The sequence below is a fragment of the Chiloscyllium plagiosum genome, unplaced genomic scaffold (assembly GCF_037043375.1).
Source record: "Chiloscyllium plagiosum isolate Xiang-an unplaced genomic scaffold, Cpla_swu_hap1 HiC_scaffold_16, whole genome shotgun sequence".
NCBI classification, from domain to species: domain Eukaryota; kingdom Metazoa; phylum Chordata; class Chondrichthyes; order Orectolobiformes; family Hemiscylliidae; genus Chiloscyllium; species Chiloscyllium plagiosum.
In genome coordinates this window covers 8,460,945-8,749,302 of record NW_028270154.1, presented here as the reverse complement: position 1 = coordinate 8,749,302, position 288,358 = coordinate 8,460,945, and the positions used below count along the sequence as shown (strand labels likewise).

Here is a 288,358-nt window from a genome sequence, read left to right as displayed (position 1 = left end):
GAATGGCGGTGGCTATGAACCGGACATCTACAGCTGCCCTGCTTACTATATCCTGCAGCAGCGTCCTGCCCAGGCCCCTGCCACCCAGCACGTCCCTGACCCTGGTCACCCTCACTGCCATGGCCCTCCCTTTCTGACAGCCACTCGAACCCGCGAGTATAGAGGTGTGGATTCCCGAGCAATGGATTCCTGACGACAGCCGCTACTCCTGCTGGAGGGTAGGCGTGGTGTGATTCGACCATGTTCCAGACAGTGATCAGGTCCTGGTAAAAGACAGGCAGCGTCCTGAGGGCGACCTCCAAACCATCACGGTCGACGAACAGGAGCTGTGTGTCGTAGTTGAGGTTATGCACATTGCAGAAAAAATCCATCGCCAGGACACACCACCTAGGAGGAGGCTCAGCGTAAAAGTATTGCTGCAAGGTCCGAAGGCGGAACGTCGCGACCTGGGTGCTAACGCGCACCAGCGACTGACCGCCCTCCTCAGTAGGGAGACTCAGAACCGGTGCAGCGACCCAGTGCATCTTTTTTGTCCCAGAAGAAGTGAACCAATGTTCTCTGGATGTCAGCGACAAAACCAGGAGGTGGGACCAAAGGGACCAACTGGTAACACAGCATGGGACACTCTTGTTTATTTTTTTTTTAAAGCCAGTCTCAGAGTGACAGACACTCGCCTGTTTATATCTGTCAGTCAGAACTCCCTGTTTGTACCAGGTTAACAACCCCAATCAGGGAATTCATACTCATGGAGTCCACCTAGCTGACCTTGTTACAATCACTACATTCCTCCCTGACTCTGAGGACATCTGCCATTTCTTGTTCTTGTAGCTCCTCCTGGAGTGGTTCAGCACCAGGAAAGGTTCATCTGACTCTGCCTTGGATACAGTTGGTGTGTAACACACAGTAACGCGCCTCTTGTGCTGAGAGCATCTCAAAGACATTCATTCTCCTCTTCAGCCAGGAAAGGTATTGAGATGGTGACATCCACTGTGTCCATCGCAGATTCTGAGGTATCTTCAATGCTTGATGGAGAGGGAGAACCCATAGGTTTTGGATCGTCAGAAAGTCAGTCAAGGAACAGGGCATGTTTTGCTGCCACAATGTTTGCAAGTTTGGTCTTTCATATGGTCCACGTACTTGTTTAGGACTCTCAAATTTACCCATGTTTATACATCACTGGACCTGACCTCGCATTGACCATGCCTCTTACATCCTGGGCCATTCCCATGGTTCCTACACCAAACATCCTCCCATGAAGTGAACCGTCCCTCTCTCTCTCTCTCTCTCTGTCTCTTAGCAGAGTCTTGTGTCCAGCATTCCTGATGCTGTTTCACTCTTCTGCCCAAGTCTGGGAAAATCAGATTTAACCTGGCATGCAGTCTTCATCCCATCAATAATTCTGTTGGAACGATCCCTGTGGTTGCATGAGGGGTGTCCTGTAATCAAATAGATACTGGGACAAAAAGTGTGGCACTGAGAAAGCACAGCTGGTCAGGCAACATCTGAGGAGCAGAAGAGTTGACGTTTCGAGCATAAGCTCTTTATCAGGAATATGGGGGGGTTTGGGGGGAGGGGATGCAAGGTGGCTGCGAGATAAGCGGGAAGGGGTGGGGAAAGAGGGAAGGTAGTTAGGAATGTGACACGTTGATGAAGGTGGGGGGTGATGGTGATAGGTCAGAGCGGAGGGTGGAGTGGATAGGTGGGCAGGAAGATGGACTGGTAGGGCAGTTCAAGAGGGCAGTGCCTAGTTGGAGGGTTGGATCTGGGATAAAGTGATAGGGAAGAATGAGGACACTAGTGAAATGATATGAATTCCATGTGTTTGGAGGGTCCCAAGGCAGAACATGAGGCATTCTTCCTCCAAGTGTCGGGTGGTTAGGGTTTGGCGGTGGAGGAGGCCCAAGACTTGCATGTCCTTGGCAGAGTGGGAGAGGGAGTTGAAGTGGTCAGCCACAGGATGATGGGATTGTTTAATGCATGTGTCCTGGAGGTGTTCTCTGAGATGTCCTGCAAGATCGTGTCCTGTCTCCCCAACATAGAGAGACCACATCAAGAGCAACGTTTCAGAAAACATCTCTGGGATAGTGGATTGGTTAGCTAATATGTTGTCCCTTTACTCCATGAACTCTTAGCTTGTATAGCAATTGTTCATTTGACACTTCATCAAATACCTTTTGGAAATCAAAGTACATCACATTCACAGGTCTCCTTCAGCCACCTTCCTTATTAGTTCCTTAAAAAACCCCAATAAATTAGTTGAACATGATTTCTCTTTCAAGAAACCGTACTGACTCTATCTGATCAGATTATGATTTTCTTGTTATAACCTCCTTTCTCATAGATTTTATTAATTTCCTGATGAGAGATGTTTGGCTAATTGGACTAAAATTTCCTGCTCTCTCTCTCTCCATATTCTTTTTAACGATGTTTAACATTGACTATTTTCCAAACTGCTGCGACCTTTCCAGAATCTAAGGAATTTTGGAGGATCACAACCAATACCTCTGCTATTTCTGCAACTAATTCTTTTAAGAAGTATGTCATTTGGTCCTTTGCCCTTTTCAGCTTTTAGATTTAATAGTTTTCTCAGCTCCTTTTCCCTTGTGGTCATAATTGTTTAACTGGGGCGGAGAGTGGCTGATTTGAAATTGTCAAGAGTGTGGCACTGGAAAAGCACAGCAGGTCAGGCAGCATCCGAGGAGCAGGAAAATTGTCGTTTCAGCCCTTCATCTCACCTCCATCCAAGGCCGCAAAGGAGCCTTCCACTTCCATCGAAGTTTCACCTGCACTTCCACACGTCATTTACTGTATCCATTGCTCCCAATGCGGTCTCCTCTACATTGGGGAGTCAGGATGCCTACTCGCAGAGTGCATCAGAGAACATCTCCGGGACACCCGCACCAACCAACCCTCCCACTCTGCTGAGGACATGCAGGTCTTGGGCTTCCTCCATCGCCACTCTCTTACTACCCGACGCCTGGATGAAGAACACCTCATCTTCCACCTCGGGACCCTCCCCCTACCTTAGCCCAGTTCCAACCTTCCAGCTTAGCACCACCCTCATGACCTGTCCCAAATGTCAATCTTCCTTCCCACCTATCCGCTCCACCCTTCCTCTGACCTATCACCTTTACCCCCACCTCCAGCTACTTATTGCACTCTCAGCTACCTTTGCCCCAGCTCCAGTCCCCCTCCCATTTATCTCACCACCTCTGAGGCTCCCAGCCTCAGTCCTGATGAAGGGCTTTTGCCTAAAACATCAATTTTCCTGCTCCTTGGATGCTGTCCGACCTGCTGTGCTTTTCCAGAACCACACTCTCGACTCTAATCTCCAGCATCCGCAGTCCTCACTTTTGCCTGATTTGAAGTTGTGCATGGAGGCTGCGGGCTGGGGAAAGAGCAGCTTCGTTGGGTCTTCTGCCACCAGGAAATATAAAAAGCTGGGCTAAAATCTAAGTGAATATATGAAGTAATAAAACTTTTAGAAAGATTTTTTAAAAAAGATTTTCATTTTTATATATATATAACAATTGTATCTATAATAAGGAAACTCGGGTTGCTTTCTTTGGAGGGGAAGAGGCTGAGGGGAGACTTCACAGAAGTCTATAAAATTATGAGATGCATAGATAAGGTTGATGGTCAGAATCTTTTTCCCAGTGTTGCAATGTCTAATACTCGGGCACATGCATTTCAGGTGAGAGGTAAAAAGTTCGAAGTAGATGTGAGGGGCATATTTTTTACACAGTGAGTGGTTGAAGTCTGGAACGCACTGTCAGGGATGATAGTGGAAGCAGATACTGTAGGGGCATTTCAGGGACATTTAGATAAATACATGAATATGCAAGGATGAATGGATATGGACCAATGGCAGGCAGAAGGGATTAGTTTAATTTGGCATCATGTTTGGCACAACATCGTGGGCCAGAGCGTCCATTTGTATGCTGTACTGTTCTGTGTTCCATGTAAACTTTACCAATTGTATGCTGGATGTTACTATGCCATTTTATTGTTGTTTTGCTGTGTCAGTATAATTTTCAAAATTTTTATCATATCATTTCATGGCCATTGTTGGTTAGACCAACATGTGTTGCTTATCCCTAATTGCCCTGGAAAAGTTGGTGGTGATCCAAACTGGGCTCACATTGGAAAGTTCTTTGTGAAGCAATGTTCTGGCCATATGTTTCACTTTAGGGCATTCAGTCCATAGAGCATCGAAGGAGATGCTCATGGAGCATTAAGGGAGCACGGCAAAGCATTGAGGGAGTCAGCAGAGCAACAATAAGTAAAGTGTCTTTAAGGTGGAATGATAGGAAGCATCTAAATTTTGTACGTGTGTGATTTCCAATTTCTTTGGAAATTGGTTCTGTGGCCAAAAACGGGACTCCTGGATGGCATGTTGCCTCCCAGGTGCGCAGGTCAGGGATGTCACCGATCGGCTGCAGAACATTCTAAAAGAGGAAGGTGCACAGTCTTGGTGCATATGGGCACCAATGATATAAGTAGAAAACGAGATGAGGTCCTGAAAGAAGTGTTCAGGGAGCTAGGAGAGAAGTTAAAGAGGAGGACCTCAAAGGTAGAGATCTTGGGATTACTACTAGTGCCACATGCTAGCCAGCATAGAAATGAAAAAATAGGCAGAATGAACACGTGGCTTGAGAGATGGTGTAGGAGGGAGGGGTTCAGATTTGTTGGACATTGGGACTGGATCTGGGGAAGGTGGGACTATTACAAAATGGATGGTCTACATCTGAACCAGACTGGTACCAATGTCCTTGGGGGTGTTTTTGCTACTGCTGTTGAGGAGTTTTTAAACTAATGTGACAGGGGACTGGGAGCCAGAAGAGAAAACAAGTAGGCAGCGAGGTGGAGACTGCAGACTGTAGGAATTATGAAGATCACATTAATAAAGGGAAGAGTAGGCAGAGAGCAGATGAGCACAAAAAAACTGGTGGCCTGAAATGCATCTACTTTAATGCAAGGAATATAGTGTGTAAGACAGGTGAACTTCGGGCTTGGATTGGTGCCTGGGAGTATGACGTTATTGAAATCACAGAGACTTGGTTGAAGGAAAGGCATGACAATTGGCAACTAAATATTCCAGGATACAGATGCTTCAGACAGGACAGGGAGGGAAATAAAAGGGTGGATGGAGTTGCATTGCTGGTCAGGGACGATATCACGGCTGTGCTAAAAGAGCACACTATGGAGGTCTTGGGTAGTGAGGCATTATGGGTGGAGCTGAGAAATAAGAAGGGTGCAGTTACATTGTTGGGGCTGTATTACAGGCCTCCCAACAGTGAGGGAGAGGTAGAAGAACAAATAGGTAAACAGATTATGGCAATATGTAGAGGCAATAGGGTACCGGTGATGTGAGATTTTAATTTTCCCAACATTGACTGGGATACACTTAGCGTAAGAGGTCTGGATGGGGTAGAATTTGTAAGAAGCATCCAGAGAGTTTTCGAGAGCAGTATGTAAATAGTCCGATGAGGGAAGGAGCCATATTGGATCTGGTACTGGGGAACGAACCAGGACAGGTGGTAGAAGTCTCACAAACTTGATTGAGTTTTTTGAAGAAGTAACAAAGAGGATTGATGAGGGCAGAGCAGTAGATGTGATCTATATGGACTTCAGCAAGGCGTTCGACAAGGTTCCCCATGGGAGACTGATTAGCAAGGTTAGGTCTCATGGAATACAGGGAGAACTAACCATTTGGATACAGAACTGGCTCAAAGGTAGAAACAGAGGGTGGTGGTGGAGGGTTGTTTTTCAGATTGAAGGCCTGTGACCAGTGGAGTGCCACAAGGATTGGTGCTGGGCCCTCTACCTTTTGTCATTTACATAAATGGTTTGGAGATGTAGGGGATAGCGAAGAGGGTTACCTCAGATTACAACAGGATCTGGACCAGATGGGGCAATGGGCTGAGAAGTGGCAGATGGAGTTTAATTCAGATAAATGCGAGGTGCTGCATCTTGGGAAAGCAAATCTTAGCAGGACTTATACACTTAATGGTAAGGTCCTAGAGAGTGTTGCTGAGCAAAGAGAACTTGGAGTGCAGGTTCATAGCTCCTTGAAAGTGGAGTCTCAGGTAGGTAGGATAGTGAAGAAGGCATTTGGTATGCTTTTCTTTATTAGTCAAAGTACTGAGTACAGGAGGTGGGACGTCATGTTGCAGCTGTACAGGACATTGGTTAGGCCACTGTTGGAATATTGCGTGCAATTCTGGTATCCTTCCTATCGGAAAGATGTTGGGAAATTTGAAAGGGTTCAGAAAAGATTTACAAGGATATTGTCAGGGTTGGAGGATTTGAGATGCATGGAGAGGCTGAACAGGCTGTGGCTGTTTTCCCTGGAGCGTCGGAGGCTGAGGGAGACCTTATAGAGGTTTACAATACCATGAGAGGCATGGATAGGATAAATACACAAAGTCTTTTCCCTGGGGTCAGGGAGTCCAGAACTAGAGGGCGTAGGTTTAGGGTGAGAGGGGAAGGATATAAAAGAACCTAAGGGACAACTTTTTCACTCAGAGGGTGGTACGTGTATGCAATGAGCTGCCAGAGGATGTGGTGGAGGCTGGTACAATTGCAACATTTAAGAGGCATTTGGATGGGTATATGAATAGGAAGTGTTTGGACAGATATGGGCTGGGTGCTGGCAGGTGGGACTAGATTGAGTTGGAATATCTGGTCGGCATGGACGGGTTGGATCGAAAGGTCTGTTTCCATGCTGTACATCTCTATGACTCTATGACTCTAAGTTGCGGTGGGGGATTTCTTTGGGAACAGTGACCACAATTCTGTAAATTTTAGAATACTCGTTGATAAAGAAGAGAGTGGTCCTAAGGGAAGAGTAGAAAATGTGTTGCTGGAAAAGCGCAGCAGGTCAGGCAGAATCCAGGGAATCCTTTGGGGCCTTGGGAAACTTCCATATCCGCCACAGATTCACCTGCACCTCCACACACATCATCTATTGCATCCTCTGCACCCGATGTGGCCTCCTCTATATTGGGGAGACAGGCCGGCTACTTCCGGAGCGTTTCAGAGAACACCTCTGGGACACCCGGACCAACCAACCCAACCACCCTGTGGCTCAACACTTCAACTCCCCCTCCCACTCCACCAAGGATATGCAGGTCTTTGGACTCCTCCATCGCCAGACCACAACAACACGACGGTTGGAGGAAGAGCGCCTCATCTTCCACCTGGGAACCCTCCAACCACAAGGGATGAACTCGGATTTCACCAGTTTCCTCATTTCCCCTCCCCCCACCTTGTCTCAGTCAAATCCATCGAATTCAGCACCGCCTTCCTAACCTGCAATCTTCTTCCTGACCTCTCCGCCCCCACCCCAGTCTGACCTATCACCCTCACCTTGACCTCTTTCCACCTATCACATTTCCGACGCTCCTCCCCCAGGTCCCTCCTCCCTACCTTTTATCTTAGCCTGCTGGACAAACTTTCCTCATTCCTGAAGAAGGGCTTATGCCTGAAATGTCGATTCTTCTGTTCCCTGGATGCTGCCTGACCTGCTGCGCTTTTCCAGCAACACATTTTCAGCTCTGATCTCCAGCATCTGCAGACCTCACTTTCTTCCCTAAGGGAAGAGTACTAAACTGGGCCAAGGACAATTATATCAAAATTAGGCAGGAGCTCGGAAATGTTGATTGGACACAGCTATTTGAAGGGAAGTCCAAATTTGAGATGTGGGAGGCTTTCAAACATAGGTTAAAGATAGAGCAGGATATGCATGTCCCATTGAAGGCAAAGGATAGGAAGGGCAAGAATCGTGAACCGTGGATGACAGGAGAAATTTTATGACTTGCCAAGAGGAAAAGGGAAGCATATATAAGGTCTCGGCAGCTAAGAACAGAACAGGCCCTAGAGGAATATCGGGAGAGTAGGACAAATCTTAAACGAGGAATCAAGCGGGCTAAAAGGGGTCATGAAATAGCTTTAGTGAGCACAATTAAGGAGAATCCCAAAGCATTTTATTCTTATATAAGAAGCAAGAGGGTAACTAGAGAAAGGATTGGTCCACTCAAGGATAACAAAGGAAGGCTGTGTGCCGAACCTGAGTGAATGGATGAGATTCTGAATAATTACTTTGCATCAGTGTTCACTGAGGAGAAGAACATGATGAATATTGAGATTAGAGATAGACGTTTGATTAGTCTGGATCACGTTGACATAAATAGGGTAAATGTGTTGGGTAGGCTAGAGGTTATTAACGTGGACAAATGCCCAGGACCGGATGGGATATATCCCAGGTTGCTGAGGGAGGTGAGGAAGGAAATATCTGGGCCCCTGACAGATATCTTTGTGGCATCCTTAAGTACAAGTGAGGTGCCGGAGGACTGGAAGGTTGCTCATGTTGTCCCCCTGTACAAGAAGGGAAGTAGGGATATTCTGGGGAACTACAGACCAGTGAGTCTGACGTCAGTGGTGGCAAAGTTGCTGGAGAAGGTATTTAGGGATAGGATCTATTTATATTTAGAAAAGAATGGGCTTATCAGTGATAGGCAACATGGTTTTGTGTGGGAGAAATTGTGCCTTACTGACTTAATAGAGTTCTTGGAGGAAGTGACAAAGTTGATAGATGAAGGAAGGGCTGTTGATGTCATATACATGGACTTTAGTAAGGCATTTGATAAGGTTCCCCGTGGTAGACTAATGGAGAAAGTGAAGTCACATGGTGTGCAGGGTGTTCTAGCTCGGTGGATTAAGAACTGGTTGAGCAACAGGAGACAGAGAGTAGTAGTTGAAGGGAGTTTCTCAAAATGAAGAAAGGTGACCAGTGGTGTGCCACAGGGGTCAGTGTTGGAGCCACTGTTGTTTGTAATATACATAAATGATCTGGAAGAGGGCACTGTTGGTATGATCAGCAAGTTTGCAGATGACAAGAAGACTGGTGGAGTAGCAGAAAGCATAACGGACTGTCAGAGAATACAGGAGGATATAGATAGACTGGAGAGTTCGGTGGAAAAATGGCAGATGGTTTTCAATCCAGACAAATGTGAGGTGATGCACTTAGGCAAGACTAATTCTTGAACGAATTATACAATGAACAGAAGAGCTTTGGAAAAATTGATGGGCAGAGAGATCTGGGAGCGCAGGTCCATTGTATCCTGACGTTTGCTGCACAGGTGGATAGAGTGGTCAAGAAGGCGTATAGTATGCTTGCCTTCATGGATGGAGTTTTGAGTATAAGAGCTGGCAAGTCATGTTAAAATTGTACAAGACATTGGTTTGGCCACATTTAGAATACTATTTATAGTTCTGGTCACCACATTACCAAAAGGATATGGATGCTTTGGAGAGGGTGCAGAGAAGGTTTACGAGGATATTGCCTGGTATGGAAGGTGCTAGCTATGAAGAGAGGTTGAGTAGGTTAGGTTTATTTTCATTAGAAAAAGGGAGATTGAGGGGGGACCTGATTGAGGTTTACAAATTCATGAAGGGTATAGACAGGGTGGATAGAGACAAGCTTTTTCCAAGGGTGAAGGATTCAATAACAAGAGGTCATACTTTCAAGGTGAGAGGTGGAAAGTTTAAGGGGGATACATGCGGTAAGTACTTCACACAGAGGGTGGTGGATGTTTGGAACGCATTGCAAGCAGAGGTGGTAGAAGCAGGCACGGTAGAATCATTTAAGATGCGTCTGGATAAATGCATGAGTAGGTGCGGAGCAGAGGGTTACAGACGCTTAGGAATTGACCGACAGGTTTAGATAGTACATCTCAGACTAAGCCCCTCTCTCTGCAACTGAATCCTCAGTTTCCTGAGCCACAGGCCACAGTCAGAAAAGATTGGGACAATACGGGCGGCACGGTGGCACAGTGGTTATTAGCACTGCTGCCTCACAGCGCCAGAGACCCGGGTTCAATTCCTGCCTCAGGTGACTGACTGTGTGGAGTTTGCACATTCTCCCAGTGTCTGCGTGGGTTTCCTCCGGGTGCTCCGGTTTCCTCCCACAGTCCAAAAGATGTGCGGGTCAGGTGAATTGGCCATGCTAAATTGCCCATAGTGTTAGGTTAAAGGAGTAAATGTAGGGGTATGGGTGGGTTGCGCTTCGGCGGGTCGATGTGGACTTGTTGGGCCGAAGGGCCTGTTTCCACACTGTAAGTAATCTAATCTAATTTGGATTGGTTCAGGCTTGGAGGGCCGAAGGGCCTGTTCCTGGGCTGTAAATTTTCTTTGTTCTTTGTCCTTTGAATTCTGTCTTGAAGCATAGCATCTTTGTTGCCTTAACCTTAAAATGTACAAATGTAGTAATTATTAGTTATTGCACAACCTTTATGACTATATAACTGCTGTAAAATCCTTTTGGGAGTACAATGCCAAGTTGTTTAATGCTATCATCTGCATAAAACCTAATTGTTTTATTGAGTTGATGATCATGAATTTCTCCAACACCTTCCCCCACACACCCCCACTCTCTACTCCCAAGTCTCACACCCTGATATCAGTTATCAGGTTTTTTTAACTTTTAAATTGTAAGTGGGTGGGCTCTGACCAGTTATGAAATTACCCTGAGAAATGAACCAGTGAACAGTTGTCACCTATTTGGTTGACTCAAAATGGGCATGGTGTATGTACATATTCCCTCTGTCTGCAAATAAGTTAGCTCTATTATCAAACATTATTTCCAGTACACACAAATGTACCACAACCATAAATCTGACTGACAATCCTAAATTAGTTGTTAACATTATTCTTCATACACTCAAGGAGAGAGTTGTAGTTAACTGTTTGTCATCATTAAATGGTGGGTTTGCAACAGCAATGCTTCTATCAATCAGAGTCCACTTGCAAACCAATCAGCACTCTCCCCGCACAGTAGAAATTTTGGTTTTCCCTTTAATTGGTATTCTTGCCAATTGTCCTGATGAATGCAAGGTGATCAATTTCGACAATTTTTTTTTAGCCACACGTAAGTTCTATATTAACAACATGAAATCATGTAAAGATTTAAATAAAGAAAAAATGAAATTGAAGTGTTAAGAGAAACTGAAAGAAAAAGTAAAGACAATAATTTATTTTGACTCTACTCCTATAATGGGTAAGTTTTCAGTTCCAGAAAGGTTGTTTCACAATAAATTGTGTTTACCACACTGTTAAAAAAATCACCTACACTGCAGACCATAATCTATAACTATTTCTAACATGTTTAGTAGGTACATAGTTGGTAATCAGAGCAAATTCATGACCCTCAAATATTTTAATTCTGAATATCTTGATGAAAGGGTGCACAATGGCTCAGCGGTTAGCAGTGCTGCTGCACAGCGCTAGGGACTCAGAGTTTGTTCCCAACCTTGAGTGGCTGTCTGTGTGGAGTTTGCACATTCTCCCTGTGTCTGTGTGGGTTTCCTCTGGGTGCTCCAGCTTCCTGCCACAGTCCAAAGATGTGCAGATCAGGTGGATTGGCCATGGTGAAATGCCCCACAGTGTCCAGGGATGTGCAGGATAGATGGATTAGCCATGGGAAATGTGGGGTTACATGGCAAGCCATGGATGTGAGGAGGGGTCGATCTGGGTCGGATGCTTTTGGCAGAGTCAGTGGATACTTGATTGCCCAAATGGACTCTTTCTACACTGTAAGATTCTAATTATCTGTTTAGTGAAGTTCTTGGGAGAGTGGGTAAGTTGGGTGGCAATTTTCTTGAATCCATGGTTAGCTGCCCATTTACAGACACCAGATGATGCACTCCACTTACTCTATAACAATAATGATGCTGTTAGTTGCACTATTATGTCTAATGCAAAATTCAGTCCAATAGTTTATACTTCTGTAGTAGCCACCAACAGTACATAATTGAATGAGTATATGTAGTATATATAAATAATTTACTTCAGGATTACATTTTGGAAACATCAATTGCAAATAATTCTGCAATTTAGTTCCAACATCAAAAAATAGATATAGGATCATCATGTTCTGAAAATAGATACAAGAGATGGAGGCAACGACATAGGTAGGAAGAGGGGTGGGGAGGTCATTCAAGAGCTCAAGGAGTTAGGCTGGAAGCTAAAAGCTAGGACAGACAGAGTCGTCATCTCTGGGTTGTTGCCGGTGCCACGTGACAGTGAGGCAAAGAATAGGGAGAGAGTGCAGTTGAACACGTGGCTGCAAGGCTGGTGTAGGAGGGAGGGCTTCAGATATTTGGACAATTGGACTGCATTCTGGGGAAGGTGGGACCTGTACAAACAAGACGGGTTGCACCTGAACCAGAAGGGCACCAATATCCTGGGGGGTAGGTTTGCTAGCACTCTTCGGGGGGGTTTAAACTAATTTGGCAGGGGGATGGGATCCGGACTTGTAGTCCAGCAAGTAGGTTAGCTGTTTTTCAGGATGCCCAAGACTGTAGGGAGGCTGTGGAGAAGGTAGCACTGACAGGGACTACTTGCGGACACAGAGACGGGCTCAAGTGCGTATACTTCAATGCAAGGAGTATCAGAAATAAGGTGGGTGAACTTAAGGCGTGGATCGGTACCTGGGACTACGATGTTGTGGCCATCACGGAAACGTGGATAGATGTGGGACAGGAATGGCTGTTGGAGGTTCCTGGTTACAGGTGTTTCAGTAAGATTAGGGAGGGTGGGAAAAAAGGAGGGGGGGTGGCATTGCTAATTAGAAATGGTATAACGGCTGCAGAAAGGAAGTTTGAGGGGGATCTGCCTCTGGAGGTAGTATGGGCTGATGTCAGAAATAGGAAAGGTGCAGTCACCTTGTTGGGTGTTTACTATAGGCCCCCCAATAGCAGCAGAGATGTGGAGAAACAGATTGGGAAACAGATTTTGGAAAGGTGCAGAAGCCACAGGGTCGTAGTCATGGGCGACTTCAACTTCCCAAATATTGATTGGAAGCTCTTTAGATCAAGTAGATTGGATGGGGCGGTGTTTGTGCAGTGTGTCCAGGAAGCTTTTCTAACGCAGTATGTAGATTGTCCAACCAGAGGGGAGGCCATATTGGATTTGGTACTCGGTAATGAACCGGGACAAGTGGTGGACTTGTTAGTGGGTGAACATTTTGGTGATGGTGACCACAATTCTGTGACTTTCACCTTGGTTATGGAGAGAGATAGGTGCGCACAACAAGGTAGATTTTATAATTGGGGGAAGGGAAATTACGATGCTGTAAGGCAGGATTTGAGGAGCATACGTTGGGAGCTTAGGCTGTCAGGGAAGGATATGGTGGAAATGTGGAACTTTTTCAAAGAGCAGATACGACGTGTCCATGATATGTATGTACCTATCAGGCAGGAAAGAAATGGTCGTGTGAGGGAGCCTTGGTTGACGAGAGAGGTTGAATGTCTGGTAAAGAGGAAGAAGGAGGCTTACATAAGGTTGAGGAAACAGGATTCAGACAGAGCAGTGGAGGGATACAGGATAGCCAGAAGGGACCTGAAGAAAGGGATTAGGAGAGCTAAGAGAGGGCATGAAAAATCGTTGGCGGATAGGATCAAGGATAACCCCAAGGCATTTTATGCGTATGTGAGAAACCTGAGAATGACGAGAACGAGGGTAGGTCCGATCAAGGACAGTAGTGGGAGACTGTGTATTGAGTCGGAAGAGATAGGAGAGGTCTTGAACAAGTACTTCTCTTCAGTATTTATGAACGAGAGGGACCGTATTGTAGAAGAGGAGAGTGTGAAATGGACTGGCAAGCTAGAAGAGATACCTGTTAGGAAGGAAGATGTGTTGGACATTTTGAACAACTTGAGGATAGACAAGTCCCCCGGGCCTGACGGGATATATCCTAGGATTATGTGGGAAGCAAGAGAGGAAATTGCAGTACCGTTGGCAATGATCTTCTCGTCTTCACTGGCAACGGGGGTGGTACCAGGGGACTGGAGAGTAGCGAATGTTGTGCCCCTGTTCAAAAAAGGGAATAGGGATAACCCCGGGAATTACAGGCCTGTTAGTCTTACTTCTGTGGTAGGCAAAGTAATGGAAAGGGTACTGAGGGATAGGATTTATGAGTATCTGGAAAGACACTGCTTGATTAGGGACAGCCAGCACGGATTTGTGAAGGGTAGGTCTTGCCTTACAAGTCTTATTGAATTCTTCGAGGAGGTGACCAAGCATGTGGATGAGGGAAGAGCAGTGGATGTAGTGTACATGGATTTTAGTAAGGCATTTGATAAGGTTCCCCATGGTAGGCTTATGCGGAAAGTCAGGAGGCATGGGATAGAGGGAAATTTGGCCAATTGGATAGAAAACTGGCTAACCGGTCGAAGGCAGAGAGTGGTGGTAGATGGTAAATATTCAGCCTGGAGCCCAGTTACAAGTGGAGTTCCGCAGGGATCAGTTCTGGGTCCTCTGCTGTTTGTAATTTTTATTAATGACTTAGATGAGGGAGTCGAAGGGTGGGTCAGTAAATTTGCAGATGATACGAAGATAGGTGGAGTTGTGGACAGTGAGGAGGGCTGTTGTCGGCTGCAGAGGGACTTAGATATGATGCAGAGCTGGGCTGAGGAGTGGCAGATGGAGTTCAACCCTGCCAAGTGTGAGGTTGTCCATTTTGGAAGAACAAATAAGAATGCGGAATACAGGGTTAATGGTAGGGTTCTTAGTCAGGTGGAGGAACAGAGGGATCTTGGGGTCTATGTACATAGATCTTTGAAGGTTGCCACTCAGGTGGATAGAGTTTGTAAGAAGGCCTATGGAGTATTATCGTTCATTAGCAGAGGGATTGAATTCAAGAGTCGTGAAGTGATGTTGCAGCTGTACAGGACTTTGGTTAGGCCACAGTTGGAGTACTGTGTGCAGTTCTGGTCGCCTCACTTTAGGAAAGATGTGGAAGCTTTGGAGAGGGTGCAGAGAAGATTTACCAGGATGTTGCCTGGAATGGAGAGGAAGTCGTACGAGGATAGGTTGAGAGTGCTAGGCCTTTTCTCGTTGGAACGGCGAAGGATGAGGGGTGACTTGATAGAGGTTTATAAGATGATCAGAGGAATAGATAGAGTAGACAGTCAGAAACTTTTTCCCCGGGTACAACAGAGTGTTACAAGGGGACATAAATTTAAGGTGAAGGGTGGAAGGTATAGGGGAGATGTCAGGGGTGGGTTCTTTACCCAGAGAGTGGTGGGGGCATGGAATGCGCTGCCCGTGGGTGTGGTAGAGTCGGAATCATTGGCGACCTTTAAGCGGCATTTGGATAGGTACATGGATGGGTACTTAATCTAGGTTAGAAGTTCGGCACAACATCGTGGGCCGAAGGGCCTGTTCTGTGCTGTATTGTTCTATGTAACTCAGCCCACTGTTTCCATACTGAGTCTTTGAAAGAACAGCCCATTTGTTGAGACTTCCCTGATAATCCTGTAAAAATTTGACTGTTTATCCAAACCTTTTTGGGGTGCTTTTGTTGTAACCTCTGTCACCACTCCATTAGGTATTGATCTGGATCACATGAATTCACTGCATTCAAGCGAAAAGTTCCCTCATGTTGCCTTTGTTGGGATGGAATGACCAAACAAATTGCTCAGCACCCAAGAGCTTCCTTCCTGCATTGAAAGAGTTGATTGAAATTACACTGTTGGGAAGAAATCTCAGGGATTCCGAGGCTTCTTCAATGAACAAAGGAAAAGTATGTATTTTTACACACTTATTTTCATCCCACCTTTTACATTTACAGACCAATCAGTTTATTAATTAATTACAGATATAACCAATCAAATAAATCATGGGACCATATAATCGATGATAAGTAGCTCTGGGGACATGTTCAAAAATTCTTGTGATCTCATCGTTACTAGACACCCCTATCTTTATACTTGGGTTTCTGACAATGTGTTCATTCAACCTACATTCTAATGTCTGAGGGTTTTGGCGTCTCTAATTCAGTTCTCCCTGCAATGACATGGGGACTTCACTTTTCCGCAAGGGAATTCTACAGCCTTCTGGACTCAATATTGAGTTCAACAATTTTTGGGCTTGAGCTCTCCCATGTCCTTACCTCAATCCCACACACCAGGCCTTGTTATCACATGGTCTGCTATTACACACAAACAGTTGTTAACCACTAACAGTCCCCACGAACAGCCATTCACCCTCCTAGCCTGATTGTTGTTCACTCATTTGTCTAACTATTCTTCTCTCTCTTTGAGTTCTATATCCACCTATTGTTTACTCCTTACCCCCTCCTCTCACCCTTTCATCTGCATAAAGACCAACATTTTCCTAGCTGCCATCAGTTTTGAGGAAGGGTCACTGAACCGGAAGCATTAATTCTGATTTCTCTCCACTGATGCTGCCAGACCTGCTGAGCTTTTCCAGCGATATCTGTTTGTGTTTCTTATTTCCAGTATCTGCAGCTCTTTTGGTTTTTATGTGGCTGTTTATCACTGTTTGAAACTAGGTTCTTCACAAATTTTTTCACAACATCTGTCTCGTGCTTTCAGTTTTTTTTTGTACATATGTGTGGGGTATGGTAGCAGCAAGCACAGTGGCTCAGTAGTTAGCACTGCTGCCTCACCGAACCAGAAATGTGGGTTCAATTCCAGCCTCGGGTGACTGTCTGCGTGGAGTTTGCATGTTCACCCTATATTTGTGCAGGTTTCCTCCCACCGTCCAAAGATGTGCAGGTTAGGTGGATTGGCCATGCTAAATTGCCCATAGTGTGTAGGCTGAATGGATTGGCTATGGGAAATGCAGGGATAGGGGGTGGGTTTGGATGGAGTGCTCTTCAGAGGGTTGGTGTGTACTTGATGCGCTGAATCACCTGATTTCATGAAAATCTATCGCTACTTTGGAATCTATATCTACGATTATTTGAAGATTCTAAAATCTACTTTTATTATAGATTGACTAATTTAAGATTCACTACTTAAATATAGAACTCTTACGTGAAATGTTCATATCTTCAAGTAACAGCTACCGTGTGTCCTTGATAATTATTTACCTGTCAGGCAGGGAGGAAGTGGTCGAGCGAGGGAACCATGGTTTATCAAAGAAGTTGAATCTCTTGTCAATAGGAAGAAGAAGGCTTATGTTAGGATGAGATGTGAATGCTCAGTTAGGGCGCTTGAGTTAACCAAGTTAACCAGGAAAGATCTAAAGAGAGGGCTAAGAAGACCCAGGAGGGAACATGAGAAGTTGTTGGCAGATAGGATCAAGGAAAACCCGAAAATTTTCTATAGGTACATCAGGAATAAAAGAATGACTGCAGTAAGATTAGGACCAATCAAGGACAGTAGTGGGAAGTTGTGCGTGGAGTCCGAGAAGATAGGAGAAGCGCCAAATGAGTATTTTTCATCAGTATTCACATTGGAAAAAGACAATGTTGTCAAGAATACTGAGATACTGGCTACCAGACTAGACAGGATTGAGGTTCACAAGAAGGAGATTAAGCAATTCTAGAAAGTGTGAAAATAGATAAATCCCTTGGGCCGAATAGGATTATCCTAGGGTTCTCCGGGAAGCCAGGGAGGAAATTGCAGAGCCTTTAGCTTTGATCTTTATGTCAGGAATAGTGCCAGAAGACTGGAGGATAGTTGTCCCCTTAGTCAAGAAGTGGGGGAGAGACAACCCTGGTAATTATAGACCAGTGAGCCTTACTTCGGTTGTGGGCAAAGTGTTGGAAAAAGTTAAAAGAGATGGGATTTATGATCATCTCAACAGGAATAAGTTGATTAAGGATAGTCAATATGGTTTTGTGAAGGGTAGATCGTGCCTCACAAACTTTCTTGAGTTCTTTGAGAAGGTGACCAAACAGGTGGATGAGGGTAAAGCGGTTGATGTGGTGTATATGGATTTCAGTAACGTGTTTGATAAGGTTCCCCAAGGTAAGCTGTCACACAAAATATGGAGGCATGGGACTGAGGGTGATTTAGGATCAGAAATTGGCTAGCTGAAAGAAGACAGAGGGTGATGGTAGATGGAAAATATTCACCCTGTTGCTATCGGTGCACCGAAGGATCTGTTTTGGAAATACTGCTGTTTGTCATTTTTATAAATGACCAGGATGAGGACATAGAAGGATGGCTTAGTAAATGCATGGATGACACTAAGGTTGGTGGAATTGTGAATAGTGCAAAAAGGATGTTGCAGTTTACAGAGGGACATAGATAAGCTGTAGAGCTGGGCTGAGAGGTGGCAAATGGAGTTTAATGCGGAAAAAGTGTGAGGTGATTCACTTTGGAAGGAGCAACAGGAATGAAGAGTACTGGGCAAATGATAAGATTCTTGGTAGTGGAGATAAGCAGAAAGATCCCGGTGTCCATGTACATAGATCCCTGAAAGTTGCCACTCAGTTTGATAGGGTTATCAGGAAGGCAAATGATGTGTTAGCTTTTATTGGTAGAGGGATCTAGTTTCGGAGCCATGAGGTCATGCTTCAGCTGTACAAAACTCTGGTGCAGCCGCGGTTGGTGTATTGCATACATTCTGGTCACTGCATTATAGGAAGGATGTGGAAGCATTGAAAAGGGCTCAGAGGAGATTAACTAGGATGTTGCCTTGTTTGGAGGTAAGGTCTGATGAGGAAAGGCTGAGGGACTTGAGGCTGTTTTCATTAGAGAGAAGAAGGTTGAGAGATGATTGAACTGAGACCTATTAGATAATCAGAGGTTTAGATAGGGTGGACAGTGAGAGCCCTTTTCCTCAGATGGCGATGGCTAGCATGAGGGGTCATAGCTTTAAATTGAGAGGTGATTGATATAGGACAAATGTCAGAGATAGTTTCTTTACTCAGAGAGTAGTAGGGATGTGGAACACCCTGCCTGCAACAGTAGTAGACACACCAAGCTTAGGGGCTTTTAAATGGTCATTGGATAAGCAGGTGGATGAAAATAGAATACTGTAGGTTCGATGAGCTTCAGATTGGTTTCACAGGTCGGCACAACATCGACAGCCGAAGGACCTGTACTGTGCTGTAATGTTTTATGTTCTATCTGTGCCTCCTACATAAACAACTGCATCTACATGTTAAACATATCTTGGGCCTACAGACCTACCACTGTTCTAACTTATGCAGACTATATGAGGCAAACATTTTTCCCAAGCTCTCTAACTACCGCCAATCATGTTCTGCTGGTTTTAGCCACGGGCAGTCATTAGCCATTTTGTGCTGCTCAGTCATAGGCAGTCCTAACAATTTTACTCATGCCCTTAAATCTGTAGGAGCAAATGACTGCAGCTGCTGGAATCTGTACTGAAAACAGATGAAAACTGAAAACTCTGATGAAGAGTCATCTACCTCAAAATATTAACTTGCTTTCTCCCCTTACATCTGTACCTTCTTACAACTGATCACTGCTCACTGTCACTCTGCACAGATTCTTTCTATTTAATCAGAAGCATCCATGATTTGGAACACCTCCATCAACTCCCCTCCAACCAACCACTATTATAAGAACAACTCCAATTTCTCCAGCCCCTCCACTCAACAGAAGTTTATTGTCCTATGAGCATTCTTGTGAATGTCATCTCTACCCTCAAAAAGATCTGAACATCCTTCCTTAGACATATGGCCTAGAAATGAACACAGTACTGAAGGTGATGCCAAAGCAGTGATTTATAAAAGGTTTAATCCCTTGTTTAATTTTATTCTATAACTTTAATAAAAAGCAATTGATGGTAAGCAGCAGGTGTGACATAGATTTAGTGTATACTTTTTTTTACTTATCGAGATTGAGCGTGAAATCAGGAGAGACTACTGGGAAACAAAATCTCTTTTCATTATTGTCATGACTGTAAGGATGCTGCAATAAAAAGAACTTGGACAACCTGAACGTATTTCTCAACCAGCATGAGTCGACAACTCAAAACACGATGACATGATTGGAGATTGGCATTGAGCCACACTGGGGTAAAATAATTCTCTACTCGCTTTGTGCAATGACATGGTAAATGAATTCATGAACTACTCTGCTTGGTATCTCCTGTGAGATCATAAATGTGTTCCTTTTAAATGTGTTTTCCAGAAACACCCAACAGAGGAAGCCTTCATGGATGCATCTCTGATGTTGCTGCATGCAGTGATGACACAGGATCTGAAGAAAAATAAAGTTGCATTTATATGTTTTATGCCATTGCTGGACAGAATAGAGGGCTCATTAATTTGCATCTAATTCATTACATATACATTGAGCTTGGTGCCAAGCACTCACAGTACTTCTATTAACACAACAAATGTTTTTTGAAGTCCAAAAGAAATGGAGTTCTGACGGTAAGATTACAGATGTGATATGAACGGCTCCCTGTGAAATATTACACCTAAGCTAACATTTGTAAAGCTTCAGTGAATGGTTTAATAGAGTGGGCTTCAAGCTCTGTCTAATATTATTTATATTATAATATTCAGTGGTCAATGTTCTGGGTTTTTTTAAGTAATGAGATATAAAGTCAATTTAAGTTATTTTACAAGGAAAGCAAACTGGAAAGTCCAAGGAACTTTTTTTTTCAATTTATTCCTGGAAGGTAGACGTTGTCGATATTTTACTGTCCACCCCTAGTTACCCAGGACTGAGTGGTTTAGTTAATTCAGTGTGTGTCCACAGTGGAATTCGAGTCACTTAGAGATTGATGTCATAAGACATTGTTACTTTTCTTAAAAGGTACCTTGATGATGCAGTTGGATTTTAACTAACAATCCAACAACATCATGGTCAGTATTAATTATGCTGTTTTTAAACAAAAGACTTATAAATTTCACTTTCTTTCATAAACTGGAATTTGAGCTAGCAATCTGGTTCAATAATATTCTCTATCATACCGCTCTGCTCAAACACTCTGTGCTGGGACAATCCCCTGGGAGGATATCACGGTAAACGTTGATTCTGCCTGGAGTAATTTGAGGTAGAGGATAGGTAAAACCATCCGTAGATTTGGTGTTCACTGCTGAGCTGGTACTGAGCGAGCTTTGCCAGTTGTTCACAATGGTTAGCAACCGTTTGGAAAATCTGTTGCTTGTTCCCAAGGGAACGATGACCATAAACTACCCCGTGAAACTGTAAACACCAGCCATTGTTCGAACAGATGCCGGACGCTCATCTGATGAGCGCTTCAGTCTCGCTCATTGACAAACGAAGAAACCATCATACCGAGGTCGGGTGGCTGAGATAACTGACAGAAGAATTAATTGATTGCAAAAGGCACGGCCAACAAAGTTCTCTGTAAACGATTGAACTCCACTGGCTTCACGATTGTAAAACGAATAAATAAATTCACAATCTTACCCGAAATAGATTGTCCTTTTCCTCAAAAGCTCAACAAAACTCACTCAGATGTGGTTGAAATCGCTTGTTTTTCCCAAGCCTATATTCTCCTGAATGTGAAAAATAATTGATCAAACGCGAAGTTTGGGCAAGTTTGAACTAACAATAAGAATAGCACAGACCAGAAAGAATTGCGGTGCACTTCAAACACATTCTGGATTTCAGGTCACGCGAGTATTTTTTTTAGAAAACAGTCCAGTGAAAAGCAATATGCTCAGGTGTATGAATCTTGTTAAAAAAACACAGAAAAAAAAGAAAACATCCAGACAAGGACTTGAAAGCCAGACGCCGTTATCATCAGAACTGGCATTCGACTAAATCGAACTGTAACGTAAATAAATACTCATGGGTGTCACTGATGTAACCTAGGAAACGTGACAACCAATTCTCGCAAAGTAAGTTCCCCCAAACAGCCTTGTGGTAAACTGAGAAGATTTGTTTTCTTCCCTGATACATTTGGCTCGGCAGTGAAGAGGGATTTGTAAGGTGCCAACTTCAACAACAGCCGCTTGACTGCAACCCTGTTGAAGATTTAATCGTCGACAAGGGGAAACAAATAAGGATTACATAATCATCTCTCGCCTTTCGTTCGAAAACGAAAACACTCTACATTATTCTGTCGCCTCGTTTGTAAAACTGTAAGTATATCAGCCACAGAACTTTGCTGCTAATGTATCCCGATGTCAGCCATTGGACTTGGGAAACTTGGGTCACTCAGTGCCGCATTGTTTACCTGATAACGGACTGAACGAGGACACTTCCCCTCAGATTTATTTTCTTATTTGAGGAGTTTGGTGTGCTCCAACTGGCTGCAACGTTGTCTAGGTTACAACAATGATTACTTGTAAAATGTCCTTCATTGGCTATCCAGCAATGCAAAAATATTCTGAAGTCAGGAAGTCGTAACATAAATGCAGAAGTCCCAGGTTAGTTGCCTAAACTACCCAATGTCCATTTCTAAAGCATTGTTTTTCCTGTTTAAAATTATTGTCTGTATATTTATCATAAGCTAGAAGTACAGTCAACAATAACAACGTGCATCTTTATAGCAATAAAACACCTCACAGTCCATCACAGTGGCTTTGTGAAATACCACTGTTGTGATGGAGTGTGGGATATTTTGTTACAATGTTGTTGACTCATTACTTCCTTCTGAAATGGCCTAGGAAGCCACTCGTTGAATCAGTCTACGAACAAAAGAATGAAACCACACAGGGCCCCCCACATTAACTCAGGCACTGGAAACAATAATGGCAAACACTGTTCTTTCAACCTTGTAAAGTCCTCCTTCCAAACATCTGGCGACTTGTGCCTTAATTGGGAGAGTTGTCCCATAGACTAATCAAGCAAAAGCCTGACACAGTCAGACTTGCAGAATCATAACTTACATACAATGTCCCAGACAACAAATTCACTATTCCTGGTTCTACTGGTAGGACACAGCCACCAAATGTAGTAGCACAGTGGCATACAGTCAGGAAGGAATTTACCTGGGAGTCCTCAACACTGACTGCATATCCTGTGAGTTTTCATGGCAGCAAGCCAAACATGAACAAAGAAATCCTGCTGATTACAATCTTCTGTCCTCCACCTCCATTTGATTAATCGTTATTCCTCCATGTTGCACCGACTTGAAGGAAGCACTGGGAGTGGCAAGGGAACAAAATGTACACTGGGTGGGTGATTTCAAAGTCCATCATGAAAAGTAGCTCAGTAGCATCACTACTGACTGAGCTAGCCAAGTCTGAATGCTCGACTGCAGCAGGTGGTGAGGGAGACAACAGGATGGAAACCTTTATTTGACCTCTTCCTCACCAAACTACCTGTTGCAAATATGTCCATCCACAGCTGTATTGGGATGAGTAACTACTGCACAGTGATTACAGTAGTCTGCCCCCAGTACCCGCAGGGGATACTTTCCTAAATTTACCACGGAAGCCCAAAACTGCGCATAGGAGTGAACCCATTCATTTAAATGGGAAATTTACCTTCCCGTCAGCCCCAGTCCCTGGTTCCAGAAGGTTCCCTATAATATGTTCCAGCTGCAGTAATACGCGGGTTACTGAAACCGCAGAAAACGATTCTGTGGATACGCGGGTCACCCTGTATAGTGACAGTCCCACTTTCATATTGATGATACCAAGCACAATGCTATGTGGCATTACTTCTCTGCTGAATAGGATAGAATTAACACAGATCTGACAACTCCAGCCTGGGCATCTATGCAACATTATGGACCATCAGCAGCAGCAGAACTGCATTTACCCACGATCTGTAAGCTCATGGTTTGGCTTACCCTCCACCATCTGGTCATCAAATTTAGTTCAATGAAGAGTGCAGGAGGGCATGCCAGGAGGATCAACATGCATAGTTAAATATGCAATGTCGGCCTAGTGAAGCTATGATGCAAGGCTACTTGTATGCAGTAGGCAGGACGCGGAGATTCCACAATCAATGGACAATTAAACCACTAAGAGGGGATAAAGGCTCCACCAATATCCTCATCCCCAACAATGAAATACCCAGCACTTGAGTGCAAAAGAAATGGCTAAAATATTTGCATCCATGTTCAGCCATAAGTGCAAACTGGATGGTCCATTATCGCCTCCTCCTGAGGTCCCCAGCATCAAAGGTGTCAGTTTTTAACCTATTTGATTTGTTCCATATGAGGAGCAACTGAAAACATTAGTTACTGTGTAGGCTCTGCACCATGATAAATAGCAATATTCCTGAATACTTTTTTTCCAGAACATAGCTGTGTCCTTAGCTAAGGTTTTCTAGTATGATTAGAACATTAGCACCGACCAAGCAATATGAAAAATTGGTCAACTATATCCAGTACACAAAGTACAGAATAAATCAACAGTGACCAATTATGAGTATACATTCAGTCATCAGTGACGGAGGGGCCATCGACAGTGCAATCACGCAACACATGCAAAAGTAATACCTTGTGCACTATACTCAGTCTGGTTTCTGCTCTGATCACTCAACTGCTGGACTCATTACAATCTTGGAGGAGAAAGTGAAGGCTGCAGATGCTGGAGATCAGAGCTGAAAATGTGTTGCTGGAAAAGCGCAGCAGGTCAGGCAGCATCCAAGGAACAGGAGAATTGAAGTTTCAGGCATAAGCCCTTCTTCAGGAATTCCTGAAGAAGAGCTTATGCCCGAAACGTCGATTCTCCTGTTCCTTGGATGCTGCCTGACCTGCTGCGCTTTTCCAGCAACACATTTTCAGCTCATTACAATCTTGGTATAAATATGGCCAAAATGGATGAACACGAGAGATGAGATGACTGCCCTTGACATTCAAGTAGTATTTAACTGTGTAAAACTGGAATCAGTAGGATTCAGAGGGAAAACTTTCCACTGATTGGTCATATGGAACACAAAGGCAGGCAGTTGTGCTTGTTGGAGATCAATCATTTAGACCCAAGTACATCACCACAAGATTTAATCACAGTCGTGCTCTAGGCCCAACTATCTTGAGTTGCTTCATCAATGATCTTATATCTAACGTTATGTCGGAAGTGTGGATGTATGCTGATGATTGCACGATGTTCAGCATCATTTCTTACTTCTCAGTTATAGAAGCCATTCATGTGAATATGCATCAAGACCTGAAAGACACTGAGGCTTGGATTGAAAAGTGGTATGTAATATACATGCTCATCTTCAACAACAGAGTATCTAACCACCATCTCATGATATTCAATTACACTACCATTGCTTGCTCCTCCACTATTAATAACCATTGGTTTGTCATTGACCTGATAGAATCATAGAGTCAGAGTTATACAGCACAGAATCCATTTGGTTTAGATATCGTAAACTGATCCAGAGCCATTTCCCAGCATTTGATCTATATCCCTTTAAACCCTTCCTAGTCACATACCAATTCAGGTGCCTTTTCAATGTTGTAATTGTACCAGCCTCCACCACCTCCACTGACAGCTCGTTTCATACAGACACCAGCCTCTGAGTGAAGAAGTTGCCCCTGGGTTCCCTTATAAATCTTTTCCCTCTCAACTTAAACCTGTGCCCTGGGAAAAACGACTTTGGCTATTAACCCTATCCATGTCTCTCATGATTTTATAAACCTCTATAAGGTCATCCCTCAGCCTCCGACGCTCCAAGGAAAACAACCCCAGCCTATGTAGCCTCTGAACACAAACCCTTTGATCCTGACGACATCCTTGTAAATATTTTCTGAATACTTGCAAGTTTAACAACAGCTTTCCTAATGCAGTATTCTAAAATTGGCCTCTCCAATGTCCTGTACAGCACAACATGACATCCCAATTCCAATACTCATTGCACTATTAAACTGGACCAGCCATATTGTGGTTACAAGAGCAAGTCAAAGGTTAGGAATTCTGAGGGAGTAACTCACACCTGTCTCCTCAATGCCTGTAAACCATCTAGAAGGAAAAAGTAAGGAGTGTGATGGAATAGTGTCTGCTTGCCTGGAGGTTGACTGCAGCTCCAGCAACACAGAAGAATCTCAGCATCACCTAGAATAAATTAACATGCTTATTTGGCACTTCATCCATGACTTCAACATTGACTCCCTTCACCACCAATATACATTTGCAACATTGTTTTACCATCTGAAAGATGTATTGCGGGAACTTACCAAAGATCCTTTTACAGCACTTTCCAAACCTGCGACCCTTGTATCTAAAAGAATAAGGGCAGTGGCTGATGGGAACACCACCACCTGCAAGTTTCTGTTCTTAGTTACATACCATCCTGACTTGAAAATATATTACCATTCCTTCGCTGACTCAGGTTTAAAATCTGAGAACTCTCTCCTTAACAGACCATTGTAATGAATGCAGTAGTTCAAGTGGTCTAGGCAGTAATATCCACATGCCATGTACAAATAAATAAATTTGATTATGGGTACAGAATCTAAAGCTAGTCTCAGTGACTATGCAACAACACTACCATCAAATTTAATTGAAATCCCATTGTTTCAGGAAAGGAAATTTACTCTCCTTACCTATTCTGGCTATGTGTGACTACATATCTGCAATCTTATTTATTCTGAAATAAGCTCATCTGCAGCACAGTTCAAGGGCAATTAGGGGTGGGATACAAATGGTTTCCTTGCCTTTGATGCTTAAATCCTATGAATGTTCTTTTTTTTTATGTTTTCTTTCATCCTCTGTACCCTATCTCTGCTACTTTAAGGTGGTGGTGGAGTGATGGTTATGTCACTCAACTTACAACCCAGAGCCCAGGATATAAGTTTGAATCCGAATATGGCAGATGGAGCAACTGAAATTCAATAAAATCTGAAATTAAATGCTAATCTAATGGTGACTGCATAAGTATTATTGTAAAAACTCAGCTTGTTCACTGACATCCTTACCTGGTTTGGCCTACACATGAATTCAAACCCCCAGATTTTCAACTGCCCTCAAAAATAGCCCTAGAGAATCAACCTGTTCAAAGGAAGTCAGGGATGGGTAATCAATGCTGGCCTGACCAGAAATTCTAACATCCCATTCAAATATTAAAAAAACTTATTGCAACAATTTACACTTCCTTTGAATCTAAATGTTGTATATTTCAGTATTTTCATAGCATCCTTTTCTTTTTCTTTTCTTTTTACAATTTAATCACTCCTCTCCTCTACATTATCATAAATCTTTCTTCTCCATTTTTATCTTTCAGACCAAAAGACCATAAGAATTAGGAACAGGAGTAATCTGTTCAGCCTCTCAAATCTGCTCCAGCATTCAATAGGATCGTGGCTGATCTGACATTCCTCATGTCCACTTTCCTGCCCTTTCTCCATAACCTTTAATTCCCATACTGATCAAGAATCTATCTACATCAGTGCTAAATATACACTAGGACCCTGCCCATAGTGCTCTGTGACAAAGTTTTCCAAAGACTCACAACCCCCTAAGAGAAGAAATTCATCCTCTTCTCCAACTTTGTGTCTGATTAAAAAGCTGTTCACCTCCATCATCAGAGGTTGTTCTCCTTAGTAAGGAGCAATTTTAATGAAAGCCTCATAATGGTGTTGAAAATTGTGAGGTGTCTAGACATGCAGACACCGATTGAAGGTAAATGACAAAAGATCTAACAGCGACTTGAAGAAGAACTTTTTTTTTATTCAGTGATTGATTAGGATCTGGAATACGCAGAGAGTGTCATGCAGGCAATTTCAAATGTGATTTTCTGAAGAGGGTTTGATGAACATCTGAAACAAATAAATCTGAAGTCCAATGGGGTAAAAACAGTGATTTAGAAGTAGAGACATAGCTTGTACAAAGAGTTGATGAAGATCCAATAAGTTGAGTAGCTTACTTCTATACTATCTGTGAAATTCAGTACCCCAGAGTGTGATAAATGTCAGGATACTGAATAGGTTTAAGGAGGAGATAGACAGACTTTTAATCAGTAACAGTTTGAAGCATTGTGGGGAGTAAGTGGAGTTGAGGCTGAGATGAGATCAGCCACGATTGCATTGAACGATGGAGCAGGCTCGAGATTCTGAATTGCCTAATTCTGCTCTTAGTTCTTCTGTTCTGTGACCATTTTAGAATTTTCAGATGCTATCTTTCATTTCTGGTTAAATGTCATTTACATAAAATATTAATTTTGTTTCTCTTTCAGCATGTAGAATCAAATAGTGCAGAAATAGGTCCTACAGCCCACCATGTCTTTGCCAACCAGTAAACAGCAAACAAAGCTAATCTCATTTACCAGCATTTGGTCCATAGCTTTCCATGCCTCAGCATTTTAAGTACTCATCCAGATGCTTCTTAAATATTTTAAGAGTACTATACCTCCGCCACCATGTCAGGCAGCACACTTTCAGTGAATTTGTTTTCTCAGATCTTCTCTAAACTACATGCTCCTCACCTTAAACTTATGCCCTCCATCTTAGACATGATTGCCATAGGGAAGTGATTCTCCTGATCCACTCTTATCTGTTCCTGTCATAATTTTGCATATTTCAAATGGATCACCATCAGCCTCCTCTGCTCCAAGGAAAACAAACCCAGCTCATCCAGTGCCTCCTCATTACTGAGACTTTACATCCCAGGCAACATCCTGGTGAATATCCTCTGTATCCTCTCCAGTTCTAGAACTCTTCCTATAATTTGGTGACCAGTTAACTGGTGGCCTTTTAGACCAAGATGCCTTTGTTCCTCAGTACTGTACTCCTTTGGCACCTTCCACTTATTGTGCAAATCTCTCCCTAATGAGACCTCACAAACTGTATCACCTCACATTAATTGGGATTAAATTCCAACTGCTATTGCTCTGCCCAATTTACCAACTGATCAATATCAGACTGTAAGCCTGAGGTCATCCTTCTCACTGTCAACATCATCAACTTCTGTGTCACCTGCAAGTTTACTAATTTAACATTGTGCATCCAAGTCATTAATGTACACAATAAACAGCTGGGTCCGAACACTGATCCCCGTGTACAACACTGGTTCCAGGATTTCAATTGCAAAAACAACCCTCACGATCACCCTTTGTCTATCTGTTAGCCAATTTCAGATTTAGTTTATCAACTTGCCTTGGATCCCATGTGTTCTTACCTTTCCGATCACCTTTCCATGCAGGACTTTATTGAACGCCATGTAGACCACATCAATTACACTAGCCTCATTAATATATTTGGTTACCTTTTAAAAAAAAAACTCAATTAAATTAGTCAGACAGGATATCTTTCTAACAAATCTGTGCTGACTATCCCTGATTAATCCTTGCCTCTCTGTGTTGATTAATCCAGTCCCTCATAATTTTTTCCAATAATTTCCCTACCACTGATATCAGACAAACTGATCTGTAATTACCTGGCCTATTCCTGTGGTCCTTTTTGAAATAAGGAATCACATTAACTATCCTTTAATCATCTGCCACTTCATCTGAGGCCAGCAAAGTATTAGCTAAATCTGCCAGGGACCTAACAATCTCCTCCCTTGCCTTGCATAGCAGCCTGGGATATATCTCATCAGTTCCTATGAGTTTGTGCACCTTTATGCTCACAAAAACATCTAATACCTCCACCTTATTAATCTTAACATGTTTAGGAAATTTACCATCCCAACTCAGTGGCTAGCACTGCTGCCTCGCAGCACCAAGGTCCCAGGTCCGATTCCAGCCTCAGGTGACTGTCTGTATGGAGTTTGCACATTCTCCCCGTGTCTGTGTGGGTTTCCTACCACAGTCCAAAGATGTGTAGTTCAGGTGAATTGGCCATGCTAAATTGCCCATAGTGTTAGGTGCATCAGTCAGAGGGAAATGGATCTGGGTGGGTTACTCTTCAGAGGGTCGGTGTGGACTGGTTAGGCCAAAGGGCCTGTTTCCACACTGTAGGGAATCTAATCTAATGTCTTTCTCCCCTGTGAATTGAGATGAGGAGCATTCATTTAAAACCTCACTCATATCCTCTAGCTCTACACAGAGGTTGCCCTTTGGTCTTGAAAAGATCCCACTCTTTCTCTGGTAACCCTCTTACACTTAAAATATTTATGAAATATGCCTTGGGGTTTTCCTTGCTCCTAAGGGGTGGCACAGTGGCTCAGTGGTTAGCACTGCTACCTTATAGCACCAAGGACCCAGGTTCAATTCCAGCCTTGGGCAACTGTCTGTGTTGTATTTGCACATTCTTCTTTGGGTGCTCTGGCTTCCTCCCACAGTCTAAAGATGTGCAGGTTTGGTGAACTATCCAAGCTAAATTGCCCATAGGTTAGGAAAAGGTCTGAGTGGGATACTCTTTGGAGAGTTAGTATGGACTTGTAGGGCTAAATGGCCTGTATCCATACTGTAGGGATTCTATGATGATTCTATCTCCCAAAGATATTTCATGGCCCCTTTTTGCCCTCCTAGTTTCTTTCGTCATAACCCCTTACACTCTCTATACTTTTGAAAGGCCTCCCCTGTTTTAATGTGCTGTACCTGACGTGTGCTTCTTTCTTTTTCTTTATCAAGTTCTCAATATCCCTTGACATCCAGAGTTCCCTGGACTTGCTGCCCTTGCCCTTCACTCTTCGAGGAACACCCTAACCCTGAATTCTCACTCTACTGTCTTTAAAAGATTTCCACTTTTCAAATGTAGACTTACCTGGAAGTAACTGCTCCGAGTCTATGTTTATCAGGTTTTATCTAATGATATTGAAATTGGCCCACCTCCAATTTAGATACTTAACTTATACACTATCCTCTCCCATTTCCATAATGATTTTGAACCTTACAGTTATAATCACTATCCCCAAATGCTTGCCACTGAGACTTCAACCACTTGCTCAGTTTCATCCCCTCAGATTAGGTCTAGTGCCATCCCATCTCTAGTAGGATTTCCACATATTGGTATGAAAAACAATCCTGAATGAACTTTCAAAATTCCATTCTGTCCAATCCTTTCACTCTAAGGTGATCTCAGTTAATGTTATCTCTTACAACTATAAACTGTTTCTCTCTCACCTTTCTGTAAGTTGCCTACATATCTGCTCCTCTGTTTCCCTCTGACTGTTGGGAGGCCTGTAGTATAATCCCAGTAAGATAATCACCGTTTTTAAAATTTTTAAGTTCTATCCAAATGGCCTCATTCTCGAATGTGCTCCCTCATTACTGCAGTGATTGATTCTCTTATTAATAATGCAATGACCCCACCTCTCTTCCTGCCTCACCCTCCTGAATGTGCCTGAAACTTCTATACCCTGAATATTGAGCTGTCAGTCCTGTCCTTCCTTGAACCATGTCTCAGTGATTGCTACAATATCATATTCCCATGTACTGAGTTCATCCGCCTTATCAGTCAAGCTCTTTGCATTAAAATAGAAACAATTTAGCTTTCTAGATCTCCCATATGCCTTCTCCTGCCCATGTCCTTTCTGCATACTGAGCTGTCACAACAATCTTTCGATATCTAATTAGACCTTGCCCACATTTTTGTTTATTTTTGACTGGCTCAGTGTTTCAGTAGTTTCAGCTTTTATTTCAAATTTCCAGCATCCAACGTATTTTGCTTCGTTGTTTGTATGTAGCTCCTTAACTACTCAGGAGCTCCCAAAGTTCTGCACATCCAATAGATTACTTTCAGAATGTAGTCCTTCTTAAAGAGGCAAACTTCATTTCCCCTGCAAATGAAGAGGAGGCTCGATAATAAAGTTTCTTCATATTGATTGAGGGATAGAAACCGTGGTGTATTTTTTCATTGTATCCTTGCCTCTGATTGCATTTTCAAACTTCATTTCAGTATTTCTAAGCTGACTCTCTAGTGCAGTAAAGTCATGCCTCAGTGCATGCCTCCGTAACCAACTCATCCCACACGGACTCCGAACCACCTTTAAACCAGCAGACCCGAACAGGACAAACAGTACAGACTACAGATTCAAAAACACCAGCAACAGTTCTCCTTCAAGATCCTCCACTCCACGCTTGCAGCAATGCGCCTGCACCTAACCTCTCTACAGTCAGCCCTGCCTCAGCTGAGGGCCACACTCTCTCAGAATTGCAAAGGACCGACTCTGTACTGCATCCTCAGGAGAATTCATACTCTCAACAAACAGTATTTCAACTCCATCTCAAACATCAAAAACTATAAGTACAACAAACTTTTATCCACCCACCTCCATAGCCAACGCTCCTCAAACATTCCAGAAGATTCTCCTGGCCTCGGAAACGCCATTAGCCATGTGGCTGATGCAGCTACCACCCCCACGCTGATTGATGATGTCACTTCTGCCCCCATCATAGCCACTCCCACAGCCACTTCCAGCCCTCACATCATCGCTGATGCCACATGCTCAGTGACTTCCGCCACCCCTACTGCTGTGTCTGCCACCACTTCCGCCCCCACCAGCACCACTCACCTGCATTCTGCTGACACACCTCCCACAGACCCCACTGTCACTATCCCCACCCCGCAGAGTCCCGAGAGGAACACTACCCCTGCTCATGACTCCACCCCCATTCCCCCACCATCACACCCACTCCAAGTACTGGCTCTGACCCCACTACCAGCTCCACACCCGCACCAGATCCCAGCCCACAGCCCTGCCGAGTTTTCACCATCCCTCCAGACCTCCCCCTCACTGATGTTAGCGCGGATGAAATGATATCAGTCTGAGCCCAGAGTGCGGTTCAACAATCGGTAACGTTTATTGCTACAGTAACGCCGACGGAGACCAACCAAGGTCCGAATCTCGGCTGCTCTGCTGTTCCCGCGCGCAGCTTCATATTATATACTTTTAGTTGTCAGGATGTGTGGGATTTGAGGATGAATGGGATGATAGTTCCCCATCATCACTGGAGTAGGTGCGAATAGGCTGTTTCCTGCTGTCCCAGGAGAGTTGCAGGGCACGCACAATAGGGTGCTAATTGGTTTATGTAAAACGGGTCCGGGTCTTATCTGCTTGTCTCTCTCTGTGAGGGCAGGGGCTAGCACCCCCCTTTGTTCCCTTGGGGTGTTGGTGTGTATTGGTCTGTCGGTTCCTGTCTGGTGGATGCCTGTCCTTTGTGTCAGGATGGCTCCGTATTGATGGGTATGGGTGTGTTTCAGTCAGTCTCTTGATGTGATTAGGAGATGGGTTTCCATATTTAATTAATTCCGGAATTTTGGTCCATGAGTCATGGGTAATGTTGGTCTAGTGTGGATTCTATCTGTCCTCTGTCTCCTATCTCCCAGTCACGTGGGTGTACCGGCAGCTGCTGAGTTTTTGTGGGTTCAAAGCTGCGACTGCTGTTTAAAACACAAAAATGAATTCTTATCGTTTCCTGATGTAGGCATAGTCCCGTGGCAAATGCGGGGCGGCTCTGATGCCCGCTTGCAGCCCCCCCCCCCTTTCGGCAAGGGGTTGGACACGTCCACACCCCCGATGCCGATATTTTAAAAGTCGGTTCCTCGCCCGGTACATTCCGCCGGCCGTCATGCTGCAGTCATGGGGCCTTTGGATAGTCCCGGGAAAAGGTCACATTAACTCGAGCCCTGTGAGCTCACGGTGCCTGATCGCCCGCCAGGGAGTCGATGGTGTGGAGCATGGTCTTCCTGGCTTTCGTTTCTTGTGCTGGCGGCATGAATGACACGCCAGCAGGAGCCAGGCCAGAGCCAGCAGTAACTGTATGCCTACAATGGTGTGCGAGATAATTCGGATCCAGGGATGGATGTTCACGTTCAGGCCCCAATCCCACACCCTCTGTGCCCACCCCTGGGACTGTAGAGCTGTGTCTGTGTCCTCCTCTAGGTCCTTTACATGCGACTGCAACTGGTGATACAATTTCACTGAGTGTCCTACCCGGGTCCTAAGCTCCCGTAAGACCTCAGCCAAATGTGGGATGGGGGCTTGTTCAGGCTCCTGATATTCCCTGAGGGTGTACCTGAATTTATCAGTAGTTTGTATGGACTCGGGGTTCCGTCGTCGGACCTCTGAGATGTGAGCTTGCCCAACCGTGACTGGGCGCCTGGGGGCGAAGCAGAACTCATGCTGGGGAATCGCGAGAGTTATACCAAGATGAGGTTTCAAGAGTGGAGACACAATATCGTCCCCCGCCCCACCACCCCCCCCCCCCCCCACCATACCCCGCCCTAGTGAAGTGGGGGCCCGTGGGTTCAATTTCAAGGGTGCAGCCCTGTGTCCGGTTGAACCCACAGTCCTCTGTTTCACTCCTTCGTAAGGGGTGAGGGCAGATGGTAATTGCCCCCGTTGCTTGCAGCCTGTAAGCGGCACCCTGCTCGCAGCGCCGTTTCGAGATATGGCTGTGTAGTGAGCTAATTGATATTTGAGTGAAGCGTTTTCCCGTATGACTCCGATGTTCTCAATGTGAAACAGGGGAAATGGCCCCGACTCTGGGGTGACCACGGGGATCAGGAGGACAATCCCAACTCCTGTCGCCTCACTGACCTCACAGTCGGGAACCACTGGGTATACTCTGGTCATACCCTTCAGAGTCCAGTTGTCGAGCGGCCCGGAGCGCCCCGCGAGTGAGGCCAGTTTCGCACTGTCGATCCAGTCGGGCACCTCCCCCCTTTGGACCTGGTCAAGATTATGCCGGATCTGGGCTACCATCCACAGGCCATACGCATGGCCCGGTTTATAAGGCGGTTAATGGTGTGGGCGTGTGTCTCCAGGACTGCAATGCCGTCGAGCTGGGTGTATGCTCCCTCTTCCCCCAGGTATGCCTGGTCTGCCTGATTTGTGAGAGACCTCTGTAGCAGGACCCTCATTACCCCTTTTAGTTGCTCGACCTTTTCGTTAAGGCCCTGGATGTCTAGGGAGTTTACTACGGATGTTCCCGTGTTGAGTCCTGTGAGAGCATCGTTGACTATGTCCCGTCTGTGTCGTTATGTGTGCGTGTTATGTATGTCATTTCGGTAGTGGGTTGCCCCCATGCCGTCTATGGCCCTCTCTATAATCTCTTTCCCCATCATGGCATATAGGTTGCGTACCTGTGCTGTGCAATAGTCAGGTACCCGGATGCCCAATATATTGACCAGCACAGGCACGACCTCATGTCGGACGTTGCCATAAAGGGCCTCTCCCTCATCCCACAATACCAGTCCCCCCGCGGGCCCCGGTCCCAGAGAGGAGCATGGCAATATCTCGGGAGTCGTGGTCGGGGGCGGTGTGGTCGGGGCGGGTGGAAAGCACAAATACAAAGAGACTACCGCGGCATCAGTAGGCTCGTAATATCCGCAAACAGACAAATCCCGTACAGTAAAGGCATCAAAGGCCGGGGCAGAGGAGAGGTCCTCCGGCATGGCACACATTGTCCTGAACATGCAACCGCCCAAGTCCATCGCCTCAGCACGCCGGAGGCAGGTCGGCCGCGGGTCGCTCTCCGACGTGCAGAATAAACAGAGTGTCTGTACGCCAGGGAGAACTTCCAGCCAGGCGTTGTAGAACGCGTCGATCACATCAGGCATGTCCCTTGCAGGAATACAGATGGCGTCGGTCGCGTTGAAGGCAACACCGTGGCTGTAGAAGTTGTCATATATTTCGGGGAAGGAAGGCACTAGTCGTAGGGCGAAGAGGTGAGCAGGGAGGAGAGCGGTGCAACGGTGAAGCATGATCTGTGGGAAGAGAGGGAGAGAGGCACCCTTACCAAGGGTGTAGGGTTAGTGTGTGTAGGAGCAGGTCTCCCTGGAACCGGTCCACCCGTTGCATTGTAAGGAGAAAGAGGGGCGGTTAGAGTCAAGTCAAGGGGGGGGGGGGGTGCGGGGGTGGTCTGTCCGGTCGGGGTTAAGGGTAGGGCTTAAGCTGGGACCAGTGTTTCCACCTGCCCTTTCCCTTCATGTCGACACAGGCGCACGTGTCGCTGGTGAGGATGATTTTGTGCGGTCCCAGCCACCGGGGGGCGAAGTCAGGCCGGTCGGGGGTGGTCCTGACCAGGACTTTGTCCCCAACGCCGGGAAGGGGTTGGGCGGGCAGATGCGGCTGCAGTTTTGCCTGGTCCCTAATGTCCTGCTGGTCGCACGCAGTTTGTCTAAGGGCCCGCAGCTGCATGTCCAGCTGCCTGATATAGCACGTCACCCTGTCCCTCAGGGGGGCCATGTCTTCCCCCCCCGACCATGGCGTTCTCTGGTAGTCGCATGGCCCTCCCCGTCATGAGCTCGAAGGGAGTGAGGCCAGTGGAGCGGCCTGGGGTGGCCCTTAAGCGCATCAGTATGCAGGGCAGAACGTCCACCCAGCCCTGCCCTGTTTCGGCGATCGCCTGTGCGATCGCACCTTTGAGGGTCCGGTTCATGCACTCGACCATCCCGGAGCTCTGGGGATGGAACGGGATGTGGAAGCGCTGTCTGTTGCCTAGGAGGCGGCAGGCCAGTTTCATTGCGCGTCCGGTGAAGTGCGTGCCCTGGTCTGAGTCTAAACATTTTGAATTGACCTGCAGGGTCCAAGGCTTTTTACAAAGTGAAAGGTTAGGGTTTCTTCTACTCTTTGTGTGAAGAAATGCTTCCTGACATTATCCTTTTGCTGTCTGGCTTTAATTTTACACAGTCTTGCTCTTGATTCTCCTGCCAGAGGAAATCGTTTCTCTCTGTCTGCCCTTTCAACTCTTTTAGTTATCTTAAACAATCCAATTAAATCATCACCTTCATTGTATGGAGTATTTGGGTCTAATCAATGTGGAATTCATGCTCAAATTCTAATTGTTCTGTCATATTTTTGCTAATAGTCTTCCTTTCCAGCAGCTTCCTGGACATTATCTCCCCAGCTCAAGTTAAGCAAATCTTGCAGCCTCATTTTAAATCCTTAAAAGTTTGGCCTTTCCAATTTGAGCATGAGGTTCCATCTGCATTCCCGCAAGGTAAACATAGAAATTTTTTCTTGTTAACTTTGCTATTTGGCTTCCTCTTCGATTCTGGCAGATTAATTTGTGAACTTCTGGGATGTCTTCTTGTATCCAGCCAAATAGAAATGTTCATTAGCTAACCTTTAGTTTCCAACTATTGGACTCATGTAACTAATTTAAAGCAAAAAAAAATTATAGTCTGGCATTCTCAATACCTGAGACTTGGAGACTAACAGTCTATTCACTTTTAACACAATCTACCATTGTCTACAAGTGTGAATATCTTCCCACGAAAACAACTAAGGGACACCTTTAATCTTAACAATCCAGTTTGCTGTCGGTGAAATTCAAATCTGCCTCTATGTTACCCTAATTTACTGACAGCCCCAAAATGTAACCATCTTGTAAAAATAATTGTTTGGTAGTACTGAACTTAAAACATGTCTAAAAAGAGACATGAGGTTGAAGCTTTTTGGCTTGCACTCATCAGGATTGAAATGAAGCATAGCCTTAATAAGTTTCTTATTCTTGTCGGCTATAAAACGGGTAAGGGAACCCTCTGGCCCCCAATCTAGGTCTTTGGCCGCGCTCCCACCCATGGTAGGGGCGCAGCGGGTGTAACTTAACAGAAGCTACTTTAAAGTAAAGCTAGCAGGCGTGCTAAGGGATGTTGCTGGCACTGGCTTATTAATCTCCCAGTCGGGGAGCCCACTCCCTGTAAGTTGAACCCTAGCCCCGCGGGTCAACCTGGGCAGGGGGGGGGGGGATAGTTACAGACGGGGCGCGTGTCGATTCCCGAGCGCGCAACCCCGGGTTTCCGTGAGTTTCTCTCTCACCGCCTGACGTTCAGCGGCCGTGTGTACCCCACAAACACTGGGCGTGAACCAGGGGCCCGAGTGCAAGTGGTGGGTGGGGGGGGGGGGGCGTGAAGTCAGACCTAACCGCGCCTGATCCTACAGAGGCCAATACCTCGGGACCGCAAGGTCAATGGGCAGAGCGTATACCCGCCGGTTGGCCCAAAGGCCCCGTGTCTCGGGCTGGTTTGGAGGACTTCCCTTCTTGTAGCGCGCGTAGACCTCCCAGCCTCTACCGCGTAGGCAAGGAAGGCGCTAAAACCGGGCTCAATGTACAATGGGGTCCCCTAACTCCCACTGCTGGGGTCAACCAGGAAGGCTTGTTTGGTCGGTTTTTAAACAGGGGGGTCAATCTGTCAGGGTCTCGTACCTAAAGTCGTCAGTCCAAGGATAGTCCGTCAGTCACAGTAGCACATTGACAATAAACGACAATAATAATAATCATGCACACTTTTACTAGTGTTCCGCGACCCCAATCGCCCACCTGCGAAGGATCACTCACACACACACTTTTAAAGAGTACTCTACCGTTACACGACTGCCGGACTCACTCTGTTCACAGGTTCAGATAACGGCCGGCAGTGAAGTCCCTTGCGGGGCACTGGGAGACTTTTAAGCGAGAAGTAAAAGAGTAAAGATACTCACGCAGTGCCGTCGCAGGGATCCAGCAGCCGTCGTTAACAAGGACGAAGCCCCCAATTGTTAGCGCGGATGAAATGATATCAGTCCGAGCCCAGAGTGCGGTTCAACAATCGGTAACGTTTATTGCTACAGTAACGCCGGCGGAGACCAACCAAGGTCTGAATCTCGGCTGCTCTGCTGTTCCAGCATGCAGCTTCATATTATATACTTTTAGTTGTCAGGATGTGTGGGATTTGAGGATGAATGAGATGATAGCTCCCCATCATCACTGGAGTAGGTGCGAATAGGCTGTTTCCTGCCGTCCCAGGAGAGTTGCAGGGCACGCACAATAGGGTGCTAATTGGTTTATGTAAAACGGGTCCGGGTATTATCTGCTTGTCTCTCTCTGTGAGGGCAGGGGCTAGCACCCCGCTTTGTTCTCTTGGGGTGTTGGTGTGTATTGGTTTGTCGGTTCCTGTCTGGTGGATGCCTGTCCTTTGTGTCAGGATGGCTCCGTATCGATGGGTATGGGTGTGTTTCAGTCAGTCTCTTGATGTGATTAGGAGATGGGTTTCCATATTTAATTAATTCTGGAGTTTTGGTCCATGAGTCATGGGTAATGTTGGTCTAGTGTGGATTCTATCTGTCCTCTGTCTCCTATCTCCCAGTCATGTGGGCGGACCGGCAGCTGCTGAGTTTTTGTGGGTTTAAAGCTGCGACTGCTGTTTAAAATACAAAAATGAATTCTTATCGTTTCCTGATGTAGGCATAGTCCCGTGGCAAATGCGGAGCGGCTCTGATGCCCACTTGCACTGAGGACGAACGATCAGTCCTCAGCAAAAGACTCACCTTCATCCCCCTCCGTCCACGCATCAATGAATTTAATACACGCCGTGACGTCGAACAATTCTTCCATTGCCTCCACCTCTGAGCTTACTTTCACGATCAGGACTCCCGCCCACCTTCCGAGGACCCCTTCGCCCACCTCCAATGCACTGCATCCACCTGAACACCCCGCGCTGGCCCATTACCTGCCCTCGATCTTTTCATTTCCAACTGCCACCGGGACATTAACCGCCTCAACCTGCCTACCCTCCTCCCCCACTCTAACCTCTCACCCTCACAACGCGCAGCCCTCCAATCCCTCTGCTCCAATCCCAACCTCACCATTAAGCCAGCGGATAAAGGGGGCTCAGTGATAGTCTGGCGCACTGACCTCTAGACCGCTGAAGCCAAACGCCAACTCGAGGACACCTCTTCCGACTGCCCCTTCGACCATGACCCCACCCCCCATCACCAAACCATCATCTCCCAGACCATACAGAACCTCATCGCCTCAGGAGATCTCCCACCCACAGCTTCCAACCTCATAGTCCGGGAACCCCGCACTGCCCGGTTCTACCTCCTTCCCAAGATCCACAAGCCTGACCACCCTGGCCGACCCATTGTCTCAGCATGCTCCTGCCCTACTGAACTCATCGCTACCTACCTCGTCACTGTCCTATCCCCCCTAGTCCAGAAACTCCCCACATACGTTCGAGACACCACCCATGCCCTCCACCTCCTCCAAGACTTCCATTTCCCCGGACCCCAATGCCTCATCTTCACCATGGATATCCAATCCCTCTACACCTCCATCCGCCATGACCAGGGCCTCCAAGCCCTCCGTTTTTTCCTCTCCCGACGTCCCCAACAGTACCCTTCCACCGACACTCTCATTCGTTTGGCCGAACTGGTCCTCACCCTTAACAATTTCTCCTTTGAATCCTCCCACTTCCTCCAGACCAAAGGGGTAGCCATGGGCACATGTCTAGGCCCCAGCTATGTCTGTCTCTTTGTTGGCTACGTAGAACAGTTGATCTTCCGTAATTACGCCGGCACCACTCCGCACCTCTTCCTCCGTTACATTAATGACTGCATTGATGCCACCTCGTGCTCCCGCGAGGAGGTTGAGCAATTCATCAACTTCACCAACACATTCCACCCTGACCTTAAATTTACCTGGACCATCTCTGACACCTCCCTCCCCTTCCTGGACCTCTCCATCTCCATTAGTGACGACCGACTTGACACTGACATTTTTTACAAACCCACCGACTCCCACAGCTACCTGGATTACACCTCTTCCCACATTATCTCTTGCAAAAATGCCATCCCGTATTCCCAATTCCTTCGCCTCTGCCGTATCTGCTCCCAGGAGGACCAGTTCCACCATAGAACACACCAGATGGCCTCCTTCTTTAGAGACCGCAATTTCCCTTCCCACGTGGTTAAAGATGCCCTCCAATGCATCTAGTCGACATCCCACACCTCCGCCCTCAGACCCCACCCCTCCAACCGTAACAAGGACAGAACGCCCCGGCTACTCACCTTCCACCCTACAAACTTTCGCATAAACCAAATCATCCGCCGACATTTCCGCCACCTCCAAAAAGACCCCACCACCAGGAATATATTTCCCTCCCCACCCCTTTCCGCTTTCTGCAAAGACCGTTCCCTCCGTGACTACCTGGTCAGGTCCACACCCCCTACGACCCACCCTCCCATCTTGGCACTTTCCCCTGCCACCGCAGGAACTGTAAAACCTGTGCCCACACCTCCTCCCTCACCTCTATCCAAGGCCCTAAAGGAGCCTTCCACATCCATCAAAGTTTTACCTGCACATCCACTAATATCATTTATTGTATCCATTGCTCACGATGCGGTCTCCTCTACACTGGGGAGACTGGGCGCCTCCTAGCAGAGCGCTTTAGGGAACATCTCCGAGACACCCGCACCAATCAACCACACCGCCCCGTGGCCCAACATTTCAACTCCCCCTCCCACTCTGCCGAGGACATGGAGGTCCTGGGCCTCCTTCACCGCCGCTCCCTCACCACCAGACACCTGGAGGAAGAACGCCTCATCTTCCGCCTCAGAACACTTTAACCCCAGGGCATCAATGTGGACTTCAACAGCTTCCTCATTTCCCCTTCCCCCATCTCATCCTAGTTTCAAACTTCCAGCTCAGCACTGTCCCCATGACTTGTCCGGACTTGTCAAACCTGCCTAGCTCCTTTTCCACCTATCCACTCCACCCTCTCCTCCCTGACCTATCACCTTCATCTCCTCCCCCACTCACCCATTGTACTCTATGCTACTCTGTCCCCACTCCCACCCTCCCCTAGCTTATCTCTCCACACTTCAGGCTCACTGCCTTTATTCCTGATGAAGGGCTTTTGCCCGAAACGCGATTTCGCTGCTCATTGGATGCTGCTTGAACTGCTGTCCTCTTCCAGCACCACTAATCCAGAATCTGGTTTCCAGCATCTGCAGTTATTGTTTTTACCCAGTAAAGTCATGGTGTCATTCCAATGAGTGTTAACATGAGGCCTTATCCGAGGCTTTTCCAAAGTGGGTGTGCAAGATTACATGATCTCATTTCAAAACATTTGGGGACTGTTCCTATTTTCCAAGGGAACATTTATTCTTCAATTTATGGCATAAAAACAGATTATTTGACTGTGGTTACATTGCTGCTGAGTTTGTTTTGGACATTAATATCTGGAAGACAGCCCAGTATGTGGAATTTACTTAAAATAAACAAGCTGGTATATTTCCTACAGTGACAACAGTGACTTTACTTCAAAAGTTATTTAATTGGTTGAAAAGTACTTTGTGATGCCCTTAGGTTCTTAAAAGGGAACAAATGGAAGTTCTTCACTTGAAGATTGCCATGCAATTTTCTAGACAGAAAGTGAGAACCTGCAGATGTCGGAGAGTCAGAGTCGAAAACTGTGGTGCTAGAAAAGCATAGCAGGTCAGGAAGCATCTGAGGAGAAGGAGAGTTGACACTTCTGGCATAAACCCTTCATCAGGACCATGTGTTGGTTGTGTAAGCAGGTGTGAGGAAGGAGACATGGCTGTCGTAATGGATTTGCTTCAGGATGAGCTCAGGGCAGAGGACATGATCGGTGGGGAGGGGGGTGGGGGTGCAGTGTGAGAGAGACTGACAGATTCTTATGGGGAGAGGAGGAGAACTTCCTCAAGGTCGGCATCCTTGGAAGAAGCTTTGCAGTAAAGTTTACAGCAACTGACAGAAAGTGAGGACTGCAGATGCTGGAGATCAGAGTCGAAAAGTGTGGTGCTGGAAAAGCACAGGAGATCAGGCAGCATCTCAGGAGTAGCAGAGTCGATGTTTCAGGAACATTTCAGGACACATTCCTGATGAAGGGCTCATGCCCAAATAGTTGACTCTCCTACTCCTCAGATGCTGCCTGACCTGCTGTGCTTTTCCAGTGCCATGCAATTTTCTGGGTCCACTTGGTAAAGGGTCTCAACCAAAAAACATGTGACTTAACATCACTCTGCCAGGCAATGTGTTGGAAGGGGTGTCACCTAAGACAGCACACACAGCAGTCGAGTCATTAAGCAAAGTCTTTATTCTACAAGTTACCTCCACCATTTATATGACAGTTTAGTATGCTTGTCTTCGTTGCTAATACCATTGAATATAGGAGTTGGGTCATCATGTTGCAGTTGTACAGGACATTGGCGAGGTCACTTTTGGAGTATTGTGTACAGTTCTGGGCACCCTGGTTTGAGGATAATATTATTGAATTGGTGAGGGTGCAGAAAGGAATTACCAAGATGTTGCCTTGACTGGAAGGTTTAATTTATAAAGAGAGGCTGGATAGGCTGGGACTTTTTCCACTGGAGCATAGGACAGTTGAGGGGTGACTTCATAGAGGTTTATAAAATCATGATGGGCATAGATAAAGTGAACAACAAAAGTTATTTTCCCTTGGGTAGGGGAAATCACAACTAGAGGGCATATTTTTAAAGTGAGAAGAAAGATGTAAAAAGGACCACACGGGCACAATTTTCACACAGAGCGTGGTTCCTTTGTGGAATGAATTGCCAGAGTAAGTGGTAGATGTGAGTACAATGACAACATTAAAAGACTTTTGGATAAGGTTCCCCATGGGAGACTGATTAGCAAGGTTAGATCTCATGGAATACAGGGAGAACTAGCCATTTGGATACAGAACTGGCTCAAAGGTAGAAGACAGAGGGTAGCGGTGGAGGGTTGTTATTCAGATTGGAGGCCTGTGACCAGTGGAGTGCCACAAGGATCGGTGCTGGGCCCTCTACTTTTTGTCATTTATATAAATGATTTAGATTAGATTAGATTACTTACAGTGTGGAAACAGGCCCTTCGGCCCAACCAGTCCACACCGACCCGCCGAAGTGTAACCCACCCAGACCCATTCTCCTACATTTACCCCTTCACCTAACACTACGGGCAATTTAGCATGGCCAATCCACCTAACCTGCACATTTTTGGATTGTGGGAGGAAACCGGAGCACCCGGAGGAAACCCACGCAGACACGGAGAGAATGTGCAAACTCCACACAGAGAGTCGCCTGAGGCGGGAATTGAACCCGGGTCTCTGGCGCTGTGAAGCAGCAGTGCTAACCACTGTGCTACCGTGCCGCCCACTTAGATGTGAGCATAAGAGATACAGTTAGTAAGTTTGCAGATGACACCAAAATTGGAGGTGTGGTGGACAGCGAAGAAGGTTACCTCAGATTACAACAGGATCTGGACCAGATGGGCCAATGGGCTGAGAAGTGGCAGATGGAGTTTAATTCAGATAAATGCGAGGTGCTGCATCTTGGGAAAGCAAATTTTAGCAGGACTTTTACACTTAATGGTAATGTCCTAGGGAATGTTGCTGAACAAAGAGACCTTGGAGTGCAGGTTCATAGCTCCTTGAAAGTGGAGTCACAGGTAGATAGGATAGTGAAGAAGGCGTTTGGTTAGCTTTCCTTTATTGGTCAAAGTATTGAGTACAGGAGGTGGGAGGTCATGTTGCGGCTGTACAGGACATTGGTTAGGCCACTGTTGGAATGTTGCGTTCAATTCTGGTCTCCTTCCAATCGGAAAGATGTTGTGAAACTTGAAAGGGTTCAGAAAAGATGTACAAGGATATTGCCAGGGTTGGAGGATCTGAGTTACAGGGAGAGGCTGAACAGGCTGGGGCTGTTTTCCCTGGAGCGTCGGAGGCTGAGGGGTGACCTTATAGAGGTTTACAAAATTATGAGGTGCATGGGTAGGATAAATAGACAAAGTCTTTTCCCTGGGGTGGGGGAGTCCAGGACTAGAGGGCATAGGTTTAGGGTGAGAGGGGAAAGATATAAAAGAGACCTCAGTGGCAACTTTTTCACGCAGAGGGTGGTACATGCATGAAATGAGCTGCCAGAAGATGTGGTGAAGGCTGGTACAATTGCAACATTTAAGAGGCATTTGGATGGGTATATGAATAGGAAGGGTTTGGAAGGATATGCTGGCAGGTGGGACTAGATTGGGTTGGGATATCTAGTCAGCATGGACGAGTTGGACCGAAGGGTCTGTTTCCATGCTGTACATCTCTATGACTCTAAGTACATGAATAAGGAAGGTTTAGACTGATATGTGCCAAACACAGGCAAATTGGATTAGTTAAACTGGGAAATCTGGGCGGCATGGATGTGTTGGACCCTAGTGTCTGCTTGACTGTATGACATAGCCAAAACTAGAGATGTTTGCCAATGAACTCAAGGAGATTTCTAAGATACGTGAAAGAAACTTAATTTTTTCCAAACAAAAATAGAAATTGTCGGAAAAGCTCAGCAGGTCTGGCAGCATCTGTGGAGAGAAACCAGCGTTAACGTTTCGGGTCGAGTGACCGAGGAAGGAATAATTGCTTTTCCAGCAATTTGTGTTTTTGTTTCCGATTGGGTAAACTTTGCCAAGACTACAAGGTTTTGCAATTTTTAACTTTGTCCACCCCAGTCTAACACCGGCAACTCCACATCTTGTTTTCCAAGATTGGCGGAGAATGAGTCCCTCGCCTCCACTCCGGCTCTTACAGTCTCCTTCAGAAAAATCTTTCGCTTTCAAAATTACTGATTGTCTGCCTAAGAATATCCCCAGGTGGTGAAGGGCACTGTACTAACTACACTGAACCTCAACCTGAGCCACAAATCTTCTCAAAACTCGCTAATGCAACTCTTCCTCTTTTTAATCCTCGTTGCTTTTCACCTCACATTATTATATTCTCATCTCACAGCTCTGAGGTATTGGCAGTGTAAATACAGGCTATTGTAGTCATCACAGGGTTAATCGAGCCCTGCCGGAGTCCTCCAATGAGCTGGTGAAGTGGAGCCGGAGACGGTTACATCAAACTGCACTGCCGCCTTCCCACTGGAGCAGTGAGAATTCTGAACCAGTTCAGGGCTGGGAGTGGGTGCAGCGCCGGCTACGGGCAGACCGGGTGCAAGGGCAGCCGGAGGCGCTATGGGAACGCTGCTCGGTGTCCGCGGGCTTTCGCTCTGGAGCCTCAATGTGCGTCTTTACGCATCTCGCCTGTTCACTCTCCACTGAAACAATGCCCGCTTCTGTCTTCCCTTGCGCCTCCTCATGCTGAAGCTACGGAGAATTTGGGAAAGCTGGGATCCGACCGAGGCACGACGCTGGAGATGGCAAGTCCCTGGTTAAAATGGCAAGTGATTACCTGCATGATATCGAGCTGCGTTTGGGATCGGGTGGTCGGGCAGATTCGGTACTCGATTCCCGAAGAATTGAAGCACGGGGCGTTCGTTGGGAATATCGCCGACGATTTGGGATTGAATGTGAGGGAACTGTCGGCTCGCAGGTTTCGCATCGTCCCTGGTGCCAACACGCAGTTCCTGGAGGTGAACCTGGAGAACGGGGTCCTCTTTGTCAATGAGAAGATGGACAGGGAGCAGCTGTGTGAGCTGAGCCCGAGCTGCTTCCTGCATTTGGAGATTGTGATTGAAAGCCCACTGGAGCTGTACCGGGTGGAAGTGGAGATCCTGGATGTGAATGACAACTCTCCCGGGTTCCCGTGGAGGGAGTTCCGTTTGGAAATCGCCGAGTCGGTGGCTCTCGGGGCGCGTTTCCCGCTGGAGAGCGCGCACGATCCCGATGTGGGCACCAATTCCCTCCAAACTTACCGGCTCAGTCCTAACCCGTACTTCAGCCTGGAGGTGCAGACCCGCAGCGAGCGCAGCAAATTCCCGGTGCTGGTACTGGACATGCCTCTGGACCGGGAGAGCCAAGGGCTCCACCAGTTGGTTCTGACTGCCCTGGACGGTGGATTCCCGGAGAGATCCGGTACCGCTCTGCTCACCGTGGTGGTCCTTGACGTTAATGACAACGCTCCGGTCTTTGACCAGGCTGTGTACACGGTCTGCCTGGTGGAGAACGCTCCGAGAAACACTTTGGTGATTAAACTTAACGCCACCGATTTGGACCAAGGCTCGAATGGAGAGGTGACTTACTCCTTCAGTCACCATGCGCCAGCGAGATTGCGCCAATTATTTCGGGTAGAGCCTCGAACGGGCGAGATTCGGGTCCAGGGGGTGGTGGATTATGAAGAGGCGAGTGTTTACGAGATTTACATCCAGGCTAAGGATAACGGTCCCCACACGGCGGCTGTCCATTGCACGGTGGTGGTGGAGGTTATTGATGTCAATGATAATGCCCCCGAGGTCACCCTCACCTCTGTCTCTAGCCCGGTCCGGGAGGACGCTTTACCGGGGACCGTCATCGCCCTGATCAGTGTCAGCGACCGGGATTCCGGAGCTAACGGGAAAACCAACTGCCGCATCCCGGCTCATGTCCCTTTCAAACTCCAATCCTCTTTCAAGAACTATTACACCCTGGTCACCAGCGAGAGGCTGGACCGCGAGAGCGTGCTGGAGTATAACGTGAGTTTAACAGTCACCGACTCCGGCTCGCCTCCACTTTCCACCGTTAAAACCATCCCGGTGAAGGTTTCCGATGTGAACGACAACGCGCCCCGCTTTGCCCACCCATCCTACACCGTTTACCTGATGGAGAATAACGCGCCGGGCGCCTCTATCTGCTCGGTGTCCGCCCTGGACCCAGACCTGGAGCAGAACGCCTATGTGTCCTACTGCATCTTGAACAGCAAGATCAGGGGCACCCCGATCTCCACGTACGTCTCCATCAACCTGAACACGGGTAACCTGTACGCGCTGCGCTCCTTCGACTATGAGCAGCTGAAGAAGTTCCAGGTGTGGGTTCAGGCTTGGGACGCCGGTTTCCCGTCCCTTCACAACAACGTGACGGTGAACGTGATCATCCTGGACCAGAACGACAACGCGCCGGCCATCGTCTCCCCGCTGCCGCTGAACGGCTCGGCCGAGAGGGTGCCCCGTTCCGCCGACCCCGGTTACCCGGTGGCCAAGGTGACGGCAGTGGACGCGGATTCGGGCCAGAACTCGCGACTCTCTTACCAGCTGTACCGAGCCACCGAGCCCGGGCTGTTCAGCATCGGCCCGTTCACCGGGGAGATCCGCACCAGCCGCCGGTTTGAAGAGCACGACTCCCGGCAGCAGAGGCTGGTGGTCCATGTTATAGACCACGGGAAACCCCCGCTGTCCAGCTCGGTCACCATTAACGTCTTCATCGTCGACAGTCTCCCTGAGGATATCTCAGACTTGAGCGAGGGACCACAGGGCATCGAGTACTTCTCGGAGTTCAACCTTTATCTGATCGTCTCCCTGGGCTCCATCTCCTTCGTCTTCCTGGTGGCTATTATCGCCTTGATCTCTATTAAGTGTCACCGAGGGAGCAGACACGGGACGCTGGGCAGGCGCTGCTCGCTGAGCGCCAGTTGTTGTTGTTGTTGCTGTCTGCGGAGGAAACCCTCTCGGGCCGTCCTCAATAACTCTCACACCAACTTCCAGCTGCCTCCCAGTGTCAAAGGGCCGCCCAGCTGTATGGAGGTCGGCGGCAGCGGCTCCCTCTCCCAGACCTATTGCTACAAGGTGTGCTTGAGCCCCGAATCGGCTAAGACCGACTTAATGTTCCTCAAACCGTACAGTTCACCCACTCCCGCGGCGGGCGCTAACTCGAAGCTTGCTAACCCCTACGTGAGTGCGTGGAGGAGGCAAATCTCAGGTGGGACAAACGGGATAACGAATGGCTCCAGCGAGGTGAGTGCCGAGCAGCCGCTGAGTTGGAGAAATTCGTCCGTTGGGCACGATTAAACTCTCAGCTGCCTATTTCAACAATGGAATAGTTCACAGCGGATAGCGCAGTTATTAAATAACAGGTTCTTATATTTTTTAGGGAGAGAATGGTTGTGGGTTTTGTTTGTGCATTTATCCAGCGACTGGGAGTTAGCACAGACACCAATTTAGTGGCACGAACGAAATGGGGAGTCATTGCATTGTGCGATTATTAAACCGCTGTGAACGGGTTACTGTCACAATTGGAATGATCCATAACCTGTGATTATTCTTTTTCACAGGGTTCAGGTCTCCATGGTGCATTGCTCATTCCTTGAACGGCATTGCATGAAGAGATCCCTCCTTACGAAATTTATCCCAGTAGTATAGTGCAGGATGTAGCCCTGACAAACTTTAAAAAAAGTTAATTCAAAGTACTCGAACCTCTGACGGCTTGCTGAAAGATATTTCCACCACGAATTAAAGCTACGTCTAGCTTACCTACAGTAAATCAGAGTGACAGGGACACTGGGTCTAAGAAGCCCAGAGCAAATCTGATAAACAGTATTTAATTAACTGCATCAAAGGGAACAGTCTTGTGCAGAAACCCTTTGAACTGCTTTGATAACTTGCAGCAAAATAATGTTTTAAGCAGATTGATAAAACAGCTTCTGCAATAAAATGATCAGAATTGCTTAAGATCAGCTTGATAAATGCAAACTATTTTAATCACTGGCGTTCAGATAACACCATTACAGCCCTTGAGGTGGCGCGAAGTTAGATTCATCTTGACTGTTTGTAGGCTCGCGGTTGTAATTTCAGTCCCAGATATTTAAGATCTCGCTCCCCCATCCCCTGCCCATCCGCCAGCCTGCTTTGAGGAGATCTGTCAATCCCAGCATGCCATGGCAGGTAATCGGATTTCAGGCTTCATTAGGAACATCATTTTGTTGCAATACCGGGTGTGAGCTTCGAAAAATAATCGAGCTCCCTCAAACGTGATAACATGTTTTGGTATTAGAGAGGGTTAAGGTATAGAAGAGGAAAATGCGGTTTTTCTTAACAAGTTGCCCAAAGCTAAGGCATAAATCATCCATATGTAGTAACTTTAGAGAAAGGGCATTTCTGCCAGAGATGCACATGGACTGGTAAAAGGGTAAGTCGAAGCAATATGACCGTGCCTTTGATTCATGTCAGACACTGTTTCCTCACTCTCTCAGTACGCCAGCGGCGGTGTGTAAATCAAAAACTGCCCTTTTCGACGTAGAAGCCTTTCTTCTATTGATTAAAGTACTCTGCCCTTCAACTATCCTCGTTATTAAAAGTCTGAAACAGCTTCGTTTTCCCTTCTGTTAAATCAAGCATGTCAGGTTTTTTTCCCCAGCACTTAATTGGAACTGAACTTTTTTTAAAGGAAAGTAGTTAATTCTCAGATTGTTGACATTTTCCAAAGGGCTGAAATTGCTCAACACCTTATAATAACAACTTGCTCCGTCGATACAATGCACGGAGCCGGACTTTAGTTGCACTCAAAAGCAATTGCAAGACGGTTATCTGCAAACACAGGAGGTTGAAATCGAGCTTTGTGGATGATAATAGCACAACATTTGAAATATAATGCCCGGCTCCCAGGGTCTGGCGGAAAATTTTCCATCATGTATCTCTCTTCTTTTTACACGCGTTACTTTCACCTAACTTCACTTCAACAAAAATCAGCATTTCAATTAACTTCATTATGAGCACACCTGCAGCTGGGAGCCTTGTCTTGTACCACGCGATTCTTTGTAGCCCATTGCTCTGTGGGAAGGAGCTACACTGCAGAGGCATTGGAACCAGAGCCAAGTAGCATAGTAATTTTGGAACCTGTGATGCACAGCATAAGGCAATACTCTATTGCAATTGCACAGTGCTCTGTTAACGATTTTTTTTCATTATAAAGTACAATCCCACCGTGCCAAAAGCAGTTCAATTGCCTTTTTATGCTGTGCAGTTTTATTGCATTTTCAGGTTTCGGAAATGGAGTTTCTAGGGCCAGTGATCACAGTTCTTGTGGGTTATAGCGGTGTGGTTAATAATGTTATATTTGATATTTATACATTATTCAAGGATGGCTCTCTATACATTTCTGTTGTGTGGCTATAGATTAATAACTGAAGCAGAGTGCTGCAGACAATGCCTACCATTTTGACTCTAGGTCAAACGAGCAGCAGTGTTGGGAGCTGGTTGGTAAGTACAGAACAGTTTTGATTGTCAGGTATATGAGTTTAACTTGGTGGGGGTGGAGAACATTCTAGCTTTTAGTAATTTTTATATTGATTTACACGTTTTTCTGTTATAATTACTTTGGCTGTTATGCACAGTGTTTGTAAACTCTTTCACAGTCAATATAGTGTAAAGCATACCATACAACAAAACTTGGTCAAACTCACAGGTGCAAGCATAGAAAAGGCAGAAGATCAATCCTATTTAATAATTCAGTGAAGGGGTGACAGCAAGAACTAGGCTAGGTATGCATTTGGCGAAAATGACTTGTCAAGTGAAATTCAATGCAGCTTGTTAAAGGTTAGAAAATAAAATCATACATTGCCCTTAATCAGGGAAGTGCTAAACCAACCAGGAAGAAAGTCTTCATGCATTGCAGTTAACTCAACAATTTAGCTTGTCCGTATGTTTGTAGTCAATAAAACCATCACAATTCTGGGGATCGCAGTCAGTTTGTTCACAGGAATACATGCAAGGCATTAAAACTGGAAAACAGAGTAATGGAGGGAAAAACAGCTGATCTCTAATGTCTGAGGACTGACAATAAATAATGACTAGCTAGAAAACATTAAGCTTTTCAATATATCAGGCGATGTCTGAAAATGATAACACAGTATTGCATAAAGATACCTCGTGTATGAGGCACAGAACGAGGCTTTTTAACCAAGTGGTCGAGGCTGCAATCGATAATCCCCTCAAGATTCCTTCCGTCTTTCTACATTGAACACTAGCAGACATCCTTTGAATAGAGGACATCCAATATGGGCAATTTTGATGTTCATCTAATCTGTTCCTGGCTCTTCTCATTATAACTTCCAGTTTTGAGATTAATGACACACATGTGGCAATCTGTTATCTATCAAAAGCATTGCACATGAAAACTCTTAACTACCTAATCAAAAGATTAGGTGTTTTTTTAATGGGATGTGGACGTCATTGGTAAGGCAAGTCATTGTTGTCCATTCTTAATTGCTTTTGGCTAGAATGGCTTGCTCAGCCATTTTGGAGGGACAATTAAGAGTTAATCACATTACTGTGTGTCTGGAGTCACACGTAGGACAACCCAAGTAAGGCAGATTTCCTTCCGTAATAAAGAATAGTTAAGTCAATGAGATTTGTAACACCAAGTTTTAAACAACAGGAAACAATATTTTCCGGTCAGCATGACTGAGATTGTATTCCATTCCCGATTTATTAGTTGAACTTAAATTCTACCAGTTGCCATGGTGTAATTTGAGCCTGGATCTTTGAATTACAAAAACTCAAAGCAAAAGCCAAGATGAGTTTTATAAAATGCAGGGGTGAGATTGAAAAAGGAAGTTGGAAACCACAGAGAGCACATTAAAAGATAAGTAAAATCAAGGATAATAAATCCATAAAGAATAAATGCGCAACTAAATAAAGTTTAGAACTGATTCAAGATCAAAATGTTCTGTGCAATAATTGAACAGTGGGCATTGTCCTAATATTACCCATTATGCCACTGTCACCCCATTGTGTGCTGTTCCAGTTGACATATACAAGACTGTAATAGAGATTGTGGTGAAAGAGGCTTTGGAAAAAAAAGTGTCTTTATTTTTTACTCACAGAGGAGTCATATATAAGGTCATTGCAACTCACTGATAGAGCAGAGGATGCCATGTTACACATGAAATAGCATGCCAGAACATGCTTTCAACCAAAGTGTATGCATTTGGAAGGGCTTTAGATTGGGTGGGAGGTTGTATAGCGGAATGTGAGAAAGATTGCTGTAAGCTTTAATACATTATGAAGATCTAGTAGTCTTGTAAAGAAGTGCAATAGAGTTGGCAAATATGAAGACAATGTAAGAATACCAAACTGTTCCATAGATGGCTGTGGTGCTCTGACCACATTACATTCAATTTTAAGCAACTGCTGCTCTATCAAATTATTCAACCCTACATTCTTTTAATGTTTAATGTACACATTAATGCTACAAGATGACAAATGTTTTAAGTTTTAGTTTTCACAGTGAAACTATGAAAGAGTTCCAAATAAAGACCTTACAACATAGTATGGTAATATAATGTATGTTGATTTATGCACACACATGATTGTATGCAGGACACTCGCCACATTTATGTCACCAACTGTGTTTATGAAACTTCCAACTCCTCAACATTAGTCTCTGATTCTTAACAAGTATTAGACTGACAGAATAGATGCCTAAAAACACATTACTAACAACATTTGAGGAGGCAGCTAATCTCAGGAGCCAATATTGAGTGTAGGAGGCTAGAGTTTTGCCCCAAAGCTGATATTACCAGCTCCTTATCTTGTTAAGTCATTACCTACACTCAGAAAGTTATTTACACAGCATAGAATTAGACACAGCATATTGCTTCAGCTTGAAGGGATTTCATACAGACCTTCCTTCATTTTTTTTTAAAAACACAGAACCATAGAAGGTTTACAATATAAAAAGACAGAATCAGCCCTTCATGTTTGTATCAGTGGAAAAGAATGAACAGTCTAAATGAAACTGCAGTTTCTGTCCAAAGCCCTGTATATTAACAGACTTCAAATGCAAATTCAAGCACTTTAATATAGAATGAGTATTTCTATCCCTATCACTTTTCAATGAGTGAGTTCCAGATCCCACCACCCTCTGGGTGAAATAAATCTTGCTTCTCAATTTCACTTTAATCTTTTTGCTTTAAATGTATGCTGGTTATTGACCTCTCTGCTAATGGAAGTAGTTCCTTCTTATCTACTCCCTGTGCTGTTCATAATTATAGAACATCTCAATTAAACTTCTCTTCCATCTCTTCTGCTCGAAAGATAAGGGCACCAGCCTATCAAATCTTTGATTATGGATGAAATATTCCATTTATTGCAAGATTGTCATAATTTGCACTGTAATCCATCAAATATGATCATATCTGTAAGGTGGTGACCAGAACGACATGTTCTGACTGTGGTCTAACTAGTGTTTTAAAATTAGAGATTTAGAGACATACTGCATGAAACAGATCCTTTGGTTGAACTGAATCTGACCTCCCAAACATCCCAATCTGACTTAATCCCATTTGCCAGTATTTGGCCCATAAATCTCTATAAACACTTCAGAGACATATACCCATCCATATGGTTCTTAAATGTTGCAATTTTACCTCCCTCAACCACTTTATGTGGCAGCTCATTCGAGACACATACCGCCCTCTGCATGAAAAAGCTACCCTTCAGGTTCTTTTCAAATCTTTCCTCTCTTATCTTAAAACTTACATAGTCTAGTTTTGGACTCCACCACCCTAGGAAAAAGACCTTGGCTATTCATCCCATCTATGCCCCTCATGATATATAAACCTCTATAAGGTCACCCATCAGTTTCTGATACTCCAGGGAAAAAGCCCCAGCCTCTCTCATAGCTCAAAACCCCCACTCCCAGCAACATACTTGTAAATCTTTTCTGCATCCTCTCAAGTTTAACAATATCCTTCCTGTAGAAGGACAACCAGAATTGTATGCAGTATTCGAAACGTGGCGTCACCAATGTCCTGTCCCAATCCATATACTCAATGTTATGACCAATGAAGGCAAGCGTGCCATTTGCTTTCTTCACCATCCTGTCTACCTGTGACTTCAACTTTAAGGAACTATGCATCTGGGTCTCTTTGATTGGCAACACTCCCCAGGGCCCTACCATTTACTGCATAAGTCCTGCCCTAGTTTGCCTTACTAAGATGGAACACTTCAGATTTATCTAAATTACACTCCATCCACCAATCTTTGGGCCCATTAGTCCACCTGATCTAGGTCCTGTTGTACTCTGAGATAATCTTGTTCATTGTCCACGATATAAACTATTTTGGTTTAATCTGTGACCTTACTAATCATACCTCCATATTCATATCCAAATCATTTATATAAATGATGAAAGCAGTGGACTCAGCACTGATTCTTGTGGCACATGGTTACAGGCCTCCATTCTGAAAAACATCCCTCCATCACTACCCTTTGTCTCCTACCTTCAAGCAAATTGGCTAGCTCCCAGTGGATCCCATGCGATCAAACCTTATTAACCAGTCCATGATAGGGAACCTTGTCAAAAGCTGCACTGAAATCCATATAGACAACGTCTACCATTCTGCCTTCATCAATCTTATTTGTCACCTCTTCAAAGAGCTCAATCTCGTTAGTGAGACCTAATTTTCCACAAACAAAGCCATGCTGACTACCCCAAATCAGTCCTTGACTTTCCAAATGCATGTAAATCCTATCCCTCAGAAACCCTTCAAACAACTTACCCATTGCTGATATAAAGCGAACCGGTCTGTTGCCGACCTTTTCCACACAGCCTCTCTTAAATAATGGCACCATAATAGCCAACCTTCAGTTTTCCAGCACCTCACCTTTGGCTGTTGATAATACAAATATCCCTGCAAGGGTCCCAGCAATCTCTTCCCTAGCTGCTCTCAAAGTTCTGGGAAAATCCTGATCAGGTCCTGAGGATTTATCTAACTTATGCAATTAAGACTCCAGGCCCTCCCCTTCTGTAACGTGGACACTTTTCAAGACATATCTATTTATTTCCACAAGTTCTTTAGCTTCCATCTCCTTCTCTATAGTGAACCATTTCATTTAGTATTTTGTTTACTATCTCACCCATTTCTTGTGGTTCCACACACAGATGATCTTGTTGATCTTTAAGGGCCCTATTCTCTCCCTTGTTACTCTTTTGCCATTAATGTATTTATAGAAGCTGCTTGGATTCTCTTTAACCCCATTTGCCAAAGCTATCTCATGTTCCCTTTTTGCCTTATTTATTTGCCTCTTAACTATACTCCTACTGCTCCGATGCTTTTCTAGGGATTTACTTGATCCTTGGTATATATATCTTGTAACTGCTTCCATTTTCTTGAACAGACCCTCAGTTTCACCAGTCATCTCAGCATTCCCTTCAACTACCAGCCTTTCCCTTACACTAACAGGAACATACTGTCTCTGAACTCTTGTTATCTCATTCTTACAGGCCTCCCACTTCCTATCCACCCCTATACATGTGAATATCCTTCCTCAAACAACGTTTGAAAGTTCCCGTTTAATACAATTAAACCTGGTCTTACTCCAATCTAGAACAGTAACTTTTTGATTAGTCTATCCTTTTCCATAACTATTTTCAAACTGACAGAATTATGATCGCTTGCGCCAGAGTTCTCTGCACTGACACCTCAGTTACTTGCCCTGCCTTATTTCCCAAAAGATGGCCAAGTATTACTCCTTCTATGGTAAGTACATCCACATATTGAATCAGAAAGTTTTCTTGTACATACTTAACAAATTCCTCCCCATCCAAGGCTAGTTAAGAAATTATGGCAGTCCCAGTCTATGGTTGGAAAGTTAAAATCTTCGACCATTACAACCCTATTTTTTTTGCAGATGTCTGAGACCTCCTTACACATTTGCTTCTCACTTTTGCTCACTGGGGAGCCTATAATGCAATCCCAACAAGGTGATCACTCCTTTCTTATTTTTAAGTTCCACCTATATAACCTTGCTGGATGATCTCCCAGAAATATCCTCTGGTCCCTCTGTTCTTGTCATATTCTTTGTGTATGAGCATTTATTGTGTGTTCATTGTTTGTCATTTCTCCAATCCAATTTCTCATTGAATTCCATTTGTTACTTTACCGCTCACTTGATCAAACCATTCACACCTTTTTGCAGTCTAAAATTTGCTTCCTCACGGTCAATCATGCACTTGCAAACTTCTTAATCATGCACCTTACAAAGTATAAAACATTGACCTAGTACCTGAGTCCTGGAGAATGCTACTTGCCTCTTGCTCTTGGATTCCATTGGCTTTACATTGCCTGATGTGTCTATCATTTGGTACTTGTCATGAGCTTTACGAAAATCCATGTAGATTGTATCTATAACAAATTATGATCATTAACTGTCTTGTTTTTCTAAGGAAATCAAATTATTCAGAGAGTCATAGAGTCCTACAGCACAGAGACAGGCCCTTTGGCACAAAATGGCTCATGCCAACCAAAATATTCACCCATGCTAACCCCATTTCCCTGCACTTGGCCCATATCCTTCTCAACCTTTCCTTTCCATGTTTTTGTCCAAATGCCTTTTCAATATTGTTAATGTACCCACCTCAACCACTTCTGCTGGCATTTCATTCCATATGTGTACCACCCTCTGTGTCAAATAAATGCCCCTCAGGTTCCCTTTTATTCTTTCTCCTCTCACCTTAAACTGATGCCCTCTAGTCCTTGAGTCCCCAACCCTGGGAAAAAGACTGAGTGTATTTACTCTATCCATCCCTCTCATGATCTTATACACTTCTATACGGAAGTCTCTTATGCCTAAAGAAAAAAACATCCTCTCCCTATAACTCAGACCATTGAGTCCTGGCAACATTTCTGTAAATTTAATCTGCACTCTTTCCAGTTTAATAACATCCTATAGCAAGGTGACCAAAACTGAATACAATACTCAGAGTGCATCCTCACCTATGTCCTATGTAACTACAACATGACTTTCCAACTTCTATTCTCAATGTCCTGACTGAAGAAGGCCAGCCAAGACCTTCCTTTAAAAAGAATTTGTGCTGTTGAATAATCCATTCCTTTTTCACTAATAACTTAAATTGTCCTTTTTGAACTTCTTTCCATATCTTACCACAACCATGGTTAAGCTAAGTGGCCATGTAATTACAGTAATTTTTGTAAGATTGGTATAACATTAGCTATCTTTCTGTCATTCTGGACCATGCCTCTGGAGGGAGAGGGTTTAAGAAGGATAGGCAGTCTTTACCATTTCATCTCTTACTTCTCTCATCACCTTGAGTATAATATCTTCTGGGTCTGATGATATAGTCATTTTTGAAAAGGCTAAGCTGATTTATATTGTTCCTCTCTCATATTGTTTATCCGATCCAATATTCCACATTATTTCTACAATGTCTACATTGTCCTGACCTTTTGTGGAGACGGAGGCAAAATATTCAGAAAGAACAATGTCCATTCATTCCTTCCATGCTCATAGACCCTTTTTGGTTGTAAATCAGCTCTATGTTTTGTTTAGTTGTGCAATTACTCTTCGTGAATTTATAAAACATCCATGAAATATCCTTGATATTACTTATCAAGTTTGTTTGATCTACATTTTTGCTTTCCTAATTTCCTTTTTTAATTTCAGCCCTGCATTTTTGAAACTCCTCTAGGCTTTCTGCAGTATTGGAAATGTGTTGCTGGAAAAGTATTGCAGTATTGGGCTTTTGGTATCTGATAGAAACTTCCTTTTTGTGGCTAATCCTTTTTATGCCTTATCCTACTCTTTATGCTGTTTGACATCTGGAGTCATGTTGATTAGTGAATCCCACCTTTTGGTTATCATGAATACATTAGCTCTGAACCATACCTTTCTCCTCTATCAATATCTCTAATACTGATTTACCTTCATGTTGCTGTTTACTATCTAATTTTGCCAAATCACATGTAACTCAATACCTTTGCTCATTGCACAATTTCAACTGGACATTGGTTTTATCTTTGTTCTTGTATATATATATATATATATATACACTATATTTAACTGAATGGTGATCCTTATCGTTAAAGTATTGTTCCACCATACCTCTTCTGCCTGTCCAATTTTACCTTCAGTTTCAAAATTCCCCTTCCCTTGTTGAATTTTCTGTGTATTGCCAAAAAAGGAAGTTTGCCTGAATGGATTTTATGAATCAACACTCTTTATACCTTTTGAATTGATTTTATCCCAATTAATATTGGGAAATTTGAAATTTACTGTTAATATTTCACTACTGTTACTCCACTTCTCAGCACTTTGTCAACTGATTTGTCATTCTGCTCCCCTTTCACTGTTTGGAAATCTATAGTATATTCCCAGCAGTGTGATTACCCATTTGGTCATTCCTCAATTCAGCCCAAATGGCTCTTTCCAACAAATCAGTGATCCTTACTGATGTCATGCTTCTTTAACCTTTATTGTAATCTACCTTTCCTTTTTGTTTCCCTATTATGTTTCCTTTGAAAACCTTGTAACCAAGAATGATGAGCTCCGCTTCTTTAAGTAATAGCTATGCTATCATACTTCCAAATGCTTTTGCCTTCAGCTTATTTTCTTGATTCTGTAGACTCATGCGTTGAAATATGTACCACCAATCACTGAAGAATTCTTCTGTTGTATATTTTGTAGCCTATACTTTGTCTTCCCTCCATATATGTTTACAATGGTTTTCTTTTAGGTTTTTGCAGGTATCTCAGAGAAAAGTGAACAGTCAGTGGCACATTGAACATTTAATAGATTATTTCCAACAGCAGAATCACATGTAAAGGTGCTCGTTGAGCACAATTGGCCAATATTAAATAAGCTAAACTGCATTTACAGTCACACTGAAAGCCAGTTTCAGATCACAACTTGGGCTCACAGTGTGATGCATCTCTGTATGCTGGAATGTTAATGCATATGTTAATGCATATGTTAATGCATGGGACCCAGTTTTACTTAGGCAAAAGGAATTTGCACATACATCATACCTTTTTCATAAAAATAAGGGTAATGGAGGATTTCAGTATGTGGTACATTCCCATGGCAACATGCTGAGCAATCAGAATTTACCTGCTTATTCTGAGAATGAAGGTTTACAGCTAACTCCATGCCAGTGATGGCCCAACAGTTAGTACCCTCTCATAGTCGTGGGGGATTCTATTGTAAGGGGAGTAGATAGGCGGTTCTGTGGCCAAAAACGAGACTCCCGGATGACATGTTGCCTCCCAGCTGCTCGGGCCAGAGATGTCACCGATCGGCTGCAGACTATTCTGAAACGGGAGGGTGAGCAGCCAGTTCCCGTGGTGCACATTGGCACTAATGATATAAGTGAAAAATGAGATGAGGTCCTGAAACAGAATGCAACAGCTTGGAGAGAAGTTAAAGAGGAGAACCTCAAAGGTGGTGATCTTGGGATTGCTACCAGTGCCACATGCTAGCCAGGGTAGAAATGAAAGGATAGGCAGGATGAATACGTAGCTTGAGGGATGGTGTAGGAGGGAGAGGTTCAGATTTGTGGGACATTGGTTCCGGTTACAGGGAAAGTGGGACTGTTACAAATTGGATGATCTACACCTGAACCAGACTGGAACTAATGCCCTTGCGGGAGTATTTGCTACTGTTGTTGGGGAGGTTTTAAACTAATGTGGCAGGGGACTGGAACCAGAAAGAAGACTACTAGACAGTGAGGTGGAAACTGTAAGGATCACAAAGTTAACATTACCAAGGGGAAGAGTAGGCAGAGAGCAGATGAACGCAAAAGAACTGGTGGCCTAAAGTGCATATACTTTAATGCAAGGACTATAGTGGGTAAGGCAGGTGAACTTAGGACTTGGATTGATACCAAGGAGTATGACGTTATTGCTGTCACAGAAAAGGAAGAGCATGATTGGCAACTAAATGTTCCAGGATATAGATGCTTCAGACAGGACAGGGAGGGAAGTGAAAGGGGGTGGGGGAGGAGTTGCATTGCTGGTCAGGGCTGATATCACAGCTAAAGGAGGACACTATGGAGGGCTTGAGCAGTGAGGCATTATAGGTTGAGCTGAGAAATAAGAAGAGTGCAGTTACATTGGTGGGGCTGTATTACAGGTCTCCAACAGTGAGCGTGAAGTAGAAGAACAAATAGGTAAACATATTGTATAAAGATGTGGAGGCAACAGGGTGGTGGTGATGGGAGATTTAAATTTTCCAAATTTGACTGGGATACACTTAGTGTCAGAGTTCTGGATGGCGCAAAATTTGTAAGGAACGTTCAGGGAAGTTTTCAAGAGCAGTATGTCAATGGTCGGACAAGGGAAGGGGCCATATTGGACCTGGTGTTGGGGAATGAGCTAGGCCAGGTGGTAGAAATTGCAGTGGGGGATTTCTTTGAGAACAGTGACCACAATTCCTTAAGTTTTAGAATACTCGTAGACAAAGTTGAGAGTGGTTCTAAGAGACGAGTACTAAACTGGGCCAAGGCCAATTATATCAAAATTGGGCAGGAGCTGGGAAATGTGGATTGAACACACTATTTGAAAGAAAGTCCACATTTGATATGTGGGAGGCTTTCAAAGATAGATTGAAGATAGTGCAGGATAGGCATGTCGCTTTGAAAACAAGGGATAGGAAAGACAAGATTAGTGAACCATGGATGACAGAAGAAATCATGTGACTAGCCAAGCGGGAAAGGGAAGCATACATAAGGTCCAGGCTGCTAAGAACAGAATGGGCCTTGGAGGTATATCGGGAGAATAGGACCAGTCTTAAATGAGGAATCAAACGGGCTAAAAGGGGTCATGAAATAACTTTGGTGAGCAGAATTAGGGAGAATCCCAAGGCCTTTTATTCTTATATAAGAAGCAAGAGGGTAACCAGAGAAAGGGTTGGTCCACTAAAGGATAAGGAAGGAAGGTTGTGTGTTGAACTTGAGAAAATGGGTGAGATTTACAATGATTACTTTGCATCAATGTTCACTGAGGAATGGGAGGTGATGAATGCTGAGATTAGAGATAGAAGTTTGTTTACTCAGGATCATGTTGACATAAGGATGGAAGGTGTGTTGGGTAGGCTAAGGGATATTATGGTGGACAAATCCCCAGGACCAGATGGGATCGATCTCAGTTTGGAGAGGGAGGCAGGAGAGGAAATAGTTGGGGCCCTGACAGATATCTTTGTAGCATCCTTAAACACAGGTGAGGTGCGGGAAGATTGGAGGGTTGGTCATGTTGTCCCCCTGTACAAGAAGGGTAGTAGGGATATTCCAGGTATCTGCAGACCAGTGAGTCTGACGTCAGTGATGGGAAAGTTGCTGGAGAAAGTACTGAGGGATGAAATCTATTTATATTTGGAAAATAATGGGCTAATCAGTGATAGGCAACATGGTTTTGTGCAGGGGAGAGTGTGCCTTACCAACCTAATAGAGTTCTATGAGGAAGTGACCAAGTTGATAGAAGGAAGGGCTGTAGATGTCATATACATGGACTTTAGTCAGGCGTTTGATAATGTTCCCCATGGTAAACTAATAGAGAAAGTGAAGTCACATGGTGTGCAGGGTGTTCTCGCTAGGTGGATAAATAACTGGTTGAGCAACAGGAGATAGAGAATAGTCGTTGAAGGGAGTTTCTCGAAATGGAGAAAGGTGACTAGTGGTGTTCCACAGGGATCAGTCCCTGTTGTTTGCAATATACATAAATGATCTGGAAGAGGGCATTGTTGGTCTGATCAGTAAGTTTGCAGATGACATGAAGATTGGTGGAGTAGCAGAAAGCATAAGGGACTGTCAAAGAATACAGGAGAATATAGATAGACTGGAGATTTGGGCGGAGAAATGGCAGATAGAGTTCAATCCAGACAAATGTGAGGTGATGCATTTTGGGAAGTCTAATTCTATACTGTAAATGGAAAAACCTTGGGAAAAGTTGATGGGCAGAGAGATCTGGGAGTTCATTGTACCTGAAGGTAGCTGCACAGATAGATAGAGTGGTCAAGAAGCCATATTGGTATGCTTGCCTTCATCGGACGGAGTATTGAGTATTAGAGCTGGCAGGTCATGTTAAAATTTCACAAGAACTTGGTTCAGCCACATTTAAAATACTGCACACAGTTCTGGTCGCGACATTACCAAAAGGATGTGGATGCTTTGGTGAGGGTGCAGAGAAGGTTTATGAGGATGTTGTCTGGTGTGGAACGCGCTAGCTATGAAGAGAGGTTGAGTAGGTTAGGATTGTTTTCAATAGAAAAAAGAGCTTGAGGAGCAACCTGATTGAGGTCTACAAAATCATGAAGGGTATAGACAGGGTGGATAGAGATAAGCTTTTTCCCAGGATGAGGGATTCAATAAGGAGAGGTCACGAGTTCAAGATGAGAGGTGAAAAGTTTAAGGGAAATATGCGCGGCAAGAGGGTGGTACATGCCTGGAATGCATTGCCAGCAGAGGTAGTAGAGGCAAACGTGGTAGATTCATTTAAGGCGCATCTGGACAGATGCATGAGTAGGTGGGGAGCAGAGGGATACAGATGTTTAGGAATCGGGCAATAGGTTTAGACAGTGGATTTGGATCAGCTCAGGCTTGGAGGACCAAAGGACCTTTTCCTGGCCATAAATTTTCTTTATTATTTGTTCTTTGTTCTAATGCTATATGCATCCATTTCCCTTTCTTCAAGTCTGTTCTTTGTTATATTGTCTTGATGGGTGTGAGACAAAAAGCTTTGATTTCTCGAACAAAATCAGACGTTGCTGGAAAAAACTCAGCTGGTCTGGCAGCATCTGTGGAGAGAAAGCAGAGTTAACATTTCGGGTTCAGTGACGCTTCTTCAGAACCGATTGTAGCTGGGAAAATGTTGGTATATCTGCTGAAGGAGGGGTAGAGAGGGGGAGGGAGTGAAAGATAGATGGATATGGAGCCCAGAGAGAGAGCAAAAAGGAATAGGTAATGGTCATCCTGACAGAATGAATATCTTCTAATGGGGACCATTAATGGCTGACAATGGGTTGTTTGTGGTGGCAGACCGTGTGATGATAAGGCCTAGTGTCTGCGGGTTGGGGTAAGGACATGGGAGAAGGTGCTCAGGCCCTAAAATTATTGAGTCCAGAAGGTTGGAGAGTTTCCAAGTTGAAAATGAATGGCTGTTTTTCCAGCTTGTGCTGAGCTTCATTGGAGCACTGCAGCAATCCTGAGCCAGAGATGTTGGCCAGGGAACACAGTGGTGTGTTGAAATGGCAAGCATCCAGAAGCTTGGGGCCATTTATGTGGACAAAGTATAGGTGTTCTGCAAAGCAGTTACCTCGTCTGTAATTCATCTCCCCAGCGTAGAGGTGATCACATCTGTACATGAACCCCTTAGGATCTCGATCTGTGGATTCTAGAATACTAACCTTACTAGAATACTCACATTACTTTGCCACTATCTTCAAAATGCTAAGTGATTGCTTGGCAGCTACACCATTGCTGGATTAAGCATTAAATAGTTTATCATATGTCAATGTTATTGTTATAGTAAGCCCAGTTGGTTCCTTCATGTAAGCCATAGCTGATATCTTCAAGTATGAGGAAAACTTACAGGAGTGCTTCCAGGAAGCAGTAGTAGGAGCCACTGAAAATTAGGAGCCAGCCATCATACTTACTGTTTCCACTGAGGCATCGCTAAGGTGTAATTTAGTAGGTGTCTATTATGCATTAGCACTAACATTAGGAATTAGAGTTGTGGAGAAGAACACAACGTCAACAACAGGTAACACAGGTAAGATAACAAACTAGTTTCATTTTCTGAAAGTTGTCAACAGAATGTTATTGATTGTGCAACATAAGATACCAACAATGTTGCAAAAATTAGATTTAAATGGCAGGTAAACTTAAATTGCAATGTATGGCGTTTGCCATTGGAACCATTCAGACCCTGAGGAGAATGTCTGTTGGATGAATATCTGGTGCACTGGATTTCTGTAGAACCATTATTTGGTGAATATTACCTTGCTTTTGCTGTAATTGAAATCTCATTGTCCTTGTAATAGCGAGGTGTTTACTTATAATAAAACTATGTAACAGGCAATGAAGGTTTTGGAAATCATAACTGGTAGTCCTAATTTGAGAAGTAACAAATTAGTTTCCTAATGCCAGTTGCATGTCTTACAATGATCTTGGTAACTGAATAGGCTTAATTTTTTCCACGTTGTTCTTTGAATCATAGCATGATGCAGCACAGAAGAAGGTCATTTAATTCTTTGTAGTTGCACTCGCACAATCCAACTAATTCCACTGTGTAGCTTGTCCCCACAGAGCCGTAAGTGTTTTTTTTAATTTTGAATCTTCACTTAGTTTCATTTGAAATTTATTTTGAATCACCTTTTCAGGCAGCACATTCTGGAATACAAGGAGCTCATTATGTAAACAAAAATATTTTAAAATTGTACCACTCTTTATCGTGATTCACTGAATTAACTTACTGGCCAGTTTGAAAAGATGAAATCTCGTGTTCGAGGTGTCAACTTTTCTTCACCTTAGCTATCAATCATATTTTAACACATTATTTGCATGTCTGAGACAACATGTTTTTAGATCAAGAGTTTTCGGAGTCTTAAGTAAATAATGAGGACTGACATTTTGGTACAGTACTGAAGAAATGCTGCTCCTGTACCATCTTTTGGATGAAATCTTAAACTAACCGTCCATCTACCCAGGCTGATGTAAAAGATTCCAAAGCATCAAATAATTTGCACTTCTTTTTGGAGTCCAATATTGCTGTACTTATTGCAGGTACAGAAGGTAATAAAGAGGGCAAATGGAAGTTTAGCATTTAATGCTAAAGGAATGGAGTCAAAAAGTAGCCAGTGTAGTAATTATTCAAAGCATTAGTGAGATGCCATCTGGAGCCACCTTACTTGAACTGCATTGGATGAAGTTCAGAAAAGATTCAGTAGGTTGATTCCAGAGATGAAATTGAATTGAATTAGCTTTATTGTCACATGTACTCAAATGAGTACAGTGAAATGTTTACAGTTGTTGCGTTACAGCACCATCTTAGGAACAAAGGTATCTAGGTACAGATACTTAAGATTAAATTCTTATTGTTTTATGATCAATTACCATGCAATAGAACTTGAAGCTCTCAACCACTTCCAACTCAGCACCGTTGACACAAACAGGGGCATGTCCTCAACTCTGCTTCCTGAAGTCGATGATCGGCTCCTTTGTTTAGCTGACATTGAGAGAGAGATTGTTGCTTTTACACCATGCCATGAAGCTCTCTATATCTTTCCTGTACTCTGTCTCATCATTATTTAAGATTCTTTATTTGAGCAAATTTGTAAATGGAGTTAGAGCTCAATTTCGCCACACAGTTGTGAATATGTAAGGAGTTTAATAAAGGGCTGAGAATGCAGCCTGGTGGGGCACTGATGTTGAGGATTATTGTGGAGGAGGTGTTGTCGTCTATTCTTATTGATTGCGGTCTGCTGATCAGGAGGTCGAGGATCCAGTTGCAGAGTGGGAAGCAGAGTCCTAGGTCTTGGAGTTTGGAGATGAGTTTGACTGGAATTATGGTGTCGAAGGTGGAGTTAGAAAGTCAGTAAATACAAGTCCGATGTAGATGTCCTTGTTATCCTGATGTTCCAGGGATAAGTGTAGGGTCAGGGAGATGGTGTCTGCTGTGGAGCTATTGTGACGGCAGGTGAATTGTAGCAGATCAAGGCAGACTGGGAGGCTTAAGTTGATATATGCCATTATCAACCTCTCAAAGCACTTCACAATGATGGATGTCAAAGCCACCAAGCGGTAGTCATTAAGGCATGTTGCCTGTCTTTTCTTTGGCTCTGGGGCAGTAGTGGTCTTCTTGAAGCAGGTTGGAGCCTCACATCGGAGTAAGGAGACATTAAGATGTCAGCGAATACTCCTACCTGCTGATTTGAGCAGGACCTGAGTGCACGGGCTAGTTGCTTTCCATGGGTTTACTCTCAAGAAGCTAAGAGACAAAGGGTGGTGGTGAAGCATTGCTTTTCAGACTGGAGGCCTGTGACCAGCGATGTGTTGCAGACTCAGTGCTGGGTCCACTGCTTTTTGTCATTTATATAAATGATTTTGATGTGAATATAGGAGGTATGTTTATTAAATTTGGAGATGACTCCAAAATTGGTGATGTAGTGGACCGCGAAGAATGTTACCTTAAAGTACAACGGCCAATGTGTGGCAGTCGGAGTTTAATCTAGATAAGTGTGAGGTGCTGCATTTCGGAAAGGCAAATCAGAGCAGGACTTATACACTTAATGGTAGGGTCCGGGAAATGTTGCCAAACAAAGAGACCTTGGGGCGTGGATTCATAATTCCTTGCAAGTGGAGTTGCAAGTAGACACAGTAATGAAGAAGGTATTTGGTATGTTTGCCTTTATTGGTCAGTGCATTGAGTATAGGCATTGGGAAGTCACTTGCGGCTGTATAGGATATTGGTTAGGCCACATTTGGAATACTGTGTGCAAGAGATGTTAAACTTGAAAGGGTTCAGAGAAGATTTGCAAGGATGTTGCCAAGTTTGGAGGGTTTGAGCTACAGAGAGGCTGAATAGGCTGGGGCCATTTTCCCTGGATCGTCGGAGGCTTAAAGGGTGCCCTTATAGAGGTTTATAAAATCATGAGGGGTATGGATAGGATGACTAGTCAATGTCTTTTCCCCAGGGTGGGGGAATCCAAAACTAGAGCACATAGATTTAATTGAGAAGGGTAAGATTTAAAATAGACCTAAAGAGCAACTTTTTCCACACAAGGTGTATGGAATGAACTGCAAGAGGAAGTGATGGAGGCTGATACAATTACACCTAGAATGCATCTGGATGAATAGGAAGTGTTTAGAGGAATGTGGGCCAAATGCAGGCAAATAGGACTAGATTAATTTTGAATATCTGGTTGCATGGATGATTTGGACCGAAAACTCTGTTTCCCAGATGCATATATCTATGTCTCTATGAGAGAATGAGCAGCTTAGGCCTTTCTTGCTAGAGTTTGGAATTGAGGTGTATAAGATACAAAATGTAATTGTCAAAGCAGATATAGAGCAGATGCTTCCTCTGTGGGGCAATCTAGAATGATAGCTCATAGTTTGAGACTAAGGGGTGGCAGATTTAAAACAATGTTAGGACTTCTCTCAAAGGGCCAGGAAGCTGTGGAATTCACTGCCCTAGAGTGCAGTCGATGTCAGGACACTGAATAAATTGAAGGAGGAGACAGATTTTCAATGAGTAAATTGTCAAATTCTGAATGAATGCCATTTACAAATTTGCAGATGACAAATTTGGTAAGATGGATATAAATAATGATGAGTCAGAATACAGAAAGGAGATAGAGGGTTTGGTGATGTGGTACAATGAAAACAATCTCTCTTTTGTTGGAAAAACTAAACAGCTGATCATTGACTTCAGAATGAAAGGAGGAAAACATGTCTGCAAATCTGCATTAATAAAGTGGAAGTTGAGATGATGGAGATCATCAAGTCCCTCAGAGTGACGATAACTGATGACCTATCCTGAACTTTCCATGTAGATGCAGTGGTTAAGAAGGCAAAATAACGTATTTTCTTCCTCAGGCGGCTCAGGAAATTAGCATGTCTGTAATGACCCTCACCAACTTCTACAGCTGTACCATAGAAAGCATTCTTTTCAGGTGCATTATGGCCTGGTACATCTGCTCTGCTCAGGACCGTAAGAAACTACAGAAGGTTGTGTGCACAGCTCAGGCCATCATGGAAGCCAACCTTCCTCTTTGGACTCCATGTATACCTCTCATTGCTGCAGAGAGGCTGCCAACATCATCAAATGCCCATCCCAACCCGGTAATGCTCTCCTACGATCTCTTCCATCAGGCAGAAGATACAGAATCTTGAACACGTGCACCAGCAAGTTCAAGAACAGCTTCTTCCCTGCTGTTATTAGATTGATAAATGGACTCTAACTTCAAGTAATGCTGACTATGTTAATATCGATCTTGCCTAGCACATGTCCAGTGCGTTGTAACCTGTATGCTTTACTCTGTCCAAGCCTTTTTTTTCTCACTATGATCTGTATATCTTGCTTCGTATGATCTGCCTGTATTGCTCACAAGCAAAGCTTTTCATTGTACTTAGGTACACATTACAATAAATTAAATCAGTCAATCAATCAATCACTAAAGAGTAATGGGGAGTGTGCAGAAAAATGGAGGTAAGGTTGAGATGAGATTAACCACGATCTTATTAAATGGTGGAGCAGGCTGTGGGGTTGAGTTGCTGCCTTCTGCTCCTAATTGTTATGTTCTTATTATCTTGGTTTTCACTTTTCCTACATTGCAACAGTTATTGTACTTCAAAAGGTACTTAATTGGCTGTAACACTCTTTGGAAGGTATTACAGTCAGAAAAGAAGTTGCATAAGTGAAAGTAGTTACTTCTTCCTTCATATTCATCCCAGATTGTCTTAAAATAGAAAAAAAAATGATTGCTGACTGGCAAGCAGGTGTGTACTTCTATGATCTGAATGTTTGAACTCACTGAACAGACCAACATTGGCAGTCAAAATGTTTTCTGGTCTTGAAGACCTTAGGATATGCTCAGAGGTCTACAGAGTTATTTTGGTGCTGTTAAAGACCTCTTGAGTTTGAGAATCCAGCAACACATTGAAATTGGGCAGCTCTATCATGCTATTGTTGTCTGTCTTTCTGTGTGACACCAGCAATTATTTTGTGGCTATTGGGTATTTGCGAGCATACTCACTGGATAATATACCACATTCCTCTGAAGGCATGAAACAACAGCTTTCCTCTTCTGGAAGACAAAAATTTATAATTTATTGCTGGCTTGCCAGTGTTGCATGTTTTTGGCTGGACCCACAAAGGGATTAAATGGCTGGCTTTCATTCCAATAGTATACACTGACCATATAGGCTTCTCTACCTTCAAAATTAGATATTCATCAAGATTATAACAAATATGAGGCATCTGGACTCAATTTAATGCTTATAGTATAATCCTGTATTTGTATCTGAGTTGTTACCATGTATTAACATCTATGGATCATAATTGCTGTTTAAAATTGTAACCTGTAACACAATGGTGACCAATAGACATTAGAGTAACAAAAGGAATATTTTGTCCCATGTAAAGAAAATAAAATCAACTGTGTTCACAGAGTGTCTTAACTCTCCCGGGTGCTTCACAGTGGCATTGTTAAACAAAACAAGGCACCAAGATGACACAGAACTTGATCAAGGAAATAGGTTTTAAGGAGTGTATTAAAGGAGGAAAGAAATGCAATGAGAGGGAGGTGTTTAGATCGAGCTTTTGGCCAAGCAGCTGGATGTATGGTCTCTATTGTAAGAGTAATTGTCATTGGGCTGCTTGGAATAGAATTAGAGGAGTTCAGATATTACCAAGGGTTATGGAAATTAAGCAAATAGGGAGGAATCAGGCCTTGGAAAGAATTGATATTGGTGCAAATTTTCAAGATTGTACATTGATTAACTGGGAGGCAATGTAGGCCAGCAAATGGTGCAAGTTAGAACACAAGGTTTGCTTGACTTAGAGCATAGTAGATGGCACACCGGTGAAGAAAATATTTGAATCATCAAAACTGGAGTAAACAAAGGCTTGGATGAGGGTTCAATGAGGTTTCAATTCCAGATGAGCTGAAGTCGGTGATGCTGTTCATCTTAGGCTCAAATATACCATTCTTTTATCAAACAGTTTGGTTCATTCTCAGATATTTTCTTCGGAGGGTGATTAGAGTCAGTAATCAAGTTGTTGGGTTTGGAGCAAAGACAAGTTAATAATATCTAATACATTTCCAGAAGAAAAGTTTCATTCTCAATTGAAAGTTTAGGATAGAATCTTTGTCATGTGATTCATGTGAAATTGTAAATTCTTTGTGTGTGTTGCTTGGTGTATGCAATTTTACCATTTATTGGGAATTCAGTCGGAATAATCAAATTGTTTTAAATTTGAAATGACTGTTGCCAAACCGTTTTGTCACTGTATATTGATATATGTGCAGTAAAATGAGATAAGGTACATTTCATGTGCCAGGAACCAATCTACACAATTGCCCCTTTTCTGGTCCCATTGTAGCAAGCATGATGCCAGTCCAGAATGTGTGGCTTAGAAACAGCACACACAAACTGATTTCCAGCAGAATGCGTGGCTTATACAGTGCACAGCTAGCTTGGACACGTTGAATTTTGTGAAAAAAGACATGAAGCCAATGCTTTTAGCTTTGTACTCATCAGGATACACCAGAGAACCAATGTTAGAAAGGAAATAGAACCAATACAGTTAGAAGGTCGTGCACATTTGTTGGATTACAGTTGCCTTGGAGATGCAGTAGGAACTGTTAACTGTCAACTTTAATGAACTGATTAAATTCAAACCAAGCAAGTTGACTCTCGGTCCGATTATTGCTTTGGGGATGCAGCAGAGATTGGCTGTCAACATAGTGCTTTCCTCATTGGAAAAGGGGCAACATGTGAATACATTCCTTCTGCAACAATGAACAGGGCCCTGTGTGTAAATTACTGCAGCTTCTAGCAAACATGAATGAATCACCGTGCAAGTCCAACTGATAATTGTACATTGGTTTCCATTGTAATTCTTAGTGCAGTCAGGATTATTTAGTTAATATCTTCCATTAACAGAACTGCATGGGAGGCAGGACATGGTATTCTGAGGTTTGCAAGCATGAGCCAATTGAGCATGATTGACATGCTGCCAGTGGTGGAGAGTTAAAAGACGATCCATCAGTTGTTGGGATGTGCAGTTTTCGTAGCTGGCATCACACTGACAGAGAAATCACAACTACCATACCCAAGTATGGTAGACAGAACACATTTTAACTTGACAGCAACATTCTGTAAGTGGAAAATACCACTTTTATACTTTTTGCCAAGCAGCAGTGTGAGATGGCTAGATTCATCTTTGTTCAAATTTTTAAGAAAGCTCCCCCTTTCAGGGTAATCTGAAGTAGACTAGACACATTTCAGGGCTCAAAGGGTGGCCTTTGGCTCTTCCATGAGTTTATGTGATATATGGTGAGTGATTATTTGATCAGGGTAGATGTTATAGAACAGGATAATTTTAATGTGCCCATTCTTGGCATCAAACTTACACCATTAGGAGATGTTTATCTCCCGATTCACGAGATTGCTGATAAGGCTGATCCTGTAGCATGTAGAACTGTAGGATTACCAACATGGATATTGATCAATGAATGTAGGCTTGCAGTAGATAGTAATATAAACAAAGTGGCAAATTTGTCAACCAACACTTTGAGGAAACGATAGATTTGACTGCTCTATTTTAAGGGGGAACTTTAGTGCAATAGAGTCTCTTAACATATGTATACTATTACTTAAATGATGCAGCGGGTGCAACCCTAACCAAAATGGCCATCTACCGTTTGGAAGTATGCAAAGAGCAGGACGTTAGTATCCATTTGATCGAAGATATGCCTTGCAGGAAAATTCATAAAGGTGACAGGCTGTCATTCATAACTGCAGGACCCACAGTTACACTTGACTGTCTAGCCACACTTGAGGGCAAACTGCAGAGATGTTTGTTGAAATTGCTTTGGGGTGGTGACCTATCAGGTGGTGAGTTTTGTGTGCATGACTTATTGCGACCATGCATATATAGGCAGTCCAACCAATTTATGATTGGTTCTGCACATTATGAATTGGTCTAGTGGTTCAGTGAGTTTTTACAAACATGTGTGCCCAAAATGGTAGTGTATTCATGGGATCCCCTCTGGCCCAGATCTTGGTAACAGTTTTGTCAGTTTTCATGAGAAGTATGTGTTCAATGGAATGATCATTAATCTCCTACCTCTTGCTTTCTTTTGATACATTGATGTATTGGGCTTTATCTCAAATTTACAGTTGCACCTGACAATTTCCTCACATCCCTTAGGGACATAGGAGCAGGAGTAGACCTTTTGGCACCTCTGGTCTGCTGAGCGATTCTAGATACTGGCGACAATTGCCCATCTACCAAAATGCATTTTCCTGTACTTTGTTCACATCACTTGATATAGAAATCTATCAATCTCTGCCTTGAACATTCTCAATGACTGAACATTCACAGCTGTCTAGGATTCCAAGCTTCACCATCCTCTGAGTCAAGAATTTCCTCCTCATCTCAGTCCAAAGTGATTTGCTGCCTATTCTGAAATTGTGTTCCCTGGTTCTAGACTACTCCATCCATCCCTTTAAGAAATTTGTATGTTTCCATGATATCTCATCCAATTCTTCAAAACTGTAGAGAATACAGACCTAATCTCCTGGAACCCGCCACATTGGATAATCACACAATCCCACAAATTAGTGTAGTGAACCTCCATTGCACGCACCTCCATTGCACGTGTCATGACCAATGACACTCCCCGTGTCATGACCAATCATGCTCATGACACTCCCCGTACGCTCTTACACATAAAAGCTGGATGTCTTTGCTCCTGTACTCAAATCCTCTTGTGCTCAACACAAATAGCCTTATTTACTCTGTTCATAAAATCCTCAAAACACTCCAATGTGTTGTGAAACATGATTTCCCTTTCATAAATCCATGTTGACAGTGTCCAATCAGATCATTAGTTTCTAAACATCCAGATATCAGAGCCTTTAGATTCTACTATTTTCCCTGTGATTGATCAGGCTAACAGATCTGCAGTTCCACACTTTCTCTTTCAACCCTTTCTCCAATAGTACAATTATATTTACAACTTTGCAATCTGCAAGCATTATTCCAGAATCAGTAGAATTAATTTTGAAGGATGCCATCATCAATGCATTATTATCACTGTAGTCAACTCTTTCAACATGATAGGATGTAGATCACGAGGTTCCATAAATATGGAAAAAAAATCCATTTCTCTGATACTATTCATTTACTCACTTCTTTCAGATCCTTATTCTCACTTGTCCCTTAGGTCTCTTTTTTTTCTGGGAAATTTCTTTGATTTTCTTCAATAAAGCCAGACACAAAGTTAAGTAATTATTTAGCTTATTTGACATTTCCCCATTTCCCATTATGAATTCTCTTCTCTGGTCCTGCATTTTCTTTGCAATTTCTTTGCTCCTTCTATATCAACAGATGCTTCTTCAGTCTGTTTTTATTTTCCTTTCTAGTTTACGTTCATTTCTACTCTTGCTTTATCAGGTTTCTTGCTTCTCCTTTGCAGATTTCTAAAATGCTTACTAATCCTCAGGTTTACTTTTTTTTGGAAACTTTGTAAGTCACCACGTTTGATCTAATAAAAATGTTAACTTCCTTTGTTAGTCATGGTTGAATCACTTTTCAAGTTTTATTGTTCCTTAAGGAATATATTGCTGTTGCAAATCATGTATTAATTTTTAAAATACTGGCTATTGCCTGTCGACCATCATGCTTTTTAATGTTGTTAAGGACTAAGCCAAACCACTTAAAACATTCTTAATCAGGCAGCCCAGACCATAACCTTACAACTTGTTTCGGTAAATGTACAGTGCAAATTACCCACAGTAAGTTAGCTAGGTTAACTACCAGGTTTTAAAACAGACAAAATTTTATTCACAAAATTACACAATGAAACACAAAGAACAGAATAAAGAACCCCTACAGAACCCATTCTATCCAAACTAGACTTAATTATGCTGTTCTGAATACACACAACAGTCCCAATAAGCAACCCTCTTTAAAACACAATAAAACAGTGGGACAGATGTTTACAGGTTGAAGTTAGTAGGTCAGAAAGAGAGAGAGAGTTTCCACTCAGCTCACTGTTGAACTCCTAATTAGTTCTGGACTGAAGTGCCCAGCTAGAGAGCTGATCGCTCCCCTTCCATTACACAGGTCACTTCTAAAACATGACCATTTTGGCCTGAAGTCTCTTCTGCTTACATATAAACAAAAAGGCCTCTCAATATCCTTTAATCTCTATACAAAACCAGTCTAATTGGCACTAAGAGTGGTTTATTACTCCTCTGAAAGAAACCAAGGACACAGTATCCTTGAAAAAAGGAACAGCTTTTAGAAAAAAGGGATCAGCTTTGTGACACCTCCCTCCCTTAAAAAACATCAATACCAAAAGATGGCTTCAGTTTTAAAACCCTTTAAATAAGCTGGTTAGTAGTCTAAAACACACATATACACAATACTAACTATTTACATACAAACATGCATGACTACATGCAAATTCAGGCCATGGCACACCTGTCGAACGCCTCCGTATCTCATTCGAGTCTCAATAACCTATCGGCAATCACGTTTTCATGACCTGCCACAGGCACAATTGTCAAATTGAATGGCTGCAAAAACAAGCTCCATCTAAACAGTCTGGCATTTTTATCCTTAAATCTTTCCACAAATGTCAATGGGTTATGATCAGTATATACAATTGTCTCAGATGCTTTGTTGGTAATATAAACACTGAAATGTTGTAATGACAACACCAAGCTTAGTCTCTTTCTCCACCATTGAATATTTCTGTTGACCAATGTTCAACTTCCTGGAAAAATATGTGATGGCGATTTCTATTCCCTCGTCATCTTCCTGCAGGAGCACCACACTGACACCCACATCACTGGCGTCGATAGACACCTTGAAAGGCTTTGTGTAATCCAGGGTGGCTAATACTGGGGCAGTGGTTAACACAGTTCTTAGGCTGTCAAATGCCTTTTGACAGTCCGCTGTCCACTGAAACTTCTTGCTCTTTTTTAACAATGCGGTGAGTGGAGCAGCCACACTGCTAAAGTTCGGCACAAACTTTCGGTAAAATCCACTCAATCCCAGGAATCACAGTGTTGCTTTTATCGGTGTGGGAAACTCCCCAATTACTTCTGTTTTCGCATCCCGCAGGGCCATTTGTCCATGTTCCATAACATGGCCCAGCAAGGTGACTTGGGCTTTTGCGAATTCACTTTTAGCTAGGTCTACTGCCAAGACCACCTTCTGAAGTCGATCAAGCAAGTCCAATAAATGCTGTAAATGTTCCTTCCACGAGTGACTAAAAGTCACAAGGTCATCAATAGGCACCACACAGTTGGGTAACCTGGCAACGACCTTATTAGTCAGTCTCTGAAATGTGGCTGGAGCATTTTTCATACAAAATGGCATGACTTTGAACTGATATAATCCATTTGGCGTTACGAAAGCCGAAATTGCCTCTGCTCTCTCTGACAGAGGTACTTGCCAGTAGCCTCTGTGCAAGTCCAACTTAGAAATGTAAGTTGTTTGTCCTACTTTTTTGTCAGTCCTCCAACTGTGGAATTGGATATGCATCAGTCTTTGTAACGGCATTGACTTTGCGATAGTCCACACATAACTGTTGGGTACCATCTAGCTTTGGCACCATGACTATGGGTGAGCTCTAGTAACTGTAACTCACTTCGATTATGCCATCTTGGAGCATGCGCTCAATCTCCTGAACCTGTGCCAACTTTAGAGGGTTATGCCAATAAGGATGTTGCATAATCGGAACAGCATCTCCTACCTCTATATCATGCTCAATTAGGTTGGTACTTCCCACTTTGTTTCCGCGTATTTCCCCATGTGATAGTAATGAGTTTTTCAGGTCATTTTGATTTTCTTGTGGAAGGTAACTCAATAATCTATCCCAATTTTGATAACTTCCTCACTGTCCAATTTGATTTGAGGGATGTCCAATTCAGAATCCTCTGAACTTGGTTCTTCCTTCCGTGCTGTAATCATTAACACCTTCTCCTTTTGCTTTCCTTCCCTATCAACACCTTCCCTTTTGATCATATTCACATGACACATTCTGTGAGATTTCTTCATTTCTGGAGTCCTTATCAAGTGATTCACCTCACTCAACTTCCTCTTGCTTTTAAATGCTCGCCTGTTACTGGAACTAACACCAATACCTTATTCCTAATTGCAAAATTGCAAATTTGTAATTTCTTATCCACTTCATTATATGCTGTGATACTTTTAAATGCTGTCTAGCCAACTCTCAAGCTCTATTTAGTCATTCTCTAAAATTTGACACATAGTCCAAATGGGTGGTCTCTGAATTCTGACTTATTAATTTCTCTCTAATCAATTTTAATGGCAGTCTTACTGCATGTCCAAAAATTAATTCAAATGGACTGAATTTGGCCGATTCATTTGGTGCATCTATGATCACAAAAAGCACAAACGGAACTCCCTTATCCTAATCATCTGGATAATCCTGACCATAAGCCCTCAACATGGTCTTTAGTATGTGATGCCGTCTTTCTAGCGCTTCCTGCGATTCGGGGATGAAACACAGTAGATTTGAATTGCTTTATTCCCAAGTTATCCATAACCTCCTTCAATAGTTTGGATGTGAAGTTTGATCCTTGATCAGACTGGTAGTTCGTATCCAGTAAAAAATGTAAGTAATTCTTCTACAACCCTTTTAACTGTGATGTTGCATAATGGGATTGCCTCTGAAAATCTAATTGATGCATCCATTATTTTGTTAATAAATAGTTATTCCCACTTTTTGTTTGAGGCAGGGGACCTATACAATCAATCAAGACTCTTGTGAAAGGTTCCTCAAATGCTGAAATAAGTATTAAACAATTTGCTGAATCACTGCCCATTTCTCATCCACTTGAATGTGTGACATTCTCCATTTCCTCATTAAGACATCATTTGTTAAGTAATGCATTCAGGGATGCATTCACTCTACTTTCTGTCAATGCCTTCTGATGCCTTCTGATGCAACTGTTTTAAATTCTCATCTTTTCTGGCAATAGTCCCTCAAGAGTACATATCTTTCACCCTTCAGCATCACAGACTGAGAGGATCCTGTGTCCCTTAATATTGTAACCTCCTTACCCATTACTCCTGGCCTTAGTGAATAAACTTTACACTTGCATATATATGTTTTAAGCAAATCTGGCACTTTCTCCTTAACCAACCTCTGATCATCTTGTACACTTTGAGGCAGTTGTCTAACTTCCTTTGTGCTTTTTGTTACTAGTCCAACAAAACTCCCAGGCTTGTCCAGTTTTCCTACATCTGGCTTTCTCCCAGCCCACCAACACTGTGATTTCATGTGGCCCACGTTATTACAATGAAAACATCGGAGCTTTTTAACTTCTTTGTCCCCCTCAATGGTTTCTTTTTTAACCTGTGATAAGTTATCCTTATGATCTTCATGGAGATCTACCTTTCCCTTTCCACATGAGGATTTCACTTTGCCCCAATTTCTATCCCTCATGGACTGAAATTGATTCTGGAAGCCAACCCATGTTTTATGGACCAGCTCATAATCATCAACCATTTCAACCTTGACAACCTGCTAATCTTGACAATTTAACTCTCTGCTCTTCCACATGAGTTTGTACTACTTCCTCACTAAGGTTACCTTCAGCCTTTATCTTCAGCCTTTATCTTCAGCCTTTTAAGCTGACTTTCCTTTTTATGTGTTAGTTTCTGAAGTTCAAAAGCTGTCTCTTTTTCTGTCTGTTCTGCTGCTTTCTCTTTTTCCCTCTCTTCTGCTTTTAATCGTAACTCAGACTGTTTCATTTCAGCTGCCCTTTCTTTATCTCCCACCTCTAACTCAAGCTGCTTCATTTGCAATTGAATTCTTGTCATCTCTATAGATTCTGATGGTGTTTCCAGCAAGTTTAAATGCTAAGCTACTGCTGTAAGTATCTCTCCTCACAGAAGCAGGCAGTTCCAATTCCAGCTTGTCTGCTAATTCCTGTAGCTTGGTGTTATTTACCTTTTGCAAAACTTCTGAAGTCACCACATTCACTTCCAGAAAACCTTGGGCAAATGAAAGAGCCATGACTATCCCGAGCTTTGCCTACACAGCCAAACCAACACCTGAATTAAAGACACTAGCACCGACCACTCGCTGTTTAAAATCCCACAAAGAGCCCCCAATCTGTTATGGACTAGGCCAGACCACTCAAAACGTTCTTAAGCAGCCAGCCTAGACCATAACCTTGCAATTTGTTTCAGTAAGTATACAGTGAAAATTTTCTAGAGTAAGTTCGCGAGGTTGACTACCAGATTTTAAAACAAACAAAACTTTATTCACAAAATTACACAATGAAACACAAAGAACAGAATAAAGAATCCCAACAGAACTCAGTCTATCCAAACTACTTAATTATGCTGTTCTCAATATATACAACAGTCCTAATAAGCAAACCCCCTTAAAACACAGTCAAAAAAGTAGAACAGATGTTTACAGGTTGAAGTTAGAAGGGCAGAAAGAGAGAGTTTCCACACAACTCACTGTTGAACTCCTAATTAGTTCTGGACTGAAGAGCCCAGCTAGAGAGCTGACCACTCCCCTTTCATTACACAGGTCACTTCTAAAATATGACCATTTTGGCCTGAAGTCTCATCTGTTTACATATAAACAAAAGGCCTCTCAATCACTGTACCAAACTAGTCTAATCAGAACTGGGAGATATTTACGATCCCTCTGAAAGAAACCAAGGACACAGTATCCTTGAGAAAAGATCAGCTTTTAAGAAAAAGGATTGTCTTTGTGACAATATATTGTCCCAATCTACCTTTGTGTGATAGGACATACCAAGGGATGGTGATAGTGCTACCTGAGACATGGTTGTAATGTAAGATTCAATGTGTGTCTATGTCATGCTGATGATTAAGTACTGTGCGACTTGCATTGCTGATAATGTGATTGCTGTACTACAACATCATGTCTCAGGATATGGTCAATTACAGAAAGTCTTTAGTACTAAAGCCTGACACTTGACAGGGTGTATTTAGTACATTCAGTTCTTTTGATTGATATTCATTTATGAGTTGTGAGTAGTTTTGGAAATAGTTATTGCCATCCCTAATTGCCTGTGAAAAAGTGGTGGTGAGTCAACTTCTTGAACCATTGTAATCCATGTGGTGCAGGTAAATCCACAATGCTAGTAAGAATGGATTTTCAGGTTTTGTTCCAGTGCCAGTGAAGGAACAACAACATAGCTCCAAGTCAGCACAGTGTATGGCTGGAGAAGGTACAGGTGGAGATGTGTACGACTCTTGTTCTCACATCTGATTGTGGTTGTAGGTTTTGAAGTTGCTGTTGACAGATGTTTGCTAAGTTGCCACAGTGCATCCTGTAGATGGTACACATTGCTGCCATTGTGTACTAGTGGCAGATGGGCTTGCAATCAGTTTTTGCTTGCACTGAACAGTGTTGAGCTTCTTGATTATTGTGTGAACTGCACTAATCCAACAAGTATTCCATCATTCCTTGTCCCTTGTAGATGGTGGATAGCATTGGCAAATCAGGAGGTGAGATACTCATCACAGAATTCTTACTCTCTAACCTAGCTCTTTCAGCCAGACTATTTATTTGATATAGTTCTGTTTAATGGTAACACTCCAGAATGTTGATGCTGGATGATTTAATGATGGTAATGCCATGAAGGAGAGATGGTTAGATTCCATCTATTTGAGGTAGTTGGTTCCCTGTTCTTGTGTGGCATCAATGTTACTTTTCACTTCTTAGCATAAGGTTCACTATTTTTCAGGTCTCACTACATGCTATGTATGGACTGCTTTAGCATCTGGGGAGTGCTGAATGTGTATTTGTGAGAATTGCCACTTCTGACTTTATGACAGATTGAGTTTCTTGCTATCATGTGGAGTGAATCAAATTAGCTGAAAATTGGCTTCTGTGTTGGTGGGTATCTCAGGAGGTGTTTGAAATAGATTGCCCATTCAGCACTTATGGCTGAAGATGACTGAAAATGCCTCAAGACTTGAATCTTGAAAGCAGGTGCCAGACCCTGCCATCTTTGAGGATGGAGATCATCATGTGGTCTTTCCATCCTGTCATTGATTAATTGGCCTCAGCAATTTATTTCTCGATGTGGCAGAATTGCAGAGCTTTGATCAAAGCAGCTGGATGCTTAGTTCTGTCTGTAAAATGCTGTTTCTGTTTTTTTCTGCATCACAGCAGTGCCAACAGTTCCATTGACTATGAAGCTGTTTGGGATAACCTGCATTCATGAAAAGTCTTATGAAGTGCAAATGTTTCTATTTACATCTTTCTCTTTCAGTCACATTTCTTAAAAATTTTTAGCTCTTTCAGTTAAATTGTTATGTACATTATTTTTTGCTGTCAAAATAACACTGTTTAGTTCAGTTGAAAGAAGAAAAAAATTTAAAATTTTCAAATGCAACTTCCACATATGGTCTAAAATGGTAGTTAGTCAGCATTGTACAGGATGTGTAACAAATGTACAATAGACATTTCACTCTATCAGGATATTTTATATGTACATTGCTTTACCATGCCTATACAGTAGTTCCAGTTATGCCACAATTACTGATTTATTGCAAAAACAAGACTGAAACACTTGCAAACACTTAACGGCCAGATGTCCTAAGTGGATTATTACCTCCTTGTGAGGACTCCAGGATAGATAGATAGGACTCATAGATGCCGGTCTTCAGCCAATTCCATGCATTCTACGTTAAATCAAGAAACAAAAAGGGTACTCTAAGTGCAAAGGCTATGTGCCCTAAATACATTCTGGCAAGTACAGAACACTTATTCTCCAGAAATACCTATGCCCCTTCACAAATTGTTCCAGCCCAGTTGTAATGCTAGCACATGATCGACAAGGTGAAAGTTTGCTCAGGTATATCCTGTCCAAAAAACAGGACAAATCCAACCCAGCCAATTATTGCCTCATCAGTCTACTCTCGATCATCAGTAAAGTGATGGAACCTGCTCAGCAAAAACATATTATTGTTGCTCAGTTTGGATTCTGCCAGGGCCACTCAGTTCCTGATCTCATCACTATCTTGTTCCAAACATGGACATGAGATGAAGTGAGAGTGACCGGCCTTAACATCAAGACTGCATTTGACTGAGTGTGGCATGAAGGAACTCAAGCAAAACTGGAGTCAATGAGAAACAAGGGACAAATTCCTGCAGGTTGGAGTCATACCTGGCACATGGGAAGATGGTTGTGGTTGTTAGAGATCTCTCATCTCAGCTTCAGGACATGTCTGCAGGAATTCCTCAGGGTTGTGTCCTAGGCCCAACCATCTACTATTGCTTCATCAATGACCTCTCCATCTTAAGGACCAAAGTGGGGATGTTTGCCATTGATTTCACGATGATCATCATTATCTGTGATTCCTCAGATACTGAAGCAGTCTGGGTTGAAAATGCAACAAGGTATGGACAATGTCTTGGGCTGATAAGTAGCAAGTGATATTCATGCCAAACAAATACCAAGCAATGGCCATCTCCAATACGATACAATATGGCTGCCCACCCCTTAACATTCAGTGGTGTTACCATCACTTAATCCCCCACTATCAACATACTTGGGGTTATCATTGACCAGAAACTGATATGTACTCACCAAATAAAGAAGGTGGCTGCAAGAGCCAGTCAGAGGCTAGTAATATTCTAGCAAGTAATTCATGTCCTCAGTCCCAAAGCCTGTCCACCACATGCAAGGCAGAAGTCAAGACTGTGATGGAATATTCCCCACTAGCTTGGATGCATGCAGCTTCAACAACACTCATGAAGGTTGAAACCATTCTGGCCAAGGCAAAGACTTGATTGATACCATATCCAAATATCCACTCCTGCCACCACTGATCATTAGTGGCAACAATATGTATCATTTATTGAACTATGTCAGAAATTTGACAAAGATCTTTAGACAGTAGCTTCCAAATCCTTGACCACTTCCATCTAAAAGGACAACGACAGAATATACATCTGCAAGTTCCCCCTCCAAGCCCTTACCTATCTTGACATGAAAACATATCATTGCTCCTTCATTACTGCTGGGTCAAAATCCTGCAATTCCCTCCCTAACATCATTGTCGATCAGCCTAGAGCAAATGGACTATACCCCACCAGAAACTGAACTGGCCCAGTTTACTGTGGCTATAAAGGAAGAAAAGAGATGGGAATTCTTCAATGAACAACTCACCTCCTGATTTCTTAAAGCCTAACCACAAGGCACAAATAAAGTGTGCGATGGAATTTTTAACTTGCCTGGATGAATGGACGTCCAACAACATTCAAGAACCTCAACACCATGTAGCGAAAACAGCCTGCTTGGTTGGCACTTCCTTCATCACCTTTAACATTTTGCCCTTCCCCAACACTGATGCATTGTGCCAGTACTATCTAAAAGATGCACTGCAACAAAAAAACAAGGCACCTAAGACTGTAATTTCCTGTGGCCTCAACCACCCAGATGAACAAGGCCAGCAGATGCATGGGAACACCACTGCCTGAAAGCTACAGACCCTCCTGACTTGGAACTACATTGCTGTTGCTTCAGAGTTGTGGGAACAAAACCCTGGAACTCATCCAACAGCACTGTGTGTGCGTCATGAACTGCAGCAGTTCACCACTACCTTCTCAAGTTGGAGGTAGTGAGGACTACAGATGCTGCAGATGTCCAGTGCTGATGAAGGGTCCTGCCTGAATCATTGACTGTCCTGCTCCTCTGATGCTGTTTGACCTGCTGTGCTTTTTGCAGCTCCACATTTTATCGACACTACCTTTTCAAGGGAAATCATAGTTGGGCAAAAATGTTGGCCCATGCAAGTGACACCGTCTTGAGTTTATAGAAAAAGAAATGAGCTTGTTGTTGGGTATTACAGGCCAGCACAGACAATTGACAGGCTGAGAGGAGGACAGGGAAATCGAGCAGGCTGAGAAAATAGTTGATTGTTAGACCCATTTTTAAGGACTCAATGCAGTAAAATTTTCACATCATGAATTAGGCATACGAAAACCCAAGCCCCAGGATTATGCAGTAGCTTCAGTCATTAGCACATTGTGTTGCAGTTCTATAAATCCCACTCAGATGCAATAGCTTGTCTGAACTTCAACACTGCTGTTATACATGAAGTACTATTCATCAGAATCTTGGATAAGCTTGCAAATGACAGGTTTAGTATTTGAATCATTTTGCTCAGCGTAAGGCATTTGTCTAAACAATTATTTCAAAATCAACTCAATTTCAGCATTTCTTCACATTTTCATGCAGCGATCCATCACATTTCCAATGTAGATGACTCTGGGACAGTTTTACTGGCATAAAACAAATTTTATCCTACATTTTAGCTGATAATAACTTTATTTGTTCCTTTCAGAGGAATTATGCGCTTTCTGTTTCAGCATGTTTTCACATCGAGTGCTGGTGTATTTTCCATGGCAGGTTTATCTCATTAAAATTAAGTCTTGAAACCATATTCTCTGTCCTTATTTCACAGATAAATCTTTCAAGAAGAAAGGGTTTTGGCAATTTTACAGCCCCCTCAGTGAAGCTCTTCATTGTGGTTTATTGGTACCCCTGGCTCCCTCAGACATTATACTTTCATCAGAGAATATTGCAGATATAAAAAATGTTGTCCTTGGTAAAAAGAATTGGCTGTGGTTTTAATGTTATTCTATCTCAGATCGACTACCTTAAGATCTTATCTCCAACTAACATAGATAAATTAGGAAATTGCGACTCAGACATTTGCAAGACCTTGTTTATTGCAATGAATCTTGAATTTTGAAGTGAGGGTTATTACGTTGCTGCACCTTTGGAGGATGTTATTATGTATTAAGAAAGAATTAAAGGTTTGGCAGTTCTGTTTCAATCAACTCTAATACTTTTCTGTGCTTATATTATTAAACTAGGTTCAGAAATGCTATTTGGAAATGTCAGTAATATTGAAGTGGACTTGAGACTCCTTTTGTTCCAAGTGTACAATGGATGTCTTACCCCAAGACGAAGAAGCGAGTTAGCTGGAGAAAGTTATTTTGTAACAATTTCTTTTAATTGTATCTAACAGCACTGATGAGATCCCTTTGGCTTTGAGGATCATGTTTCTTTTTCAAGACATTAATCCTGGAAGAACTTGTCAATCTATCCCAGCACCAAAGGCCAGTTTATTTCTGGAGGAACCTATCAGATTGGCAGCATCTGTGGAGAGAAGGCAGAGTTAATATTTCGAGTTAAAATGTTGATCCTGCTTTCTTTCCACAGATGCTGCCAGAGCTGATGAGTTTCTCCTGCAATTTCTGTCTCTGTTTTAGCATTTGCAGTTCTTTATTTTGTACTATGCCAGTTTATTTCTTTCCAATTAGAAGAAAAAATTGATGAAAATGGTTTCACAATTTCATGTGAGATTTAATTTAAAGCATTTTATCCGCCTTATATTCTGAAATAAGATGAATGAAAGTAATCAGGATTAAAACAAATTCTAAAAGTGTTTTTATGTTTTACCTGTCCAGGTAACTTTTCCTGGATCAGAGAGGTTGAATATATATTTGAGGTCAGAAAGAAACTAGTGTATCATTGGGAAATTTGAGCTATAGGGAGAGGCTGAATAGGCTGAGGCTGTTTTCCCTGGAGCGTCGGAAGCTGAGGTGTGACTTTGTACACATATATGAAATCAAGAGAGGCACGGATAGGGTAAATAGGCAAGGTCTTTTCCCTAGGGTGGAGGAAGCCAGAAGTAGAGGCATGGGGTTAGTGTGAGAGGGGAAAGATTTAGTAGGGTCCTAAGGGGCAACATTTTTACGCGAAGAATGATGCTTGTATGAAACAAGCTACCAGAGGAAGTGGTGAAAGCTAGTACAGTTGCAACATTTAAAAGGCATTTGGATGGGTATATAAATAGGAAGGGTTTAGAGGGATATAGGGCAAGTGCTGGCAAATGGGACTAGATTAATTTAGGATACATGGTCGGCATGGATGAGTCGGACTGAAAGGACTGTTTCCGTGCTGTACATCTCAATGACTCTATGACTCTAAATTGGAGTGTTATATCACTCCGAACAACAATTGAAATAATCTTCAAAATATGAATCTCCAAAAATAATGAACTTCCATACGAGCTAATACGAAAATGCATTCAGATTGAATAGGCAGGCTGTATCTGGGGCCCATGACCGAGATGACCTGAAAACTTTAAGGATTTCATTCACATGTCAATCAATCACAACCTCAGGTGAAATTGGCTGTGATATTGTTCACTTTAGTCTTGAGACTGCTTTTATTTTTGAGTGAATGAAGAAATTGTGGCCTTCATAAGATTTCTAAATGTTTTCTCTGTAGTCAAGAATCCAGTTCTTTTATTCCAATGGTAACTATAAGGCTTTTTGTAATGGTGAGAAACAGTGATGGCTGCCTTCAACTTAGGGAAATATCGTAAAATGCTTCACAGGAATGTTATCAAACAAAACATAACACTGAAACAGGTAAGGAAAAATATGGGCAGGTGACCAAAGACATGGTGAAAGGAGTAATTATTTTGTATCATCTTAAAGGAAGAAGGAGAGGATTAGAGGTTTAGACAGTAATTTTCAAGCTTACGATGTAGCAATTGGAATGAGATAGATCTTACTGACTCTGAGATCCTTGGTTGGGGTTGTTAATCTAAGCCATAAACAGGGGATATGGAGTCTCCTCACTTTCAGGGACTGACTCTGAGCTGGCTGGCCATAGCCAATGTACCGTGCATGTGGAAATAAAGGGTGATTTGGTGATGGGATACTGGCCAATGTGCACTTATTTCAAGGGCCTTGGAAGCTGAAGGCATTGTCACGAATGGTGGTCTAATTTAAATTGAGGAAACTCAAGCAATGAGAACTGAAGGAACATAGGGTGGCATGGTGGCTCAGTGGTTAGCACCAAGGACCTGGGTTCAATTCCACCCTTAGGCAACGGTCTGTGTGGAGTTTGCACATTCTCCTTATTTCTGTGTTGATTTCCTCTGGCTGCTCTGGTTTCCTCCCATAGTCCAAACATGCGGATTAGGTAAATTAACCATCGGAAAAATAGGGTTACAGGGATAGGGATGGGCTTGGTGGGGTGCTCTTTGGAGGATGGGTGTGGACTCAATAGGCTGAATGGCCGGCTTCCACATTAAGGTTTCTACAGATATCTCAGAGGACTGTAGGGCTTGAGGAAGTTACAGAAATAGGGAGGGACCAGGCCAGGGAACAAAATGAAGACAAGGATGTGAAGTTTGTAATTAAGCTGTTGTTTAATGGCCAATGTAAAAGATGCATAGAGTGATTAGTGAATGGGACTGGGTGTAAGTTAGAACAGAGATAAAGTTTTAGATGTGTTTAAGTTAATATAGCTTAGAACACAGGAGTGCATTGGAATAATCGAGCCTAGAGATAACAAAGGTATGGAAATTAATTTCAGCTCCAGTTGGAGGTTGCAGGTAGGAATTTGGAGATTGAGCCATGAACATATGGAATAGGCAGGGCAAGCTTAACATTCTTTATAGTCTACTCTTGTTTCTGTTTCTTAGGTTTACATAAGATAGTGGCAGATTGGCTGTGTTACAGAGGTGGAAATGGGTTGTGTTAATGAGAGGAGAATGTGAGGACTGCAGATGCTGGAGAGCCGAAAAGTGTGGCACTGGAAAAGCACAGCAGGTTAGGCAGCATCTGAGGACCAGGATAGTCGATGTTTCAGGCGTAAGCCCTTCATCAGGAATGCATGGTGAAGGGTTTATGCCTGAAGCGTTGACTCTCCTGCTCCTCAGTTGCTGCCTGACCTGCTGTGCTTTTCCAGGGCCACTCTGTATTAATTATAGCACAGACATTGAATTGGAAGCTGACCTTGGCTTCAATCATGACCCCAAAATTGTGCCTTGGACAGTAGCCAAAGAGAAGAGTGGAAGCGGTGGCGAGAGAATGGATGTGCCTGAAGAAAATGGTTTTGAAAATAATCTGAAGTCATCCCATCTAGCCACGAGTGATCTAACTTAATGGCAGAATCAGGCCAGTGACTAGAGTCATAGCGTCATAGAGATGTACAGCATGGAAACAGACCCTTCGGTCCAAACCGCCCATTCCGACCAGATATCCCAACCCAATCTAGTCTCACCTGCCAGCACCCGGCCCATATCCCTCCAAACCGTTCCTATTCAAATGCCTCTTAAATGTTGCAATTGTACCAGCCTCCACCACTTTCTCTGGCAGCTCATTCCATACACGTACCACCCTTCGCATGAAAACGTTGCCCCTTAGATCTCTTTTATATTTTCCCCCTCTCACCCTAAACCTATGCCCTCTAGTTCTGGACTCTCCGACCCCAGGGAAAAGACTTTGCCTATTTACCCTATCCATGCCCCTCATAATTTTGTAAACCTCTATAAGGTCACCCTTCAGCCTCCGACGCTCCAGGGAAAACAGCCCCAGCCTGTTCAGCCTCTCCCTATAGCTCAAATCCTCCAACCCTGGCAATATCCTTGTAAGTCTTTTCTGAACCCTTTCAAGTTTCACAACATCTTTCCGATAAAAAGGAAATCAGAATTGCACACAATATTCCAACAGTGGCCTTATCAATGTCCTGTACAGCTGCAACATGACCTCCCAACTCTTGTACTCAATACTCTGACCAATAAAGGACAACATACCAAACGCCTTCTTCACTATCCTATCTACCTGCGACTCCACTTTCAAGAAGCCCATAAACCTGCACTCCAAGGTCTCTTTGTTCAGCAACACTCCCTAGGATCTTACCATTAAGTGTATAAGTCCTGCTAAAATTTGTTTTCCCAAAATGCAGCACCTCGCATTTATCTGAATTAAACTACATCTGCCACTTCTCAGCCCATTGGCCCATCTGGTCAAGATCCTGTTGTAATCTGAGGTAACCCTCTTCGCTGTCAATTACACCTCCAATTTTGGTGTCATCTGCAAACTTACTAACTGTACCTCCTACATTTGCATCCGAATCATTTATGTAAATGACAAAAAGGAGAGGACCCAGCACCGATCCTTGTGGCACTCCACTGGTCACAGGCCTCCAATCTGAAAAACAACCCTCCACCACCACCTTCTGTCTTCTACCTTTGAGCCAGTTCTGTATCCAAATGGCTAGTTCTCCCTGTATTCCGTGAGATCTAACCTTGCCAATCAGCCTCCCATGGGGAACCTTGTTGAACGCCTTACTGAAGTCCATATAGATCACATCTACTGCTCTGCCCTCAACAATCCTCTTTGTTACTTCTTCAAAAAACTCTATCCAGTTTGTGAGACATGATTTCCCACGCACTAAGCCGTGTTGACTATCCCTAAGCAGTCCTTGCCTTTCCAAATACATGTACATCCTGTCCCTCAGGATTCCCTTCAACAACTTGCCCACCACCGAGGTCAGGCTCACCGGTCTATACTTCCCTGGCTTGTCCTTACCACCCTTCTTAAACAGTGGCACCACATTTGCCAACCTCCAGTCTTCCGGCACCTCATCTCCTGCTTCCTTTATACCCTTCTAAGGATTCACTCAATCTATCCTGTCTATACCTTACTTATGCTTCCTTCTGTTTCTTAACCAAACCCTCAATTTCTTTAGTCATCCAGCATTCCCTATACCTAGTTTAAACATATTGACTCTCTATTTACCTGATGCTCCAGTCAAGGTCCTGGTCATTTCCAGTGATGAAACTGGTCTAGAATATTATGCTAAGTGGGCCAACAATTCTCAACTCAACAGATTCTTGAATGTTCCCATGCTTCCCATTGCAATCTCTTATTGTCCGAGCTAATGATATTATTTGACAAGTTAGATTCCAGAGTGCAATATGGCTTGATGGATCATAAGTTTTGGTTTTGAAATTGGGCTCCCACCATGTCAATCTCTGACCATTTTTGCAAACAGCTGCCAACATATTTTAACAAAAGAAATCACCAGTTATTACACACAAAAAATCTATGTAAGAATAATTTGAAATGATCTTATTACAAACATCAGAAATACATATTTAACCCTTTTACCCTGAACAACAACCTTACAGACACCGTAAGGTTCTTACTGTTCAGTTGGCATGACTGTACTTGGTAAGTTTAGTCACATTTCTGCATTCACTCAATGCTCTCCTCATTAGCTAATGTCTCTTTGTGAGAAATCTTAAACAAACTGCCAACATAGCTCAGTTACTCCTTAATATGGACTCCTCAAATCCATGCATTCAATAACCTTGGAGGATGACTTCCCCTCTAAACTTAAAAACATTTGGTTTCTACACCTATAATCTCACTATCCTTTTTAACCACTTCTTCTGCCGTGACAATTTTGGAGATTGCTACATTGCACATGTGAAGTAATAAACCTTTTTTCATTCAACGATCTGCTTCTACCTGAGAGAAACCGACTCACTCACTGACGTGCCAAATGGTTTTGTTTTTCTTCTGTCTGTCTCTACCTACCTGTATCATAAGTCAACTTGTTGTTAGGTAGAAGCCAACTTTTTCTGTCTTCTCCCATCCAAATGACAACATTGTTAACCTCAAAGTTTTTTTTAATTACATAATTTTTTTAATGCATGTAAACAACATTCCAAGCAACCTGCTGCTACTCATAGAACTAAAAAAAAAGTAAAACTAAGCCTACTCTTCTTAATAAGCACAAAGCATCGAGATATTAATCAAACGCAAACCTATCCATTGTCCTATCCACTTTAAAAACCATGTTTTCAAATAATACCAATATATCAAATGCCTTCATCATACTTCCTTGCAAAAAAAAGGAAAGGTATTTTTAAGCGATATTTTCATTTTTCTACTATGATTTCCTTTTATTACCAAGCCATTTTTTTTATTAATACAAGTTTTCGTTTTGACAGTAACAATATTCACATTAAATAAACAAGGATTTTTCATAAGTATTAGAAAGTCAAATAATTATGATTTGTGTAAGTCTCTGCTGAGTAGACAGACATATAGATTTTACAATTTTGTAAGGCAAATAAAAATCACAAACTTTCTTTTTCCACCGTTGAATATTTCTTCTGAAATGCAACACTACAATAATGACACATTACTGGTGTTAATAACCAGTTTGAATGCCTTGGCATAATTTGGTACTGCTAAAACTCGTGCAGTACTCAGTTTAGCTTTGAAGATATTACAGACACACTGGTATTTTTTTGGCCATTCAAATTTCTTGCCTTTCTTTCACAAACCTTTATATGGAGTTGCTGGTATTGGACTGGAGTAGACAAAGTCAGACGTCACACGACACCAGGTTATAGTCCAACAGATTTATTTGCAATCACAAGCTTTCAGAGCACTGCTCCTTCGTCAGGTGAACCATCACAGAAGGTGAACTCCAACTACTGGCATGCAGTTTAATAGTATCATTGCTATCATGAACTTGATCTCCTTTGCATTGAGTTTGGAAAGATGTTGTTTAATGGGTAATGCATGCACTACATTATAGGCAAAATGTTTTTGAAACACTCCATATTATCCAATCTAATTACTGCAGTATTAACTTTTGAGGTTTTGACTTCTGATTCATTCTCAAATTATTCTGATATTTTTATTGCACTTGCTATTTCTTGCACTAGCCTAACTGCACTTATCACTTGATTATCTTCCCTATCAGAGTATCAATGAGACCTGCTAATCTTTGTCCCCCCACCTGGAGTAATACTACATAATTCACATCACCAAGTTTCTTTATGATTAGATAAGGTCCAGAGAACCCTAACCCCTATAGTTCCTTGGAGATAAGTAACAGTATTAACACGTTGGTTCCAGGACATTGTTTTTTGAGCACTTTTCAAATGCTTTTTGGCAAACTCACATCCATTGGTTAAGTTTTCTCAGAAATTTGACACATGGTTTGGATATGTAGTTCTGAGCTTTCCTCTGTAATTTTCTCCATAATTAACTTCAGGGGTCCTCTCACCTCATATCCAAATATTAACTCAAAAGGGCTAAATCATGTGGTCTCATTGGCGATATTCCTAATGACAGACTGTAACAAGGAATTTCATTTATCCCAGTCACTCAGATAATCTATAAAGTTTGATGCCACTTGTGCAATGTTTCTTATGACTGTGGATGATAAGCCAGATATATACAATGTTTTATTCTGAAACTGTTTGTTGTTTCTTTGAAAACTTGGCACATAAATATCTGAACATTGAAAAGTTGGATCTGATTGTATTTCTTTGGCTAATCTATATCTTGGAAAAACAAATGATCTTTTGCGCTTCCGATTTTGCAGTAATGTTTCTCAACCATACTGCGTCAGGAAATCTTGTCAAAGCATCCATTGTCAAAACAACGCTGCTGAAAAGATACTGATTCTCAGTCATGGTTTTGGAGAGGTGGAGAGGGGGTTCTTAGACAATTTATTAAGATCCTGCTAAATGGTTCTTTGATAGATATATTTAAAACTAAAGGTGCATGTTTAACTTTTGATCAGAGTTCCCAACCATGCCCAGTAAAGTTTACCCATTTATTTACGTAATCCTAGCCAATAAACATATTTTAGTATTTTAGATGGTGAAATTCTCAAACCTAAGTGATCTGCTTTTAAAATTTACTGAACCTCTCTCAGATTTTGTGACAATATTCAGTTGGATCTAGCACTTGATGAGCTAATGCTCATTCTTCACCAGCTCGCATTAATAGTGGCTTCTTTTACTCATTAAAACTTTGCCTTTTAAACAAACACAGAGGGATTTGTTCTGATTCAATTTCTGACTAATCTGTTTGATGTGCTTATCATCATTGGTCAGTTAGGATATGTGGTTGGACAACTGGTTTGCAATTGAAAATGATGTGGGTTCAATTCCTGCCAGTTATATGTATACCTCTCTCTAAAGAGCAAGCAACCTATGGTGACCTTCTTAAATCAAGATCCATATATTCCATTCAGAATTAGGTAGATGATTTAAAATGTTAGTCTCATTATTTTGACTTTATCGTTTTTCCCTAGCTTTTCAAAAAATAGTGTAACTGAATATCCATATTGTCTTGCTTTTGCATAGATTCTTCATGTTCATGACTAATTCTGAGAGCCTGAGATATAGTCACAACAATCGTCAGTGAACATCTAGGTTTTTCCTGATATGGTGTCCAAGTTACTTTTACTTTTCCAGGTTCCAACACCCTTGGTGAGGGCAATATCTTTGACCTGTCAAAAATCATTCCCCAAGATAAAATCAGTTCCCTTCATCAGGATTTATTGCACTACTCCAATTACTTGTTCACTTAGTAAGTCACTCTTTAATCCAACTCTGTATAATGAGATGGATTTGTTACTTCCATACAGATTTCAATACAGATTTTGTTTCTTAATTATGTCCTCTTGAAAGCAAATTGAATGATCCGCCAACATCAGTGGAATATGTGTTTTGGTGTCTCTCAATAGCTTCATTGGTTTACTTTCTTGATTAGAAGAATAAAATGATACCCTTTGAAATAAAAAAATTAAAACATCTATTCTGAGCTGTCTCCCCGTTTCTGATAGATTCTGAGGGAACATATTCCACTGTTACCATTGCTACTGTTTTAATGTGCATTTCCTTTCCTGATAGACTCTTTGTGTTCCAACTTCTACAATATGAACCTCATTTGACATCCAGCAATTAAATTTGGTATGTACAGTCTTATTACAATGGATTCATGTCATTTTCATAGTATCAAGCATAGAATCTCTACAGTGCAGATGGCCATTTAGCCCATTGAATTAGCACCGATCCTCCAAATAGCACCCCACCACTCTATCCCCATAACCCCATATTTATCGTGGCTGAGCCACCTAGCCTGCACAAATCTAAATATTATGGAGCAATTTAGCAAGGCCAAGCCACCTTAATTTTTTTTAATTAGATTAGATTCCCTACAGTGTGGAAACAGGCCCTTTGGCCCAACAAGTCCACACTGACCCTCCGACCCACCCAGATCCATTCCCCTACATCTAACACTATGGGCAATTTAGCATGGCCAATTCACCTAACCTGCTTATCTTTGGATTGTGGGAGAAAATTGAAGCACTTGATTATTTTGTATGTTATTTAAACCCTTTTCCACTCATAGATTTTCTATTCTTCCAATTTCTTTGTTGATTCACATATGATCATTTCCCCATATAGAGCTATTAACCATAACTGTCACTTCTCACAATTTTGAAGCATGCCATTCATCTAATGAAGCTTTCAGGGCTACTAAAACTATTTTGGAACTTTCCCATAATTATGCCTTCCTTCATGTTATGAAAAATTTGTTTAACTTTGTTGATTGAAACCGCTGATGCTATTACATTTTCTTATCTCTTGCAATTCCACAAATATCTGATCAGGTTTCTTTCCTGAAGGTTAATTGATAACCTTCAGAAACAAACTTATAAGCGTTGAGCATTGGTCTCTTAATTGCTTTGTCGTCTTCTGATTTTTCTTCTGACAAGTTGGTAGGCACACACATATCGCAAGGCACTCTGTAAAATTAAGTTCCAAGTATTTCCTTGTCACTTGAACTTCACAGTCATCTCTTTAAAGAGTGTAAAAATCTTTGAATTCTGTTCTCTAAACTTACATGAAAAACTCAGGTTTTTAGTTGAAATAAATCCCTTATTGAATTGGCATCATCATCGTAGCTACTACAATTTCTTTCTTTTCTCCAAGTTTTTCTCAGGCCAAGTCATGTTTTCTGATTTCCCTCTCTCATCAGAGGTTAAGCTTTATTTAATTTCTCTGTCTTTTTCTTTCTCCAGTGTTGCCAATTCAAGCTTTCCTCTTTTCATCTCTTTTTCTTTTTATTCTCTACTTTTTTCATTTCTCTTTTTCTTTAAAAGCAATTTTGTTTTATTCTAACCGAAGCATCACTTAATCTAGCATTAATACATACATTTCAGCTTTTTCCCCTTTCAAATATGAATGCTCAGTAATCACTTTAAGCATTTCATCATTCAGAGACTGTGCTTTTATTTCTACATGCAATTTAACTGCAAAGTCTCTCAATTTTTCCTCACTGAAAGATTTCAAATAATCCATTATTCCATTTTTTATCCTCAGAAAAGTCTTGGCAAGCATGAAAGTCACTTTGAAAGCCCAAGCCATGTTATATCCATTACAATTCTGAAATAGTCTTATGACAAATATAAGAAAAAAAAAATCAACTCTTTTACCATGAATAATAACCGTATCGATGCTTAACGAAGGGTCAATTTGGTTTCACTTTACAGTTCTTTGCACAGCTAGCATGGATGTACTTGGTTTCTTTTTGGCACACTTCTGCAGTTGCTCAATGTTCTTTTTTTAATATCATTTCATTATATCCTTAAATAACCTGCTAATTTAATTTTGCAATTTTGCAGTGCAATTTAGCAGTCTCCAAAACAGGGCAGATGAAAATAAGTCCTGAGAGGCTTAGAAGAGAAAAACTCTAGAAATAGAAGGCAGAGAGGATGACATCCTACAAGGTTGTTCAATGCATGAGTTTTTGGAACACGTGCTAAGAGCATTACCATGTAAAACATTAGAAATAAGAACAGCAGTTGGTCATTCAGCTCTTTCGCCTCCAAAGTCATCTGGATATGGAATTTAAAAAATCATTCAGAATCCCTTGAGTGAGTAAATTTATTAACTCAATCCTAATAATTGATCCTTGATTCTGAGTCAGCAGACCATTCTTTAGACAGTGATGTCGGTTTTTTTGCTTTACTGCTTGCCCATATACCTTGCAATATATGTGAAGCTACCCAAAACAGAAACCCAAGTTTTATTACTCCATCAGTTTCTGTGAAGGATGATCCATACTGTCTATGTTACTTCAGGATAGCAAACCTAAAAGTTAAACTCATAGTCTCAGATGATCTTTGATGAAAACAAACATGAGAAACATTCAGCTAGTCTTGCAATATATGTGTAGAGAAAGAGAGAGAGAGTGGGACAGAGGACAGAGTTAAATGTCTGAATTTAATGGATGAATGACAGCAGGTCCACCTGCTGGAAATCTCGTGGCAACTCTACTGCAGCTATTTCTCTGAGCTTCATCAGGATGAAATCCCAATCAGGTACTCACTTGTCTTACATCGGAGTAAGACAAGGGCCTCCAAGAGCTGCTGGCCTGTTCATTTCTAATAATGGTAATGCAAATGATGTCGACTGTTGAGTGCAGTGTTTGTTGCCCACAGGAGAATTGAATCAAATTTACTCACTGGAGTTAGGCAGGCCTCATTGAGGTGGGAGAATCAATATGGAGGGCAGTGGGTGGAGGTACGGTGCTCAATTGGGACAGTATCACCTACCTCAGTCCCCACTTCCACAGCACCCTGCCGTAGCAGATGAGGCTAAATTAGCTTTTCTCTTTTTTTTCAGTGTTACCCTTCATTTTAATGTGGTTGGTTACTATCTTATATCCGCAACTTGTCCAGACAGATCTTTTATTTCTTCACTTCTTCCATTGCCATCTCTTTCCGTTTGCATTGTGAAATGTTTTGCCATTTGATCTGTCCTGCCTTTCTCCCAATTTTCCTTTTGTTCTTTTATTCACCCCTCATATCATTTGTTTAATTCCATTTCAAACTTTTCTTAGATCTGATGAAAGGTCATAGACCAAATATGGTAACTTATTTTCTCTCTCTCTGTGCATGCTGACAGACTTACTGTGTGTTTCTAGCTTTTACTTCAGATTTCCACCATTACCAATCTTTTGCTTCTGCAGTATCTTTGATTAGGCCTCATTTTTATTTGAACATTAGTTGCAGAAAAGTGGAATCAACAGAGGCATAGCTGCAATGAGGACTCAAATGTTTCTTAAATCAGCACCAGCATTATCTGAAACAGTTAACACTTATGAAAAACTGTACTTAGCTAACCTCAGCAAATCATGTGTTCCATGGCTAAATCTATGTTCACAAGCAAATACCTGCTTCAGGCAGATTGAGAACTCTGCATTTGCATCTCTGCAGCCAAGTAGCAGAAAATTTGGGCAATGATGATGTTACATTCCAGGAGCCACAGGCTGAAGCTGGTATTTTTCAACTAGGGGATGCATGCTTGGAATGTGGAACTCTGTAAATAAATGTTTATAAATGTGCGTAAAGAATATGTCAATTTCTATTCTTTAGCATTTTCCTCTCTGTAATGGAAGTGCAGAGCTTGGAAACTAAAATATTATAAAATAGAAAATTAAAATCATTGCAGAAAATAGAGGAAAAGAAACTTAATGGTCGATGTATGTTTGCCCTTCAATATTAATGAAGTTTGCAACATTTGATCAGTGGAAGAATGGATATGCTGACAAAGATTATACTCCCACAAAAGAGGGGAGAATGTCAGGGCTTAACATTATTGTCTTCTGTGAGAAATAGGATCAGATGTAATGCATTTTGAGAGATGGATACCTGTCCATTGAATATTGGTGAAGGTTGGTCATTAGAGACTTTGGGTTAAATCTATAAGAAATGTGATCTGCTAAAAACACTGAGATATAGTCAAACTTTTTGATGACGTTTGAAAGGACCAAGGATCATTCACTGGGTTTTTAATCGATTTTAACTGATTGCATAACATACTGGCAATTTTTAGTTTAGGGAACCCCAGATCAGTAATAGGATTTAAATTAAAACAAAAAACTGTGATGCTTGAGATAGGAAACACAAGCTGAAATTGCTAGCAAAACTCAAAAGGTTTGGCAGCACTTTGTGAGAAGAAAGCAAAGTTAACAAATTGGCTTCTTTCCAGTTCTAATATTTCACTGGACTTGAAATGTTACATCTGCTTTATTCCAATAGGATTGAATTTGTTGGGTTGTGATAAACTTTCTCAGATAACAAATCATTGGCTTTACCTGATGTTTGATTCTCAGAGAAGGACACTACATTGTATTCAATATCTGTAACCTTAAAAAATATCGTAGAAGAACATTCATTTCTTCTAGCTTTCATGGGAAAAAAACCATTTCACAATGACACAAAGCATAAAGTGCCTAATGATTTCCTGATGAACCACCTGATGTAGGAGTGGCGCTCCGAAAGCTAGTGCTTCCAATTAAACCTGTTGGACTATAACCTGCTGTTGTGTGATTTTTAACTTTGCAGACCCCAGTCCAACACCGGCATCTCCAAATAATGATTTCCAGATTTAGAAATGGTCATGATCAGGTCTTGGGCAACAGTACAATGGAAGAGTGAGGACAAATCCACTTTTACAAAATTGGTTTATTGTGGCAGAGAGCAAAGTTTGAACATCAATAATAGAGAAATAAATCCCAGGAATGCCCAATGTACAGCTAATGGATAATGAAAGTATTACCATTGTGTTATTACCAAGTGCCATTGTGAACTAACCAGAGAAGAGTTGTAGGGTCTTTGAAATGACACACATTTCAGTAAGAACTGAGAAGATGGTAAAAGAGGGGGAGGTGTGGCATTGTTCATCAGGGACAATATTACAGTTGTAGAAAGGATGTTTGGGGACTCATTAACTGAGGTAGTATGGGCTGAGGTTAGAAATAGGAAAGGAGAAGTCACCAAGCTGGGAGTTTTATATAGGCCTCCGAATAGTCCCAGAGATGTAGAGGAAAGGATAGCAAAGATGATTCTCGATAGAAGTGAGAGAGGCAGGGTAATTGTCATGGGGGACTTCAACTATCCAAATATTGACTGGGATCATTACAGTACGAGTACTATAGATGGGTCAGTTTTTGTCCAGTGTGTGCAGGAGGGCTTCCTGACACAGTATGTAGACAGGTCTACAAGGGGCGAAGCCACTTTAGATTTAGTACTGGGTAACGAGCCTCGCCAGGTGTTAGATTTGGAAGTAAGTGAGCACTTTGGAGACAGCGATCACAATTCTGTCAGGTTTACTTTAATAATGGAAAGGGATAGGTGTACTCCACCGAGCAAGAGTTACAGCTGGGGGAAGGGAAATTACGATGCAATTAGGAAAGATTTAGGTAGCGTAGAATGGGGAAGAAACTGCAGGGGATGAGCACATTAAAAATGTGGAGCTTATTCAAGGAAAAGCTCCTTTATGTCCTAGATAAGTATGTACCTGACAGGCAGGGAGGAAGATATAGAACGTGTGAGCCGTGGTCTCCTAAGGAAGTGGAATCCCTGGTCAAGAAGAAGAAGAAGGCTTATGTTAGGACAAAATGTGAAAACTCAGGGTGCTTGAGGGTTACAAGGAGGTCAGGAAAGACCTAAAAAGAGAGCTCAGAAGAGCCAGGAGGGGACATGAGAAGTTGTTGGTGGATAGGATCAGGGTTAACCCTAAGGCTTTCCATAGGTATGTCAGACATAAAAGAATGATGAGAGTTAAATTAGGGCCAATCAAGGATAATGGTGGGAAGTTGTGTGTGGAGTCAGAGGAGATAGGGGAAGCACTAAATAAATATTTTTCAATAGTATTCACTATAGAAAATGAAAATGTTGGCGAGGAAGATACAGAGATACTTGCATCTAGACCAGAAGAGATAGAGGTTCACAAGGACCAGGTATTAGAAATACTGCAGAGTGTGAAAATAGACAAGTCCCCTGGGCCAGATGGGATCTATCTTAGGATCCTCTGGGAAGCAAGGGAAGAGATTGCCGAGCCTTTGGCATTGATCTTCAAATCATCATTGTCTACAGGAATAGTGCCTGAGGACTGGAGGATAGCAAATGTGGATCACTTGTTCAAAAAGGGTAGTAGAGACAACCCTGGTAATTACAGACCAGTGAGTCTCACTTCAGTTGTTGGTAAAGTGTTGGAAAAGGTTATAAGAGATATATTTATAACCATCTAGAAAAGAATAATCTGATCAGGGACAGTCAGCACAGTTTTGTGAAGGGTAGGTCATGCCTAACGAATCTTATTGAGTTTTTTGACAAAGTGACCAAACAGGTAGATGAGAGTAAACCGGTTGATGTGGTGTATATGGATTTCAGCAAGGCGTTTGTTAAGGTTCCCCACAATAGGCTATTATACAAAATGCGGAGGAATGGGATTGTGGGAGACATAGCAGTTTGGTTCAGTAATTGGCTTGAAAGAAAACAGAGGGTTGTAGTTGATGGAACATGTTCATCTTGGTGTCCAGTTACTAGCGGTGTACCGCAAGGGTCGGTGTTGGGTCCACTGCTGTTCGGCATTTTTATAAATGACCTGGATGAGGGCTTAGAAGGGTGGGTTAGTAAATGTGCGGATGACACTAAGGTCGGTGGAGTTGTGAATAGTGACGAAGGATGTAGTAGGTTGCAGAGAGACATAGATAGGATGCAGAGCTGGGCTGAGACGTGGCAATGGAGTTTAAAGTGGACAAGTGTGAGGTGATACATTTTGGCCGAAGTAATCGGAATGCAAAGTACTGGGCTAATGGTAGGACTCTTGGGAGTGCAGATGAGCAGAGAGATCTCAGTGTCCATGTACACAGATCCCTGAAAGTTGCCAGATTGACAGGGTTGTTAAGAAGGCATACAATTTTTTGGCCTTTATTAATAGAGGGATTGAGTTCCGGAACCAGGAGGTTATGCTGCAGCTGTACAAAGCTCTGGTACGACCACACTTGGAGTATTGTGTACAGTTCTGGTTACCGCATTATAAGAAGGATGTGGAAGCATTGGAAAGGGTGCAGAGGAGATTTACTAGGATGTTGCCTGGTATGGAAGGAATATCTTACGAGGAAAGGCTGAGGGCCTTGAGGCTGTTCTCGTTAGAGAGAAGAAGGTTGAGAGGTGACTTAATAGAGACATACAAGACAATCAGAGGGTTAGATAGGGTGGACAGAGAGAGCCTTTTTCCAAGTATGGGGATGGCAATAACGAGGGGACACAACTTTAAAGTGAGGGGAGATAGGTATAAGACAGATGTCAGAGGTAGTTTCTTTACTCAGAGAGTAGTAAGGGTATGGAATGCATTGCCTGCATCGGTAGTAGATTCGCCAAGTTTAAGTGCATTTAAGTCGTCACTGGACAGGCAAATGGACGTACATGGAATAGTGTAGGTAGGTTGGGCTTCAGATTAGTATGACAGGGCGGCGCAACATCCGGGTGTACTGTGCTGTAATGTTATATGTTCTATGAAGGAAAGGATGAAAATACTAATGAATCTCAAGAAATAATTCTGGCCTAAAGGTGTTGTAGTCCTGTGATGAATGAGTTAATCACAGACATGTTTAATAATGCAATGCTAGACAGCACTTGCACTTTGACATTATATGTCACAAATTAGTTATCATATCATCTTGATTTACTAAGTACTGAGGCCCAATGATAGGTTAAGGAATATAAAAGTACTATTTGCTTTAGGTTTGGTGACAACTTATTGAAGGCATCAAAGAGAGTGGTAATCCCATGTGAAATAAATCATTTTGCAAGTACTGATGAAATGTATTATGAGATAATTATGCTGTTCAGTAAATTACACTGATGAGCCAATTATTTTCAAAAGTCAGTTCATCCAAATAGGATATTGTTATGTCCCCTTAGCAAAATCTGATGTTTTCTATTGGTGTAAGACAAATATTAATGGAATTACAGCAAAACTAAAGCAAACCATATTACGTAGACAATTTTCTGGTCCTGCCTGTCAAAGGTTTGAAATTTGCTAAAAGTAAAGGTGTTGCTATTGCCAAAGAATATACACAACTAATGGAAGATATAAGTGAAAAGTATAAAGTCCATAAATATTTCAGTGGACAGTACTATCAAGTGAAGCAATAAAACACTTAGGATTCAGCCCTCACAGTTAATCAGAATTGATTACAAAATTTCAGCTATTAGATGCAAACAGTACATCTCATATTCCAAAGGTCCATGTGATTATAAGGTGATTTTTGAGGCATGGAGTGCTGTAGATGAAGAGCTGGAAAGTGAAAATGTGGGTGATCGTGACATACATGGTAGAACACAGATGTCCTGTACGGCTGCAGCATGACCTCCCAACTTCTACCCCCCATGCACTGACCAATAAAGACTAGCATACCAAATGCCTTCTTTATCATTCTGGTGCAGCACATATCTGTACTTATGGAACAGTTTGCTCACAATATCAAGGAACATAAATTCTCAGGAATTGGAGTGCCGTTCATAACCATGGTGACAATAATGGATGATGTGTAGGTGCTGGTGTTGGACTGGGGTGGGCAAGGTCAAAAGTCACACAGGTCCAACAGGTTTATTTGAAATTACTAGCTTTTTAAGTGCCGTTCCTTCATCAAGTGAAGTGAAGATAGTATCCAGGCACAGACTTTATAATCAGAGAGATCAAAAGATCAGACGAGTGGCCCGAGTGGAGTGTCGACAGGCTGAATAATAAGTCTCTGCAGGTGAGCAAGAGTGTCAAACAGTGTGAGTAAAATGAAGGGATGACCAATAATCCAATTAATCCAAAGAGAAAATAAGCAAAACATTAAAATAAGGTGGTACTGGAGACAAACCAAATGACTGGAATAACATGCTAGGTATAAGAGTTACATGCTTAAGGTCTAACCACAGTAACAAGTAATCCAAAACTCTACAATCTAATTAAGATAAAGACATCATAACAAATTATCAAGGTATTTGTGTTAAAACCGGAAAAGTAAGGAAGATTTTACAGAATAGCATGGTGGGGTCATATATAACATGACATAAACCCAAGATCACAGTTGAGGCCATCTTCTTTGGTACAGAATTTTGCTGTCAGTTTCTGCTTGGTGAATCTGCATTGTTGTGTATCTTGAAGGCTGTCTTGAAGGGGTCTTACTGCAAGATAGGAGCCTGACACCGTCTGACACTTTTGATTACCTCCAGAGACCTATTATTCAGCCTGTTGAAATTGCACTCATACTATTTGCATGATCTTTTGATCTCTCTGATTATAAAGCCTATGCCTGGATGATCTCTTCACTTTCTGGATTAGTGGTGCTGGAAGAGCACAGCTGTTCAGGCAGCATCCGAGCACAGGCAAAATCCAAGGACAGGCAACATCGACATTTCGGGCAAAAGCCCTTCATCAGGAATAAAGGCAGAGAGCCTGAAGCGTGGAGAGATAAGCTAGAGTAGGGTGGGGGTGAGGAGAGAGTAGCATAGAGTACAATAGGTCAGTGGGGGAGGAGATGAAGGTCAGGGAGGAGAGGGTGGAGTGGATAGGTGGAAAAGGAGCTAGGCAGGTCGGACAAGTCCGGACAAGTCAAGGAGACAATGTTGAGCTGGAGGTTAGAAACTCGGATGAGGTGGGGGAAGGGGAAATGAGGAAGCTGTTGAAGTCCATATTGATGCCCTGGGGTTGAAGTGTTCCGAGGCGAAAGATGAGGTGTTCTTCTTCCATGCGTCTGGTGGTGAGGGAGCGGCGGTGGAGGAGGCCCAGCACCTTCATATCCTCGGCAGAGTGGGAGGGGGAGTTGAAATGTTGGGCCACGGGGCGGTTTGGTTGATTGGTGCGGGTGTCTCAGAGATGTTCCCTGAAGCGCTCTGCTAGGAGGGGCCCAGTCTCCCCGATGTAGAGGAGACCGCATCGGGAGCAACGGATACAATAAATGATATTAGTGGATGTGCAGGTAAAATTTTGATGGATGTGGAAGGCTCCTTTAGGGCCTTGGAGGGAGGTGAGGGAGGAGGTGTGGGCACAGGTTTTACAGTTCCTGCGGTGGCAGGGGAAAGTGCCAGGATGGGAGGGTGGGTCGTAGGGGGGCGTGGACCTGACCAGGTAGTCACGGAGGGAGCGGTCTTTGCGGAAGGTGGAGAGGGGTGGGGAGGGAAATATTTCCCTGGTAGTGGGGTCTGTTTGGAGGTGGCGGAAATGTTGGCGGATGATTCTAACCTCCAGCTCAGCTTCCTCATTTCCCCTTCCCCCACCTCATTCTAGTTTCTAACCTCCAGCTCAACTTTGTCTCCTTGACTTGTCCGGACTTGTCCGACCTGCCTAGCTCCTTTTCCACCTATCCACTCCACCCTCTCCTCCCTGACCTATCACCTTCATCTCCTCCCCCACTGACCTATTGTACTCTATGCTACTCTCTCCCCACCCCCACCCTACTCTAGCTTATCTCTCCACGCTTCAGGCTCTCTGCCTTTATTCCTGATGAAGGGCTTTTGCCCGAAACGTCGTGTTGCCTGTCCTCGGATTTTAATCAACGAGGTAAAAACAATGACTGCAGATGCTGGAAACCAGATTCTGGATCAGTGGTGCTGGAAGAGCACAGCAATTCAGGCAGCATCCGAGGACAGGTCTGTCCTCGGATGCTGCCTGAACTGCTGTGCTCTTCCAGCACCACTAATCCAGAATCTGGTTTCCAGCATCTGCAGTCATTGTTTTTACCCCGTTTTTGCTCTCTTCACTTTACCTGATGAAGGGACAGCAAAAGTCCCTTCAAAAACTTGTGCTTTCGAATAAACATGTTGGACTAAAACGTGGTTTTGTGTGACTTTTGACAAGAATGGAGGAAAAGGCTATCCACTTTGATTGGGTCATGGCAGGAAAGCCTGTCACTGAGCATAATGAGGTGTGGAAGTAAAGAAGAGTGGATAAAGTACCGGTTATGTGCTCTGTTTCCTAGTCTGTGAGTGAGCTACTGCAAAGTGTTTTTTTTGAGCCCAAGGAGAGGCTGGCAATCATGAGGAGGCTTTAGGGGTTGGGTGAAGGTGTAGCTGCTTGATTATATTGTTCTTCTCCAGTCGGTTCAGCAGTGAGAGACGAGCAGGATGACTAAACTGTAAATTTCAGGGGATGAAACACTGTCTAATTGTTCCTGTGCCAGCTACATCAGCACAGTTACCTTTGCGCTCAAACAGATGGTACAGTCTGATGACCACTGCTTAGATACACAAAAAGCAACGGAGGCAGAGATAACTGGAACCACTTTTCCTCAGAAGAGTGAAGAGAGCTCAAGGATGGTCAGCTTCATGCAGGTAATAAGGGTGTCACCAACAAACAGATCGCTTAACAGCAGAAAACATGTGAAAATGTGTTGGACTCAGTGAGATCACTTGATAGACATTGTTTAAAATGGACCTAGATTAGATTACGTACAGTGTGGAAACAGGTCTTTCCACCCAGCAAGTCCACACCGACCCGCCAAAGTGTGGGTTGGCTTGGACGAGTTGGACGGAAGTGTCTATTTCTGTGCTGTACATCTCTAAGACTCTGTGACTCTAAATCATTGGATGTATACAATCTGTTTAGAATCAACTGCGGTTCTAGCATATGGCAAAGTTCTGCCATGAATGTCTGGATTGGAATTTGCCACCTTGATGAAACTTGTTCTTGAGTGCTGCACTCTTTGAATTTTATTCCACCATAAAACTGCCATCTTGCCCTTTCATGACATCCTCGTCCATGTCCAATGACATTGTCAATCTGCAAGAGCCCTGGACACTTTATAATCTGTCCATGTAGATCTATCTCTTTTGTTGCAACAGTTTTCTCATCACTGGAGAAGTCAAAATCTGAAAGCATTGACCTGCTATCCAAATAAAGCCTCCTCTGTGAGGAACCCATCTAGAAAATTGTTTTGCTTTGGTGACTCCTGTGCACTTGAGCCACACCCTTCCACTAGCAGGATTTCATTTTTGCCCCAGTCACTACTGAATCTCCAACCTTGTCATGCAACACTGGTGTCGTATGTGGAACATCAACCACCTATTCCCAGGGTTATCACAAAAGTCAAATATATTACCAAAGTACACACATTTCCCCAATAAACCTGTCATTTTTGACTTAATGTAAAGAAAGCATGGATCAAATTTCCGTATCTTACCAAGGAAATAGATTCTAGCTACATGTAAACAACTCTGAAAGACATTTAGTCCTGTAAGTTAAAATTCTAACCGTCTTACAAAATTCTGCTTTCTCACACGTGCAGCCAGACAGACTAAAAACATTGATGTTATCGGTGGAGAGAAAATCAGGAAGAGCAATTTGATGGCCCTGTCCACAGGGTTTAGGGAGATGATTATTTCTGCTTGCTAGGACTTGATAGACTTCAATTTCTCCTCCACGTACTTTCACATATTTGCTGTAGGTTTGTCATAACTTACAGCAACTCGTGAAGGAAAGTAAAACTGGTTTTCTTAAGGTTTTAGATATTTTTTAATGCAGACAGAAAGACACCACATGTCTTTCCAGAATCTGGAAGGTTTCTGGCAGTTTTGTTTACACCCAGAGTCTGTTCAGTTGTTTGAGGACCAGTTTCATTGTTTTTGACAGGAAGATGGACTTTGTCATCATTTGGTCTCCAATTCCAGATTAATCAGCTACTTATTGCCAGATAAATCTCATTGTGTACTCACCCCAGTGCCAGTCCATCTGCAGTAACCTTCCCCCACGCTTGAACAAACAGCAGTGTAAATAATGCTTACAATAAATGTTGGTAGTTTGTTTTTAAAAAGTGCAACAATCCCTTCTACAGACCTTGGATATTAAAAAGAACCCTTTTCTCAATTCAGACCACAGTCAAAAATAAAATAAAACAAGTAAATAAGAAACAGAAGGGTCTTTCCAGTCTTAATAGTGTCTCTTCTTCATTAGAGCTGAAAATGTGTTGCTGGAAAAGTGCAGCAGGTCAGGCTGACTGACCTGCTGCGCTTTTCCAGCAACACATTTTCAGCTCTGATCTCCAGCATCTGCAGTCCTCACTTTCTGCTCTCTTCTTCATTACACAGCCTGCACACAGTTTCATGATATGGCTGTCAGTTGCCTCCACAATTCAACAACCACTCAGCTTGTACCTCGTTTGAGTGGCTTGGAGCCTCTGTGCATCTACTATTCATGAAGTCAGATAAAGATAGGAAAATAAGTGATTAAAAAAAGGTAGCTGATCATATTCCCAGAGGACCATAGGGCTGTTCTCTTACTCAAGAGAGATGACTGGTGGTGGGGAACTGGCTGTTTCACAACTTCAGTCAGAAAATATGTCTGCCACTGATCATTCACAATCAGTTGTGAAATTGATTAATCGGGAGCAGACCAGCCATGTGACGTTATCATTCATTCGGTACCAAGCCTTAGTTTTCACCACAACCAGATAGTTAAGGTCTGCCCAGTAAATTACAATAACTTTAAATTAACAATCCTACCTAGACGGTGTCACTCCCTTCTGTTTAATAATGCTAACTCATCACAGAATGATGATGTTTTGTACAAAGAGAAGACAGCAATTGAAGAGTTTGATGGCTAATTGAACTGATTGGGTACTTAGATTAGGCTGGCAAGTTTTGAAATGCTGGAGTTAAGTACTGTTAGAGAATGCCGTTATAGAATGTTCTTAAAAATAATTAAGAACAAGTGAATGTTAAATTAATCAAACCTGCAGAAATGTAATAAATAAAATAAACAAGTGATTTTTAGGAATGTTTCATTTTATACAACTTATGGGGATTTTTGATTTAATATGTTTTGAAAAGTTGGTTCTATGTACACATTCTAATTTTTCTTTCAACGAAGAGAAGCCAAACTGTTAATTTACTATATTTATTTTTAATTATATGTAAATTGAAAATAGCTTTTTTGGATTAAGGATGTGCTAGATACCATTATATAAATACTTGTAAAAGTGTGTAAAGATTCTCTCCAGTTCTAACCACCACAAGTTAGCTTTCTGAAGCATATTTTGTGAAACAATATAATATGATCTTTATTAGACCACCAACACTTTGACTGCTTTTTAAGCAATTGGTTTTCCACATCATTTTAAAAGAAGTTGTTCTTGGGTTGTAATAATCACTAGCAGGTTTTGGATTAGTGGTGCTGGAAGAGCGCAGCAGTTCAGGCAGCATCCAAAGAGCAGCAAAATTGACATTTCGGGCAAAAGCCCTTTGTTGGCCATCCTTAAATGTCCTTGAGAAGGCAGTGGTAAGCTGTTTTTCTGAGCCGCAGCAGTCAAAATAATGTTGATATATCCACATTGCTGTTAGGAAGCGAGATCCAGCATTCTGATTTGGTGGTACTGAAAGGATTACAATATCATTCTAAATAAGGATAGTGTGCGGCTTTGAAGGAACTTGCAGGTTGTGGTATTCCTGTAAATCTGCTGAGCTTGTGCTGTGTGCCAGGATGGAATGTGCAGTCGTGCAGAGGAATGTAGGAAAGTATGTTCTGAAAAAGACAAAGTTTCAAATGGGTAAAGACAGTTTCAGAGAGTGGGCAAAAATCTGACAGATGGAGTTTGAAGTGGGATAATGTGAAACTGATCTCCTTGGCAGGAAGAATGAAAAAAACAAAGTATTATGTAAATGGAGAATTACTATCGAAGCATTGAGGTGTCCTGATGGATGAGTCACAACAGATTGTTATGTAGATACAGTGCATAATCAAAGAGGCTAATGGGATGCTATCCTTTATTATGAAGGGAATTGAACAGAAAAGTATCAATGTTATATTTCAGGTATACAGGGCATTGATGAGATCACATCTCAAATACTGAGTTCAGTTTTGGTTTTCTAAGCTACATATTTTTATCTAAATATATTGGAGGTTGTTTAGAAGAGGTTTGTTAGATTAACACCTGGAGTGAGTGGGTCGTCTTATGAGCATGTGTTGGACAGGTTGGGTTTATTTCCACTGATGGCTAGAAGAGTGAGTGGTGAGTTGAATAAAGTATATATGATCCCAGATGGTATTGCCAAGGTGGACATGGAAAGGATGTTTTCTCTTTTCTGAGGAAGGGTCACTCAACTCGAAATAGACAATAGACAATAGGTGCAGGAGTAGGCCATTCAGCCCTTCGAGCCTGCACTGCCATTCAATATAATCATGGCTGATCATTCCTAATCAGTATCCTGTTCCTGCCTTATCTCCATAACCCTTGATTCCATTGTCTTTGAGAGCTCTATCCAACTCTTTCTTAAATGAATCCAGAGAGTGGGCCTCCACTGCACTCTGGGGTAGAGCATTCCACACAGCCACCACTCTCTGGGTGAAGAAGTTTCTCCTGAGCTCTGTCCTAAATGGTCTACCCCGTATTTTTAAGCTGTGTCCTCTGGTTCGGCACTCACCCATCAGTGGAAATATGTTTCCTACTGCCTGAGTGTCCAATCCTTTCATAATCTTATACGTCTCAATCAGATCCCCTCTCAATCTTCGAAACTCAAGGGTATACAAGCCCAGTCGTTTCAGTCTTTCAGTGTAAGGTAATCCTGCCATTCCAGGAATTGACCTCAATAGCCAGAACCTACGCTGCACTCCCTCAATAGCCAGAATGTCTTTTCTCAAATTTGGAGACCAGAACTGCACACAGTACTCCAGGTGTGGTCTCACCAGGGCCCTGTACAGCTGCAGAAGCACCTCTTTGCTTCTATACTCAATTCCTCTTGTTATGAAGGCCAGCATGCTATTAGCCTTCTTCACTACCTGCTGTACCTGCATGCTTGCCTTCATTGACTGGTGTACAAGAACACCCAGATCTCTCTGTACTGCCCCTTTACATAAATTGATTCCATGGAGGTAGTAGTCTGCCTTCCTGTTCTTGCTACCAAAGTGGATAACCATACATTTATCCACATTAAACTGCATCTGCCATGCATCTGCCCACTCACCTAACTTGTCCAGGTCACCCTGTAATCTCCTAACATCCTCATCACATTTCACCCTGCCACCCAGCTTTGTATCATCAGCAAATTTGCTAATGTTATTGCTGATACCATCTTCTATATCATTAACATATATTGTAAAAAGCTGCGGTCCCAGCACGGATCCCTGCGGTACCGTACTGGTCACTGCCTGCCATTCCGAAATGGAGCCGTTTATCACTACCCTTTGTTTCCTATTAGCCAACCAATTTTCAATCCAATCTAGTACTTTGCCCCCAATAACATGCACCTTAATTTTACTCACTAACCTCCTGTGTGGGACTTTATCAAAAGCTTTCTGAAAGTCCAGGTACACTGCATCTACTGGATTTCCCTCGTCCAACTTCATAGTTACATCCTCAAAAAATTCAAGATTAGTCAAGCATGATTTCCCCTTCATAAATCCATGCTGACTCTGTCCTATCCTGTTACTACTATCCAGATGTGCAGTAATTTCATCCTTTATAATAGACTCCAGCATCGCTGAGGTCAGACTAACTGGTCTATAATTTCCTGCTTTCTCTCGCCCACCTTTCTTAAAAAGTGGTATAACATTAGCCACCCTCCAATCCTCAGGAACTGACCCCGAATCTATTGAACTCTGGAAAATAATCACCAATGCATCCACGATTTCCCGAGCCACCTCCTTCAGTACCCTGGGATGCAGACCATCAGGCCCCGGAGACTTATCAACCTTCAGACCTAACAGTCTCTCCAACACCAAATCCTGGCAAATATAAATTCCCTTAAGTTCAAGTCCTTCAGCCACTGTTACCCCAGGGAGATTGCTTGTGTCTTTCCCAGTGAACACAGATCTGAAGTACCCATTTAATTCCTCTGCCATTTCTTTGTTCCTAGTAATATATTCCCCTGTTTCTGTCTTCAAGGGCCCAATTTTTGTCCTAACCATTTTTTTGCCTTGCACATACCTAAAAAAGCTTTTACTATCCTCCTTAATATTCTTGGCCAGTTTACCTTCGTACCTCATTTTTCCTCTGCGTATTTCCTTCTTAGTAATCCTCTGTTGCTCTTTAAAAGCTTCCCAGTCCTCAGTTTTCCCACTTATCTTAGCTATGTTATACTTTTTGTCTTTTAACTTTATATGTTTCTTTACTTCCCTCGTCAGCCACGGCCACCCATGCCTCCTCCTGGGATCTTTCTTTCTTTTAGGAATGAACTGATCCTGCAACTTCTGCATTATACACAGAAATATCCGCCATTGTTTCTCCACGGTCATCCCTGCTAAGGTATTGCACCATTGAACTTTGGCCAGCTCCTCCCTCGTAGCTCCATAGTTCCCTTTATTCAACAGAAGTACTGTCACTTCCAACTATACCCTCTCCCTCTCAAATTGCAGATTGTTAATGTTAATGCTAATTTCTTTCCACAGATGCTGCCAGACCTACTTAGCTTTTTCAGCAATTTCTACTTTTGTTTCCTCCTTTGGGCCAGTCCAGAAAGAGTAGATTGAAAACTGTTTTTAAAAAAAAGAGGTCAGTATGGAGATGAGGGAAGTTTATGTCTCCCAATGTGTTAATGAGTTTTAAACTCTCTTGCTCAGATGGGGATGGATGTGGGTATCATTGAATAATTTTAAAGCAGAGGTTGGAAGATTCTTGTTTGGCAGCAGAATTAAAGGTTATTAGAAGTATATGAGAATGTGGAATTTGAAACAAGCAAAGATCAGCATGTTTTATTGAATGGTGAAGAGGACTTGAGGGACCAATGGTTTACCTGTTCTGTTGTTCTGTATGTTGTTGTGGTTATATGGTAGTGAAGGAAGTGAATGCTTGATATGTTGGAAAGGGACTGCTTTGCCCCGTGGAGTCAATACTTTGTTGGAGTTGCAATCATGGACCACATGTAGATTATGAAGCCACAATCCTTGGCGTGTTATAGCTGGTAGGAAGGCTTTGAGATGTTAAACAATAAGTTAGTTGTTGCAGAATTCCTAACCTTAGGCCTGCTCTTGTTGCTACAGTATTTATATCCAGATAAGTTTCTGGTCACTGACAATCCCCAGGATGTTCGTGGTGGGGGATTCAATTATTGTAGTACAATTCAGTATCAAGGGGGAAGCGATCAAATTCTCTCTCGTTGGCGATATTCATTGCCTGGTGCTTGTATTTTGTGATTGATTCTTGCCAATTATCTTCCAAGCCTGAATGTCATCTGTGTCTTGCTATATGTGGTCTTTGATAATTGCTATGTCTGAGGAATTATTTATGCTATTGAACACTGTGTAATCATTGCAAACATCTCAATTTCTGATCTAATGAGGGATACATAGACATGACTGAAGCAGCTTAACATAGTTGGTCTTCGAACACCAACCCTGCAACAATGTTTTGGTTGTTAAAATAATTCATGTTCAAAGACCTGAACCATCATCCTTTCTGATAAATATGACTCAAACCAGTAGAGAGGGTTTTACCTGATTGTTATTGCCATCGATTTTCAAGAGTTTCTTGATGCCACATCTGATCAAATTCTGTCTTAACATCAAGCTCAATCACTCTACTATGATGAAAAGTGCCTTTTTCTGTGTGCCTGAATTGGTTTAGTGATTAACCTGTAAGTATTTCAGTAGCCGTGGGGATTTCTTTTAAAAGAAAGTGTGAGACAAAGACTTCCTGGAGAGTAATGGATTTTTGTTAACACTCTGAGAATTTTACAAGTAAACAAGATAAATGTGCATAAGGTTCCAGTCTGGAAGGTCAAGGATTGATTTTATTTTTCTTTTGATTGAGAGAAATAGCTTGGAAAAAGAAAGTTTGACTTCTTGTTTCAGCTTAGGCAGTTCCGCAGGATTCGTAGCTGAAGATGGATTTGAAAAGCATTTGTTCCTGTGGAAGGGCGAAGGTAGTTTATAGAATTGTTTAACAAAAGTAAGTTATTGCAGATGCTGGAAATCTGAATCAAAAAGAGAACATTCTGGAGAAATTCAGCAGGTGTGGGCAGAGAAGCAGAGTTAATGTTTTGATTTGATATGACTCTTCAGATCCATCCTTTTAAGTCGCTGGGTTTCAAAATAGTTCTTTCTCATTCCAGTCCACAGTTTTAAAAAGCACAAAAAGACACTATCTCTACATCTACCCCTGGATGTGCAGGCTAGATCACTGAACATATTGTTATGAAGTTGAAGGCATGTTCTACCTTTAGGAAAGAATGAATACTGTTTTGCATTGATAGCATCTGTCATATGACTAGTGAACAGTCTTAGAGTGTACTGGAAAGTTGAAAATATGTAACATTTGTCTATGAAATGGATACCTGAGTTGGTTGCTGTTTTGACAACAATTTGAATTTAACCAATCAGTTTACATCATACCTCAGGATACTAAAACCTGAATCGACTTTGAATTTATTGTTTTGCCAACATTGAACCAATGAGCCGATCCAATTTTGGGGGTACAAAAAAAGGCAGGTAGTTTGAAGTCAGACAGAGTAACAGCCATTGAGAGAGAGCGAGAGTGAGCGAGAGAACGAGAGACCCCCAAAAGATTGAAACACTCTCTATCAAAGGTACCTTATCATACCAAGCATCTTCATAGTAAAAGGGAAGAGGATGACCTAGGGAGATCTTCAGCTGGAAGAAGACAGACACCGGAGACAACAGCCACTGTATATTTTTGAAATTAAGTTGATGTAATTTTAATAAGCATTTTATTGGAAGTGTATTGCTATAAAGTTGGAGGCAGGTAATAAGGAATTAAGAGAAAGGGGGGACTTAGAGTTATGAATAGGTGTTAAGTGTTCATTTTAGAATTAAAAAATAAATTGATATTATTTTCTTTAAATAGTGGAATTTGGGAGTTCTCTGTCGCTCATATTTTAACAGATTACGAGATGAGGTGAGCTTTTCTGAATGTTTGGTTTAATTAACAGAAGGGTTCACTGCCGTGTCGTAACAATATTAAAAAAGAGGTTAGATAGATTTTTCAAAAAAATCCAGGAGTCGGGGTTTATGAAGAACTGGCACAAAAGAGTAATTGATGCCTATGGCAGGGAAGGCTTAAGGGGCTGAGTGCTCCTACTCTGACATTTTTATGTCCTGATGGCTTTGAAAATGTCAGGAGCAACATAGCTCTAGCAGAACCAATTGAGCAGTTGTGAATATGTAATTGCTCATCTAGTGCCACTTGATAGCATTGCGAATTACACCTTCCATCTCTTGCTGAAGATTAGGAGTAGACTGATGGGGTAGTAATTGGCCATCTTGTAATTGTGTTACATCTTGTAGATAGGACATACCTGGGCAAGTTTCCAATTTGCTGGGTAGCTGCCAATGTTGAAGCTGTACTGGAACAGCTTGAATAAGAGTGCGGCTATTTTTCAGTACAACAGCCAAGATATTTCAGCTATGGCTTTTGATTTAGACTTTAGGTGTTATTATCATGTGTACTCAAGTACAGAAGTATAGGGGTACAGTGAAAAGTGTATAATGGCACCATTTTAGGTACCATGGTACTGAGGCACAAAAAAAACTTAGGTACAAAGTAATAAGAGAAACAAGCATTAAAAGGTTAAGCATTACTACATAGAATAGAAGAAAAATAAAGAAATAAGGCAATAGTTAATATCGAAGTAATTCCTACTTTAAACTAGGAGAATAAAGGAATAAGTTAAACGTTCACCTGTACTTGATGAGTCCTCTGCCTCTTGCTCGCCGGGAGACCTCAGCTTTCTATTCTTGACGTTGTCGCAGTTACCATCGCTGCTGCTAGAACTGCCACCTCTCCAATCTCCCCTGGTATGTTGGGAACATGCCTGGGTAGAATCCACTCACATGCTGAGCTGAGATGCCACCATGAGCTGCTGAGAGACTGGCTGACACACCCACTGAGAGACCAGGCTGAGAGCCGCTGAGACACCAGGCCAAGACCCGCTATGGGGGAGGTGAGCACCAAGAAGGGGAAACTACCAAAAAGGGGGAGAAAAGAGAATAAATGGAAAAAAAAGTGAAGGAAAAAGGAAATAAACAGAAGGAGTGGAGGAGCTCCAACTGGAGCGTTCTACTCCACCACCATCTGCTGTAACTAGTTTGTTCAGCTGTTTATGATATTGTGTAAAATGCATTGAATTGGCACATGACTGCTGAGGATCTCAGGATGAGGTTGAGATGGGTTATCCACTTGGCACTTTTGACTGAAAATGGCTGCAAATACTTCATTGAATTGAATTAGCTTTAGTGCCACAATGAGTACAGTGAAATGGTTATAAGTCGGCACTCACAGCGCCATCTTAGGTATAATGGTACCTAGGTACAATCCTTAGTTACAGAGTGGAGAAACGAAGAAAGAAAAGTTACATTACAGCGATACACAATCTAACCATAGGACAGAAAAACAAGAAGCTATGTTAAAAGACAAATCACAGCATCTCTCCAAAGGCTGTCTGCAGCAGCATGGTGGAGGGGGCCTCAACATGGTCTGACTGCTGGCTGTTACAACACTCCACACTGTGCCACCCCTCCCCTGTGTCTCCACTCTGGCTCACTGGTCACAGGCATCCCTGCTTTCATTTCAGTTTCTGGTATCCAAGAGCTGCTTCTGGAAAGCTGTCCAGTGTGCCTCACTGAATCAGAGTTATGCTTCTGGTTTGATAAAATGTTTAGAGTGAAGGACCTACCAGGCCATGAGATTGCAGATTATGATTGAATGTATTTCTGCATGCTGATGAACTGCAGCACCACACAGATATCCAATTTTGAGTTTCTAATTCTGCTCTGAATTTATCCCATTCAGCATAGTGGTAAATGGTGCACAATACAATGGAGGCAACCCTCAGTGTGGAGGCAGGGAGATTGATATAGATGAACTTTCATGGGTTCTCTCACTACCTGCTGCAGGTTCAATTTGGCAGATGTACCCTTTTGGACTGAGCCATCCTGGTCAATAGTGGTGCTACTGACGCACTCTTGACAATGAATGTTAAAGTGCCTCTTTCAGAATATTTCTGTATCTTTTCAACCTCAGTATTTTTTCTAATGGTATTCACCATGGAGCTTAATTGATACATCAGATTATCGAGAGTTGTCAGCAGTAAGATTCTCTCCCTGTATTTGACCTGATGCGATGATACCTCATAGAGCCCTGAGTCAAGATTGAGGATTTCCAGCACCATTCGCTCTTCATTGTATACCAATGTCTCACCACTTCTGGTGGGTCTATCATGTCAGTGACCAGTGATTTTCTGCAGGGATTGGTTCTGGGACCTCTGCTCTTTGTGATTTTTATAAATATCTTGGATGAGGAAATGGAAGGGTGGGCTAGTAAATTTGCTAATGACACAAAGATTGCTAGAGATGTGGATAGTGTGGAGGGCTGTTGTAGGTTGCAACAGGACATTGACAGGGTCCAGGTCTGGGCTGATAAGTGGCAGATAGAGTTCAACCTGGAAAATGTGAAGTGATTCACTTTGAAAGGTCAAATTTGAATGCAAAATTCAGGGTTAAAGGCAGGATTCTTGGCAGTGTGGAGAAACAGAGGGATCTTAGGATCCATGTCCATGGATCCCTCAAAGCCACCACCCAAGTTGATGGTGTGTTGGCTTTCATTAACTGGGGGGATTAAGTTTAAGATCTGCGAGGTTATGCTGCAGCTCTATAGAACCCTGGTTAGACCACACTTGGAATATTATGTTCAGTTCTGGTCATCTCGTTGTAGGAAAGATGTGGAAGCTTTAGAGATGGTGCAGAGGAGATTTACTAGGATGCTGACTGAACTGGAGGGCATGTTTTGTGAAGAAAGTCTAAGGGAGCTCGGGCTTTTCTCATTGGAGCGAAGAAGGATGAGAGGTGACTCGATAGAGGTCTACAAGATGTTGAGAGGCATAGGTAGAGTGGATAGCCAGAGACATTTTTCCATGGCAAAAATGTCTATCACAAGGGGGCATAATTTTAAAGTAATTGGAGGAAGATTTAGGGGAGGTGTCAAAGGTAGGTTCTTTACACAGCGAGTGGAAAGCACGGCCGCAGTGGTAGTAGAGTCAGATACACGAGAGACATCTAAGTGACTCTTGGATAGGCACATGGAAAATCTTACAATGAATGGAGGGTAGGTTAGTCTGATCTTAGAGTGGATAAAAGGTCAGAGCAACATTGAGGGCCGAAGGGCTTGTACCATGTTGTACTGTTCTACGTTCTATGTTCTATATCCAACAATGGTAATGGAGGAGTATATGACCTTGTTATGATATATAATGTGTGTGGCTACATCTGGCATAACTAGTCCCTTGGGCAGTTCTCACAATCTTGGCTCAAGTTACAAAGTGTCCATGAGGAGAACTTTGTCACATTGATGATAGGCAGGGTTTGCCTATGTTGTTTCTGCTTCCTTTAGTGACATTAAACAATCCTTCCATTAATTGTCGGTTATTTGGCTTTTCTGTAGTGGTTCAATACAACTGAGTGCCTTGCTAGGACATTTCATTGGACAGATTAGAATAAATTACATACATTTGATCTGTGGAGTATGCGTAAAAATGTGTTGCTGGAAAAGTGCAGCAGGTCAGGCAGCATCAAAGAAACAGGAGAATCGACATTTCGGGCATCTTCCTGAAGAAGGGCTTATGCCCGAAACATCAATTCTCCTGTTCCTTTGTTGCTGCCTGACCTGCTGCACTTTTCCAGCACACATTTTTAAGCTCTGATCTCCATCATCTGCAGTCCTCACTTTCTCCCTGTGGAATATGCCTGACTGCCAAAGGCTCAGTGCAATCACAAGCATTAAAGATAATAATGGGCAGCCTGCTCAGCATTAGTTAATCTGAGCAGGGAGGATTTTGATGATATTTTTGCAGTTGGAACATTTTTGTGACAATTTTTGTAGCTGTTGTTTACTGTGAATGTTCACTGTAGATATATGTCAATCCCAGCCAGTACATAAATAAAGTTGCCATTGTTTGTGAATGTTGATGAGCTATTTGACTATGAAGTTAATGACAGTGGTGCCTGAGGCTGCTGTATATATCAAAATATCTTGTTATGAGAACTCTACACACAAATACTTTCCATTAGAAGTCACTCAGCATTGATAAAAACAGGAATATTTTGTGGTGCTCCAGCCCATGAGAGCTGAAGTCAGTTGTAGTCCCTCGATACTCATTGGCTGATTCAATCATAACTTTCAAAAGGAAATTGGATAAACATTGATAAAGGAAAGAGTAAAGGAAAAGAGCAAGGAAGTGGTCTAATGGAGAGCTTGTTCAAGGAAGTGCTGCAGGCTATGTGGCCTCTTTCTCTGCTATATGATTTAATAGCTTGTGCCATTACAGTAGCTGTGCTACTGACAGACATCCTACAAAAAAAGAGCAAACATAATACAGAGTGAAAAGTTCCAAACTGGCTCTCAAATGTATGTCTACAATGGACAAATAGAGACAGTCTCTACTGACCTCTATGCTAATGGGTTAACTTTTGTGGAAAGTTTAAGACCCAAATCGGCAGCTTATTCTGTTAAGAGTTTAGTACTTCAGCTATACCAGGGAAAATTAACCCGCATTACCAATAAAAAGTGGTGGAGGGTTGTTTTTCAGATTGGAGGCCTGTGACCAGTGGAGTGCCACAAGGATCATTGCTGGGTCCACTGCTTTTCGTCATTTATATAAATGATTTGGATGTGAGCCTAAGAGGTATAGTTAGTAAGTTTGCAGATGACACCAAAATTGGAGGTGTAATGGACAACGAAGAAGGCTACCTCAGATTGTAGATGGGCCAATGGGCTGAGAAGTGACAAATGGAGTTTAATTTATATAAATGCGAGGTGCTACATTCTGGGAAAGCAAATCTTAGTAGGACTTATACACTTAATGGTAAGGTCCTAGGGAGTGTGGCTGAACAAAGAGACCTTGAAGTGCAGGTTCATAGCTCCTTGAAAGTGGAGTCACAAGTAGATAGGATAGTGAAGACGGAGTTTGGTATGCTTTCCTTTTTTGGTCAGAGTAGTGAGTACAGGAATTGAGAGATCATGTTGCGGCTGTACAGGACATTGGTTAGGCCACTTTTGGAATATTGCATGCAATTCTGGTCTCCTTCCTATCGGAAGGATGTTGCAAAACTAGGAAGGGTTCAGAAAAGATTTACAAGAATGTTACCAGGGTTGGAGGATTTGAGCTATAGTGAGAGGTTGATTAGGCTGGGGCTGTTTTCCCTGGAGCGTTGGAGGCTGACGGGCATGGATAGGGTAAATAGACAAGGTCTCCCTGGGGTGGGTGAGTCCAGAACTGAGGGCATAGGTTTAGAGTGAGAGGGGAAAGATAATAAAGAGACTTAAGGGGCAGCGTTTTCACGCAGAGGGTGGTGTGTGTCTGGAAATGGCTGCCAGAGGAAGAGGTGGAGGCTAGTACAATTGCAACATTTAAAAGGCATCTGGATGGGTGTATGAATAGGAAGGGTTTGGAGGGATATGGGCCGGGTGCGGGCAGGTGGGATTAGAATGGGTTGGGATATGTGGTGGACATGGACAAGTTGGACTGAAGAGTCTGTTTCCATGCTATACATCTCTATCTCTGTATGACTCTATCTTGCCGAATATCAGTTTGTGGAGTAATGGGATCTGTACCACTGGATCAGTCTTCATCGGAACCATACTGAGGTCAGTATTCTTGTTAGCTGCAAAGCTAAGGAAGTAGAATGGACTTTAAACTAGAAAATGGGGGCAAGCAATCAAATTTGGAAAGATGTAGTAAATCAAGGCAAGAGACAAGGCAAACAAGAAAATTATTAATCCAGGATATGATGAATAGATTATGTTAGGAAGGGATAGATGTAGCAAATTAAGAATAAATCAGCAGATTAGGCTGGAGGCTATAAAATAATAAAAAGAGAAATTAAAAAAGAGATGAACTAAAAGTACAATTTGAAATAAATAACTATGAGTTGGTAGCCATTGCAATGACATGGCTGCAGGATGACATAGATTGGTACCAGAATCTTTATAAATACATTTAAGAAGGACTGGAGACAAAGAAAAAACTGAAGTGATCACTCTATTATGGAATTAGCACAATAGAGAAGGATGACAGAGCTATAGAGCTAGACATATAAAAATAGTAAAATATTTAAAGATGAAACTATGGTAAGCGCTGGTCCTGTAGATAAAGAGTCTGGTGAATCGATAATGGAAAATAAGGAGATAGCAGATAAATTGGAAAGGTATTTTGCATCAGTCTTCACTGTAGAAAATAAAAGTAATATCACAGAAACAGTTATAAATCGAAATTAAGGGAGTGAAAAATTTGGGAAAATTACAAACATCTGAGAAGAGTCATTCAGTGAATTGTAGGAGTTGAGGGTTGACAAGCGTTTGGTTCCTGATTGTTTTCTGTGTTGTTTTAAAAGAAAAGGAAGTGAGATAGTTGGTGCATTGGTTCTAATTTTCCAAAACTTCCTAGATTTGGACAAAATCCCGATAGAATGGAAAATATCAAAAATAACTCTTTTTTTCAAAATGGGTGATAGACAGAAGGCAGGAAACTGCAGGACTGTAAACATCTGCCATTGGATATTGGCATAAGCTCCTTTTAAAGAAGCTACAGCAGGACCCTTACTGAGCAGAGTCAATGTGGCTTTATGAAAGGGAAATAATGTTTTACCAATCTATTGGAGTTCTTAGAGGAACTAAAGTGTACCAGATAAAGAAAAACTTGTGGATGCACTATACTTTGATTTATAGAAGTCGTGTTATAAAGTGTCACATCAAAGCTTATTGCAGATAGCTGAAGTTTGTGGAGTATACAAAAGTAAATTGGCATGAATAGATTTGCTGGCTGATAGGAAGCAGAGAGTAGGCGTAGATGAGTCTTTTTCTGTTTGGCAAGATGCAATGATTGATGTGTCACAGGGATCAGAGCTGGGACTCAATTGTTTCCAAGTTATTTAATTGAGTTGGATGAAGGGACTGCAGATTTGCCAAACATGCTGATGACACAAGATAGTTAGAAAAATAAGTTGTGAAGAGGATAACAGCAGAAAGACAAAGAATGAAGCATATTATCTAGATGATGAGAAATTGCAGACCTCTGTGCTCCAGAGAGATCTGGATGTCCAGGTGTGTATTTTACAAAAAAGCTAGTATGCAGGTACAGCAAATAATTAAGAAAACTAATGAATTTTATCATGTATTATAAGGAGATTGGAATAAAAACGTAAGGGAGGTTATACTTCAGTTTTATAGGGTGACCATTTCTCAAGTACTATGTATATTATTGTCCACCTTACATATGGAAGGATGTAAATGCATTGAAAGCAGTCAAGAGAAGGTTTATCAAATTAATCCTGGGATGAATGGATTGTTTATAAGGAAAGGCTGAGCAATTGTGGCTGGAATATGCTGGAGATTTGAAGAACAAGTGGTGACTTGAAAGAAGCATAAGATCATAAGGGGTCTTGTTTGGGTGGGTGTGGAGAGTATGTGTTCTCTTATAGGAGAATCTAGAACTAGGCATTGGAGTTTAAAAATGAGTCACCATTTAAAGCATAAATGACACGAAGTATTTGGCACCTGTTCTGAAAAGTTATGTAAGCAGAGACTTTTAAATACTTCTAAGGCAGAGGTGGATGATTCTTGCTAAGCAATTAGGTTAAAAGTTATCAGGATTGGGTAGGAATGTCAGATCAGTCATGATCTAATCTAGTGAGAGAACAGATTAAAGAGGACGATTGGCCTACTCCTGCCCTATGTTTGTATAAATGCAATTTGGCATTAATTGTGATTAGAATGTAGGATAATTCTTTCCTTTATATTAGTAATTTCTAAGTCTGAACTGAACTCTTTTTCACAAATTCATGTGAATTTGTGAAAATTCACAAATGTTCACATTTCATGTTCATGTAATTATTTCCACTCCCACTGCAGCATCCATTCTCTTAAAGTCTAGATTCAGGAAGCTTTGAACCAGTAATTGACACCATCAGCAGGATCTTTCTGGAGTCCCAGTATTCCTGTTATTGGAGGTTTCTGTTTCAGACAGACAACAATTTTGAGTTTCTTTAAAGCCCGGTAAAATCTCCCTTGGAATTTTCACTGTTGTAAAATTTCTCATCGCTTTCATGATTTTCTTTAGTATAATTTTAATTTGCAGTTTTTGACACTTTTATTTATGAGAATTGGATCACATTTATTTGTAGTAAACTAATACTTTGCTCTCTTAATGCATTGGTAATTTATTTGCAAAATGCTGTCCTCTCTTTTTCTCTAGATTACCTGTTTTGAATTCTTTCTTGTTTCATCATGTGCTTTTTCTTCATGCAGTGCCTGAAGCATTTACTGATTGCTTCTGTTTTATTTGTTATATTCATATTTTATTACTGTGGACATTGATCTGATAGCTTCAATGTGGTCCCTAATTAATATGTTGTTCAAATCTCATTACTGTTGGTTGCTATGGAACAGAAGTTGTTTCCTATTTTATCCTCTCCAATTTGATTGATGTTCATTAAAATGCCATGTTGTTAGTTCCTTCGGGTAATTCATGAAAGGAAGATCTGAATTCCGAAATTTCATTCTCTATCTTCTTGTTCAGGCTGATTGACCAAATGGCTCCGTTTGGGGTCAAACCAGCACATGGACTCACAATAAACTGCTAATCTGTGCTTCCGTGAACACTTCGTCCATTTCCAATGATGCCACAGTACAGTGTATCCCAAAGCAACGTAGACTAGTTCTATTAAAGTATTCCCTCATTTGCATTTATCATTCCCCAAATAAACTGTAAGTGTGAAACTATTCTGCACCTTCCAATTCCACATGACAAATTGTTTTTTTTCTCTCTTCTCTGGGATTCTCTGTGGTACCTAGCCAAAGTTGAATTAACAAGAAACAGTTGAGGAATAAATGTTTATAATCATGGCTCCTATTGTCATGTCTAATCTGGTTCTGAACAAGTTTTAAGTAACCCAGCAACATGGAATTATGCAGCAATTACAGCACAGAATCAGCTCGTTTGGCTACAATGCTATTGTTTATGCTCCAGTCGAGATTCTAGCATCTTAATTCACCTCATACGATCTCACACTGGCTGAGATCTCCTGGTCATGGCATTGCCACAGTGGTCACTACTAAATATGATTAAAAGTATGGCCTTACCATTTATTCTTCATCCAGCTGGACCCTGCCTTCCTGGAATGAAGAGAGAGGCATGTTAAAGTTGTCGAATGAGGGAAGAAGTGGTGAGACATTGCACCTTTCTGATGCCACTAACTCATCCTTTGGTCCTAATGCTTGAAGTATTATGGCTTTTTAAAAAAATATATCAGCTTTAATTATTTCTAATGGTTGTGCTTATGAGTGTGTGTTTTTTTGTGACCTGCCAGCTCATTACAATATGGAATTGCTTCTTATGAAGAAGGCTACTGCCACCATTCTCTGTAGGTGTAGGAAACCATAGGGCCTGCTCCATCTATTGTCGTGGAGAAGCACCAAAGTTGTCTTTGCCTTTTGTAATTAACACAATATAGTTTATTAAATGTTAGTAGCAAGTTCCAGGTTACATTGATATGACAGACATTGTTCCAGAGACTATTAAGACAGCTAGATGTGAGGTTTCTGGACTTGTGAGATCCTAAGCTATGTCTGCACAAGCCAAAATGATGTAGTGGGTGGTGCCTTCTGCCACTCCTATATTAGCACTTTCAGACCAATATTAAACAATTGGAATGGTGGGAGTGAGTGAGTCAGCGGGGTGAGTGTGGTAAATGTTACAAGAAAGGGTTTGGATTTTTGTGGTGCGATAAGATTTTTAATGAGCGGGTGTGAGGATTGTCGGGTATGGATGGATGAACATTTTTGGAAATTGGTGGGAGGTGAACATTATCAGGAATGGATGCAGTCAGTTGAGCTTGAATCAGGAAGGCTTCCAGACAACTGGAAAATCGTTGACGTGACAACCCTGTTTAAAAAGGGAGTAAGGCAAAGGATGGAAAGTTACAGACTGATCAGCCTTACCTCAGTCGTGGGTAAGATCCTGGAATCCATTGAAAAGGATGAGATTTCTGAAACTTGACTTGGACTTGTATGGTAAAATAGGGCAAAGTCAGCATGGTTTCATCAAGGGGAGGTATGCCTGACAAATCTGCTAAAATTCTTTGAGCAAGTAATAAGCAGATTTGACCAAGGAGAGCAAATGGATGTTATCGATCTGGACTTCAAGAAGGCCTTTGACAAGGTGCCACATAGCAGACTACTGAGTAAGATAAGGGGCCATGGTGTGAGAGGCAAGGTACTCGGCTATCTGGCAGAAAGGGAGTGGGGATGAGTTAAAAAGCTCATTGTAATAAAGTGGGCCACATGAAATCACAGTGTATATGGGCTAAGAGAAAGCCAGATGTAGGAAAACCGGACAAGCCTGGAAGTTTCGTTGGACTAGTAAAAAAGGCACAAGGTATGTTAGACAACTGCCTCAGAGCGTACAGATGATCAGAGGTTGGTTAAGGAGGAAATGCCAGATCTGTTTAAAAAATATGCATGCAAGGGTAAAGTTTATTAATATAGGCCAGGAGTAGCAGGTAAAGCGGTTAAAATATTAAGGGACACAGGATCCCTCAGTCTGTGATGCTGAAGGATGAGGAGGTATGTACTCTTGAGGGACTATTGCCAGAAAAGTTACTGGTAACAGGAATTCATGGTGAGACAAAAAGTGCTTAGTTATGTAAAGTGAGGCTCGAGCGTCCAGAGAAGAATGGAGAATTTGTGATAGGAGTACTGGACAAACTCTCAGCTTCAGGAATACAATTTGTCCTTGCAAACGATATGGCTGATTCACCGGTTGGTGCACTGACTACTCTAGCTAAAACGCCAGTGGAGACTCAGGCAACTGCAGAAATGCAGGGTTTTTATCCAGGGATCTTCCCAGATTGTGTGGTCACAAGAACATAGAGGCACAAGCTGAAGTGGGAGAGATCAAAAGGCACAGACAAGGAAGCTGAAATAAATTTACCAGAGACTTCTCTTGATCAGATGCGTGGGACAGAGCAGGAACAAATCGGTAAGCTTGCAAGTATCTTTAGCTCTGCTAAGTTGCAGTGGAAAGATGAGAATTTACAACAGTTATATGAAAAGACATATTACAGAGGAGAATGAATGCATTCCTGTGTGTTATTACTGAACAAATTATTTCTTAATGAGGAAACAGAGACCATCACACATTCAAACAGATCAGAAATAGGCAGAGGTTCATCAGGTTGTTTTGCCATTAATGTGTAGAAAGGAGGTGCTGCAAGTGGCACTTGAGCTACCACTTGGAGTTCATTTAGAGGTGAGGAAAACACAGGCTAAAATATAGAGACAGTTTTACTGGCCTGGATTACACAAGGATGTAGTTGAATTTTGCCAGACGTGTCACATGTCAGCTAATCAGAAAACCCCAGGCAATAATAAAACCTGCACTTTTAATACCTATTTCAGCATTTGAGGAACCTTTCACAAGACTCTTGATTGATTGCTTAAGTCCCCTATCTCAAACAAAAAGTGGGAATAAGTATAAGATGAAATTTCCAGAGGCAGTACCATCATGCAATATCACAGCAAAAAGAGTTGTAGAAGAATTATTTAAATTTTTACTAAATATAGACTACCAATAGAGATCCAGTCACATCAAGGATCAAACTTCAGATGCAAATTATTCAAGGCGGTTATGTATAGATTGAGAATAAAGCCATTCAAATTTACTGTGTACCATCCAGAATCACAGGGAGCGCTAGAGAGATGGCATCAAACACTAAAGATGATGTTGAGGACTTATGGTCAGGAGTATTCAGATGGCTGGGATAAACGAGTTCCGTTTGTGCTTTTTGCAATCAGAGATGCATCAAATGAATCGGCCAAATTCAGTCCACTTGAATTAATTTTTGGGCATGAGGTAAGAGGAGAGTTAAAATTGATTAAGGAGAAATTAATAAGTCAGAATTCAGAGACCACCCATTTGGACTATGTGTCAAATTTTAGAGAATGACTAAATAGAGCTGGAGAGTTGGCTAGACAGCATTTAAAAGTATCACAGCATACAATGAAACAGGAAGCGGATAAGAAATCGCAAATTTGCAATTTTGTAATTGGGGATAAGGTGTTGGTGTTACTTTCAGTAACGTGTGAACCTTTAAAAGCAAGATTTAGCGGACCTTATCAAATCGAGAGGAAATTCAGTGAGGTGTACAACTTGATAAGGACTCCAGACAGGAAGAAATGTGTCATGTGAATATACTAAAATGGTATTTGATAGGGAAGGAAAGCAAGAGGAGAAGGTGTTAATGACTACAGCGCAGAAAGAAGAACCAAGGTCAGAGGATTCTGTTTTGGACATTTCTCAAATCAAATTGGATAATGAGGAAGTTGTCAAAAATTGGGATAAATTATTGAATTATCTTCCACAAGAAAATCGAAATGATTTGAAACAGGCATTACTATCACATGGGGAGATACACGGAAATAAACTGGGAAATGCCAACGTAATTGTGCATGATATATACAGAGAAACCTTGATTATCCAAATGAGATGGGTGGGCACTATTTCGTTGGATAATTGATCATTTGGTTAATTGATTTCTTCTGGGGTTTGGAGTTTTCTGTGAAGTCTGCTCCCCGTTCAGGAGACTAGGCAGCAGCACACTGCACGTGAGCCCCCGCCCCCCCGCCTGCCCCCAATCCCACCCCCAACCCTGTCTGCTCCCACCCCGCCCCCCCAAATCCCACCAACTCCCCAATCCTGTCCCATTCCCCCAACCCCTTCCATCCCTGCCCCCCCCAAACCCCATCTGCTTCCACTCCTCCCCCCAACCCCGTCAACCCCGTCCAACACTGTCCCCCCATCTGCCCCTGCCCACCCTCCCCGTCAGCTCCCACCCACCCCCAACCCCGTCAACCCCCATCCACCGTCCAATGCCCGTCTGCATCCGCGCCCGTGCTGCCTGGCCAACCCTGCCAACCACTCCATCCTTTGTGGGGCAAGTCTCCAAACAGTGCGCGCTCGTACACACACACACACACATACATACACACACGCATACAACTTTTGACTGCAACTTTTTGAGAAGTTTCATCTTTGCCCTGTACAGGACCAATATTGGAGAGATTATCTGGAGAAGGGGGATTTAGGGTACACCCCTGTATAGAATACTAGGGAAAGTATGGGGGGAGAGAGAGAGAGGGCGGGAGGTCAGTCATTTGGAGCGGTGCCTGGACTGTCCAGGATTATTCTCGGCAGCATCTCAGTAAACTGAGTTCATTATTAATCATTTTACCTGTAAACAGCTCTTTGACGTAATGTTTCTATTGGGACCTTGTGATCTCTTTCGGATAATTCGATATTCAGCGAATTGATATTCAGATAATCAAGATTCCTTTTTATATAGGAGATGCTGTTCCGATTAAGCAACATCCTCATGGGCATAACCCTCTAAAGTTGGCACAGGTTCAGAAGGAGATAGAGTGCATGCTCCAATATGGCATAATCAAAGTGAGTTCCAGTGACTGGAACTCACCCATAGTCATGGTGTCAAAGCCAGATGGTTATGTGTGGACTAGCGCAAAGTCAACGCAGTAACAAAGACTGATGCATATCCAATTCCACGGTTGGAGGACTGTGTTGAAAAGGTGGGACAAACAACTTACATTTCTAAATTGGACTTGCTCAGAGGCTATTGGCAAGTATATCTGTCAGAAAGAGCAAAGTTGATTTTGGCTTTCATAATGCCAGATGGACTACATCAGTTTAAAGTCATGCCATTTGCTCCGGCCACATTTCAGAGACTAACTAATAAGGTCATTCCTGGATTACCCAGCTGTGTTGTTTTCACTGATGACCTGGTGAGTTTTAGTTACTCATGGACATTTACAGCATTTATCGGACTTGTTCGATCAACTTCGGAAGGCAGGCTTGGTGGTGAACCTAGCTAAAAGAGATTTTGCCAAAGCTCAACTCACCTGAACAATGTTATTGGACACAGACAAATGGCTTCTTGGGATGCAAAAACAAAAGTAACTGGGGAATTTCCCACACTGTCGATGATATGAGCAAGAACTACGGTTCTTGCAATTGAGTGGATTTTACCAAAACTTTGTGCCTAATTTTAGCAGTATGGCTACTCCACTCACCGAATTGTTAAAAAAGGGCAAGAAGTTTTAGTGGACAGAGGACTGTGAAAAAGTATTTGACAGCCTAAAAACCGTGTTAACCAATACCCCACTATTAGCCACACCAGATTACATGAAGCTTTTCAAGGTGGCTGTCGATGCCAGTGATGTGGGTGTTGATGCAGTGCACTGGCAAGAGGATGGCAAGGGACTAGAAAGACCCATCAAATATTTTTCCAGAAAGTTGAACGTTCATCAATAGAAATATTCGATGGTGGAGAAAGAGACTTTGAGGTTGGTGTTGGCATTACAACATTTCGGTGTCTACATTACCAGCAGTGCATCTGAGACAATCATATAACCCATTGACATTAATGGAGAAATTCAAGGACAAAAATGCCAGATTGTTTAGATGAGCTTGTTGCAGCCATTCAATTTGACAATTGTGCATGTGGCAGGTCACGAAAACGTGATTGATGATGCGTTATCAAGACTCAAATGAGATACGGAGGCGTTTGGTGGCGGGTGTGCCACGGCCTGAATTCGCATGTGGTTGTGCATGTTTGCATGTGCATAGTTGGTTTAGTGTATATGTGTTTTTTTAGACTACTAACCAGGTTTTTTCTCAAGGATAACGTGTCCTTGTTTTTTTTCAGAGGGGTCATAAACAACTCCCGCTCCAAGGTGGCTAGTTTGATATAGAGATGAGAAAGGATTTTGAGAGGCCTTTTGTGTATATGTAAACAGATGAGACTTCAGGCTAAAGTGGTCATGTTTTAGAAGTAACCTGTACAATGAAAGGGAGTGGTCAGTTCTGAAAGCAAAGTTAAGTTCAAGAGTCAGTTCAGCTGTGGAGCTGAATGGAAACAGGCTTCTTGACTCTCTCTCCCTCTGCCCTTATAACATCAATCTGAAAGCCTTTGTTTCAGTTTTACAGTGTGTAAGGGGTTTGTTTATTGGGACTGTTGTGCATATTCAGAGCAGCATAATTAAGTCTAGTTTGGATAGTCTGGGCTGTGTTGATATTCTTTGTTCTGTTCTTTGTGTTTCATTCCGTAATTTTGTGAATAAATTTTTGTCTGTTTTAAAACTTGGTTGTCAATCTAGCCAACTTACTCCGAGTAATTTTTTTGAACTGAAATAAATTGCAAATTTATAGTCTGGGCTGCCTGCTTAAGAATGTTTTGAGTGGTCTGGCCTAGTCCATAACAGTAGCATGAGTGTTAAAGGATGAGCATGTTTGGGAATTAGCAATGATGGAAAGCATTGTTGGGCTGGATTGAGCATTGTTGGAGTTATGAAGAATAATTAGTTTTGGAAGGAGGAGCAGAAAGGTGAATAGTATGGGGTGCACATTGAGAGTTTTCATGGGTTGGGCTAGGGCGGTGATAGGTCGCAAATATTGGCAGAGATTCAGGAGTCCTGAATATTGCAGTTGGAAATGCAATGGACCAAGTGCACACACACATCAGAAAAAAATCCGACCATGGCAATTACCATCAGTCTACATTCGATCATAAGTAAAGTGTTGGAAGTTTTCATCAACAGTGTTATCAAGCATCACTTGCTTCACAATAAATTGTTCAGTGACACTCAGTTTGGGTTTCATCAGAACTATGCAAATCCCGACCACATGATAGCCTTACTTCAAACATGAACACAAAAACTGACTTCCAGAAGTGAGGTGAGAGTGACTGCCTGACATCTCAACCACATTTGATGGAGTATGACATTAAGAAGCCCTAGCGAAGCTGGAGTCAATGGGAATCAAAGGGAAAATGCTCTACTGGTTGTTGTCATAGCTAGTATAAAGTAAGGTGGTTGTGATTGTTGGAGATCAGTCATCTCAGTTGCAGAGCATCACTGCAGGAGTTTGTTGAGATAATATCCTCGGCCCAAACATCTTCAGCTGCGTCATCATTGACATCTTCTCCATCATAATGTCAGAAGCGTGAATGTTTGCTGAAGATTGCACAATGTTTAGTAACATTCGCATCACTAAAACAGATACAAAAACAGTTAATGCTCAAATGCAGCAAAATCTGGATGATATTCAAGCTTGGATTGATAAGTGAAGTGTAAAATTTGTGTCACTTAATTGGTATACATTACAAACATTTACTCCTCCATTTCTGATACTTAGTAACAGCAGTGCATACCATCAACAACATGCACTGCAGAAATTAATCGTTGATCCTAAGACAGCGACTTCCAAACCAGGAGCCTCTACTATCTGGAAGGACAGATACTTGGGAACGTCTCCACCTGCAAGTTCCCCTACCAACCGTTCACCGTTCTGACTTAAAACTTCATCATCACTGGGTCAAAATCCTAGAACTTCCTCCCTCTTGGCATTGTGACAAACTGAAGCACTGTAAGAAGGCAGCTCAAGGGCCATTTGGGATGGGAAATAAATGCTGTCCCAGCCATCAATGCCCCCATCCTGTGAATGAATACAAAAGGCAGAGATCATGGCTGTGGTATTAATTAATACTTTACACCTTCTTCAGGAAGGCTACAGCAACAAAGGAGGAATCTGTGTCACTAGAAAAGTTCAAAATTGATAAATTGAAGTATTGGATAGACTTGTTGCTACTTAAGTTAAAAATCACACAACACCAGGTTATAGTCCAACAGGTTTATTTAGGAGCACTTGCTTTCGGAGCACCGTGTTTGCGGTGTATAAGATCGTAGGACATCGAATTTATAGCAAAAGTTTATAGTGTGATGTAACTGAAATTATATATTGAAAAAGATCTGAATTGCTTGTTAGGTCTCCCATCTTTTAGAATGCGCATGTTGGTTTCAGTTCTTTCATATGCAAATTCCAGAACTTTATTTAAGTTACATTCTCAAGTGAACTTTAACAATAGGTGCCCTGTTGGCCCAGATAATGCATTGAAAGTGTGAGGTGCCCTGTGTGAGGCTGTGAGTTCAGACTGATTAGTCTAAGAAAAGGGATTTGCAGAATCTTAAATGGATTCATGCAGTTTTTGAGCAAAATAAAATGTAATTCTGCAAGTACAAATTTCCCCCACAAACATGTATGTGTGTTTGTGTTTGTGCACGCACGCACACATGTGGGTGGGTGTGGGTGAGGGGTGTATAAGTGTCTGTGAGAGAGTGTGTGTATGTGTGAGATTGTGAGTGTAAAGGGGTATACGTCTGTGAGAGGGTGCGTGTATGTATGAGCGCGTGTGTGTGTGTGTGTGTATGAGCGTATGAGAGAGGGTGTGTGTGTGTGTGTGTGTGTGTGTGTACACTGCAATGGGGTCACCTGTAGTGTGACGTGAACCCAAGGTGCCAGTTGAGGCCATCCCCATGGGTACCGAACTTGGATATCAGCCTCTGCTCAGCCACTTTGCATTGTTGTCTGTGCCAAAGTCTACCTTGGAGGATGGTCACCTGAAGGTCCGAGGTCAAATGTCCTGGACCGCTGAAGTTTTCTCCAACTGGAAGGGAACACTCCTGTCTGTTGATTGTTGTGCAGTGTCCATTCACCCCTTGCCGTAGCCTCTGCTCTGCCTCACCAATGTACCAAGCCTCAGGGCATCCTTGCCTGCAGCGTATGAGATAGACAACGTTGGCTAAGTCACGTGAGTACCTGCCACGTACATGGTAAGAGGTGTCCCCATGCGTAATGGTGGTATCCATGTCGATACTCCGACACGTCTTGCAGCATTTCCCATGCAGCATCTACACTCACTCACACACAATAACACACACACATATACATATACACACACACACACGTTTGTGGGGTGAATGTGTACTTGCAGAATTACATTTTATTTTGCTCAAAAACTGCATGAATCCATGTAAGATTCTGTAAGTCCCTTTTTTAGACTAGAATAAGTCTGAATAGAGGTAAAAACAATGACTGCAGATGCTGGAAACCAGATTCTGGATCAGTGGTGCTGGAAGAGCACAGCAATTCAGGCAGCATCCGAGGACAGGCAAAATCGACGTTTCAGGCAAAAGCCCTTCATCAGGAATAAAGGCAGAGAGCCTGAAGCATGGAGAGATAAGCTAGAGGAGGGTGGGGGTGGGGATAGAGTACAATAGGTCAGTGGGGGAGGAGATGAAGGTGATAGGTCAGGGAGGAGAGGGTGGAGTGGATAGGTGGAAAAGGAGCTGGGCAGGTGGGACAAGTCTGGACAAGTCAAGGGGACAGTGTTGCAGGAGGTTAGAAACTAGGATGAGGTAGGGGAAGGGGAAATGAGGAAGCTGTTGAAGTCCACATTGATGCCCTGGGGTTGAAGTGTTCCGAGGCGGAAGATGAGGCGTTCTTCTTCCATGCGTCTGGTGGTGAGGGAGCGGCGGTGGAGGAGGCCCAGCACCTCCATATCCTCGGCAGAGTGGGAGGGGGAGTTGAAATGTTGGACCACGGGGCGGTTTGGTTGATTGGTGCGGGTGTCTCGGAGATGTTCCCTAAAGCGCTCCGCTAGGAGGCGCCCAGTCTCCCCAATGGAGACCGCATCGGGAGCAACGGATACAATAAATGATATTAGTGGATTTGCAGGTAAAACTTTGATGGATGTGGAAGGCTCCTTTAGGGCCTTGTATGGAGGTGAGGGAGGAGGTGTGGGCACAGGTTTTACAGTTCCTGCGGTGGCAGGGGAAAGTGCCAGGATGGGAGGGTGGGTCATAGGGGGGCGTGGACCTGACCAGGTAGTCACGGAGGGAACGGTCTTTGCGGAAGGCGGAGAGGGGTGGGGAGGGAAATATATCCCCACCACCAAGGCATCAATGTGGACTTCAACAGCTTCCTCATTTCCCCTTCCCCCACCTCATCCTAGTTTCTAACCTCCAGCAACACTGTCCCCTTGACTTGTCCGGACTTGTCCGACATGGCCAGCTCCTTTTCCACCTATCCACTCCACCCTCAGTCTGAATAGTCAGCCTCACACAGGACACCTCACACTTCTATGCACTATCTGGGCCAACATGCCACCTATTGTTAAAGTTCACTTGAGAATGTAACTTTAAGAAAGTTCTGGAAGTTACATATCAAAGAACTGAAACCAACATGTGTATTCTAAAAGATGAGAGATTTAGCAAATAATTCAGGTCTTTTTCAATACATAATTTCAGTTACATCACACGGTAAACCTTTGCTATAAATTCTGTGTCCTACAATCTTACACTCCACAACCACCTGATGAAATAGCAGCATTCTGAAAGCTAGTGCTTCCAAATAAACCTGTTGGACTATAACGTGGTATTGTGCGATTTTTACTTTGTACACCCCAGTCCAACACTAGCACCTTCAAATTGTTGCTACTTAAAGCTGCCAAGGTACATGGACTGGATAAGATGCAATAAAGGATGCTAAAATAAATTAATGTTGAAAATTATAGGGTCTTTGACAATAATTCTTTGGTCTTGATGAGTCTTAAGGAGATGCAAAAAGACTGGAGAATTGTAAATATTGTTCAAAAAGGATTGTAAACATAAATCCAGCAACTTCAAATAGATCAGTTTAACTTCAGTGGTGGGTAAACTTCTAGAAACAATTATTTGGGATAAAATTAGTAATCACATCAATAAAATTGGTTGAATTAGAAAATGTCAGCATGGATTTTTTCGAGGGGGCATCAGATTTGACTAGTTTGTTGGAGTTTTATCGAGGAGGTAACAGAAAGGGTGGATGAAGGTATAGCTGCTGATGTGGTATACGTAGACTTCCAGAAGGCATTTGATACAGTGCCACACAAGATTTATGAGAATAGATATTATTCATTTCCTCATATAAACTATTTATTTATTTTTCTAGTACTCTGTGAAGTCATGCTTAACTTTTTAACACTCGTTTCTTTTACTACCTTGTACCAAAGCTTTTTTTAAAATACCGAGATACCTTGGTACCTAAGATGGCACCATGTGTGGCAATATTATACACTTTTCATTGTACTCCTGTACTTCTATACTTGAATACATGTGACGATAAAAACATCAAAAAAGTATTTAAAAAATCTAATAGAGACAGTAGCAATATGGATACAAAATTAGTTATTTGGGCTTGAGGAAGGTTTTTAGTGGAGGTCCACATTGACCAGTACTGGGACTATTGCATTTTCTGTATATGCTAATGATCTAGATTTTGGTATACAGAGAACAATGTTAAATTTGTGGATTATATGAAACTTGAAAGCACTGTAAACTGTGAGGATGGACTGTGCAGAATTTTAAAACAAAACATAGAAAGTTGGTGGAATTGAGTTTGAATGTAAAGAAGTGTGAGGTGATCCATTTTGGTTGGAAGGTCGTTGATAAACAACATAAAAAAGATGTTTAATTCTAAAGAGGGTGCAGGAGCAGGGAAACCTAGATGTTAGATCTGTACAACTCTAAAGAGGGTGCAGGGCAGGTGGTGAGTTAGTAAAGCATTCAGTATTCCGTGCTTTATGAAACAGAATGTTGAGTATAACAGCAAGGAGATGATGTTGAACTTCTTTAAGACACTTGTTAGAAATCTGCTGGAGAATAGCATACAGTTCTGTGCAGCACATTATAGAAAGGATGTGAATGTCTGGAGAGAGTGCAGAAAAGGTTCACAGAAATGGTTCCAGAGATGAGAAATTTCAGTTATATCAAAAAATTGGACAGGTTAGGATTGTTGAGACTGTCTGAAGAGAAGAAGGCTTAAAGGAGAATTGATAGAGGTTTTCAAAATGCTGAGGAGAATTCTCATGCAACTGGCAAGTGAGATTCAAAAGGAGAATTCTAGATGCTTGGGATCCAGATAATGGTGAATTTACTAGTATTGGCTACTTGAGGGCAGTAATAGATCAGATGCTTTATTTAATCTAGCTCAAAACTTGCCTTATAAATAAAGACTTATTATGGCCAGATATACCAATATTTTTGAGCATTCCTGGGCACTCATTTTTAAAATGCTCATTCAAACCCAACTACTGGAGGAATTGGGTTTCCTCCACCACCACGTGTATTTCTCATGCAACCAGCAGATTTAGCTAAACAACTCTCCTATCCAACCCCCATCCATTCCCCATACCACATAAGGAGAGATTACTGTCCTGTGTGGGAGGAGGTCAGTGTAACATGGCCATAACTCATTCAGAAACAATATCTTATGCAACCTTTGTCCATCCTTTTCCTCTTGCACTCATCAGGATTGATGTAAGCATGCCACGTTTCAAATGCAGCAACAACTTATACTGCATGGGAAAAGACCATTGGTTCGAAGTCAATTTTAATTGGTTAATGGCATGCCATAAAGAATATACCAGGGAGCTATTGAACCTGTGCTTTTGTTTAATTCAAAAAGGCCCCGATGTCTGGATATGTTCCTTTTTCCTGCAAAGGTCAGGTCTCACCATATGAATCTATATTTAGCTTCTAGCAAAGATAAATGAGCCACAGCGTGATCCCAACTGATAATCGTAAATTGGTTGTTAGTGTAATCCGTAGCGCACAGGATGATTCAGCAACTGTCATTTGAATGCAGAATCAGATTGAAAACTAGATACGGTCCAGATATTGCAATATTAGATAGTCATCACAGCAGCACAGACGAGAGCTGAATGTCAGGATTCTGCCACAATCCTGGTGCAGCTGAATCTAAGGCAATGTCCCGGGAAACTGTAAGTTCTGATTACAAGTCCCTCCATTTGGAACTTTCTGGAAAAAAAGCCTTTTAAAGTTGGAGGTTTCAGAGGATCGCTATTCAGTTAAAATAAAGGTTAATGGATTAAGAGCTTACTCTAATTCCTGCTGAACCATTTAACTGAACCTCCAATGCAGCACTGACCTCCTCAACCACTCTTCATATCTGACAACCCGATTACAGATGTTCCCCCCACATCCAATGTTGCTGGATCTGACCTGACACTGCTGCTGCTTATGTACCTGACAGCAGCCTCCCAATAGCTCCACCAGATGACTAATGCCCCACCTCCCCACTTCACCAACATGACATTGCTGCCCCAGCACATCTCCCCCTGTGTCTCCAGGCCTGATTCACTTCTGAAGGAACTGAACTCCCTTCTATTACACCACAGCCTCCTCCAGTCTACTACTCTACTGCCCCAGGTAAGACTCCTTCCCATCACCCCATCCAACAAATATCTAGTGTGAAAAGGTAAGGCAATAGTCATTGTGTCTCAGTGTTTTACATATTGGCATTGCTATTGACTGGAATCTAGATTTGACGCATCCTGTTTTTCTAAGTGAGTATGGTGTGCTTCCCACATCATATTCCATTTGCCACCTTCTTGCACACTGATTTAACCCACCTATGTTCTGAGGTAGATTTTTGTGTTGTTCTCAAAGCTAATCTTCTGACCTAGCTCTATACCGTCAGCAAACTTGGACAATTACAACTGGCCCCTTTATTGAAGTCATTCATGTAAGTTGTAAATAACCGAGTCTCAGCTTGAACCTTGCAAAATCCAGCTAGTTACAGCCTGCCAGTCTGAAATGACCTATTTATTCCCACACTGTTTTCTGTCCTATAACCAGTCCTCTATCCTTGTCAGTTATATTATGCACAACGTCATGGAACCTTATCTTGCATAACAACCTTTTGTGTGATATTGAATGTCTTTTGAAATCCAAGCTAGATCCACTGCTTCCCTTTCCCTACTTTGTTAATTAGTTCATCAAAAACATCGATAATTATGTCAAACATGATTTTCCTTTCATAAAGCATTGTTCACTCTGCCCAATCATATTGTGATTTTCTAAATGTCTTGCCACTATCTCACAATAGATTCCAGCATATTTCAAAAGACTAATGTGAAGCTAATGAGCTTGTCATTCTCTTTCCTCTGTCTCCCTCCTTTCTTGAATGGTGGGTTATGTTTCCTACTTTTCATTCCACAGGAATGACTTCAGAATCTCGGGAATTTTGAGCTACAGCTATTATCTTTGTCCTCACTCTCTTTTATCCGTGATGTCCAGTGAGTTTGGTGGCTTTTAGTCCCGTTAACTCTGTACCAATATTAATTACTTTTGGTTCTTCACACTGATTTGTTCCGTGATTCTCTGTTATTTGTGGATTATTTTCGTGTTTTATGTTTAACAAGTTCTACAGTCTCACCATTTGTCATGCAGAGTTTCTCATGATTTCATTATTGGATTTATCAGTAACTATCATATATTTATAATCCAAAATTTGAGACTGTTTTCACTTATAGACATTCTCTCTTTCTATTTTTAATTTAAATGTGTCTGGTACCATAAAGGTTTCTTGATTTGATAGAAAGAAGCTATTCAATCTTTCTAACCTCACACTTCTGTGATCATCACTGAACCATCTTGGATTTTTGTCATGTTTATCCTATTTCAAATCTGTCCTTTTGGAAACCCTACTCTAGCATAGCAATATCCAATGTCTTTGTTGCAGAAGATGATATGGGTTGAGAAGATGCAGGATTCACTAACTTCTGTTTCTTCTTGCCTCTTCTTGTGCCTCCATAGGTCATGGGTTTGGACTCTCAGTTATTAGAGTTGATGTCTATGAGCTTTAGATTTCTAGAGATTGAAGTTAACAAGGGTTATGGGGAGAGACAGCAGTCCAGCTTAGAGATAGAGATTCAACAATGATTATATTGAATGATAGAACTGGCTTAATTGACCTAATAGCTATTCCTTCTCCTTTCTACGCTTCAATATCTGCATGCAGTGAATGTGCATTTGGATGCCACATAACCCTGGCCTCGATTAGAGTGGTGCTGGAAAAGCACAGCAGGTCAGGCAGCATCCGAGGAACAGGAAAATTGATGTTTTGGGCAAAAGCCCTTAATCAAGAATAGCCCTTCTTGATGAATTTTCCTGCTCCTCGGATGCTGCTTGAGCTGCTGTACTTTTCCAGCACCACTCTAATCTAGACTCTGATCTCCAGCATCTACAGTCCTCACTTTCGCCCTGCTACATAATCCTGGCAGATCTTCACTGTCTATCCCATAAGGCATGTACTTGCCCTAAGTGGTCACTTACTGCTACCAGTGGGTAGCCACAGCCTCCAGACCAATTGCCCAGAGGTGGAAATGCACAGTGAAGTCTGACCTGGTAACCTAATCTTCCATTTTATTCTCAGCCCTGCCTTCAACCCCATCTGGATCTTCTGCCTGGTTCAAACTGATACTAAAGACATTTCACTTTGAAATGAGAGGGTCATGTTGGATCCAATGATTGTGATCCATCTCTGAGCCAACAACATGAGAAAGAGCAGCCGTGAGGTCTATTTGAGAGTGTAAAAACTGGGAGCGAAATTAAAAGAACAGGATCTCAACAGTTATAATCACCAGGTTATCATTTGAGCCAGCAGATGTAGAAATAAGTCAATTCAAGAGTTAAACGTAGAGCAGAATGACTAGTTTGTGAAAGAGGTATTCCATTTTATGGGACATTAATATTACTCTTGGAACATGAACAACTGTATTGTTAGGATGGCTTCCACCTGAATTGTGCTGGAGACAGGATTTTAGATGAGAGGGTGTATTGGATAGTCAGAAAGACACAAGCTAGATTGAAGAAAATATCAGGTGGAAAAACTAATACTGGTAATACTAGAAAAACAAATAAATAGGAACAGAATAGGATCTTTATGAAAAATTGAAAAACAAAATGAAAGGACGCAGAAAATGATCTAAAATTGTTGAACTCAAAAGTGAGTCTAGAAGGCTGTAAAGTATGTCTGTGAAAGATGAGATATTGTTCCTGAAGCTTCCATTGAACTTTACTGAAATAGTGCAGTAGGCCACTGCAGGGATGTCAGCATGATAGCAAGGTGGATAATTAAAATGAGAGGCCAGCATAAGCTCAGGATCATGCTAACAAAATAAGTCAATATGCTTTCAGTCAATCTGCATTCAGCCTTTCCATCTTGTGAGGTAGATATTTTTGTTCCTTTGGTTTTTTTTGTTGCCCCATTTAAATTCCTTTAAGTACTGGGAGATAAGGCATAGATTTTTGCCATAGAGTGCCTCTTTGCCATGGTGAAAATTGTGGAAGAAATCAGACATCCTATGACCGGCTCAGGAACTGGCATTTCACATTTTCATGGGGACAGGATTGGGGATGGTCTCTATTTTGCACTCACACTGTTTTATGGAGGCAGCTGGACATTTTAATACTGAGTGCCCTTCACTCAAAATTGGATTTTGGAGTTCCTGGTATCTATGATGTGGCGATTAGAGCCACTATGAGCAGGTGTGCTCTCAATGTATTTTTTTGGATAATCAGCATGTCCCTTTGGAAAACTGAGGTACACTATGGATAAGGTCTCATAACACCTGAGTATATAGCATCTGGGTGACTAGTATATTTTGGGAGGATGAGGTCTCCTTTGGGCAAGAGGTTTGAAACACTTTGAAATTATTAACTGTGGTGAATATCGTGCATAAAAGGTGCAAAAGATTGAGAACTGTCAGAAAGTGCCAAGGCCAGTCCTTAAGTGTCAATTCCTGTTAAGAAATGTTGAGAGTATTGACCTGTAAAATCCTGTTAAAAACAATCAAGACCTATCACAAATTGTCAAGAAATGGCAAGATATGTGAAGGCCTGTTAAGAAGAATCAAGTCCTGACAAAATGTGTTTTTAAGAATGAGATTTTTTTTAGGCTGCAGTACAGGACTTTAAGTAATGAAACCTCTTTTTTTTCTGAATATATGGTTACCTCTGGATGCTGTGCGGTTTGGCATGGTCAGTAAAGAAAGAAAGAGTGGTGGATGGGCGTAAGCACTAAATTAGCATGGGAGCAAAAGGGACCATATTGGATGGGTAGAAGGTTGATGTGGATTGAGCATAGGGAGTGCATGGAGTGAGCAGCGCTGAAGCGGCTGTGAGGGGGAGGACTGTTTTCGATTTTATTCTTTTATTTTAATTTTTGGTCACAGTGTTGGAGCCCTCTGGCTTTCTGCTCAGCCTGCCTGGGGAATTGACAGTGTCTTTAGTCCTTCCTGGGTTGCCAGACCCAATTCTCCATCCAACCCATCGACCTGGACTAGAAATGTAGTGTGCAGATGGCCATTTTTAAAGGGTGTGTTCTCAGGGCCAGTGGTACAATCATAAAATGGTCTGAGTGAATGGGCTGCATCAAACTTTGTGGCAGAATTGTGTGAGAAAACCTGAAGGACCTATCTCAGCATTGGGAACATTGTGCGCCAGTCTAATGTTTTCAACAAGCAATTTGGTGAGTTTCTCACTGGGCAGCAAGCAAGGTGCCTCGAAAATTCAACATAGAAATCAGAATGGGTCCCTGGTGACCTCAACTCACCACTTGCACTGAAGAATCTCCTTGTTGGACATCAGTATCTCAGGGAATGCTCCATTGGCATTGGCCACATGCATTCCCCATTCACATTCACTGATAACTGATTTGTGTAAGCTTCTAAGAACCCTCATGGCACATCTCTGATCCATTTACAGGATGCTTCTGCACTTTTATGATGCACACTAGGCTGTAGCCAGGACATTATGCTCTCAGCATTGTAAAGCTGCAGCAAAGGCACTGTGTACTCCAGGGCACACCCAGTTCATGGACTGGAACAAACCGTATCTCTGGGCTTTTCACTTGCTGTCAAAGAACTCTCATTCTGAGCCCACTTGGATGTTCACAATTTCATTAATTTGAAACATAACCTGAAATAAGCAATTATCAAATTCATATTTAACTTATGGTATTCATTCTTCCAGTGAACGCAACTATTTATTGTTGAATGTATCCCTTGAGGCACTTAAAATATGCATTTAATTAAATGTTTAACATAATACAGTGTGTTTATAATTATGAAATGCAACCAACATTTGCATCAGTTCCTTTCTTGCTTGAGAAGTAGAATTCAGATTAGTTATTAACTTTCTTACTATTTAGTCAGATCGTTTCTGCCTAGACAATTGTGGGTTCAAACCCTGAGTTGGTGAACTCGTCTACATTATTTCACTGGCTATCTTTGCCATTGGATTAGCTGTAGTTCAGTGATTTCTTGGCTGTGCGTCAGGGTTCGAGTGCCAGAGCAGGACTTGAGCACAAAATGAAGGCTGTCGCTCCAGTAATGTACTGAGGGAAGGCTGTACTATCACAGGTGCTGATTTCAGATGAGAAGTCATTGGGAAGCCCCTCAGGAGAATGTTAAATCCCCTATTTTGAAGGAGAGCAGGGAGCTATCCCAGTGTTTTGGTGAATATTTACTCTCAATTAACACTACAAAGACAAACTATTTGGCCACTAACTCATTATTGATTGTTGGAGCTTAGAGTTATAGAGTAATACAGCCCTTAATTCCTCCTCCCAACTTGCAAATTACAAGAGCACAGCTCAATCTATTGACTGTCGCCTTGGATGTGAAATAACTACTCTTACGATATATGATCTTCCTGAAGATTCACCAACCTTCAATTTTAAGTCGTTGTAGAATTCAGACCTTTCCCTCCAGGGCTGTATAATGGTTCTAGCACTATTTTAATGCACCTGGTTTAAAACAAAACACACATAATTCTTTTGTTCTTTGTCTTTTTGATTTTCCTCATGTTAAAGGAACAGCTCACATCTGCCAGAACCTCTGTTAATCCTATCTGTCAGAAGAACTTGTCTGAATGAGTCAGTGCATTACATTTCCATCTTGCTCCTTAAAATGAGTTTCTCAAAATAATGCTATACCTCACTGTGAATATAATCATTTTTGCTTGTTTGAAATGACCAGACCTTGACACTTCATGAAATTACATTGTGTAATTGCAATTTTCTATTTTTAAGAGTTCAATTTGCCGAACACACTACTTTCATTATCAGAGTGGAATGTCTTTCCCCTCTTGTACTTCTGTCCAGCATGCGCCAACTGATGATGCTCCCCCTGGTTCCTATTGTGTCTCTGTTCTTCATCACTTTATATTTTCTTCTATACCACCTCCAATCACATCCTTCTCTGTTCTTGGGTGATGAGAACCATTAACCAATATTTCACATTCGTCAGCATTTTAACTGTCTCATGTTTCTTTTAAGATTATCCATTCCTATACATTTTCTGATTGCCCCATTCAGCCATGTTATTAAACATGTCTGGTGCAGGTAGGACATGAATCCTGGCCTCTTGATCAGAGGTAAGGGTGCTACCACTGCACCATAGAAAACCTCTCATTCCAATTCCTATGTTTCCCTCCCAGTTTGACTAGCACAAATCAAGCAATATAATGATCCTTCATGGCATCCTTACAAGTAGGCTTGCATCACCTTGTGTATTGTATCTTTCTTTCCTTTCACTGTAATCATTTAGTTGATCTAATCTCCCACGAAAATACATAAATGCTTCTTTTTGATCTGATGTCTCTTATTTCAAGTTGGTATTTAGTCTAATTACTGGGGGAAGTGGAAAGCAAAGCATACATCCTGATCAGTTCTTGTGAAAAATCTTTCATCTTTATTTTTTCTTCTTCTTCATTAGTAGCAGCATGGAAACCCAGCCCCTTGACTGCACTGACAGGATTGCCTGCCTTTCCTGTAACCAATCCACGTTCATGTAGAAATGCATATCTAATTATTTCTTATTAGTAAATGGATTGACATATATAACTTGTCAGTAGTCCAGGGAGATTATCATGACAATAATTGAATTAGGCTTTGCAAGTACCATTTTAACTATCTCTAAAGCTAAGGCTGAAACTCCATTTATAATACATGTACATTAATTAAATTTTGCAGTTCCTTATAACAGTGAAAGAATATTTAATATTCAGACAGTTAATAATTCATTTTGTCTCACCTCTGATGCTTTTAACCTGTCAGATTTAACATTGCTAAATAGTTTTTAAAAAGTATTTTAATATTGCTAAAATCATCCACCATCTTGGCTTTGGTTTTATTCTCCATTTTTCTCCCTGCATCTTGAGAATGCTATCTGACACTGAAGTTCAAATTAATGGACACAGGCAACAATATATGACTACTCATTAGTCATGAGTATAGGTAGCAAATGTCAATAGGCTGATAATTCAGATTTAAGCTCATTTGTGGAATGAAAAGGCATTGTTTTCTTTATGGTTATTTTTAATCAACCTGTTTGTAGATGTTATGGCATATTTCTTGTGCAAGTAGGACTTGAACACAGCAGGCCTCTGGGCTCAAGGTAGGGAGCTGAAAATGTGTTGCTGGAAAAGCGCAGCAGGTCAGGCAGCATCCAGGGAACAGGAGAATCGACGTTTCGGGCATAAGTCCTTCCTGAAGAAGGGCTTACGTCCGAAACATCGATTCTCCTGTTCCCTGGATGCTGCCTGACCTGCTGCACTTTTCCAGCAACACATTTTCAGCTCTGATCTCCAGCATCTGCAGACCTCACTTTCTCGCTCAAGGTAGGGACACTATCGCGGCATTTTAAGGCCCCACGTTTTGCTTGAGAGTTATAAGTTATTTCCTACGCAATCACTCAACTTATCTCATAGTTGGTACCAAGTGTACCTCCTCTACAAACTTTATTTGTAGTCAACTGTACAGAGATGTTCCTACACCCCTTCGGGGCAAGTACTACTTGAACCTAGGCTCCTAGCTCATAGGTAGGAACACTACCACTGTACCATAAAATGCTTTGTCCTTCATTTATGTTTACTCAGTCAGTTCATTAATCAATTAAGTCTACTTAGGACCTTAACTCTGGTTAGATAGATCCAGATTCTGCTGTTTTCTTTAAACAAAACTTTTAAAAGGCATACAAATAATTGCTGAACAGAAAGCAATGAAAAATGAAAAAAGTTTTCACATTCTATATTACTTCTTACGATACAGCCGTCTGCATTAACCCTTTTGTTTTTGGATAAAAATGATAAAGTTTAAAAAAAACCAAAACAACAACTTTTGGCCCTTTATTTTCTTATGACTGCTCATACTAACAAGTGTCTTTCTTCAAGTTTGTCCAATCATTTCTTTGAGAAAATGACATTTTTAAAAATGAAATAATCTGATCACCTGTTTTTATTCATATATTTGTGGGATGTGGGCATCGCTGGCTGGACCAGCATTTATTGCCCGTCCCTAGTTTCTCTTGAGAACGTGATGGTGACCCAGCTTTTTGAACCACTGTCCACCTGCTGTGGGTGAACCTACAATGCCCTTTGAGAGGGAATTCCAAGATTTTGACCCATTGACAGTCAAGAAACAGTGATATATCTCAAGTCAGGATGGTGTCTGTCTTAGAGGAGACCTTGAAGGTGGCGTTGTTCCCATGTATCTGCTGCCCTTGTCTTTCTAAATGGAAGTGGTCCTTGGTTTGGAAGGTGTCAAAAATTGTGGCACTGGAAAAGCACAGTCGGTCAGGCAGCATCCGAGGAGCAGGAAGGTTGACATTTCGAGCATAAGCTTTTCACCTGGAATGTCAGGGGTGTGGGGTGTGGGGGGGGAGGGAGCAAAGGGACTGAGAGATAAAGCGAAGTAGGGGGAAGGTAGCTAGGAATGCAATTGGTAGATGAAGGTGGAGGGTGATGGTGGTAGATTGGAGTGGAGGGTGGAGTGGATAGGTGGGAAGGAAGCTGGACAGGTAGGACAGACCAAAAAATGAGTGCTGAGTTGGAAGGTTGGTTCTGGGATAAGTTGGGGGAAGGGGAAATGAGAAAACTGGTGAAATTGACATTGATCCTGTGTGGTTGGAGGCTTCCAAGACGGCCGATGAGGCATTCTTCCTCTAGGTGTCGGGTGGCTAGGACTTGTGGAACTTGCGGAATGTTTCAGAGAACATCTTTATGACACACTCACCAAACAACCCCACCATTCTGTGGCCGAACACTTCAACTCCCCCTCCCACTCCGCCAAGGACATGCAAATCCTGGGCCTCCTCCACTGCCAAATCCTAGCTACCCGATGCTTGGAGAAAGAACAGCTCATCTTCTGCCTTGGGACCCTCCAGCCACACTGGATCAATGTCGATTTCATCATTTTCCTCATCTCCCCTCCCCCCACCGTATCCCAGATCCAACCCTCCAACTCAGCACTGCCCTCTTGAACTGTCCAACCCATCCACCTTCCTTCCCACCAATCTGTTCCGCCCTCTACTCTGATTTATCACCATCACCACCACCTTGATCTACCTATTGAATTCCTAGCTAACTTATCCCTCGACCCATCTCCCTCCTATTTATGTCTCAGCTCCTTGAGTGCCCCTCTCCCCCCCCCTCAAGCTTCTTGAGTGTAACTAGGGCTTCACTCATCCAGGCCAGTGGAGAGTATTCCATTATACTCCTGACGTGCCTTGTAGATGGTGAACAAGCTTTGGGAACAGTGACCACAATTTTGTAAGTTTTAGAATACTCGTAGGTAAAGAAGACAGTGGTCCTAAGGAAAGAGTACTAAACTGGGCCAAGGCCAATTGTATCAAAATCGGGAAGGAGCTCGGAAATGTGGATTGGACACAACTATTTGAAGTGAAGTCCACATTTGAGATGTGGGAGGCTTTCAAAGATGGGTTAATGGTAGTGCAGGATAGGCATGTCCTGTTGAAGGCAAAGGATAGGAAGGGCAAGACTCGTGAACCGTGGATGACAGGAGAAATTGTACGACTAGCCAAAGGAAAAGGGAAGTGTTCATAAGGTCTAGGCAGCGAAGAACAGAATGGACCCTGGAGGAATATCGGAAGAGTAGGACAAGTCTTAAACAAGGAATCAAGCGGGCTAAAAGGGGTCATGAAATAGCTTCAGCAAGCAGAATTAAGGAAAATCTCAAAGCATTTTATTCTTATATAGGAAGCAAGCGGGTAACGAGAGAAAGAATTGGTCCACTAAAAGATAATGAAGGAAGGCTGTGTGCCGAATCTGAGAGAATGGGTGAGATTCTGAATGATTACTTTGCATCAGTGTTCACTGAGGAGAGGAACATGATGAATCTTGAGATTAGAGACAGAAGTTTGACTAGTCTGGATCACGTTGACATCAGTAGGGAAGATGTGTTGGGTATGCTAAAGGTTATTAAGGTGGACAAATCTCCAGGACCGGATGGGTTCTGTCGCAGGTTGCTGAGGGAGGCAAGAGAGGAGATATCTGGGGCTCTGACAGATATCTTTGTGGCATCCTTAAATACAGGTGAGGTGCCGGAGGACTGGAAGGTTGCTCATGTTGTCCCCCTGTACAAAAAGGGAAGTAGGGATATTCTGGGTAACTACAGACCAGTGAGCCTGACGTCGGTGGTGGGGAAGTTGCTGGACAGGGTACTGAGAGATAAGGTCTATTTATATTTAGAAAAGAATGAGCTTATCAGTGATAGGCAACATGGTTTTGTGCGAGAGAGATCGTGCTTACCAACTTAATAGAATTCTTCGAGGAAGAGACCAAGTTGTTAGATGAAGGAAGGGTGTTGATTTCATATACATGGACTTTAGTAAGGCATTTGATAAGGTTCCCCATTGTAGACTAATGGAGAAAGTGAAGTCACATGGTGTGCAGGGTGTTCTAGCTTGGTGGATAAAGAACTGGTTGAGAGACAGGAGACAGAGAGTAGTAGTTGAAGGGAGTTTCTCAAAATGGAGAAAAGTGACCAGTCGTGTTCCACAGGGGTCAGTATTGGGGCCACTGTTGTTTATAATATACATAAATGATCTGGAAGAGGGCACTGTTGGTATGATCAGCAAATTTGCAGATGACACAAAGATTGGTGGAGTAGCAGAAAGAAGAAGGGACTGTCAGAGAATACAGGAGGATATAGATAGACTGGAGAGTTGGGCAGAAAAGTGGCAGATGGCTTTGAATCCAGACAAATGTGAGGTGATGCATTAGGCAAGACTAATTCTCGAGCGAATTATACAATGACTGGAAGAGCCTTGGGAAAAGTTGATGGGCAGAGAGATCTGGGAGTGCAGATCCTTTGTACCCTGAAGATTGCTGCACAGGTGGATAGAATGGTCAAGAAGGCATATAGTATGCTTGCCTTCATTGGACGGGGTATTGAGTATAAGTGCTGGCAAGTCATGTTAAAATTTTACAAGACATTGGTTCGGCTGCATTTAGAATACTGTGTACAGTTCTGGTCGCCACATTACCAAAAGGATGTAAACGCTTTGGAGAGGGTGCAGAGAAGGTTTACGAGGATGTTGCCTGGTATGGAAGGTGCTAGCTATGAAGAGAGGTTGAGGTGGTTAGGTTTATTTTCATTAGAAAAAAGGAGATTGAGGGGGGACCTGATTGAGGTTTACAAAATCATGAAGGGTATAGGCAGGGTGGATAGAGACAAGCTTTTTCCCAGGGTGAAGGATTCAATAATGAAAAGTCACGCTTTCAAGGTGAGAGGTGGAAACTTTAAGGGGGATACACGCGGTAAGTACTTCACATAGAGGGTGGTGGGCGTTTGGAATGCATTGCCAGCAGAGGTGGGAGAGGTTTGCACGGTAGATTCATTTAAGATGCATCTGGACAGATGCATGAGTAGGTGGGGAGCGGATACAAATGCCTAGGAAGTGGGCGACAGGTTTAGACAGTAGATTTGGATCAGCTCAGGCTTGGAGGGCTGAAGGGCCTGTTCCTGGGCTGTAAATTTTCTTTGGATCAATGGTGCTGGAAGAGCACAGCAGTTCAGGCAGCATCCGAGGAGCTTCAGCAAAATCGACGTTTCGGGCAAAAGCCCTTCATCAGGATTTATTCCTGATGAAGGGCTTTTGCCCGAAACGTCGATTTTGCTGAAGCTCCTCGGATGCTGTCTGAACTGCTGTGCTCTTCCAGCACCATTGATCCAGAATCTGGTTTCCAGCATCTGCAGTCATTGTTTTTACCTTGTAAATTTTCTTTGTTCTTTAACTCAGAAAATGAGTTACTTGCCACAATATTCCTAGCCTGGTGAATTTACTCTTGTGACTTTATTTTGGAAGTATCTTCTTTTCCCAGCATTTTCATTAAGCCAGCAAGGTCAGTTTCTTCACAGCTGTAGCCTTTTAGAATGTATTATACCACCAAGTGAATGATTGTCCATGTTGTACCAGCAATGGGTAAATTGTTCTCAGATTGCCTCAGGTACAAAATTTCCTCCAGGAAATTAAACAGGTACAATGCAATATCTATCCTTTCCACAAATACCACTACTTTGGAAACTACAATGCTTTTAACAACCATTTGCTTCTAGGCCAAGGGACAAAATTGATTAATCTTTCCCACAAAGAATATGCTAAATTCTGCCACATTACAAAATCCATCTGGGAGATAGGCATTTGCAGTATTGCTAAAAAAGGACTAGCTTCATATCTTCTGGTTCAAACCTAACTTTCTTAACATGTTATTTTTTTCTGAAGTCTTCGTTAGCAGTAGCATGTTTCATTATAATACTAGGTTCCAAAATGTTTTACCTACCTCCCAATGTAGTTTCAACATTCCACAAGCTTAACTGTGCAATTGGACTTCTGAATTCAACTTCTTTTTCCCTGAATCCTTCTGTGGGAATCTGAACAGATATATTCAGATGTGATTAATACATTACAAATAAGATTGTAGATCAAAAGTTGCTCCTGATTTATTCTGTGTAATATCTAAGCTTATATATTTCAAGGCTCCCCGACACCTGACTTCCAATTTTAAATTTTCTTTTTACTGATAGATCATGCCATATTCAACTTTGTTGCATTTTCACAGAAAACATTGCATACATCATAAAAAAGCTGACCAATTTCTCCTTCAGGTTCCAGTAGAAAATTTCTTGGTCTGCTGCAATGCAACCTTCTCTCAGCAAGATGGTCTCAATTGTGAAATTCCAAACCTTCATCATTCAACCCTTAAACACATTGGTTTAATTTTCATAGCTCCCTTTCTATAGTGCTTGCTTTTAAGAGCAATTTCAAAAAATACCTCCCTTTGAATCTTTTGACGTTGTTAAAATTGCAGTCTTTCTATCAAATGACATACATTCCCGGGATTATGTTGCGAAAAGAGCCAAGAAGATCTTCAAGATCAGTTTTCCCACAGGAGAAGAATCGACTCCAACATCCTGATTACTGACTTTCTCAAGCCATTAAGCTGCTTGAGAAAGGGAGCCCTTTTTGGTGAAACTCCCATCTATGAGATGAGACCAGCTGTCCCTTATTTGATACATTAAAGTATGCATAAAATTCTTTCCAGCTATCCAACTTTTTGATTGGATTCTACTTTGTAGCCACTGAAATGTATTGATTGTAAGAGTAACTTTATGAATGTTTACAGTTACAGTTTAAGGATACTGGGTCATTGATTTAGGGCTGAGAAGTGGAGAAATTACTTCACCCAAAGAGTGGTGAGCCTGTGGAATTTTGTTCAGCCATGATTATATTAAATGGCGGAACAGTTTTGAAAGGCCAAATGGCCTACTTTCATCCCTATTTTCTATGTTTCCAGGTATCTATTTCTATTCCTTGTCTGTTACACAGTCTTCCTCCTTGTCAAACTGTGTTCTGTACTTGCCTCCTTATTTCACTCTGAACTCCTGCTTCAAGACCTCCTGACACAATGACCAGAATTCCATCTGCAAGTTTTCAAACATTTACTCAGATCATATTTGCTTTCAGATTGACTTTAAATATTCACATTATGCTCTGTGGCCTTCTACAAGTCTTTTCCTGAAGTCCATGGATCTTTCTTTTTGTTGCATATTTAGCAAATGTCTGTACATATCTGCTGTCCTCATGACGGTAGCAATTATTAATCATCATTATATATATTACTTCGGTGTTCACTTTCAGTGTTGCCCTTTGCAGCAAAAAAAACAAAGACAATACAGCACAAGACCATGCCTTTTATACCAACCATGCACTGACACACAGAGTCATAGAGATGTACAGCATGGAAACAGACCCTTCGGTCTAACCTGTCCATGCCAACGAGATATCCCAACCCAATCTAGTCCCACCTGCCAGCACCCGGCCCATATCCCTCCAAACCCTTCCTATTCATATACCCATCCAAATTCCTCTTAAATGTTGCAATTGTACCAGCCTCCACCACATCCTCCGGCAGCTCATTCCATACACGTACCACCCTCTGCATGAAAAAGTTGTCCCTTAGGTCTCTTTTATATCTTTCCCCCTCTCACCCTAAACCTATGCCCTCTAGTTCTGGACTCCTCGACCCCAGGGAAAAGACTTTGCCTATTTATCCTATCCATGCCCCTTATAATTTTGTAAACCTCTATAAGATCACCCCTCAGCCTCCAATGCTCCAGGGAAAACAGCCCCAGCCTGTTCAGCCTCTCCCTATAGCTCAAATCCTCCAACCCTGGCAACATTCTTGTAAATATTTTCTGAACCCTTTCAAGTTTCACAACATCTTTCCGATAGGAAGGAGACCAGAATTGCACGCAATATTCCAACAGTGGCCTGACCAATGTCCTGTACAGCCACAACATGACCTCCCAACTCCTGTACTCAATACTCTGACCAATAAAGGAAAGCATACCAAACGCCTTCTTCACTATCCTATCTACCTGCGACTCCACTTTCAAGGAGATCTGAACCTGCACTCCAAGGTCTCTTTGTTCAGCAACACTCCCTAGGACCTTACCATTAAGTGTATAAGTCCTGCTAAGATTTGCGTTCCCAATCTGCAGCACCTCGCATTTATCTGAATTAAACTCCATCTGCCACAAACTGGAAATGTTTTGTCTCTAAGAATATCCCTCTATTCCCTGCCTCTTCTTGTATCTTGTCAGGATGCCTCTTAAATGTTGCTATTGGTTCTAATTCTACCATCTCCTCTGACAGCACATTCCAAGCATTTACCATTCTCTTTGTAAAATGCTTGCCTCTTTTCTCTCCTTTCAACTTTTCCCCTTTTACCTTAAACCTGTATCCCCTAGTGATTGACATTTCTACCCTGGTAAAGAGACTCCAAATATCTAACTGATCCATGCCTTTCATAATTTTGTAAACTTTTATGCTCTATGCCCTGATTAATGAAGGCAAGCATGCCTTATGCTGTCATAACCACCTTGTTCACCTATGTTGCCACTTTCAGAGAACTGTGGACCTGTACGACTAGAATCCTCTGTATGTTAATGCTTCTCAGTAAATGATTCTTCTGTTTACTGTACACTTCCCTCTTGCATTAAAACTTCCAAAATGCATCACCTCGAATTTGTCTGGATTAAATTCGATCTGTCATTCCTCTGCTTCAGTCTCCAGCTTATCGATATCCTGCAGTATCCTCTGGCAATCCTCCTCACTATCTACAACTTCCCCAACCTTTTAGTCGTCCACAAATTTACTAATCAAGCCACCTCCATTTTCTTCCAAATCTTTGTATACAGTATAAACAACAGGGGTCCCAGCACTGATCCCTGGTCTCTGATTTCCAGTCAGAAAAATATCCTTCCACTGCTACTCTGTCTTTTATGACCAAGCCAGTTCTATATTCATCTTATCCTTCTTACTGTGGATTCCATGATTTCACCTTCTGTATCAGGCTGCCATGAGGAATGTTATCAAAGGCTTTGCTAAAGTCCATGTAAACAACATCCATTGCTTTGCCATCATCAACTTTGTCATTTCCACGAAAAACTCAATCAAGTTTGAAAGACATGACCATCCCCACACAAAACCATGCTACCTATTGCTAATAAGTCCATACCTTTTCAGATGTGAATAGATCCTGTCCCTAATAATCTTCTCCAATAATTCTCCTACCACTGATGTAAGACTCACCGGCCTGCCATTTGCCCTTCTTCAACAAAGGAACAACATTGGCTATCCTTCAGTCCTCTGGGACTTCTACTGTGATGAAAGAGGATACAAATATTTTGCACAATGCTCCAGGAATTTATTCAAAACAAAATGGAAATTGCTGGAAATGCTCAGCAGGTCTGGCAACACCTGTGAAGAGAAATCAGAGTTAACGTTTTGGGTCTGGTGACCCTTCCTAAGAACGATGGTAGTTATGAAAATGTTGGTTAATGTGCAGAAGATAGAGAGGGGCGAGGGGATAAGGAGTAAACAATATGGGCGGCATTGTGGGCAGCACGGTGGCACAGTCGTGGGCGGCACGGTGGCACAGTGGTTAGCACTGCTGCCTCACAGCGCCAGAGACCCGGGTTCAATTCCCGACTCAGGCGACTGACTGTGTGGAGTTTGCACATTCTCCCCGTGTCTGTGTGGGTTTCCTCCGGGTACTCCGGTTTCCTCCCACAGACCAAAGATGTGCAGGTTAGGTGAATTGGCCATGCTAAATTGCCCATAGTGTTAGATAAGGGGTAAATGTAGGGGTATAGGTGGGTTGCACTTCTGCAGGTTGGTGTGGACTTGTTGGGCCGAAGGGCCTGTTTCCACACTGTAAGTAATCTAATCTAATAGGTGGGAATAGAGCCTAAAGAGAGAGAAGTAAATGACAGGTGGGGATTTTTCTAGCTACCATCAATTCTCAGGAAGGCTCACCAGACATGAACTGTTAACTTTGATTTCTCCTCACATATGCTGCCAGACCTGCTAAGCTTTTCCAGCATTTTCTGTTTTTGTTTCTGATTTATACAACATCTGCAGAGTTTTCAGTTTTTACCCAGCAATTTATTCACCTGCCTCCCTCTATATTCTGTGATAGATCCCACCAGATCCCGGGGACTTGTCTACTTTAATGCTTTTAAAAACATCCAGCACCAGTTCCTTTTTTTATATTGACATGTCCCAGATTTTCAACATTACCTTCCCATGACCCGCCATCCACCATGTGCCTCTCCTTTTGTGAGTACTGATGCAAAGTGTTTGTTAAGGATCTCACCCACTTCCTCTGGCTTCAAGCATAGATTCTGACCTTGAGTGGACCTACTCTTGTCCTGGTGACACTCTTGCTCCTTCTCGATGTCTAAACCACCTTGGGATTTTCCTTATTCCTGTTTGCCAAATATAGTCATGGTCCCTTCTGCCCCTCCTGATTCCTTGTGTGAGTTCATTCCTTCCAATTTTTGTATTCTTCGAGTGTTCTGACACTCTTCAGTTTCCTAAATGTTATGTATATCTCCTTTTCCTTTCTGATTAAACTCTTGTCATCCAAGATTCTTGCCATCCTTATCCTTCACTTACACTGGAATATGTTGGTCCTAAACTCTAATCAACCGGCCTTTAAAAGCTTCCCACATGACAGATGTGGATTAACCCTTAAACACCCTTAATCTGAGTTTTTCCATCACTTTGTCCATATTTAGTCAATCCTTTATTAGCCATATGCCAGTTGTCGTATTTGTCCAGCATTTGTGTATGCAAAGTGCATAGTCATCATCACTTCCAATGACTTTCCTAAGCTGGAGCGTGATCCTTTCTTGCCGAAGAAACTTTGGATTTCTCAAAATAAAAATTGATATGGACGTTGCCCTAAAGTTTTATAATGAGCTCTTCACATGGACTAACCTAGCCAGGCCAATGTTAATTTGCAACTTGGTTGTTCTGCTAAAATCATGTGAAGCATCTCATCTTATTCCCATGTGATTTATTTTGCAGACTCCAGTGCTGAATGGACATTCCACTGCTGTGTGTGTATTTTCACATGTATTCCTAAATTAATTGTTGGCAAATCACCTTCTGTTGTCAGTTAGGAATTTTGACAGTACCCTCTGTTTGCAACCTACTTAGCCACAATTATTATTTCTTTTTACAATACAGAGGACCTTGATTATCCGAATGAGATAGGCAGATGATTGATTATTCGATTAATTGATTTCCTCTGGAGCTCGGAGTTTCCTGTGAAGTCTGCTCCCAGTTCAGGAGACTAGGCAGCAGCATACTGCATGCGAGCCCCCCACCCCACCCAACCCTCCCCAATTCCTGCCCACCCCCAGCCCCGTCTGACCCCCGCCCTGCTGGCCCTCCATCCCCGTCCACCCCCACCCCGGTGCTCTGCCCGCCCCCAACCAAGCCCCCCACAACCCCGCACCCCTCATCCATCCCCTGTCTGCGCACCCACCCCCCCGTCTGCACCTGAGGTTCTGGATATAGGTTTGCTCGCTGAGTTGGAAAGTTAGTTTCAGACGTTTCATCACAATACTCGGTAACATGTTCAGTGAGCCTTTGGATGAAGCACTGGTGGTGTAGCCTGCTTTCTATTTAAGTATTTGGGTTTCATTGGGTTGATGATGTCATTTCCTGTGGTGATGTCATATCCTGTTCCTTTTCTCAGAGGGTTGTAAATGGGATTGAAGTCAATGTGTTTATTGAATGAGTTCCAGTTGGAATGCCATGCTTCTAGGAATTCTCATGTATATCTCTGTTTGGCTTGTCCTAGGATGGATATGTTGTCCCAGTTGAAGTGGTGTCCTTCCCCTTCCATATGTAAGAATATGAGTGAGAATGGGTTATGTCTTTTTGTGGCTAGTTGATATTTATACATACAGGTGGCTAGTTTTCTGCCTAGTATGTTACCTAGTATGGGGACAAAATGTCTGAAAACAAACCTTCCAGCTCAGCTAGCAAACCTACATCCACAATTATCCCTGTTTTTCTTTTGACCTTATTTCCTGAGAGAAATAAGACCCATTTAATATTTCAATTAGAAAAGTCAGATCTTGTTAATGAAATAACATAATATCCATATTTTTAAAAATCTCTAAATACACTGACGGACATATCTATGCTGATAATATGATTTAACTCAGCTATTTTAAACGGTATTGCCACTTTTTTGAGTGAGTTCAGCATGTTATCATTGCCTATTCTGAAGCAGGTAGTAATTTTGAAGTAGTTAAGCTTACTTTGGTCCTTAATATTTAATGATTATAGATAACATTTTAACCAATTTACTCTGCAGACTGGGGGTGCGTGTCACTGACCAAAATCATGCAGTTGAGTCTACAATGAAATCAGTCATTCTTGGGCTGAAGCTCCTTGTTGTTAGTGCAATTTCCACAGCCTGATCAGAACCAGCATCTTCTCCTTCCAAACCTACCATGTCATACACAATTTCAAAATGTTAATCATTCTACTTCAGCAAATTAATTGCGTGATAGTATTTTGAATTACATGCAAAACACCTATTGACCATTCCCTAGGCATTTCTGGGATTCGCTCTGTCATAGTTCCCCACATTGTGTAGTCTGTTATAATCGCCAAATTTATCTCTGCTGTCATAACTTTCAGTTATGACTCATTTTTCATACTGACACATTTTTCTTATATCTGGATGATCTCACAATGCTGTTACCATTTGGGCCTTTATCCTGGCATTTTTCTGGGCAAAGGAGACAAATTAAACAGCATCAATTTCTAACCTGAAAGTCAGAGTGATACTTGTATCTCATCCCTAACTTCTCTGTGTATCCATCCTGCTCAGCATCCCACCACACCTCAGGCCATTCTCCATTGGTTCCTGATGAAGGGCTTTTGCCCAAAACATCGATTTTACTGCTTCTCGGATGCTGCCTGAACTGCTGTGCTTTTCCAGCACCACTAATCCAGAATCTGGTTTCCAGCATCTGCAGTCATTGTTTTTACCATTCTCCATTGGTACTGACCACCTGCAAACTCCACCCATCTCGTGAGTAGGCAGTGCAGAAAGCATGCAGAGTTATTGATATTGGGGTGAATGACATTGAGTAGGGAAGATGTTGCAGGCAATAGTAAGAATGATTGGGAATGGATCTTGGTGGGAGGTGAGTACAATAGCAGAGATAGCGAGGTGTCAGAGAGAAGATGGTGACATTTATGCCAATGGACTGGTAAGAGGCATTGTCCTTCTTCCTACAATGTTGGACATTTCTCCAGATAGCTGAGATTGCCTTAAACTGGCTGACATTGTCTTCCGTTATCACCTCCCTTGCATGCTCTGAGAGATGAGTAAGACCTGCCTCTGCACAGCTTTGTCCATATAACGTCCAGATCCCTGCATGAAAAGTGAGGTGCTAATTTCCCCCTGACTGCTATGTCTGGAGCAAATGTTAGGAGCTGTGCAGGGCAGCGCTGGACTGACAGCACTTGTTCAGGTGCACAACAGACTCTTAAAAATGGCATGAGGATGCCAGTTGATTCCAGAATATTCACTGAATGGCAAGTTGTTCTGGAATGGTGTGTGGGAAGATGTGGACAGAATAGGATGGGGTTTGCCAGAAAGATTGGGTAGGTAATTAATAAGTTTGGTAAGAATCAGCAGAGAACTTGTTAGAGGTCTCCTGAACTGCTGCGCTCTTCCAGCACCACTAATCCAGAGAACTTGTTAGGGTGGGCACTGAAAAAGCTTCCGAAACAATCTGAATTAACTTGGACCTAGCCAATCAAATGCAGGATTCAGCTCTTAGATTCTAATCCTCACCTTTTAGGCAGTCACCCTCTGCTACTGATGTTCTTTCATAATTTAGCCTGTTGGTGAAGCAGAACTCACAATACCTTTTCCTTGTGAATAGAGGTTTTTGACTACAATGATAAATTTAGTTGAAGAAAGTTGGGGGGAGGTGCGAGTGGGGTCACAACACCTGAATAAACTGGTTGGGCCTAAAGGATGGTTTTTGTTCCAGATGTCTGACATAAGCATTGAGTCTGACTTTTTGTTTTTCCAGTCATTTGCATGTGAATTTTCTAAGCAGGGGTGTTACTAGCTATATCAAGGGCAGGAGTGCCATTTGAATTTTTTTGTCTCTTTAATGAGGGGGGTATACAATGGGTGACAAGCCGAGTTGAGACAGCTCAGATCAATATTTGAATTTATGTACTTTTGGTCTGTCAGGCTTTTGAATTTGTTGAAGATTTCACCAACACATTCCACCCTGATCTTAAATTTACCTGGACCATCTCTGACACCTCCCTCCCCTTCCTGGACCTCTCCATCTCCATTAATGACAACTGACTTGACACCGACATTTTTTACAAACCCACCGACTCCCACAGCTACCTGGATTACAACTCTTCCCACCCTACCTCCTGCAAAAATGCCATCCCCTATTCCATATTCCTCCGCCTCTGCTGTATCTGCTCCCAGGAGGACCAGTTCCACCACAGAACACACCAGATGGCCTCCTTCTTTAGAGACCGCAATTTCCCTTCCCACATGGTTAAAGATGCCCTCCAACACATCTCGTCCACATTCCGCACCTCCGCCCTCAGACCCCACCCCTGCAACCGATGCCTGGAGGAAGAACGCCTCATTTTCTGCCTCGGAACACTTCAACCCCAGGGCATCAATGTGGATTTCAACAGTTTCCTCATTTCTCCTTCCCCCATCTCACCCCAGTTCCAAACTTCCAGCTCAGCACTATCCCCATGACTTGTCGTACTGCCTATCTTCTTTTCCACCTATCCACTCCACCTTCCTCCCTGACCTATCACCTTCATCCCCTCCCCCCACTCACCTATTGTACTCTATGCTACTTTCTCCCCACCCCCACCTTCCTCTCATTTATCTCTCCACCCTTCAGGCACTCTGTCTGTATTCCTGATGAAGGGCTTTTGCCTGAAACGTTGATTTTACTGCTCCTTGGATGCTGCCTGAACTGCTGTGCTTTTCCAGCACCACTAATCCAGAAAGTGAAGATTTTGATGTATGGTTCTGATCATCGGAACTTGTATTTACTTGAGCCAGCTTTGATTCATTGGTAAAGTCTTGTCTCTGAATTAGAATGTTGCATATTTTAGTTCTATTCTGGAGACTTGAAAACACCTTCCAGGCTGATGTTTCACAACAGTATGAAAGAAGTGCTGTACTGTCAGATGAGGCAGTAAACTGAGTCAGTAGGAAAAATCTAATAGCACTCTTCAAAGAAAATTCAGGTAATTTGGCTCTTACCAAAATTTATCCATCAAAGATTTTCAGTATGACAGGTAATACACTGATTATCATTTGCTGTAAGTCGGACTTTACCTTGAAAGTATTTCACTGTCTTTAAAGCACTTTGGAACGTCCTGATGCCATTTCATTCCAAAACTATCTTCCTTCTTTATAAAAGTTCTCTCAATTACTCAAGATGTTTTTAATTTTATTAAATTTAATCACTGTTGTTATGTAGGCTGACAGGGCTGCCAAATTGCACACATCAAGATTCACAAATGGTATCAAGAGAAATAAGCAGTGTTTTACACAATGTTGTTAACCTTCTGATATACGTCAGCTAAGTTATTCAAAGACTTCCCTACTTTGTGTCGTGAGGGCTGTTACAGGCAGCCAGAAAGCCATACAACGTATGTTGTGTGATGCAGCACCTCAGATGCAAGTTCCCCAGTTTAGCAACAATACGTTTCAGTGCCAAAATGTCTTTTTAAAAATAGAAGTAAAACATGGGGGATTTATTTTTTTCACTTTCAAATATCTTGCCTGTGCAATGTATGGTTATCAGTGTGAACTTAATTTCACACATGAAAAGTGGAGGTAAGTAAATTTGCTTCAGTTCAAATGGTTATTTGTTCCAGGACAAATTGGGTAAATAGAAATCAGATTGGTGTGAAACACTGAAATTGCTGTTTCTTTATCTTCTTCCATTGCAATCTCCCTTGTTCCTACATTCCCTTGAATTTAATTATTTTCAAAATAATCGGAACTTGTTGTGGACTGAATAATGTTTGTCTTTGGCTAAACCCAGGTAAAGCAACTAGACTTGGGTTAGCTCTTGATTGGCATCTTTCAGTGCTTGTGTACGTCCAGAGCAGAATTTTTTTCCAACTTAATATCAGAAAGATCAATTTATTCGACCCTTTCTGTAAACTACATTCCCTAGCCAGTGATTCATTGCACGATCTGAGGCTGAACCTTAACCTATGCATAATCTCCATTTCTGTTTGACCTAAAGGTGAGCTTTTGACGCTCTTTATCACCCAACACTGCCTATGTTGTCTTTCATAGAATTACCCATCACTGCTCTTGCCTCAAGCTATTTCTGCTGAAACCCACATCTATACTTTTATTAACTCCAGGCTTGACAAATCCAACGCTCTCCTGGGTTGTGTTCCATCTTCTACACTGTTTAACATTTGGCTCAATCAAAGCTGTGAAGCCTGTAGCCTAACTTGAACTAAACCTTAATCATCCATCACCCCTGCATTGACTGGCTTGCTTTGTTTCCAGTCTAGTCACTTAAATTATCAGCCTGTGTTCAAATCCCTCCATGATCTCCCCCTAGCTTTACAACTTCTTCCCGCCCTGTAACTTGCTTAGAACCTGATATTCCTCTAATTCCCTTGCATGCCGAATTTCTAGTGTCTCCACATTGCTGGCTCCACATTCAGCTGCCTAATTCCCAAATTCTGACTTTCCTTCCCTGCACGTCTCTATCTCTTTTTTTATCCTCCTACTTGAAGAATACAATGAAAACCTACCGCTATAATGAAGCATTTGGTTACCCATCCTAATATCACTCCTGAGGCTGAGTGTTAAATTTCAGTCTGATTATCCTCTTATAAGTGCCTTAGAACACTTCATTATTTTAAAGGCTCTGTATAAATGTAAAGTCATTGCTATAAGTGCAAATGAAGAGCTATCTGAAGAAGGAAGGTACAGATCTGGTTGGGGCATGTTGATTTGACTTTTCTCATCATTTTTTTTTCCAGTGTTTGTGGCTGTGAAGCTTTCTGTGGTGTTTCTCATTTCTACCCCTGTAGCTGGTGGCAATGAGGAGGCTCCTCTCGGAGAGTGGGCACCTGAAATGGTGGGCATCCACAGATGATTCATGAATGCTAGGAATATCCGCTATCAAATAGGAAAATTTTTTTGTTTAAGAAAGTCAATAATTCCTGCATTGGATTGCAAAAAGAGCATGAAAAAATGACTTCAGAGTCAGAAAAGACTGCTTACATTCTCCCATCTGGAATTGAAGTAAATCCCATACATTTTACTCTCGCATCTCTTCTGGATTCTATTTCTCATTTGGCTTTGATTACATGCTAGTCTCCTTCCTCGCCTACAATAAAGAACATCCAACAATATATCTGTAAGCTGAGACTGTAAAAGCAATGTCTCACCTTGAACATACTCTTTGCGCTCGTTTGAAATATAGAATTCTTACATAAATGCTGTTTTGAGGTTGATGTCGACTTATAGGAATACAGTGGCTGGCTAATAACTGGCTTTGCATTATTACTCTGAAAGCAGACTTGTAGCACTTGCTTGGATATCATTTGCCTTAATCACATGCACATTATTTTGCAGCTACAATGTCAATTTGAGGCAGAACCAATTTCCTTTTACTAATAAAGAATGCAACATTTACATAGCATTTAGTTCTGAGCATATAGTTAGAACTTCTTTCTCAATCCCATTCACTCATCTCATTGTTTGTGTGAAAACCAGGCTACTTTCTTAGGAATTCAGCTTTTTAAAATTGTAACACCAAATGATAACTTGTTTGCTGAGTATTCTTATAAAAGTGTTGGGCAAATTTACATTGTTAAACTGGATTAATCATATATTTTAAGCTGCTGTAATCATTAATGACATATGTAAAACAGATAATATAGTGTTGACACAGCAATATATTTGTCATAAACAAATACAAAGCACAGAAACAGTGCACAAATTTACAAACCACCAAATCACAGGTAACAAATTCCTCTAGTTGCTATCTCTTCAGAACATGTTCAAAATTCCACTGTTAGGAATAATCAGTGTGACTGTTCCATTCTATATACACATGGTGACCAGGGAAGATTCTTTCCCTGTGATGAAGGTTTTTTTAAGATTAAAGTGTTCCAGAAGTGATGATTAACGTAAAGTTCCTTTTGCTTTCTTCCATGAATTTATTCAGTAACTTGTATTGAAGCAGAAATTTCTGATGGTGTCATCAGGGCCACATTTGATGAATTGATTAAGTCTAACTTGAGTTGAAGCTTCAACACCAACAGAAGGAGTTCAGATCAAAGCACTCACACTGCTGTTAATTCAACTCCAGAGAGTGTGGACACAGTAGATTGAAGTCAACATTCGTTATTGTGGTGTAAAATTATGTCCCAATACATGTGTGAATCATAATGTAACACATGTATTGGGCCAAGCAGTGGAATGTGGTGTAAAATTATGTCCCAATACATGTGTGAATCATAATGTAACACATGTATTGGGCCAAGCAGTGGAATGTGGTGAAACGGTTAAAAATTATGTCCCAATACATGTGTGAATCTAACCGGAATGGAGGTGTTGCTTAGTCCCGTGTGAATCTTCTTATCTGTATGTAACCAGAATGGAATGTGTTTTTTAGCCTTGCTCTGCTGTTCACATGAATGTTTATATCTGGAAAAGAGTATATCAGCTGGAAAAGTCTCCAGTTCGGTGAGTCTGCTCCGGGGTTACGTTTAACCGCCGAGCGTGGGTTGTTGGCAACCGCTCTACGAGAACTGACGGCTCCCAGTTCCGGTAACATGTAGAGTGAGTATAAGCCAGACCCGTTGTAAGTATGAGACCTGGTTGTGGCGACGCTGCGGGGAATAAAATGCTCATATTCTAGCAGACTCGCCTCTTGGTCGTTTGTTCTGTGTCAGACTACTCTCCTACGAACCTGACCTTGAGAATTTTTTAAAACAGTTATCTAAAAGAAAATCAACAAAATACTTGCACTAATGCATTTTCTCTGTAGTCACTATAGGTAGCAGATATTCTGGAGTAGCTTAGTTAGAAACCATTAAGTTCCAACAGGATGTCCCTCAGCTGAAGGGGTGGTCTAACTCGTTTCTTTCAAACAAACCAAGCATTTAGTACAGGTGGAAAAATGTACATGAAAGAAGAAGAAGGAAATCATTATAACAGGTCATGTAAATGTATATGTTTGATTATGAACATAGAAATATGCAAACAGGAAGGAGCTGTTCACTCCCTCAAGCCATTCAGTTGGATTGGGAGGTGGTGATACAAAGGTAATATCACTGGACTATTAACCCAGAGACCCAGGCTAATGTTCTGGAATTATGGGCTCAAATCCCACAGTGGTAGAGTGTTAAATTCAAATTTAATAAAAATCTAGAAGTGAATGCTAGTCTAATAGCAACCATGTATCACTGTTAATTGCTGTAAAAGCCTGTCTCCCCCTTATGGGAAGCAATCTGCCATCTTTAGTTAGTCTGTACAGCATGTGACTGGAGACCCACAGTAATGCTGTTAACTCAATTGTCCTCTGAGCAAATTAGCGATGGACAATAAATGCATTTATTGCCAGTAATGCCAGCCAGCGATACCAACATCCCGTGGATGAATTAGAAAAAGTCAAGAGCTGATACTGGATGAGTACTCCAGAGACCTGTATTCATAAACCACAGGCATGAGTTCAATCCTATTACCACAACAGCTAAGGGAGTAAAATTCATGAATTAACTAAAAAATCTGAAACTTTCCGAAGATAATTAAATATCTTATTAGCAAGTACTTTGAAATTCCAAGCAAGTGACTTTTTTGCATTTACTGAAGGTGGCTCACCATTACCTCATTCTGAAGAGCAATTAATGATGGGCAATAATTGCTTGCAATACACACATCCCATGAATTAATGAAAATATTATGGCTGATCAACTTCAGTTGTTGGCTGCTGTTTCGTTATTTTTTAGATGCTTAATATTAATTCTTTGGGTAAGGAAAGGTAATTTATTTTATATATAAAAGATACTATTGAAAGCTGCTTTTTAGGCTTGATGTCATTGAGGGCATACATGAGATACAGAGTTAGATAGCTCGTAGATTTAGAGAAGTGATGACACTGCAGAATCAGTCTGAAAGATTCTGCAGTCAGGAAAGGTGAGAAGGTAGTTCAGAAGTCTCCTGCGGCTATTTCTCTCTCAAACAGATATTCAGTTTTGTGTACTGTTGAAAAGAATGCAATTGAAAGGTGAACTTCCCTTTCACCTGAACTGAAAAGGGATCAATGTCCTAGCAGGGAGACTTACTTAAGCTATCAGAGTCGGGGGAAGGGGTGGAGGGATCTTAAATAGCAGAGTAAATAGATAGATAAAGTGGCTCTGAATCTGAAAAACACAAGTTAATTAGAAAAGGCAAACAAGAGCAAGTCTTTGAAGAATTAAACTGCTTTTATTTCAAGGGTATATTTGGGAATATGGCATTGGTATGTCAATGCTATTACAGAAACTTGAGGGATAGACAGGACTGGCAGCTCAATGTTCTGGGTTTCAGATGCTATAGGAAGGATAAAAAGGTAGGCAAAAGAGGAAGAGAAGTGACATTGTTGATTAAGGAAAGCATTACTGCTATAGTTAAAAATCACACAACACCAGGTTATAATCCAACAGATTTATTTGGAAGTACAAGCTTTTAGAGTGCTGCTCATTCATCAGGTAGCTGTGGAGCAAGATCATAAGATGCTTAATTTATAGCAAAAGACCACAGTGTCATGTAAGTGAAATAATACATTGAAGAAACCTTGATTGCTGTTTTAGAATAGGTTGCAGGTTTTGGTTCATTAATATGTAAATCCCAGGACTTTGTTCAAGAAACATTCTTGAGATAACTTAAGGCTTTATCAAAAAAGGTGACATCTCAGCTCAGACAATGCATTAAAAATGAGGTTAGATTCTATTTGTATCCCAATCTGTTTAGAACTAGTCTGGGTCAAGATTGGGATATAGACAAACTGTAACCTTTAATGCATTGTCTGAGCTGAGATGTCATGCTTGTAAGGGTTGAGAAGGTTTGTAGCTCAGTTTGAGGTTCTGGATGTAAGTTTGTTTGCTGAGCTAGAAGGTTACTTCTCAGATGTTTCATTACCATTCTAGATAACATCATCAGTGAGCCCCTGGTGAAGCACTGGTGGTATGGCCCACTTGTTATTTATGTGTTTAGGTTTCCTTGTTGATGATATCATTTCCTGTGGTGATGCCATTTCCTGTTCTTCTACTCGGGGTGGTAAATGAGATCCAAGTCAATGTATTTGTTGATAGAGTTCCAGTTGAAGTGCCATGCTTCTAGGATGTCACTTCATTTTATAAAACCTGAAATTATCTTGAGAATGTAACTTGAAATTCTGGGATTTACATAGAGTCATGGAGATGTACAGCACAGAAACAGACCTTTTGGTCTAACTTGTCCATGCTGACCAGATATTCAAACCTAATCTAGTCCCATCTGCCAGCACCTAGCCCATATCCCTCCAAATCTTTCCTATTCACATACCCATCCAGATGCCTTTTAAATGTTGCAGTTGCACTAGCATTCACCGCTTTTTCTGGCAGGTCATTCCATACGTGTACCACCCTCTGCATGAAAAAGTTGCTCCTTAGGTCTCTTTCATATTTTTCCCCTCTTACCCTAAACCTATGCCCTCTAGTTATGCACTCCCCCACCCCAGGGAAAAGACTTTGTCTATTTATCCTGTCCATGCACCTCATGATTTTATAAACCTGTATAGGTCGCCCCTCAGCCTCTGACGCTCCAGGCAAAACAGCCCCAGCCAGTTCTGCCTCTCCCGATAGCTCAAACCCTCCAACCCTGGCAACATCCTTGTAAATCTTTTCTGAACCCTTTCAAGTTTCACAACATTTTTCCCAACACAACATAAGAAGGAGACCAGAATTTCATGCACTATTCCAACAGTGGCCTAACCAATGTCCTGTACAGCTGTGACATGACCTCCCAACTCCGATACTCAATACTCTGACCAATAAAGGAAAGCATACCAAACACCTTCTTCACTATCCTGTCTATTTGCGACTCCACTTTCAAGGAGCTATGAACCTGCACTCCAAGGTCTCTTTGTTAGCAGCACTCCCGAGGACCTTATCGTTAAGTGTATAAGTCCTGCTAAGATTTGCTTTCCCAAAATGCAGCACCTCGCATTTATCTAAATTAAACTCCATCGGTCACTTCTCAGCCCATTGGCCCATCTGATGAAGATCCCATTTTAATCTGAGGTAACTTTCTTCGCTGAAAACTATATCTCCAATTTTGGTGTCATCTGCAAACTTACTAACTATCCCTCTTAAGCTCACATCCAAATCATTTATATAAATGACAAAAAGTAGTGGACCCGGCACCAATCCTTGTGGCACTCTTCTACCTTTGAGCAAGTTCTGCATCCAAATGGCCAGTTCTCCCTGTATTCCATGAGATCTAACCTTGCTAACAAGTCTCCCATCGGGAACCTTGTTGAGTACCTTACTGAAGTCCATATACATCACATCTACCGCTCTGCCCTCATCAATCCTCTTTGTTGGTTCTTCAAAAAAACTCAGTCAAGTTTGTGAAACATGACTTCCTATGCATAAAGCCATGTTGACTCTCCCTAATCAGCCCTTGCCTTTCCAAGTACATGTAAACACATAGACCTGGACCCAATATACTGGCCACTACAGCGGACAGCTGAAACTAACAACCGGAAGCGGCAGGGACAGGCCTTTATAATGCTGGAGGAAACACCACAGAAGCGCTTCACAGGAGGCTCCCAAGCACTGAGGATGTCACCTAGACAGGGGACGAAACGTTTGCAACAAAAACTTCCAGCTCGGCGAACAGAACCACAGCAACATGTAAACCCTGTCCTTCAGGATTCCCTCCAACAACTTGCCCACCACCGACATCAGGCTCATTGGTCTATAGTTCCCTGGCTTGTCTTTACCACCTTTCTTAAACAGTGGCACCACGTTAGCCAACCTCCAGTCTTCAGGCACTTCACCTGTGACTATCGATGACACAAATGTCTCAGCAAGAGGCCCAGCAATTGCTTCCCTAGGTTCCCACAGAGTGCTTGCATACACCTGATCAGGTCCTGGGGATTTATCCACTTTTATGCATTTCAAGACATCCAGCATGTCCTCCTCTGTAATAAGGAATTTTTCAAGATGTCACCATCCATTTCCCTACAGTCTATATCTTCCATGCCCTTTTCCACAGTAAATACTGATGCAAAATACTCATTTAGTATCTCCCCCATCTCCTGCTGTTCTTTGAATGGCCCTATTCTCCCCTAGTCACCATTTTGTCCTTAATGTATTTGTAAAAACCCTTTGGATTCTTCTTAACCCTATTTGCCAAAGCTATCTCATGTCCCCTTTTTGCCCTCCTGATTTCCCTCTTAAGTGCACTTCTACTGCCCTTATACTCTTCCAACAATTCACTCGATCTATCCTGTCTATAACTGACATATGCTTCTTTCTTTTTCTTAACCACACCCTCAATTTCTTTAGTCATCCAGCATTCCTTATAACTACCAACGTTTTCTTTCACGCTAACAGGAAAATACAGTCTCTGGACTCCCATTATCTCATTTCTGAAGGCTTCCCATTTTCCAGCTTTCCCTTTACCTGTGAACATCTGCCCCCAATCAGCTTTTGAAAGTTCTTGCCTAATACCTTCAAAAATTGGCCTTTCTCAATTTAGAACTTCGACTTTTAGACCTTGTCTATCCTTTTCCATCAATACTTTAAAACTAATAGAATAATGGTTGCTGGCCTCAATGTGCACACACACTGATACCTCAGTCACCTGCCCTGCCTTATTTCCCAAGAGTAGGTCAAGTTTTGCAACTTCTCTAGTAGGTGAATCAGAACATTTTCTTGTACACAGTAACAAATTCCTCTCCATCTCAACCCTTAACACAATGGCAGTCCTAGTCTATGTTTGGGAAGTTAAAATCCCCTACCACAACCACCCTATTATTCTGACAGACAACTGAGATGTCCTAACAAATTTGTTTCTCAATTACCCTCTGACTATGGGGAGGAGGGGGTCTGTGATACAATCCCAAGAAGGTGATTATCCCTTTCTTATTTCTCAGTTCAATGCAAATAACTTCACAGAATGTATTTCTGGTTATATCCTCCTTCAATACAGCTGTAATGCTATCCTTTATCAAAAACACTACTCCCCCTCCCGTTGCCTTCCTTTCTAACCTTCCTGTAGCATTTATATCCTGAAACATTAAGCTGCCAGTCTTGTCCATCCCTGAGCCATGTTTCTGTAATTGCTATGATATCGCAGTCCCATGTTCCTAACCATGCCCTGAGTTCATCTGCCTTCCCTGTTAGGCCTCTTGCATTGAAATAAATGCAGTTTAATTTATCAGTCCTGCCTTGCTCTCTGCTTTGTCCCTGCCTGCCCTGACTGTTTGACTCACTTCTTTTCTCAACTATACCCATCTCAGATTGATCTTTTCTCACTATCTCCCCACCTCCCCACCTTACTAGTTTAAGTCCTCCCGAGCAGCTCATGCAAATCTTCCGGCCAGTATATTAGTCCCTTTCCAATTTAGGTGCAATTCGTCCTTCTTGTACAGGTCACTTCTACCCCAAAAGAGATTCCAATGATCCAAAAATGTGAATCCTTCTCCCATACACCAGCTCCTCAGGCATGCATTCATCTGCTCCATCCTCCTATTCCTGCCCTCACTAGCTTGCAGCATTGGGTGTAATCCAGATATTACTACTCTCAAAGACCTTCTTTTTAAATTCCTGCCTGACTCTTTATAATCTCTATTCAGAATCTCAAACTTTTCCCTTTCAATGCGGTGGTTCCAATGTATACAATAACCTCCTGCTGGCCCCTCTCCCCCTTGAGAACATTCTGCACCCTCTCTGAGACACTACTCACTACTGCAGAGTTAGTGTAAAGCCACGCTTAAAATATTCACTTATCTGTTTCTGTGCTGTGACCTCTCCCAAACAGGTTCCTCCAAGATTAGTTGTGATTTTCACTATTTGTTACTTTTCCCAGATGCAATCCAATATCCAGCAATACATGAATTCAAACAGCAAAGACAGTAACTGTGCAGGTTCACTGCTATGTCACTTAGCGCCGAAACCAGCAATCCATCCTAAAAGCTAAAAGACTTAACAGCAATCTAGGTTTGATCAATACATCATTTCAGTTGCATGACACTGTGATCTTTTGCTATAAATTCTGTGTCTTATGATTCTGCTCCACAGCTACCTGATGAAGGAGCAGCGCTCTGAAAGCTAGTACTTCCAAATAAACCTGTTGGATCTTAATCTGGTATTGTGTGATTTATTAACTTTGCCCACCCCAGTCCAACACCGGCATCTCCACATCATTACTGCTATAATGACAGAAGATATTTCTGACACATCTTCTGGTGAAAATATATGGGTTGAAATTAGAAATAAAAAAGGAATGATCACCTCGATGGGATTGTACTATAGGCTCCCGAATAGGAACAAATATGTGGAGAGATCACAGATACAAATAAGAATAGTAAGGTTGTAACAAGAAATGATTTTAATTTCCAAACATTGACTGGACCTACCATAGTGTTAAAGATTTGGATCGTGAAGAATTTGTTAAATGTGTTCAAGAAAGTTTTCTTTATAAATATGTAAATATTCCTTTGGAGAAGGCACAAAACTAGACCTTCTCTTGGGTAATAAGGCAAGGCAAGTGTTATTAGGGGAACACTTTGGGTCTAGTGATCATAATTTTATTAGTTTTAAAACTGTTTTGGAAAAGGATAAGCCTTCTGTAAAAGTTAAATTCTTAACTGAAGTAAGGCAAATTTTAATGGGGTGAGACAAGAACATTCAAAAGTTGATTGGAATACACTGCAGGTAAATTGGAGTTCTTTCAAAAGTGTGATAATGAGAGTTCAGAGTTATTATATTCCTGTTAGAATGATAGATAAAGCTGGTGGGATTAGGGAACAATGGATGAATAAAGATTTTGTTGTTTTTGTCAGGAATAAAAATGGAATCATAGATATACAGAACTGGGTTCAAATGAATTTGGGAGTAGTGTAGATAGTAAAGTATTTTTCATGGTCCAGACACAATGTGCTGATTGTGTGATTGTATGATTCTATGATTGCAAAGTTTCAATGATGTTTTAATAAGCTGTGTTTTTCTATTATACAATTTGTCAATAGATTTTGTTTATTTGAGCAAGATAAAGAAGTATTAAATACACATAGCATCTGTTGTTGTTTCTTTACAAAGTTGTTTGATTGAAACTTTTAGAAGGTTAAAGCAATGGGCATTATTTTAAAAGAAAATGACACATGGGTATTTTTAAGCTGTTCCAGAAATGCTACAGTTGTTATTAAGTTCATTGGTTCTATACAGAGTGTATACTGTATTTGTAAATGGACAGGAAAAGTTTGATGAGTTAGCATGGAGAATATGAGGAGCCATTAGGGTGGTTCGGGCACCAGTTGCCATGGAAGGCTTGAGGGATCATGGGAGATGGGTGGGAGCAGTTGTGGCATGGTGGGTGGGAAAGGTGTGAAGGTTGGGAGCTACAGAGCCTTATGTATAAACAGATAACTGCGAAGAAGCCACAGAGATATGAGGCGGCCTTTTAAGCAGTCTCAAGCTATCCTTCCTCAGTAGTGGAAATCTAGCCTTTTGTATCATTGACAGATTCATAGAATCATAGGATGATGTAGCACTGAAGGAAATCATTTGACCTATGGATCTCTTTGACAGAACTATGCAATGAATCCCACTTCACTGCCATTGCTTATCACGTGCAATTTTTTTCTCATCTCTGAAATTTATTACTGAATCGACTTCCACCACTTTTTCAGACACAACTCGTGGTAAAAACATTCTCGTCATGTCAATAAAGAAATACAGCAGGTGCTGAAAATTGGAAATAAAAACTGAAAATGCCAGAGAAACTATGATAGCATCTGTGGACAAAAAAACCAAGTTAAAGCTTTGAGTTTAACATGACTTCAGGAACTTTTCTCAACTGAATTTGCAGTTCTGAAAAATGAAGTTGAAAAGTTAACTCTGTTTCTTTCCCCTTATGTCAAATTTAGTTTTTTTGCCAATTGTCTTACATTCTGTCTCTGGTTATATTAAGAATGGTAACAATATTGATTAATAAATAGTTATCACTTACACATGGATATCACCTATTGCAAGCTTCTTCACCTAATATTATCAACATTATTGATATTCATGGCCTTTTTTGTAAAAGAGAAATCAGAAGTATCATGATAAGAATGTTTAAATGAAGTGCCTATCTGTATACACTGCGATATTGCTGGAGTTTTTCTAGAGCTGAAGCCTGTGACATATATTATGAATAAAGATTCATTGACAAGTGTTCAAACTGATATTTATTTATAAGTATGTTTTATTATAATTTCTAATTTTAGGTTCAGTTTAGGCTGATTTTGACTTTGCATATTTAATATCATATTATTGTAATTTTGTAACAGAGATAGTGAATCAAATGTTGACTCTAATTGCAGCACAACAAGGGAAAATATTAGAAATTTTTTGAGAAGGAAATGTCATAGAGGATGATAGGATGCCTGTGTTTATTATCACAGAGCAAGATTTGACTGTAGCTTCAAGAAATTGCTTATAGCTTTACAGGCCTGCATTAAATAAAGATGAAAATCAATTTGTGTATTTATAAAAAAAAACATAATTTCCGCCCCAGCACTTTCACTAAGAATGGTCGTGATACAATGATGAATGTGAAAGGGCAATAAAGATGGCTCTGATATGAAACCTGCAGGTGTATAGCATTGTGGAATTAATACACCAAAAGTACTCATTGATCACTGGAAAATATATTCAAGTCATTATTATATTGTTAAACAAGTATTTTTCATCTCAGGTATTATGGTTCTCCTCTTTCTAAATATTGTAGTGCTGTTTGTTCGCCATGAGGATACACAGATGATAATCATTTAACCTTAGACATGAATTACAAAAATAACTCTCAGTAGAATGTGAACTTTTATAATCAGTAGACTGGGCTATAAAAGTGAGCAAGTTTTTTTTACATCCACACAAAGGCCTAGTTAGCACTTTTATGCACTTTTTGAAGTCCGCATCAATTTTGGAAAAAAGATCAGATTATCATACAATTAAAGGGTGAATTTTCCAAGCCTCTATTTGACCTGGGCAATGATGAGACAGCTAGGGAAATAACGTGAGAATGGAAAACTGTTCTCCATGTCGAGAAAAAGAAGTCTGTTTTCCAAAGAAGATTTTAATGGTTGGATGAGAATCTCGCTAGTGAATGGCAAAGGATTCATTTGCGTGTATTAGCATTTCATTTATTACTTAATCGTGCCTCATTTATATCAGGTTGCTGTTTTCCCAGGTAACGGAGAGAAACTAGACACTGTCAATAGTTGCTATGAAAATCATGGTGGTTCCCTAGCAGCTGTAGCTCATCAGCCCTGTCTCCATTTTGACTAATGTGCTCTGGCACCTTGGGGCATTCTCCTTGAGCAGTGACCACTTGCACCCTACATTGAGGTAGGTTGGCACTGCCAAAGCACCAGCCTCACCACATGATGATGGCACATCTCAGACTCACTAAGATACAGTTCACTGCTTCAACACTGCACGTCAGAGCTTACTAACACCTTTTCCTGTCCTGCTGGTACCAAGTTCCTCTTCCCATTACACCATCGCCCTCACCTCCATCCAGGGCCCCAAACAGTCCGTCCAGGTGAGACAGAGGTTCACCTGCTTCTCTTCCAACCTAGTTTACTGCATCAGGTGCTCCCGATGTGGCCTCCTCTACAGCGAGGAGACCAAATTTAAACTCAGGGAACGGGTTGCCGAGCATCGCAGCCAGAACCGCAGGGATCGACCGGACCTTCCAGTCACCGCCCATTTTAATTTCCCTTTCCACTCCCTTCCGACATGATCATCCTTGGCTTCCTCTATTGCCACAATGAACCAAACTGCAAACTGGAGGAACAACACCATATCTTCCGCTTGGACAGCTACAGCCCAGAGGACTCAACATTGGGTTTCCCAATTTCAAATAACCTCCTTTCTCATTTCCTGACTCCCTTCCCAGCCCCTTCCCCTCCCTTCCACTCCTCCCAGCCACCTACTGGATCCATTCCTCTGATTGACCAACCAGTTTGCGCCATCTGCTTGTCTTCACTTATCTCCACTACACCACCCTGCCCTGTCACCCCCTTTATCTGCAGCTCCTCCTTACATTCACCCCCAGTCTTGAAGAAGGGTTATACCCGAAATGTCAATCTCTCCATCTCCTGATGCTGCCTGGCTTGCTGTGTGCTTGCAGCCTCCTGCCTGTTTACTTTAGATTCCAGTATCTGCAGTTTCTTTTTTGCTTCTGCTCTTAGAGACAAGTATCTGTCTCATACATTTGTACAATGTTTATCTCAGAGCTCTGAGCTTGACTTCTCATCCTTCTTTCACTTTCCGTATGCTTGGGTGCTCATGGCATCTCTACCTTATCTTATCTTGCTCGTTTGTGCATTGCCACCTGATTCAGAACTTATAGGTGCAGAGTGGTTCTGTCTTGCTTGGCCTTTAAGCGCAGATAGAAAATCAAGCAGTTTGTTAGTATTTGCCAGCAATGATCAGTCAAAGGGATAAGCCATGGGGTCTAGATCTCTGGCACAGAATCTGTCCCCTGTTGCTCAAATGGGAAGGGTGGAGATGAGCAGAGCATTAGTCATTGGGGACTCCATAATTAGGGGGACAGATAGGAGGTTCTGTGGGAACAAGAGAATTGCACAGTTGGTGTGTTGCCTCCCAGGCAACAAAGTTCATGATTTCTCGGATTGTGTTTTTGGGATCCTTGAAGGGGAGGGGGAGCAACCTCAAATCGTGGCCCACATAGGTATTAATGACATCAGTAGGAAAAGGGATGGGGATTTAAGGCAGAAATTCAGGGAGCTAGGGTGGAAGCTTAATGCTAGAACAAACAGGATTGTCACCTCTGGTTAGTTGCCAGTGCCACATGCTGGGGAGGCGAGGAATAGGGAGAGAGAGGAGTTGAACACATGGCTACAGTGATGGTGCAGGAGGAAGGGTTTTGGATACCTGGATAATTGGGACTCATTCTGGGTAGGTGGGACCTCTACAAACAGGATGGTCTATCCCTGAACCAGAGGGGTACCAATATCCTGGGGTGGGGGAATGTTGCTCATGCTTTTCTGGAGGGTTTAAATGAATTCAGCAGGGGATGGAAACCTAAATTGTAGTTCCAGTATCCAGGATGTTGAGAGTAGTGAGGGCGGAAATGAGGTGTCAAGGTCATAACATTTCACCGGCAAACAGAAAGCTGGTTTGAAGTGTGTCAACTTCAATGCCAGGAACATCTGGAATAAGGTGGGTTAACTTGCAGCATGGATTGGTATTTGGGACTTCAATGTTGTGGCCATTTCAGAGACATGGGATAGAGCAGGGACAGAAATGGTTGTTGCAGGTTCCGGGATTTAGATTTTCAGGAAGAACAGAGAAGATGGTAAAAGAGAGGGAGGTGTAGCATTGTTAGTCAAGGACAGTATTATGGTGGCAGAAAGGATGTTTGAGGACTCATCTACTGAGGTAGTATGGGCTGAGGTTAGAAACAGGAAAGGAGAGGTCATCCTGTTGGGAGTTTTCTTGAGGCCTTTGAATAGTTCCAGAGATGTAGAGGAAAGGATAGCAAAGATGATTCTGGATAGGAGTGAGTGTAACAACATAGTTGTTATGGGGGCTTAAACATTCCAAATATTAACTGGAAATACTGTACATTAAGTTCTTTAGATGGGTTAGTTTTTGTCCAATATGTGCAGGATGGTTTCCTGACACAGTACATAGACAGGACAACAAGGGCAAGGCCACACTGGATTTGGTACTGGGTAATGAACTTGGCCAGGTGTTAGATTTGGAGGTAGATGAGCACTTTGGTGATAATGACCACAATTCGGTTATGTTTACTTTAGCGATGGAAAGGGATAGGTATATAACGCAGGGCAAGAGCTATTGCTGGGAGAAAGGCAATTATGAAGCAATTGGGAAAGATTTAGGATGCATAGGATGGGGAAGGAAACTGCAGAGGATGTGCACAATTGAAATGTGGAGCTTATTCAAGGAACAGCTACTACGTGTCCTTGATAGATATGTACTGCCAGGCAGGGAGGAAGGAGTTGATCAAATGATGGAGCCTTGGTTTACAATAGAAGTTGAATCTCTTGTCAAGAGGAAGAAGAAGGCTTCTGTTAAGATGAGATTTGAAGGCTCAGTTAGGGTGTTTGAGAGTTACAAGTTAGCCAGTAAAGGCAAAAGAGAGAGCTAAGAAGAGCCAGGAGGGGACATGAGAAGTATCTGGTAGATAGGATCAAGGAAGACCCTAAAGCTTTCTATAGGTATATCAGGAATAACAGAATGACTAGCGAAAGATTAGTGCCAGTCAAGGAGTGTAGTGGGAAGTTGTGAGTGGAGTCCGAGGAGATGCGGACGCGCTAAATGAATATTTTTTGACAGTATTCACACTGGAAAAAGACAATGTTGTCAAAGATAATACTGAGATTCAGGCTACTAGACAAGATGGGATTGAGGTTCAAAAGGACGAGGTGTTAACAATTCCGGAGAGTGTGAAAGTAGATAAGTCCCCTGGGCTGAATGGGACTTATCCTAGGATTCTCTGGGAAGCCAAGGAGGAAATTGTAGAGAGCTTGGCTTTGATCTTTATGTCATCATTGTCTACAGGAATAGTGCCAGAAGACTGGAGGATAGCAAATATTGTCCCCTTGTCCAAGAAGGGGTGGAGAGACAACCCTGGTAATTATAGGCCAGTGAGCCTTACTTCGGTTGAGGGTAAAGTGTTGGAAAAGGTTATGAGAGAGGATTTATAATCAGCTAGAGAGGAATATGTTGATTCGGGATAGTCAATACTGTTTTGTGAAGTCTGTGCCTCCCAAACCTTATTGAGTTCTTTGAGATGGTGACCAAACAGGTGGATGAGTATAAAGTGGTTGATGTGGTTTCCATAGATTTCAGTAAGGCATTTGATAAGGTTCCCCACTGTAGGCTATTGCACAAAATACGGAGGTATGGGATTGAGGGAGATTTAGCGGTTTGGATCAGAAATTGGCTAGCTGAAAGAAGACAGAGTGATTGATGGGAAATGTTCATCCTGGAGTTCAGTTACTCGTGTGAACTGCAAGGATCTGATCTGGGGCCACTGCTGTTTGTCATTTTTATAAATAACCTAGATGAGGACCTAGAAGGAAAGCTTAGTAAATGTGTGGATGACACTAAGGTTGGTGGAGTTGTGGATCATGCTGAAAGATGTTGGAGGTTACAGAGCAACATGGATAAGCTGCAGTTCTGGGCTGAGAGGTGGCAAATGGAGTTTAATGTGGAAAAGTGTGAGGTGATTCACTTTGGAAGTAGCAACAAGAATAAAGAGTACTGGGCTAATGGTAAGATTCTTGTTAGTGTAGATGAGCAGAGAGATCCCAGTGTCCATGTACATAGATTGCTGAAAGTTGCCATCCAGATTGATAGGGTTGTTAAGAAGTCATATGGTGTGTTAGCTTTTATTGGTAGTGGGATTGAGTTTCGGAGCCATGAGGTAATGCCGTAGTTGTACAAAACTCAAGTGCGGCAGCACTTGGAGTATTGTGTGCAGTTCTGGTCACCGTATTATATGAAGGATGTGGAGGCCTTAGAAAGGATTCAGAGGAGATTTACTAGGATGTAGCCTGGTATAGAGGGAAGGTCTTATGAGGAAAGGCTGAGGGACTTGAGGCTGTTTTCGTTAGAGAGAAGAAGGTTAAGATTTGACATACTTGAGACATACAAGATAATCAGAGGATTAAAAAGGGTAGACAGTCGCCTCCACCTCTGAGCTTACCTTTTCCATCAAGACTCCCGCCCACCTTCTGAGGATCCCTTTGCGCACCTCCAACAGATCTCATCCACCTGGACACCCCATGCCAGTCTGTTACCTGCCTTTGACCTCCTTATTTCCAATTGCCGCCGGGACATTGACCTCCTCAACCTGTCCTCCATTCTCACCCACCCCAAACTCTCACCCTCATATCGCACAGCCCTCCTCTCCCTCTGCTCGAACCCCAACCTCACCGCCAAACCAGCGGACAAGACGGGTGCAGTGGTAGTTTGGCACACTGATCTCTACACTGCTGACGCCAGGTGCCAACTTGAAGACTAGGTAAAAACAATGACTGCAGATGCTGGAAACCAGATTCTGGATTAGAGTGGTGTTGGAAAAGCACAGCAGTTCAGGCAGCATCTGAGGAGCAGGAAAATCAATGTTTCGGGCAAAAGCCCTTCATCAGTAATAGAGGCAGAGTACCTGAAGGGTGGAGAGATAAATGAGAGGAGGGTGGAGATGGGGAGAAAGTAGCATAGAGTACAATAGGTGAGTGGGGGTGGGGATGAAGGTGATAGGTCATGGAGGAGGGTGGAGGAAGGTAGCAAAGAGTATAGTGGGTGAATGGGGGTGGGATGAAGGTGATAGGTCAGAGAGGAGGGTGGAGTGGATAGGTGGAAAGGAAGATAGGCAGGTAGGACAAGTCATGGGAACAGTGCTGAGCTGGAAGTTTGGAACTGGGGTGAGGTGGGGGAAGGGGAAATTGAAGACACCTTCTACCGCCCCCTCGACCATGACCTCACCTCCCATCACCAAACCATCATTTCCCAGACCGTACACAACCTCATCACCTCAGGGGATCTCCCACCCACAGCTTCCAACCTCATAGTTCGGGAACTCCGCACCGCCCAGTTTCACGTCCTGCCCAAGATCCATAAGCCTGACTACCTAGGCCGACCCATTGTCTCAGCCTGCTCCTGCCCCACCGAACCCATCTCCACCTACCTCGATACTGTCCTATCCCTCCGGTCCAGGAACACCCCTCATACATTTGGGACACCACCCATGCCCTCTACCTCCTTCAAGACTTCCGTTTCCAACGCGTCATCTACACCATAGACATCCAGTCCCTCTACACCTCCATCCGCTGTGACCAGGGCCTCAAAGCCTTCGTTTCTTCTTCTTTCGACGTCCCCACCAGTACCCTTCCACTGACACTCTAATTCATTTAGCTGAACTGGTCCTCACTCTCAACAATTTCTCCTTCGATTCCTCCCACTTTCTCCAGATGAAAGGGGTAGCCATGGGCACCCACATGGGCCCTAACTATGCCTGTCTCTTTGTCGGCTGTGTGGAACAGTCTTATCTTCTGCAGTTACACCGGCACCACTCCCAACCTTTTCCTCTGCTACATTACTGACTGCATCAGCGCCACCTCGGGCTCCCATGAGGAGGTTGAACAGTTCATCAACTTCACCAACACATTCCACCCCAACCTTATATTCACCTGGACCATCTCTGACATTTCTCTGCCCTTCCTGGACCTCTCCATTTCCATCAACGATGACTGACTCAACACTGACATTTTCGACAAACCCACTGACTCACACAACTACCTGGATTACACCTCCTCCTACTCTGCCTCCTGTAAAAATGGTATCCCCTATTCCCAATTCCATCACCTCCACTGCATCTGCTCCCAAGAGGACCAGTTCCACCACAGAACATACCAGATGGTCTCCGTCTTTAAAGACCACAATTTCCCCTCCCACATGATTGATGATGCCCTCCAGCGCATCTCATCCACCTCCCGCACCTCTGCCCTCAAATCCCACCCCACCCCTTTAACCATAACAAGGACAGAACTCCCTGGTCCTCACCTTCCACCCCACTAACCTCCGTATACATTGCATCATCCTCCGCCATTTCCATCACGTACAAACAGACCCCACCACCAGAGATAACCCACTCTCCCCTCCTGGCATCTTCCCCTGCCACCAGAGGAATTGCAAAACCTGTGCCCACACCTCCCCCACTGACCTCCATCCAAGGACACAAAGAAGATTTCCACATCCATCAAAGTTTCACCTGTACTTCCACATATGTCATTTACTGTATCCGTTGCTCCCAATGCGGTCACCTCGACATTGGGGAGATAGGACGCCTACTTGCAGAGCGCTTCAGAGAACATCTTTGGGACACCCACACGAACCAACCCCACTGCCCCATGGCTGAACACTTCAACTCACCCTCTCACTTCGCCGAGCTCATGCAGGTCCTGGGCCTCTTCTATCGCCACTCCATTACCACCCGACGCCTGGAGGAAGAACCCCTCATCTTCCTCCTCAGGACCCTCCAATCCCATGGCATCAATATGGATTTCACCAGTTTCCTTATTTCCCCTGTCCCCACCTTATCCCATTTTCATCTTCCAGCTCTGCACCACACTCATGATCTGTCCCATCTGTCCATCTTCCTTCCCACCTACCCACCTATCTGCTCCACCCTCCTCTCCAACCTATCACCATTATCCCACCTCCATCCACCTATTGCATTCTCAGTTACCTTCCCCCTAGCCCCACCCTCCTTCCATTTATCTCCCCACTCCCAAGGTTCCCAGCCTCATTCCTGATGAAGAACGTTTGCCCGAAACGTCGATTTTCCTCCTCCTCGGATGCTGTCTGACTTGCTGTGCTTTTCCACCAGCACACTCTTGACTCTAATCTCCAGCATCTGTAGTCCTCACTTTCACCTGGACAGTGAGAGCCTTTTGTCTCAGATGTTGACAGCTGGCATGAGGGGACATAGCTTTAAACTGAGAGATGATATTTGTGGACAGCTGTCAGAGGTAGTTTCTTTATTCAGGGAGTAGTAGGGGCGTGGAGTGCACTGACTGCAACAGTAATTGACTCAACAACTTGAAGGAATTGAAATGGTCATTGAATAAACAAATGGAATAGTGTAGGATAGATGGGCTTAAGGTTGGTTCCACAGGTCAGTGCAACATCGATGGCCAAAGGGCCTGTACTGCTCTGTGATGTTCTATGTTCTCAAAGGATGGAAATGTTGATGTCTTGCACTGTGCTACTTCAGCGCCACAATTAGAGCATGTGCCAGCAGCTTAGATGGCAAGCACATTGTATCATTTTTAACCTGAGGTTCATGTCTAAGAGGAGTAGTCCTTAGTCCAGTCAAGAGTTTTATGCTCAGTTAGAGGATGCTACCACACTGAATTTGGGACAGCATACAATTTCAGTCTAGGGGTTTGAACACTGCTCGGTCAGCCTTGTGATCAGTTTTTGAGAGTTCCTCTTATTAGAATCTGGGGAGTTAGCCATGGTTTGTTCTGCAAGTCAAGTGCAACCAGGCTGGAGTTAGTGGTAAATCAGTTGGGAGTTGCACACAGATCAAACAGGGGTCTGGTCAATCAACAGTTGGGTCTGTCATTCCTAGTCAGTTGGTGAATGGGCCACAGTTAGTCCTAGGGGGAGAGGGAAGGTCTGAAAGTTGAGGGCTTTATCAAGGGACAGTTCTGTGGTGGGTATGCTGGGGTAGTCTGTTCTGCGGGATTGGTTGCAAAGTGCCGGGGACAAATACTGTGAAGGTAGGTTATTCAATATATTCCTATTGGAAACAATAGACCATAGGAAGGCATGGAGTTCTGCAGGGGGTGGGGGAAGGGTCTTTGGGTGATAATTTATGGTGACCACCACCCTAGTTTCAATAGTCGGGGTATAGTGTATAACTATGGGGTAAAAACAATGACTGCAGATGCTGGAAACCAGATTCTGGATTAGTGGTGCTGGAAGAGCACAGCAGTTCAGGCAGCATCCAAGGAGTTTTGAAATCGACGTTTCGAGCAAAAGCCCTTCATCAGGAATAAAGTCCTGATGAAGGGCTTTTGCCCGAAACGTCGATTTCGAAGCTCCTTGGATGCTGCCTGAACTGCTGTGCTCTTCCAGCACCACTAATCCAGAATCTAGTGTATAACTATGTTAGGCATAATTTAACAATAAGCTCAGGGGCTAAACTGATGAAATGAAATAAAAAGATCGGGTGGGAATGTGGAGACCCTCCAAAAATAATAGGTGGAGCCTGTAATTCAATCTCTGGAGCACTAGGTGTGTTGCTTTCCATCTTTACCCGAATCACAAAGAAGAATGAAAATATAAATGGCTGTCAGTACATGCAGACTAGGTATTTTTTGTCTTCGATAGCAGGACCCACTTGTGAGAATTGTGATGTCCTGCAAAGGACACTGCATAAATCCAGCACACTCATTCCAATGACATCTACAGTCACAAAATCCCCGCAAGTGTTCTTCTTGCAACGAGGAACAATATGGGTTGCAGAGACTGGGCACGATGAATCATACCAATAACATTGAGTGTTACATATTAGTCTGAACAGTAGTGATTGCAGATGACTTACAGAGTGTCTGCTGTGGTCCATGATTCCCAAAAATATTCCAAGGTCTCCAGGGCTACACAAGCTTTCCTCACAGCTTGACAGAAAGTATCCCACCTTTCTTGGGTCGTTCGAAGCTTGGGAGTGAAGGGAGGGGGTGTAATCATTCCACACAATCTCCAACTCCATATTAATGGTATGGAATGTGCAGCATACATCTGAATAAGATGTGCTTTGTTAAAATCCATGTAGAGGTATCCCATTACCCTTCTTGTCAATTACCTCCATGTCCCATTGTATCAAGGATAATGATGGAACTCCTGAAATCACATTGCTCAGCAACCGTTTTAATTCTGATATCTCCCACATTGACTGATTCGAGCTGTCACCAATGGATATATGTACAGTGGGTGTTTTTGTCATTGTGGCTAGAGAACAATGAACAGGCAGAGAAATCAGAGTGAGACATGCAAACCCAGGACCAGCAGCAAATTCCATCAGCTGTAGAAACTGGTTCCTGACAAAAAATTTGCAGCAGAAGGTGTCCTCAGCATTTGGAGAAGGAGAAGGAAATCCACCATCTTTTCATGCCCTTCGGCTGCATGAGCTACACTGCCAGCATTGAATAAGGATGTTCATGGACACAGCCATATAACTGTGATCTTCTGGGGCATTCCAGGTGTAGGGCTCCATAGTGGGGGCGGAGAGGTCAGGAAGAAGATTGCAGGTTAGGAAGGTGGTGCTGAGTTCGAGGGTTGGGACTGAAACAAGGTGGGGGGAGGGGAAATAAGGAAACTGGAGAAATCTGAGTTCATCCCTTGTGGTTGGAGGGCTCCCAGGTGGAAGATGAGACGCTCTTCCTCCAGCCGTCGTGTTGCTATGGTCTGGCGATAGAGGAGTCCAAGGACCTGCATGTCCTTGGTGGAGTGGGAGGGGGAGTTGTACCCTGAAGAAGGGCATGTGCCCGAAACGTCAAATCTTCTGTTCCCTAGATGCTGCCTGACCTGCTGTGCTGTTCCAGCAATAAAGTTTCAGCTTTGATCTCCAGCGTCTGCAGACCTCACTTTCTCCTCGGAGTTGTACCCATATCCCTGTACATCATCTCGATGTAAATAATCATTCAATGCCATCGTGAATGTCTCAATTGATCCTGTCTCCACCACATTTCTGGGCAATGCATTCCATAATCCAGTGATTGAATCTGAATTCACTGTTCTGAATGCCACACTCCTGCATTTAAAAGTTATTTATCCAAATGAACTTCTATCAGCATTTCCTGTGGAGGCTTCCAGATCCTGGCAATCCTGAGTGAAATTGGTTTCCTCATCACATCTTTTGATCAGCAAATTTTATTTAAAAATCTTTAACCTTTGAATATTGACCCTCTCATCGAAGGGAATAGTTGTTTCATGTTCCATTCTATTAATAAAGCAGTTCATCTTCAACTCTAGTTGATTTCTTCTTCGGCTTCTCTGTTCTGATGAGAAAAGCTGAAACATTTCAAAATTTCAATCATGTGTGAAATCTGTTAAAATCTCCTCTTCACCATTTCTTATCAGGAGAGATAACCCAAACAAAACACATATTCCTTGGAATTTTCAAATTAGAAACCTTAGAGATTTGAAATTAACCAGTTTAATAGGTACAGAGAAATGTTCTCGGCTGGAAGTCTAGAATATAATCTTAAAATCAAAGCCAGGCCATTCAAAAGAAAATTTAGGAAACATTTTCTCAGTCGAAATGGAATAAAAGTACAGCTGTCTTCCCAATAAAAGGCAAGATGCTGGCTTAATTAATGTTTCAAAGTTTTTTTTCAAACTAGTAGAGGGATATGGAGCTAATGCAGGTGAATGGAGTTAGCTAAGCAGATCTGGCAGCATCAGTGGAGAGTGGTCATGGACCTGAAATTTAACTCTGATTTATCTCCACAGATGCTGCCAGACCTGCTGAGCTTTTACAGAAATTTCTGTCTTTGCTTCTGATTTTGAGCATCCCCAGTTCTTTCGGTTTTTATTGAATGGAGCGAGAATACAGATTTGCCTGATTTCATTAAATGGCAGGATAGACATGAGGAGCTGCTTTTCTATGCCTGCTTCAATGTCTGGGATTTAATTAAATCCAATGAAGAAGACTAGTGGTAAGCAGGCTGGAGTAATTGCTGAGGAGGCAGCATATATGAATATGAGTCACAATGCTGTCTGTGCAGGGACAAGTTTTGAATGTTTCAGTTTCAGAAGACCAAAGCAGATTTCCCCTGTTCATTATTTATAATTAAATCATGCCCTTTGGTTACCAAGCTCATCCTGCTATGAACTGTTTCTTCTTACAAACCTTACCAAAACTCTTCATGACTTTGAACAATTCTATTAAATGTCCCCTCAATGTTCTCTGCTGGAAGGAGAACAATTTCAGTTTCTCTAGTCTCTCCACATAACTGAAGTCTTTCATCCCTGGTACCATTCCAGTAAATCTTTGCTGCATCTTGCAAGTTTCCTTATTAATTTTTAAAGTAGAGGGAATGATTAAAAGCAGCCTTTAATAAGTAAACTCCAGGATAAGGCTTTTACATAGTTTTGAAAAAGATAGTTAACAATTATGCAATGTCAATTTCGGCAGCAGAGGTAGATTTAATGAGAAAGTCCCACCAGCTGAAACAGTAATTAGATAGTACAAGGAGAAGAGAGCATGCAGTTATACTGAACTTTGGCTAATTAGTTTTAATTACAGCTAAAATGGATTGGATGACTGCTTTCCACAAACATAAGAAAACAAAGAAGAGGACACAGAATTCTTCTGGGTGTAGAAATCATTTACTAATGTGAATTGGAATTATATCCTTTGTTAGTTTAGGATGGATGACTACTCTATTCTAGGGATCATGGCACAGAACTTAATCTTGGGTATGGTACAGATGGGCAGTATCATTTCAGTTTTTTTGTTGAACTCCTATCACACTACTCATTTCTATTGAGGTAAATAGACCTGAATATCAAGTAGTGAAATATATTGGTTAACTTGAATGAAACCAATGATGTCGACCTTCTGCACACATGGAATTTCTACTCCAAAGTGCTGATTTTCTTGTGTCTTATTCCTGCCTTGATAGGAGGTAGATGCCTCTGATCTTCAGCATCTGCTGTACTCACTTTCACAAGCCAGGCCAATTAGAAGATAGCTTACCTCTTCCACTGGAAGATCTTGGACAAATCTAATTATAATAATGAAAGTGATTGGTCTACCTAATTTAAACTTTAACTTTGGAGCTGACTGGTAAAATAAGGTAAGGCATTTGACAACAGATTTTTAGTTCAAATTAAAATAATGTAGGAAAAAAGTGATATTGCTACTTCAAACCTCTGTGGTTATATATTGGGGCAGAATCTTTGATAGTAGTTTAAAATGTAAATATTTCCCGGGGTGTACTTAAGCCTTTGGAAAGTAATAAAGGCAATACCCAATGTTGACTACACAGATAGGAGGCAGGAAATCAGAGGTAATAATAAAGTGGCACATCACTCACTGTTTATCAGAATATGGCTGATTCAGCAACAGTAGAATTTTTGGCATCTTGACCCTGTTCCATCATTCAATAAAGTCCTGGCTGATCTGATTGTGGCTCTATTCCACATTCCTGTCTACCTTGATAACCTTTACCTTCCATTTAGGTCCAGAAGACTTAGTAGTTGGTAGCCCCATTAGTTTTCCTAGCACTTTTTCTCTATGATAGTTACTGTCTTTATCTCCTGAATAGGGCTTGGTTGGCTCAGATGGCTGGTTGGCTGATTTATGATGCTGACTGATGCCAACTATATGGGTTTAATTCCTGCACTGACTAAGGTTACTCAACCTCCCCCTCAATCTGAGGCATGGTAACCTTCAGGCTAAACCAGGTCATTTCACTCTAAGGAACCTATGATCTGATAGAACGCCTGTGATTTAATTTGTTTCCCCTTTACCTTTTGCCCTTATAATTATCTATTATTTTTGAAATGCTATTAGTGTCTTCTACAATGAAGACTAATACAAAATATTTATTCAGCTCCTTCTGCCATTTCTTGGTTCTGCATTATTGTTTTCACTGTCTCATTCTCTAAGCAGCCTATATTCACTTTAGTTTCTCTCTTTCTTTTTAGACATTTAATGACACTCTTACTGTCCGTCTTGATATTACTTGTTAGATTTTCTCCAAAATTTATTGTCTTCTTTTCTTTGTTTTGGTCTCTGTTTTTGAGGACTTGCTGTGCATGATTTGGCTGCATTGTTTTCCAACAGTGACTACACTTTGAAGAGCTTTGAGAAATTCTACGGTTGTGGCAGTGCTATGCAAGTGCAAATATTTTTTTTTTTTTAACCCTGACCCATGTAGAAACATAGAAACAAAAAAAAAGCAGTATTCATAGACCAGTCAGCCCTTTGAGCCTGTTCTGTCATGCAATCTGATCATGGCTTCCTCCTCATATCCTACAATCCCTTTAGCCTTAAGAATTATATCTAATTTCTTCTTGCAAACCTTCAGTGTTTTGCCATTGACTGCTTTCTGTGGCAGAGAATTCCACAGGCTCACCACTCTCTGTGAAGAAATTTCTTCTCAACTGTATCTGAAATTACCTATCCCATATGGTTAAACTGGGACCCCTGGCTCTGGACTATCCAGTTATTGGGAGCACTCTGTACAGTACTTAGGCTCATTACAGTTGACCATATACACTCATGGCTCTCAACAACATGTCTTTGCAAGCCCTTGGCTTAAAAGGATTTCACTCAGCAAAGCATTGTAACACAACCTGGCTGCACAGTGCATAGATAGTTACTGTCATTCAAGTAGAACGGCAATGTTGGCACAAATTGGTGACTGTGTTTCTTCAATTAATAACATTTTCAGCATCATTGCTGCATGATGAAAATGCAGGTGAATAGAATTGAACAGAGGGAGAGCTCTGAAAAAAAGAAACCCTTGAAGGAAATAAAGCATCTGATACAGTCCTGATGAGAGCCTAGCTTATGAAGATTGATGGCAAGTTGCTGACTATGCACTACCATGGTGCAAGGATTTTTGTCACGTTCAAATATATTATGCTGGACTGAAAGGAAGCAATAAGTTGAATGTGTGGGTACGTTTGACTACCACTTACTGTGCTCAATTGGCATCAGAGGCCTTTTCAGCAGATGGCACAGTTCACCAATTGGCTATTTGTTGAACAGAATCTTTTAGATCCTGTTTACTATGGTCACTGTCAAGTGGTCATTCAAAGTCTTGAGTTAGAAGTAGAAAAGAAAGATATGTATTTTATAGTGCCTTTCAAAGCCTCAGCATTATGCCTAACCCCAAGTCAACAGCAGGCACTTTTGTTGGGAAGAATACCTTAATATTTGGATGGATAGAGGCGGAGTCAACAAAAGAATAAGTGATGTTGAAATCACAAGCTCTGTGTCTTTTTGTGCACTAGTGCATCCAGTTTCCATGTCTTCACTCTTTCTATTTCTCTCCAGCACAGGAATACGCACAAATATACAGACAGCTTAGAAGGTTAGTATTTTGTAACATGAGTTCAGCATAGAAATCTCTATAACTTTAGCAATTCTTCCAAGCGTAGTTTGCCAGATGACTACTGCAAGGCAGTACCTAATAACACCACACATTTCTCTCATTGACCCTTGCAATTATTGACACACACACTCCATGAAAAAGCTAATGAATTTCAGGAGCTAGCACCATGTTGGCTGCAGTGCCCAGATGAGGGAGAGCAAGTGATGGGAACAAAGAAGAGTGAACTACTGCAGCTGTCAAAGTTCACTTTATACTTAGGGAAGTGCTGAAATGGGCAATTCTGTCACAATCCTTTTCTCTAAGGGCCGATGGACTGTCCTGACAGATCTTGAAAATAGTAAAAGTCTTGGATAGTACACACATATACAGATGTATCGCATTTGGGGAAGACTAGAACTAGAGGGTTAGGCCTTTGTGTTTGACCCTGATTGGAACAGAAGAGTTCCGAATAGAATGTAGAAACCTGTTTTCCCAGCAAGATATTCAGTTTTCAGTGGACTACATACATGTACATCATAGGCAAGTTCCCCACTCAACTGTTAGCCTGACTGCCAGGCTTGGCTACCTGTTACGTAGGAAATTCTGAAGAAGAGGCCCCAGGACTATTTCGGTTCAAGAACTGACTCTTGGTGAAATAATGTCCCAGGAGTTGTAGTTTTATCACTGATTTCAGAGGATGAGGTTGGTAGGAGTGGTTGATCCTGCAATGAGAGTAGGTGTTCAATCTCTGATATTGGGGTTTGTGTGGTTTAATTGCAGTGTGGGTGTCAGATTACAGGTGAAGGATGCTTTTTATTGAGGGGGGGCAGTGGTGGTTTTGTGACATAAGAGTGGGAGGCATGGGGGGTCCAAGAGAAAACATTCATTCCTCTTTGCTAATTTTTAAAATGGCTATCTTTGTCTTGCCGCAGGTCAAGAGTTTTTGAAGATCTAGGAACAACACTTGTCTAAGCACGCTCACTTCTCCATGTTAAAATTCCTTACTTTTCTTAAAAAAATATAAATTGCTAAGTAATAAACAGAATAAGGAATTCAAGAAAACATTCTTTGCCCAAAGTGTGCTTAGATTGTAGAATTTAGAGTAGTTGAGGCAAGTAATATAAACACATTAAGGCAAAGCTGGAATAGTATATGAGAAGAGAGGAAGCCATAGTGGTATATGATGATGGTGAAGAAAGGAGGTGATGAGGAGCATAAACACTAGCATGTCCAGTTGGAAAGGTCAAGGGATTTCACCACTAAGTACTGTGAAAATCTATGTGAGTCTTGATACCAGTCAGTAGGGGAAAAACAAAAACCCAGTAATATTGACCAATACATCACTCAGTTGTTTTGTGCATCTGTAGGTGATGGAAGCCAAAGCAAGTTGGATAGTTTGCCTGCCATTCATGTGCCAAGTTGGCTTCAGGTGTCTTTGCAGCAGATGGTACAGCTCCCCAACTGACTTTTGGCTGAGTTCAAAGTTTTGGAACTAGTTTTCCATGGTCATTGTCTGATTGTGAGCCAAGCCCTTCAGGTATAAAAGAGTGAAAGATTTGCCTGTATGTAGTGCCTTTCATAACAGCAGAATGTTCCAAATTGCTTTACAGCCACAGAAGTATTTTGAAATATAGGCTCTGTTGCAAAGTCGAAAGCAGCCCCAGAGGTCACGAGAAGGAGCAAGGTAGATTTGCTCTGATACTAAACATAATCATGCTGAAAATCCTGCTCCTTCAGATTCTCCAATAAGTACCATCATCATGGTAGCCTCCAATAGTCTTAGGATGCTAGATTTTTTTTAACAAGCTGATAAATAAAGTGGCTGCTCCATATATGGTTATATTCTAGTTATGTTTGATATAATTTTATAAATCTGATCATATCCCTTTCTTTTCATATGCAATGATGGAACTCCAATAAAAATTGAACCCTTGACACCGTAGAGAAGCCTTTATTAACTTAGCAATTCTTCTGGTGCAGAATTAAAAACTACACATTATTTGTCACAGTAGACCCCAAAAAACATCTGCTTTATGTCAAGCAGGTATGGTTTAGTTCAATTTTGGAACAGAGTAGGTTATTTGGCTCCGACCATTCATAAATGATCGGAGCTTAATTTTAAAATTATACTCTCTTATTCCATATTCCCCTTTCTCCCCAATTCTCTTTATCTATCCTGTTGAATCTTTTCAACCATTAAAAACCTCAATTTGATCATCTATTAATCTTTAATACACAAGTGAATATAAGACAAATGTCTACAAATTTCTTTACCTTTGATTTGTATTCTAATCATTACCATAAATAGGAAAAAAATAAAATTTGTCTCCATCTATCCATTTAAATTGAGACTTCAAACAGCTGCCCCTTAATGCATTATCAAAACAGAAAGAAGTGCTGCTGGGAGAGACCTTTGCTCAAACATTGAAAATACAACTGGATCTAGTAAAAACCTTCATTAGCATGCTGCACACGAGTTGAAGTGGGAATGATTGGCATGGGGCGTTCGCCCAAGGGAAACATACGTGCAGTGAATTTTCAGGCCTGGACCACTGGCTGTGCAAACTCCTAAATCCTCACTTCCTTGAACACCATTGTCTGGAGGTAAAAATATGGGAATATTCACTTCCTTAGACTGTTGGTATAAGAGCAGTGATAATAGGAGAAAACTGGTAAATAGGCACAACATAAACACTGACAAAATTGAAAAGAGAGGCAAAAATATAATAAAAAATCTCTGGGGGGGTTATGGGTTGGAAGCTAGCAAACATAACCCATACAAATATAGACAGTTTCTGGCATTGAAAGAAGCCGTTTAGTCTATCAGGTATGTGTTGCTCAAAAAAGAGCTATCTAAGCTAATCCCAATTTACAGCCCTGTCAGCCAGACACTTCAAAAGTGTATCCAAGCATTTCTTAAATGTTTAAATCTGGGTTCTGCCTCTATCGTCCTTTCACTTACTTTAAATCCATGACCCCTTTTTATATATTTCTGAACGAAGATTCTTCCTATCCACCCTATCTAGATCTCCCATTTTTTTATGCATCTACCTTACATCTCCCCTGCAGCATCTTCTGTTTGAAAGAGAACACATTGAGCCTATCCAATCTTTTCTTTTAGCTAAAATTCTCTATTTCCAGTGAAATCTATTTAACTTTCTCTGTATCTCTGCATAAAAGCAATGATTTACATTTACATAGCACCTTTACCTTAATCAAAGATCCCAAGGTAATTTGTGGAAGCAATGCAAATCAAAACATAACACTGATGCAACAAAAAGAGACAGCCTGAATTTTTCTGGAGTTGGGGAACTTCCATAGAGGGGTGAAAATTGAACTCCACTTTGAGCCGATTTCTGATCCCATTTCCACCTTCGTTTTTTTGAGCAAAGAAGGGTCTTTTAAAGTTGCAGGCTGGTTCAGGTCACGAACCATACCCTGTCCTATTGAACTAACAGGCTCCATTGTAGACACTAGCATATCCCAGGCAAAAGTGAGGACTGCAGATGCTGGAAAAGCATACTAGGTCAGGCAGCATTCGAGGAGCAGGATGATGAAGGGCTTTTGCCCGAAACATCGATTTTCCTGCTCCTGGGATGCTGCCTGACCTGCTGTGCTTTTCCAGCACCACTCTGATCTAAACACTAGCATGTCCCAGTCATCCATTATTTTAATGGAGTCAGGATAGCTTTCAAAGAGTTACATTCATGCCACTTCAGAGGTGTTATGAAAGATAATCGAGATGAGGAAGCATTTTGAAAGCTAAATTTTAAAGGTCCACGTCATGTTACCCATAGCAAGTCAGGAATGCATAATATGATTTGGCTGAGAGCCCTGCCATCCATTAGCCTGCTGAAACAACTGAGCCCCAGGGAAACATTATTTGATTGTTCAATTTGGCTTTCTGATCTCTTCTGTCAATAGCACAATGTTCATTTGCACAAGATGAAGAGATTTTGAGTGCTTGCCTCAACTGTTACTTGTACTTCAAATTGTCTGGATGCTTGACAACTATATTTGCCAACAGTAAAATGATTTTATTAGAAGGTAAAAAGTTAGCAATGAATAACTTTTTATTGAAAAAAACTTTAAAGTCATCCTGTTATTACTATAGGGTTCATTAGTTCAAGACAATGTATAGTGCTTGAACAGGCATGGAAGTGCCATAGATTTGCAGTCTGGCTGTAAACAGACAGCATGCATAATTAGGTCTTTATCAGACTGTCAGAATTTATGAGTGAAGTTCTGTGATGGTCAGTACTGGGACCTGACTTTGTACATTATATATCAATGACTTAGCTGAGAAAGGGGAAGGCATGTTGGATAAATTCACAGATGACCCCAAAAAATGTTCAAATGTGTATTGTAAAGAAGATGGCAGGAATTTACAAACAGATGCATTGGTTGAGTGAATGGGCAAAATGCTGGCAGATGGAGCACAATAAGGGAAAATATGAAATTGTCTGAAGCATGGTTAGCTCAGTTGTCTGGACAGCTTGTTTGCAGTACAGAGTGCTGCTAACAAGATAGGTTCATAGTAGTTATTTCATAGAATCCCTACAGTGTGGAAACAGGCCATTTGGCCCAACAAGTCCATACCGACCCTCCAAAGAGCAACCTACCAAGACCCATTACTCTATCCTATTACTGTACATTTACCACTGACTAATGCACCTAACCTACACATTCCTGAACACTAGGGGCACTTTAGCATGGCCAGTTCACCTAACCTGCACATCTTTGGATTGTGGAGGAACCTGGAGCACCAGAAAAAACCCACACAGACAAGGGGAGAATGTGTAAATTCCACACAGACAGTCACCTGAGGCTGGAATCGAACTCGGGTCCCTGGAAGGTTTTGCTGTGAGGACAGTTCCCACATTAGCTGAGATTACTGTGCAGGACCATCCTTCTCAACCTCTCCCCTTGCCAAAGGTGTGGTGATCCTCCGTTGTCTCATTCTAATGAGAAAGCAGCCCTAGGTTCAAATAGGATTATGGCAACTTTGCCAATTTTCTGCCCACATAGAATCCCTAAAGTGTGGAATCAGGCCATTCAGCCCATCAAGTCCACACTAACTTTCCGAAAAGCATCCCACCTAGACACACCCCATCTCGGTAATCCTGCATTTCCCATGGCTAATCCATCTAGCCTGTACATTCCTGGGCACTATGGGAAATTTATCGTGCCAATCTACTTAACTTGCACATCTTTGGACTGTGGGAAGAAAGTCATACAGACACATGGAGAATGTGCAAACTCCACATAAACAGTCACCTGAAGGTGGAATCAAACCCAGGTGCCTGGCACTGTGAGGCAGCTGTGCTAACCATTGAGCTACCATGCCGCCTATGAAAAGTCTATTGATATCGTTTGTATTCATCCTCTCTGTTTTATTGCATCACTTGCAAACGTGCGCCCTACATTTAAGTGTAAATTATTGACCAGTCACACAAAATGAAAATTTGCATTCCCTTGAAAAGAGCCAAATCCCATTGGAAACAGATTCCAATCTCAAAAACAACTGTCAACCATTACCCTTTGCTTCCTGATACTGGATGAATTTTGGATCTAACTTGTCATTTTCCCTTGGACTCCACGGGCTTTTACTTTTGTGACTCATCCAATACATGTGACCTCTTTTTGAAAGCCTTCCTAAAATCCGCGTAGATTACATAAAATTCATTATCTTCATTGATCTTTCTTGTTACCTCAAATAATTCAGTCAAGTTCAGACAAAACAATCCCTTAACAAATCCATGCAGACAATCCTTGATTAATCCGTGCTTTTCTAAATGATGATTTATACTGCTCCTCAGAATCTGTTCTAATAATTTTCTCACCTTCCAGGTTACAATGATCTTTTTAGCAGTTCTCCTTTTTTTTCAAACAGGGATACAATAGTAGCAGTCATCTAGATATGTGGTATTATGGTCAGAGCCTGTGTCATTGCCCACTTGTTTCTCTTAGCACCCTGGGATATGTTTCACTTGACATGATGATTGTTCTTTTCTCAGTGATGATCAATCATTAATATTTCCTTACTCATATTTCCTAACTCATTGTATCTCAACTGCAAATTTATTCTTCTATCTCCTTCCAGTTAGGCCATGGTCCATAGACCACACCAAAGGTTTTGATTACATCTTTTTGGTTCCTTAACACCAGTCCCTCTGTGTCCTTGAATCCTTTGGGACAACCTCTTCTTTTCCAGTACAACAATGCTCTCTATCAATGCTGACACCTCTAACCTCTTTTCATTTTCTCCTAACTTTCTTGAACACATTGTATCCAGTAATATTTTAACACCAGTCTTGCATCTCCTATGCCCAGGTCACATTTATTGTCACAACATCATATTTCACTTGACAATCTGTATTAGCATTTCATCAATCATGTTTACCACATTCCACGAATTCACATACATGCACAGTAATCATAATTGATCTATATTTACTTTCTCCTTGATTTTTCCCTCACTGATTAAATATATAATTCAGTATTCTAGTTCTACTAATGTTCTGTAGGCCTTGGTGTTCTTCCACTCTGCGAACTACTCAGATGCTGTTCTGGTATTCAATTTGATCGTAGCTGATCTATACCTCGATTCCATTTCTTTGTTTTTGAACTATTTTTCTTTATGCCCTTACCTAACAAAGATCTATCAATCTCAGGCCTGAAGATTCTAGTAAACCCCCATCAACCCATCACCTTCTGGGCAAGGGGGTCCAGGTTGCCATAACTCTCTATCTGCAAAAGTGTATCCTGATTCCACAGCTAAATGAATGCATCTCAGATTATAAGATTGTGTTGTCCTGTTCTGGAGATACCTTCAGAGGAAATGCATTATTTTTGTCAACCTTGTTGCATTCTTTCATCATGTCAGACACCTAGGTGAGAAGGGCTCTTATTCTTCTATGCTCAATGAATATCAATGGAAATTAATATATATACAATTACAAGCATTGCCTTTAATTTCTACTCACAATAGTACCCAGTGAATGAGAGAAGCTTCAAAATTGTCTCACTTTAGACCCCTTAGATTGAGATTTTAAGCATCTGCCCCTTAATGCATTATTTTATTAGATGGTAAAACATTGTGAATGCAAATAGGCCTGGAAAAATCCTTAATTTGCATACTGTAGAAATGATTATCATGTGTAAACAGTGTAAGACAAACAGATGTCCAGAGAAATTTCAGGGTTGCTGTACAGATTCTATACTCCCATTCACTTATTTCCTAGAAAAATGTTGCTGGTAGGAGAAAACTTATAATGATCAGAAACAGCTGAAGAAATTGAGCAATGTTCTCTTGAGACAGGGAAAGGCAGAAAGGATGATCTAATAGAGGTATTTTAAATTATGAAAAACTTGAATGTGCTAACGGCTATAATTGTGTGATGATGAGAAGTTAATGCAAGGTATAGATTAATTTAAGGAGAAATTTGTAAAGGACATGAGAAAGGAAGAGCAGTATATTCTGATTCGTTTATTGAAGAACGAGGGGGGGAGACTTATTAGATTACTTATAGTGTGGAAACAGGCCCTTCGGCCCAACAAGTCCACACCAACCCTCCGAAGAGCATCCCACCTAGACCCATTCCCTTACATTTACCCCTTCACCTAACACTATGGGCAATTTAGCATGGCCAATTCACCTAGCCTGCACATTATTGGACTGTGGGAGGAAACCGGAGCACACAGAGGAAACCCACGCAAACACAGGGAGAATGTGCAAACTCCACACAGTCAGTTGCCTGAGGCAGGAATTGAACCCGGGTCTCTGGCGCTGTAAGGCAGCAGTGCTAACCAATGTGCCACCGTGCCGCCCACTGTGCCACCGTGCCGCCCACTTATGTGGAGCATAATGACCCAACTGGCATTTTTCTATGCTGCAAAGTAGTGCTTTTTCTAATTTCATGTAAAGCTGGTAATAACTGATAATAAAATAAATTTTTGATGAGGATAATGCTGCTGATGTGATGTACATGGACCTTCAGAGGGTATTTGATACAGGGTCATACAACAGGATTATAAGGTAAGTTCAAGGTCATGGAATAAAAGGTCAGTGGATATGTATTTGGCTGACTGATAAGAAATAAAGCCACAGTATCAGTATTGGGACCTGTGCTTGTCCTGATGTATATTAATTATCTGGACATTAGTTTTCCGGGGGAAATTTCAAAGTTTTTGAATGACATGAAACTTTGAAGACTTGTAAACTATGTAGAGGACAGTATAGAACTCTAAAATGACATAGACAAGTTGGTGGACTTGACAGATAGGTTGCAGGTGTGTTTCAGTACATGGAAGTGTGAGATGTTGCAGTTTGGTAGAACATTGAACTATGATACAAAATATAGATACAACTCTAAGTGGGATGAAGGAGCGGAGGGACCTGAGTGTATATGTACATGGATCATGGAAAGTGGCTGGAAAGGTATAGAGATCAGGATCCTTGGCTTTATTAATCGGGGCATAGAGTACAAGAACAATGATATTGAACTTGTAGAAGACACTTGTTTTGACTTAATTTGTCGTATTGTGTGTAGTCCTAGGGGGGACACAAATGCTCTGGAGACAGTGCAGAAGTTGTTACCAAGAATGATCCTTGTGATGAGAAACTTCAGTTTTGTGGACAGATTGAAGGAATTGGGGCTGTTCTCCTTGCAGGGAAGAATGCTAAGAGGAGATCTAATAGAAATTTTCAAAATTGTGAGTGGGTTGGATACAGTAGATAGGGAGAAACTGCATCCACGTGCAAATGGAACAAGAACAAAAGGACATAAATACCAAGCGGTCTACAAAAGAAGTGAACAGTTTGGGTATGGAATCCATTGCCTGGAAGTGTGCTGCAGGTATGTTCATTGAGGAATTAAAAAGGCCATTGGATGAGTGTTTAGATAAAAATAATGTGCAAAGACATGGGTTAAAGCAGGAGATTGGTACTAGGTAATGATGCTTCTCTGAAGAGCCAGTTTAGGCACGATGGACCAAATGCCTACCTTCTGCACTACAACACATCTGTGATCTGTGAAACATGCAAAGAGAAACTCTAATAAATGTATGAAAAAAATCTGCAAGCGCTATAAAAACAGAAAGTGCAGGTAATTCACAGGTCAGTCAACACATGGTAAACAAATGACAGGTTAACTCAGGGTTCTGGCAAAATGACACTAATTGCTTTTTTTCATCTTTCCCAGACTGACAGAAATGCTGTGTATCTATCGCATTTCTGTTTTTCAGTGCTATAAGCTGTAATCTTATAAATTAAATCAAAGAAAGCAGTCCATTTGAACATTATTAACATTACTCTTGAGACTCATCAGTGTTAGGACCTTGTTTAAATCTGCAGGGAAGGAATAGAAAACTGAAAATTTGGGAGAAATGGAACTCATTTCCATTCACGTACATAAGCCAGTGGACTGGGGGTGAGCAATGTTCATTTGTTCAATTGCTCTAATCCATTTCGGATTATCTGCATGGTGCCTTTTTGGTCTGTTTGGTCAGTGTTTTTGCTGCACAGCACTTTATTTGGATTAGACGTGTCAAATGTTAGGTCTCTCCCAGCGGCTTTCATAGAATCTAATTTTTTTGCTGACAACATTAGATTCAGTAAATGCTATTTGAAAGTCCCCACATACTGGTGTAAAGCAGGTGGATTGTAATTATTAGATGACACTTGATATTAAAGTGGAGGAAAAAGGAGAAACCATGCTGAGCCCTCAACATCCCTGCTGTTTTGTCACATGATTATCCAGATGTGAAGATTCAAAGCCTTTTAAACCAAATTCAGGATTTGCTGCTTGTAGCTACTCCTACCAGGAGATCTGCCATTGTGGTGTGTCATGCTTATTCGTCCGTCCTCATACATCCACTGTAGCTTGTTTCTGACTGATGTGTGGAGTCAGTCATCCAAAACACAGTGGTTGAATCCTGTTTCTGCTGCCCTCTACTTTGCCTCTAAAAGTGATCTCTGCAGCTTTGTTGCTCTGATCATATGACTGCATTTACCAAATTCGATATTTATCAATGGGATACAAAGGGAGCAATTGTTCATTGATTTATTTGTGACTGGAAGCTAATATAATGTAATCTTACACAAATAGAATTCTGAAGGACAGTTTTGTTATTCATTTTACATTGAACAGGATTCATATTCACATCAATGATGTATATATAGTGCAGTTTAGTGCATTTACCCTAACCACAGTTTGGTGTCAAACAATTATTTTTACGTGAAGAGGCTAGTCGATTTTACACCAACTTTTTAAAATGTTGTAAATGTTCAGATCTTGAGGCATTCTGTTTCCCTTGGCCAGATGCCTTTCCAAATCCTTCTTCTGGGCACTTTGTCAGCAGAACCTTCTGAATCTATGCTGACTACTGTTATACTGGTTATTGAGATACAGATGTATTATTGGTTTGTGGTGTCAATTAACCCTTGAAATACTTTATTCTTAAGTTGTGAAATGATTCGATATGATAATTTTTATTGGTGACAGTCCACCTACTGTAAAGACTGAATCTGAATGTTATTTGGAAATGTGGGAGTCATGCCTAATTTGGTGGACTAATTCCTGCTGTCATGTTGAGAGAGCTTTCTCACTATATCTTACCAAACCCATTCAATTAATGGGCATTTGAGCTGTCAAGGCAAGGATCATGCCTGATTTCCATCCCTTCTTGTAATGTGCCTATCCCAGAGAAAATTGTCCCTCCACAGAGATCCCAGAATTAACTGGCATTCCTGGTGCTGGTGCCCTTTTCAAATTCCATTGTGCCCAGACAAACACTGTCAGTTTGGAGCTATGCTACATGATTCCTGCCATTTTCCCTGGACGTGGCAAGGAGGGGAAACTGGTGCCCTGCTTTGTTTGTAATGTCTTGGAGATTCTGCTGGATAAGGCGGGACATCCTCCTCCCCCAGGACTGGCAGTGGAGGCCACAAGACCAGAACATAGCAGGCTTGTCCTAAACAGATTAGAGCAATCTCTGCTATCTGGAGGAATACCCAGCACATTAGGAAGAAGATCAATGTCCTTCTCCATGCCACCAGCGTAAGTGTCTCCCATCAAGGCTCTTGCCCTATCAGTCTTGTTATTACAAGCAACATCTTCTGCATTTACCCTCACCCATCCCAAAACACCAACACAACCCACCCTACCCTCTGTGCAGTGCACCTATTCAATCATGAAGCCTCCCCATCTGTAGCAGCATTAATAGCTATGCCATTGGACTTCATCTTCGATAATTCCTGCACCTCTCATTCCAGGAGCAAAGCAGTCTACAATAGGGCAGAAAGATTCAAGGCTGCTATTCAGCTCCTCACCTCTTATGTGTAGAGCACTCTGTCCATGCTAAGCAGGGCCTGGACTGGTGTAACAAGCTGCCCTTGACTAACTTGTGTTGCGATTTCCAGAGCAGAAGCTATCCTCCTTGACTAAACTGAGGCCTGCTGATAAACATGCTGGGCTTCCTGGCTTTGTTTCTGTACTAAATGGCATGGCAAGACAATAGTAATATGAGCTTGCTATCTCTGAATGAGGTGGCAATACAATAAAAGGCAAGGGGGATGCTGCAAACATCCAGAATGAGTGAGCACTATGACAAAAAATAAAGGGCTCAAAAGTGCAATCTGGTCCAGTCCATGATCTGGATGCATGTCCTTGAGTGCAAAGTGCCTTTGCTATTGCATTACAATGGTTGTTGCAAGTGCAGCCAAAGGTGTAACCTTTGAAGTCCAGAAGCATCCTGAAAGTGGGTCAGAGGTGTGCCATGAGGGGTCATAGACTCTGGCACATGCCAGATTCTAATGTCTGTGGATGTGGGGTGTGTGAGGCTTGTCTCAACCTGTTAGTCGAGAGTGTGGTGCTGTAAAAGCACATCAGGCCAGGCAGCATCCGAGGAGCATTGTTATGGACTAGGCCAAACCACTCAAAGCATTCTTGAGCAGGCAACCCAGACCATAACTTTGCAATTTGTTTTGTTAAGTGTACAGTGAAAATTACCTAGAGTAAGTTAGCTAGATTGACTACTAGGTTATAAAACAGACAGAAATTTATTCACAAAATTACACAAGAAACACAAAGAACAGAATTAAGAACCCCTACAGAACTCAGTCTACCCAAATTAGACTTAATTATGCTGTTCCGAATAAACAAACCCATTTAAAGAACAGTAAAATGGAATAAATGCTGACAGGTTGAAGTTAGAAGGGCAGAAGGGGAGAGAGAGAGAGAGAGAGAGAGAGAGAGAGAGCTTGTTCACACAGTCCACACAGCTGAACTCCTAACTAGTTCTGGACTGAACTGCCCAGCTAGAGAGCTGACCATTCCCTTTCATTATGCAGGTCACTTCTAAAACATGATCACATTGGCCTGAAGTCTCATCAGTTTACATATAAACAAAAAGGCCTCTCAATACCCTTTAACCTCTATATCAAACTAGTCTAATCAGAACCGGGAGATGTTTACAACCCCTCTGAAAAAACTAAGGACACAGTATTCTTGAGAAAAGGGAACAGCTTTTAGAAAATAGAGACCAGCTTTGTGACAGCATTAGCTCAAAACATTGATTCTCCTGCTCCTCGGATGCTGCCTGACCTGCTGTGTTTTTCCAGCACCACACTCTCAGTCTACCTTCAGCATCTGCAGTCCTCGCTTTCTCTCAAGGTGTTGGTGCCTGGTGTTTAACATGGAAAGTATTGGAGGAAGTGGCAAGTTAAAGCTGCAGCAAACCCATTCTAGTTTTTGTGTTGAGTTTTCTCAATGACAAGTTAGTATGGTGATTTTGATAAGATTGTAATCCATGGTGAGTTGGACTTCTAACAAGATGTTTACAGGCAATAATGAACATCAGTGGGGAGCTTGGTGCTGCCCGACAAGATCTCACTATGCCATTTGGGAAAAATGGACAAATGCCTTGATGTTGAGATGGGCCTTGCTGAACATTTCACCTGATTCTACATTCATCTTTCATAGTCCACTTGCTTGGAGCTTGTAAGATTCCACCAGTGTGTTACAATAACAAGATTTCAGTTTTCACACAAGAATTGCTTTACACCAAATGGAATCAAATCCCTTGTGCCTATTGGAAACCTGGGATATAAAAGCAGAAAATGCTGGAGAATACTTAGTAGACCAGGCAGCATTTCTTGGGTGAGAAAAAGGGGGCATGCTCCTTGACAAATAATGGTGTTACCATCACTGAATTCATCACTATCAACATCCTTATGGTTACCATTGATCAGAAACTCAACTGAACTCATCACATAAACGCAGTGACTACAAGAGCAGGTCAGAGGTTAGGAATACAATGGCAAATAACTCTCCTCCTGACTCCCCAAATCTTGTCCATCATCTGCAAGGCACAAGTCAGGAGTGTAATAGAATACTCCCCACTTGTCTGGATGGGTGCAGCTCCAACAGCACTCAAGAAGCTTAACGCCGTTCAGGACAAGGATGTTGCCTGGACTCAATGGTCTGAATTATAGGGAGATGTCAGACAAGCTAGGACATTTTTCTTTAGAGTGTAGGAGATTGAGGACAGGTGTTATAAGGTGTATAAGAGCATAAGAGGTATGAATAGGGTCAGTTTTTTTCTCAGTGTTGGGGAATTGAAGAGTAGAGGGCATCAGTTTAAGGTTAGAGGGGCAACCTTTTTACACAGAGGGTGGTATGCATATGGAATGAGCGGCCAATGAAAGTGATTGAGGCCGTTACATTAACAACAAATCTAAGGATAGGAAAGGATTTGAAGAATATGGGCCAAGTGCAGGGAAATGAGGTTACAATGGATGGACATTTTGGTCGGCAAGGACCAGTTTGGGCCAAAGCGACCATCTCCATACTGTAGGACTCTGTGATTCCATGACGCTGTGACAAAGCAGCCTGCTTGTTTGGTACCACATTTATAAACATGCACTCTTTCCAGCATGATGCTCAGCAGTAGCAGTGTTTACTATCTACATGATGCACTGCAGAAATTAACCAAAAAATACTCAGACAGCACCTTCCAAACCATGACCACTTCCACCTAGAAGGACAAGGGCAGCTGATATATGGGCATATCACCACCTGCAAATTCCCCTCCAAAGCAATTGCCATCCTGACTTGGAAATACGTTGCCATTCCTTCACTGTAACTGGGTCAATATCTTGGAATTCCCTCGCTAACAGCATTGTGTGCTAACCCACAGTATGTAGGCAGCAGGCCACCACCTTCTCAAAGGCACCTAGGGATGGGCAATAAATACTGGCCTACCAGTTATGCCCACATCCTACGAGTAAATGAGAAAAAAGAAAGAACAAAAGGGAAACAGTAAGTGATAAAGTGGAGGACAAGAATGTTCAGATCATGAAAGTGATGATGGTAGAATGGAAAATTAAATTATAATAAGACAGCCATAGAAACAATGCATGGGTCCAGTGGTGGTGTAAGTTGCTATAGCAGAAAAGCAAAGAGAGAGGAATCAGAAAAAAAGCCCACCATGACATTGCTATCGTGGTCTGGGAATTTGGTGGAGAGAGTTCGATAGTTTTGAAGTGTAAAATATTTACCTGCCGTGCACTGATTAGGGAATTACACTTATAGCATAAACCAAAAAAGTTTCCACTTCCAGTGGCTCTGATGAAAACATCATGTTTCCTGAGAGAAAAAGGGAGCACAAAGTTCAAGTTGGAAAAGGCTATGTTAAGAATAAGAGGTAAATTTACATTGAACTTCACTGGAACATTGCAAGAGGCCATGGTCAGATTGGCCAGAGTGGCAGTGGGATGGAGAATCAAAGTGAGACATACTTGGAAGTTTTGCATTATGTTTGGAGATGGAATAAAAATATTTCATAAAGAAATCACTCAATCTCCATTTAGTCTTCCTGGCCTAGGGCCTTAGCCCCATTCCCAATCCATGTAGAATGGGTTTTGACTCTAGCCTGAGCATATCAGCCACACCTCCAACCCAGGCACATTGGATTCCATGGAGTCCCAGACCCTAGTTATTAAAACCCTTTGTCCTGGGCTCTGGGAACATGCAGCACTATTGATTAGCTTCATGCTTCAGCGACTGCCAAAAACGCTTAAGGGGCTAGTACAAGATAAAGTCAGCCTGTACAATTTGAATCTCAGCTGTACCTTATGCAGAGGCGCTATGTGACAGCAGAAGGTGCTGAAAATATCTGAAGCCAATCGCTATCGAAAGAACAGTCTCAGCTGAGAGTGACAAAATAGTAAGCAGTCATAACTAGCGATATGATTCATAGGAAGCCACGTTAAAAAAGAACCTCCAATATTACATAGTGAACTTTCAATAAAATCTTTTAAAGATATCACTCCAGGTATTTACATAAAACTTAAAGTGTAGCCATTTTCTTCAGTTCTTCAAACTAAACCCTCCAAATAATATTAAATGCAAAGCATCTTTTCTAATTACATCCGAAAACAAAAATTTCTATTTGTGTTTAATACTCAAATTTTGAGGTGAACATGTAACTCACTTCTGAGGAAGGGTCACTGAAGCCAAAACATTAACTCTGATTTCTCTCCACTGATGCTGCCAGACCTGCTAAGCTTTTCCAGCAATTTCTCTTTATGTTTCTGATTTTCAGTATCTGCAGTTCTCTCAATTTTCATTTATATAGATCACTTATTTCCAGCTGTTCTTTCTGTTTTGTCTTGAGATGTTAGATTCATGAGAAAACTTTCTCTGTTCTTGAATTTGTTGAGTTGAGGTAAATGTTGCTGAGGTTGGCCGGTATTCATGGACTCGTGGAAGGAGGGAGGTGAAACTTAGCAAATTGCGGCAAAGTGATAATGGAGTAGTAATCCACTGGCCCAAGATAATTCTTTGGGGACATGGGTTCAAATCCAAAAATGACATGTAGTGGAATTTAAATTCAGTTCACAAAATTTAGAACTGAAAACTAGTCCATGACCATGAAACTACCATAAAGCCCCATCCGTTTCACTAAAGTGCTTTTGAGAAGGAAATCTGCCATCTTTAATTGGTATGGTGTCACATGTGACTACAGTCCGACAGCAATGTGTTGACCCATAGAGTTTGGCTAGCAATCAACTCAGGTCAAGGCCAATTAGGGATTAGCAACAAATGCTACTCTGGCAAGTGATGCTCATGTCTCACAAAAAATATAGAAAAGTATATCATCCCATGAAGTAATCATTAAGGGCATTTTCCATTTTGTGTTTGTCCCATATTTTGTGAAAGGCAGGTAATGCAACCTGTGCCATCCACTGAAGGAATCTTTCACTTTATGGCTGCAAAGTAAGGCAAATGCTTCTCTGTCATTGGGAATTTTTAGTTCTGCTTTATTTAACCAATTTATTGGATGTCTTTGAGGACTGTATGAGCATGGTGGACAACAGGGATCCAGTAGATCTGCCATGTATCTGGATTTCCAGAAGAAATTTTCAACAAGGTGCCACACAAAAGGCTAATGCATAAAGGTACACGGAATCATGGGTAATGTATTATTATGGATAGAAGATTGGTTAACCAACTGAAAGCAAAGAGTGGGAATAAATGGGTGTTCTTCTGGTTAGTGATTAGTGGCTGGTGGTGTGCCTCAGAGGTCAGTGTTGGGACTGCAATTGTTTCCAGTTTACAGAGATGATTTGGAATTGGGGACCAAGTGTAATGTGTCAAAGTTCGCAGATGACACTAAGATGAGTAGTGTCGTAAAGTATGCAGAGGACACTAAAGGTCTGCAGAGAATAGATAGGTTAAGTGAATGGACTAGGGTCTGGCAGATGGAGTACAATATTGGTAAATGTGAAATCATCCATTTTGGTCAGAATAACAGCAAAATCGGCTATTATTTAAATGGTGAAATATTGCAGCATGCTGCTGTGCAGTGGATGGGTGCCCTTGTGCATGAAACACAAAACATTGATTTGTAGGTGCAGCAAGTAATTAAGGAGGTAAATGGAATATTGCCCTTCATTGCCCTTCCGAGTTGGAGTTTAAAAACAAGGAGGTTATGCTGCAACTATAAGGGGTGCTGGGGAGGCCAGACTTGGAGTACTGTGTACATTTTCGACCTCCTTACTCGAGAAAGGATGTACTGGCACTGGCAGAGGAGGTTCACTAGGTTGATTCCTTAGATGAGAGGATTGGCTTATGAGGGACAATTGAGTAGACTAGGTCTATACTCATTGGTATGTTAGAAGACACATAAAAGTATGAAGGATATAGCTAAGTTAAAAGCAGGGAATGATTTCCACTGGCAGGTGGAACTAGAACTAGAGACACAACCTCAAAATGAGGGGGAGCAGATTTAAGACTGAGTTGAGGAAGAACTTCTTCACCCAAAGGATTGTGAATTTTGGAATTCCCTGCCCAATGAAGCGGTTGAGCCAACCTCATTGAATGTTTTTAAGGCAAAGTTAGATTGAAGTTTTGAACAGTAAAGCAACTAAGAGTTATGGTGAGTGATGGTTACATGGAGCTGAGTTCATGAAAAGATCAGCTACGATCTTATTGAATGGCGGAGCAGACTTGACAAGCCAAATAGTTTACTCATGCTCCTATTTCTTATGTCCTTATTTGGACATTGATGAATACATTTTTATCAGAGAAAGAAGGGAACTAGCTGTCTTTACTTTCATTTAAAATTATTCTAGAAAAAATTTCTAGAATGGCATAACACAGAACATTGCCAGTCAGCTCATTATACTTGTGTCTGTTCTTTGAAAGAGTTCCATACCCTGCTTTTTTTCCCACAGCAAATTTTTACTTTTCAGTAAACCCCAAAACTTTCGTGAAAGTTAATATTGAAGCTGCTTTCACTATCTTTTCTGGCAGGTCATAAAAACTTCCAGGTAAAATAATGAACTTTCATCTCACCATTCGTTCTTTTGCTGATTACCTTAACTTTAGTAGTCAATCCTGTGTCGGTGGAAACTGTTTCTCTTCATTGCTCTGTCAAAGTGCCACATAATTTGGAACACTTTTAGATAAATCTTTTCTGCTCTAAAAAAATCCAAGTTTGTCTAAACTTCAAAAATAACCGAAGTTTGTCATTCATGGTATAACTCTGAATAAACTTCTTTACAAGGCTTTCACAGTTTTTTCAGTGTGACGTGTAGAATTGAAAATAATACTCTGGCTGATTCCTTTTGAATGATATAGGGTTTAGCCTAAATTTTTTGCTTAGTACAATGATCATTTACGGTAAAGGTTACAATTTTTCCAGTTGTATGCCATCTATTATGAATTAGCCAACAAAGAAAATGAATGTTGTTCCTTTGTTTTTAGGTCCACTTGCACTCATTACCAGGCTGGATCACTAACAACTTATGACTGTTCAATTTACCTTTAACTGTCTCCTAATCTGTGCAATTCACCATGTTGAATTCTGCAAAGTATTCCCTCAGGATATATACCAATAATTTAATTGATCATTTATCTAGTTTAAGAAATAAGCATTTGGTCATTATTGAGCTGCATTGTAGATTTAATTGATGCTGTGCAATCAAATGTAATTTGTTTTGTGTGTGTGTGTTTTTTATAAAAATGAAGGCGTTTGAATTAAAACATACAAAAAGGATGTATTCAGTAATTTAAAATAAACTTAATGGAGGCATTGTAAAGCCTGAGAAATCCTCTGCTAAATTTCTTGGTTATAGAGTCATAGAGTCATATAGCACAGCAGGCAGGAGAGGCAATAGAATTGGGAGTATACTATGGGCATATAGCTGCTGCCAACCTGCTCAATGCAACCCCACCATAAATTTTCCCAATGGTGGGGGAGAAGAATGGATTCTTAATCGCCTCTTCTGCAAGCTCGGGGATTTAACTCAAGCCAGTGAAGGCCCAAATAGTAAGTCTACAGCAATGTACTTGGGTTGGTGTCCAGAAAAGGGGGTGGGGTTGTTCTTCTCATGGGTTCCTGGACCTATTGCAAGAACAACCATACAGTTTCTTAAACCCAATATTTCCCCTCACTTAATGTTATCGATTCTGAGGCCACTGGCCTGGTCAGAATCTGTCAGCCTTGTCCAAGCGATGTCCTCTCCACCCTCCCGCCAACTTACTTGTGTATCTAGCTTCATCAGCATTCGCAACTAAGGATTGATTGCAGCTCAGTGGTATTGCTGTGACCAGAAAATTGTCAGACATTTGAATGCTAGCTGCTCTTAGAGGTGGGACTAACTCCACAGATGGATTAGAAGTCTCACCTCAAGTCAATTAATGGGCAGATAGTTATTAAATGGTGAACAAAATGGGGAGAAACTTACCCTGACTTTTCCACAGCTGGTAAGAAACATGAAACCACAAACTGAGCTCCCTGAAGTTTCCATTATTTTACCACTGAAATATACACTGCATTTCCACATATCCTTTTGTATTCTCAGGGCTCATCAGTACCTTCTCAAGGCCACTCAAGGATGGGCAATCTATATTGGCTTTATCAGCAATGCTCACATCGAATGAAAGAACAAACAAAATATATTAGGCTATTGAAGTCCTGTTTTCCCAAATATTAAAGAATATGCTAATTTTAGATCTGCAAGTCTTGGCTTGACACAATTGGTTTCAACAGACCTTAACTTTGCTATGGAGGGGTTCAATGGACATCAGCTAAGGACATCAGTCCGATCAATATTCAATTGTCTCTGACTGGTGGACTTGCTGAAACTGACTTGGTCGATAGAGGGTAATTACTTCCATTCCTAGGCCATCCAAAATGATGGGACGTTGTCTAAAGAATAAAAGCAGACATTTCAAGAGTGAAATTGTAAAACTACATGAAGAGAATGGTAGATATTTGAAACTCTTTTCCACAAATTTGAGTTGATGCTAAATCAATTTTTAATTTTAAATCTGAGGCTGATAGATTTTTGTTCACCAAACTTGTTAAGGGGAATGGGAAAATTGTGAGCATGTGGAGTTTAGGTCAGAGATCAACCATGAATTCATTGAATGATGTAGTACCCCCTCTCGGTGCAATGACCTCCTCTTGCTCCCATGTTCGTTTAGAAACCTATTTCAGTTTACACAAGCTCATTGTATACGGCCATGTGTGAAGAATCCTCACTTGGATGAAGTAATGGAGTGCTGCTGTGGAATTGAATATTGAGGAAAATCAGCTTAGAAGCAGATAGGATGGTACAGCTACAAATCAATATAAGAAGTGTATATCACAACCATGAACCAAAATAAAATTGCAAATTCAGCCAAATAATTATCATACTTATAAGTATAATATTAGAATTGTAAAATCATATAGCAGAGAAGACAACCTTCTTAGATAGTGCTGTCCAATTAGACCCATTCCCCTATAACCCAGCTTATTTGCCATAGACTTGCAAGTCTTTCCTTTTGTACTGTTAACCAGAGTACTCCAGATCAAAACAACAAACTGTGTAAAAAATAATTTACCTTCATCTCCCCACTGGTTTATTTGCCAATTACCTTAAATCTGTGTCATCTGCTTACTGACCCTCCTGCCAGTGGAAACAGTTCCTTCCTTTCTATTCTATCAGAATCCTTAATATTGTTTAACAAATATTTGTATTAATTTTGTTTGAAAGCAAAGGAAGGATGTAATACAAAGAGCTGCAATGTGTACCACTCAACCTTATTCATATGAGAGTCAGCACCTGAAAGCTTGGTGTTAATTTGCTAAATCAATTTGATGTGCTAGTTAATTTTGGGATTAACTTTTATCTGCAATGGAGTGTTTAATTTTTTAAGCAGATCTTCCTTTTTGATTAGAGTTGTCATTTGATGTCTCTGATTTGCTTTATGAGGCAATTATTTTTCAACAGACATTTGAAGGACTGAATAAGCATACGTACTGAACTGTTACAAAATGGATTTACATTGATGCAAAAAGGGCAAGATAACTTAATGAATTCATGAAACAGTGTAACTTCAAATTTTGACAAGCAGTGCATGAACATTTCCACACTGTAATCTAATCTAATCTAATCTAATCTTATGGAAGGTGCAAATAAGTCCCTAAAAAATACAAGTGAATTTCTAATGTACTTTCTTGGTGTATAAGGAAACGGTTAAACTGTTTGTCTTAGCTCAGTGGCAGCATTGTCACCTCTCAAGCTGAAGTTTGTGGTTTAAAATATCACTTCAGATGTTTAGTCACACAGTCCAGTCTGATAGGCTGTCCAGTATTGGGGATTGCTGTCCTATTGTGAGACTTTATGGTTCCCCTTCCAACTCCAAACCACTCAGAGAGGTTCCAAGATTGCTCTTGATGCACTGGCTAATAATTATACATAATTTCCTGTCATTAATACAGGGGCTGGTTATTATCACTTTGGTGTTTGACAGAGCTTGCTGCGCTTTAAAGTTTCCCACATTACATTGGTGATTGCAATTCAAAAAGTACTTTATTCACTCTAAAGCTCTTTGGGATGTTTTGAGACCATGAAAGGATTTTAAAAAATATTTATTCATGAGACACAGGCATCACTGGCTTACCAGCATTGATTGCCCATCCTTAATTCTCCAGAGGGTAGTTAAGAGTCAACCTTGTTGACTTGGGCCTGGATCACATGTAGACCGATTAGATAAGGAAAGCAGATTCCCTTCCCTAAGGGCATTTGTGATCCAGCTGGATTCTTACAACAATCAACAGTGGTTACGATTGTCATTATTCATTAAATTCCAGATTTTAAAAAATGTCAATTTCACCATCAGTCAGAGTGAGATCTGCACTTGTAACATTAGCTTGAGTGCTGGACTACCAGGTCAGCCACAGAACCATTGCCCCACCATCTTCTCAGTGTGCAATACCTTTATTTCAGTGGGAGACTCATGGAACCCCAGGGATTATTATGAGCTTTCCAATTTAAGTGGATGGTGAAGGAGAAGTGTTCTCACCAGCTCAGTGTAAAACGTTGAAGCATTTTAACAATGATTAGGGCATTAATTGGCTTGAGGTAAATTCCCGTTGGCAGAAGTTCAGCCTCAGAGAACTGTTGGCCAATCAAATCCAGCTCAGGGTTGCTCAGGTTCCATTGTCATGGTTATGACAAATCAACAAGAGAAAGCCTTGTGAAAATTCACTCCCCAGTGCTCCTTTTTAACCTTTGCTTCAGATTACCAAGAATCAGTTGTCTTATTCCCTGCTATGTATCAATTAAGAGTAGATTAATTTGGCTCTTCAAACCACCATTGAATAAGCTTTTGTTCTGAGTTTCAAATTGCAATCTATCCCAATAACATTGGATACTTTTGCCTAATAGGAATCTGTTTATCCTGGCCTCATAAGTACACAATTCTTTCTCCTGCACTATTTATTGTTATAGATAGCTCCAAAGTCCTACAACCTTCAGAAAGTAAAAATAACTTGTATTCATTTCTGTCCCAAATGGTCGACCCCTATTTTAAAAATAGTGTTCGTAAGATTTTACCAATTCCAACTATTGAAGACATTCAGTTATGGATGAATAATGTGTATCTGCAATTTCACACTCCACAGTGTCCATCTGACTATATCAATGTAGGAAAATCAGTATTTTAATTTTGATAAACAAGTAATTTCTTTATATTGGTACCTGCAATAAAACTTCCCTCTCCAATTAAAATTCAATTCAAGTCATAGTTGAGGAGTCATAATATTTTTGGTTTAAATTACAGGAATTTACTATAGAATGCACTTTAATAATTGTGACTTTGTTGAGAATATCAGTGGAAAAATCAAATATTAAGTAAGGGAGAGTATGGGAAATGACCAAACAGTTCCAACAGGATAGTACCAAAATATAGAAGTTGATTTGTTTATGGGTGTCTTTGCATCCTCTGTCAGTTGTTTAGTGGAGGTTGTAGATAGAGAAGTACTATGCATACATGATGAAAACAGAACATGAGCAGAAGAAGGCAATTCATATTGGAAATGAAACTGTTATTCTGTTTTTCTCTCTCCACTTATGCTGCCAGATCTGCTGAGCTTTTCCAGCAATTTCTGTTTTTATTTTAGATTCCAGCATCCACAGTATTTTGCTTTTACTGCACATAGATATTTTATTGACAAATATTGTTTATAAGCAATTTCTAGACACAGAAGTTCACTAGTCAGTTTATAGTAGAAAAATATATTAACTGTGTATGTTTTTGTATCTATAAAAATTATAGTTTTTCTACCCATCTGTACAAAGGAAACTGAGAATTGAACATGCGCTAAAAATATAGGCAGAACAAATCTTGCTGAAAATTTCAGAATCGTGCTTTTCTGATGGAAGAGTAAAACTTTTTCACTTGGCAAACCACATGGAAACTTATCAACTTGTATTTAGTTATGGTACACTTCCAGCCTGCCCAAGGTTTGTTGAAGAATTTATTTCTAAAAAAGAGAATCAATCACAGTGATGCGAGGGTGCAGTGGAGCAAAATTCCTGATGAAGAGTTTTTGCCCGAAACGTCGATTTTCCTGCTTCTTGGATGCTGCCTGACCTGCAGTGCTTTTCCAGCACCACTCTAATCTAGGCAGTGGAGCAAAGGTTGCAGCGAAAATACAAAGGGAATATATGCTGGTACTTGCAAAGGTTGTGGGGCAGCATGTTGGGATTTGTATAAAAGTGTACTGGTGCCTAAAAAGACAACATTCCAGTTCAGATCATATGTGCAGGAGACCCTTCAGTCCATGAGTCTCGACTACCAAAAATAAACTACTACCTACACGAGTTGTACTCTCACATTATGTCCAGAGCCTTGCATGTTATGACAAGTCAGTTGTTCAACCAAGGACTTTTTATAGGTTTTGAGGTTCCATGCTTCAACTACCCACTCAGGCAGTGCATTCCAGATTTGCACCAAATCTGCATGAAAAGGTTTTTCCTCATATCCTGTCTAAACCTCCTGCCTTTCACTTTAAAATCATCACCCCTTGTATTGACCCCTAGACTAAAGGGAGCAACTGCTCTCTATTCACCCTCTCTGTGAATAAACTTCCCTGCAAAGTGAAGTAACAAAACAAAAATACATTGTCCACAATGTCAAAGGGCATTAGCAGCATGGAGAAATCAATTGATTAAATAAAAGGTGGAAATAAAACAACTGCAGAAAAAAAAATGGCTTGCACATTTTAAAAAGAGTGCTACTTTGGTAGGAAAGGTTTGAATAAAATGAGTCTATTTAAGGGTGTTGGTTAATGGCACCATCTTTCTTTGTTAGTTCAGAATCTCATCATAAATTCTCAATTGAGGCTTTTGAAAATATATTAGTTATTCTGTTATCCTTCATATATAAAATATGGTGCAAAACTAAGCTATCCACAGTATTCTTGATGATCCCACATATTCGCTTTGGCATAGTGATAGTGATTTTAATTTAGGAGCAGATAAACGATTGTGAGTTTATCTCTTTACAGATATTTGAGTACATAATACAAGCTGACACTTCAGAGAGTACTACACTGTTGAAAGTGTTTGTCTTTCAGATGAAACATTGAAGCACGATTATCTCCCCTCCTCTCTGATCAATGCAAAGAAAGAGTTCTGTTTCTTTTACAAAAGAGGAGGGGAAATTTTCTTGCAATGGCCACAGTAAATGTAGATGTTCTGAGTTTTCGGCCCTGTGATTGTCAGTATTTGGAGGTCTGAGATAGCCATTTAATCGGTCACTGCTGTGAATATGCCTTCCTGTGTCCTGTGGCTGTTGAAGCTGGTTCGACTTGCTTATGGCCCCACTGAAAGGATTTCAATTCCATATTTCTCTGACTTGCTATGTGCAATCACATGGAGTAGCAAATTTCAAAGGTTCACAAACCCTTTGTGTGGAGAAATTTCTCCTCATCTCCATCCTAAATGATGTGTTCTTTAACTGAGACTGCAAACTTGTCATTAGGATTCCCCAGCCAGGGAAAATAAACTGTTGGTGCCTACCCTGTCAAACCCTTTCAGAATCTTGTGTGCTTTGATAAGTTTAGCTCTTCTTCTAAATGGTTGAGAATGCACACTCAATCTTCTCAAGTCCCAAGGACAAACCAGGTGAATCCTTGTGATACTCTAAATCAAGCACATCATTTCTTAATACATCGACCAAAACTGTACACAGAAGTCTAAGTGTGGTCTCATCAAAGCCCTATATATTTGTACCAAGATTTCCTTGCTTTCTGTCTCTTTGAGTCATTAATATAGCTGTGAAAAAGCAGAGGCCATAGCACTAAATCTTACATCACTGCCAATGTGAGGATGCCACATTTATGCCTATTCTTGCTTCCTATCCATTAACCATTTCTCTATCCATTACAAGAATTATCACCAATTCCTAAAGTCTTTATCTTGCGTATTACCTTTCATTATCGCATTTTGTAAATCGAAGTACAGCATGTCAGTTGTACCCTTTAAAATGCTAACAAATTTGTCAAATGCAGTTTCGCTTTTGTAAAATCATAGTGATTTTATCTGATAGGACTGAAATTTTCTAAGTGCATAGTTAAGGCTTATTTAAGACTTTGCTGATGACTGACGTATGGTTTTCTCTTTCAACCCTCCCTCCTTTCTTGATTAGCAATGATGGGACTTCCAATCTACTGGATTCATTCCTCAATCTAGGGAATTTTAGAATGAGAGCAGTGATGAACTCTCTAATCAAACCCAAAGATGCAAGCCAGAGGTGCTGGGGATTTGTTGGATTATAGTCCCTTATGTTTTTCTGGTTATTTTTCTGAGCTGCTATCACTTTTGTTCTTTTTTCAGTCCTTGGCTACCCTCCATTTCTGGTAGGCAACTTATCTCATTTACTGTAAGTCCATACACAAAATATTTATAATGTCTCTATTATTTTCTCAGTCCCATAATAATTTCTCTTGAAACTGCTTCTAAAAGTCAATGTTTACTTTTGCAACTCTCTTTTATTGTACATAGTTGCAAAAGCACTACAAACCTATTTTGTATTCTTGGCCAGTCTGCGCTTATATTCTATTTTCCCCTTTTTATTAACTTCTTTGCATCACTTTACTTGTTTCCAAAGTACTTTCAATCCTCAGACTTGCTATTGTCCTTTGCAACCTTATCAACCTCTTCTTTTTTACAGAATCATAGAGTTATAGAGATGTACAGCACAAAAACAGAGCCTTTGGTCCAACTGGTCCATGCTGGCCAGACATCCCAAAGTGACCTAGTCCTGCTTGCCAGCATTTGACCCATAATCCCTCTAACCCTTCCTATTTATTTACCCATCCAGGTGCCTTTTAACTGTTCTAATTGTATCTGTCTCCACCACTTCTGCTGGCAACTCATTCCATACACAATGATATATATTCACCTTCTGCATGAAAAAATGATCCCTCAAGTCCTTTTTAAATCTTTCCCTTTTCACCTTAAACCTATGCCCTCTAGTTTTGGACTCCCCAGCCCCAGGAAGAAAAACCATATCCATGCCCCTCATGATTTTATAAACCTCCATAAGCCTCTGATGCTCAAAGGAGAAAAGCCTAAACACTGTTTTTCACTTCCTGATTGAGCTATAAATAGGATTTTATTTCTGTTCATTTTTGTTTTTCAATGTTGCATACTTTGAAATTTAAAAAAATGTATCCCAATGTTATTGCCATACCTTTTGGTCTATTTACTCAATCAACTTAGCCAGTTGTTCCCTCACACCTAAGTAATCAGCTTTGTTTACATCTTGTTTGTGAGTGGAGCTTGCATCTTCAAACTTAACATAGAATTCAATTATAATGACCACTAGTTATCGGTAGATCTTTTAATATAGTTACTAATTAACACTACTTCATTTACACTATACTGGACTTAAAATGTCTTTATCCTTAGTTAGTTCCATAATGTATTACTCCAGAAAGTTGGCACAGTCTACAAAGTCATTTTCCAGACTACACGTGTCATTTAGTTTGTTCCAATTTATGTGAGTGTTAAAAATCCCCACAATTATTGCATTGCCATTTTTACATACTCCAATAACTTCTTGTTTGATGCTCTGTCTAACAGTATAACTGCTATGAGGTTGCCTATATGCCCTTTAGTATTTTCTGCTTCTTACCATTTCCAATTTTCACCCAGACTGAATTGCAAACTGCACTTGAGTGGCAACTGTGAGAAAAATGTCAATCTTTGGACATTTGATCTAGTCCAATTCCCAATCAAGTGTATTGGGTCCATTACCCCATTCCCATTCTAATCTGTGCCTTTTCACTGCATCTTTATTAACAACAGCTTTCTCTTTCATTTTTACTGACTCAATTACACAAGAATCTTTCCCATTTTTTTAATAATGATTTATTTGACTCTTAAGTCTATAACTACTCCCCCTCCTCCCAATCACTGGCCCCAAGGGCAGATGGTAAGGTGCCAGCACACCATTACTCTTAAAATCATCCTCCTTCTCTTTTTCAATAACTTGTCTTTTGAACAGGCTTTGTTTACCTACAAAAGCAATGTACTTATTTCTTTTAAACAACTCAAATTATAGTCAGGAAAGGGACTTGCTGTCTGTGTCTGTTTGCATCCCAGGTGTTAATTGCTCATGAAATAACAGTTTAAATTATGTCAGATGAAATTCTACACAGAAAGTCTGAGGTAATACTTTTGATGAGAAGAATGAGGAAAGACAATGCAGACTAAATGGATCAGCAATTACAGAATGTGCCAAAACAAATAATCTTGTAATTGTGCACAAATCTTTTAAGACACAGTACAGGTCAATGACGCAGTTACTAAGGCATATGGAATTTTGCATTTCATTGCACTTCACTGAAGACAAAGTAGAAAAGTCAGGCAGTCTGCTGAACCTGTATGCAATACCAGTTTGGCCAGTACAATTCTGGACATTACAGTTTAGGAAACAGTATAGAGGAATGATTCCAAGGATAAGAGACTGGAAAATCTAGGCTTGTTCTTCTCAAAGCAGAGAAGGTCAATAGACAAAGTCGATAAAGGAGTGTAAAATCATAAAGAATTTGAAACTAGTAAATAAGGAGAAATTGTTTCCAATTGTTCAAAGGTCAGTTTACAATGGTTTAAGGTGATTGGCAAAGGAAGAAGAGCCAACATAAGGAAAATCTTTATTTCACAAAGAATTGTTTGGAATTAGAATGTGAGATTCAATAAAGCTTTTAAGGCAGAATAAATACTTTAAGGAAAACAAAAATTACAGGATTATGGCAAAAGATCGGGGGAATGAGACCACCTCTTTGAAAGACGCAGTATAGACTCAATGTGTGCTAAATGAATTTCCTCTGTGTTTGTTCCAATGGAGTCATTTTAGTGTTGGCCTGGTTGAAACATTTTGAGAGGATTGTGGCAGGATCCTTTCATTCTCACCATTTATCTGGTGCTTAGAATAAACTTTGATTTGGGAAAAAGAATATGAATCAATGAAGATTATAGGAGAGATGAATGCATTTGGCAGACAAGGTCAATGCTGATTTTTTCATGCCCTATGAAATGATCATGAATAAGCAATTTTAAAAAAATCATTTTTGGGACATGACTGTCATTGGCAAGGTTTGTTGCTCCATCACTAGTTAATCATGAGAAGGTGCTGGTGGCTCTTCTTAAACCTTTCAGTTCATGTGGCGAATATATTTCCATAGCATTGTTGAGTGGCAATATGAACTCAAAGATGATGAAGAATGACAATAAATGTGTCCTGATTGGGATAACATGTGACTGTAAGGGGTACTTGAAGGTTATGATGTTGCAGTTCACTTGCAACCCTTGTCATGATGATAGAGGTTTTGTTTTGGAAGGTTTCGCTGAAGAAATGGTTATGTATTTTATGGTGTTTTTCTCTTAATTGCTGGTTTGTTTGTTTCACAAACTCCTCAGAGCTTCGAACTCTATATCTGAATAAAACATTTAGTAAGTGAGGGTGGGGGGGAGAGGAAACAGCTGGAACTTGTCAGGTACATGTCTAATTGAGACTGAATAAATACACACCGGATTGAAGCATAGAATTCTAAAACATCAAATCACTTCTCATTCATTTTCATTATGCAGAATTTTAAAAGCAGACGTGACTATTAAATACAAAACCTTTCTTCACACATGTGATCTTTGCTCTAGTTATTCTTGATTAGTGTAGAAAAACATACAGCATCATGCATTTTTGCTTTGAGATTAGCTAATGGTTAAAATTTATAATCTTGTGTATGATTTTGAACACAAAAAAAACACTAAACAGTGCTCATGTAATCTTCAGCAATTCTTTTCAAAAATATTTTAGTAAAAGACATAGGTAGACATCTGTATGGTATTCATTGAGGCTGATGTACTGAAAATGATATACTGCTGCTGGGGATTTGTTGAATAGTATCATGATTAAAGCACTTAAAGGGATGCATAGACATGTAAAGTTTGTTGAATGCCAAAATTTAACATTCAAATGAAAGCTTAGAGTAGCAAATTAATATTCTTGTGCGATTCACTTAAATTTTCGGCTCCATGACTTCGACCTTTTCACAGAGAACTAAATTGGATCAATATCAAACGTCCGCCATTGACTTGTTAAGAAGATTATCTGACATGAGTGACCAAAGTTTTGAGATTCATCTCACACCATCATTACCATTATGATGTAAAATTTTATTTGGAATGGATGTAAGATTCACTTTATCTTGGTTAGTGGTTGCACCCCTTGAAAGTTGGCCTACAGACGATGGACTCTAACCAGAAATGATTTCCAAAGGATAAGTTAGATATTCAAATGCCAGCAGACTGAAAGAAAATTGAAAACTGTAAAGTAGATAAGGAATAGAATGGGGGAATCGTGAGGTACAAATCATAACAACAAAGTTGAGGCAGAAAGATTGGAATCACAATACCGAGGGCACAACAATGAGTGAGGAAATGTGCCAGCAGGAGTAAAACTAAGAATGAAAAAGAATAACACCATGATATACAAACTGGGATGAAAAGAAATTTTCAATGAAGGCTAGAAAAGAACAGGGAAAAAGAAATCAGACCAGCAAAACACAATATCGCAAGTTAGAGCCTGGGGCAACAAGATATAAGTGGGAGAAATAGCAGCACCACAGTAGATACTGGCTAAAGCAGTAGAGGAGCTTTAATTTCATGATACTATGCTTCCAGTGTGGAGAAATGCCTGGAAGGAATGTGTCTTAGAGGTAGATTTACAATGTCTAAGCTGAATTTCCACAGCCTTTGTGAATCTGCTTTTCATGAAGGTTGTTATTATGTAATTAGCCCTTCTATGTTTCAACAGAGAACTTGAGATTTTGCATTCTACGAAAACTTGTCACAAATATTCACATTCTGCCTCTCTTACTTTTGCAAATTTCCATCAGCAATATCCTTATTGAGAACTTGCTCCTTCTTTGAAATTAGTTGTCCATTGTTTGCTGCACCATTCTATTTGTACTTATATCCCACTGTGACAAAACATTGGTTAACCTAGCAATGTCTAAGAAAATTTGCCTATTTTTTGATCTTAGCAATAAAGATAAATTGTTTGACAAGACATTTGCCTTTGTTCAAAAAGGGTGTGAATAGAAGTTAAGCAACTGCAGAGCAGTCATTTTAAAGTAAATGGTGGGGAAGTATTTAGGAACAAAAATTTGGGACAAATAAAAGACACTTAGAAAGGTGAGGGTTAATTGTGGAGAGTCAGCATGGATTCTCCAGGTGTTTCATGTTTAGCTGGCTTGTTTTGGTTTTTGATGAGTTACCAGAAAGAGTAGTTGAGTTTCATGTGATGATATGTTGCACATGGAGTTTCAAAAGGCATTTGTGCATTGGTGAAGGTGCCAAACAATTGGCAAGGTTAGAGGTCATGGAGTAAAAAAAATATGAATGTGTAATTGGATGACTAACAGTATGCAAAGTGTAACAGTGATCAAAAACGGAAAGTGCTGGAGAAATATACCAGAACTGGCCTAATCTGTAGGGAGAAAAACAGAGTTCAAATTTCAAGTCTCATAATGGTGATTTGTTGTTTTCTGACTTGTGGAAGATTTATAGAGAAGTTCACCAGGGGCTAGTGTTAGGATCCCTGCTTTTCTTGATGTGGACTGATGACTGGGAGCTGGTAGAGACATGATGAGCCTAATGGTCTTTTTCTGGAATGTAAAATTCTGTGATTCTATGATCTAGACCTTGGTGTGCAGAGAACAATTACAAACTTTACTGATGCTGCAAAATGCATTTATTCCTTTATTGGTATGTTTTAAACAGATTATCTTGTCATGATCATACTACTGTTGATGATAGTTTGTTTGTATATTTTGGTCAACTTGTCTTCTTTACTTCAGTCGTGAATGCACTTTGAAAACAGCTCTTCACAGTAAAAACCTTACTGATATTTAAAGTCATAAACGATACTACTTAAATATGTGAATTTTTTAAAGATGACAATGCCTCTGACATCCATGTTTTATGGATTTGTGTGAAGAACTTTCAACAAAAACATCTAATTATTTTAACTAATTACTTCTCAAAAAAGGCATTGGTAAGTGCAGGTTAAGAATGGGATTTAATTTTTATTTATTTTCTCAAGCAATGTGAGCATCACTTATTCCTATTTATTGCCTCACTGAATTGACCTTGAAAAGGTGATAGTGAGCTGCCACATTGAAACACTGCAGTTCTTATGATGGAGCTGTATCTACGAAACTTTTAAGAAGGGAGTTGCAAGATAATGGCTGGGTGATCCATACAATCTATTTCTTTCTTAAACATATTCAGTGCCTTGACCATCGCAAGCTTCTGTGATAGAGAATTCCACAAGTTGATCATTCTCTGAGTGAAGAAACTTCTTCTCATTTAAGTTGAAATGGCCTACTTCACGTCCTGAGGCCATGACACCTTGTTCTAGACCTCCCAGACAGGGAAAGCATTTTCCCTGCACTCATCTTGTTAAGGCTTGTCAAGATTTTATATATTTCAATGTAATCCCTTCTTGTTCTTATAAAGTCCAGTGAATTTCAACCCAATTGACCCAATCTTTCCTCAAATGACAACTTTGCTAACCCAGTAATTAGTCTGGTGAACTCTCTTGGTCTCACCAAGACCCTGCACTCAAAACCTCTTGCAATGAAGGTCAATATATCATTTGCCTTCCTAACTGCTTGCTTTCAGTGACTGGTGTATGAGGACACCCATGTCCCTTTGTACAACCAACCATTCTCAGTCTATCACCATTTAAATAATACCCTGCGATTTTGTTTTTCCTATGAGAGTGGACAACTTCATACTCATTTCTACTATACTGCATTTGCCACTTATGTAACATAACTTATGTTAAATTGCCCTGAACCCTCCTTGTATTGTCCTCACAATTTTACTTAATTTTCTGTCATCAGGAAACCTGGAAATGTTGCATTTGATTTGCTCATTCAAAACATTGATATGTAATGTGCATAACTAGGGTCCAAGCACTGATCCCTATGAAATGCCACTTACCTTCTTCTCAGAAAACAACCCATTTATTCCTGCTCCTTATTTCCTGTCTGCTAACCAATCTGGAACAATGCTAGTATGTTACATGAATCCCATTGCACATTCTTATGTGGGACTTTATCAAAAGCTTTCTGAAATTCTACATTCTACGTTTAACTACGTTCTGACTGCAAAAGTAAACTCGAGCTTCTAGTTATCTATCATTTCAACACACCACCCTATTCCCTGGGCAACACTTCTGTCTCAGGCTTGCTCATCAATGCTCAGCGCAATCAGGAAGAACAGTGTCTCATCCACTGCTTGGGATTTTGCAGACTTTGGGACTCAATATTGGGCTCAATTACTTTAGGACCTGAACACCTTCTTCTAAGTCTTGACCCATTCTATCACCCCTAGGCTGCTTTTAAGCACAGGGAAAAAGTGAGGACTGCAGATGCTGGAAACCAGAGTTTAGATCAGAGTGCTGGAAAAGCACAGCAAGTCAGGCAGCATCCGAGGAAAATCGACGTTTCGGTCAAAAAGCCCTTCTTCAGGAATGACCAATCCATTTTCATCTACTCATTGTCCCCACTATTAGCTTTTCTTTTTCCCTGGCATACCATCCATTCATCTCTTTGCCTGACTATTTGCCCTTCTTTCTTTCTGGCCCCTATCTTTGCCTATCTGTTCACTCCATTCTTTGTCCCCTCCGCCCATCCCCTGCTTCAACTTACGTAACACTGTTTTCTAGCTATGATCTGTTCTGAAGAAGAGTTAAACTGGACTCGAAACATTAACTCTGCTTCTCTCTCCACAGATGCTGCCAGACTTGCTGATTGCTCCAGTAATTTTTGTTTTGTCTCAGATTTCCAGTATTCGCAGTTCTTTCTTTTTAATCTGAAAATCTCCCTGATTAGGAATGAGTGGACAGGCTGGGCTTAGTTTCATCAAGGTGAAGAAAAGCAATGGCTGATTTGTTTAGAACTTAAAAGATCCTGAAAGGTCTTGACAAGGTGAACAAATAAAGGATGTTTACTCTTGCAATGAGTGCAAAATTAGGGCATGCTACTTAAAAATTAGGATTTACCCTTTTGGGCTAGAGATGGCAGGAAACATTTTCTCTCAGAGGATCGTGTTACTTTGGAACTGTCTGCTTCAGAAACTGGAAGAGACTGGGTCATTATGGGATATTCTTTGAAGGGTCTGTATGGATTTGATGGGCTGAATGGCATATTTCCACACAATAGGGATTTGATTATTCTAATTAGTCTACCATGCTGAGCCTCATTAGATTAGATTAGATTAGATTCCCTTCAGCCCAACAAGTCCACACCGACCTTCCTAACAATAACCCACCCGGACCCATACCCCTATCCTATATCTACCCCTGACTAATGCACCTAATACGATGGGCAATTCATCAATGGCTTTGCTAAAGTCCACCTAAACAAAGTGTACTGCTCAGCCCTCATTTATATTTTTGGTTACTTCGTCAAAAAAACTCAATTAATTTTAGGAGACATTATTTCCCTCACAAAAAAACCCATGCTAACTATCCTATTCAGTCCTCGTCTCTCCAAATTCATGTAAATACAATCTTTCAGAATCACCTCGAATGTCTTTAGAGCGGCGCGGTGGCTCAGTGGTTAGCACTGTTGCCTCACAGTGCCAGGGGCCCGGGTTCAATTCTCACCTCAGGCAACTGTCTGTGGGGAGTTTGCACATTCTCCCCGTGCCTGCGTGGGTTTGCTCTGGTTTCCTCCCACAGTCTAGGTTAGGTGAATTGACCATGCTAAATTGCCCGTAGTGTAAGGTGCATTAGTCAGGGGGTAAATGTAGGGGAATGGGGCTGGGTGGGTTGCTCTTCGGAGGGTCGGGTGTGTACTTGTTGGGCCGAAGGGCCTGTTTCCACACTGTAAGGAATCTAATCTAATCTTACTCACCACCAATGTTAGGGTCACAGGTCTATAGTTCCCAGGCTTTTCCTTACAACCTTCCTTAAATAAAGGCACACCAGTAGCCATCCTCTATCTGTGACACATGTAATAGATAATAGAAATATTTCTGCTCGGGGTCCTGCAATTTCTTCCATAACTTCCCACAATGTCCTGGGATACACTTGATAACGTCCCAGAGATTTTTCCACCTTCATGTTTTCTAAGACCTCCTTTTCTATAGTTTGGACTGTTTTCAAAATATCAATATTTATTTCCTGAACTTTCTCACCTCCATTTTTTTCTTCACAGTAAAAACTGACGTAAAATATTTATTTAGCATCTCTCCTATCACCTGAGGTTCAACACAGATATGATCTCATTGATCTTTAAGAGACTCTATTATCTCTCTTGTTGCCCTTTTCTTCTTAACATACTTGTAGAATCACTGTGGATTATCCTTAGCTTTATGTGCCAAGGCTGTCTCATATCCCCACTTTGCCCTCTTCATTTTCCCCTTAAGAATGCTATACAGTCTACACTTTTCAAGAGGTTAATTTGATCCCAGTCATGTACATCTAATCTATGATTCTTTCTTATTCTTGACTAGAATCTTTATTCATCCATTGTTTCCTACTCTTACCAGCCTTACCTTTCACTCTAACACGGACATAATGCCTCTGAACTCTCGTTATCGTACTTTTGAAAGGCTCCACTTATCAGTCATCCCTTTACCTGTGAACAGTCTACTCCAATCAACTTTTGAATGTTCTTGTCTCATACAATTAAAATTTGCCTTACTCCAACTGTGAACTTTTTTTTATGGAAGGCTTATCCTTTTCCCGAACTATTTTAAACTAATAGAATTACAATCACGAGTCCCAAAGTGTTCCTATACTATTACATCGGTCACTTGTCCTGCCTTATTTCCCAAGAGACGATCAAGTTTTGCTCCTTCTCTAGTAGGTATATTTACATATTAAAAAAGAAAATTTTCTTGAAATATTTAGCAAATTCCTCACCAGCCAAATCTTTAATGCTATGGCAGTCCCTGTCAATGTTTGGAAAATTAAAATCCCCCACTATTACAACCCCATTATTCCTGCATATATCTGAGATCTCTCTACACATTTGTTCCTCAATTTCTGTCTGTAGTACAATTCCATCAAGTTGATCATCCCTTTCTTATTTCTAATTTCTGCCCATATAGTTTCACTGACGGTCCTTCAGAAATATCCTTTCTAATCATGGTAATAATGTTTTACTTACTCAAAACGCCACTCCTCCTCCTGTCTTACCTCCCTCTCTATCCCTCTTATAACATCTAAAACCCAGAACATTGAGCAAGGTAAAAACAATGACTGCAGATGCTGGAAACCAGATTCTGGATTAGAGTGCTGGAAAAGCACAGCAGTTCAGGCAGCATCCGAGGAACAGGAAAATCGACGTTTCAGGCAAAAGCCCTTCATCAGGAATCAGTTTCCAGTCCTGTCCTTCCCTCAACCAAGTTTATGTAAAAGCTGTGACGTTCCAATTGCGTGTTTCCATATATATACTGAGTTCATCGGCCTTACCTATAAGACCCCTTGCATTGAAATAAATGCAGTTTAATTCTTCAGAGTTACCTCATTTTCTGACTTGCTCTTGTTTGTCTTTTTCTAATTAACTTGCTCTTTTCTGATTCAGAACTGTCCTCATCTGTTGTTCAATTTTTACTGCTACATAGGTAATATATTTTTGCATTTTTTTTAACTAGAAAGGTTTCAAACCAAAAAATGTCCTCTTCAGTTTGACACTCGACAAAATGTGGAGGCCTCTCCCACAAACTCCACGTCAAACAAACGCCTCTCCTTCATGTATTTTTTTTCCCATTTTTCTTTGGACTATTAAAGTTCCAAAAAATGATTTAAAATGAATATTTTCTGCTTCTGCTATTTAATAACGATAAGAAACCCACAAGAACAGCCTGCAACTCAGGAGCAGTTGTAAGATCAATGCTACTCTTGTTTCAACATTTGTTTTTATTTTTGATGAAAAAGGGAATCAAAGTTTATTGGATATAGATGGAATGAGGGCTTTGCTTCACAAACAAATCAGCTATGGTCTATTTCAAAACTAGAGTAGGCTTGAAGGGCCGAATGGCCAAAGTCTTTTCCAAATTCATATGTTTGTATGTGACATGGGGGATTGCAACATCTACAGTGGCATCTCACACTTCAGCGACACTGGCAGGGCCTTTACTTGAGGCATCTTGAGGGCTCTATCAACTTCATAATGAAGTACATCCAGGAGCACAGATCAATTTCTGTGCAGGCAGACTTAGAGTAGATATGAGCTTCTCATAACATGATATACAAAACAAGTATAAGATGTTATGGACCAGGCCAGACCTCTCAAAACATTTCAAGAAGGTAACCCAGACCTTAACTTTGTTAGTTGTTTTAAGCAGGTGTAAAGTGGCTATTCCAGGAGACAATCAGCTGGTCAAACCACTTAATTTTAATCAAAACAGAGTTTATTCACCAGATTACTGAAAGAAACACAAACAACAGAAAACAGAATACTAAATAACTTAACGTCTCCAAAAACACAGCAGATCAACCCAACTTAATTGTGCTGTCCAAATACTTGCAATAATCCTCATAAACCCCCCTTGGCACAAAAGTAAAACTCAAACACAGGTTTTTACAGGATAGAAGTCAGACAGAGAGTACCAGCATGGACCTGCTTCTTTGGGTCCAGCAGCCTTTCTTCACACTACTGCTAAAAGAAAAACAAACCAGAGAAAAACTGAGCTGGGAGAACTGGCCACTCCCCTTTCATTGTACAAGGTTTTTTTTAAACTTGAAAGCCTGAGACAGTATCTGTTAGCTAATACCAAAGGACTGTATAACCTTGCTAAAGGAGCAGCTTCATTACACATTCCCCCCTTAAAAAAATGAAACGTCAATATTCAAAAATGCCTTCATTTTTAAACCCTTAAAAATTCATCAGTACTCTAAAGCAAACATGTACATTACATTGAGTATAAAATTGTAAACATGCACATTTACATTTCATTTCAGTCTGTTGTACTCTTGCCACCGAATGCCTCTGGTTCTCATTCGGGTCTTGACAATGTGTTGGCAATCATGTTTTCTCATCCTGCAACATGCACAATTTTCAAATTTAATGCCTGTAATAATAGACTCCATCTAAACAGTCTGGCATTTTTGTCTTTAACTTTCTGTACAAACTTCAATGGATTATGATCAGTACAAGTGATTATCTCAGATATGTTACTGGTAACTGAAACACTGAAATGTTGAAATGCCAACACCAAGCTCAAAGTCTCCTTCTCAACAGTCCAGTATTTCTGCTAATGAATGTTAAAATTCCTGGAGAAATAGCCAATAGGTCTTTCTACCTTCTTGTCGTCTTCTTGCAAGAGCACTTGCATTGATAGCCACCTTGAATGGACTTGCATAATTAGCTGTGGCTAATACCAGGACAGTGGTTAACACAACTTTCAGGCTATCAAATGCCTTCTGACAGTCCATGGTCTGCCAAAACATCTTGCCTTTCTTTAGCAATTCAGTGAGTGGAGCAGCCATAGTGCAAAAATTTGGTAAAAAATTTCCATAAAATCCACTCAATCCCATGAATTGTAGTACTGCTCTTTTTGTTAATGGTATGGGAAACTCTCCAATTACCTTTGTTTTTGCATCCTGTGGGGCCATGTACAATAACATGGCCTAGGAAAGTGACTTGGGGTTTGGCAAATTCACTTTTATCTCGGTTTACCACCAAGCCTGCCTTCTGAAGTTGATTGAACAAGTCTGATAAATGTTGTAAATGTTTCTTCCATGTGTGACTAAAAATCACTCGGTCATCTATACATACAGCATAGTTGGGTAATCCAGCAATGACTTTATTGGTTAGTCTGTAAAATGTGGCTGGCACATCTTTCATGCCAAATGGCATGACTTTAAACTGATACAGTCCATTTGGCATTACAAAAACCGAAATTGCCTTTGCTCTTTCCGACAAAGGTACCTGCCAGTATCCTCTGAGCAAGTCCAACTTAGGAATATAAGCTGCTTGTCCCACCTTCTCAAGACAGTCCTCCAAACGTAGAATCGGATATACATCAGTCTTTGTAACTGCATTGACTTTGTGATGGTCCACACAAAACCGTTGGGTACCGTCTGATTATGGCACCATTACTATGGGTGAGCTCCAGTCACTATAACTCACTTTGATTATGTCGTCTTGGAGCATGCATTCAATCTGCTTTTGAACCTGTGCCAACTTCAGAGGGTTATGCCTATAAGGATGTTGCTTAATCGGAACAGCAACTCCCATATCTACATCATGCATAACTAGGTTGGTGCTTCCCAGCTTATTTCCACTTACCTCCCCATGCGATAGTCAAAACTCTTTCAGGTCATTTTGATTTTCATCTGGAAGGTAATTTATCTCAAAGTTTGACAACTTCCTCATTGTCCAATTTAATTTGAGGAATGTCCTAATTCAGAATCCTCTGAACTTGGTTCTTCCTTCTGTGTTGTAATCAATAACACATTCTTATCTTGCTTTCCTTCCCTAGGAGAAAGTGAGGACTGCAGATGCCGGAGATCAGAGCTGAAAGATGTGTTGCTGGAAAAGCGCAGCAGGTCAGGCAGCATCCAAGGAACAGGAGAATCGACGTTTCGGGCATAAGCCCTTCTTCAGGAATGATTCTCCTGCTCCTTGGATGCTGTCTGACCTGCTGCGCTTTTCCAGCAACACATTTTTCAGCTCTTGCTTTCCTTCCCTGTCAAAATACTCTTTGAGCATATTCACATGACATATGCTGAGAGGTTTCTTTCAGTCTGGAGTCTGTATCAAGTAGTTTAGCTCATTCAATTTCCTTTCGACTTGATAAGGTTCACTAAACCTTGCTTTTAAAGTTTCACATATTATTGGAAGTAACACTAATACTTCATCCCCGACAGCAAAAATGCAAACTTTTTACTTCTTGTCTGCTTCCTGTTTCATTATATGCTGTGATACCTTAAAATGCTGTTTAGTCAACTCCCCAGTGCTATTTAATCATTCCCTAAAATTTGACACATAGTCCAAATATGTGGTCTCTGAATTCTGACTCACCAACTTCTCCTTAATCAACTTTAATGCTCCTCTCACTTTATTCCGAAAAACTAACTCAAATGAACTGAATTTGGTTGATTCATTTGGTGCATCTCTGATCACAAAAAGCACAAACAGGATTCTCTTATCCCAACCATCTGGAAAGTCTTGACTATCAGCCTTCAACATGGTCTTTAATGTCTGATGCCACCTTTCTAGGTGGTGGGCGTTTGGAATGCATTGCCAGCAGAGGTGGTAGAGGCAGGCATGGTAGATTAATTTAAGATACATCTGGACAGATGCATGAGTAGGTGGGGAGCAGAGGGATACAAATGCTTAGGAATTGACCGACTGGTTTAGACTGTACATTTGGATCGGCTCAGGCTTGGAGGGCCGAAGGGTCTGTTCTGGGCTTTAAATTTTCTTTGTTCTTCTTTGTTCTTCATTCCCTGCGATTCAGTGTGGTATGCGGTAGATTTGAATTGATTTATTCCTAAGCTGTCCATAACTTCCTTCAATAATTTTGATGTGAAGTTTGAACCTTGATCTGATTGTCTCTCTATTGGTACTCCATATATATTTAAAACTTGTGTAATTCTTCTCCAATCCTATTAGCTGTAATGAAATGGCCTCTGGAAATCTAGTCGACACATCCATTATTGTGAACAAATATTGATTCCCACTCTTTGTTTGTTGTAGGGGACCTACGCAATCAATTAAGACTCTTATAAAAGGTTCCTCAAATGCGGGAATAAGTATTAAGAGTGTGGGATTTATTACTGCCTGTGATTTTCCAATTACCTGACATGTATGCCATATCTGGCAAAATTCAACTGCATCCTTCTGCAATCCAGGCCAATAAAAATGTTTTTGTATTTTGGCTTGTGTTTTCCTCACTCCTAAATGACACCCAAGTGATAGCGCATGCGCCACTCTCAACACCTCCTTTCGATACCTCACTGGCAATACAACTTGATGAACTTCTGCCCATTTCTCATCTCCTGAATATGTGATGGCATCTGTTTCCTCATTAAGGCACCATTTTAAAGATAATAACATTTAAGGATAACTTTGGATTTGTTTTCTGTGTATGCCTTCTGATACCATTGCTTTAAGTTTTCATCTTTCTGCTGTAACCAGTTAATTTATTTGAGCTAGAGATGTCTGCATTGTCATCTATCTGCTCTAGTTTGTGCCAACCATCTGATCAAGCATGGCCTCTACTAATTGCACATCAATTTTCTTATCTGTACTCTTTGATATCTCCTGTTTTAGCTGGTGACTTTGTGATATCGTTACCACACAGTCAGGAAAATTTCCAGTATATTGTCCAGCAATAGTTCAGTTTCCAGGAGTTTCCACTGGCTATTCAGCCACAGTGGACAGAATGCCTACTGGTGAATCAGCGATATCATTAGCAAGGACAAATTGTATTCCTGGAGCTGAGAGTTTGTCCCACACTCCTATCACAAATTCTCCACCCTTCACTGGACACTCTATCCTCACTTTACATAATTAAGTGCTTTTTGTCTTACCGTGAATTCCCGTTACTCGTACCTTTTTTGGCAATAGTCCTTTAGAAGTATATGTATCTCGTCATCTTTCTGCATCACAGACTGAGAGGATCCTGTGTATCTTAATATTGTAACCTCTTTACCTACTGCTCCTGACCGATGCAAAAAACTTTACCTTTGCAGGAACAGAGGAACCTCGATTATCCAAACATCAGTTATTTGAATTTCGGATTACTCGAAGAAGATCTCAAGGTCCCGACAGAAACATTACATCAAAGAGGGGTTTTCAACACTGATTGGGTCTTTTGTTTACAATGATTAAAAATAAACCTGGCTTACTGAAATGCAGCTGAGAACAATCCTGGACATTAATGTGAGTCCAGGCACCAAGTCCAAATGACTGACCACCTGCCCTCTCTCTCTCTCTCTCTCTCTCCCCCCCCAAGCTTTCTTTGGAGTTCTAAACAGGGATGTACCTGAAAGCCCCTTCCCCAGATAATCTCTCCAACGTTGTCTTGTACAGAGCAAAGGTGGAACTTGTCAAAAGGTTGCAGTAAAAGGTTGTGTGTGTGCATGCGTGTGTGTGTGTGTGTGTGTGCGTGCGCGCGCGCACGCGCTACAGCCCCCAAAGGCAGCAGCAGTCTTGCTGTTGGTGTCCAGTCTGGCTGGCCTGGGGGCGGGACAGGGGGTGCAGAAGAGGGTCTGATGGGGGTGCGGACAGTGGCGAAACAGGGTGGGGCAAATGAGTGCCTGATGGAGAGTCAGGGGATGACAGGGGATAGGTGTGCAAATGGGGTTTGCGACAGTGAGTGGATGCGGATAAGGGGGCGAACGGTGGCTCGGGCTGATGGGGTCATGGTTTGACGGGGTTGGGGCGGTGGAAGGGGCAGGATTGGACAGAGTTGGGGAGTGGATGGAGATAGGGTTGGACGAGGTTGTGGATGGACAGGGGCAGGGTTGGATGGAGTTGGGCACAGACGGGCAGTGTTGGGGCAGATGGGAGTGGGATTGGACAGGGTTGGGGAGCAGATGGGGGCGGAGTTGGATGGGGTTGGCAGTGCGGACAGGCAATGTTGGAGCAGACAAGGCAGGGATTGGACGGGGTTGGAGGGGTGGACGGGTGCCGGTTTAGGGGCAGATGTAGGGTGAGGCAGACTGGGATGGGGTTGGGGAGGCGGGAGGGGGTTTGGGAGCAGACTAAGGAGGTTGTGGCATGGGGAGCCTACGTGCAGTGTGCTGCTGCCTAGTCTCCTGATCGGGAAGCGGACGTAGCAAGTGCTCCCTGTGTCAATCCAATTGAACTAATTGTGGGGGGGGAAGTTTCAGCAATGCAGTAGGTTCCTTACACACAAGTGTGTGTTTGCTCAGAAACAAACCCCGAGACAGAGAGAGAGAGCAATGCAGGCAGAGCAAGGAAAATAAGAAACTTTAGAAAATTCTGAATCTCAGAGGAGAGGCATTAAATCAATTAGCCAAATAATCAATTATCCAAACGAATTACTGCCCATCCATCACATTTAGATAATCGACATTCCTCTGTACATGGTTGAAGAAGATCTGGAATTTTCTCCTTAGCCAACCTCTGTCCAGTTTGTACACTCTGTGCAGCTTTCTAGCCTCCATTGTGTTTTCTGTTACCACTCCAACAAAATTCACTGACTTATCCTGTTTTCCTATATCTGGCTTCCCAGTGCTTCTCCTAACGCACCAACACTGTGATTTCATGTGGCCTACTTTATTGCAGTGAAAACACCAGAGCTTTTTAACTTATAATGTCCCTGTGATACATTATCCTTATGATCTTCACTGAGATCTACCTTTCCCTTTCACATGCGGATTTCTCTTTTCCCCAATTTCTATCCCTCACAGATTTAAATTGACTCTGGAAGCTAAACTTGCTTTATGGACAAACTCATAATCATCAGCGAGTTCAGCTATTAATCTTTTAACTCCCTGCTCTTCCACACAAGTTCTCCCTACTTCAGAAAGTGAATTTTTGAACTCCTATCTAAGTGTAATTTCCAAAAGTCAAACTTTTTCTCATTTTTCCTTTCCTCTCTCTCCTTTTCCCTTTCCTCTGCTTGTAATTGTAATTCCTAGGTCTTTTATCTCTAACTCAAGCTGCTTCATTTTCAGTTGAAGTTTTGCCATCTCCACAGATTCTGGTGGCCTTTATCACCAAATTTAAATGGCTGAGCTATTGATGTAATTATCTCTCCTTTCCTCGTGGAAAGAGGCAGCTCCAACTGCAGCTTGTCTGCTAATTCCTGCAGCTTGTTTTATGTAAAACCCCCAAGGTCACCACTTCCACCCCCAGAAAACTCTTGGTGACTTAAAAAGCCATTGCTATCCAAGCACTGTTTAAACCAATTGAAGTGAACACCAGGAACAAAAGACACTAACTTCTACCACTATCAAAGAAAGCATCCTTAACATTTTTTTCTTCTTCAATATCTACAGCGTGTTCACAGCATTTTATGGAAGCTCAAAATTACAGCAATTGTATCATAAGCAAATCTCCCAGTTCACTATCATTTCGTAGAATTGACTTGGCTGTCTTGAACATGTTCACAGGATGGAAGACAAATGCATTTCCCTGTTTTTTTTACAAGATAATATAGCCAGAACAGTAAAATGAGAAAGATGAGTAAGGTTCTGCTTCAAGAATGCTTCTATGTGATATGGAGGCCTTAAAGACATTTTTCATACCTGGGACACATTAGCCAACAACAGCTGGAAATAATAACATTGTTTGTGCACGAGATTGCATCACCATGATGATCAGCTGCTTAGCAATAAGTGCCAATGCCATAAACAACAACCTGCCACAACACTTGATATCATTTGTGGCAGAACTTATTTTGCACAGATTGATCTCTTCAGCCATTAGTAGATATCCCTTCCATGAAGCTACCTTATCACCAAAGATTTACTGTACTTCTGTCAGCTCATATAGATGGAATAATGCTGTTGCTAGGAAGGTGTCATGGAATTGAGGGAGGGGGTAAGCAATGACTTGAATTTACATATGTGGATTATAATTTTGCAAATGATTTGATATAATTTTTATAACCTTGACAAGATTCTTTCATCAACAGGCAACATGCAATTTACACTGTCATGTGCTCAATGAAACCTCTCATAATGGAGGCAACCAACTACTGAAACAGAGACTCCAAATCTTTTCAACAAATTACTCAAGTAAGGACAATTAATATACCACAGATAGAAACTCAACCCATATTTCAAATTTTCCTAATGTATTGAATGCATACTTTAGCAATCAAATACAGTACTAAAGAAAAATTTGGAGCAAAATCCAGAATTATATAGGTGAGTGAAAGTTATGAATTGGTGAATTTGACACACATTGTACAACTTGTGCAATATTTCTTTCCAGTTGTATACATAAGAGGCAGATATTTGTGCTATTGTTGAAGTTGAATTTTGCCACTGCTTATTTATTACACGAAATGTGTTTTTGATTAAGAGCTAAACAGTGCCTAATAGGGGTAAAATGTGACTTGAGCTGTTGATAATGTTTCAGTTGTTTGTTTAACATCATGTCTAACGTTAGTATCTTAAGATTATATTGATATTAGTTGTTGTGGTTCTGTTCGCCGAGCTGGGAATTTGTGTTGCAGATGTTTCATCCCCTGTTGTCAGATTCAGCTGTCCGCTGCAGTGACCGGTATATTGGGTCCAGGTCGATGTGCTTATTGATTGAATCTGTGGATGAGTGCCATGCCTTCATGAATTCCTGGCTGTTCTCTGTTTGGCTTGTCCTATAATAGTAGTGTTGTCCCAGTCAAACTCATGTTGCTTGTCATCTGAGTGTGTGGCTACTAAGGATAGCTGGTCATGTCGTTTTGTGGCTAGTTGGTGTTCATGGATATGGATTGTTAGCTGTCTTCCTGTTTGTCCTATGTAGTGTTTTGTGCAGTCCTTGCATGGGATTTTGTACATTATCCCATGCAAGGACTGCACAAAATATTACATAGGACAAACAGGAAGACAGCTAACAATCTGTATCCATGAACACCAACTCGCCATGAAGCGACATGACCAGCTATCCTTAGTAGCCACACACTCAGATGACAAGCAACATGAGTTTGACTGGGACAACACTACTATTATAGGACAAGCCAAACAGAGAACAGCCAGGGAATTCCTAGAGGCATGGCACTCATCCACAGATTCAATCAATAAGCACATCGACCTGGACCCAATATACTGGTCACTGCAGCGGACAACCGGAAGCAGCAGATACAAATCACTATAAATGGCGGAGGAAAGATCACAGAAGCACTTCACAGGAGGCTCCCAAGCACTGAGGATGTCACCTAGACAGGGGACGAAACATCTGCAACACAAATTTCCAGCTCGGCAAACAGAACCACAACAACAAGCAACCGAGCTACAAATCTTCTCCCAAACTTTGAATTGATATTAGTGGTACTGATAAGGAACTGGAGAATGTAAACCAGTAACTAATGTATTGTTATGAATCTTGCTTCCTCTTCAAGTCAAAATTACACCCTCCTCCTTCCTCTACCCCTTCATTCACCTTCACCATACATCTTTGAAGAAGGAAATAGCGGGGTCATCAAGCTTGTTGAGAAAAGAAACAGTTCCTGCATAAAAATCTTTTCTTTTTCCCGATAAGAAATGGACGCTGGAAAAGATCAATTGGCTTTTGAGTATTTTCCACCATTCTACCTTAATTTCACCTTTCTGCACCATGTATCCCTTGACTCTCTCAATACCCAAAAACCTATCAACCTCTGTCTTGAATATACTCTATGTCTGGGGATCTGCAGTCCTCTAGGGTAGAGTATTCCAAATCCTTCACAAACCTTTGAGGTTGAAATTTCTCCTCATCTCAGTTCAAACTTGCTGAGCCCTTACTTTGGGATTGTGACCCTGTGTTCTGGATTATCCAACAAGCAGAAAGGTTTGCTCAATTCTATTCTTTCAAACCTCTTAAGAATTTTATATGATTCAATTCCTGCAGTTGTTTTTTTTGCTTTCCTTCCCATAACTTAACTTTCTTCACCACCCCTCCCCATTAACATGCTGGCATCATTTTGTTTTATCTTTTAAACTTTTTTTTGTGCATATTTGGCATTTACTTGAGTTATTTTATGAAATGACCAAAAAACTAAATGTGGAAATATTTTATGATGTATCATTTTTCAAAATAACTATCGCAATTTCTATTGCACTTCTTGTCATATATTTGATATGGTGACTAAATACATTGGTAGTTTTATTTTGAAAGAGGACCCAATGGTCTTCGATTTATAGGTTGGATTTCAATTGTCTGGGACTGTCAGGGACTGTTTTCAACTTTATGTCCCTTTCAGTCTTCTTTAAGGCTCAGTTTGGGAATTCTTTGCCCTTTCATATCTGTGTCACATGTTAGTGCTAAGCTTGTTTATCGTGTTAATTTATGACATTATTTGTAACTGAAGAATTCCTGGAAATGGAATTTATATTTGTGTCCTGTATTATGCTGGTACTGCAATTGTTTCTTTTGACTGTATTTTTCCATTTTATATGTAGAATTTGTTAACTAGGAATTTTCTCTTGATAATTATGCACACAGACCAAAACAAGTAGTGCTTTTAACTGCTGTTCGATTGTCTACCTCATGAAGAGATGATAGCTGTTATGCAACAAGTTGACAATATTAGAAAGGAATAAAGTGAGCATGAAGGAAATGCTTGCATTTCTATAGCATCTTTCATGAGCTATATCCTTTCAGGATATCCCAAAGAACTTCAAAAAAACCTCTTTTTGAATCATTGTCACTCAATGTAATATCAAGTATGCATTGTTAAAAAGAAAAATGAAATTGAGTCTGTTAATTTTGCACTCATCAGGACTGAAACACAGCTATAAAAAGTGTTCAGCAACTTATATAGCATGAGGAAAAGGTGCTAATTGGTTCGATTGTGGTTGACATGAAAAACTGTTAACTTGTCAATCTTAGTTCACTGATTAAATTCAAACCAGGCAAGGCCAAACCGATTAGTCAGGGCTATGCCACAAGGATACAGTAAGGAGTCTCTCTCTCTCTGTTGTTCTTCCCCCATTTAAAATATGTGGACATATTCATTTTGCCTACAAAGAACAAAACACTGTACGAGAATATATGTAGCTTTTAGCATGCTTAAAAGAATTGCAATGCGAACCCAACTAATAATCTTAAACTGGTTTCCAGCAGAGTTTAGCACAGTCAGACTTATTTAGTAAATGTAGTCCAATAAAAGAATCATGTGCAATGTTGTACACTATAGTTTGTTTTGTAAGCATAAACTGGTTGAGTATAGTCACCAAGCTGTTCACTGTAGGAGGTCAAAGGGATATGCTTTTGTTACAGTTCACTAATCACTGGAATGTATGCCTGGTGTACCTAGGTACCAACCACACAACCAGCCTGTGCTTACAAAACTTAAAACACAGTGTCAAAGATCAGATGCAGCATATAATTCTGTATATGCTAATAGTTATGCTGGCAACTACTTTGCAGATGTCAATTGTGTTTGTAGTGCAACATACATGTACAGTAAAAACTGCATATATTAATATTAATATTGTTTGCCCTTTCCAGTGGTATTCTTGCAGATGTCCTGATCAACATTCCCTATAATTTTCTTTCCAACTGGCCTCTGAGGTCTGCTTCCAAAAGTCAATGTTGATTGCTGTGCATGGAATCTTGGAGGGGCTGTGCACATGTGCAGCTAAGCAACTTAGAGGGAACATTGGTCCTGATGAGGACACGATGAAAAGCATTGACTCCATGTGTCCTTTTTCAGGAATTTGTGTATTTGTTTTAAGCTTAATTACTGATTTTTGTACTGTTTGTCTCTAATTACAAAACCCACTATTTCATTAAAGTGAGTATTTATTTAGATAGGAAACAGTCTGGTCCTGGCAGTTTAGTTTATATGGTACCTATGAAAAGATAGCGTATGTTGATTAATTGGACAACTGTTCAGAGCAAAGTTTATTTAATCCAGAATTTATCAAGCTATTTGACATTATTGGGAAATACTTTGTATTTTCCTGTCCATTCAGCAATTTCAGGTCAGGCTACAGAGAACCTGGTTGCAGAAAACACAAAGCTGCATAAACTCTCTCTCAGAAATATTTCTGAGGTCCAGTGACAGCTTCCATCTACTGAACTGGAGAAACATATCCACTTGCTCCACTATGCCGTGTTTCTGAATGAGAATGTCAAATTATTGTGAATTAGCATCAAATCTGAAGGCAGTATTCTATTGCAGAAATATTCCTTTTTTTCTGGAACTGATTTGAGCCTGACCTAATCTCTTTTCCGTGCTGGGTAACAGAGAAATTTAATCATTTTTGACTGCAAGAGCTTTCTCTGCAGCACAATATGAAGTATAACAGGATTTTAGTTTTTGATAATAATGTAAGATGATCTCCCACATCATGGATGGGAAATCCAATGAGACCCACAGTGTTCTGCACTCAATACCCTCAATATCTGTCTTTATAGGTGGAGCTCTTAATGGCATTAGTGAAAATTAATCAGAATCATCCTCAACCAAAAGTTTATTCATATTACAATAAAATAGCAGTAAACTGTGCTCGATCTGCATTATGAACTTTGCCCTCTCGAGATGTGTGGAACTTCTCACAAACATACATGACAGCCAAATGCTGTTTTGTTCTATGTTTTCATATCTAGTATTAGCTGAGGGTTTACACCTTCGATTTGAATGATATTTGCTGTCCTTCTTTCACTTGAACTGCTCCTAGTTATTTTTTAGAAGCATATACTTACAGAGTGCCAAGTTTCTTTACATTGTATTATGACAGGTTTATATCCTTGCATATTTCCACTTCGAGTTTTTTGAAGCTGCTGTCAGATGGCTCTGCCATTTTGCATTCTCTTTCATCAGCTCCCACAGGTTTTCTATATATTCTGCATTAGGAAGGTGCTCAACAGCTAAGGAAACCTCTCAACTCTCAATCTTGGTTCAAAGATTTGCCCCAGCCAATGCTGGTTTGTTCTTTTCCTACTGAAAACAACAACTGCTGGAGATCATGGAATGCCCTGCCAGTAGCAGTGGTGGACTCTCCCTCTTTATGGGCATTTAAGCGGGCATTGGATAGGTATATGGAGGATAGTGGGTTAGTATAGGTTAGGTGGGCTTGGATCGGCGCAACTTCGAGGGCCAAAGGGCCTGTACTGCGCTGTATTCTTCTATGTTCTATGTTCTATCACAGTGGTCACAAAGTGTGGTGCTGGAAAAGCACAGCTGGTCAGGAAGCATCCGAGGAACCTGAGAGTTGATGTTTTGAGCATAAGCTGAAAATGTGTTGCTGGAAAAGTGCAGCAGGTCAGGCAGCATCCAAGGAGCAGGAGAATCAACGTTTCGGGCATGAGCCCTTCTTGAGGAATCATGAGCCTGAAGAAGGGCTCATGCCCGAAACGTCGATTCTCCTGCTCCTTGGATCCTCCCTGACCTGCTGCACTTTTCCAGCAACACATTTTCAGCTCCGATCTCCAGCATCTGCAGTCCTCACTTTCTCCCGTTTTGAGCATAAGGTCTGCTGCAGAGAAAGCTCCAGTATCTGCAGTCCCCACTTCCTCCCTGGAGATCACAGTGGGTCAGACAGCATTCATGGAGAGAGAGCAAGCTGACATTTTAGTCTAGGTGACTCTTCTGAGATGAGGAGTCATTTATACTCGAAATGTTAGCTTGCTCTCTTTCCATGGATGCTGTCTGACCTATTGTGATCTTCAGCATTTGTTGTGTTCAGTACAGATTTCAACATCTGCAGTAACTTGTTCTTTTCCTATGTTGGAACAGTATAGTAGCACCTCTTTTATATGGGTTAAGATCTTTGAGATCCAGTACATTCTTAGTCAAATAGTTGACTTCTCTCTCTCACCAAGATGGAATTTACCTCGAGAATAGACTAGGTGAGTTTTTTTTAACCTCTTTGAGGTTTCTTTCAAGTTTTTAATTTTAGACTTTCCCATATTTTACATGAAGGATGAATCACCAGTTTCATTGCTGAGTCTGGAGTGAAGTGATACTCAAAATTTTCAAAGCATTCGACTGCTTTGTCAAAATATGTTGGATCTGTTTGCACCAAATCTTCTTTGCATCTGATTGGAGAGAACTTTCCAATTGGTGTACTCTCATCAACCCTCAGTAGCCCCTCCTTCACCTCATGGTTCACTGAGATAATCTGAAGCCCTTCACAACTGCTTAGCCCCCTGTATGGGAGGGCCATCTGCTTCAGTGACATAGAACATGAAATTAATATATTTTCCTTTGAAGAGTCATAGAGTCATAGAGATGTACAGCATGGAAACAGACCCTTTGGTCCAATCTGTCCATGCCGACCAGATATCCCAACCCAATCTCGTCCCACCTGCCAGCACCTGGCCCATACCCTTCCTATTCATATAACCATTCAAATACCTTTTAAATGTTGCAATTGTACTAGCCTTCACCACTTCCTCTGGCAGCTCATTCCGTACACGTACCACCCTCTGTGTGAAAAAGTTGCCCGTTAGGTCTCTTTTCTATCTTTCCCCTCTCACCCAAAATCTATGCCCTCTAGTTCTGGACTCCTACACCCTAGGGAAAAGACTTTGTCTATTTATCCTATCCATGCCCCTCATAATTTCGTAAACCTCTATAAGGTCACCCCCTCAGCCTCTGATGCTCCAGGGAAAACAGCCCCAGCCTGTTCAGTTTCTCCCTATAGCTCAAATTTTCCAACCCTGGCAACATCCTTGTAAATCTTTTCTGAACCCTTTCAAGTTTCACAACATCTTTCCGATAGGAAGGAGACCAGAACTGCACGCAATATTCCAACAGTGGCCTAACCAATGTCCTGTTCAGCCGCAACATGACCTCCAACCTCCTGTATTCAATACTCTGACCAATAAAGGAAAAATTACCAGATGTCTTTTTTTTCACTATCCTATCTACCTGCGACTCCATTTTCAAGGAGCTATGAACTTGCACTCCAAGGTCTCTTTGTTTAGCAACATTATAAGTCCTGCTAAGATTTGCTTTCCCAAAATGCAGCACCTCACATTTACCATCCTGACTGGGAAATATATCCTTTACTGCAAAGTAAATCCTGGAATTGCCAACCCAAGAGCATTGTGGGTCAATCTATAACATGTGAACTGCAGCAGTTAAAGGCAGCAACTCACCACCAAGTTCAAGGGCAAGTAGGGATGGGCAATAAATGGCCTAACCAATGTCCTGTACAGCCACAACATGACCTCCCAACTCCACTACCTGTGACTCCACTTTCAAGGAGCCATGAATCTGCACTCCAAGCTCTCTTTGTTTGCAACACTCCCTAGGACCTTACTATTAAGAGTATAAGTCCTATTAAGATTTGCATTCCCAAAATGCAGCACCTCGCATTTATCTGAATTCAACTCCATCTGCCATTCTCAGCCCATTGGCCCTTGTGTCCTTCTGATTCAGATTCTTAGCTATTGAATCCCAATTCCAACATATGCTTTTAACAGGGCATTGTTTGGTTTCAGAACAAGCTCCCTTGGATAATCACCTGCTTTCAAATTTATGGGAAAGATCTGTCATAGTCTGAATAGGATTTTATTTTGTTAGGTACCAGTCTTCACCTTAAGGTTTGTCGTTTTGGAATTATTTCTCATCTTCTTTCTGATCTGAATGATTTATTTCATGCAGTAATGCAGATTTTATGCAGTTCTCTGGTTTCTGTCATAGTCTCCCATATTTTTGCATTTAACAGCATCTTCCAGTACAAGGATGGTTTGTTTTATTTCCTACCTATTCACCCTTTGGTGATTTATCTGTCTTCTGTTTTTTGTACACATCCTTCCCCAGTATTGGCCTTCCAGGAAGAGTGTCCTGCAGTAGCATTGCAATGAAGCAGTCTAGAAAGAGTGTCTTAAGTATTTCACCTAGATCCTCCTTTATTGTTTTATACTCCAGGGAATACAAACTTAATTTGTGTAGCTTGGCATCCCATTTTGATATTTCTACTTGTGTATCATTATGGTTAGTTTATGATGCACCCCTTCCAAGGCCAATAGAATCTAAAACAGGGTTTAATGTTTTCAACAAGTTACATAGTGGTGGAGGTGTGTATAGGATGCAATGGAATATGGCTATTGAATTCTAAAGTATATTATACCTTGTTTCCTGGACTGATTTGGTGTCAGAATTGAATTTGTTTTCGCAGAAGAGAATGACAGAATTGTTTCTGCATAGTAGGAGGTTATTTGGTCCATCATGTTCACATTGGCTCTCCAAATGACTCATGATTTAATACAATGCAGTATGCCGTATTTAAGAATTGCTCACACCAGTGCATCCACACTTGTTAGTGATCAATGGAAATCAATGTGTTGTATCCACCAGCAAAAATAAATTCATGACCTGGAAGGCAATGAGTTAATATTTGAAGGGTAGGTACTGCAATATGGCATGGAAATAAATCATAGTTTGAAGTGTTGAAAGTATGCCACCTGGCACATGATTTCTTAGATTGCTTTGAAGTGTAATGAATGTACAAGTAAACAAGCACATTTTTATTAATAATAAAATATGAATCCATCTCAGCAGCATATCACTCCAAACACTATAGTATGTCCCATGTCACAAAACTTAAATGAGTAGCCTTATTAACACAGATGTTCTAAATTTTGGATTAAACCAAAATTAGACTTTGATTATAATTAATCTGTAGTGTGTATTTCACGATTTCCCTGCACATCTGCTCACTCGTATCACATCTTGATGTCGGCAATGGAAAGATAAAATAATTAAATTGGAGTTCGAAACATGCATCTTTTATCAAAGCTGTTCAAACCGGATGGGTAAAAACTACATAATCAAAGAAGTTCGGGTAATGATATATGAGTAATATGAGATGCAATGTGTTTTTACATGTAGCATGTTGCCAAGAAATAATTACACGTATTTATATAGTGCTTTGAAGGTAGTAAAACAAACTAAGGTTCTTCACAGGATTGCTAATAAACAAAATTTGAACCTAAGCCAAATAAGGAGGTAGTAGAAAAAAAAGCATCAACATCTCAGCCAAATAACCAAATTTTAAATGCTTTTCAAAGGAGGAAAGAGAGTTGGAGAGTTTTGTGGAGGGAATTTAATAGCTTAGGGCATAGAAACTGAAGGCATGGCTTCCAATGGCAGAGTGATTAAAAATTGGATGTGCAAAAGGCCAGAAATGGAGGTGTTTCAGAGATCTTGGAGAAATTAGATTGTGAAATAAGGCTAAGAATTTTCAAACTAAGGCACTGTCAAACCCAAAGCCAATGTAGGTCTGCAGGTTCAGGGATGGTAGCTGGACAGAATTTGTTATGAATTTGGATATGGCTAGCTGAGTTTTGGATGAACTTTGGTTGTAATTTACCTCTATAGTTCTCCATGTTGAGATTTTCATTGCTTCATATCTCTGGAGGCTGGAGACTAATGGTTAGAGATTGATCAACATGATTAGTTAACTACACCATTATTATTTTATCAAAAGACTGGTAAGATGATAAATGTTGGTCTCGATAAACTTTGGTTATTCTGCCCCTGACGTCTTCTATGTTCAAATGTAATAACAACAAATTTAACAGAACTTCCTTGCCAACTGAGTGAATAGATCCTCAGGCATCTGCTCACCATGTAAGCTCTAACATAGGACATTTCAAAACTTGTGTGATGATGGCTTCCCTGATTAAATTGTCACTTGTACATCAGAAAAAAAAAACCATGAAAGAGTCTACAGCTACTACCCTTGGCACTGAAGTCTGCCTCAGATTCCTTGTGATGGGAAAGATGTCTCACAGATATTTTACAGGAAACACAAGTGATTTTCTCCACTAACAAGATGTTGCCATCAAACTAAAAAGAATTTCTGCTTACCATCCAGCTGTGTGGTATATGAGTTTCAGTGCCATTGTGATGGCAGGTAGGTGATTTGCAAGTTTCAGTGACTGGTGGTTCATAACAAACAAGATGTTCCAATGATCATTCATTACAGACAGCATCCTCATCATAACCAAACATCTCATGTTTGCAAGCCTCAAAACGCCATGTTAAATATTAGATGTGATTCTGCTACTGGGCAACAGTTATGAAATAATCTTGCCTATGCTCACTGGAAATCAATTTAAGGTTATCAATTGGTCTTGCAGTGTGGTACATCAGTATTAGCACACATCTTTTTCATTGGGAAGGATGTCATGGAGACTGTCAATCTATGCTGCATTCCCTGTGTCAACACCCTCTCCAGTCAGAATCTCCCAGCCTAATCTGAGAACTACAATCAGCACTTAAATATTCCTATTGTATCTCCTTGCCAGTGATGGTCTAAACAATGAACACTCTCTCCTCATGCTGTATACATTGGTGTTCATTTTCCAAGCAGTGTTTCTTACATCTTAGTGCTGATGAGTACAAGATGAAAAACTTTGACTTTTTGTCTTCTTTTAGAAAATATTACATTCTGTACTGCCTAACAATTATTGATCCAGCAAATTCTAGGAACATATGAAATGATGCGTTAGTTTCATCTTATTGCTGAAATCTGACATTGCAATTGTGAACTTGATGCAGTGTTGAAAACATCTCATTTTCCTGTTCCTCAAAATCAATGGAATGGAAACTGTGATGCTGATTCAATGCTGCAGCATGAATTGAAATGTACCTCCACGTTCGGCAAAAGTCAGAGAGGTAAGAAGACAAATAGATTAATGCAGCTGCTTTTATTTTAAGAACAATGCAATAAAATGGGCAAATGGCCTTGAAATTCCACAGACACTCTGGCCATCACCTACCATAAACATCGACCCCTTTTCATGGCAGATTGATGACTTCCTAGACATTTAGTGCATTCATTTCTATTTGTTTTCCTGCAATATTGGCAAGAACCTGGTATAAGGGACCCACACAGTTCCCACCCGACCTGCTCCCTGCAACCTAATCAACATTACTTTCTCGGTGAAATTTCGGTGCCAAATTTAAACCTAACGTAATCACAAAATAATTTGGTTCTGTTAAACCTATCCAAAACTGCAAGCAGGGCTAATGACTCACTTCAAAATTCTGTTGCTCTCTGTTAGTAGCCTGCAAACTACTGTTTGGGGGTTAAAGATGTTAAAACATGGTGAATGTTTTATATTATATGTTTTAACATTGACTGAACATCGACTTCTCCACCTCCTGATGCTGTCTGGCTTGCTGTGTTCTTCCAGCCTCTTGCCTGTCTACTTCTGAACATCTGGGAAAACTGATGGAACCCAGGAGTCTGCTTAGCGTTGAAGAAATCTCTGAGGATGAGATGGACACAGCAAATGTCGCAGCCTTGACCCCTTGACCAGCCTGAAGAAGAAGATGAATTTCAGGCAAGACATGCCGAGGTCAAGAGACAGGCTATGGCTGACTGCATGATGCCAGTATCCGAGCCCAATAAGAGGAAACAGCCCTAGTGCAAAAACACACCAGGTGAAGCTACAGAAAATAGAACGGGCATACATCTCAGGACTTAGATGGAGTGGGTCTGTAGTAATTGGTACGAGGTCAGTCAAGTGAATCTCATAGAATATGAGTTCTCTGATTGGGGCTGTTAATCTGGTCCAATCAGAGGATCCTGGCTGATAGATATAATCAGGAGTATTAAGGGTTCTGCTCACTCAAGGAGCCAGCTCTGTGCTAGCTGAACCAGTGTCAAGTACCATGTACATGTCATTAAAGGGTGACTTGGTGATGGGATACCAGCCTTCATGGAGTTATTTCAAGCCCCAGTGCAATTTCTCAACAGATTTTACACTGTTTCACTTCCATTATTTTTGTACCTAAGATGGTGCCATGTTGAGCAACATTGTAATTGTTTCACTGTGCACCTGTACTTCTGTACTTGTCTACACACGATAATAAATCCAATTCTAATTTTCTGTGAGCACCATTCTCTACAGTTTTCCATTTGTGATATTGGGTATGTGCCAACAGTAGAAGTACTCACAAATCGAGACTATCTGAGATCCCCGTTGCTGGCACATTTTAACACCAGCTGTTCAGCAGGCCAGCACTATCAGTCAAGAGCTGTCCTTAAAGTAGCAACATCTCATGGTATACTCTGGAGATATTCAACTGAGTCTTATCGTTTACCACTGTCATTACAAGGAGCATTTTCCCTTACTTGTTCAAACCCCCCCAGAATGCTAACTTTATATGCCCTGTCAGCTGTCTGCTAACCCACTCAGGATACCTCACCACCTTTCCTGCTCCAAAACTAACAGTTGAGCCAGATACTTCCATCTGAATTAAAGCCCAACCATTTGTCTGTGGAAAATATTCCATAGGGTGGACAGAGACAAGATAGGTCATGCAGTTCCTGACATCCATCACCTCACCTGCATGAGAAGAGATTCCTTGCCCTAATGATGGCTCGTGTGGTGATGATGAGAGCTCCATATCCAACCTAGGATTAGATGTCCAGTCCTGTGCTGCTGTGCCATCATTGCCACTGTGATATGGTCTTAATATGCCCAAGCCTCTACCCTCATTTGGAATTCATTCTCTCTGTTGTCTTCTGCAGCACCAATGTGATCCATAAGGCAATAAGATGTAGGAGGAGAAGTAGGCCATTCAGTGAATTGGATCTGCTCCACTATTCAAAGATGTCATGGCTGATCTGATAATTCCCAACCCCACTTTCCAACCTTTTCCCTATAACTCCTGATTCCCTTACTGATTAAAAATCTGTCTATCTAAGCATTTACTCAATGTATCCAGCCTCTGCAGCTCTGTGCAGTAAGGAATTCCACAGATTCACTAACCTCTGGCAGCAGAGTAGGGTTGTATGTTGACAGCATATTGTTGATTTCCTGTGAATAGAATCTGTTTATTTGTATTGATATTTCAGGCATAAGATTCCTGATGAAGGGCGTATGCCTGAAACATTGGTTCTCCTGCTCCGCGGATGCTGCCTGACCTGCTATTTTCCTGTACCACATTCTCAACACTTGGTTTCCAGTGCACTATCTCAGTGAAGTGTTACAAAGTTTGAGGGCTGTTATTGAGATTGAATTTTGGAGCAAAGACAATGAGGATTTAGGTGTATTAGTAGTCAATAATAAAGATGACAAAAACAGATGTTGTACTGCAGATGGCAATGGTAATTGCAAAGGATTTCCTGGACATGGCAGAGTTATTTCTGAATGTGTTAAGCGAACTGTCAAAACTCAGGTTGTTTAAATTGGCAGGTAAACTGGAGGTAACATTGTTTGACAGAGCTAGGAAGGCAGAGATAATTAAGATACCAGCACAGCCTTTGTGTTTAATAAAAATACTTGAAAAACCAGGTATTACACGTAGTGACAAATCAGAATCTGGCAATATTGAGTTGAAACAGTTTGAGCATGAGTAAAAGATTGAAAAAGCTGGAAAAGAAGAAGCAGGAAAGGGAAATGGAACTCCAAAGAGCAGTAAAAGACAAAGAAAGGTAAATGACAATGAGAATACTAGAATTAAAATTGCAATATATAAGACAAGAGAGAGACAAAGAGAGGAAGCATGGTTCCAGGCTTAAAATGATGCACTTGAAATAGAAGACTTCAGACACCAATGTAGGTTCTGATAGGGGAGAATCTATGACATATCCAAAAGTCCAGTAAGGAAATGTTTAATTTTGCACAGGCCCTACCAAATTTGAGAAAAAAAAGTGGAGTCATACGCTATGCCATTTGAGAAAATAGCAGTGCAAATGAATTGGCCAAACAGAAACTGAACATTACCCACATAGATTACTTTGACAGGTAAGGAACAGAAAAATTATGCTTTATCGGAGGAAGTTTCTCAGGATTAAAACACTAAAAATAACATTTGGCTGCATATGAATTAGAGGAGAAAGTGAGGTCTGCAGATGCTGGAGATCAGAGATGGAAATGTGTTGCTGGAAAAGCGCAGCAGGTCAGGCAGCATCTAGGGAACAGGAGAATCGACGTTTCGGGCATTAGCCCTTTCCTGAAGAAGGGCTAATGCCCGAAACGTCGATTCTCCTGTTCCCTAGATGCTGCCTGACCTGCTGCGCTTTTCCAGCAACACATTTCCATCTCTGCATATGAATTAGAGACCAAGGTATACAGGCAAATGTTCCAGAATTTAACAAATTAGCCTGGCCAAACTTGCATTGAGTTTGAAATGGTTAGGCAAAGTCATTTTGACCGATGGATAAAAGTGTTAGGAACTGGAACTACATATGAAACTCTTAAAGAAATTGTTGTTATAGAGCAATTTAAAATCTCACCACTCTTGCGGAGAGTCAAATGGCTGCAACTGCTAGGCAAGGAGCAATAATGGCTGACAATTCATAAAAGCTGATTAACGTAAACTAAACATAAACTGTCATAAATTTGAAAGACATAGAAGATTGGTTAGAAAGCAATAGGAAGAGTGAAAAGATAGCAAGAAAAAGGTAAAGAATGGAGAGCTGGGAATGCCCCAAGGTCTGCTTCTCAGATCAGAAAGAATCAGAAGGTGAGTGTGGAGGTGAAAATCAGAAGCTGAAGTATTCTATTGTAACAAAGTGGATCATATCTGTTTAGAATGTTGAAAGTTGCGAGGGAAACCCATGGGACTTTTGAAGTTCATAAAAATAATTCCAAGAGGGTAACTCAAAAAGAGAATGCCACAGGCTAAATTGTAGCTTTAGCTACAACTATAGAAATCAGAAATAAATACTGCTGTGAGTTCAGAAGAGGTAAGTGGGGTAGATGAGAATAACGAAGGGTGTTTTCTTTAAAGGGATGGTAATACCTCTTTCTTAAAGTTAAGGATCCACATTCCATAAACATACTAAGGATTAGTTACTCAAACTCTTTTCTGAGGAAGAATTTAGGTTTCCTTCTATAGAGTTCATTGCAAGCCAAAGTTTTTGTTATGTAGGATGGGTAGAGATTATATACCAGTTTCATTGTACAGATTACAGTTGGAATGTAACTTGTTCCCCGGATGAGTGGTACTCACGCCAGTTAAGAAATTGCCTTTGGATGGAATTAATTTTCCCTTGGGAATGATTTAACAAGACTAAACTTTATAGCTTTGCCTATAATCACAGAATGTCCAACTGAGGCTACAGAGATGGAATAGTTGGAAGAATAGATTCTGGACATTGTTCCCGTCATGCACAATGACTGGAGAAATGGCGAAACAAAGTCAATTACTCGCGGTCACAGCAAACAGCAAGCAGCTAAAACTCTATTTAAGAATGAGGATAATTCAAGGGAAACATTTGGTATGTCTTTATTAACTGAGGCTCAGGAAGCAGATCCAGAATTAAGTAATTTGGCACAAACAGCTCATGTTGAAGCTAAGGCTGAAGGATATCCAAAGTGCAAATCCAAAAATGAAATATGCTCATAGAACTGCAGATGAAGAGAAGAGTGGTATACCAAATAGTGGTATACCAGATATCATGAGGAGATATTAAGGGTAGCACATGAAATTCCGATAGCAGGCTATGTTTTGGAGATGCCGGTGTTGGACTGGAGTGTACAAAGTTAAAAATCACACAACACCAGGTTATAGTCCAACAGGTTTATTTGGAAGCACTAGCTTTTAGAGTGCTACTCCTTCATCAGGTGGTTGTGGAGTATAAGATCGTAAAACACAGAATTTATAGCAAAAGTTTACAGATTGATGTTACAAAATTATATATAGAAAAAGACCTGGATTGTTTGTTGAATCTCTCATCTTTTAGAATGAACATGTTGGTTTAGTTCTTTCATATGGAAATCACAGAACTTTTTAAAAGTTACATTTTCAAGTGAACTTTAACAATTGGTGTCATGTCAGCCCAGATAATGCAATGAAGGTGGGAGCTGCCCTGTGTGAGACTGTCTGTGCCACAATGTTCAGACTGATTCTAATCTAAAAAAACAGATTTACAGAATCTTACGCAGATTCATGCAGTTTTTGTGCAAAATAAAATGTAATTCTGCAAGTACAAATTCATCCCACAAACTTATATGTGTGTTGTGTGTAGTGCAGTGGGGTCACCTGTAGTGTGACATGAACTCAAGGTCCCATTTGAGGCCGTCCCCATGGTTACTGAACTTGGCTATCAGCCTCTGCTTGGCCACTTTGTGTTGTTGCCTATCCTGAAGTCCATCTCAGAGGACGGTCACCCAAAGGTCCAAGGTTAAATCTTCCAGATCGCTGAAGTGTTCTCCAACTGGGAGGGAACACTCCTATTTGTTGATTATTGTGCGAAGACCATTCATCTGTTGCCTTCGCCTCTGCTCAGTCTAGCCAAAGTACCAAGTCTCAGGGCATCCTTGCCTGCAGTGTTGAGATGGATAACTTTGGCTGAGTCGCATGAGTACCTGCAACATACACGATGGAAGATGTCCCCACATATAATGATGGTATCCGTGTCAATACTCTGACACGTCTTGTAGTATCTACTGTGATATTTTGTACAGTGTGGTCCTGAAAGCCAGGCAGTTTGCTATGAACAATGACCTGTTTTGAGGCTTGGTGGTTGTTTAAAAGTGAGTAGTGAAGGCATGGGGAAGGTCTAAACGAGATGCTCATCCTCATTGATAATGTGTTGCAGGTTTGAAGAACATGGTGTAGTGTTTTGGCTCCTGGGAAGTACTGGACAACGAAGGGTACACTGTCGGTTAAAGCTCGTGTCTGTCTCCGGAGAAGGTCATTATGGTTCCTCACAGTGGCATGTCAGAACTGGCGGTCAATGAGTTGAGCATTGTAACCCTTTCTTATGAGGGCATCCTTGAGTACTTCCACATTCCTCCTCATCTGAATGGATCCTGTGTATGCATAGGGCTTGTCCATAGGGGATGGCTCTTTTAATATGCTTTGGGTGGAAGCTGGAGAAGTGTAGCATCGTGAGGTTATCCTTGGGTTTGTGGTAGAGTGAGCTGCTGAGGTGCCCATCCTCGATGGAGATGCATATGGCCAAGAATGAGACAGATAGTAGACAGTAGTCCATGGTGAGTTTGAAGAAACTCGTTGATATCACTGTATAGTTTTTTCAGTGACTCCTTGCCATTGGTCCAGAGGAAGAAAATGTCATCAATGTACCTTGTGTGTAGTGTTGATTGGAGGTACCGCATGGAGAAGAAATCTTGTTGAACCTGTGCATGAAGATGTTGGCATGTGGGGTGCAAATCTGGTCCCCAAGGCTGTTCCGTGTGTCTGGATGAAGAACTGGTTGTCAAAGGTGAAAATGTTATGGTGAAGGATAAAGCAGGTGCATTGTAGGATGGTGCTCAGAGATTGGTAGTTGTTGATGAAGAGTACTGAGGCTGTTGCCACGATGCCATCATTGTGGGGGATGCTGGGGTGGAGTGCTGAAACGTCCATTCTGACGAGGAATGTTCCTGGTTCAACTGGTCTGTAGGTACTGAGTTTCTGTAAGAAATCTGTAGTGTCGTGACAGAAGCTGGAGGTCCCCTGTACAATGGGTTTCAAGATGCCTTCGACATAGTCAGAGAGATTCTCACTCAGGGTCCCAATGTCTGATACGATGGAACGTGTATTGACTTTGTGTATCTTCAGAAGGCAGTAGAAGTAACCTAGGCAAAAAGTATATAGAATATAGAACATAGAAAAGTATAGCACAGAACAGGCCCTTTGGCCCACGATGTTGTGCCAAGGTTTAATCCTAATGTAAAATATAATAACTTAATCTACGCACCCTTCAACTCACTGCTATCCATGTGCATGTCCAGCAGTCACTTAAATATCCCTAATGACTCTGCTTCCACCACCACAGCTGGCAACGCATTCCATGCATCCACAACTCTCTGCATAAAGAGGAGAAAGTGAGGTCTGCAGACGCTGGAGATCAAAGCTGAAACTTTATTGCTGGAACAGCACAGCAGGTCAGGCAGCATCTAGGGAACAGAAGATTCGACGTTTCGGGCACATGCCCTTCTTCAGGAATGAGCAGAGAGTGTTCAGCAGGAGAAGATAAAAGGTAGGGAGGAGGGACTTGGAGGAGGGGCGTTGGAAATGTGATAGGTGGAAAGAGGTCAAGGTGAGGGTGATAGGTCGGAGTAGGGTGGAGGCGGAGAGGTCAAGAAGAAGACTGCAGGTCAGGAAGGCGGTGCCGGGCTGGAGGGATTCGGCTGAGACAAGGTGGGGGGAGGGGGGATGAAGAAACTGGTGAAGTCCAAGTTCATCCCCTGTGGTTGGAGGGTTCCCAGTCGGAAGATAAGACGCTCCTCCTCCGACCGTCGCGTTGTTGTGGTTTGGCAGTGGATGAGTCCAATGACCTGCATATCCTCGGTGGAGTGGGAGGGGGAGTTGAAATGCTGTGCTACAGGGTGATTGGGTTGGTTCGTCCGGGTGGCCCAGAGGTGCTCTCTGAATCGCTCCGCAAGTAGGCGGCCTGTCTCCCCAATATAGAAGAGGCCACACCGGCTGCAGCGGATGCAATAGATAATGTGGGTGGAGGTGCAGGTGAATCTGTGGCGGATATGGAAGTTTCCTTTGGGGCCTTGGAGAGAAGTGAGGGGGGAGGTGTGGGCGCAAGTGTTGCACCTCCTGCGGTTACAAGGGAAGGTGCCGGGAGTGGAGGTTGGGTTGGTGGGGGGTATGGATCTGACAAGGGAGTCGCGGAGGGAGTGGTCTCTACGGAAAGCTAATAGAGGAGGGGAGGGAAATATATCCTTGGTGGTGGGGTCCGTTTGGAGGTGGCGGAAGTGACGGCGGATGATGCGCTGTACATGGAGATTGGTGGGGTGGTAGGTGAGGACCAGTGGGGTTCTGTCCTGGTGGCGGTTGGAGGGGCGGGGCTCAAGGGCGGAGGAGCGGGAAGTGGAGGAGATGCGGTGGAGGGCATCGTCGATCACGTCGGGGGGGAAATTGCGGTCCTTGAAGAAGGAGGCCGTCTGTGTTGTGCGTATTTTGAACTGGTCCTCCTGGGAGCAGATGCGGCGGAGACGAAGGAATTGGGAGAATGGGATGGCGTTTTTACAGGGGGCGGGGTGGGAGGAGGTGTAGTCCAGGTAGCTGTGGGAGTCGGTCGGTTTGTAGTAGATGTCCGTGTTGATTCGGTCGTCTGAGATAGAAACAGAAAGGTCTAGGAAGGGGAGGGAGGAGTCCGAGACTGTCCAGGTGAATTTGAGGTCGGGGTGGAAGGTGTTAGTGTAGTGGATGAACTGTTCAACCTCCTCGTGGGAGCACGAGGTAGCGCCGATACAGTCATCAATGTAGCGGAGGAAAAGATGGGGGGTGGGGCCAGTGTAGTTGCGGAAGATGGATTGTTCCACATACCCTACGAAGAGGCAGGCATAGCTGGGGCCCATGCGGGTGCCCATGGCTACTCCTTTTGTTTGGAGAAAGTGGGAGGATTGGAAAGAAAAGTTGTTCAGGGTGAGGACCAGTTCAGTCAGTCGAAGGAGGGTGTCGGTGGAAGGGTACTGGGTGGTACGGCGGGAAAGGAAGAAGCGGAGTGCTTTGAGTCCTTCGTGATGGGGGATGGAGGTGTACAGGGACTGGATGTCCATGGTGAAGATGAGGCGTTGGGGACCGGGGAAGCGGAAATCCTGGAGGAGGTGGAGGGCGTGGGTGGTGTCACGGACGTAGGTGGGGAGTTCTTGGACTAATGGGGACAGGACCGTGTCGAGGTAGGAGGAGATGAATTCGGTGGGGCAGGAGCAGGCTGAGACGATGGGTCGTCCGGGGCAGTCAGGTTTGTGGATTTTGGGCAGGAGGTAGAAGCGGGCGGTGCGGGGTTGTGGTACTATGAGGTTGGAGGCGGTGGATGGGAGGTCCCCTGAGGTGATGAGGTTATGGACGGTCTGGGAGATGATGGTTTGGTGGTGGGGGGTGGGGTCATGGTCAAGGGGGCAGTAGGTGGAGGTATCTGCGAGCTGGCGTTTGGCCTCAGCGGTGTAGAGGTCTCTGCATAAAGAATCTACCTCTGAGATCTCCTCTATATCTTTCTCCTAATATCTTATTTCTATGGCCCTTCGTACCAGTCAATCCTGCCGTGGGGAAAAGACTTTGGCTATTGACTCTATCTATTCCACTCATTATCTTGTATACCTCGATCAGGTCTCCTCTCTTCCTTCTTCTCTCCAGAGAGAAAAGTCCGAGCTTATTCAACCTTTCTTCATAAGGCAAGCCCTCCAGTCCAGGCAGCCTACTAGTAAACCTTCTTTGCACCCTATCCAAAGCCTCTGTTTCTTTCCTATAATAGGGCAACCAGAACTGGACACAACATTCCAAGTGCGGTCTCACCAAGGACTTGTAGAGCTGTAGCAAAACCTCACGGCTCTTAAATTTGATCCCCCTGTTAATGAAAGCCAAAACACCATATGCTTTCTTAACAACCCTATCCACTTGGGTGGCAACTTTGAGGGATCTATGTACTTGCACACCCAGATCCCTCTGTTCCTCCACACTGCAAAGAATACTGTCTTTAATCATATGTTCAGCATTCGAGTTTGACCTTCCAAAATGCATCACTTCGCATTTAGTCAGGTTGAACTCCATCTGCCATTTCTCAGCCCAGCTCTGCATCCTGTCTATGTCACGCTACAGCCTGCAGTAGCCCTCGATAATATTGGCAGCACCTCCAACCTTTGTGTTATCTGCAAATTTACTAACCCACCCCTTAACCTCCTCATCCAAGTCATTTATAAAAACTACAAAGAGCAGAGGCCCAAGAACAGATCGCTGAGGGACCCCACTCACCACTGATCTCCAGGCAGAACACTTTCCATCTACAACCACTCTCTGCCTTCTGTCAGCCAGCCAATTCTGAATCCAGATAGCCAAATCTCCCTGTATCCCACACTTCCTGACTTTATGAATGAGCCTACCATGGGGAACCTTATCAAATGCCTTGCTGAAGTCCATACACACCACAACCACGCTCGACCTTCGTCAAACTGTCTTGTCACCTCCTCAAAAAACTCAATAAGATTTGTGAGGCATGACCTGCCCCTCACAAAGCCATGCTGACTGCCTTTAATCACACTATGCTTTGCCAAATAGTTATAAATCCTATCCCTTAGAATTCTTTTCAAAACTTTGCTGACCACAGACATAAGACTGACTGGTCTGTAATTGCCAGAGATTTCCCTATTACCCTTCTTGAAAAGAGGAACCACATTCACCTCCTTCCAATCCTCCGGTACAACTCCTGTGGAGAGTGAGGAGGCAAATATCCTCGCCAGCGGCTTAGCAACCTCCTTTCTTGCTTCCTGGAGCAGCCTAGGATAAATTTGGTCTGGCCCTGGGAATTTATCAATCTTAATGTTTTCCAAAATTTCCAGCATAACAACTTCATCAATCTTGATCTGGTCAAGACTGTATCCCAGCTCCTCAAAGTTTTCATTCACAACAAGATCCTTTTCCTTGGTGAAAGCTGAAGCAAAAAACTCATTTAGGGCTTCCCCTATCTGCTCAGATCCATGCACAAGTTCCCACCACTATCCCTGGTCGGCCCTACCTTCTCCCTGATCATTCTCTTCTTCCTCACATATGCCTTTGGGTTCTTCCTAATCTTTCTTGCTAAGCCTTTTTCATGCCTTTGAGTTCTTCCTAATCTTTCTTGCCAAGCCTTTTTCATGCCACCTTCTGGCTCTCCTCAGTCAATTTCTGAGCTCCTTTCCAGCAAGCCTGTAATCCTCTAAAGCTGTGCTAGATCCTTGCTTCCTCCACTTTACATAAGCTCTCTTCTTCCTTTTGATGAGAAGCTCCTCTGTTCTCGTCATCCAAGGTTCCTTAATCTTACCCCTTCTTACCTGTCTCAGAGGAACAAATTCATGCATCACTCGCAACAATTGCTCCTTAAGTAGTCTCCACATGTCTGCTGTGCCCTTTCTGTGGAACAATTGCTCCCAGTCTGTACTTCCCAACTCCTGTCTGATAGCGTCATAATTTCCTTTTCCCCAATTAAATATCTTCCCTCAGTAACTGCTCCTTTCCCTCTCCAAGGCTATGGTAAATGTGAGGCAGTTGTAATCACTGTCACCAAAGTGTTCTCCCACCGCGAGATCTGACACCTGTCCTGCCTCATTGCCGAGCACCAAATCCAAAATGGCCTCTCCCCTCAACAGTTTGTCTACATACTGAGTAAGGAAACTGTCCTGAACACACCCTGACGAAAACAGCTCTATCCAAACCACCTGCACTTAGGAGGTTCCAGTCGCTATTGGGAAAGTTGAAATCACCCACGACAACAACCCTGGTACATTCGCATTTTTTCAGAATCTGCCCGCCTATGAGCTCTTCAATCTCTCTACTGCTATTAGATGGTCTGCAGAAAGCCCCCAATGCAGTGGCTGTTCCCATGCTTTTTCTAACTTCCACCCATATTGACTCAGTAGACAAACCTTTCTCAACAACCTTTGTTTCTGTAGCTGTGATGCACTGTCTGATTAGCAATGCTATACCCCTCCTCTTTATCCACCCTCCCTGTTCTTTTTAAACATTCTAAACCCTGGACCATCAAGCATCCATTCCTGCCCCTGTGAAACCCACGTCTCCATTATAGCCACAACATCGTAGCCCCAAGTACTGATCCATGCTCTAAATTCATCACTCTTATTTCTGACACTCCTTGCATTAAAGCAGACACACTTTAACCGATCCCTTTGTTTCATCGCGTGAGAAACCTTCCCGATAGATTCACTACATCCTGTCACTGCCTCATCTGCAACTGTCCCCCTCTCAGATATGTGGCTCTGATTCCCACCCCATTTCAAACTAGTTTAAACCCTCCCGAATCACAGAGCAAATCTCCCACCCAGGACATTTGTGCCCCTCCAGTTCATGTACAGGTCCCATCTTCCCTAGAAGGCATCCCAATGGTCTAGGTATCTTAAGCCCTCCCTCACCCACTTAAAAACTTCCCAGCAGTCCTTTGTTCCTCCCTCGCACTCTCGGCAAATGCAGGCCCCAACACCTGGGGAAGTGTTTTAAACGGTTATACTCACCTTCCCAGCAGTCCTCCTTTGCTCTTCCCTTGCAGCCCTCGGCAAATGGGATGAGGGCGCATAGGGAACTCTGAAGGACTGAATCCAAAGTCCTGATCAATGTGTTTAGTTCATGGGTGTTCTCTTTGGTTGGATTGACCAGTAGTTGCTTATAGTGCTCCAGGTTATTCAGTTGTCGGGACACTTCCTTCCAGTAATCTGTTCTATTCTGAATGATGATGGCTCATCCTTTATCTGCTGGTTTGATGACAATATTGTGATTGGTTTTGAGAGCATGGATGGTGTTGCATTGTAATCGGGTGATGTTTTGTTCTACCTTGTGGGTGCGGCTGATGAATCTGACATTTATATTTTTCCTGACGGTTTGAGCATACATGTCAAGCCCAGGGCAATGGCCCTCCAGTAGGGTCCAAGTTGACTCCTTCTTTGGTTGCTCCCCTACGGACCCCTGTGATGACTGTCCTGGTTCCTCGGTGGGTTCACTGAGATCATTACTGGCACCTTGAAAGAATTCCTGGAGTTTCATTCGTCTGATGAAGTCCTCCACGTCTGCTGCAAGACCACGGGATCCATTTTGGTAGCAAGGCTGAAATTGAGACCCCTGCTAAGAACTTCAATCTTTTCTGGTTTTAGATTAGGTGCCCCTACAGTGTGGAAACAGGCCCTTCAGCCTAAGTCCACACGGACCCTCCGAAGAGTAACCCACCCAGATCCATTTCCCTCTGACTAATGTACCTAACACTATGGGCAATTTAGCATGTCAAGTAGTCAGGAAATCTCAACATCTAATTAAACCAGTACCGTTAAGGTCAGCTGAAATGGCTCAATTGGGAGAGCGCTAGATGGAAAATCTAAAGGTCCTGGGTTTCGGGAGAGGAGTGCCTTGTTTTGTTAGATCTCTACATCTTAGCAGCTGGAGAGTGGCTCAGTGGTTAGCACCGCTGCCTCACAGCACCAGGGTCCCAGGTTCAATTCTAGTCCTTGGGTAACTGTCTGTGTGGGTTTTTTTCAGGTGCTCTGATTTAGAACATAGAACATAGAACATAGAAGAATACAGCGCAGTACAGGCCCTTGGGCCCTCGATGTTGCGCCGATCCAAGCCCACCTAAACTACACTAACCCACTATCCTCCATATACCTATCCAATGCCCTCTTAAATGCCCATAAAGAGGGAGAGTCCACCACTGTTACTGGCAGGGCATTCCATGAACTAACGACTCGCTGAGTGAAGAACCTACCCCTAACATCAGTCCTATATCTACCCCCCCTTAATTTAAAGCTATGCCCCCTTGTAATACCCGACTCAATACGCGGGAAAAGGTTCATACTGTCGACCCTATCTAACCCCCTAATCATCTTGTACACCTCAATCAAGTCACCCCTAAACCTTCTTTTCTCTAGTGAAAACAGCCCCAAGTGCCTCAGTCTTTCCTCATACGATTTTCCTTCCATACCAGGCAACATCCTGGTAAACCTCCTCTGCACCCGTTCCAATGCCTCCACATCCTTCCTATAGTATGGCGACCAAAACTGCACACAATATTCCAGATGCGGCCGTACCAGAGTCTTATACAACTGCATCATGACCTCAGGACTCCGGAACTCAATTCCTCTACCAATAAAAGCCAGTACGCCATATGCCTTCCTCACCGCACTATTTACCTGGGTGGCAACTTTCAGAGATCTGTGTACATGGACACCAAGATCCCTCTGCTCATCCACACTACCAAGTATCCGACCATTAGCCCAGTACCCCATCTTTTTGTTATTCTTCCCAAAGTGAATCACCTCGCACTTAGCTACATTGAATTCCATCTGCCACCTTTCTGCCCAGCTCTGCAGCTTCTCTATATCCTGCTGTAACCTGCCACATGCTTCCTCACTGTCAACAACTCCTCCGACTTTCGTGTCATCCGCAAACTTGCTCACCCAACCTTCTAACCCCTCTTCCAGGTCATTTATAAAAATGACAAACAGCAATGGTCCCAAAACAGATCCTTGCGGAACACCGCTAGTGACGGCACTCCATGAAGAAACTTTGCCATCAACTACTACCCTCTGTCTTCTTCCATCCAGCCAATTCCTAATCCAAACCTCCAACTCACCCTCAATGCCATATCTCCGTATTTTCTGCAGTAGCCTACCATGGGGAACCTTATCAAACGCCTTACTAAAATCCATATATACCACATCTACCGCTTTCCCCTCATCAACCTCCTTCGTCACCTTTTCAAAGAATTCAATAAGGTTTGTGAGGCACGACCTGCCCTTCACAAAACCATGCTGACTATCCTTGATCACATTATTCCTATCTAGATGTGCATAAATCCTATTTCTTTCCACATTCCAAAGATGTGCAGGTCAGGTGAATTGGCTGTGCTAAATTGCCCATAGTGTGAGGTGACATTAGTCAGAGGGAAATGGGACTGGATGGGTTACTTTTTGGAGGGTCAGTTTGGACTTGTTGGGCCGATGGGTATGTAGGGAATAAAATCTAATACTCTAACTGGTTTTTGAGAACTACTCAATCGAGTGTTAGTAGATTGCTTAGAAACATCACTGAAAATGAAAGCAGGCCATCAGTGTATCCTTATAATTATGATATAACAATTCAATTTTCAGAAGTTATTCCTTAAACGACCATTCCAGCTTTGCTAGTAGTGGAAAAGTTAATTCAGTTCTTTTACTCGTTATGGAGTACCAGTTGAGTACAATCTTTTCGATGTTTTAACTTTACATCCCAAGTTTTTTAGGAAATCATCAGCTGTTTAGTATGGAATATTTGAAGTCAATTATATATAATCCTCAAACACAGGAAGCTTTGAAGAGATACCATCAGATTCTCAAAACATGACTCAGGCATCCTATCACCAATAGCTACAGGACTGGGCCAAAGGTTTTGTTACCAGAGTTTCCCCAAATAAATCTATTGGACTTGGACCATTGATTTATGGCCTTGGGACTAGAGGTACTTCAAACTGATTGGGGAAACATTCTTAAAACGAAATGACAAAAACAAACTTGATGCTGGATTAGGCATATAAATTGTTAGAAACTCTCGCAGGTGTATGTTGGGTGGCATAAAAGCATTTGAAGGTTCTACAAGCAAAAATGAAAGAATGGGACAGGGAAACATTCTACAGCTAAAAAGTTTCAAGTGGGAAATAAAAGATTAGTGTTGTTTCCTTTGTAACCTGAGATCAAAATTCAGGGATTCATAACAGATAGTTAGGATGTTATTCTTGATCATGAGAAGAACAATCAGTTATGTCACATAAACTTGATAAACTGGTATAATTGAAGGGAAGAGGATAATGTGGAACATGTGCATCAGGTGGTAAAGAGCACGACAGAGACAATTAGAATGAGTTAGTTGGCAAGGTAGACAGTTCTCAAAGTAAACCTCATAGAATTCGATTAGCCAACACAGAAATACGAGGAAAAAGATTCAGTGTTCTCATGTTTAGTGAGGACAACATTAATTTAAATCTAAAATAATGAAAATCTTATGTAAGACTTTCTCAGAAGATATGTACCTTGCTGGTTACGCCAGTATGTATTGGTCACATCCAGAGAACATGGTGTTGAGCTGTAATTTTGAACTACTGCAGTTCTTTGGCTGTGGGGGCATGCATAGTGCTGTTAGGGAGGGAGCTCCAGGATTTGAACCAGTGACAGTGAGGTAATAGTGATAGAGTTCCAAGATTGGATGGTGTGTGACTTGGAGTACACATGCAAGATGTGGTGTTGTTATGCATCTTTTGAACTTGTCCTTCTACAAAGTAGAGGTCATGGATTTTGAAGGTTAGCAACTGATAAAGTTCCAGCTTCTTCTGATGCAAGTGCAACAAATTCTTATTGCTGCATATATTTCATTATCATGAAGGCACAGCTTCAAGAGAAGCAGGCCACAAAACTTTAGAGATTTACATCAGAAGTTGTGATAGATTTATACTTGCATAAATGTTGTTAACCTTACAAGTTTTACTTGCAATAAAATTTGATGAATGGCTGTGGGCTTTAAAGGAACTTGTCATAAATCTATATTGCTTGAATATGGAAATATTATAAGATATTGTCATATTTTTGGGTTTTCAGTGTGGGGTCGATCACTAGGAAACATTGTAAAGTCTGGTTAAGACTCTTTATGCTCAACAAAGAAATGAGAAAGTAAGTCTCAAACCTTTAACAAATGCACATAAAGTCAGTACCACTTTGGTGGAAATTACACATCACAAGGTGATTATATATCTGAATGTATAATTGGGATCAGACAGAAATCCCACTCCAATACTATTTAGAGGGATCAACAGCAATGTGCTCTATTCACTTTTTTTATTTCTGCCTGTGTTTGCTGAGTGTTTGGACAGGTTGAGTACATTTGATTAGGTTTGCAATTAGTGGCACCACATGTGGGAAAGTTATTGATTGTTATTAGACTCTGGACACACCATATGCCATCATTCAGGGTGGAGAAGAAGAATTCCTTTTTGGGCTGCAGCATGACCAGGAGGTGGCACAGAGGCAGCTGCTCAGAAGACAAGTTTTACTGGCTTTCAGACTAGCTTTTAGTAGTGTTAGCATCATTATAAACCTGGGTCCCTTGCTGAGGTATGCATCCTCCCAAGAGCATGATGTGTGCTTGGCTATGCACAACAATCATTCTAGTCAGCAGGCAGTGAAAGGTTTGTGCACTACCTGCATCGTTATGAATGAATGTAAATTGTCTATCACAATGTCTGTGCCATTTTTGATGACTATCTAATTAAACTCTCATATAGTTCATTGATGTCTTTCACTCTATGCCATATGGTTGTGAAGACTGACACTTCATAATAAAGAATGTTCCAACTCCATGAGAGCTGTGTAATCCCCTGGAAGAAATCATCACTCAGACAAAATTCCACAACAATTAATAGACAAAAGCTATCTGGAAAATTTCTCTCTGATCGTTTTAGGTAATCAACATTAATTGAGGGTGAAAGATTTATTTTGATTTATATTTTGTGGTAAGAACCTAGGAACAAGAATTGGTTTTACAACCCTTCAAACCTTCTTCATTGATCTGTACTTAAACTCCATTTTCTTACTTTTGCTCCAAATTCTTAGATGATTTTAGCCAACAAAATCCTGTCTAGCTCAAGCTTCAATGGCTTATTTATCTCAGCATCTGTAGTTCTTTGCTGGGACTGGGAAAAAGAATTTCCATTCCTTTTCATGTGAATAAGTTTGTCACAATTTCATCTGGCTTCTTTATTGGTGTCATTTCTTTTTTCTGGTTCAGCAAAGCCTTGAATTTGAAATTTTCATTGTTGCATTCTATTCCTTTCATAACTTCAAGCTTGCATCCACATCATCACGTGCCATCAGTGCCTTTGAAGATTTTGGTAAACTTTCCTCCATTGCAATTGATACCAATGAAATAATCAATGGAACTAAAATTCATTAAGTTCTATTGTCATGGATGTGCTTTAATATCAGTTTTATATGCCTTTCATATCTAACAAAAATAGACTTAATTTTTTTCTGCACAAGGTTTAAACAATCAGGATGAAAGCAAAATTACGTTTAAATAATAATTAGTAAAATATATTGTGAGTGTATGCATGTGATTAACAAAGACAGATTAAGTGTTGACTAGGAGCCATTGCAGCTTCTGATGAGTAGTTTGCCATTTGGTTTATGCTCTGGCAGGCAGAACTCTGTTCAGAATTCATAGCTAGAGGTTGTTAAACTAATCCAGTGTTGTCCAATACATTAGCCACTAACCACATGTGACTAATTGGGAATCCAGTTGTGGCTAATTGTGCTTATTAGTAAATAAAAAATGCATAATAAAGCATTGCTGTTGGCCAGGTGCTCTCAGTAAGTTTATTCATGCCACATATGCATGTGGACGTTCAGCATGTTGTGCATTTATTGGTAAAATGGAAGGGCAAAAATAAAATTAAAATTAAGAGCAGGCGTATGCATTTCAACCCCTCAAGTGAGATCCACCATTTAATATGATCATGGCTGATCTCATCTCAGCTTCAACTCCACAAAAGTATAGTATACTAGTGGTTTCTAATTGTTATATTTTCTCAGTTTCTAACTAGTTTTAGAATATTGTTAAGTAATGTTTTCCAAATTGTGCAGCATATTTACATGTAGGTAGGTAAGGAATTTTATATTAGATTTAGTGAATGTTGCTAAAGCAGGATTGATTGAGCCAGACCTGTGGCTAATCAATGTTTTCCATTGAGTAACATTGAACTAGATTCTAAAACTTATTGTTTAAAATAAAGTAAAGGTGGTATCAAGAAATAATAACAGGAAAGGCAACATTTAAAAAGAAGTGATATTGCTAAGGGAAAGGTTGAAGAAACAACTTGAGAAGCTATTTATAAAAAGCTTGATTTGAAGGCTTGTATTGTATGCTTGTGGCACTTTGAGTAGTCTGAAAGGCAAAACCAACTTGCTGAATGGCTTAAAATGTGAGCTTGGAGAAGAATGTAAAAGATCAGCTGTGTGGAATAAGTAATAAATGATCAGCTATTGAGAGTAAGGAAACAAAGAAATTTGATTATAATTAAGAAAAGGCAGCCTTATGAGAAAGCTAACTGATAAGCGACATAGTGGAAACAAGTTTATAATACAAAAGGAATGAAAAGAATATGTTTCAAGGTCCTCATATTTAAGAAAGGAGTGCTAGTGTTGGAATTGGTCCAGAGGAAGTTTACAAGAATGATCCTAGGGATGAGGGGTTTGTAATATGAAGAGCAGTTGAGGAATATGGGTCTATACTGGATGGAGTTTAAAAGGATGAGAGAATATCTGATTAAAACTTGTAGTATACTGAGAGGCCTGGGGAGAATAGACATGGAGAAGATGTTTTCACTTGTAAGACATACCTGAGGGCACAGCCACAGAGTGAAGGGATCACTCTTTAGAACTGAGATAAGGAGGAATTTCATCAACGAGAGCGTGGTGAATTGGTGGAACCAATTGCCACAGAAGGCTGTGGAATCTGAATCATTTAAGACAGATGGATAGGTTCTTGATTAGAAAGGCAATCAAGAATTATGGGAGAAGGTAGGAGCAGAATTAAGGCATTCAGCCCATCGAGTCTCCTCCTACATCGTATGTTCTTTTGGTCTAATACCAATGCTGAATGGCTTCAAAATTGAAATAAGTTTTTGAAAAATTAAAAGACTACCAAAGCCATGGAGAGAGGTAGAGAAGGCTATGAGCTGAGAACCTGCTTATGGATAAAGGACATAATGATGATGATGAAGATGATGATGAGATGAGTAGTTTTACCTGTGAATGGACATTAAACACAAAATATCGAAAGATAACACATTTCTCACATACTGACACGAGAGTTAAGAAAATTAGCCAAAAGTTTACTGAGACATATAATGGGGATTGAATGAAACTTGCATTTATAATGCATGAGTGTGATGATACTATGGCTTTAAGAAGTTTATTTTGTTCTGTTGTTTTTGAAGAGGTTTTGAACCAGAGGTACTGAGTAGTCAATTTGAAGCCAATAATGTGAACAGCTTGTGAGGTCTTGGATTTTTAAAAGTTGGAACAATAGAAACAGCGTGAATGGGAGAAGGCAGACTCCCACAAAACCGGCTTTCAGTAGTTGTTGGGATTTTGATGTTGGCCCTCTCAGCCACAACAAAATCGTAGGTGGCCAGAATCGTAGGTGAGATGATCTATTTCACTGACTTTGCTTTTGCCAAGGGTGCATTTATGGGATGTTATTATATTGGTGGAACAGTTCATCAGTTGTTAAATAATCCATTTTTGTTAATTTTTCCAATAGAATTAGTTATACTAATTCTCCTTTCTTTTATTTGTATTTTAACTGTAGAGTAAGAATAAAGTGTGAAGATAGTGAGGTCTGCAGATGCTGGAGATCAGAATTGAGAGTGTGTTGCTAGAAAAGCTCAGCAGGTCAGGCAGCATCCAAGAAGCAGGAATATCTACGTTTCGGGCCGCCTTTTCCAGCAACACACTCTCAACTAAGAATAAAGTATGTTTTGCTTAAAGCTGAATATCGTAACCAACATCTGGAACACAGCACCATACACTTGCTTTTAAATAAGGTAAATATTAGATTATAGGCTAACCCCTTGAGATATTTGAAAGGGGATTGGAATGGTCCATAACATTCGTTGGCCAGCAACTTGTGCCAGGAGTGACCCCATGAGTTGCAAATAAGCAAAAGTTGCTGGCCAGTTTGCTTTGCACATTCCAAGGTTAGCTTTACAAAAGTGGTATCTTATCCTCTACCTCTCTCTTTTGATGAAGTTGCTGCACTTACATATTCACTTGACATGAAACTCATCACAGGAGATTAAGTCTTGTTGTCAGATTCAAAAGTGAACTTTAACAACGTGACAATTGTCAGGTGCCCAGTTGACTTGGCCATCTCATCCATCATTGGCTTTCATTTTCAGCAACACACTGAGTATTGAAGAAAGTGACCGTGGAAATAATGGATATATTGGTGGTCATCTTTCAAGATTCTATGAAATATGGAACCATTCCTATTGTTTGGAAGGGTAGCTAAGGTAACCCTACTATTTTTAAGAAAAAGAAAGGCAGAGAGAAAAGAGGGAATTCTACACAGGTTAGCCTGACATCAGTAATATCTAAAATTCAAGACTTCTTTATTAAATATTTAAAGCAGAGCACTTGGAAAATAGTAACTAGATTGGGCAAAGTCAGCATAGATTTATGAAAGGGAAATCATGATTGACAAATGTATTGAAATTTTTTAGGTTGTAACCAGCGGATGTTTGCTTGGGCTTTCAGAATGGTTTTGATAAGGTCCCACATAAAAAGTTGCATCCAGTACTGCAGGCTTCAGGGCTTGGATGACAGCTATTCACAATATAAATTAATGATTTAGATATGGGAACTAAATGTAATATCTCCAGGCTTGCAGATGACAGAGCTGGGTGGGCGGGGGTCAGTGTGTGAGAAGGATGCAGAAATGCTTCTGTGTGATCTGGGCAAGTTAAGTGAATGGACAAATGCTGGGTGGACGAAATATAATTTGGATAAATGCAGGGTTACTTACTTTTGGAGCAAAAACAGGAAGGCAGATCACTCTCTGAATGGTGGTAGATTTGGGAAAGGGGAAGGAGCAATTTGGCCTGAGTGTCCTTGTACATCAGTAGCTGAAGGTAAACATGCGATGTGCAGCCAGTGCAGGAGGCAAATGGTATATCGGCCTTCATAGAGAGAGGATTTGAATACAGGAGCAGGGATGACTTTATACAGTTTTACAGTTGCTACATAAGTCCACACCTAGAGTATTGAGTTTATTTCTCCTTTTGTGAGGAAGTATCGGGTGATCTTAGGCAAATATATAAAATTCTAACACAGCAAGACACAGCAGGAAGGTTTTTCCTAAAAAATGGCAAGTCCAGAACCAGGGGTCACAGACTAAGGATACGGTGTAGGCTATTTAGGACTGAAATGAGGAGAAACTTCACTCTAAGTAAGAGCCTGTGGAATTCTCTGCCACAGAAAGCAGCAGAGGTCAAAACATTGAATGCTTTCAAGAGGTGATTGATATAGTTCTTAGGGTTAAAGAGATCAAAGCTTATGAGGTGAAAGTAGGAGCAGGGTACTGAATTGGATGATCAGCCATCAACATATGGAATGGTGGAGCAGGCTCATTCCCTATTTTACATGTTTCTATGTTAATTTTGTGGGCAAAATTTTTAAAAATCTAATGCTGCATTAAGCAATCTGCCTGACAGGATATTGTGCAAGATGCCTTGCAAAATATATGCCATGAAATTTGATAAATCTGTTGAACTTATTGTTCAATTAAATTCAGTTAAAAATGGCTTCTTAAACAATTTAGTTATGTTATGGATTCAGAGTCATTTTATTACAAAATAAATTCCCTCATACTTACTACCCTGAACGCCATTGTCATGACAATTAACAAATTTAAATTGATTATTTTCTAAGATTATATAATGTGAAAAGGGTTCTGAAATTAGCCATACTGTTTCATATTTACGTAATTAACAAATTTCAGAGCAAGTATTTTATTTGATCCTCTTTTCTCCCACCTCCACAAAACACCTGTTTGCATGTTGGCAAGACATGATTTGAAATTGTATTTGACCGAGATGGAAGGAGTATCCCAGCACCTGAGAGGTTTTGGTGGGGGGGGGGGGGGGGGGAGGTGTGGGGGGGTGGAGGGGGAGGAGTGGTGTTGGGGGGTTGGGAGGGGGTGTGGTGGGTAGGGTGTTGGTGGTCACATTACAAAGTTAATTGTTCCTGAAATGATAGATTTTATGCTTTCTCTATATTAAAGTTAAATAAAAAAGATCCTTCAATGAGGTTTCTTTAATAAGCACAATTTTTGATTTATTATAAAATGAATTTTTAATGATAATACAAAGCTAAGAGCTGGGCTGGGAAGCTCTTTTCATTAGACCATAAGACCTAAGAGTGGAAGTAAGGCCATTCAGCCCATTGAGTCCACTCTACCATTCAATCATGGCTGCTGGGCATTTCAACGCCGTTTACCTGCACTCTCCCTGTATCCCTTAATTCCTTGCGAGATTAAAAATGTATTAATCTCTGCCTTGAAGACATTTAATGTCCCAGCCTCCACTGTACTCCATGACAATGAATTCCACAGGCCCACCACTCTCTGACTGAAGAAATGTCTCCTCATTTCCATTCTAATTTGATCCCCTCTAATTCTAAGGCTGTGCCCATGGATCCTAGTATGTCAGGCTGATGAAAACAAATTCCCAGCGTCCATCCTTTCTTGTAAGTTTGTATTAGATCTCCCGTCAACCTTCTAAACTCTAATGAATGCAATCCCAGGATCCTCAGCCGTTCATCGTATGTTAAGCCTACCATTCCAGGGATCATCTGTATGAATCTCCGCTGGACACATCCAGTGCCAGTATGCCCTTCCTGAGGTATGCGGCCCAAAACTGGACACAGTATTCTAAATGGGGCCTAACCAGAGCTTTATAAAGTCTCAGTAGCACATCGCTGCTTTTAGATTCCAACCCTCTTGAGATAAGTGACAACATTACATTTGCTTTCTTAGCCACGGACTCAACTTGCAAGTCAACCTGTAGAGAATATTGGACAAGCACTCCCAGATCCCTTTGTACTTTGGCTTTATGAATTTTCTCACAATTTAGAGAATTCTTTTTTCCAAAGTGCAAGTCCTCGCATTTGCTCAAATTGAATTTCATCAGCCATTTCTTGGATCACTCTCTAAACTGTCTAAGTCTTTCCGCAGCCTCCCCACCTCCTCAGAACTACCTGCCTGTCCACCTAACTTTGTATCATCAGCGAACTTCATCAGAATACCCCCAGTCCCTTCATCCAGATCATTGATAGATAAAGTGAACAGCTGCAGCCCCAACACTGAACCCTGCTGGGCACCAGCCTAGATTCCCTTCCCTAGGTTAGCCATCAGCTGAAAAACCTGAACAATTTCCAAAGTAGAAGCTGCAATTTGATAGTCATAAACCCAAGCAGGGGGTTTGCAGTCAATAAACAGTTCTCACAAGACATGAGCCTTTCAAAAAATGCTTTTTCTTAGAAAATGTTCCTTTGTTCTTTCATTGATCTAATAATAAATCCAAGTGTATACAATCCTTAAAATTCAAGTCAATAAACATGATTAACTTTAAAACCACCATATTATTGAGCATGAACGTGATATCTGATGTTTACACTCTGTATGGATATGTTATGACAGTTGTGTTTCCAGAAAGTGGACCACATACCAAAATTTTATTTGGAGGACAGATGTTTGAAATGAAGATGGATGATTTTAAAGAGTTTATGAGATTCTGTCTCATTATATCTTTAGGGTGATGGCCTGCTTTTCTCTAGTTTCCTCGATGAACACGGCCAAAAGAAGTGTGTGTGTGTAAAAGTCTTCAATTAATGGGGAGGCATTCTAGTGATGTGAATGCCCAGTGGGCCAATGTTGCTGTTTGGAGTTTGTTGCGATATCATTCTTTCAAGCTTAGTAATATCTGAAAATAATTTAAGTGTCACTTTAAAGCAGGAAAGAATTGCCACTGACGAGTTTCAGTCCTTGATGCATGCCATATCTTAAGGAGTCCTACCTCTTATTATCCAATGGTCTCCTGGTGTGAAATATGCTGGGCAAGTGGCAACTCTGTTTAATTATTCTCCAAAATGTTGGAAAAATTCTCATAGACTCTGAGTTATTGCCTGATAACTACCTGTAGCATTGTCCAAGTAGTGATGGCAATGACACTTATTGTGCTCGCGGTGGAAGGGCAAGACTGCAGATACATTTGGCACTGCCATTCACATGTAAGGATATGGCTTCTTTCATGACCAATGGGTATTACAAAACGCCAACAATAAATGAACAATCTTTTTTTGAGTGTAACACTAATGTAGTGATGCAAAAGCTAATCTGCACATAGTAAGGTGCCACAGTCAGCAATGAGATGTGTAACTGTTAAAAATGCTGTTTTATTGATGTTGGTAGAGGGGCAAATATTTGTCAAATCTCCAGGAGGATTTCTATGATCTTCAAAAAGAGTTCGCAAAACACTTTCCACTGATCCGACATTTCTGACCAAGTCCGAGTAGAATGTCTCACTTAAAGGTGGCTTCTCTGAAAAAAAGCATTCCTTTAGTCACTGAGTAATCAATCTAAACTCTCCGTGGAATTCTCTGAGATTGGTCACAAGACTATGACTTCCCAGAGTCCAATGTGATTTGTGCTACTCATTACAACATAACTACACTTTTGTGGCATGCTGTGCTCCATGAAGGTGTGAACAGTTCAGTGTATGACTCCATTAAAGCACCAGTTGAATCTCCAAAGCCAGCAATATGGTTGTAAACACAAGTTATGAATCACTTGACATTCTTTTTCACCCTGTCCTCATTACAGTTTATACTCTAAGGCTGCCTGCAGGATTCATCTTGCAGTTTTGCTTCCTCACTCATGCTAATCTCATTACCCAGTGTCTCTGAACGATAGAAGGGCATGAGAATCAATATTGATTGCATTGGAATTTTTATGTAATATTTGGTTAAGATCTAGAATGTACCACCTGAAATTGTCTTGGAGACAGATTCATTCATGGCTTTCAAGAGCGAAGTTAATAATTATCTGTACAGAAAAGAATTTGCAGGTTATAGTGAAGAGCTGAGGACTAGCTGAGTAGTATTTACAAAATTAAAAATCATATAACACCAGGTTATTGTTCAACAGGTTTATTTGAAAGTACTAGCTTTTGAAGCAACACTCCGAAAGCTTGTACTTTCAAATAAACCTGTTGGACAATAACCTGGTGTTGTATGATTTTTAACTTTGTCCACCCCAGTCTAACACTGGCTCCACCACATCATAGCATTTATAGACAGCTGGCATAGGATGAAGGGCTAAATGACCTCCTTCTGTGATGAAGGCATTCTATAACTCTATGATTCTATTATTTATTACCACACTTCATTCATTCAAAAAGCTGGCATAGGCACAATAGATCAAATGGTCTCCAGCTGTGAAGCAGCTTTGCATCCTTGTGAAGTGGCAGTCTAACTATATCCTACAGTGATTGTATCATTTGCTCATCAGAAGTTTCCTTGCTACGTTCACTATGTTATACCAAATAAATGCCTTTGTTACCTTTGCTGTGCTATACTGCTATAGAATAACATCTGCACAGGGGACCTCGCAGTTCTGGTGATTGTGAACTGCACATTTTCAGCATTGCTTCAAAGGATTGGGCCAAGAATTAGGTCACCTTGTGGCAGTCTCAAGAACTGCAAGCTAAACTTCCTGTATTTTCAGGAAAGAATTAGACTTTGTCCAATTTCAAAAGCAAAACTGTGGTGTTTGTTTGACAACTGTAAACAGTGTTTGAAAATGAAATTACAGATCTGAAAATGATTTTAACTTGTTGGGATTTGGGTGTAGGGCTGTGGGAGATGGGTTGGGAGGATGAAGGGGAGGGAGTCACTGGAGATGCTTCATGATGGGAATGGTGCACAGGGTGGAATCTTTCTGTTTGCCAAGTATGCAAGCTTGGAGACAGGAAGAAAACTTCATTGGCTTTGGTGAACCAGGAGCTTGCCACCTTCATGCTGCCACCAGAATTAAGTTCAGGATGGTCCAAACTTTTGTTTAATTAAACACCTCTAGAGCAGATGGGACATCAAACCCAGGCCTCCTGGTTCAGATGTAGGGGCAGTACTGCTTTGCTACCAGAGCCCACCTCTAAAGACATGTTTTATTTCTCTATTTTTCTATTGAGATGCTGTTACACATCTCTAGATACAATCTTTACTACCACCTACAATTCTTAGTATGAATGAAGAGAACAATTAACAAGCACTATGACCAGGACAGTGCACCAATAACAAATAGGGAGATAGGAAGGAGATTAAATTAAAATGGTGTTGGTGGGGGAACCAAGCATGACCATCTGACTCCTACACCAAGGGATCAATTAATGACCAATTAAAGCAACTATTACAGTTCCAGGTGGGATATGAAAACTCAGTCTCCTTGATTGGACAACCATGTCAAGCTGTCTATTTTGTGGAATGGTGTGTCGGGGTTTGGGAGGCCAAGGGGATGAGTAAATATGAGAATTCTTTTCAGAGCCCAGAGAAATATTCCTGTTCCTCTGGCCCACAGAAAAAAAGCATCAAATGATTCAACTTGGGTTGTTCTGGCCACACTGATCATAGTCTGAGAATTCGGGCACACAAAGAGTAGTGAGGCTTGGAACTCTCTTCTGCAAACAGTAGTGAATGCTAGATCTGATGTTAATTTCAAATCTGAGATAGATACATTTTTGTTAAGCAAAGGTATTAAGCCACCTGGGCCAAAGGCAGATATGTGGAGTTAGGCCACAGATCAGCCATGATCTCATTGAATGGTGGAACAGGCTCAAGGGACTGAGTGGCCTAATCCTATACCTATGCTTCTACATCCTATTACAGATTAGCAGTTAGCTTGACACCCATCTGGGGCTTCCTAGGTCCAGAGTCTGAAAGTATAATATAGTGCCATTGATATCATTTGGCCATAAACTTCAATAGTAAATTTACCTGATGAAGTTGATCTTAATCTTGCTGCAAAGCCTCTTCCAAGGATGCCTACCTTGAATAAGTTCTCCTTCTCTCTCTATAAGGATCTCAGTGAGTGTCTCTCTCAATGCAGCCCCCTCAAGTTGTCTCCTCTGCCCTGAAGCTCTTCAGCCACGTCCTGTAGCAGACTTGCTACCACAGCCACATCTTCTTCCTCAGTGCCTGCCTACAGAACCGACATTCCTGATAAAGGACTCTTGCCTGAAACATTGATTCTCCTTCTCCTCGGATGCTGCTTGAACTGCTGTGCTTTTCCAAGGCCATACTCTTGACTCTGATCTCCAGTATCTGCAGTCCTCACTTTCTCCTAGTAAATGTATCTGCCACTTGCCTGGCATGGACAGCATCCCAACATCAGTTCTGAGATTGAGATATAATGACATGTATTTGGATTAAGTTAGGACAGCAGAGCAAACTATCTATCACTTGGTAACCTCCCCATGTGATTTGCACCAAATAGGTTGGCTTAGAATCTACCCCAATGTATTTCTTTTAGGATTGATTCCACAAATATATCTGTACAAAATAGGTTTCCGTTTGTACACATTTGAGAAATGAACTACTTGGCAGATTGAATTTTTTAAATATGAAAGATATATTGTTGTTTTCTAGCAAATGTAATTTTAAAGTCAGAATATGGAGGCACTAGTGTTATTAGCTTCACCCACTTTGTCCCATGAGGAGCGATTGTACATTGAAGGACTTCTACTCGTTGTTTTAATTTCTTATTGAGTCCACACTTGATTCAGAAGTTGCTGAGAATACAAGGTCATATGTGGCAAAGGAAAAATGCCTTTATCATTAAATCTCTAAGGAAAAGAACAGCATTCTTTTACATTGTTTCTTGAAATAACAGAATGAGGAGCTGGAGACAAAGCTGCAGATTCAAATATGATGCAGTCTTAAGAGGCCAAATTGAAAGGGAGCAATCAATTTCCTTGCACCTCTAAGACTCTGATAGTAATTTGAGGGATTCATGATGAGCTGAGCCTTTATATACTGGTATCAATGAAAAATAATGAAGTGCAAGCCCACATATGCAATCATTCAGACAAGTTTCCACTTAGTTCAGTTTAGGGTGGAAAGAGCATTTTGGAAATGAATTTTCACCTGCTTCTCCAGCTCACTGGCAGTTTTATAGGGCTTCTGCATCTTCCTGGACAAAACTACGGTAGTCAAACAGAAAAACCACCACACAAAAACTACCCACATTATTCTTAAAGAGTTTCAAAAGAAGTACCGATTGACTTATTTAAAGAATTATGGCAACTTAGAAACAGCATGTACAACTTAATTTATGAATATCCTGAAATAATGTAGCTATTTGCACTCATTCAATTCTGTATTTTTCTGATACTAGAGGGAAGTTACATTGAAAATAGAGCAATGGCCTGATTCTTGGTTTATCCCAAATTTACATTTCAGTATACATGGTGTAACATTGCCACCTTCTGGTGTAGTAGCATATCTCAATAAAGGACCACATGATAATGTTCTTAGCATGAACAACTAATGTTACTTATGCATTGTCCATTGAAAAATATCAATAATCACAAGGCAGAGAACAAGTGCATATTTAGGAATGCATGAGATTTAAGCTTGAACTTCTCAGATGGATATTCTTTGCATAAGTATATAGATGCATTGCATCTCTGTCTTTAACTACAAAACAGTTGTTCAGAAAGAACTCTTGAATCTATTCACTTTAGAAAAGAAAAAGGGCAGAAGATAGTGCAACAAGTTTTAACCAATAGGATAGTCAATGACCATATTAGTTGATGCAAAAGGAAAATGCTGAGGAAATCTGAAACAAAGTTTGGAAATCCTCATTGTGAGAGCATCTGTGAAGAGTGAAACAAGTTAATATTTCTGATGATTGGTTGCTCCAAAATGTTAGGCTGAATTCCTGTTGCACTGGAATAGGAGGAAGTTGAGTCAAGAAAGTTGGGGAAAGCTGCTTCAGCATAATCCCCTGATGCACTCCCATAGCTTGGAAACCTTCTTGGGATAAACCGAGAATCAGGCCAGCTGCCTTCTCATTGATGGCTGCAATTGCACCAACATTATGGTATTACTGGCATTTTGCTACTGACAGTCCATGTGAGGAGGCCACCAGCTCAGTTGATGTAACATCCTCAGGCTCCATGTCTGAAGGTTTTCAGAGCCAAAGTCTCTATGGTCCATTGTAATGACTGTGGGCAAGGCAGGCACTAATTGTGGGGATACTCTATCAACCTGATGGAGTGCTACCCTTTCATTCTTGTGCTGTTTGTGTTCACTTCTGCAAATCCGTGACCTGCACCAGCTGAGTCCACCTCTCCCGGTGAGGATGCTGAGACTCCCAGCTGGTTGACAGCATCATAGGTTCATTGCCCCACTCAGAAGAAGTTGAATCCAAGAGAGCAGTTGTAAGGTCACATCCCTGAAGTACGTTGTTTTAGTCTTGCAACTGGTAAGTGCAGGTTCTGGACCTCTATTAAGTCCTGATATTTGGGACCTGAAGCAGCCATGGTAAATTCTGCATGCTAACTTTATTTCCCTCTGCACAGATGCTGTCTAGCATACTGAGTATATTCAGCATTTTCATTTGAATATTATGTGTATTGGAGAAGTGTTAGAATCTTTATCTTTTGGGGTCTGTGCAAACCATACACATGCAATGTAATCATTTGTTAAAATATTTATGGTAAGAAGACCAGCGATAGGAGTGAAAAATTCATGCAAAGACATTGCAGGATGTGGAAAAGACATTGAGGGTGCAGATAGATGGAGAGATTTCCAAGTTTAAATTAACCATTCCGTGGAAGTCAACCTGTGTAGGTAAGGAGTTGAAACAATGTTCTCTAAATAGTGGCATAGATGGCCAGAGTATAGAAATTATGACAGATCTTTTTGGAATGACTTAAATAGTTGTTTTTAGCATCACTTTAACATCTTGGCTGTAATCCCAAAGGAATTGTACCATGCCAATTTACCATAATGATGCCAGCCATTGAAAACTGCAGTTTCCAAAGTTACAAAGAAGTTAGAAAGAGTATGATAAAGAGGACTGCAAAAATATTTTGATTGCAATGAGTTCTGCAATCTGGTTGTTATTTCAAAGTTGAAAAGAAATATTAGAAGAAATGTCTCCATTCGGTGTTAAAAATTGGTCGGATATACTAGAGCCATGTGGATGATTACCAATTAGCAGCCCATTAGTCCTTCTTCTCAAAGTCAGTGATATTCTGAACTTTTTACTCCTTTGTTTTTTTCTCTAATTTATTTCTATGACCTATAATGCTGCATTATTATTTATTTCCTTCTCTAATTTTTTTTTTTGTTTCCTAAGAATTAGATCTTAACTATATAAACTTAGGTACTGTAATGCAGCGAATGTAAACTTTTCACTGTACGTATTTGAATACATGCTATAAAGAAGCTAATTCAATTCAATTTTATCAAAAAAAAACATGGAATGTAAAATGGGTTGGCAGGTTAACCATTGTACCTTCAGTGACCCAAAATTAATTTTACCAACAGACACTTTGCCACAGGCGCTGTTAAAGACTTTTAAAAGAAAATTAGATAACTATTTGAATTTCAGCTTAGAAATATTGTCTTTATTAAATTTTATCTTGAGATAATTATCATCCAAAATTTATATCCTGCTATTATTTTTTCCTTTGCACTGTCTCACCATTTTCCTTGTTATCTTATTTTCACTGTTTGGTGCTTCTAATGCACACCAGATATAGTAGCTTTCCTTTTATTTCCTAACTCTGTTCGTGTGGATTTGTCCTCGGGCAACCATCATGAAAACCTTTATATTCAAGAACTATGATAATCATCCATGGCCTCATTTACCTTTATGTCCATTGCAGTTATAGCATAATTCTGCTATGTATTAATAAATCTAGATATCTCATTTGTTTTATATACTTTGCAAATTCACTTCCTTTCTTCACCAGCCAACTTGATTCAATTTTTTTGAAAAGTTGAGACAGTTCTCAAGTGTTAGCATTTACTGCAGACCTGTTAAAAAGCTGTTATTCTTATTCCACTTTAATAACAACTCGTACTTATATACCATGTTTAATGGAACAGAATGTCAAGGAATAAGCAATATGTGACAGAGTCAAATAAATTGAGATTGGGTTTTTCAGGCAAAGATTCACTCAATGAAGTTAGATTCAAGAAGTGTCTTAAAGAAGGAAAGAAATTTGGTGAAGATTAAGGATGAAATTCTAAAGGTTAGAGCAAAGGAAGGTGAATGCATGGTTGTGAGTTGTTCCCAGTTTAAAACTGAAAGTTTTGATAGGCCAGAATTAGATGTGTGTGGATCTTTCTAATAATTTAATGAAAAATTTTGAAGAAAAAAATGGAATTTCTGAATTGAGGTATTGCTCCCACACAAAATAGTTCAGATCAGCAAATGTAGAGTTCATTGATCAAAATGAATTTGTGTGAGTAAGGATATAAGTAGCAAAGTTTTAATGACTTTAGTTTTACGTAGGAAAGAATTTAAGAGGCTAGGCAGGGACATGTTGGAATAGTAAAGTCTAAAAATAACAAAGGCAGAAATGAGGGGTTTCTCAGTAGGTGAGCTGAAACGTGGGAAGAATCGGATGATGTTATAGAAGTGGAAGTAGGCATTTCAGTGATGGCATAGCTATATGGTTCAAAGACCATTTTAGAGTCAGATACGACACTAGAGTTGTAAACAATCTGGTTCAGTTTCAGGCAGCTGCCAGGGAATGGAATAAATGCTTTCAAAGAACAGTAGAGCACATGAACAGGCTCTTTGGCCCAGCATGCTTGCCCAAACATATGATACCTTTCTAAACTCAAAATATTTTTTTCTCTATGAGTTCTGTATCAGTATATCCACAACCTCATGTCCTTATCAAAAATTAGTAAGTGATTTTTAAAACACTAATAGATCTTCCATAATGCCTGGTTTTTATGCAATAACTTTTCCCATTTTTCAGTTTACTGTTCAAAATTAAGAAGTGGTTTTTACAATGCAATAGCAAGAATACAAACAATCTTTCAGTATAAGGCAGTTGTCAGATAATGGAAATTATCGCAAATGTTCAAACCAATGACTTGGGTTTTTCTGACAGTTAATTGGAGGAAATGTCTGCCATGCAGTCTTGTTTCTTTTATTTATGCTTGAATGGAGACAGTTCTTGCCCATGCCAACAAAGTCAGGAATTGGTGAAGAAACTCAGCAGGTCGTGCAGCATCTGTGGAGTGAAAGCAGAATTGACATTTCAGGTCCAGTGGCCCTTCTTCAGAACTGATGGTAACTAGGGAAAAAGTGGTATATATGCATAATACAGGGAGTTGGGTGGGGATGGAGGGCAGAAAATATAGAAGTAGTAGATGGAGACAGAGCCCAGACAGACAATTAAAACAAAAAAGGATAGATACTGGTAAGCCAGGGAGAAAGAAGAGCTGCTAAAGTAGGTGACAGGGCCTGGGGTGTGGGCTAGGTAAAGGAACTGCTTTTGAAAGGTTTAAGTGAGCCACCTTCTTGAAACAATGCACTGGGGCTGACATGTTATACATTTCTGTTAGATAATGCGTTTCTAGGATTTTGATACAGAACAGTGAGGGGGGAGTGGTTATATATAGTTCTAGATCTGAATGGTGATAAATTGTGGATGGTGTTTCTTCAGTGGATCTATTGCTCTTATCATTCTAGCTGGTAGAGGATTTTGGTTTGGACACTTAGGATACTTGAAGAGTTTCTGCAGTTCATCCTGTTGATAGTATACACCGCTGCCACTGTATGTTGACGTTGAACATAGTGAACTTTGAAAATAGGGCTCGAGTGCCAATCAAGCAAGTTGCTATGCCTTGAATGGTATTGAGCTTCTTCAGTGCTTTGGTGTTCTGGTGAGTTTCTCCAGCACTTTCTGTTTTTATTTCAGATGTCCAGCATCCACAAAATGTCAGTTATATTTGGAGGTATACAGGTTGCAAGGGTTTTTAAAACTGAGGCATAGAAAATAAATATGAAGATGATATGGTTCATTCCTATATAAAACACTGGTTTCGTCTGAATTGTCCAGTGTTGGCACCACACTTTAGGTAGGATATGAAGGCATCATAGGGCATGCAGGAAAGATTGATCAGAATGTTTCTGACAATGAGAGAGTATACTTATACTGATAGATTGGAGATGCTGGAGCTTAGCTCCTTAAAGAAGAGGTTGGGAGGAGATTTTATAGAAGTGTTCAAAATCTTGAGTATAACCATAGAGATACAGTTTCAATTTGTCAAGGGGCCAAAGAACAGAGGGCACCATTTGAGTAACTGGCAATACAACCAGAGTGAATCTAAAGAAAAAAAAAAGATTTTTGTATTTGTTTTGGGATTTCTTTTTATGGTTTATATAAAAAATTAAAGAATTAGCAGGCTTTCAACAGCACTAAAGAAAAGCTTAGAATGTAGGAGAATTTGAGTGTCCTTTTCAATGCATAGGAGTGTTTAAGCTGGTGAGTGTTTTTAAGGAAATCAATTGTGCAACACCTCAAATGCAATTGAACATTTGAGCATTTTCACGTGGGTAAAGCAACATTTTAAATACTTTTTATTAGCTGGTTTATCTTCATCGGCACTACTGCAGCCTTGGCTTTCACAGCTGATGTCTGTTCCTCTCATTGCTGTTAAAGATAATGTACTTACACTGGCAGTGGTAGTATCTAGAAATGATTGCCTGCAAGGTATGGTGGCATTAGATTTAAAAAAGACTGTAATATAAGAATTAGGTAATTTGTGGTCTTCTTGGGTGATAGAAAGGGAGTGGGACTAGTGGAGTAGCTATTACAGCAAGCCCTGTGGACACAATGGTGGTTTCCATCTCTGTTGTACAATTCTACCATTAGATGTGAAATCTCCATCCTGCTCAAGTCCACTCATTCATTATGTATAGACTTTATTAACCCTAGATAATCATCCATGATTTTAGGTAGCTTATCAAATGTCTTCTGAAAAATACATTACATCGGTTGCTCACCCTTTCTATATCCTCAAAGTTTTTTGGTAGATTTGTTAGGCAGGATTTCCCCTTCACAATGCCATGCTGACTCTGCTTGATCATATTATGTAGTTCTAAATGCTCTACTGTTGCATCCTTTATAATAAAATCTAATTTTATCCCCAAATTGGAGGCTAGCTACATAGCCTGTAGTGTTTGTTTTGAAACCTTCCCTTTTTAAATAAGGTGTTACATTGGCAGTTTTCCAAGTCTCTTGGATGTTCCAGAATCTAAGGTTTCTTGGAAGAGTATGACCAGCACAGCCAGCAGTGACTTTTTGAAAAAATATCATAGGATATATTCCATTAGATCCAAGTGACTAACAGTCTTTTGTCTCATTGGTTTCCCTAGCACTTTTTATCCCCTAGTAACTGTTATTGTATTTATTTTTTTTCCTGTTCCCCTTAATTATTTATTAATTTTGCAATGCTCTTTGTGTCTTTTATTCTGAAGACTGATACAAAGCATTTATTCCATTTCACTGCCATTTCCTGTTTCCGCTTATGTTTTGCTCAGACTTCATCTCTAAGGGGCCAATATTTGCCCTGCCTTCTGTCTTCCTTTTTAGATATTTAATTATATGCTTGCTGTCTGTCTTAATATTACCTGCAAGTTTACTGTCAAAGTTGATCCTCTGCCTCTTTATTACTTATTGGGTGTTTTTTGATGTTTTTGAAAAAATTCCCAATCATCTGGCTTACTGCTAATCTTTGTTAAATTGTCTCCTTTTCTCTTTCAATATTATGCTATCCACAACTTCCTTAATTAAGTGTGGTTGGCTTAACCCCCTCCTAGAATCCTTCTTCCTCCTATGTTGTGAACCATGAACTATTTTCATAAATGTCTGCTATTGATCCTCAACTACTTTTACTGCTAAATTCTTTTCCCTGTTCACTCTAATCAGCTCTGCCCTCATTCCTCCATAAATGATCTTATTTAATCTTAGCGCATTTAATCTTAATGTAAGCTTCTCCTTCCCGAACTGAATACTAAATTCTACTATATAGTAGATATAGTCATTGTTTCCTAAGGATTCTTTTATTCTGACAGCATTTATTAAATCTGCTTCATTACACATCACCAGATCCAGAATAGCCTGATCATTGGTTGGATTCACAACATATTGTTCCAGGAAACTGTTCTAAATGCACTGTATGAATTCTTCCACATATACTGTCAATCTGAGTTGCAATTCATATGAAGATTGAAGTCACTCATGATTGTTGCAGTGCCTTTGTTTCACTCCATCATTATCTCCTGATTTATTCCCTGGCTCATCAGATGTACCTACTGTGATGGGGCCTTTACCATGTTTCTACTGTGTCTTCTTTTCCTTTTTATTTCTTACCTCCACCCACATGGTTTCTAGGTCTTCTCATACAAGATCATTTCTTGATATTATATTTATTCATCCTTTGCCAACAATGAGATCCCACCACCATTTCCCTTCTGCCTGTCCTTTCTGAAAATCACAAAACCATGAAAAAATTAGTTCCCAGATATGATCTCCTTATAACTGTGACTTGGTAATTGCTATAAGATCATAACCATTAACCTTTATTTGTATTATTAATTCATTTGTTTTGCTCCAAATACCAGAAATATTCAAGTAAAGAGCAACTAATTTCACCTTTTGCATTTTTTTTGCTTTTGAGCCAATTTATTGCTTTTTTTCTATGTTTGTATACTCACTCCCTTTCTATCCTATTTTGGTGTCATTATCCAAATAGCAACCCATAATGCTGTCATACCCCTTGCTTTTTAAGTCTTATCTGAATGAATCTCACTCTTATCTGACCAAATAAAAGGTCTAACACAACATAGATGACTCACGAAACCTCAGGGTGGTTCTAAAGACAATTTTAATTGGCAACCCATGGAGTATTAACCAACAAGCCATCACAGATACTACTCAAAGGAACTAGAATGTAGAAAAATGTTCTTCCAGTTCCCACAGAATGGTCTAAGACTTCCTCTGAAAATCCACACACAATGTAACTGAATATTGAGGGGAAAATGAATTTGCTCCAAGAATAACATTTTTAATCAAATTGATACAAAAGCAGAATCAAATATCTGAATTTTTGAGATTTGAATCTAAAAGTTCTAAGAATGCCTTTTGAAGAAGGTATGTTGTGGAATGAAAGCCTTATATGTTTATTGTCATGGTAACATAAATGCCTGCATGCTGTAAGATTGAGATCAGAAAGCACAAATCATTTGTGAGATTTAAAAAAAAAGACAAATTATAGATTTTCATGCTTTCATTTTTCATGAGTTCTCTAAGAACTTCTCTTCAACAAAAAAAATTGATTACGTGTATCAAAAGTTAGAGAAACACAGTAATCCAGTCATTCTTTCTATTGGTCAGATGGTTTTTTTTGCATTATGAGCAAAATGCCAGTATAATTTTCAGATAAAGGCTAATGGTATCTATATTCAAAATAAATATTTTTACAATTGTATAAATGTTATAATATATATTTTCATGAATTCAGTTCAAGTTGTGACTATCATAAGTTGGTTCATTTATTTGTTTACCACTTGAGTAGAATGGTGAAGTTTCATGATTAGTTGTAATAGAGCTTTTTGGGATAGAGTTACAGAGTCACAAAGCAGAGAAACAGATCCTTCCATCCAATTCATCCATTCTGGCCAAACATCCCAAACTGACCTAGTCCCATTTGCTAGCATTTGGCCTACATCCCTACTAACCCTTCCTATTTGTATACCCATCCAGATGCCTTTTAAATGTTTTAATTGTACCCGCCTCACCACTTCCTCTTGAAATTCAATCCATACACACACCACCTTCTGTGTGAAAAAGCTACCTCTCAGGTCTTTATTAAAACTTTCTCCTCTCCCCTTAAGTCAATGCCTGACATGTTGAGATCGAGATTGCTTTGTAATTTGCACTTCACAATGTGGAATGAGAATCTGGACCTTATTATATTCTCAACAAAGGCTGCTCATTGACTTATTTGTGGGGTCAAAATAAATGTGCTTCTATGTGAGCTGACAGCAGAAAAATAACACAGGAACAAGAGGTTGCATGCTTTGGGACATGCTATGGAAAAAGGTCAATGCTGAAGTAAACTAACATTTTTAAACCAGGATAAAGTAGTTGAGCATATGTTGGCAAAACATTCAAGGACAAATGCCTTCCTGATTAGGATTTCTGGAGGGTGATGGAATAGTTAGAATCTGAAGACAGTAAAGGATTTTGAAAACAGATAGAGTGGAATGAATAAATGACAAAAACAACTAGAGGTCTAAACACAATTCCAAATAGAAGATCCTTCACAAATTTAAATTACGCCCAAATTTGCACCTCAGGGAACACCCCAGTTAAATAGGAAATCGAGAAATCGTTTTCGACTCCACCTTTGCAGACTGCTGAATTCAGCCATACAGAAGTACATTTTAACTCTTTCTTTCTCTTTTCCCTCTATTTTGTTCCTCTTTTTAAAAATCATCTGGTGATCAACAAGTGCCTGAAATTATCATTACATTTTCTCTTCCTAACCCATGACCCTTGTGTCAAGCAGGCCAGATCAGCTAAACTGTAGAAGAATGTAAGTCTCCCAGTTCATGGAAAAAGACCTTGTGTGAAAGTTCCTCTGCTTGACACCTTGTTCACCTCTGCTCTATTTTCCTGGAACATGTTGTAATATTGTGAGCAAATGTTTAAACCATTATTTATTAAAATAGCCAACAGCAGATGTTGCTAAAGACCTCAGCAGAAGAATTATTATTCTTACATTCCTCATGAACAATAATGTTTGCTGAAGAGAAAGTCATCCATATTCTCTGGATTGTTTTTAACTGGACCATTCTAGCACTGATAATGTTTACAGCACAAGCAGATATTGAATCAGTTGTGTTGGTGTTGACTCTCTGATGGAGCAATTCACCTACTGACTACCTTTTCATCTGCAATTTTTATGACTTCAGGTAATATTTGAATTTCTATTGAAAGTCACAGATGAATCTGCCTCCAACAGTGTCTCATTCAGATTGCATTCAAATCCCAACCAGCCTCTGTACAAAAGTATTTTTCCTGATGGCACTATTGTTTCTATTTCCAACCAGCTTAAGCCAATGACCTCCGCATCCCAATGAATCCACCAGGTGAAACACTTCATACCCAACTAATCTGCCCAGAAAGTAGAATACTAAAAGCTCTTGTGATCTCAATTTTCCTTTCTCTAAGATTCATTTTCTTTAATCTATTGACGTAACTGAGGACCATTGTGAACGATTTGGAGTACTATGAGCATATCTGGGCAACATACCTTGGGAAGGATATATTGGCCTGAGAGGGAGTATAACATAGGTGTAGAAGAATGATTCCTGGACTTCATGGTTGTCATAAAAAGAAATTGTGCAAATTAGGTCCCTTTTCACCAGAATTTGGAAGGTTAAGGAGTGATCTGATGAAAGTCTTCAACATAACAGCAGGAAAAGACAGGGCAGGTAAAGATGAATTATTTCCATTGGCCTCAGATTCTAGAATTAGGAAACATAGTGTAAAGAGTAAAGACCAGACCATTTTGGAAAGATACGGACAAGGTGTGGTAGACATTTGGAACTGTCTTCACAAACAACAGTTGATGCTAGATCAGTTATTAATTTTAAACCTGAGATAGCATTTTTTTTGTTAACAAGGATATGGGTTAGGCCATAGATCAGCTTTATATTATTTGGATGGCAGAACTGGCTTGAGGGGCTGACTTGTTTAAACTAGTTCCTAAGTTCATAAATTCCTAAGTTCCTAATTTCTGGAGCCATTCTCATATCTTTTGCTCCCTTTCTAAAGTCTTCATATCCTTCTGAAAGTGCAATGCTCAGAACATGCTGCAATACTACAGCAGGAACTGAATCCATGTTTTATCCAAGTTTGTTATACATTGGTCCATTGTACCCTGAAGGTTGCTGCACAGGTGGATAGAGTGGTCGAGACGGCATATAGTATGCTTGCCTTCATTGGATGGGGTATTAAGTATGAGAGCTGGCAAGTCATGTTAAAATTGTACAAGACATTGGTTCGGCCGCATTTAGAATACTGTGTACAGTTCTGGTTGCCACATTACCAAAAGGATGTGGACGCTTTGGAGATGGTGCAGAGAAAGTTTATGAGGATATTGCCTGGTATGGAAGGTGCTAGCTATGACGACAGATTGAGTAGGTTAGGTTTATTTTCACTATAAAAAAGGAGATTGAGGGGAGACCTGATTGAGGTTTACAAAATCATGAGGGGTATAGACAGGATGGATAGAGACATGCTTTTTCCTAGGGTGAAGGATTCAATAACGAGAGGTCATGCTTTCAAAGTGAGAGGTGGAAAGTTTAAGGGGGATACACACGGTAAGTACTTCACACAGAGGGGGGTGGGCATTTGGGATACATTGCTAGCAGAGGTGGTAGAGGCAGGCACAGTAGATTCATTTAAGATGCATCTGGACAGATGCAAGAGTAGGTGGGGAGCAGAGGGATACAAATGCTTACGAATTGACCGACAGGTTTAGACAGTAGGTTTGGATCGGCTCAGGCTTGGAGGGCCGAAGGGCCTGTTCCTGGGCTGTAAATTTTCTTTGTTCTTAGATCCTGATTATAAAGATCATGTGGCCTATGCTAACGCTGTAGAGTCATAGGCTTCAAACCCCATCAAAGTAGTTGGAAATCAGTTAATAAATCTAAGCTAACCTTAGTGATGTGAATGCAATGGTGAATGCGAAAAGTATTATTAAAACCTTTCAGGGAAGGAGCTTTGCCATCCTTACATTGTTGAGTCTACATATGATGCCATGTTCAAAGCAACATGGTTGAGTCTTCACTACACACTGAAATGACACAGCAAATCACTTAGTTCATGGCCAATCTGCAGTGGACAATGAATGCTGATCTTGCCTACATCCTGTGAAAGGATAAAGAAGTCCAAAGGGATCGTTTCTACCATTCTGAATATATTCTTTTCCTAATTAATTTTTCTTACTAGAGATTGCTCATTGCCCTTTTCCATAACCATCCTAAATCTTGGTGATCAAAAATATTCCCTGTTTGCCCCATTGGTCAATGTTATTTCCAAGAACCAGTTTGAACAATATTTCCTTTCTTGTTAGATGAGAAGTATATTGAAGTAATAATTTGTCTCAACGGATGTTTGTACTTATTGTATCTCATCAACATTTAGAATATTACTATCTCATTCTATATTGGATAATTTGACCACCTCATTATCATTACTACATAATGCTTGTACTTTTTTAGAATTTCCTTGTAGATTTATTCCTCTCAATCTTTCCTTTAGTTAATGATCTACATTATACACTGAAGAATGTAAGAGTATCATTTATTGCTTCTTAATTATAGTCAAGTAAATTCCATCCTTCACCTCTCTGGGACATCCTTTCTCTCAAAGAGGAGCATTGTAATATTGCCCTTTATCAATATAGCAGAACCTTCTATCTTTCTTGAACATTTTATATCATGGAGTATTTAATATCCAGGTCTGCCTTCTCTGAGTCACGTCACCATTATGGCCACAACATCCATATGACCATCTGTGCTTACAGCTCCATAACGTAATTTACCAAACTCCATGTGTGGAGCGTACATACTTCAAAACAGCAAGAAACAGCATCAATGTTTTCCCCACAAAGTTCAAGTGAACTGAACGGATAGATAGTTTAAAATAGCATTTTCTTCATTAACTAAGGTTTCTGTTGAAATAGTCCATGAAACCTTTGCATGCAATTCCATTTTATTTTGCATCTAAATTATTAATGGAATACTTCGGATTGTACTTTAAATTTGAGAGTTCAGGTAATATTGCTTTTACTTAGTTTGGATTGGTCAGCAGCCAAATATCTTGACTTGAATTATGTTAAACCCTGTTGGGAGTCTTCAGCAAGATATTCTATGCTTTTCTTTATTAATAGCTTCATTTTCTTTAAGGGTAATATTTGTCTTTCTGTGAGGCTGTAAGAGATCACTGATCAACATACAGCATTTGAATACCATGTAGCGTCTCGACCAATATATGTCATTGTTTCTCGGACTCTGCCATGTGAGAAATCGTAATAGGATTACCTGCAATATTATGGTAACCACACTTCAAATGTACTTACTTGGCTGTAGAATATTTTGAATGTTCTAAATTATTTATAGGCTAAGTTAACGCAAGCTTTTCTTTCTTGGGTTGTTAAAGATGTCGGAGGTAAGTTTTGGTTTAGTGAGAACAAAATTGTTGATGGATATTTAGCACATCAATTAAAATTCTCGATAATTAATTGTTATTATTACTTAAGTATTAGAGGAATATTTCGTGGATTACGCAATAGTAGTATTGAATCGGTAGTGTTTCTTGGAGATTGAGAAGAAAACATCATTGTAAACATTTTAAAGATAAGTTTCTCATAATTATAGTGTTCATGCTATTAAAATGTTGAGAAGAAAATATGTTAATTTTAAAGATAATATGTTTCTCATAATTATAGTGTTCATGCTATTAACATAATATTTGTAAATGTTTATTCAATTCAGACCATAATGGCATAATAACACGCCAGTATCCCAGGAGCGGTCAGTCAAGGTCAGTCTGCAAGGTGTGGACAATTTGGAACCACGATCAAGCAATTGAACGCACGTACAATATTATGAGATGCGTTCCATGCTTACCATCCAGCCGACCTATTAATGGATAGAAGCTACAAACTCAATCCGTTAGGAGAACATGACATTTATTAAAGTCAGAAAGTCGATGAAAATAAAACCAATTGGAGCCTACTTTGGGGACAGCTTCCATAGAAGAATCATTGATGATGATGCAAAAAAAAAGTAACACTAGAAATCGGGGTCCTTCGGTATTGTTCTCAACAAACTGTGGCTCTTTTTCAAGTTAATTGCCTGGAGATTTGTTTCGTTGTTAAGGTCGGCTTTGTTATCCACGCAACATTCTCCTTGAGAAATTGAGGTATGTTCTTTGTGAAGTACTACAACCTTCTCAGCGTTTTAAGAGGGACATTTATAAGAATCAAAATGTTGTAAGATTGGAATTAAATAATTTATCGAAATGTTCTGTGTGATTAATCATTAAATAAACTTGCCAAGATGTATTCAAACCGACCCAAGAACAATTATATGCGTTTGTAGAACTCTCAGTTCTTGGTGATCCTATTGATAATTCATCTTTTTTTCATCAAAATAGCAATTTGTTGAATTTTACCGTTAGTGGTATAGCATGATCTTCGTAGATGTTTTGACTTGTACAATGATTTAGGGGAGAAAAAACAGCCCAAACAGGCTTGATTAATACGACAGAACTTATCAGTCTTCTATGTGGCCTCAATTGAACTGATTATTTTTGCACATTCGTGCTGCACTTTAACTAAGTCTTAATTTTATTGTTGTATTTTGGGATATATCAATAAAGAATTTGCACTGTTATACTGATATGTCAGAGGCTCACTGGTTTGAAGGTTTACAGTTTCCTGGTTTTGTTAGGAGAAAAACATGTTTAAGTTCGCCAATTTCCATTTTTAGAAACTGTATTAAAATCGTACTCTAAAATAAGCAAAATCAAGTTATGAATGAATACTCGAAGTAAACCATCCTCTCTACTGTTTCTACCAGACGCCGAGATTCGAGAAATTGTAAGTTACTGCTTCGATGTGTTAATTACAACAGAAAATACGTGTTTATTTTCTGGAATTAAATTCGTGTATTTTCCTTGCAATATATTATTTGTGCATTGCTTTTAAGACCACCATTTTGCAAGCGAAAATGAAACGTAATTATTGTAAATGCTATTTTGTATGTGACGTGCATTTTGTTTTAGCTTTAATAAATGTATTCCACAACCATTTTCTTTGCAACTTTATTCTGTTTGGTGACTATACAAAGATGCAATGTACCGCAGTGTCGCAGACGCCAGAATTTCGGTTAAGGTAAATTTAATAATAATGGAAGGATGGAGAATCAATAGAACCTATAGAATTTAGAGGGTAAACGTTGATTGCAGGTTTTGATGGTAGCTGGCTACAGGGGCTGATGGCTACAGGTCCAGATGACCAGAAGGGAGAGCTTCCATGGAGCCGTTTCTGGCAATTAGAAATTTCCGGAAATAGGCGTCAGGACATTTCCTTCAAATTTCGATGCCATTTCCAGCCACAATTAGCGTTCGTTGCTGTTGGAACCCGAACGTCTGTTCATGATGAAGTGTGCAGCGTTCTCTCAAACTTGTTACTGCAAACTCAGCTCAGACACCAAATACCTTCCTCCTGTGGCAGTGATGGGTGTGTTTATGGCAAGAACCTCTTTGGAACATCGATTTGTTTTAATGAGAAAAAAAAGTCCCATTTTGTTCTGTTTTTCGGACAAAGTGACTATGCAAATGAGCTAGAAGCTGGGTGTCTTCAATATAGAAAGTCCAACTGACTCCGTATCTGGGAATGCTGTCCCATTTAGGTGCGCAGAGATGAGATACGTCAAAAAAAGTTATTGGATAGATAAGAGTTGAGTTAAAATAGGGAGATGTTGTTTACATGTACCTCCAGAAGGCGTTTGAAAAAATCTTACTCAACAAGCCGACAGAATTGAGGAGTAATTACTGATATGCATAGGAAATTGTTTGAGTGGTGGGAAATGGAGTGTTGGAATAATGGGTAAGTGCTCAGTTAGTAATATGTGGCATGTGATGTATCGTAGGATCTGAGTTGGGGCTTCAATTATACACAATATTCATTAACGACTTGGATAATGCAATAAAAGTCAAATATTCAAATATCTGACACAAAAAAGTGGGCAGCATTGTAGACAATATTGACGACAGCATAAAATCGCAACAGGATTTTGATAGATTGGGTGAATCGGCAAAGCCATGGCAGATAGATTTTAATATAAGCAGTGTAAGGTTATCATGTTCGGATCGCAAAACGATTTTTACAGAAAGCGCAAAGTTAAATGGAGTGGATGTCCTGTGTGATATGCAGGTTCAGGTGCACGGTTCTTTCAAATGCCCGGAACACGTGCAGAAAATAATCAAGAAGGATAATGGAATACTCGAATTCAATTCTAAAGGGCAGGAGTATAGGGATGCATATGTTATGCTGAAATTATACAAAACTCTAATTGGACATTACTTAGAAAATAGTGAGCACGTCTGGGCACTACACCTTAGGAGGGAAGCTTTGGCTCTGGAGGGAATTTAACGCAGGTTTGCAAGGATGATACCTGGGCATCAGTTAAGTTAGACAAATTAGGCCTTTATTCTCTAGAATTTAGAACGTTATGGGATAATCTCATTGAGGTGGTCAGGATATTATGAAGCGACAGGGTATATAAAGGTAAACGACTTCCACTAGTTCAACATTCAAAAGCAGGGGGTAAAGCCAAAGAAGTAAGGCCAGAACATTCACGAGCGATATCAGAAAGCACTTCTGTGTACAACGAGAAGTGGAAGTTTGTAAATGTCTTCTTCAAATGGCGATCGAATCTAATTCAATTGTTGAATTTAAATCTGGGATAGACAAATTTTTGTTAAGCAAGGGTATCAACGGATATGTGCTCAAGGCCGCCACATGGAATTAAGTCACAGATCAGCCATATCCTTATTGAATGGTGGGGCATGCTCGAAGGGCTGAATGGCCTAAACCTGTTCCTATGTTCCTTTGCAATCCCAATTGGCTGAATCACGGAGAGGGGTGATGGAGTGCCATGATGTGGTACGCTGTGTGAAAGTCTGCCAAGAAGATCAGACAGTTGAGACAGAATAATGTATCATGGTCAAATGACAACTCCGTTATTTACGAACGTCCGAATTATGAATATGCTTAGAAGAAACTGCTTGAATATCATTTGTGATTTAGCACTCGGTTATTTTATTCCCGTGGGCCAAAATCAAATCAGACAGACTGAAACATGGAGTAGCAGGGCAGTTTAGAAAAAATGTGACAGGCTAAATTCAAGTACCTCGAATGGAAAAGAACTTTATAAATAGGATGGTAGTCTGTAAGAATGAGGCTGAGAAAAGGATTTTTTTTTCCCCACTTGATTATTGTAGGTGCTTTTAAAAGGGAAAGCGACGGATGGGAAACCTCCATTACTTATCTTCATATAAACCCACTTACATGTAGCTGGAACTCACACCTTTAATTTTCTAAATTATGTGTCTCTAATCCCACAATATTGACCACCAGCAATGTGATTTATGATTGCTTTTTTGTATATCTTATCAGTGCATTTCAATTTCCTTTCAATCTGACAATGTTCTGAATCTTCTTTGTTGGGAGGATAACATTTTCCTTCAAATCGCATCAAGTGGCCATGCCAACTCTCAGCACTATTGTTAATCCGCCGTCCATCATAATATCTTGGAAAACATTTATTACTCAACGCTCTTTCACATAAAATGTCAAGATTGTATTCCATAAAGAAAGATCTAGTCTTCTTACTTATTATGCTTCCAAAACAGCTAACAATATTTGTATTTGAAATCCAAGAGACTTTAATAACGCTTATCAGATATAACATTGGCTTGGGAAACCAATGCTATCGTTCATTTAAACACATCAAGTTATATTGCTTTTCTCAAACAAACATACATCATAACAATATTGAAATACAGAAAATCAGCTTGATATCTTTCAGTTAGAACAATTTCCCACTCAAACACGAAGTATTTCCCTTTGGGAATTATTATGAGGTAGTCTACCCTATCACTATGAGACCAAATGAAGACTCAGTGACAGCTTCTAGAACATTCTCCACTCTGTCTATGAAAATAATGTTGACCTTCCAGTTGGTTTCCATTTCAATAATCTTGCTCTCATGTTGACATTTCCATTCTTGGTCTGCAACACTGCTCCAATGAAGCTCAATGTAAGCTAGATGTACAGTACCTAATTTTTCAGTCTGAGTACTGTACATCTTCGAGGGCTCCATAATGTGTTCTAAAACTTCAGTGTATGACTTCTGCGCTCATTCTTTCTTATATCCCCACCTTATTGTGTTTATTGGCCCTGCTGTCAACAGAACGGACGCATTTGGTCATTTTCACATCCAGCATTTATACTTATTTTACATATCTATCTCTCATTTGCCATTATTATCGCTGCTTTTGTTTTTGCTTGCACTGTACACACACAATCTGTTCCACTTGCTCTCCACTCTTTCTGTCAATTTCATAAAAAACACACATTCCACCTTCTTTCTGTTCTGAAGAAGCATCACACTAAACTTGAAACGTTAACTCTGATTCTCTCTCAAAACAAGTTGCCAGACATGTGAGTTTCTCCAGAATTTTCTGATTATATTTACCCTTGACTCTTCTATATATCAATAATCTATCTCACTCAGCCTTGAATAAATTCAATGTTCCTGATCTGATATGGTTCAATGAGATCATTCTTTATTCTTCCAAATGCCTGATTGGTAAAGTCCTTACCTCTTTAGTGTTTCTTCAGAAAATAAAGCTTTTATCTCAGGAATGAGTAAGCAGAACATTCTCTGAACTGTTTTGAATCCAATTATATCATTTTTATAATAGGAAGACCAATATTTTACACAATACAAAGAGAGGCGATGGAATTCAGTTGGAAGTAACAGCATGGTTATAAAAATTCGCTCTGTAATCACACAACAAAGTGGGTACTAGATGTCTTTCAGTATGAAAGGGTGTTTGCATTGATAGTCTCCTAAGGATCAGATTGACCCCATTAATCATTTAATTGTTATAAATAACATATACTCGGCGTTATGAAGTTGCACTATGAGGTTTGCAGACCTTGAAGTAGCATGGATTTAATATCTAAATAGGCACAAGCAAGACAGATAGAGTTCAACGTGGAGCAGTGTGATATCTTGTACTCTGAGCGGACTCCAAGGGAATTAATTTACCCTGTGGAGAAAACAGCTTTGAAATGTTTAACTCAGCATAGCGGTCTGGACTTTGCTATCGACACAGTTTAAAACATGGCAGTGCATGGTCATAAGGCAGTTAAATGGAATATGTGTTACATAGTTTGTACGATGAGGAAAAGATAATAGAGGCAAATTAATTAAGTCCGATCTTTATGAATTGCTGGTTACGTCCAGTGAGAGATCTGCGCGCAACTCTTTCCTGGAGACTTGTTAGCATAGAGTCATAGAGATGTACAGAATGGAATCAGACCCTTCCACCCAACTTGTCCATGCCGAACAGATTTCCTATATTAATCTAGTACCATGTGCCAGCACTTGTATATATCCCTCTAAACCCTTCTTTTACTCATATACCTTTCTAGATGCCTTTTAAATGTTGTAATTGTACCAGCTTCCACCACCCTTGGCGGCTCATTTCACATACCACCTGTGTGAAGAAATTGACCCTTAGCTCCTTTTAACTCTTTCTTCTCTCACCTTAAACCTATGCCCTCTAGTTTTGAATTCCACTAACCTGGGGAAAAGGCCTTGTCTGTTAACCCTATCCATGTCCATTGTGATTTTGTAAATTTCTGCAAAGTCACCACTCAGCCTCTTATACTCCAGGGAGAATAGAAGCCAACCTATTCGGCCTCGCCCCGTAGTTCAAAGCCTCCAACCCTGGCAACATCCTTATAACATTTTTCTGAACTGTTTCAAATTTCACTACGTCCTTCCTGTAAGACGAGAGACCCGAATTGCATGCAGTATTCCAAAAGTGGCTTAACCAATGTCCTGTACAGCCGCAACATGACCTCCCAACTCTTATACTCAATGCTTTGACCAATAAAAGCAAGCGTACCAATCCCCTTCACTATCCTATCTACCTGCAACTCCACTTTCAGGAACTATGAACATGCACTCCAGGGTCTATTTGTTTGGCAACACTCCCACCGATTTTACCAGTTCGTTTATAAATTCTGTCTTGATTTGTCCTACCAAAATGCAGCACCTCACATTTTTCTAAATTAAACTCCCTCTGCCACTCCTCTCACCATTTATTCATCTGGTCACGATCCCGTTGAACTCTAAGGTAATCTTCTTCGCGAGCCAGTACACCACTAATTTTAATGTCGTCTGCAAAATCACTAACCATACATCTTATATTCACATCCAACTTATTTATGTAACTGACAGAAAGCAGTGGACTCAACATTGATCCTTATAGTTAACCGCAGGCCTCCGGTCCGAAAAGCAACCATCCAGTACAAACCTGTCTCCTACCTTTGAACCGATTTTGTACCCAAATGGCCAGCCCTCCCTGTATTCCATGTGATCTAACCTTGTTAACCAGTCTACCGTGTGGAAACCTGTCGAATGCCTTATTGAAGTGTCAAAAGACAATATCTACTGCTCTGCCTTCACCAATCTTTTTCGTCTTTTCTTAAAAAAAACTCAGTAAAGTTAGTTCACGGCGGCACGGTGGCACAGTGGTTAGCACTGCTGCCTCACAGCGCCAGAGACCCGGGTTCAATTCCCGACTCAGGCGACTGACTGTGTGGAGTTTGCACATTCTCCCCGTGTCTGCGTGGGTTTCCTCCGGGTGCTCCGGTTTCCTCCCACAGTCCAAAGATGTGCGGGTCAGGTGAATTGGCCATGCTAAATTGCCCGTAGTGTTAGGTTAAAGGGGTAAATATAGGGGTATGGGTGGGTTGCGCTTCGGCGGGTCGGTGTGGACTTGTTGGGCCTGTTTCCACACTGTAAGTAATCTAATCTAATCTAGTGAAACATGATTTCCCACGGACAAAGCCATAGTGACTCCCCCAATCAGTCCTTGCCTTTCGAAATGCATGTAAATACTGTCCATTAGATACCGCTCCATCAGCATATCCATTACTGATGAATGGTCCACCAGACTTTGGTTCCCTGTCTTTTCCCTATCACCTTTCTTAAATAATGGCATCACACTATCTAAGCTTCAATCTTCCGGCACCTCACCTGTGGCTATTTACTATCCAAATATCTCAGTAAGGGGCTCAGCAATCACTTCCCCAGCTTCCCACAACCAGTTGGAGATGATTAGAAATTAAAGGAGGTGAAAGAGGAAAAAAAGTCATCCTGTTAATAAATGAGCCATTAATCACAGATCATTGTTTTCAGCTTCTGAAAAGAGTGCCATATTGGACTGGAAACGTTAACTTCATTTTTCTCTCCACACTTCTTGATCAGATGGGCCAATGGGCTGAGAAGTGGCAGATGGAGTTTAATTTAGATAAATGTGAGGTGTTACACTTTGGGAAAACAAATCTTAGTAGGACTTATACACTTAATGGCAAGGTCTTAGGGAGTGTTGCTGAACAAAGAGACCTTGGAGTGCAGGTTCATTGCTCCTTGAAAGTGGAGTCGCAGGGAGATAGGAAAGTGAAGAAGACGTTTGGTATGCTTTTCTTTATTGGTCAGAGTATTGAGTACATGAGTTGTGAGGTCAGGACATTGGTTAGGCCACTTTTGGAACGTTGCATGCAATTCTGGTCTTCTTCCTATCGGAAAGATGTTGTGAAATTTGAAAGGCTTCAGAAAAGTTTGACAAGGATATTGCCAGGGTTGGAGGATTTGTGCTATGGGAAGAGGCTGAATAGGCTGAGGTTGTTTTCCTGGAGCGTCGGAGGCTGAGGGGTGACCTTATAGAGGTTTATAAAATCATGAGTATTTTCCCTGGGGTGGGCGAGTCTAGAACTAGAGGGCATAGGTTTAAGGTGAGAGTGGAAAGATATAAAAGAAACCTAAGGGGCAACCTTTTCACGCAGAAGGTGCATGGAATTAGCTGCCAGAGGAAGTGGTGGAGGTTAGTACAATTGCAACATTTAAAAGGCATCTGGATAGGTATATGAAGAGGAAGGGTTTGGAGGGATATAGACCAGGTGCTGACAGGTGGGACTGGACTGGGTTGGGTTATCTGCTCGGCATGGACGAGTTGGACCGAAGGGTCTGGTTCCGTGCTGTACATTTCTATGACTTTATGGTTTGCTGTATTTCTCCTGCAACTTTCTAATTTTATCATCGTTTTCAAACATTG

General features: G+C 41.3%; 1 protein-coding gene across 1 annotated transcript; it reads left to right on the top strand.

The window, feature by feature from the left end:
- Positions 1-45,266: 45,266 nt before the first annotated feature.
- On the top strand, positions 45,267-281,238 carry LOC122556429 (protocadherin-10). Its single transcript, XM_043703067.2, has 2 exons — positions 45,267-47,971; positions 279,928-281,238. Exons 1-2 carry the CDS (start codon positions 45,464-45,466, stop codon positions 279,940-279,942), a joined length of 2,523 nt encoding a protein of 840 aa, XP_043559002.1. The 5' UTR covers positions 45,267-45,463; the 3' UTR covers positions 279,943-281,238.
- The last annotated feature ends 7,120 nt before the right edge of the window (positions 281,239-288,358 follow it).

Coding starts and splice junctions, on each gene's coding strand:
- LOC122556429 (XM_043703067.2), top strand. CDS start 45,464: ATGGCAAGTCCCTGGTTAAAATGGCAAGTGATTACCTGCATGATATCG.